Source organism: Nyctibius grandis, chromosome 1, assembly GCF_013368605.1.
Source record: "Nyctibius grandis isolate bNycGra1 chromosome 1, bNycGra1.pri, whole genome shotgun sequence".
Classification (NCBI taxonomy): Eukaryota; Metazoa; Chordata; class Aves; order Nyctibiiformes; family Nyctibiidae; genus Nyctibius; species Nyctibius grandis.
In genome coordinates, this window is record NC_090658.1 from 26323529 (window position 1) to 26594459 (window position 270931).

Below are 270931 nucleotides of genomic sequence, written 5' to 3' on the forward strand. Positions count from 1 at the left end.
TCATCCTTCCTCAGTTATAAAACATGCCTGTTAGGATTATTTCTTCCCATTGGTGACCAGCTTTATACAACTATCCTGCTTCATTTTATCAGCATACTAAAACTACAGCTCACTGAAGTCAATGCTGTTGCACCAAACGAGAATTAGGAAACTAATTGCCTTTTGCAATAGTGACACAGTAGAGGACGACTGGTCATAACAAAATCATGACATACCCTCCTGCCACTCATAATTAACTTTTCCTTGGAATGAGAGGAACATACTGTCCTGTTGCAAAAATAACAGTGTGCTTGGTTGCGAGCCAGAGTCAGTGATAAATACATCTCTGATTACAGCCACCAACTTAATTTACAAGCATCTGATTAAAAACAAAAACTCAAACCAAAAAACAACCTTTATACAGCAATATAAATAAGACAATTGTGATCTAATGCACTGAGCACCAGATTGGAGTCATAAGACTTGGTATTCCCACTGCTGCTACTAACCTTCCGTATGACCATGAGCAAGTCATTGGATGACTCTATCTCAGTTACTTTGAGCTGGTAATTAGCTACCTTTGGACACAGCTTGGAGATCAAGGCTTCAGCTGTGATCCGTGGATAAAGTGTCCTGTTTATATAGAAAAAGTTTCTGTAATTTTAAGGAGAGATTTACAGTTTCATCAGTTGAAAGTCCTTAACTGAACTACACCTTATCTGCAGGTATTTATACTGCAGAATTTTAGCAGAATTACGTGCCCGCATGATATGGTTAAGGCGAAAGGAGCAGAGATAATCCAGCTTTATGCAAAATAAGATCCATGCTGTACAAGTCCCACTCAGAGGTTTTGCCACAAAATATACTGGTCTTCTAAAAGTCTGCATTTGTTTCAAGCCAGCATATTACAACCGTCGGACCAGTCAGATCAGCAAAATGAGTATCATTTATCTTCTGAGTTAATGATCAGACATTTATTTTTAAAGATAATATACTACTCTGTGTCCAAAACGAGCCAGCAATACGTGATTGAACAGAAAGTATGCAATTACATGCTGAGGTTCAGTAGGCAGAGAACAGTCCTGAGTGACTCCAGTGATAAATGTATCACTGTATAAAAAAATGCACTGAGCCATAACATCAGAGTTAAATGCCAACCCTCTAAAACTTTCTGCTTCTGGAAAGCAAATAAGCAAACATTTGCCATCAGTGCCTGCGAATGACCGTACAGCCTTTTTAGTAATAGCTCTAACAGGGTGAGCCTTTTAGCACTCCATTATTTTCGTTGCCCAACTTTCCCTATACTCTCTTGTTTTCAATTGCCTATAGAGTTACCAAATTTAAAACATTTGCTCAATGTTTTCCATCTCTAGTCTCAGCTTTAAGAGTAACATTTTGGAAAGTTTAGACAAACTTGTTGCTGTTTGTGAGAGCGTGCTTACAGGAGAAGATTGTTTCAATAACGTTAACCTATTAATGCTTACCTTTCCCCTGTCTACTGGTTCTACTGCTTCCCTGGTTCAGTACAGGGATTTGTAACAAATCAAAGTCCAAATCCAGCATACTTTTGTGGTGCCCTGTGGAAGCCACAGTAAACTACCATTTCCACAGTTGCAGCAGAATCTGGAAGTTTGCTCTGAAAATGTCAGTGCATTTCATTAAATGTGCCCACGTTGTTCTGAAGTAACCAAAGACACCAAAACACACGGGGATTGGATCTTTACTTTCCTGGAGCATGCTTGCTTTCATCGGAGCGTTCTCTGATTCAGAGCACAGAGCTCTTAAACCAGAATCACTCTTATTTTGTTAAGGAAAGTCTTCTCCGTAAAACTCATATCCTTTATTTTAGAAACTGTAAGACGTGCACTGTAATAAATGAGGAGCTGTAGGGTGAGAAAGAATTGTTTTCTCAGTAAAGAACTGGGCAGGCACTGGAAAGCTGTGTTTTATTGCCAGCTCTACCACACGCTGCTCATGCTGTGCTAGACAAAGCAACATTTTTTAGATAGATATTCCTTATACAACTGGTAAGGAAAAGTAAAAATAAAGCTCATAGTTTGTTTCAAAATTGTTTGTCAGAACAGTTTTTCATGGGTTATCTTTCCAAATTTTCTAAATTTCAAAAACAACTTTTTAAACATTATTGGAAAAGATTGATTTTTTTTTTTGGATGCTTTGGATAGGAAAGAGACAAGGAGAGAAAGAAAAAAGCCACGTTTCCCTTTCATATGTGCATAAATTAAGATCATAAAGCAAAAAAATTGAAAGGATCTGACTTTCAAGCTTTCAAACGCATTATCCCATCTGGCTTACATTTTACCCAAAGAAATAGATTCTGCTATCTGTGGACAGGGAGAGAACAGCACTTAGGAAGCGTGCTCAGCAGAGTCTAACCAGGCTTTGACCTGTGAAGCTGCGCTCCTACACTGATCCGTGGTGACGGTACAAAAGAGCGCGTAGGAGGTGAGAGGAGGCGTATGGTTGATGAATCCATGCCAGTGTCATTCCACTGGCAAAGTCCCCTCTCGGGAAAGGGAAGCTGGTGCAGAAGCTCCTGCGTGCTGAAGGCTGCAGCTGTGTGCATGGAGTACTTGCGCTAATTTTGCCCAACCTAGGAAAGGATCGGGGGCGGCTTTATTACCAACACAGCATAACTCTGCTAAACACTCTTGTTTTTCGCTTGGGGCAGTGAACAGAATTAAGCTCCAAGAACAGAATCTATTAATATGAATGAAGAGAAATAATCAGTTTATTTCCTACCACACAACTCAGAGATGCCAGAGTTTTTCCCCTGTGTTTTAAGGTCTTGTTGCCATAGTAGGCATAGAAGTTCAGAACAGTGAACTGCTGTTCATAGAAAGGACTTGCTCTGAGGAGTTACAGAACAGCGGTTCAAAAAAGGACACAAAGGCAATTACAGAAGCTGCAGGGAAATGAAATAATTTTTCTTTTATCACAATGCTTGCAGTTTCTGTTTTGACACTGGTGGCACAAGAATAAATGCCAAGAAAAGAAATTTAATCTACATTCAAAAAAATGTGATTTCAAAAAAGACAGATCAAACCATATTCTCAATACATGGTGACAGTGTTCTCGAAATCAAGGACTGCTTCACGTAAAAATAGTCATGGATTAGACATACCTCCTAAATTTTATCCTAGGATCAATATTTTATAGAACTACCAAAACTGATGTGTTTTTATTTAAAAAAGAAAAAAGGGTGCTATTTACCTGATACTCAGTTCTTGTTGGAGGCAATTAATGCACATAACAAGACACTATGTCTTTAGATACTGCTTTCTTTTGAATCATCTGTTACATAGCTTTATAAAGTTAATTTCAATGTGTGGCAACCTGACAGAAATTGCTATTATGGGACCCTTTTACAGCTTGGGAAGACAAAGTTAACAAACTTATGACTTCCAAGTATTTACACATGGAATCCATTTGCAAAAAAAAAAATCACATAATGCTACATTTGACTGCAGTTATTCTTAATAATGTGTATTTTTTAAACAGTGGTGCACTTCTAGAGCCCAGGCCAAAAGGTCTTGTTCATCCAATCCTCAATAAAGTTTGTAATCTTTAACAGAAGCAGGATGGGCTCATTACTATAAAATGATACAAAAACATATAGAGCTTTGATTCTGGATATATTCCATTTTGCATCCCTGAAGGTAAATCTGTTTTGCAAACGCATTATGAATATGTATTTATGTTTCTGCCAACACCCACCTTAGTTTACTGCTGCTAACAGAGAGGCTATCGCAAATGCTGTGGTTTGCAATATAAGAACAAAAATCTCCTCGATCTCTGGGGTGAGGAACTACAGTAACAATCATCAGCTTCCAATCTTTATTCTTGTGAATTGATGCGGTGGCACATATTTGCATTTCTCTGATAGCAAATGATAGGGCATGCTAATAGCTATTTAATAGTTGAACAATTATTTAAATTCAGGTTAACCCTAATTACATTTTCTGTTAAATCCAGAGAGTGATTTCTCCACCTCCAATGGAAAGAACCATGTGATGAGGCTACATGCTAAGAAGGGTCTCTAAAGCTTTTCTGATAACAGTTCTGGGGGGGGAAGACCTGATGAAGCTGTGGCTTTTGAGTCCTTGTCTCTTTGCCCAGTCTTAGGAAGCTGGAGGATCTGAAAGGATCAGGACAGGAACTGTCCTAAAGCAACAATATTTAGCTTTGCTGGTCCTCTTTGGCTTGATAGCCCACTGGACGTATCCACCTGACCCAACCAATAAAAATAACCTGGGGCCCAAACTCTGACATAAAAGCTGGGTGCAGGGCAATTAGCAAGGCTGCAGGAGAGGGCACACCACTATCTTTTTTTGTCGAAACTGAGATGACCTTTCAGCAGAGGGCTGCCCAGGCAACACTGCATCCCCAGGCGCAGAAGACATCTCTAGAAGCATCATCTCCTAAATGGCACAAAGAAATCAGCTGACACAGAGGACCTCTTTTGCTGAGCATAGGTGAGGGGGATTTGCTCTTCAGACTCCCCTGCTTATTTTTGTTCAGCAAAGAAGAAACAAAAGCATATAAGCGAAAACAAATTCCCTCTGCATCCCAAAACAAGATTAAATGATTCCCTCACATCTTCTGAAATGTCAGCCCTGGTTCTTCTTTACCCTCTAATTAGTTTATTACTGATGGATAGTTATTGAAATGCACACGTAGCCCATCTCTGTTATGTAAATGAAGGTTTTATTTGGGAAACCTTGAGATGGTGTAATCAGAAATGCGGCCATTGTTCATTGTTGCTGTTGACTAATTTAATTTAGCTTTAAACGTGTGATTAATTTTAATACTATGGGAAATTAATTATGTTTGTGTTCTAGTGATTAGTATTAACCTAATTAGTGACCATAAAAATTCCCAAGCAAAGCACTTAATTATATTAGAATCAAGATTGTAAATATTTTCCTAATAGAAATCTTCCAGCAAAACACTAGTGCACTCAAAGGCCACAACCACAAGAAAACGTGCAGTATTTGTAAAATTACTTCCATAATGAGTTTCTGATTGCTAACTCTGCTACACAAGTAACGGTGTTTGTAATACAATGTTAGAAATGTATCTATAGAATCATAGAATCGTTTTGGTTGGAAAGGACCTGCCTTTCACAAAGCCATGCTGACTGGGCCTGATCGCCTGGTTGTCCTGTACATGCCATGTGATGGTACTCAAGATTATCTGCTCCATAACTTTCCCTGGCACTGAGGTCAGACTGACAGGCCTGTAGTTCCCTGGATCCTCCTTCTGGCTCTTCTTGTAGATGGGTGTCACATTTGCTGACCTCCAGTCAACTGGGACCTCCCCAGTTAGCCAGGTCTGCTGATAAATGACGGATCTCTTTCTCTAATTCCCAGACAGCAGTGGTACCCTGTGTCCCTATCCTCAAGGCCATTGAAACCTGTCTTGGGGACAGGAACAACGCCCTCCCTCAACCTACTTGTCCTTCATGTGCAATCATTTTCCTGTTGATAACCCCTGGGTGTTTGCTTCCAGCCCCCCCTCCCATTCACTCCTCTGTTTTCTACTCTTCACATTTTCTGTAGCATGTTTATGCACAGGAAGTAACTCAGAAAGGAGCTGCTGCACCCTGGAAAACAAAGGCCAGAGATGCAGATTAGATGGGTAGAATAGAGAATGCCACTGACAAATCACAAGACAACTGTTTTCGCAAATAAAGGGACAATCCTAAAAAAAGCAGTGTTATCTTCTGTCTTCCAGGAGACATATGGCCTTCCTAACCTAAGCACAAGTCTATTGTAAAGAGCTTGCTTATACAATGTCCACAGAAAATGTCTTAAATCCACTTTTCTGTTAAAAAAGTTATGCTCTGCTATGTTATGCTACACAGACCTTCTTGTAATTAAATGACACCAAATAACTGAAAGAATCATTACAGTTCCCCTGGGATAATGTGGTTATTCACACCTGAATCTCACCCTCCTTTCATTTACTTTGTTATAAAAAGCTTTCTTTACATTACCTGTTGCAAGCACCGTTGCAGATTTAAGTAACTTTGTAATGCAGGGAACATATTGCTCAATATGATCCCCACAGGCTACCTCTCATTCCCAGGTACTCGGACAATTGCAATTAAAGTATTTATTTAAGATAAAAGCTTTGTATTGAATTAGAAATTGATCTTCCACTTGACCAGATAGTATTGTTTTATGTATTTATATACAGATCTCTCTTGAATGCTCTTGCATCTGGATGCTGCTCAGAGCGAGTGAGTCTTCCCCAGACATGCAGAAATAATACTTGGAAATATAATTCCCAGCTTTTGTGGGGCTCAGGATGAATGGGGCAGGCACTAACTCTCTTGTCACCTCCCAGCTCTTCGTTAAACAATTTATCTCAGTTACCAACTGTATGCAAAGACTGCCAGAAATGTATCAAGTCAGTGTTACATCTTATCAATTATGTATTGTCTCCAAACACAATACAGTTCATGGAGTCTAAAACACAAAACAGAAAACCAGAGAATGTGTTCCTCTAGAGCTGCCTCATGTCGTTTATGCACAAGGTAAAGATCTTCACTCGGAAGTGAATTCCTCTATTTCCTTGCAGCTTATTCCTTTTTTATCTTATCCTGTAGTTTCTAATCTAAGTGACATATTTAAAACATAGAGACAACTAATCTATTAAAGAACTGGTAGAAGTCAGATCATGAGGATATGCTGGCTCCAGTACACTATGGGTTTACCCTATGAAAGAATTTGTAAGAAGGATTTTTAGTTTCCTATTTCTTTACATCTACATTAGCTGTGTTACGTATGCATTTGTGCCTGAGCTCCCCTCTCCTGGGTAGTACACACACCTGCATCTCCCGGTGTTATTGGAGGAGTTTATGTATGTGGAGTCACTAATGGGTGGCCGCGCTCCAGCATATGCCCCGGGCTGTTTTACTGTTTTGTCTTTTGCTCTACTAGCTTCAGTACCTTGTGACAGCGTATCATAGATGGTAAGGTTAATGATAGAGCTGTCCCAAACAGAAAAGATCTGTAGTAAATTCTTTATGGAAAGCAAGAAATGAACAAGTCTTTGAATCATATTCCAGTATTGATTTTTGGGGACTGATGTATTAAATATCTGTATCAGTTTTCAATATCCCAAAGTATCCTGCAAAATATATCTGTTCCCAGAGACTTGTATCACACTAATCTCTACATACGTGGCATTTTTTTTCAATCACCTTTAGGTACTAATGGTTGAAATCAGTGCTTTGGAAATCAATTTACCCTGACATGGAAAGCCTGGGTTTGTTTTTTTCAAACACGCAGAACACAAAAAGCTACAGGTATTGTGTAGGTAATTAATTCATGCAATAAATGTGTTTGCTATCCTGGCTTTTTGCAAATCAACAGGTTAGGTCATTAATCATTTTTAAAACTCATTATCATAATGAGAAATAAAGCAAAGCCAACTTTTTTGATTGATGGAGATTTGTTAATGGAAAGCTTTTATTGCTATATACTTAATTTTGAAGCTACTGATGTGAAATGTTATAAGTACAATATATGACTGAATTAAAACTTCATTTTAAATAGTGCCAATCCCTAAAACCTCACTCTGTCTCCTTCAATCACACTCTACAAGTTCAAACATCAGTTTAGCACCAGCACAGCATTTGTATGAAGCTCACATGCACAGATCTAAAAAAAAAAATCCTCTAAACTCATGTAAGAAAATGGTTTCATGTTTGCAGACACTAAACTTATACAATTGATTAAGACTGCATTGAAGATATTAGTAATGAATTCATAATTACATCTTGAAGAAGTAACTATAGCGTATCAATTTTGGTATTATTTATCATTATGAAACACCTCTCACTTGATTTTCCACAACCACAAAAACCATAACATCTAGGCTTTAACTTTTTTAATTCAAGTTATATGTCCAAAAACAGCTGAATACCACATGAATAATTAAATGCACAAAACAGGAGGGTTAAAGGCATTATAGAGCAATGCAAACACAAACAAAGTACAACTACGAGGTGGGACCTGACCTACCATCTTTGTTGAAACAAATTTCCCAGAGGAAAACAGGGTTAATACAACAAATGCAGTACAGCCTCAGAGAAGTGTATCCTTCCTCTGGACATAAGTTTATCTACTCTAATATACTAAAATAAACCTCTGCTTGCTACTGAACACAAAATTGAGCACGAACACTCAAAGAAAGCCTTGTGTTATTCGCTTCCTGCTAGCAGAGAGGGAATGAATGGAGGCATGTTCAGGGACACAGCGAGGATATTTTTGGGCCCCACCAGTCCAACTGCTTGTTTACCTTTTGAAGGCCATTTGCAATGACAGTAACTTAAAACATCTCTAAATTATTCAGGGAGACTAGACCTGCACGCAGCTGTCAGACAACTGGGGACCACTGAGTTTACCTTTGGAGGCTTTCCATAGCTATCCGGTGGGGTCTCTATCAGGACTGGATCACCAGGACCATCAAGCTGCTCCTCTTCTCATGAAGCCCATGGCAAATTTGGAGAGGACAGGGAATACTTCCCTGCATAGCAAGAGTTTAAAAAAGTAGTTTTGTTTTACACAAATTAAAGGACCGGAAAGTTTTAGATTTCTAACTGGAAAAAATTAGTATTTGCCAATGCCAGAGAAAGGCAACAAGTTGAAGATGTTTTTGAATGTTTTTGTTCTTTCATCCAAATAGAAAGAGCAGCTTTTCAAATTCATTCCACCATTATTTGGAACAAACCCAAACAAATATAATGGTATATATAAATTTGCCTTCGAGTCAGTGTCTCGTGTTTCAGCACTGCTAGTAACAGCATCTTTCAGAACAGTACTTCATCCATATGCTTCATACACATCTTTTACCTTCTCAGTAGATCAGAAGATCGATGCTAAAATCCAGAATGCAACCTTAAAAATGCCTTTGTTTTTTTAGTAGGTTTTGATACTGCTGATCAAGCATATTTTGTAGTGGGAGATGGCAACCTCTCCTTTATAATTCAGATAAACAATTAATTGGAAATAAGAAAAAGATTATCCAGCAGGGAACATTTGCTGTAGCTAAACAGGAATATTCTAAACTAACAGAGAAAAACAAAATATATGCAGATACAATACAGAAGAATAAACTCCTTCTCACTGTAATTTGTATGCAGTATGAGAGAGGTATAAAAGTATCACATGGGTCCCAGTCCCACGGGAGCTTCAAAATGGTGCTTTTGTTTTTAAGGAAAATGGGTGGGGTAGGGAATTTTATTAAAGGAAAAAAACCCAAACAAAACAACAAAACCCCAAACATCTGTTTGTTTGGTCAGGATTTTTGCCACTGGGGAATAATCTCAAGATCAGGTTCCCAATAAAACAGATTTACTTAAAACACATTTGATCAGTAGCTAGAAGAAAATGGAGACTGGCCAGGACTCATGTACCCCATAACTGATATCTTTGTGAGTTTTTCATTCAGCCTCATCCTTGGAACTTTTCTTCAGATTAGTTCCTTCAGATTAAAGGAGGATAACTGGTAAAGTTTGCTAAATTTCATATGGTGCATGATCAAGCCCCTTTACTTGTATAACGTTCAAATAGCAAACATTTATGGTTTTTAAGGCTTGTTGCTGCTGCTTTACCTACCTGCATTATTGCATGTCTCAGGGGTCCCTCAAACCAAGTGATGACATTCAGTCCTAAACCACCCTCACATCCCACTAATATGATGCTCCCTCGTGTTTATTATAAGAACATAGTTAATTGATAAAGCAAAATTATGACAATGAGAGCACAGAGTCATTTACATCTGGAGCTTCATGAGAGTGTTGTGCTCGGTAACTCTGTATTCCTGTCTTGGGCTTTGCTACAAAATTGAGATGAGCATCCCCAGCTGAGTTAGAGTGTGCTAATGATGCCACCACTCCCACTGACTTTCAACTGAATTTGAGTATCCACAGTCCTCCCAGGCCTGCAGAATCACAGCTTAATGCCATAAACATACTTTTCCAACTGTATTTTTACTCAAAAAATCATCTGCTTTGTACTCACAGCTTGTCCCCCTTACTATCATCATCTAAGCACCCTGGTATAAACCTGACTATTTCTGTTCATGTTTTATAGGATAGCAAATGCTTTATTCTTGGCATTTTCAAGGCTTCCAGAGGTCAAGAAGGAAGGAAGATTTGCTGTATTTCCAAACAATCCTTCTGATGACAGTTGGAAATGTTAATAACTAGATGAAAAGTTATACCTGTTCTTGCTGAGGATTCTGATTGTAATTGGATTTCTTCCTTTCATTAGGTTAGGGAGAAAATTAATCCTGTAACTCATCTGGTGAATGTGAACTTTAGGAGCACTGTCAATTTGCAGCTTGTGACTGAGCTAAAGGGATGCCAGTTTTGGATTGTTTGTTCTCATCCAGTCCAGTCCTCTATTTGATTTTGAGCTTTTACATTAAGCAAACATGTTTTTCAAGGTGCATTTTATAAATTAAACAAGTAAATGAATCTGAGGCATGTGCTCAAGTAAGACAGTTTCTTCATCATGTCATTCCTTCAGTGCAAGAGCAGGGAGGGCATAAATTGGCAATGATCCCAACCTGGCCTGGTTGTATTAATAAGTACTGTACTTAAAAAAATAATAACAGCAGTAATTACCCAAAGACCCTAAAATTATGCATTTATTAAGCTATGTAATATTTTGCAAGATAAACAGGAGTATATTGGAATAATTTCTCCCAGCAGTGGAATTTAATCACTTACAAGAACAAAACAACTGCTTAGCCCAAGAGGCAAGCATTACACTAAAAGTTTAGGACAGGAATCGAAGAACGTAATTTCTAAATAAAGGTTCACCCAGAAATCTGTAAGGCAGCAGGTGACTTTGGGAGTAGCACCTGATCTTTACACCACATACCTGAGCAGCAAAAGGTACTGCAGACTTTAGAAGGAGGCAAATCAGTCCTGAGCTGAGCTGTGAGTTGCACAGTGGAAGGCTCCATCAATCCTTCTGCATTAAAAGCAGCCATTTCTTCCTCCTCAATACATATGTAAAAGCACATGATTTCTTTAATACTACTGCTGGTTGACACTCTACTTCCACATGATACAAATATTTTGTGTTTGTTCATAGAAATAAAAATAGTTAACTATAGAATTCATATTAAAATATATTTCAGAGAATTTAATATAAGTTTACTGGATTCTTTTAATATCGCTTTTGAATATTTGTTCTCCAGAATAGCAAAAGAGTGTCAGGAAATTTGATTTCCAAGTGTAGTCTTTGAGGGGACGTATTGGCATAAGCATTTCTTGTATAGTTTGGTTTTGCAGCACTTTGACATAGAAATATTAACTTTTTTCTTCAGATAAGTACTGGAGTGAGAACATATACCCTCTCAAGCTGCTCCAGGAGCACTATTGCTCCTCCTTCACAGTGTCAGCCCACCTTACCAGAGGTCACGCGCTGCTTCCTCCAGTCAAGTTTACCATGATTGTTCTCAAACAAAGAGTTTGAATCCTCTCCTTCAGGACTGGCATCAGCAAGGAAAACATTAATTTCATAGCAAAACAAGAAAATGAGACATTATAAGATATTGGAGCTGCAGTACTGGGGACATCCAGAAGACTGCTCTAGGGACAGTACTAACACAGGGTAGTAGACAGCTTCTTTAGTTTCTATTGTCAGTGGAGGCACCACACCATCCAAAGTCTCAGACACCGAAACCCACGAGGTACTATGGCAACTTCTCCCCTACACCCTGGCCAGTCACTACACGGCAACCAAAGATACTGCTCTCTTTTTAGTCAGCACTAACGTTTTACAGGATAGTGATTTCTTAGTGGGACAACTTCTTTGGTTTTTATTCACAGAAAGTCTCCAAAAACCCAGAACAGATGACAGGACTTAAAGGGGAGGATGAATAATTCAGTGGGTTGTATTTAGTTAGTGAATAATGATATCCTTGCTGAGAGAAACATGTTTTCTATGTTTATTCCTCAAATGACAGCAAACTGCCTGTAATTATTGTTATTGTACAATTACAGAGTGAGGGGACAGGACGGGGTAGAGTTGATAGGATTAACTAATTAGACTTCTGGTGGACATGCAAACAAACTGTGAAGGCAAACGCTACTCAGACGGACCTGGTGCCTGAAAAACAGCCTTGAGTCCTCCCACTTGTCCTCATTGCCCTGACTTCCCGAGATCATCCGTTTTGGTCTAAACACTGATCTGTGCCACATATTAAGCCATTTGTTTGCAATAATGCTTGAGTAGATCCCACACTGGGTATGACGGGTTGCCTGGCAACTTAAACTCATTTAGCAAAATTTGATTTCCTTCATATTATTACTTTTATTCCATAGCATGCAGAACTGAGGAACAAATTCTTACATTTTGCTGCCAAGAAAGGATTTAATTTCTGTTAAAACTCTCCTTTGGAGTGAACATAAAAGCAACTCGAAGAAAGGAAGGAGGGAGGGAGGTGCAAAATAGACCAGCGTTTTGACCTAGCTTTAAGTTACAGTGAAGCAATAGAATGTCACAGTATGCTAATTATTTAATCAACCCACATCTTCTCTGCTGTTCATGTATTATTCTGACTATCAATCGAACACCATCTGCCCTCACAGAAAAATGTTCCTGCAACATACAGAATACTTAGCTGGCAAGCAACTATCACCACGTTTGCACTAGAAAGTCATGAACCCGAGAAAGCTTGAGGAGCTCTGGGACATTCAAAATGACTCTGGCTTTCTCTTGGCCTTCCTCCTCTGGAGGAGGAGGATAAATACATGATTTCCATTTAAAATTCAAAACATGAAATAGCTTCATTAATGGCTTTGAATGCAAATAGGAAGCCGAGCTTTGGAATCTGGCGTTCCTTTTAATGAAAAATTTCTGTCACTTGGAGAAGCGTGGGAAGCAGCAACGAGGAGAAGGAGAGGAGAAGGAGAGGAGAGGAGGCGGCTCCGGCTCCTCTTGTCTGCTGCACTAGAGCTGGGCTTCTGACCGCCTGACCGGGCTGGGCCCAGCTGGGCTTGGGTTGGCTCCTAGTGCTCTCCTCCCCGGCCCCAGGCGGGGACCCTTTGGGGACCTGTTTCATATACCCTGGGAGAGGGAGTCTCTGGCTGTATTAATGCTCATCCCTTACCTGGACATCAAGTCCTGGCAGGGTATGTGTTTTATAAGGTAAAGCGATAATTCCTGTCTCAAACAGGAGAACAACTGGCTTTGTCAATGAAATCCTGGTAAAACACTCTAGGGAAAGGATTTTGGAAAGGCTGTTTATTAAGGGTAGATTCTAAGGGGATGTTTACCTCAAATAGATAAAACAAAGTCCAAAGCCTTGCTAAGTGCAATGAATAACATAAAGCCATGCCAAACAAGGATAATCTTACTTAATTAGTTACTTTTTTTTTACTACTAAAATAGATAGACAAACGTGAAACTTCATCCTAAATTGCTCAAGTTGGAAGTGTAGCACATTTGCATCATTTTCCAGTCAAGTGCCACCTGTTAAGGAATCCTGACCAGCTCTCTGAGTAAACAGGTACAAGCATTGCATGCGCTATAAGAAATACCAAGTGCAGAGGTAGCCAAAACATCTTTGGGTGCTATTTAGAAACAGTTTTTGGAAAAAACCCACCACCTTTAGTTAATAGACCAGTTAGCAGCCTAGTTACTAGGTGTTGAGCCACTCCCTCATCCCCTGCTGTCTCGCAGCCTGGCATGGAGCACACAAGTCCACACCTTACCTGCCAGAACAGCCAACAGCTTTAGAGCAATGTCCTGTATACTGGTGAAGAGCTGTTGATAAGGCATGGATGGATCCACCTACCAGAATAAAAACACTGGGCCCTGACGTCTCTGTCGTCCTTATCCGGGATTCCTTGGAGCGGGACCAGGGATTTCCAGTGGGACTGGAATTTGGCCCAGTGTGCCACAATCCCATAAAACACAACTGTCTATTGGTTAAACAATGCCAAGCGTGTCTCAGCCAGATGCCTGTTTACTGACTACTGAGAGAGAAAAAAAGCTCTCAGATGCTATTGCTTGGGTTTGCGGGATGTAGGACATATTAATTATGAATAAGTGAAATGATCACAAAACAGAGATGAGCCATGTAACTTGGTTTGGCTGCAGTTCTTGGTACATGAAAAAATGACAGCACAGGGCTTGATGAACATAAATTCTGCATTTAAAATAAATTTTGTTATCTAGTATCTATTTGCTTAAGGTAGTTTGCTTTCTTCTGCTATATAGGATAATAGACCATAAAATTGGTTAAATTATTGTCCATTTAGCACAGTAAAGGAAGAACCCTGGTTCATTTGATCAACAAAAAGCTGTTCTGCTAAAAATGTCTGTTCTTTCCTAGAAAGAGAGAACTTCAGCAATGTGAGGTGGTGTTCACTTGGGAAACGTTGCTGAGGCAATTGCAGGAGGACGGGGGGTAGGTGAACACTTTAAAGAGTGGCCTTCCCTGGGATTTGACCCACCTGACTCAATTCAAAGCCCAAACCCAAGCCCCTCAGGTGCCTCTTGACAAACCACAGAGCAAACCCAGCTCTGCCAGGCTGCACCACACCAGGACACCCCAGGACCTTGGGCACCTGGGCCCATCCCTCCCCTGGGGCACCCATGCAGGAGAGAAGCAGGATGCTGAGCTCAACCCTGCGGGTGGCAGAGGTGGTGTGGTAGAGCCTGATGGTGCCCTCAGGGCCCTGACCACTCCCCTGTTCCAAAACACAAACACACCCCTCCTCCCATTTCTCCCACCCCTTCAGTTTTTCTTCCTGTGGCAACACATGCAGAAGCAGCTTTGCTTCCATTTATGCCAAGAAGGCATCGATGTTCACACAAACGACACCTCCCTGAGCAGTCAGTTCCCATACCTTCGTACCATCTCCATTTAAATGTTTCTCCTAATTTTAGACCTTAATTTGCCTTGTTGTTTACCCTATCCACCATAAAGAGCAGATGTTCCTGCTCTCTGCAACAGGATTTTATGCATTTGAGGACCTAAACATTTCACCTTTCCGTCATCTCTTTTGTTTTCCAGTCTTCCCTGAACTAATTGGCCCACACCTGCTCTGAATGTAGTGTCCCAAATTAGATGGCCAGTCCAGACCAGGTCTGATGTTTTTGAGTAGACTGGATGGATTACTTCAAAAGTCCTAAAGATTATACTCCTATAAAGGTAAAGAACTCTGAATTATATTTATTTTCTGTCAGTATCATCATACCACGGACACCTGTTTAATCGGTGGCCCACAATACCACCTTGTTGTATTTTTGCAGATCTTTTTGTTAAGCAGCTTATGTTGTTACCTTGTATTGTACATTTGATTATTCCAGCCTAAGACCATGATCTTGATCTTGTCCTAGTTGATTTTTATTTCTTCCTTCCCAGGCCATTTTTCCTATTTGTTGATAACATCTTGAATTCAAATCCTGCCCTTTAAAGACCTTGAAGCTTCTTGTAATTTGCAAATATAATAAGCATAGAATTTGTCCAGCAGTGGCTATCAACAAACCCATTAAAGGCTTGCTCCAGAACAGACTATAATGGAAAGCTTGTGATGTAATATCTGCTGCCACTGCTGCCCTCCAGGGATGCTACACATACAGCTGGGCATCAAACACCTCCCTCAGGCCTTTCAGTGTTTTCCTAGCTTTTGTAATGGGAATGTTGTGCCACACTGCCATAGCCTTACAAACCAAGACAGAGAGCACCTATGGCTTCTTCTCTGGCCCCTCTTTCCTAGATGAAAATGATCTTGGTGTGATGTAGTTTCTTTTTTTTTTTTTTTTTTAAATCAGTCACTTCTCTTGTAGGTGCTTTTAAACGGTTCTGGGAATTTGTCCTAAAAGTTTTGCACTGATGCAAACTGCTTCACCATTCTCTAACTTTGCTCTACCACCCCGATATACCTCTTAAAGACAGGGACTATCTTAGCTTTTCCCAATCTGCTGGCATCTTGCCTGTCCACAACAAATTTTCAGAAATCCTGCATCACATCTCTGTGCATTCAGGGACGCAGTCCACCAGGCCTGGTTAATCTTAAAACATTTGGCTTGTCTTCTCTTAAGTGTTCCTTGTCTTAGGCTCACCTTATCCCTTTACCTCTAGCGTTAGCTGCAGTAGCTCTCTGTTTCCTGTAACTCTCTTTCAGTGAGCACAAATGCAGAATAGCACCAAACACCCAGTTCCTCAGGGTCATCTGTAGATAGTGCTGCTTCTCTGTTGAGAAACAAGCCAAATGTTTTCCTGGTCTTCCTACTACTAATGAGATAATGACTTTCTCTTGTAGCAGGTATCTTTTAATAATTCCAGGGGATGAAACATGACCTCTTAAAGACCTTTTGAAAACTCTTATAAGAGCTGGTTTCAAGGGACACTATTTCTTAAACTCCTTAGCTCAAGAAAGCAGCATATAGAGACGAATAGAGCAAGGGAAGAGCAAAACAATCACGTAAAACTCAGACTCTGCCAAGCACTTCCCTCTCACCAAAACCATGCAAGAAGTGAGAGAAGAAGGTGCTCAGCATAGCCATTTCCCTGCTCCCAAGACCCTGAGTAGAGGTCAGAAAAGTCTCCAGGGCACATAGCCTGAGCCACAAAAAGATATGAAAGAAAGAGTTCGTTTTAAAGACAGTAGAAGGGGAAGGAACCCACCCCCCCACCCCCCCCCCCCCCCCGCTTTCTTGAACTTTCCTTAATGACAGTGAAATGTTTCTTTCCCAGGAAAAGCTAACTGCTACTCTCGACACGCCTGATGTCAGCTGGAGGAACAGATGGCTCAATGGTTCATTTCAAACTGTTCACTCAGCCAAACAGCACAAATTGCATTAATTGCCTCACAGTACGAGCAGAGAATGGAGCACTCTGTGTGTCCTAGCCATGAATCCCTGAGACTTCTCATCATTATTTGCATTTGACAGGTCAGCCAGGAACTCATCCGCATGCTGGGAGGGTGGGGGTAGAGGGAGCACAACGCAAGAAAATGCCTGAGCTGAGCACTCTGTAGGTAACAGAAGATCCCCAAGAGCTGCTTTAGCCTTTGACTTGTGCCTTGGCATTGAAATGGTTTCCTCAGCACAGTGCCACTTTCTGAAGCATCATTTCTTAACGTGAGAACCTAAACAATAACACACCTACTGACTGGCTCCAGGGAGCAGGAGGAACGAGATTTGACCTTCTTCTCCCTGTCCACACTGAGACCAGGAAGACCTTAAATGCACTGGAAGCACTTCTATAGTGTATGCCTTGCTTTGCCCCCTCCTGTGGCAAAGGTAGCTTACACGCCATTGGGAGGTCTTGGTAGGCCACCTAAGAGAAATTTGGCATCCCACAACCTCCCAGCCAGAGCACCTGGGGAGGGAAACCACAAGAAGAGACTCTCCGTGCCTGCCTTCAATGAGCCTCTGTATCCAAGAATGGAAAAAACTAATGCAGCCAAAGAGTTTGAAACAAGTTACCCTAAATATCTCATTTTTTTGCTTCAATACGCTGGGAGCCTTGTATATGTTTAATTTAGTAGTACATATGTGCAGAAGCATCTGAAAAGTTAATGCAGAAAGTGAGTGCTGGTAAAAAGCTTTCCTTCAGGTTTGACTGCTCTAAACCTTGCCTAATAAAGTGATTTATTACGTGCTCCATACCCTGGTGAAAAATCCTGACCCCTTGCTCATCACTTGCAAATGGAAGGTGTTAGCGTTTTGCCCACTGAAGGCATTACATTTCTTTTGACCAAGGGAAAAAAATTGGCAAATTACCACATAAGACCAGAAGTTTAAAGATACAGCTTTCTAGCTAATGTGATCACTGATGCTTCTCCGTTACCTAGAGAATATATATTTTATTTCAATAATTTTAGTAAAATACAATACCAGGAAAAGACTAACCTTAGTCTCCCACAGGCTGTTGAGATTCCTGCTGCTCTTTCCTTCTCCCTGCTTTAGAGGGAGCAGAATCATTGTGATTTTACCACCAGGGGCAAAATTTCTGTACCACATGTCTGTGCTTTGCCAAATTCTGCTTGAGCCCCTCCTCCAAGAAAAAAAAACATAGAAAGACCACGGGGAAATTAAAAGAAAAAGCAATACATAAGGAAAACCCAACCCCTGCTGTGCTGTAGCCCTCCCTAAATTGGCAGTAGATCTGATTATCGTAAATGGGTGACAGCTGAGGGTTGCTTCTTCTGCTCCACCCCTGCTTGGTGCAGGCTCTGTCTGCACCCTCCTTCATAGCTCCTTATGTGCTAACCTCAGATCTCACATTTCTAGAGGAGAGAGGTCCTTTGCTGTTTTCTTCTCTTAAGCAGAAGCCAACAGAAGGGAAAGCATACCTAACTCTATCTGACTTGAGGAAAAAAAAGTATTTCAGGGGTCTGCTCACGTGAAAGTTATTCATACCATTAATTGCTTTGCTTCTCAGAAAGTTTGGGGAAAAAAAACCTGGACCTAAGTTGGTTCCACTCTCTGTCTGTTCTGTACTTCTGAGAGAGGTGCAGCAAAATTCCTCAAGTCTCACTCTGGGATGCTTTGCTCTTGGTGCTCTGTACCTTGCTGCTTTGGTGACACCATCCTGCTCACTCTTTGCTTGCACTGATGGCTGTTTCTGCACCGCCAGAAACACTCCATCCTCTGGCACTCCCAGAACTACTGTGGGACCTCCCCACACTGTGGGACCTCTTCCAGTAACTAACAGAGACATTCCCCGATACATTTTCTTCCTCAAAAGTAGCTTGTGTGGTGCATTTAAGTGCTCAAATTTTGAACAGTTGTTTGGACTCCCTTCTTTGGAAATAGGACCTTACTGTGCTTCTGATATCTGCTTCAGTTTTTCTCGTCTGTGAGGACAAGGTGACCTTCATGCTTACAGGCTCGCCTTCTCCCATGGACTAATTCCACCAAACATACCCATGCCTGCGTCTAGGGTGAGCCATTTCACAAAGCTCGTGAGCACTCCGAGAGATTCTGCACCACAACGCAATCTCTGAATGATCTCTCCTTCCTTTGCACTCAAGCAAGCAGCCTCTGAAGTTACTGGAAAGCTTCCAGCTTGCGGCAGGAATTAATTCAGACACTAATTTATTCCTTTGGGGCTTCTTCCTAGTGTAGCTGCATTTTGCCAGCATTTAACTGCATTCCACCCAACTCCGCTCACAATGCCAACGTGGGAGAAGGGGAGCGAGAACTGAAGTATAAAGCAGCCTGAAAGATCTGGAATGGCAGAAGGAGGAGGTGTTCACTACCGCTGGCTCTTCCCCTACTCTGGGAGAGGATGCCCAGCAGCAGAGCAGCATTAAGTCAAGCTAGACCTGCAACCTCAACCGTTGTTTTTTCAGTTAATTTAATCACATCCTTTAATGTAACAGGGAAAGAGTGAGACCATGCTTAGGAGCAGGTAATAGTCATGGCACTGTGTTCAGTGTTGTCTGAGAAACATGAATTGTCAGAAAATCTGACTTATTCTCCAGCTACCCAAGTTTTCTGTCAGCACTGGCTGTGCCAGAGGAACCCACAAGGTCTCTTTTAAAAAAGGCACACCCCAACTGATCATCCATTGCTTGATGCTTCAAGCATCCATTGCCCAATGCTCTGGACAGGTCTACCATGTTGACCCCAGGCCCAAACAGCTGCAAGGCCAGGTATGCCCCCCTCCCTTCAAATTCTTTCCCAGGCTAAACGAGTGTTAATTATGTAATTAAGCTAATGAATAGGGGGAAGTGCCCAGACCAACACACAGAATAATGCTGGAGAGGGAAATTTAATAGTTCGTGCTATAGAGATGGTCAGTAGAGGAGATGGCACTGAAGTAACTTAGAGCCTTTTGCTGCAATGAGCTGCTATGATCCTTCCAGGCTCACCAAACACTTTCTTTAGAAACCCCCAACAAAGAAATTTCTCAAAGACCTTGTAAAAGTCCAAATAAATTGTATTAACTTGCTCCCATTTATCCATTTTATGTCTATGCTCATGGCTTGGTACAAAACTGATTCAGCTTTTCCTGCTTTGATTAAAAAAATATGCATTATTAAAGCTAAATATTCATTCTTTACTAACCTATTAATTAAATGGCAATTAATTAAATGGCAATGAGGGCTTTTGAAACCTGACACCTAGCACAACTAAGTAACAAGGAGCTTGCTGCTTCTTAGGTAGTAATAATAAGGTACTGACAATGGTTTTTCAGTTATGGGCCCTGGTACCAAATTCCCCTTTTGTAAGAGGTAAAGAAGGGGCTAATAAGAGACCTTAGAGCATCCTGATAAACCTCGGTTTTAGTAATTCTGGCAACATCTCTTTAGATTTATGCCAGTATCAGTGGTACGAGTTTGACCCAGGAAATGTGATGTCATGTGCAGCACCTAAGACTTTAGCGTGATTTTGCTGTTTTGTCTGAGACTAAGGCCAGATTTCTGATTTCAGTTGCAGTGACATAATTATGTTGTCAGCTGCTCCAAGGTTACCATCCTATTTTTGTCCTGTGTTGTCTTGTTTCTCTGTACCTTACCTTGATCTCTCTCATGTCTTTTACTGAAAATTCCTGCATCGTTCTTACATAATCAAGTATTTATTTCTTAAGTACCGCTCAATGTTAATGGCCATTTCAACATCTCCATTTCAGGTAGCTTAATTCACCTTCCCAGCTCATACCTGTTAGCTGTTTTATCCATCCAAGAGTTGGTGGTCTCAGCCCAACTCACAGCCCACCTGGTAAAGCAAGCAACCTCCAAGCACAGCTGAAGCTAATAGTTAATTAAAATGTAACCAGCCCATTATCCTTCACTGTCAAGTTCAGCACAGAGGATGAAATTTAAAGCCACAGGGACTGAACTATGTCTTGGATCTACAACGGGCTAAAGCATCCTGTTGACCAGGATGAGGGCTGGCTACAGTAATACACGTATACCATAAACCCTGTGCAGTGCCTCTGAGGCACAGTGTACAGCATGTCTCGCAGTCAGGCTTCGTGCCCTCCTAGTCCTGGGCCGTTGCACGGCACAACTTAGCCAGTGCCAGTGCCTCCCTGCATGGCAGCAGCACCTTCGCCTTCTCTATGGGATTAAGGGTCACCTGGCATTTCTGGGGAGGGGAAAAGATGAAGCCTCACCCCAGTGACCTTCCCCAGGGCACCTGCTTCCTTCCCTGGTGCAGGACCTCCAGGAGGTCTCTGAACAGACCGATATGGTGAAGAGAGGAGCCCATTGCGCAGGTCAGTCCCCAGCAAGGACAGCCACAGGGCAGCCCAGCAGGCTCTGGGATGGGAGGGACTGCCATCCTCCACTTGCTTTCACCCCTCTCCCTCTTTACACAGCCCCCTCGTACATCCACATACACTTCTGTGGATGGGCTTTCTGAAAATCCCTCTGCAAAGCAAAATGTTTCATCAGACACGCTTGGCTGCCAAGTCCAAAACAACCCCAAACCCTAGAGAGGAGCTCCTGGGGCTGAGGCCACAGGAGCATGACTAACGCGGAGCTGAGAAATCCTGGCAGCCTGTGACAGAACAGCTGTAAAGTAATTGTTAATTCTGCTGTTGGTAACAAGAATGCTCCAGTTTCTCTCTCACGTGATTCGTCCTGTGTCTCCCAATGACTGTTGCAAAACTAACAACCTGCCTCCTTACAGGAGGCAGCCCCCCAAACTCCGGAGACAGACTGTCCCTAAGTCACCTTTCCCTTCCTCCTCCACATTAATACAGTTAGCAGCAGAAGGCTGGCTCCCATCCTACAAATGCATTTTCATAAAAACAACAAAAGAATTACATTGCCTTTTTGTCATCTTTGAAAGGCGCAACAAAACACAACAAACCTATTATCCTGATTAGGTTTTACTAGTGAAAAAAAGGAGCCGTTACAACATGAGCTCATTAGCTGGAAGAACAATCTTCCTATAAACAGGTATGTCTTTCTCTTGCTCATCAGTTACTAGGATTTCCTGATAGGAGATGCTGAAAAGAAATCATTGTTTAACATCTTAATCCCAGCTTATTTTTACCCTTGGGTTTGAGTTCCCAAAAGCTAGCTGCTAACGCTTCAGCACTACTGCATGTTAGCAGGTGGCATGTGGAAAGCCACCTGCCTGACACCGGTCAGTCAACCCTCACACTGTGTTACAACGTCTTTCAAAAATAAAAAAGAATACAGGATTAGTTTTTCAGTACTCTGAGATTCTCTTGAAATGTAGACAAAAAAGGATTCTTAAGAAACATCACCACCCCCTTAAAGGTACGATACCGATGCCAAAATGAACAGAGTTTTGTTTCAAATTTGTTTCCTCAAGACGAGTAGTTACTCATCATTGGTGCATTCTTGTGGAAAAGTTGCAAAAAACTTGCCATGCCAAGATTGCATACTGTCACGTAAAATAAGTAAACTATTGTATTTGCTAATATCTTTTCTTATTCCATTTGTGTCAGAATTTTATATTTTTTTTAGCGTTGAACATTCAAAAAAAAGTCAAACCCCAGATGTACATATTCCCTTTCTAAAATTGACTAAAATTGTCCACAAGAATGCGTTAGGTTCAGCCACCTCTCTGAAAGCTGCATTACTGTCAGGAAAATGCATTGTAAGATGGGCTCTTAAGTAACTCATTTGGAACCAGCAGCTGCCCCAGCACACGAAGCGTTGGTATCCATGAATGCACATCCAGGATAAGCCAAACCCTGTCCTCAGCACTTGCCATCTCCTGGTAACTCACTGTCTTCTGAGCCACTCTTGGACAAACCACTTTGCAGGGCTGTAAACTGCACCAGGGAATTGTTTAAAAAGGCGGCAAAAGCAAGCTTTAAACAAGACCAAATCCTCTCCTCAGCTCACCACAGTTCCACTCTCAAGTGGGCCGACACCTGAGGCGTGGGAACATCACAGCATGGTGCAGGGAGAAGCACCTGGGAACAGAAAGTCCTTCACACCAGTACAGAGACGGGCTCCCCATACCACCAAACCTGTCTGATCCGCTAGCACGACCTCCTAGGCAGGATTTCTAATGTTGGCTAATGAAGCTCCCTACTAAAGCAAGTAAGATTTTGGGCAGAAAAGTCTCATGCATGAGCTCTCTAAGGGCAATCGCACGTCACCTTTGTGCCTGCATTGCAGGGCACTCCCTAAAGGCAGCGTTACAGGTTACTTTGGGAATCAGTGAGTTAGTAACCAACATTAAAAATTTAACACTGGTATATATACTTCACATTTCAAAATATTCTTGTGTTAGGAACAAACCCAGGCAGTTGATACAAAGTTGATGAGGGTCTCAAACTACAATTTGGCCCTACTCCCATCAAGGCACTTGGCTATCAGCTTCAGTGGGGGCTGAAAAATCCTTGCATAGTTAAGGCTCTGGCACAAAACTCTTGCTGCTTCTTTAAACAGTAGCTGCACAGCACCATTTAATCTCCCTAAGTAGCTATCCCACTTTAGCTTCCTCAGAGGTCAGCTATTCATCGGTGCTAAGCACAGCCAGTGTAGAAAGAAAATTCCTTAATCCTATTTTGTGTGTTTGTTTTCATCTGCACAGCCACAATTCTCCCACATCAAGCCTAGGCTGTACAAGAAAAAAATCCTTGTTTGCTGCTACTGCCCCTCTGCTGTACAGGCAGATGGTCACAAGGAGAACTGTGCTGTGGCTGGCTCTTAATTCTTGTGTGCTACAGCAGAGGTACGTAACATTAACCGAAATCATTACTGAAAATGCAAAGCAAGAAACTGCATGGATGTGCATGTCTACTAAATGATTTCAGGACTTTAACTACTACCTGAGTTCACAGCCTCTGAGAAATATAGGAATCAAGAATATGATAAAAAATTGGCTAATATGCCTCATTTACCCAAGGTGTTTATTTCACTTCGGTGTATTTACTTAAGCCTCCCAGACAAGAATGCTCTCAAAGCTTATCACAGGATGGATGTTCCCTTCTTGCACTTGGGCTCACCTGCCCCTCTGCAGAACAGTCTTCCCACAGTCCTAGCACATGCTTACAAAAACTCATCTCTCAACTTCTAGCTCCTTTTAAATTACTCCCGCTTCCCGGAAGGAGAAGAAAAGAAAGAAGAGGCAGCACCATGATGCTTCCATACTGTCCATAAGCAACCACTAAGAGGAAAAAAAACCCAAACAAACAAAACCCCACCCATGGTGCAAGATGTGAGACCACAGGTATTTGCAACACATCGTTTTGTACTCCACAACGCTGCTTTTGTGCTCATGGGGCTCGGCAGGCCTAGGCTCGTCTGCCTGCCAAGTTCAACTCTTGTTTTCCTTTGGAAAAAACTTATCCCTGGCAAAACTGACCAGCCAGAGGGGCTGTTCCAAATAGGAGGCAGAGATATCTAGGTCAGTCAGGAAAAAATGCAAAACCATAGCTCCTACCCCATCATGTTCATTGATACTCATTCTCACAACTGTCAAGTTGAAGCAAGTTCAACTCTCATTCAACAATATGCTGGTGTTGAAGAGGCTTCGCCTGCACCTCCCTCACATAGGCTTACAGAATAGTGACTGCATTAAATACTCGCGCACGTTCCTTCCCCCAGATTAAAGGAAAAAGTTGCCTTTGATAAAAGAAGGTGAGTTTGCTACACCTGAAAATGAAGTGAAGCAATCCAATCAAAAGTTATGTATCACAGCATCGATCTTTTCCAACAGCGAGTTTTTCAATATACAAGAAGAATCGTTCTGGATTGATTTTGTTTCTATAGAGAAGAAACCTCCAAGCCCTGCTTTCTTGAATGACATCCTTCATTTCTTGTTGGACAGAGTACCAAATATAAAATTTAATACTATATGAACAATTTCAACAGAATATTTAGTAAAAGGGAGTAAAAAGTTTAATACTTTTTTTAAAAAACAAAATCAAAAAAGTGCATTAGGAGTAAAATCCAGGTCCTTCCAGCCGCCTAGTCTGCAATATCACTTATTCATTTTCTCCTGTAACAAAGAGGTGCACATTTTTCTTGGACTGTAGCATCTGAGCTGTGCGATCTATGCCAACCACTGCAGCCAATTTCTGAGCATCATACTTGGAGTAGAGCACAGTACAGGTCCAAGTAGCATCTGCTCCATTGTCTGTGGCCTTCATCATATTACAAATCTCACTGTAGAAGTGGGAGTAGGTTGGTAGCTCATAGAATATGAGGTTCCTAATGCCTTTTATCGTATACCTGTAGTAGGAAAAAACCAAAAAAGTAACTGTGTTGCCAATTTTTACAAAGTGAAGGTTAAAGCATCAATCCTATCTCAGTTCTTCCCATTTCCATCAACTTCAATGCACATCAGTTGTAGCTCAACTCTACACCCCCTGTGTCATGAACTTAGCACCGATGTGGAATTAAGGGCAGGGGGGAGGGTGGGTCTAATGCTGCCAGCCACTGACTTCCTCTAAAGTACAGACCACCAGTGATTTCTGCAGTATTCAGCCTCTTTGGCTTGGGTTTTAAGACAGTGAAGCTTGATCAGACTGAGACTCTTGAAACTTCTCAAATTTGCCAAAACATCATTTGCTCGTAACAACAACTGTTCCATTAGGAACTTCTAAACAGCTCCAGTCAGGATGTAGCAAATTTTGCAGGTGGCCTCAGCTTGCTGTGTTGCATTATTAAGCCAATTATATACCCTTTTCCAGAATTTTATGTAGTTTCCGTGGCACAGATGAACACAAAAAAAAGGCACAATGAATCCCATTTTGCAGGCTATATCATCCTGTCCTGACATCAGTGGAACTTGGCAGCACTTACCTTCCAGAAAAAAGCCCTGCGCATACCAAAGTATTAGAGTCTCTGCAAGGGACTGCTGACAACATGCAAAAATTTTAAAGCCAATTGAAAAGCTCTTACTTTAGACAAAGAAGTCCTCAGAGAGATCAAACAGATTCAAAAAGCGATACAGCCCATCTACGATTAAGGTCAGACTCTAGTTCCGAAACAGCACACATGCAACTCAAAGGAAAACTTGGTCCACAATTCACCTTTTGTAAAAGTGGAAGCGCTCAGTGAACAATAAAAACTGCTTCTCTCCCTTGAGAAAGAACCGTCTCGCTCTGCAGACAGCAGCCTTTTTAGTGTATTCACAAATGTGAGTAAAATTCAGGTCCTCTTTCTTGAAATAATTTCGAAGACGCACGTAGTCAAAATACGATGGAACGTAAATGAGCGTGTGTGACATGATGGCATCGCGATACTCGGGCAAAACTTTGTTGATGAAAAACTGAAACCTGAGTTAAGAAAACAAGTATGTTTTAACCAGAGTTAACACTTAGCTTTCCGATACTGATATGACCTCAAACAGGAAAATCATCAGGCAACAGACTACAGAAGACTTTGACTACATTTCTCCTTCTTTAACTTCACGGGATTTCTACGTGTGTAGAAGATAAAAGGCAAAGGCTTTATCAGTGCTACACAGTTATGGTAGAGACTGATATTCCTTTCCCAGACTTTATTCTCCAGTGCCTTTGGCAAGGAGAAGTTCCGTATTCCCCTCCACCTCTGCAGAGCCTAGCCTGCACCTGAAGGCTACTGAAGGTGTACTTCTGTGGTGAAATCACATCGTGCTCTGCAGAGAACAGTACGCTCAACTACATCTGAAATTGCAGTCATTAGGGCAGAGCAAAATAGTCTGGAACACAGAGTACCTTGTATCTATTACTGATGTCAAATTTTCAGCTTCTAGCCTCCGAAAGACATGAGGAAGCTGGACCACAACGTGGCTAATGGAGCTGCTGAGCGGTACGTTGCGGACGGCCACCTGTGAGCAGAAAGTAGGACGTTTAGGGAAGCAGCATTTCAAAGGTAGCCACGCTCCAGCCAGCCTTCTGCTTGTAACTCACATCTGCAAGCAGTGCACAAGGCTGTTTTTAAGAAAGCTCCAATACAAAACTACATTCATGTATACACATACCAGATCTGTTAAATATACATGACCACTGCTTATGCTCTGACTTCCATATATTTGAAACAGACAACTAAGGTTTTTACTATTCCTGATTCTTTCAAAGTAACAGCAGTTCGTGCTTCTTATACAGTAGGAGGAAAAAAAAAAAAGAAGCAGGCAAACCCTCCATTTAACAACAAATAAAACAAGGTTAACTTGTGTGTGTCAAATTAAGAAAAAGCAAAATCTGATTTCTGACACGAAACAGCTACCCATGAAAGAAAAGGATCAAATAAGTATCACTGCAAGAAGAACAGTTCTTCATGCCTTTGGCACAGCATTAGAAATTGTCACGCAGCGTCGTGGAGATTCAGACTGAAATACCTGGGTAAGGGAAAGGACTAGCACACAGACAGTCTTTCTGCAACTGAGTTATGGATTTTTTCCAGATGTTGTGTTTTCTGTTCCTCTCCCCCTCCCTTCCACCAGCGTTTAAAAGGCTTGCAGCTCATCTGTGAACTCACCTGCCCCACGTAATTGAAGCAGTGTTTGTTGAAGATAGAGTTAATCTGGGGATCCTGAAGAGCGCTGAACAGCAGCGTCTGGCGGTAGTACTTGGACCAGTTATTGAGATTCAGCATTCGCACTCGGGAAAAGTCTACCCCGTGGGAATCCAGGGGCAGCAGGTTAATGTGCTTCATCAGGTGCTACACAGAGAGATGGAAACACATCGTTACGGACCGACAGCCCACCACACAGGCTGCAAGAGCCTTAACTGCAGCGAGAAAGGGGGCAGGGATGAGCAAGACAGCACAGAATATAAACCAGCAGCGATCTCCCAAGACAAAACCGTCTGGAATTTATTGACCACAGCAAGAATAATTTACTTGATTTCACACCACAGAACTGAAAGCTCCCATCTCTTTAGTCATCAGTAACCATAACCTTTGCTTCCAATCTTCTCCCATGGGGCAAGTGTAGTGGTTTTGTTTGTATTGAAGTCAAGAGGCCCGAGGTTTCTGAGTTAAAAGAAGCTCAAGTGCAGCTCCCATCGCATTCAGGGAGAGTTTGGGTGCAAGTGAAGAAATTCACCTCATTTTGGCCTCACTGACTGATGCCTAGGACTGGTATCACTGCTGCTGCATGGCAGGCAGTCATACCCAAAGGAAAAATCAGGAAACAGGCTCCAGGACTGATTCCTTGGCTACCATGTAGGCTGACGTGCCTTTCCTAGGACTCCCCAGGAAACAAGACGCATTCTGGGCTCATTCGAAATGTACAGTAACATCATGCTGTCAAAATGCATGGCCTGGGTATCTCAAAGGTGTTTCTATGTGGAAAAAAACCCACAACCTTTCAACCTTGAAAACTTTAATTAACCAAAAGCCAAAAAGCATGGGTGCCACCGCATACTAGCCACAATCCCAGAGCAGTATTTTCATTACATGTACAGGAAAATCTTCATACTGTTTAACTTTGGACATGACTAATGCTTAGCATCTCCACAGTCAGTGGAGACAAGCACCAGCTCCTATTGCCTTCTGGAGAAACCTGAATTAGGCTGTACAGATTCCTCACACAGCTGCAATCTGACTGAGACACTGGGCAGTCAGACAGCTGGCATATTTTCTCCCAGATGTGGTTAAAGGAGTCATCATTACCTCATCCTACAAGATAATTAAAACTGTCCAAAAAAAATCTGATGAAATATGCCACTAAAGCACCAAATAGAGTTTTATAGAGAACAGGTGCTGAATACTACCCAAAATCTGTAGAAAGAATATTCTTAGTATAAGGAAAATATCAGGGTGGAGGAAGGAAAAGGAACAAGAATACATGTCTGGAATCAAGTCAGTAAAAAAAAATAGCAATACTGTTCACTGCCAAAAATAAGTTATATCAGGCTAACGAGACACAGTATAACACAAAAATGAATACATACGGAAAACGCACCAGAACATGCTCCCAATTCTGCATCAGGTAAATGTCTGCTTGATCAATTATGAGAATTTCTATTGATGATAGAAAATCATAATCTCTCTTCTTCTCCCCCTCTGCGCCAATAACAGTCCTCATACCCAGGGGAGAGGCAATGATGATATCCGATGAGTAAAACGGTGCATATAGTCTCATACTCTTTTGAAGAATTGCAACCCCTGTCCGACAACAACCAACAGCATTTTCTTAGTTAAGGTCAATTATCAACCATTTTCTTCCAGCAGGCTCTGTAATAGTAACTCCCTACATCTCCTCTCCCTTAACACCTACTAATTATTATAGCTGGACAAAACCAATCTGTCTGAAACTCTTCTTTCCCTGAGAAGTGCTTACCCACCCCACGCCCATTTGACAAGCATTTGGCAGATTTTCATGAAGTTTGGCAAACTCTTTCAGTAGTACTTTTTTCCAGAGTTTTCATATCCTGCACAATATTTTTTAACTGAAACACATTTTTTGTGATTTTCTGCTAAAAAGGGGGATGAGGGGGCTAGAGAAGTTAGGGGGAAAAAAAAGCAGAAATGGTTAACTATTCCCTTCTCCCTAAATCCTAGACTTTGGTCTCTTCCATTAGGTACTCCAGCCAACTGCTACCTTAATCTGTCATGAAAGATTCAGTGTGGACCTCTTGACTATAAACCGCCTTTATTCACACGGGCACAAGAGTGTCTACTAAAATGCAAAGGAAAAGGTCCTTCATGTGATGACGACTGAAAGCAACCACCAGTCTTGCACCTTCCCTGGCACTGCTTCTCACACCGCACGTTGCGGTGTACGTGCTGAACCAGCTTATGCATCACCTCTCATGTTAAAGAAAGAAAAAGGAAGGAATCAAAGGCGTTTGTTACCTGTGTTGTAACTACATGGCAACATTGCCAGGACCCACAGTTTTCTGATCTTAAAATTCCAGGTAGTCCAGACCATACTCAAACCACCCGCTACAGGCTGCCCAACAAAGGTGTCTCTTCAACTTTTCTCCCTCTCTGTGTGAAGCCAGCTATCACGGGCACAGCTGAAGGCACTTGCAATAATTTCACAGAGACATCAGTAGGGACCCCTCCTGCTATCTATTGTAACCCAACGATAAAAATGGAGGAGGGAAGAAAGGCACAACTGGTTGAATTTCCAGGAAGAAGATATCACTTGTCACAGCATATACACAATTTAACAACATCAAGTCTTTTTTCTGTTTAAAAATGTGAAAGGGTGGCTTTAGTAAAGCATAACAAATGTGTTTTAAATTAGATCTTTGTGCAGAAGCAACAGGGTGTGAGGCAACAGTAAGAAAGAATAATTATTCTGCTTCTATGATTTGCTTCTGCAAGTAACAGCACTGAAAGTTTCTTCAAGCATTTTTTCACACCTAGTAAGTAGATCAAGCAGACTGTGGTACGGGAGAAGACTGAAAGGAAAATTATTATGCTACTGAAAGTAAGATGCTCTCAGCCAGAGAGATATTCACTGGGGAAGGAAGAAAGACTGAGTGGGACCTGCTTGCATCTTCCACTGTATCATTAAATCTCTTGGGATGCCAATTTATCTTTCAAGGGGCAATAATTTCAAAAGCCTCTGATCTGTCAAGTTAAGTTAAAAAAAACTGCCTACTCATCATAGCAGCTCCAGGAATCAAGCCACTAGCTAATTCTCCGCATACTGAGTTACTAAAACAGCATGAGATTACAATATTATGAAATAGTCTCAAATTTGCTGCTTGTCCAACAGCCCTACTTGCTGGCTACCCCTTTGCTTTCATGAAAGCCATAGGCAGCACAGTAGAAAACTGCTTTGCTCAGTACTGAGCTTTAATTTTGTTCCAACCATTACTGATTACAAGACACATTGTGAATAGGCTAATTAAACCCAAAAGATTTTATTTTTAATAACATGAAAAGCTTTGCTGCATAATCAAGGCTATCCTCTTTAAAATGAGGTATGGGCAGTCCTGCTACAACAAAGCAATCATTGCATTTTAAGTCATTCGGAACTTGATGTGAAAATCATTACTTTTGTATTTTCTCTTCTTTTTTAAGTTCTGGCAAGGCAAGAAAGATTTTCAGAAAAAAAATCCAAGTTGCCAGTGCAAAACCAGCGTGAATACCACAGAGCCTAGAGTCTCACCAGAACTTCCAGCCCTGGTAACTCCTGGACATTTAGGAAGAACTTGTTACTTCTCAGTTCTTTACAAGCTAAAAATCGTCTGTTCAGTAGGTCATTACCAATTCTGAAGTGGTCATCAATGTTGCCAGCAAAGACAGCTTCATAATCTTCAGGTCTTTTCAGGTTAGGGGGCTTCTCTTCTGGGTCAGAGCCAAACTCCCCTTTGAAGCGCTTTTTATTACTTACATCTATTTTTCTTTTGTCATTCACTTCAAGAAGACTGATGAAAATATGCACAATTCGCAAAGCGCACTCCCTGAAGGGCACTATCATCAGTACCTGCACAGATCAACAATTACAACAGAATAACCCATAAAATATGGACACACAGTTAACTGTATGTTAAGTAATTTTTTTGACTTAGATCTGCCCCTGTGGGGCATCCCAACAATCAAAACAAAACAATTCTGACATGCAGGAAGGAGGGAGGGTGTGCTGGGATGCAGTGTGCTCGTGAACAGCTACTGGCCAGCAGCTCAGTTTGGTTCCCTGTCTCACACCCAGGGTACCGTTACAGGGGAACTGAAAACCAAGCACCTTCTCCTGTTCTCCCTAACCCCCAAGCAAACAAGAGCTCCCATAATACACAGACAGGGTCAAGGGCTGGCTCCTGGATGGGTGGCAATAGTCTCTGCACAGCACTCTGAAATATAAATATCTAACTGGGGAGTCAACACAGAAACCAAAGGCATTTGCCAGATGTGCAGCAAACACTGAAACCCAACTTTGAAACTGTTCAACAAGTAGTTGGCACCACCAGTGACAGACTAGCCCTAGTTCAATCCACCTGGTTATCAATTAGAGGATGCTATGAATGCAGGTAGCCTTGGTTTGAGGCCCACTCCACTGACTATGATGGGTGGCCTTAACAATGGGACTGGGATTCCCTGAGGTGTCCCAGGTACAGAAAGACCTTTCCATGCAGGAGAGTCCTTAAAAGTGCAGAAGGACAAAAAATTTTCTGGGACATCCCATACTGGGTGACAGCCTACACTACCTGCACTAACACTGAAGATTGATGTGGAGGTACTTTCTGTACTGGTAGATTTAGAAATGGAAGCAGGAAAAGGCAACATATCAGTCTGTAGCAATAGGCAAAGAAAAAGATAAGCCAAACTCATAGCTCAGCACAGAAACAGGCTGGCCAACAACCCTGTGCCCACTGCTTCTCACAGAGTATTTGCCTTGGCCACAGCGGATGACTTCCAGGCATGATAAAGGGATGTGGAAAGGCACAGGCCCAGGAACGTGTCACTTGAGAGCAGCAACAGAAATACTTCTGCATAAACTACCAGGATGTTTATACAGCCTGACCAGACAGCCAGGGTGGGGATGGGGGAAATCACATTAACAAAGCTCTCTTACCTTAGGTCTAGTGAGCCCCTGATCCCTGTAGTCATCACTGTCAGTCCCTGGCTTTTGGTCTCTTCGTTTGGCATTGTTGCCGAGCACCTGGGCATTTGCCTTCAGAACATGGTTCAAGGCATGCAAGCAGTAAGCGTGCCGGATTTCTTCTCCATTTGTTAAAGCATTTCTTTCTGGATAGAACAAGTCCCGGTATGTATTCATGAGACAGAAGAGCTCTCTTTGTAACGGGGTAAAAAAGGGATCGCTTGGTTTGTTCACTGAGGACAGAAATTGTTTATTCACTTTTGGCCAAGTGGATTCTAAAGGCTTGTGAAGATAAAGCTGTTTCACATCAACTTCTTTGTCTGCTTTCAAAGTTTTATGTTTCTCCAAAGTGGAAGAAAAAGTTAGCTGGCCCAGCCTTGGCCACTGAGGGGAAAAAAAAAAAACCAACAACAAACAAGCAAAGAGGAGTCATATGTACCAAACTTAGTACACTTAAAAGCACATCACCATCACCACAGCTGGCAGTTTAATCAAGTTCATGAAAATTGAGAAATTATCTTCTCATAATACAAGTTGAAACTTTTTTTTCAATATGCAATCTCTTCCTTAGAGGATACCAGGGAAGGTAACAATAAACTTGAGCTCAGTAGGTCTGGATGTATTTTGCAGTGATGTGTCTATAACTGTCCTCATTTTACAGATGAGAAAACCGAGGAAGAGAGAAGATGTTATTTCTGCCTAACCCATCCAGCACAGCAGTGGCACAAACCAGGGACCAGATGAGAACCCCGGAGTCCAATCTATGCTTATAGATCAGCCGCACTGAGGTATGTACTTGGTTTAAAGACGAAAACAAAACCCCATTAGGGACTAAACCCAGAAGCTGTGAATCGGTTGCTAAATGCAATCTTGTTGGGAGTCCGCCTGATTTCGAGGGCAAAAGCTATCAGTGTAGTAGGGGAAAACTTTAAGCCTTCTGCTATGCAAGTTGTCCCTATCTATCTCCGTAAAGTAGCTACACCAAGTTAAGCACAGATAATATCATGCATTGCTTCAGGTGGCACTGGTATTTTGGCCACCATATTCCAAAAAAGAAAAAAAGAAAATAAAATTTAAACATCACAGCTTTCTCTCTGACTGACTAACCATTGGATATCTTCCAATGAAGTCACCCAGCATATGGGTGACCAGAATGCAAGGCAACCCTCCAAAACAAAATCAGATGTGAAAAAGTTAGGAAGCAAAGGTTTGCCTAAAAATGAATATTTTGAAAACCAGTGCTCTCTCTCAAGCAACGAGGTGGTTTTCTGGTACTGTAATTCACCTGTTATTCCCACTATTAACAATATAAGTACTAAATTCCCCTTTACCAACTTGTAAATCTGTACAGACAACCAGCCATCCTGAAGCAAGGACATGAAAATGCATCGCAAGTACTTTTCAGACTGTACATGGTCACCTCAGAAGTTCAGTTGCAGAGCACATCGCTGGCATTGTGCTGCACCACTCAGAAATCAGTCCTGTTTCTACCCAGTGTCAAGAGTACGAAACCTGTGGGTTTGGGACTACAGATCAAACTCTAAAGCTATGCTTTTCAGATGTGTCGCCATATGCCTACAGAACAGCAGACTTTGGATTTCAACTCTCGCTCAGCACAAAGTGAAGAAGAAAATACTTCAGCAACAACACAGTGACAAAATCTTAACAATTCCAGTGCCAACTCCTAATAATAAAAATTATGAATCTACTTCACTTGTGTAAAAAAAAAAAAAGTGTTATTTTAATCCAGGCATCTTTAGGAACTCTGGATGGCTACAGAACACTGTTACCTTGCTTTGACATGAAGTTTTAGGAAGCGTAGACATTTTTTCTACTTCTTTTTCTTCGAATTCTTTGTCCATGTGCTGTTTAAATGGATCTATTAATAACAACAACAAAAAATATCCTGAGAACTACTGTAGCTAATACTGGAACCAAGTTTCAGAATGGATTTGCAAATGAGATGAACAGTTTCCATGCTGGCCAACATCACAGTTAAAACTAGTTATTTCAAAGCCTTTGGAGATGAGAGAAAGGATGTCAAATTCTCTCTACAAGTACAGCGAGAACAGATTTGACAGATTGCTTTAAAAAAAGAAAAAGAAGCACTTATGAAAGTACTAGAACTTTCAATCACAAAACAAATGTTGGACAGGAAAGCAATATGTAGTAGAAAACATTGTGGCAATTTTCTGCCTTAAGCTCTGACACATCCGTCCCTTGCAGGTGAAAGAGGCTGTCAGCAGTAAAGACCCCAATGAGCTTACTGCCCTTCTTAATTTAAAAACAGCTCTGCCCAGGGCTTTGCATCTTTGGCCAGTGATATGAATAGAGTTTGTGATAAAGCAGAGAAAGATTAGGTGGGTTTTGGGGAAGGGAGACAAGAGTTGCCTGAAGTGAGAAAAAGTCTGATTTATCTAATCAGCGTTTCTTTTTGGAAAGGAAAGAGAGGCAAGGAACTGTAAAATCATATTATATTCAAAGACTGCCATGCACAAGTCACATGCAAAGCTTATTTTGAACACCAAGCTCTGTACACTGCTTGCAGCACAGCAGCACTCGCTGCATAAAGAAAACTAATTAGAGAACACTAGTGCTTGCCAAAGGGTATCCAGCCTACAGACAAGTTATCCAGGCAAAAGTCAAGACATTTGCTAATTATGACACTGGTGAGGGTATCATTTAATTGTAATACAGGTTCTCTCTTCAGCTGAGTTTTATTGATTCCAGCATTTGTCAGATAAAGTAGAGGGAATAATATGAAGCATTTTCAGGAATTCTAGTGACCCCAAGACCAGAGTAGAAATCCATCCCCTTTCTGCTATCTTAGGTGACTCATTTTCTCTAACAGATTACAAAGCCACTTCCAAGCTACAGGAACCCACTGAAAAGTAGTGCATCATTTATAGGTTGAACAAAGCCATTAGGATACTTAGCATGCAGTTGGAGAGCTACAGTTCTCATTAAAATGCAATGCCAACAGCCTAAGTAATATTCTCATGGTAACAAGAACGAGCTGTTTTTTCTATCACATGGCCCTTTGATGCTTCCACGCGTTTCATGTATCAGCTAGGCTGCCTCCCAGATCTAATGTCAGCTGCTGCTCCAAGATGACAAGCCAGCATCACTAGGGATGCTACAAACATATTTCTCTCTCTCAAACTATGCCATCTGATATTAAAACCACGGAGCATGAAATATGAATAGAAGCTCTGCAAGTGCCAATGTGTGGCATATCACCGAACGATCACACCCCCGTGCACACAGTTATTTGTGTTACACACGGCGGGACGACTCCAACACGGGAGCTCAGATTGCACCCGTCAGCGCACTGCGGCATTGAGATTCCGGGCTACACCCTTAAAAGATACCATACAGATGCTCCACTGATGCCTCATGCCTTCCTGATCCTGGTGCAGTCGGACTCCTCTGCATAACCTTCAAAATTCAGAGAGCCCCAAGCATCTGTCTAAATTACTGTGGCTGCCCCAAGCTTCTGAGAATCTCACCACCAACTCTACTGAGTTGTGAAGGATGCCCTCACAGGTCAGCTTTGTGATTATCTCCTGTGTTGTCTGTGCCAGGAATATCTTCCACAGTCAAGTGCAGGCTTGCAAGGCCCTTCATGTTACAATAGCTTTTATAATTAAAGCATCAGAACAAGATAACACTCTCCATGCACATTTCTAGTTCCTGATATTTCAAGCTTTATCGGTCCTAACAGAAATGACTCACAAACCCCAGTCCACAGGGGCTACAGAAAACAAATGGTTCGGCTACGTGCCTGCATTAGCCTTGCGTCCCTTATGTAACCAGCTCACATGTGGGCAACACAATGAATAATGCAGCGGAAGAACTCAGAAGCCATACAGCATATCATTAGGGTGTTGGATAATTCACACGTGTGTACAGATACTCCTCTAGAGGCAGATCACAAACACAAACATACTGTGTTTTACCTTCTGAAAAGGCTTGTGAAGAATTGCTGTCTCTCTGATCTGCATTGCAATCTCCACTCTCCTCTTCCATGAAATTGGTTTCCAAGCTAAATTCAGATTCATGTTTCACATCAGTAAACTCCTCAATTACTCCACGACTTGGGTCACAAGAGGTATCTGCGCCATCAGCCTGCTCGTGGCCAAGCATCTGCTCTGCTGTGTCTGTAGCTGTGACTTGTTAGAGAGAGAAATGGGTTATATTCTCCTGGAAAAGTTAGTATCTGTAGCTACCTCTTGCTAGCTAGGTCGTTCCCTTTGAGTTACCTTTTTTTTTTTCCTCTCAATACTCCACTCAAAAAGATAAAACCGGGCTTTGTATTCTAAAGTAAAGAAGAATTTTGGCTAGCATGCCAAATGTTATGTAATACACAACATGTGCTTCCTCAGAGAAAATTAAAAAAAATAACCTACCCGGGGAATGTAAGTTTTAGTTTCCAAAGACACCAAATAACTGAAAATAATAAAAAGTTGCCTCCTCCCTCCCGGAATTTCTTTGCAGACTTCATGAATGAGGATGTCTCGTCACAAGGGAGGAGGTTTCCTTCCAATTTACATATTCTTCCCTCTGCTACGAGGCAAACCTTTTCCCCTTCTCTGTGGCAGCAGCCAAGCCAGATGCTGTGTGAGAGAACAGTCTGTGTCTCCTGTGAGTGGCTGAGAACCCCTGGTATGCTGCTCCATGTGGATTTCCTCTGTGCTGACGCACAAACAACATCTGAGGAAGCATCAGCGGGCTGTCTGCCGGAAAATGAGCACAGCTACCCTCTCCCCTGCTAAATCCTTCAGCAGCTGCTGCTCCTACCCACAGAGAGGCAATGGAGCAACAGAATCTCCAAGCCAGAAGAGCACCCAGCCAACAAGCCAGTCTACACCAGGATCCTGGCTAAAAATATACGTTATTCAAACTTTCTAACTGAAACAACATTTATCAAAGCATGGGAAAAGACAAACTACCTTCTTCCTGGTCTGGTACATCAGTCTTATCTTCTTCACCTCCATCTTTTTCACCTCCATCTGCTTCTCCGGTCTCCTGGGACCCTTCGCTGTTCATTTCTGTCTCACTTTCCCCATCTGCTTCCGATCCACTTTCATCATCTTCTTCCTCGCTCTCAGACTCAGGAGAGGTCTTCAGGGTAGCCAGCAGCTTATGATACACAGAGATCTGTTCCACTTCAGTCTCTGAATCGCTTTCTGCACTCGATTTATCAGAATTATCAGACTGGAAGGGAAAACACGAGCGTAACAGCAACAAGAGTAACACTCTATCAGGCAGCAGGCAAATACCCTCATCTCTAGTTCCGGCGTTACGTTTTCCCTCTCCCATCCTACCATTATGCAGATGCAAAGAAATTTTTCAAAAATCACCATTTTATGCAGGTAGTTATGCTGGACACCTCCACTTAGATTTTGAAAGCATCTTGGTGGACTTAGGCCAAAGCACCTCGTTCTGCACCGATCTGACTTAAAGCATCGCAAAATTTGGTTCCTTCTGTCTCAGATGAGTGAGTACATTTGTTCTCCACAGACAAGGCATTTACTGAACCGGCACTGGATTTTCCTAAGAAAACCACACACTGAGCAAAAATCGTAGAAGGGCACACACAAGGGTCAGAGCACATCAAAAATGCTTCTGGCTTTCAAGAAGGTAAGTGAAATAGCCGTCAGCTGACAACAGTCCACCGGGCAGTCGGTCAGGTTTGGCTCAGCTGTAAAGCTCCAAGCTTCAAACAAGCCAGACTCAGAGCCAGTTCTGTCCTGGGCTCACACACACGTACAGCAGTATGCCAGGTTATAGTGAAACCAGGACTATAAGCACAGCCCCATTTACTCCTTTCTTAGTTCCTCTCAGCCCAAAAAGGAAAAATCAATAAATATGATATTAATGCACAAAATTGCTAAAGGAAACAAATGAATCAGAATAATTAATTTTTCCACACTGAAACTCTGAAGTCTTGTATTAACTTGATGATAAAGGAGGTTACCAAATCCTGACTGAAGGAAAAAAGTAAAGCACTGGCAACCTGAAGAGGAGGAATGAGCATTAACATATTTCTTCATTCAACAGAGAACGAAACATCTCCTAACTTGTGCAATGCTATGTTTATTAATATTATTAAAACAACTTAAAGCATGATTTACTTTTCACTGTGACTAATACGCAAAAAAACCCCAAGAAGAGCTATGTTACTTCCTGCTGCTTCTGCCCTCTCATGATATTACAGTGTTGAGTTAGGCACCGTAGAGAACAATTCAGAGCCACACACAAATCACGTTCACTTTTTTTTCTCCTAAACACAGGTTTTCTAAAGGGAACAACTCAATCAGCCTAAATAACTCGGTAACATGAAATGCGAAGTGTTTCATTTCACTGAACTACACAAAGATGAAAGTAAGGAAGATATAAAAATATATTACCAGTTCACAGATTGGTGTTGCTTCTGGTCTTTCAGAAACCCTGAAAAGAAAGCACTGAAATATCTTACTCTGTCAATAATGTTATAGACAGGATGAAAGAGATGAGGGGGAGAAGGAATTAATGAGTTACACAAGTCTTAGAGAAGCTACAAGAAAGCTTAAAACCAAAGCATCATCCAATTTTCCCTAAGAAAACAGAGTCGCACTTACCCTCTCAGGTGATGCTGCACTCAGTGTGTGAAGCCTAAGCACTCAAGCATTATAACTGATCAACAAGTGAAATGTTTTAAAGCAGCACTTGGCTTTAATCAGAAGACGAGGTGTTAAAAGGAATCTAAAGAATCTAACTACAAGGGTAGTTTGTACAACAAAGTTAACCGGAGCAAGAGCCTCCCTCTAGCACCAAATACTGAACTGTGAAGCGGGGAAAGGCACATACTACAGCAAAACCAGCATCAATCAACCAGTGCTGGGACTGCAGTTCTGCGAACAAGACATTGGACAAGCTGGGCTTAACCTAACCTCAACTCTCTCAAAAAGATGCGGAGCCTTGAGCGGGACAGAGCGTCACTGCACAGGGTGAGGCACAGGCCAGGACTCTGATGCCATCCCAAGCGACACAGGCCGGAGGGGTCCCAGGGTACCCACAAAGTACAGACCTCAACGCTGTTTGCCTGCTACTGAAGGCACATAACGTTAAACTGAGCAGGGGGACCTGACAGTGTCTCCCTCGCAGGCTTCCAAGCCATTACAGCACCATCGCATCACGCAGCATTTGGACTGAGCAGCTCGTTCCTCGGAAGGTCACGCGGGGGTCCAACAGCGCGGTCCCCTTTTTGACTCCGAGCCCAGGAGCGGCAGCGCCAGGCGCACACCAGCTCCTCTCCTCCCCTCGGGAGCCCAGGGAAAGAAGGCGGGGGAGCAGCCGCTGCCCAGGCCGGCCCCGGGCCGAGCGGGGCTATTCGGCCCCGCAGCCCCAGGGCAGCCGATCCCGCGCTGGGGACCGCGGCTCCCAGGGCCGCCCGGCGCCCCCGCGGGAACGGCGCGGCCCAGCGCGGGTCAGCCCAGCCCGCGGGGCAGCCCCGGCCGGCCAAGGGGATGGGGGCTCCCGCCCCGGCACTCACTTGTCGTAGAAAGGGTGCTCCTCCCCGAACTCCCTCAGGTGCTTCTTCTGCTTCTTGCTCAGGCTGCGCAGCAGCTCCCGCCCGCCCCGCCGCTTCCCCATCCCGGCCCCGCCGCACACCCGCGTGGGGGCCCCTCCGCGCTTTACGGCACGCCCGTAGCGCGCCGCTGTCGCGCTGCCGTACGGCGGGGTCGGGCGGGGCTCCGAGGCGGTGCCCGCGCCCCGGCACCTCCCCGGGGATGGGGGCGGAGGGTGCTCCGCCTTCGGCAGCTGCTTAAGGCCGCGTCGGGGGAAGGTGGGGCCGTGGGGCGGCTGGAAGGAGAGGCCGAAAATCAACAATGTCCCGAAAACGGGACACTGTAACCTGGAACTTCGTGGCGGCGTTCGGCGTTCCCGCCGCAATCACACTCGGTTGACTCCGTGACGGCCGAACGCTGCAGGCCGGGATGTTCTCGGCACACCGCACACCCGAAACACCCCCCTCTGCCGCCAGCCTCTGCGTCACGGTCCGGGCGCTTACGGTTCTTTGCGAGGCCCGAGAGCTGCCCCCGCCGCGGTTCGCACCCCGCTGCGCTCCCTGTAAATCCCCGCAGGACAAAGGCGCGGGGATGACTGACAGTCCCACGCGGTGGGTGGGTGAGTGGGTGCCAGCGAAGTACAGAGCGTAATTAGAGTGAGCAGAAGAGATTCGGAAGACTGGCTGCTTTTGCCTTTGCGCTGCATAAGGGAAATATAATATATTTATTATTTATTTATATTTATATAAATTTATATTTATGTAAATATATATTTATTTATACTATATTTATTATGTATTTATGTTATATATAATATATAATATATATTAGCATAATATTTTTCCCATATACATTTGGGGATATGATTAGGCAAGCGCGGGGCACCTGCACAAGCCAGGACTCTGCCCGAGGGCTCCAATTTCTGCTCTAGAAACAGTCATTGAGAGGAAGCTCTGAACTTTATTAGTATAAAGAATTTTTTTTTCAGTTCTTACAGCATTATAGACTAATGAAGAGAGGCTGAGAGAGCTGGGGCTCTTCAGCCTGGAAAAGAGAAGGCTCTGGGGAGACCTTCTAGCAGCATTCCAGTACCTGAAGGGGGCCTACAGGAAAGCTGGAGAGGGGCTTTTTACAAGGGCAAGTAGTGACAGGACAAGGGGGAACGGTTTTATGAAAGAGGGTAGATTTAGATTAGGTATTAGGAAAAAATTCTTTACTTGAGGGTGGTGAGACACCGGAACAGGTTGCCCAGAGAAGCTGTGGCTGCCCCCTCCCTGGCAGTGTTTAAGGCCAGATTGGATGGGGCTTTGAGCAACCTGGTCTAGTGGAAGGTGTCCCTGCCTGTGGCAGGGGGGTTGGAACTAGATGATCTTTAAGGTCCCTTCCAACCGAAACCATTCTATGATTCCATGTTACTTCTGATCTCCATGTAGCTACAGAAGCAGGAATAACCTAAATGCCATCTGACCTGCCTAAGAGACAGATCCTCTGTATACGCAGGGGAACGCTGCCCACGGCACGTTCGCATACACACTACTTGAGATAGAGCATCTTCCCAAACTGACCTATGGCCTGCAGTGTTTCACTACATGTTTTCTGGGCAAACCTCTACAATAAGGCTAGGGGAGGAGGAAGATGAGGCCCAGCAGAAATCCTTAATATTCAGACTGCTTTAATCTAAAAGGTAAAATCAAAAGCTCTAAATGAAATCACACTAAATCCTGGATCTTCTAACGTCTTACTGCTGAATCTTACTGAACGCTGCTGTAAGGGTGAAGTTTAGTGCTTTAGCGTGTACAAAGGTACACCATTCCCCCAAACCACCTTACATTATGTCAAATAATAAGAAAGTAAACTCAATCTCAACTCTGCTTGAAATTTATGTTGCTTATATCCCCATGTTTCTGTATGACCCAGCAGAAACTCCTCTGATGTTTAGTAAGGAGGGGCTGTAAACTGGGCTCTAACGTGGGACTCCGCAGGCTACTGCTGCTTTCCTTCCTGTAAGGTATGCACAACAGATTCCAGTTTGTCTCCTGGAGAAAAGAGTACCAGAATTAACTGAAAGCCAGATAATTCCAAATAGGATGGAAACATGGAATATTTTGGGGAAAAATGGTTTAGCAGTCGGTGATTGTAGCTTCTAGGTAGTCTGTCTTGAGAGCATCCATGGATTTGGCTGAAGCAAGTAAGCATGTTAACTGTACTTCAGTTACACTGAAGCCTGCAGGAGTTACTCCTATGTGTTGTTAATACCGCTGTCTGCCCATTCAATAAAACCAGTAAAGCTGACCGAGTTTACAGATAACCCCTTCTGGTGAGGAGCAAGCTGGCTTAATCCAGGTCATTCTACTGGCCTGGTTAACCGAGCAGCCCCCAGCAGACGTAGGGGAGCGGTAGTCGGCTGTGGCCCAGCAGCAGGAGCTTCCTTAGCAGGCTCTGTCAAAGCCAACACGTCGTGTAACAACACTGACTAAGATCTAACTATTTCCGACTACCAGTTTTTTTGGTGGAGTTGGCAGCCATGCTCTGTAAGAGGAAAAATATTGCCAATCCCTCCTACCTCTGTCAGAAGTATGGCAAAGGAGGTTTATTTGTATGTTGCAATAATGGTTGCTTATTGCCTTCTGCAGTTTGGCACTGGGAGCCAGCAGGAAGAGCAGGAGGCTTCGTTCAGAGCTGAACCATGAGGGCTCAGGAGCTTTTTGGGGACTGAACTTGGGCACAACTGCTGACATAGTGAACAGCCGGAAGCCTGTGCATTCATGTATGTGTTAAACACAAAAAGGGGAAATTACAGGAACTTGGTGGTAGTAAGAATATAGCTTGGATTTACACGCTGTTTGTATGCTCTTTCAAAAATCTGGCTATGCTAGTATTTCACACTACTTGTTTCAGTTTTGTTCTGCTTTTTAATGTTGCCTTATGAATTAAAAATGCATTAATCCTGCTCTTTTGTGACGCTCTGAATGCCAGCACTTGCTTCTGTAATCATTTATTCACACTTCTTTTGACAATAACAGGGATGGTTTTCTACCTGCTTGCAAGATTTGGGCCTGTAGCTTAATATCTACTGTCCCCCATTTTCCTTCATCCTGACTTCAGTTTCACCCTCAAAACCAATTATACTCCTAGGACTGCTGCCCCTTTTCTGCTTGACTCCTTCCTCCCCACACCGTGTGTGGCCTGCTTGGGCAGGATTTGGTGTTTAGGATTAAACTGTTTGTGAACTACTTAAAACATTGTGCTGCCATTCCCAAACGTGTCTTAGAAGACGTGTTCCCCAGGAGATTAACAAACACCTCGGCTTCTCTGTGCTGAGGCACAGGCAGCAAAGCAGCACTGACCTTGATATCCCCTGGGACTGGAGAACATGTAGCCACCCAGTGTGGTATGATAATCCTTTTCTTAAATTAGATCGCTCTTCCTCAGAGAACATGTAGCAACAACAGAAACATAATTTTTTAACGTTTCCAACTTACAGGCCGGATACAACACATTTTTCCCATTGCAGTCAAGAGGAAGAGGATGTAATGAAAGTCCGTTCCGTTTGGTATCAGGGGACCATACCAGTAACAGCTACAGATCAACCTCTACAATCTGTGTTGAAGTGTTTCTTCTGTTAGACAACTGCAGGCACGCTAACCCAGGGGCTTGGTAACGTACCTGGCAGACTCGGGCAGCGCTTAACGCCGTGACACAGATGGGGCCGCATTAAGGCAGTGTCTTCCCCTGAGAGCGGGAGCGGAGTGGGAAGAACGCCGTCCAGGGGACACCGGCAGAGCCCCCTCCAGTCGGCAGGCCCGAGCCCGTAGCCGTGACCCAAGCCCCTTCGGCCGCGGGAGCGCCGTAACCGGGCAGGCAGCTAAGCGTTCCCAGGCCGCATCCCTTTCTCGCAGCGGGGGTCCGGTGGGTGGGTGGGTGCCGAGTCCTCCTGGCACTCTGGAAGGTCTCCCCGCAGGTGGGACCCGCCGGTGAGCAGGCGGAGGGGCTCTCGCCTCTGCCGTGATGGGGGGAGCACCCGCCGCCCCCACTGGGCCGTTGGCAGCGGCTCCCCGGGCGGCCCGGGGCGTTACAGCCCAAACAAGCACCGAGGAAAGGGAAAGGCAGCGGGGAGTGCTGGACCTCGCTCCCTGAAGGCTCTCTTCACAGCTTTTCCACAACTCTGTTCTAAGTGAAACGCAATGGCTCATCGCTCCCTCGACTTACACATTTTAAACCAAGTTGCTAGCTGAACTTGCATGTCTGAAGTGAAATCACGTAACTTACACTGGAGCTTCTAGTTGCTAGCATGGTAACGTACCACCAGCAACGTTCTATTTACAGATTTCCTATGCAGCAGCGTCTTTGATTCCGGCAACAATATTGCAAAGAAAACCAAGGCAAAAAGCTTGAATTATTTGTAATCTGTTCTGCTGACCTAATTCTGTCAGCAGCCACGATTACACCCTGTCAGCAGAAGTCTGCTGCTGCTACCTGTGCATCTTCAGCACTTTGATCTGTGTGACATGTTCCAGAGACACAGGGTTTATAAAAGCTGCTTCCTTTATTTTAGAGAACTCTGCTAATCTAAACATAACGGATTGCTCGTTGCTAGCTTACTGCCTTCATTCGTCTCATTTATCAGCGCAGCACTCACTTCTATGCTTTTCTTCATCCCTGCTTTTTTACTACTTTTACCTTTTCCCTTGTGAGATGCCATTTTTTCATTTAAGTGTATGTTTTTAATTGGAATTAATGTATTGATCACAGTCAAATTGATCACCATCCAAATGCACAAACGGAGAGCTAAATTTGAAATCATTTTGCCATAAGTTACTCAGGCAGTGGAAATTACACCACGGTCTGAAGCATATAGCTTATGAAGTTGAATGCCAATTTATTTACTATATGGTGTTTTGTGGCATATAATAAAAAGAAAGATGCATAACTCTTCAGATACTGGCGTGAAATCAATGTGAAGGGTAAGAGAGGAGTTCATTTCTTCCTTCATCTCAGTCCATCCTTGCTTGATCTTCTCTGTTGCCTGTTCCTACACATCACTTCTTTCCTGGTAACTGCTGGCACCTATGCAAAGGCAAGTACCTTGATGTGCTATTTGCGTAAGTGTAGAGAACAAGAAAATAAGTACCAGTGAAAATAAAAAAGCAGAGCCATGACCACATACAGAGTTTGGCAGCTGCTGACTTAAAATATAAAATGATATTTTTATCACAAAAAAAACCCAAACTTTCTACTCACAGGCTACCTAATGAAACTGAAAGTTCCCTGCACAAGAACACGAGTACCTTTGGAGCTGGCCATTTCAGCAGGCCAGTTCAGCTGCAGCACTTTCAGGACAGGGCATGACTTTTTTGGTGCAAGAATGATGCTATTATCTTCTGAAGGGTAACACAATCGCCCTTTGAAGCTAACTGGAGATGGTATGCTGACTTATTGAAAGAGCAGAGCACGGCCATATTTAAGGTGACAGATTTTTAAAACTTCTTTATCCCTCTTTCTCTAGCATTAATGATCAACAAAAAGTTATTCAGGCAAATATTTTTTTACTTATGTATGCAAGTTGCTTGTTTGTTTACTCTTAAACAAAACTAATTTAGCTAAGAACAGAACTGCTGTGTGCTTTTGTATTAAACATCCATTCTCAAATAGCCATATTTAGCCTAATATTTTGCTGATGGAAACTAAGTTTAGAAACTGCTTTGCCACTACTTTTTTTTTTTTTTTTTTGCCAGTGTAAGCTGTGTTTTGAGTGATGGTGTTAAAAATCAAGCTGCAATTCTTTTGACAAGAAAATAGCTGATATGTTACTGGCACTGTAATTCCTTACACTGTGGTTGCTATAATGTATTGTTAATGTAAAAACCACTACAATGAACTTGGTATTCTTTAAAGAACTACCAAGCTTATGCACTGGAAAAATATGGAATATGGAGAGTAAGACAGCATCTCTTAAAATTTTAGTCTGTTTTGGTAGGGGAGAGGCATTTTAGAAAGATCCAAAGTATGCTAACCACATAAGTTCCCTGAATCCACCTGTATAGCAACAATAGCTCAAAAAACCCCAAACCCACAAATGCTTATGTAGAAGCACATACAACACAGTAGATAGCTTAGCTGACAGCTTGGTAGACATGCGTGTTCCAGCTTGTATGCCAGAAATGGAAAACTGAACGTGGAAGAAGGAGATGAAGACATAGCCCTGACCCTTCTGTGGACACCCAGAAAAATGGATACATTCTTCTCAGTGTTTCAAACCAGTTCTGCAGTACACCCCTGCCCAGTTTGTTGAAAATGGTTTGGAGAGAGCATACGAGGACAGGGTTTCCAACCCTTGATACCCTGCGTTGGGACAGGTTATTAAGTGTTTGAAAGTGAAGTAAAGGTACAGATTTGAATGAGATGCTAGAGAAAAGCGAAAAGAAATCTGCATTATGACTTTTTCTGCTTTTGGGTGGGTGCCAACATTAGGGAAGAATTGGCCAGTTTAAAATTGATCCTGTTTAAAATACTATAATTCATTTTTCTCCCAAGTAGTTACTGAACTAATCTATGTTTTTATGATGTTCTCTCTTGGATAATACAGAATGATTGTTTTGGTCTGAAAGTTTCATCACTGTATTTGATTTTTGATGGCAAACTAAACCTTCTGCTCTTTAATTTCTTAACAGCATGACCACCGCAGGCTAAAGCAGCTCTAACCAGTTCTAGGTATCTGAAGTTGCTGTACATGTTTGGAGTCTTCTTGGTGTTAGCTATGATGTCACTGTGTCTCCATAATGTAGGTATTTTAACCTTCTCTGAGCAAAAGTGAAACTTTTGTACTCTAATGGCCCTATGAATATTTTCAGTAACTAAAAACCCTATTGTTTTGAACTGGAAACATATTCTAATACTGAAGCAAAGAAGAGTTAATATTTACATGGCAGGAGGGGATGAAGATGAGTGATAATAATGTGCTGATGTACAAAAGACCTTGCATCAGCAGATGTGATACACTGCGTGCTTTTTGATACTATCAAGTGGCATTTTATTCAAGTAGAAAGCAGAAAACATGTACTTTTTATCGATCGTGTTTCTTCTAATTCAATAAACAGCATTTCCAAAGAAAGGTACTTTTTGTTAAGAGAACTAGGAATTTCAGATTGAACAGCGAGACAGTAATTTCTTTTTCAGAGAGAAGCAAAACCCCAGATCCCATAATGCTGTCCCCTTACCGTACAGAAGTATGTAGAAAAATGTTACAGAAGAGAAATGTTACATGTGCTGTGTTCACCTACCTGAACAAAGAAATTGCTTGTATCAAAAGTTTTTTTCATATTCTTACTGTAAATGAAATACCTCTCCGATTCCTACATCTTGGAAGAAACTGGGTCAGTTGAGGTATTGAGTATACACGGGCATGCATGGTACATCCATTCCCTGGTGCACTGATATGCTGTCATACACGCAGATCCTTTGAGGGCCTTAGTGATTTATCATGGTTGGCACATGAATGACCTTCAGAAATGTAACTTCTGCTTTTCACCACACAAACAGACAAAGGTGAATACTGGTTTTTTTTGTGGAAAAAAAACCCCTGAACTTGAAAAGACCACAGCAAACTAGTCAGAGGGAAACCTGAGGATGAACTGTTTAAATAGGAGCAAGAAATCTCCCCAACTTTTATGATAGGCAAGATATTTTTAAAAGCCAGTTGTGCTATTTTTGTGGCTGCAGACACACGGAAACTAGAGGAAGGGTGGCATTTCCTAATGGTGCTTGCTAGGAAAAGTCATGATCAGCATGTGAGGTTCTATTTCCAAATTTCTAATTGGAAGGGACAAATAGTAGACTCTGCCTGCTTTAGTGCAGTTTGATCTAAAACAATACCAGACTTGAAGCAGTTTCAACTACAACTTTATATTACACAAAGAGGAAAACTTTCTCATGTCACAACTTCCTGGGTAAAAGATTTCCCCTTGGACTTGCTTTATTGCCAGTGCTCCCTGGAATAACAGATAGATAGTAATTAATTTCCTGGCACATGAAATGCAGAGACCGGCAGGAAAAGCTTCTAAAGCAAGAAGCTTGCTGTATAGTCATATTAAAGCTAACATGACAATTAAGTTGTGGTGCTGGTATGATTAAGATTAACTGTAGAAACCAAAATCGAAGTAACATTCCAGGCGTGACTGATGACCCCCGGCATGTATAAGAAAGGGAAATACACGTTCTAGAGCACTTTGATGAAATGCTGAGAATAAATTCAGACTGCGTCTTTAAATACCTTACTAAATGATATAGAAATTACTGTTCACATTTTTATTTTTTTTTTTTACTGAAAGATACGGTCCTATAGCAAATGAACCCTGAGTATCTTGGAAATGCAGGGTAATTTAGACTGTTTTTAAGACATCTTTGATCCATAAGTAACAGGATTCTGCCACAACTGCCTTTGAGAGGAGCCTTCCTGACAATTTTTAAATGGTGAAATGGCTCGAAGAAAAGTAACTTAAGCGAATGCTCTGGATTTAGTTTTAGATTATTCTACAAACCTGAAAATTTTATAAACAGCTGTTATATTGTTTACATAATATATTGGTCTGTATATTTTTGACACCTAAAGTAGGCTGGCAGCTGTTAGTCACAAAGTATTTGTAGCAGGAAATCCACCTCCAGCTTACTGGCAGTCACCAAGGATTTTAAAGATTGAATGCACTCAAAACCCTGTCTATCTTCAGTGCCAATATTTAGCACAGTTCCTATTTAGATTGAGACAGTCTAACCAGGGATGGAATGAATAGGTTCACTGTCGTATCTGGCAACTGCTTTCATGATACTTTTCTTAGCATTTGCTACGACTCTGTGCGTTTCTGTAACAGCTTTACATTGCCATCTATTTTCTATGACCCTTGGGAAAATATTTTCTCATACTGGCAGATAATGCTAGACATCTACCCATACAAGCTTGAGGATGGTCATAAAGCAGTCTTCTAACAGTGAGGAACCATACTCAGAAAAGCATCATTTTCTTTCTGTTAATGCAAATAGTTTGGGTTGTCTGCCTTAGCCTTCAAATAAGGGAAAACTTTATCAAATATTTGCTCATTGGTCTGTCTGTGTTCTTGAGCATTTTCAGTTCTTTTCCATTAAAGATGTTCTGAAGTGCTCAGTGAGAGTATAGCAGCAGGCTAGAACCGAATACAGCTACGTGCAAAGGGGTAGAAGGAACTTGACTGGATTTCAGACCAGAGGTGTCTGTCCTTGAATGCTACAGATTACAGGGAAACTTGAATTGGGGGGAGGGAAAGCAAACATACTGAGGTTGAAGGTTTGTTCTCCATCTAGAAAGACAGAGCATGAGCTTAACCAAACATTTTAAAATCTCCTTTGAATGACTGACTTGGGTTAAACTTGTTTGCTAGATGGGACTAATGAAGTATCAGCCGGGGTGAGAGAGCAACAGGATTAAGAATGTGTGTCCTGATTATAGGTGAGACTGCAGGCTACTGGATATTGAAAGTCAAGCTTTGCTACTGCATGCTGTCAAGTCTTTTCATCCATCTTTCCTTTATAAAAAACACAGTGATATTGAACTGATCCTAAGGATTTAGTTCAGTTCCATGTCTGGAAACCTCTCCCTCCCTCCTTAAGGGGGAAGTGCTAGTTTACACACACAGTGATACTGGCAGTGGTTTGACTCTTTCAGATTCAAACTGGAGTTCTAGGAAGGTAGAAATGCTTTGCTGTGATGCACAGACCATCCCGTGTGGCATATGCTGCCTTTATTTCAGGGCATGAAAATGGTGATTCTGGCAATTTTGCTGTATGAATTCAAAAGTGGGCTCTTCATACAGGTATCATTTCAGCTTTGGATGTCTTACTCGTAAGAACACAATACAGCATGCTCCAATACTGATGTTTATAAATGGCATGAAGCATGGCATTTTTATTAACTTCCTCTAAAATTCAACTAAAATTTTCTGATTTAAAATCAGATGAGATGGTCAGTAGGTAGAAAGATGACTTGAGACAAGACCTAAAACAATAATTGGAGTGTTGTGTTGGTACTTGCTAAGAAAGGTGGCAGAAAAAGCAAAACTGGAGAAACACGTAGTAAAAGAATGGGAAAAGAAGTAAAGAATGAAATAGCTTATCCAACAAAATAGTTTACCCGAAGTTTTATAAGTGAGGATCAGGAACATGCTGTGAAAGTCAGAAGCCACATTAGGGGATGGAAAAAGATGATCAGCACAGTTACGGTGTTATGCAAATACATAACTAGAGATAAAGACAAAGGCGGCCGGTCACTAGCGGTGTTCCCCAGGGCTCAGTTCTGGGGCCGGTGCTGTTCAATATCTTTATAGATGATCTAGATGTAGGGATTGAATGCACCCTCAGCAAATTTGCAGATGACACCAAGCTGGGTGGGAGTGTCGATCTGCTGGAGGGTAGGAAGGCCCCACAGAGGGATCTGGACAGGTTAGATAGATGGGCCGAGACCAACGGCATGAGGTTCAACAAGAACAAGTGCCGGGTCTTACACTTCGGCCACAACAACCCCATGCAGCGCTACAGGCTGGGGGAAGAGTGGTTAGAAAGCGGCCCGGCGGAAAGAGACCTGGGGGTGCTGATCGACAGCAGGCTAAACATGAGCCAGCAGTGTGCCCAGGTGGCCAAGAAGGCCAATGGCATCCTGGCCTCTATTAGGAACAGTGTAGCCAGCCGGTCTAGGGAAGTGATCGTCCCTCTGTACTCGGCACTGGTGAGGCCACACCTTGAATACCGTGTCCAGTTCTGGGCCCCGCACTTCAAAAAAGATGTTGAGGTGTTGGAGCGAGTCCAGAGGAGGGCGACCAAGCTGGTGAAGGGTCTGGAGGGTCTGACCTATGAGGAATGGCTGAGGGAGCTGGGGTTGTTTAGCCTGGAGGTGAAGGGTCTGGAGGGTCTGACCTACGAGGAACGGCTGAGGGAGCTGGGGTTGTTTAGCCTGGAGAAGGGGAGGCTCAGAGGTGACCTTATTGCAGTCTACAACTACCTGAAGGGAGGTTGTAGTGGAGTGGGAGTCGGCCTCTTCTCCCAGGCAACTGGCGATAGGACAAGAGGACATAGCCTCAAGCTTCGCCAGGGGAGGTTCGGGTTGGACATTAGGAAGAATTTCTTTTCAGAAAGGGTTATTAGACATTGGAACTGGCTGCGCAGGGAGGTGGTGGAGTCACCATCTCTGGATGTGTTTAAGACAAGACTGGACACGGCAGTTAGTGCCATGGTCTAGTTGACATGGTGGTATCAGGGCAACGGTTGGACTCGATGATCCCAGAGGTCTCTTCCAACCTGATTGATTCTGTGATTCTGTGTGTATTGTTAGGCCTTAGGAAACCCCTAAATGTGAAGGGGAGGACAGAGGAAGCAGGGAAGGATCACAGTCTTAAAAGGGAGGAAGTTTCATACATGGAAAAATAAGGATGAGAAGTGTGGCCTACAGAGGTTAGTAGACAGCAGTGCTAGTAAATTATTGGTCTGTAACAGTCAGACTCTGCATAGGTCATTCTGCTTTTTTGAGGTGGAGATGATCTGTGATGGCAGTTAGCTATGGCTCTGTCAACACAGTTAAGGTCCAGAGATCCCTTTACGTGTACACTGGCTTTCCCCAACATATGATGAGGCTGGAAGCAAGGAATTCTCTGATAACGTACCTTTCCCAAGATGAAGTATCCCTTCTGCCAGGGGGTTGCTTACATGGGTTAATACTTTTTGCAGCTGTCTCCTAAGTCCGTTCCTGTTTAGGTCTGATAAATAAAACTCTGAGCCAACTGAAAAGCCATGCTGACTGGCCATTTAGCCAAAAACTGCAGGCTGAGAGGAGAACACCAAAGACAATAAAAGACAACCCCTTAATCTTACCGTGCATCAAACCAAGATGTGGAAGGACTTATATTGAGCACAGTCACATTTTGATGCTATATACAGCTTGAACTTGGCAGGTGGCTTATGCAAAACTGAAGCACGGAGGCATGGCAAATTTGAAGAAAATATAATATAGACATGAAAGAGGCTGTTTCTCCAAAGCACCAGCTTTATTTAACCAGGTCAGCTCACAGTTTCTTCCTTCACGTTATATAGTCTCTGACATGACTTTAAGAAAAGCTATTATGACTGAATACTAGGAACGAGGGGAAGGAAGAATAGCTTGAAACTGAAGAAAGCAAACACCTTGAAGGGAGAACTAGGCAGTGTATCTTCTCATAAGGGCTTTAACTTCCTTTTTTTTTTTTCTGAAGCATACTGTAGAAAGTGCACAGGCAGCTTCCTTTCTATCACAAGTGACAATGAGCTATACTGACTGTCTTGAAATGTCCCTCCCAACAGCGTTGGGCCTCTCTGCAACTAGAAAATGTAGACAACCTTCAAGCACAAGCTTGGTTTCTTGTCTTTCAACTATTTCACATTAAGATTGTCCATTTCTGTCTGATAATAACACTGGGCTTCTTTTCTTTTGTGATTGTATAAAACTTTGAGTGCTCTTGATAAGTATGATCCAGCCTCTCTGGTTATCTTGTCCTGTGACCCAGCTGGCTATTCCTTCTGTAAATTCTTTTAAGAGCAGTCAAATGAAAGCCACTCCCTTAATACTGAAGCAGATTCCTGCAGGTCTGTCCTTCCTGCTAACCTAGTAAAGGGAGAAGTGCTTAATACAATCTGAAGGTAAAGTTCATGATGGCTTTGAACCTAGTATTATCTCCTTTGATTCACAGTGAAATAACTTTCAAAGCAGTTGAGCACTCTTTTGCTATTTGTACTGGTTTTCCCCTCTAAGCATAAGCAGTGTCCAGCTAGACTGGGTTTATACAATAACCAAACCCAGCCGGTTTAGAGAAAGGCCTTTCCTTTCCCTGTCGTGAACTGAAACACTTCATGCACTGTTTGTCCTATCCACAATGACATTTTCTAGTATCCATTTGCTTTGCAACATGGTTCTACAAGCACTTCCTTAAGTTAGAGACGTAAGCCCATGGAAGTCTCAGATTTGTACTGTGATCACTGTGTTCTTCTGTCAGCAAGCAGTTACTAAGACTGGAAATGAGGCTACTGGAACTGCAGGAGCCTAGAAAAGTCTCAGCATGCTTCGGTGTCCTCTAAGATTGTGGTTTTTGACTTACTAGAAGTTAATATGCAAGCTGCATGTACAGCTGGGATTCAGTTACTTCAAAGGAGCTATAGCAAAAAATGCGTAACAATTTGGCATCCATAACATTAAACATTACACAAACATGAAGTGGATTTTGCAAGTATTTCAGAATTCAGACACTGTTTAGTATGAAAAGGAGATTGAGAATTTTTATATATATAAATACACTTATATATATAAATAAAGATAAATTTTACCTTTCTACAAACATATTATAGATGACCATAGTTCTTGATCACAGAGTACAGTCAAACTTCTTCACTTTACAGCTATTCAGTCTACATGTACCGGAGTATGATCAAGAATAACCCGATAAAACAGGAGTTTATGTAATTACTTTATAAGAGAACTTTTATTTAACAGTAGACTGTCTCAGTAAATTAGGTTGATAGGAGCAACTAATTTCAGCACTAATGGAGCCCAGTACCTGTTGAGTTCATGACTTGACTTCAGTTTCTTCTACTTGAGGTAGTGTATCCCAAACGGGTTCCTGAATGTGTTCAGGTATTTTCTCTATCTTAGTCTAAAAGGAAAGCAAAGCAACCATTTATTGTACTAACTAGTTAACATCTAACTACTTTGCTTTCTTTCCTCTGGTTTGAGATATTTATCAGATTAAAAGTGCCACCTAGTGGCGTTTTCAAGCAATACAGCCTCTTCACCGTTCAATACTTCGGAAAACATTCCTTTGAAACTACACACATTTCCTCTGCTGAATTTCTAAAGACTTCAGTAGTCATTGGTACTTCGTCAGGACTTACTCTTGTAACAGTTATTAATGTGAGATGGAAACTTACCTTTTTTACTTCCATGGCAACCCCTTCAGGTAAGTTTCGTTGAACATACTCCAAGTAAACTGCAGCAGTACTGCTTGTTAGGTATTTTAACTAAAACAGAAGTGATTTTTTTTAATGAACTACTATTATTAATACTTCAAACAGAATACAAAAAAAAAGAGTTTGCCCTAGCTTCTCTACTTCTTGCTATAGGACCAAACATCTTGCAGGAAGGCAGCTTCCATAATACCGAACAGAGGCAGTTAAGCTGTACACAACTCTCACACAAGTATGAAGTAGTTACTTCACTCCACAGAACTGCGCATACTGCCTGTGATCACATGCATTGATTATGATGGAAGTGGTAGATCTTAACACTGCAGGTCTAAGATGTGAGACGAAATTAATTACAGGTTATGCAAGAATTAGCAGCTTTTGTATACCGTCAAAGTTCAAGCGTGTCATAAATCCTGCAACTTCAGAATTCCACTGAATTCTTGATTTTCTAGTTTCTCCTGGATGGCAAAAATAGTGCTTACGGTCTGTGGGCAGCCATTTGTACTGCACTGATGTCTGGGGACTTAAAGCAAAGTCTCATTTTGCTAAGCACTGTGCAAATATACAGTAAGACGCCCAGGAGCCACAAAATGCTGGCAGTAAATCTTTCTTCTAAGAAAGTCAACCACAGCTGCATTCTAAACCGTACAGAAGTCTGTGTCATCAGCCACAGAGCTAGTGGTTTGTATACGCTTCCTTTCTTGTATTTCCCCCACGCAGCTTTAGTTTGCCACATGATGTTGTATAGGGCAAAAGTATGTGTGTTCACAAACATGAGACAAACTCACAAAGAACAGAACCCTTAGTGACTGGTAATGACAATGATTTAGCTGCGTCTTCTTCCCTTCCTGAGAAAGCTCCTATCCCACTGATTCTCAAAAAACAAGAGTATAAAACATATAAAGATAACCCTCAAGTCTATCTTATTTTTTAATCACTCTTTCAGCTGTTAAGATGATGGTCAAAATCAGCCTTTTAGTCCAAAAATTATGTAGGCTGTACATTCAGAATAACTTGTTACATTTGATGTACCTAGGTCAGCTGTTTTCTGCTATTCCTTGCATTCTCCTCCAGAACCCAAGTAAATAGGAAGTTTGTGTTCACTCCTGATATTAATGTCTTAGAACTGTGCACCTAGAACGTGGGGGTTTTTTTTTTTTACATCTTTCTTACCTCCAAACACAGGTAATGTGTTCTTATTTCATACTGAACTCTGTGCTTCTTGTAAATGTGCACAGATTTTAAAAGTGTAAATCGTTCTATCTTCTTTGGAGGGTTATGCCTGAACAAAGCACAAAAAGAACATTTTATGTAAAGGATGTTAACACAAATTATCTGAAAGATTACGATGAAATCCCTGTTCTTATTTGACATTTACAAGATCTACAAGGAAGTATTAAACACTGGTACAGTTTATTATTAACCCACATGGGCATGGTTAATACTCATGTATTAACCAGCACTAGTTCAGGGAAGCTAGAGACAATGGTACTTGGGAGTACTGCCAGTATCCTTCATGCAGTTAAAATGCATTTCTCCTATGGCAGTGCTGAGTGTAGAACTGCTGCTGCTTTCTCATCACTGTGCTGCCATCTAAGAAGTGTTAGATTTATTATCTGAGAAAAAATGTCAGATTACACCTGTTTCTTCCGAAAAAAAGAAAATACTTTTAAGCACAGAACCTGAATTACAGTAGATGACATAAGAAGGATCTGACACCACATCGCTCTAGAGATCAGTTACTTACACTTTTTCAATAGAGATGCCAAGTTCTTTAGCTGCAAGCACTGCAAAATATTCATAGCTGTCCAACACAGCTTTATCATGGCCTTTAACTAGAAGGGACAATCTCCTGTACAGTGTTTCTGGCTCATCTGAAATAGATACCTGCATTTTTAAAGAAAGGACAAGAGTTAGCATTCCATGTTCTCCTTAATTAATGCCCACACCGAATATTTTCTTAGCCAGTGTGCCCATTTGTAAAAGAGGAAAAAACCCACACACTGTTAGCTGCTTATTTTAGTTTATCTGCAAGAGGCTGGCAGTTCTCGCTCTTATCAGGGAAGGCAAAAGTGTGAAGAGATACCTAACTTCTGAACAGTTAGGTAAAATTTCTTGATCAGAAAAGGAAAGGGAATGCCAAATAAACATAAGGAGGACAACAGTAGCAAAGGCAAGAATGAAACTCATTGTGAAAGCAAGTCTGGAGCAGCAATATTTGTATTTTAAATAGCGGTGTGAGAACATTTGAAATTCTCAGACTTCACTTGGGGATGGACAGTAACTGGAACATTATAGACAGTAACCAGAGCTCTCACTTTACTAAGTCAGTTATAAGGCTACTTTCAACCGATTAGGCTTTCCCAGGCACATTATCCTTTCTCTTTGTCCAGGTACAAGTTTATGAGTTTCAGTTACAAGTTTATGATTTTCAGGTAGAGCTTCAACTTCTGATGGCCTAGGCTCACTGATCATCTGAAAAGCCTTGACGTGTCCAGGAAGCACTGATTTTCCCACAGGTTTACTCCCAGGCAGTTTAGCACTGTAAATCCAGCATGTACCAGACATGACAGGAAGGCTGGCTCTGGCACTGTAGATCTAATACTACCTATAAGATTTTGGCTTCCTTGCAGGTATTATACAGACTGAACACGTGTTTCTGAAGTTCTAGTCAAAATCAAGGCATTTGGATTCTAAAGGCAAGATATCCACCACACGGCTTCATGAACTTCCCACTTCAACAGCACTGGGGTCCCAGCTTCCAAGCCATAGACAAAGGCCTCAGGCTGGCTAAGCTGCTACAGGCACTGAACTGAATGTGGCCAAAAAGCTGGTATTTCATAGAGTTACAGCTGCATAGAGAAGGAAGAAAGTGACTAAGAGGCAATTATGAGCGCTGAAAAAAAGAAAAAAGATCTCAAATACCAATAATCTAAATTGTTTCTTTCTCTACGGCAAGTTTGACAGTTAAGACAGAACTTAAAAAAGCTACAATAAAGAAATTCAAGTTTTTCTGTACACCCTCTTTGTTACTAAGACAATATACAAAATTACCATTCGATAAAACACTTACCAAAGGATTAGTCTTAGGCTCCTGGGTATCAACATGGGATCCAGCCAGCCGTACTCTCATCAAGTCAGAGTGTCTAGAAATGTGGTAACGCAGAAAGGATAAAATAAGTTGTCAAAGTTGGATTTTTGAGGGAGCATGGAGGAGAAGTGGAAAGAAGGAGAGCCTTTTATACTTACGGAAGAAAACACTGCTTTTGCACAATTCTGCTTGCATAATTGACAGGAAAAGCTGATCCCTGTATAAAACAAATAGGTTATGGGTTGGTTTTTTTCCCCCAAACTGGGAAGTAACCAGTTAATACAGGTTTATTAAAGGTTACTTTTTTTGCGCACCAGAGCGTAACACATTCCTAGGCATTGATCTGCCAAAGTAGAAAGTTTGCTCTATCGCAAAACGCAGAAAGCAGGAGCATGGAAATGTATTTCAGCATACAATAGCACCTGAAGAAAGGAACATGTTAAGGGAACAATATAACAGTATTCACCTATTATTAACGAGGCACCTGAACAGAAATCACAAAGCATTTTTTTAGCGGAAAAATGTACTTTGTGTGGCATCAGATACCATTTCTGTATAGAATAATATTTTCTCCTTAGTTTTACTTTCATAGTACAATATGTATTAGTTTTGTCAAGTGGCAAGCCTAAGTAGGACTTGCTGTTGTAAAAGCAATTGAAAACAGTATCCTAGAAATGCAAAAATTCAACCGCTGAATTTAAGTTGAAATTTCTCATTTTTTCAGCAAAAAGTTCCTTGTGATTTTGAACACTTGTTCTTTTGAAAATAACATTCAAATAGAAACACTGCTAACAAGTAAATGAACCATATTTAAAAGACAACATGGTTTTTCCTGTGTTAAAAATGGAATACAACTGTTAATCAAGATGTAACATTACTGTCTTTCATACTAGAATAATCGCTCCCTTCTGAACATTATGTGGCTTCTAGCTTCCTTCCACTAATTCTCAATTCAGCAAAGTTACAGACTACTTGAGGGAGAAAAAAAAAAAAAAAAAGGAACCAGAACTTTCACTTGCTTAAGAGAAACTCAGGGCTGCAGCAGAATGCTGAAGCAAAATTAGCCACTTATCCAGCCCCTTGATACTCTTATTTAACAGGTGTTGGAGTCATAGCTTTAAGAGAGAAGACAGATACCCCACACATCAGTTATGTAGGTGACTGTATAATCAAAACATAAGAAAACAGCCAGAACTGACACTTTTCCAGGTAATCCTAATTTAGTCATTCATAGATATGCATAACTATATGATGCTATTAGGTCCCTAACCTTCTCCAGTATGCATTATATATTAATTATAGATCACCAGTGAATGAAGCTGTTTTCTGAAGTAATTCTGCCTCATTTGCTATTTATCCTACGAATTCTGCATCCAATAAGGAGGATGACTGCAGGAAGGGGCAGGAGAGTTGCCTGTTCAAAAGCTGACTGCTGTTTGGAGAGCACAGCTGAATGTCTCCCCTTAGGCAAGCCTTTCAAATCCAGATGTTCACAGATGAGCACTGGTGTTACCTTCTTAAGTGCATGACACGATAAGCAACTTTAGGAGCACTGAATATTTGCCACTATAGTTGATAACCATTTCAAAGTTCATGTTGGGAACTACTTGAGCCTTAATATCTAAAACTAAAGAAATACATCTGATAAAATTATCTTGATCTTTGCACCTCAGTTCTCTATCTCTGAAGTCTGAATACTGCCTCCCTTTCATTCAACGTCAATATGAAGTACACTAACTAACATCACCACCTGACATCACTTCAGGGAGCAGACAGGCCCATGAGCATAAAAGATTGTATCCAGTACAGGGCTTCAACTGTGTGTGCAATTATATGGCACAGAACTTGACCCCAGACGACAAATGCAAGACTATGGACTAGAATTGTAACACAACAGTTGTATCTGGTTTTGGTTTTTTGTGTGAATGCTGTCTCTGCTATGTATTCTTTTACTTCTAACTGCTTGACCTCGTGATACAGATTGATTATTTGCATGCAAAGATACATACACTCATAGCATATCATGTTATGTGGTTTTAAACAGAAAAAAATCAGTCTTCATGTAATAAAGAGAAGTAAAACAAAACATCATGAAACAGCAGAGTTCTATCCCACATACTAAACTCTGCAGCCTTTACAATATTCTATGATTGTACATATTATTCCCACTACATGCTGTCTCCTTTTGTTACTAATTATGCAGGTATGCAATAAGTCAAAAGTTTTTGTAAAATAAAACTAAAGGTGCTCTGTGCAAATTTTGACAAAATGATACGCTGAGTACCCCAGGTAGCAAAGATGGCATTCAGCAGGCAGTAAAGTATATTTTAACAGCTTCCTCCATTCTCTGATTTAAATATACTTGATGCACTCTTGCTAATGGCCATCACAGAAGGTGGAAAAGACACTGAGGCTGTAACATAACAGAATTAAATTTCTTGTGTGAAACAAGGCCTTGCACAAAACAGAATTACCCCTCTTCTAAAGCAAAACGGCCTTCACTTTGTTTGGCTGAGAGATTCTAAAGTATTCAGGAGGAGACAGATGCCTGGAAGGTGAGCAAGTCCAGAGCACAGCACATACAGAGAAGAGGAGAGTTTAGGGCTTCAGAAAATGAACAGGAAAGCCCCAACATCAAATTTTCTCAACTTGAGAGAAAGCAATCACTCTTTCTAAGTCGAAACCAGCAGAAAACATCGGTAGCATAAAAATTTTCTTACATTCTAACTTAAAAGATTTGAAACTTTAAGACTAGAAACAGACTAGGCACATGATCTCCAAATCGTCTATTCTTCATCACCCCTCACACCCAGAGCAATCGCCGCAAAAGCAGGACTGCAGCTCTGAGGACCCGCTACGCCAGTGACGGCGGGCAGAGACACAGCCTCACGCTGTAACGTCCCAACCCTCTCGCAGCCAAAAGGATGCCACTCGAGATGTCCCCAGCCCGCGGGAGCGCCCTGAGCACGGCAGGACGGTTCCAATACAGCTCGCACCGGGGATGCGATGCCGGGGTTTGCACAGCGCCAGGCACCAGCCGCCAGCCGTGCGTCTGAGCCAGCTCCCTCCACTCTCAGGAGTGAAGGCACCGAAGGAAAGGAAGATGAGGAGAAGGAGAACGGGGGGTTCGCCCGCCCCTTCTCCCGCCACACACCCCACCTGACAGAGCCGCCGCCACAGCCACCCCGCCGCCATCTTGTCTCCGCCCCAACCCGCGGCCCGGAAGGAGAAGAGCGGCCTCATCCGCCACCCGACCGAAAAGCACCCGCGCTGAGGCGGAGGCACTGCGGCACCGTCGAGCAGGGCTGCGCTTGGGGGTGGGCAGAGGAGGTGGGCGCTCCCAACTCGTCTCCCCACCCCCGTCCCCGCCTGGCCCCCCCCGCGGTGTGACGGCTCTCCTTCACCTCCGTGCGCCCCCAACCCTTTCCCGCCCACGGCGCCCCCGTTCCCCCTCACAAACGCTCTCCGTTTCCTTTTCCAGGAGAAAAAGTTTCCTTCCTCCACGGCCAGAGGGAAGAAAGGGGGAATTGCTCATTTCTCCCAGCCCGAGCGTAAGGCAGGTGACATTCATTATTTTTTTGCAGAAGATGAGGTAAAGGAGGTTTCTTCATCTTTCTTCCCCTCTCCGAGAAGGCTTTTTACCACAGCTCGTTCTTACGAAGAATAGTTATGTCCACCCAATTGTATACAGAGGTGAATACATGAAGGTGTTGTTTTTGGGGTTTTTTTTGCCTGGAACGATTCAGGAATCCTTTGAAAAACAATCACCCATGAACTTAGTTTTCAACCTTCTCCCCCTCTTAAAAATACTTAACAGTATATAGCCTGTTAGCAAAACCCAGCCAACTATATTTTACCAAAGTACAAAAAATGACTGGAAATGTCATATAAACCCCTTTCTTTTTACACATACAAATAGCAGTTAATATATTATTACACAGGTTCTGATCAGTACCAAATATTTAACGGGGGGAAATAAACAACTACTACTTGATGCCACTAAGCCCTCCTAACACACACATCGAGGTAGGTAGTAACCTGAAATTAAGCTGTGGGCAAGTCAAATGCTAACAGCAGGAACCTGAAACCAGCATAGATCACAAGCTATATCAAATGTAGATTGTTTTATTTTGTAACTTCCTCTTCCAGACTTACAGTCTGCTTTTTAAACTAAAGCACCTAAAATATTTACAACCATCTTCTAATAAAATAACAGTTAAATACTGAAAATAAGATTTTTCTCATAAAATATGTTTTCTATATGTACAGGTTTTATCAAAGAGGACTTAAGTTCAATAGTGAACAGTTTTCCATCATCAACCATCAGCAAGAAAACAAGTTTTCTGAAATAAAACTGTCCAACTTATATACAAATAGGCAGAACAGCATCTGTTCAACATCAGCCAATGTAACAATAATAATGAAGTCAATGTTTGAGGCCCGAATCGTGTACTGCTTAAGAAAGGTGCATTTCTTCTTTTCCTTTAGGAGTAACTCTTTGGTTATCATTGTTCTATTCTTGGCTGTACAATAAAACAGCACCCAACTGATGTTACAGAACCAGGCATATATATGTGTATATATATTTATATATACTAGGTTTAGCACAGATACCTGTCCCGTTGTTGCTAGAAAAGTTCCACTGTAGATTCCTTAATATAGAGCTGCTCTTCAGAATCAAGCCCACAAGTTTCTACTATATTTCACTCTGTTCTTCAAGCAGAACTCTCACTGACTTCAATTTTCACTTTGCTTAAACACTCAAATTTTTTCCCACCATTAACAGGGGAATCTGAAAACATGTTTCCATTTTCCAGTGTAGCAGCCTTTCTCAGAAAGGTCCTTAAAAGTTCAAGAAGATATAAGTTTGGAAGAGAAAGAGTTGACTCTGCCAGCTTGTTCTAACACAGGCTCCCAAAAGCCAACACAAGTTAGCACCCACAAAAGCCTCCACTTTGCAAACCACTAAGACTTGCACAATCTACAAAATTTATTATCAGTGGATCTAGTTGGCAGCATACAGCTGAACACCCAGTCTGCTGAACAGGGGTTGCATGGTCTCTGTGAAAGTAACACGTCACAGCACAGACAGGAACTGCTGGAGAGTGTGCTGACTGGCAGTTCGGGAAAGAAAAGGTGGCTGCTGCCTGATCTCCTGAAACTCACAGGTACAGTAATTGAGAACATCATCCCTTATGTAGCAGAGGGAGTGAAATTCCACCCGCTGGTCAAAAACAACTAAAAAAACCTCTGGAACAACCCCCAAAAACACTAGAACAAACCACGTACGCAGGAACTTCAGTAACCGGAAACCGAGAAGTGATTTCCATTCTCCTGAAGGGTTAATTCTTCAGTATCAGAACATTCGACCTTAAGTAGAAACTTCAGGTCATTTGGATTCGCATATTTGGCTTTGACAGAGAAGGCACCTCTCTGCCAATGAGTCCGACTGGTTTTGAACTTGTGTGGTCCGGTACTCCTACACAAAAGTGCCATGGTTTACCCTCATTTTGCATAGTTATACAAGGAGGAAAGTAGAAAATTAGATCCACCATCTCTCAGATTCTGCTTAAGATGCCAGGAATGTGGCAAAAAAAAAACCAAACAACAAAACAAAACGCAACCCATTAAAAAAACCAAACCACTCTGAAATCTGGAAGATCTGAAATCAGGCTTATAAAATACTTTATAAAGTTAGCAATACTCTTCTACTGTGCAAAATTCACAAGAAAATCAGTGTTGCTACCTGTGAAAGCTCTAAAATCAGTATTCATGTTCTGTAATTAAAGGTCCACTCAACCTAACTCCCATTCTTCCTTAATTCTTTAATTCTGCAAGGTACAATTCTTTTGCGATCCTGTTTACTCAGGGAACCAAATTAAATTTACATAAATGGTGTGAGACATCCAGCATGTAGATTTGAACCTAAGGGAGGAGAAACAGTAATTAAACAGCAACGTCAACTCACCTTTGGAGTATGTTTTACTAAATAAACAACAGTTGAATTTGATGTAATGAGGAGGACTGAAAATGGCACAAGAATAACATTTCATGCCTACAAGTAATAACTAACATGCTGAAGGCATATACTCCATCCATCTCTGTTCCATGGGCAAGAATGTCTCCCTGTATTTGCCTGGTGAGAGAGCAAGCTCCTGCATTGCTCGAGCATACGCTCTCCTAAAGCCACTGAGATGGCTATTCAACAGTGTGATTTATTGTCACAGCAAAATATATTTCCAGTGCAATCTGATTACCAAGGCAGTGTTCCTGATTCAGTGTTCCCATCAGATGATGAGAACCACAGTACAATCATCTTCTTTCTTCAATCCTTGAATTAGGTCATCGTAAAATCAGCAGATCAAAACCTTGCTAAAATGGAAGCTCCAAAATATACAGTGTAACCAATGCCTTTACAAACTGCCTAACATGTATGCATTTAAGGCAAGACAGAACTGAAAGAGCACTGCAATACTACGGATGACACAGTCACTCCTGTAATTATTTCACAGTTAAATCAGATTTTTTTTTCCTCCACCTCCCTTAAAATGACAGCACAAAGACACAGAATGTAATCATCTCCTTAACAGAGATGACATTTAGTCTCTAGAAGATGCTGGAAGTGATCCAGTATAGGCAAAAAAAAAATGTTCCATCAGAAGTGTGTGAAGATCATCCTTGCAACTGGGGTAAAATGAAACTTGGAAGAGTTAGAGACTAAAGATCCTACTGGGAACGTCTGGAGGGAAGTGACAGCAGAACAGTGAACTTCTGTAATTAGTGGCCTTGGAAGTTATCAGCAGAATGAGCTCAGATAAAAACACCTTATAAGAATATTTGTACCAACTATTTATTTTTCCCCCCAAAACACAAATTAATAAAAAAAAGGGAAAAAAGCAGATTTCTTTTTTTTCTAGACCTGGATAAAAGAATTATAATTTTCAACAGGTAGTTTACAATCAGTGGGGAATAAACAAGCAGTCCAGGTTTCCTGATTGATCCATTCAGGGTGTGCTCAGTAGCTGTCTTTATCAAATGACTTTATTTACAACTCAGCATCATCCTGCAGTAGATCTGCATCTTCATCATCCAGTAAAAGGTCAGCATTCATGACTTCATTCTCTTCCATGACATCACCCAGCTCCTGAACAACGTCGTCGTCAATGTCACCGACATTTTCAACACGTTTAACCAAACTCATGTGATCCAGAGGGATCAAACTATGCCCAACCGGCCCAGTAGTTCTCGCAATAGTGGCTGCCATTTCTGCTGCCACAGCAGCTTTCTGAGCCTTCTGCCTTTGCTGTTCTTCTTGTTGTCTGTGAGTCTTCATATGAGCATTGCGGCTTTTGATTTTGAAAAATACCCTAAATTTTAAAGGGAAAAAAAAAGCAGATAAAAATGCATTGCTTTTGATGAAGTGAGCCAAAAAAGACTCAACAACCTATCAGTACATTTGCTTCCTTGTCCTGAAATAGAAGTCAGTGAAGTCTGCAATGCCATGGTGAGAATTTCAGGGACAGACTACCAGATTTATACATCCTGACAGTATCAAAATGGCCTACTCAGACTCTGCCAGAGGTATTTTGTCACTCCCATAGTTGCTTCAGTATCTCTGCACATCCTAATTCTTTCTCCCTGTGCTTAGTTTCACTACAACCTCGCGCAACAGGGGAAAAAGTGAAGGAATCCCACGTTAGGATGGACAAATTCAAGCCCAGAAACAGAGAAAGTTGCCCACTGTCACATGCAAGTCTGTGATGAAGCAGGAAGCTGGACTGTCAGATGTAGAAATTCTAGTAGGTAAATAGATTCAGGAAAATTGGAGTAAATACTGCAAGAGAAGCACCCAAAATGTCACGCAAACTAACCTCTCAAGGTTTTGGTAAGAGGACATGTCACCTAAGGGGAAACTGTTCTTTTGAGACCATCAGAGCAAAATAAAGAGTTTGTTGCAACACTGTTCATCTGGAATATAAATAGGCAAACGTGATGTGATGCTGCAGACAGCCATATTCACTTACTTGCCACACTCCTTGCAAGGAAAAATTGTTGTTGGGTCGGTCTCGCTGCTTGTTGTGCTGTGGGCAGGTGAACTCTTGATGGAGCAGTATCCGCTCTGCGTACCAGATTTTTGCTTAGTGCCTGGCATCGTGCATCGGGTTTTTGTCACCTGATTCGTACCTCCATGAATGCGAGCGTGGCCGTTTAGCGCTTGTCGGGAACTGAACACCTGACGGGGAGTAGGGTGGAGGGAAGAACAAAATAAAAATCAAGAAATACTGCACTAGAACAGGAACTGCAGAAGGAAGTATGCTGAATGCATGTAACAACAGAACAACTGTACATGTCTAATATGCATAAACAATCTACCTGGTCAAATGCTGCTTGCCCTGAGCTATATCCCACTAAAGAAACTCAGTCATAATAAAACAAACCAGTGAGCTATCCTATTATTACAGCTGTATAACAAAAAAGGTAATCAGAGCTGTTACCACATGGTATTTCTAATTTGATACAACATCTCAGGATTCAATTTTACATACAGATCAGCATATTGCCTATATTTTGTGATGTGGGAATTAAAAGCAGGCAAAATGATTTGTCCAAAGATATTCAGAAGATATCACTGGCCAGGAATGGTCTAAACCTCTGATTTCCAAAACTCACAATTCACTAGCGTACAACGCCCCCCCCCCCCACTATTAAAGATACCAAACACACGTACAGCGCCACAGTTTGGCATTTCACAGATGAAGGAGGACGAAGAAAGTGAAAGACTCTGAAGGGCAGGCAGATCTATAGGTCCAACAAGAGGGATAGCTGGTGGGTCAGGAGACTTCTGCATTTCCCTTTCTTCCTTTCTGTCTTCCTCGATCTCCTCATCTTCCTCTAACACTTCCTCTTCTCCACTTGTCTGAAATAGACAGCACATTTAACAAATACTAGAAATACGGTCAAAGACAGACAGGACTGGGGGTAAGTAGTACATAGGCAGTACTGGAGCAGCATGCTGCTTAGTCAAGTCTGCTTCCACGTTTCAGTTTTTTTTCCCATCTTGAATGAACCTTTGGCCTTGCTGGAACTACCATCCCTTAATGGACAAGCTACAGCTTATGAAGCTTCACTGCACTGCTCAAAACACCCTCCATCTGTATTACAGTGCTGTGGCTCCAAGAGTCCACAGATGCTAAGGTGCAATACTCTCCCCCAACTGTTAGAATGGCAATGTACACTATACTCACAGTCAAATTAAATGACCCATTTAAAAAAAAACAAACCACAAAAACCAAAAACCAAACCCCACATCTCTCAAGACTACCTGTAACACAGAACTTGCACATGAAGAATTGCATTGCCATTCTGTGTAAATGGTATTTGTACTAGAACATTAGAGCAGCCTTTAGGAGCACACACACACAGGCACAGGAATAATTTACAGAGGTTTACCTGCTTCATCAGTAGCAGAAGCCATAATTGCTGGACTAGAGTTAGATAATGCACTAGTCAAAACACTTTTATCCTATTACAGTCCAGGAACACAAAATCTTGCTGTAGCTGAGGTCACAGAATGCTCATACAGAACATAATTTAGAATTACAGAATAATTTCCGTTGGAAGAGACCTATGTCATCTAGTTCAACCTCCTCCTCAAAACAGGATGAACATGAAAAGTATCACATGTTAAACTTTTTCATATTCTTCTAGACTTACCAGACATTCCTCTCTTTTTTTCTCTAAACGTGTTCTGTGTTTCCGTCCCAAACGCAAGATTTTCTTCCAGGTATAGTAGTATTCCACACATTGTGCAACCGTCTTAGACTTAACCTGTAGTTAAGTAATGGCAGAAATAGTCCAGTCTCAATTTTTTGCTTTCATTCAAAACAATTTTAATATATTCCAAGAGGCAGGCTTTATTTCTCAAACATTCAAATGGAGAAAAAAAAAGTTTGACTACAACAGGAGTACTCTTGTAGAATACTTTTTTTTAGTTATTGTTTTCCAATCAAATTTGTGTTGACTTTTTCAGCTTCAGTACATTTCTCTGGGATTCTCTAGAGTCTAGTCAGAAAATGACTGAGAATATACTTTTGTAGCTTAAGTGTACCATATCACCAAGAAATTTAGGAATTAAGACTTGGTTTCCATAAACCCAAATGTTTTTCAACATTTGAGCTAACAAGTAAGGTACTCTGCCCTGAGAGGTATACACCTTGCCTTCTCTGCTTTGTGGCAGAACAGGAAAACTAAGCCCAAACACATTCTTCATTAACGGGTTTCAACCCCTTCTGGCGCAAAGCTCAATGCCAGTGACTCGGGTATCTTTTAACAAAGCGCAAGAGAACACCAAGATGACAGCGGAGCACCATGCTTGTCTCACACATAGAAGACCGTGACTTGGATTCCAGGTGTGGAAACTTTTACATATAATAACAACAAGAGGAGCAGATTTTATTTATTTATTTTTAACTGTTTTTTACTGGTGCTGCAGTTGCATACATAGGTACACCAAATAGAATATACTGCTCCTAACGACGCTCTGGTAACCACTACTGGCTCTATCCCTGCAATAAGCTGGTCTGGCACTGGAGGGAAAATGAAAGGGAACAGAATGCAGCAAATGGAAAAAACAATTGACAGAACAGAAATAACTTTACCATTTTCTGTACAAATATGAAATCTTTGCTGTAGGTGGACAATGCCTCTTTGAACAGCCTCCTTTCTTGATGCGTCCATTTGTCAGAGCCTTAAAGGAAGAGTGAATTCATTATAAATGATAAAAATCCACCACCTTTATGTTGATGTAGTAGCTGAAACCTTAAGCACACGCTAGAGATTGCTGCTACCCAAATACAAGTATGGCTGTACTGACTCAGACGTCGAGTCCATCTAACCCATTTTTGGTCTCCAGCAGTGGTCACAGGCAGTTGCCTAGGAAACAGTAAGATCAGGGCAAGCAAATACAGCGCCTCTCCCTCATTTTTCCTAACCTCTGACTGCTTTCGGCACAGGGGATTTCCCGAGTCTGTTGCAATTTGCTTATTTAGTTACTATCCTTGTAAGTGCTGACCCACTCTTCCTTTCAACCAAGAAAACTTCTTGCACCTAAAACATCCTTTGCAGAGGAGTTTCACAGGTTAGTAGACTCTCCGCATGAAGAACCACCTCCTTTTCTTTGTTTCCTGGCTCCCAGTAGCTTCACTGGATGACCCTTTGTTCTTCAATCCCAACCATCATCTCCATGCTATTCAGGACTGCATGTCCTTTCTGTCACTCCCACACCTTTGGTCATTACTGCTGTCCCTCTCTGAACCTTTTTCAGTACTAAAACATTCCTATAGAAATGAAGGGATCAGAAAGGCACTTAATAGTCAACATACAAGCAATTCACAGACTTGCATAGTGGCATCACCATGTTTTCTATCCTCTTAACATTCGACTTGGGTTCTTTTTTCGCTGTTGTAAAATACAGAGCCAATGCTTTCATAGAACTAGCATTATAATCCCAAGGTCTCACTCTAATTGAGAAGTATCACCACAGAGCTCATAATTTTATATGTAAAGCTTGTATTGCTTATTCCCCTATATGCCACTTTACATTCAGCAACACAGAAGTTCATCTATCCTTTTGTTCTCCAGATGGTAAGTCTTATATGGTCCTTTTGCAGCTCTTCACTTGCATGGCTTGAGGCAAGATGTTTAAATCCTCTGTGACAGAGGTCACAAGTAGATAGAGATTGTAGCAATGTGCAATACGCACAAAGTGCTTTCTGATCATTTAATGGAAGTTGTATATAAAACTTTCAAATACTGTTATTCTGTGTTTGTTTCACCGGCCTAACTGCCCAAGAAAATATGAAATCAACATTTAAATTGAAATGAATTTGTGCTTCCTCAGTATTAGTCAAACAGAAGGAACACGGGATTGCTCTACTACATCAAAGCAGTGTCCTGTTTGTAAGAGTGGGCAGCATTACATACATTAGAGGAAGGATATGCAAGAAGCCACAAAGCGGATGCCTTTGAAATGACTTACACTATGAGAAGATTCTACTCCAGTCTGTCTGAGAGTTTCTGAAACATCTAAAACTTTTATCAAAAGAAATCCCTAATATTCCTGTCAACGTTTCCATTCTCCATAGAAATGCTTGCCTCTGCACCAAATTCAATTAACTTGGGCTTGGCACCATGCATGGTGGTGTTGAACTCTACAGATTACTTATGTCTATAAAATTAAAAAAAAAAAAAAAGGGTTTTTTTCATGAACTGCAAATGTTTTGCTTTTCAGTTTCAGCTCCCAGACTCACAAGCTTAGAGCAGGTATCTCACCGCTCCATCATATGCCAAAAACTACAAAATTAACTTTTTTGCAACCTGTTTTCTGCAGGCTTTTCCAGTACTGGATATAAGCAAGCGTTAGTTATTTCCACAAAGATTTACACTAAAGCTCTCTTAAGTGTCAGAGAAAGGTACTAGCTTCAAGCCCCAAGTTTTACGTATCCCGTTATCACCCAAAGATCTTCTTGCTGACACACTGCCTTCCCATCTTTCCCACCCTGAACCAGCATCATTCCCTTCTTACACAACTTGCTGCTCATTCGCATTTAGCCTCCCTTCAGGCAGGGGTAAATGCACTCATTCAGTGCAACAGCCTGCTCTACTATGCCAAAGAATAACTTTAAAAAGCAGGGCAACACCAAAGGAGAGATTTTAGTTTTCAGCAAACCTCCCTAGTCATGCTCTCCTGCCTCTACCGCACCCTCTTGAAAATAAATAAATAAATAAATTAATAATAATAAAGACTCACTTCCATGAACTCGTTTTATTGTACACCTATGGAGGATTCAGGCCTTACAGAGTTTCCCAATAGCTGTGGTATTAGCAGAGACCCTTATAAGATTATGCGGGTTAATTGGAAGTAACCTAATTAACAGAATAAATCCTGTATATGAAAAGAGACAGAAGAAAAGCTGTTTTTAACTCTGGTTGCTGGGAAACCGCTTTTGCTCTTGTTAGCTTGAGGGAGATATAGAGAACGTGTATAGAGAGATATCTGCAATGCAGCAAGAAAGAATTTTGGACTTTGGAATACAGATCAAATTTTAAAGCTGATCTTTATCTTTAGACATTTATTCTACATTCTGTTTTATCTGTTATATTGTTTTTTGCACTCATTAACTGACAATAAATATCTTCTACAAATTTGGGGACTTTGGGCCCAATCTGTGGGTTTCAAGGGGGTTACACCTACACCCAGGGAGCGCCGCCCCCCCCCCCCCCCTCCCGCCCGCCAAGAGGTGGCTCAAATCCATTACCTACAGCATACACTGGGTCTATACCTTATCACAGTAGGTACAAGAAGTTTTCAGATTGCCTGAAGCACATTATTTCAGAGACCACCTCTCCTGCAATTCTCACTGCAGGAGAACTTCAGACCTGAGAAATTCCACTGTTCAAATGAAAACAATTCAAGTGTTTGCAACAGCGCTCCTCTTGTATTAGATATGTGTTCCCTCTCCCCTAAAACACCATCCTGACAGATGGCAAGGCATTAGGACAGAGAGATTAGGGTGTTCTTCCAAGCAGCCCTGGGTCAGCATGCCCAGCTCTCTTGGCACACAACAGAAAAGCCTCAAGTTTTACAACCTGCTTCCCTCACGAGCCAGCAGGTTTCAAAGGTGAGCTGTTCGCTTGTACCTTCATTCGAGGGCAATGCTAAGGATGAGCTTGGATATTTATTTGTGATATCAGTTAATTCTCATGAATCAGTGTCATGCTCTGTTTTGGTCTATTCCACATTTAAACGTGGTGGTGCCTGAGAGCTGTGATTTCTGCGTACAGAGCAGAAAGCCCAAAGAGTTAACCCAAACAAATGCCACTCGAAGTTATATTAAGCTATTCATGCACTAGATTGTGAGAAATTCCCATATGCCTCGACTGGCTGATTATCAACCACAAATAAACTATTATTGAAGAGCTGCTGCATGGTGCTAGAGCATGGCTGTCAATATAAGTTGCAATCACATGTTCCATTCAAGAGCATTAGTAAGTAATGCTTTGTCGTGTTATTTTATGGTACTTAAATCCAGACTGGTGGGATTTTGTTCCATGCTGTGATAAGCAGAATCAAACTTCTTTTGCTGCTTAAGAAATAGGGATACACTGATATCCACAGGTCTCAATGCTAGTTAACAAGGATTAGAGTCATCTCATGTGAAAGTTTAAACAAAACAGTCTCTCCTGGCTCCTCCCTGAATCACAATAAAACACTTTCTGAAACTGCTGTGAAGTTGCTTCAGTATAAAGACTGTTCCTCCTCCTTTGCCACACAGGCAGAAATTTCTTATCTGCTCTGCTAATTAGATTGCTCACTGAGGATGAGGCTGCTGGGATATCTCCTCATCTTCCCACTCTCATGCCCTGGACTGTCTCACACATATGATTTGGTGTCATCTCTTCAGACAAGAGACCCTGGTCAAAGTTCCTGGCTGATGTCCTCCTTCTCCATCCACCCCCATGTCCACTCTTTGGACTGCAACAGAGCTGTTATCAAAGGCACTAGGCATTTCCCCCAGCCAAGACCGAAAACCTGATCTTCACATTTATTCACTCTCATTATCAGCTGCCATCAAACATGTTTCTGTTCTTGTTCTCAGGCCAAGGGGTTAAGGAGTTGCTTTACAAAAGAGTTCTTGTTACTTGGGAATCTTTCCAGTGAGCTGCTACAGCCAGGACATTGCTTCCTTCTATACTGATGTGGCACAATGACTATAACTGGAAATGAGTATATGACCCTGGACATTGTGATGGACTGACTGACCACCAGAAGATTCTTGGCTTGCTTCCTATTGAGCCTGAACTGGAGATAAAGTCTTAAATCTCTTATGTAAAATCCTATTCTGTGTGACCAAGCAGTTGTTAGTCGCTACGAAGCATTAAGGAATAACATGGAGGGCTGCAGAGGAGGGACATGTGCTACCTATGCTTAGGTGACATAACTTAAGTCCAATGGCTTAACACCACCTTGTGTATTTCACAGAGCACTTTTGCTTCATCACCAAAAGGTGGTTCTTGCTGTGTTTGTTAAAGAAGTCACCATCCCAGACCTGCTTTTTTTTTCAGCTAGATCCATGCAAAGAGAGGCTCTGTATTTAGTACTCAATGCTAGCAAGAGTTACAGCACTGCCTCTTTAGAAGGATGCTCATGGTTATCATATTCATTTATCATGCACCATCACCTCAGAAAAGGAAGGCATGACGGCAGACATTTACATACCAGAAAATGAAGACCTTACTGCTAGTAAATTATAATATATCGATAGCAGCAATTTTAAAAGAAGATCAACAAATTAAAATTTAGTTCAAAAGAGGAAAAGAATCACTCAAGGCAGTTTTAAATCTGTAGAACACTACACAGCAACATGGATGCAAAGTTTCTGTACATCCTCAGTCAGGTGAAAAAATGTCAAACTTGTTAACAAAAGGCTCCAAAGTACCCCTCAGCACTGTCCACTTCACCTCTCTATTAGAGGCTGCCATCCTTGCAGCTGACAGCAGAGAGTGCAGCGTGATCCCATGCTCCAGCCTGGGATGCCAGCCTTCAACTCTATAAACCAGCAGACAGAGATCACAAGGAAACCTACCGGCGTAGTGGTAATTTGCCAAAGGATGACACTTCAATCTCACTGGCTTTCTCAGCAGCAGCTTCTCAAGAGCAATCTAAATGAAAAAGCAAGGAAAAACAGAATTAGCAAATGCAGTCAGCTGCTGCATACAACTGCATTTAGAAAACTATTTGGCATGAGGATATGAATTAATTTTCTCTTTTTTCTTTTCTGTCATTTGAAACCACATCAAATTCCTCCAAGGCCCATTAACACTGTACCTCACAGAAGAGCACCAATGCACACCTGTCCTGCCTTAATTAGCACAAATGTCGCTATTACTTAGCAACTTTCAGCTCTTCCCTCCCTTCTGCTTGCTACATACAAATATGTTTATAGTGTTTGATTTGATAGTGTTAATTACTACTAATATTTAATGGTTGGTTTGATAGCATTAATATTTATAGCATTAAGTCTTTTAGAATATCTCTGTACTTCAACATCTGTCAGGAATGACAGCAAGCGTAGTTAATCCTCCTTTGGATCAGGGAGACAGATGATTTGTGGGTCTGTAAGTTTTTCCTGTGACAATGCAGACCCCCCTGTGTAGCAAATTTCACGTCCTGACATTAAGTTCAGTCACCTGTCTCACACCCCTCAGATACAGCTAACAGAGCCTAAGGAAACTGGGACACAAGCTAAAAACCACTGTATTAGACAATCTTGTGAAATTCATTCCAGCATTGTGTTCTGTTGCATTTTGGTTTAAACTGGCTTTCCAGGAACTGGTGCAGGGCCTTGTCTTTCCCCAGCACTGGGCAAAATGGATGTTTTGCCCTAGCTAATAACATTCCCATCACTAAACTAATGCAAATATTTGAAATGCATTATTTATATGAGAACTGTGTGCAATTACCTCACAGTTCTGAACAAATAAGTAGATGTGATTGCTGCTACAAAAAAGGGTTTTTATAAGGGCTAGAAGAGGACTAAGCTCTCTGTGACCAAATATGAAGCTTGTGAAATATCAGGGCTGGAGCAAGCACTGGGAGACATTCAAAGCCCCAAGGCTATAAACTGAGTAATCTTATCTATATGAAATATACAGTAAGCCTTCAGAGAGGCACTGCTTTGAAATTTAAATTTCTTAAAGAATTAAAGAGAACAGTCACTCCCCAAAAATGTTACAGTATGTTTAAAGCATCACTGCTAATCAATCAGAAATCTCTTTTTTATATAACCATATCTAAATTCATTTAATAAAGCATGCTAATTTAGCTGCAGAAGAGGATCATATCTCCCCTTTCAGCTTATCTTACCATAATATCTCCTTTCGCCTCAAAGAGAGAGTGCAAAGCGTATTCTGAGTTAGTTCCTCCACCAGGTAACACACTGGAACAGCTCATATTTAAAAGGTCGTCCACTGTCAGAAACAAGTTAACATTTTACTGCCAATACAGTAAACTGTCAGTCAAACATCCAGAGGCAACGATTCTGTAATGCCACTCAAAGACAATGTAGTTCAGGGCAGCAGCTTTCATAATCTCTCTCCCCAGCACCTCATCTCCTGGTTTTAGGATCACTCACTGAGGAGGGGATTTGTAGAGTGCACCCTTGGGATGGGACAGGCTACTGCAGAGCCAGAGGCAGAGATGTGGTTGTGAGGCAGTGGCTTACGCAGGCCAGTGATGCTGCTGTGCTAAGAAGGCTCTAGCCAGGCTAGAGAAACAGAAATTAATCATGCTGAAAGCAGGAACAAACTCTGCTCAGGACTGGTAGAAGCCACTGAGCCCATCACATTTCCTCTCAGTTATGGTCACAGGACAGGCCCAGGAGCCATCAGCTACTCTCATCTGTGATCTCTGCCCTTATCAGACAGTTCAGTATCCAAAAAACCACTTCCCAGCAACGATCTTTCCTCCCTTGCTACCAGGAAACAGTTCATCCAGACTTCACTTTAAGTGCCACTATATAATGTTGTTACTCTGAATCTGTAACATGCAGTTCTGGTCTCTTGCTCTGCATTCTCAGTAATTAATACCCTCTTGAACATCTTGTACAGTATACACATGAGAAATCAATGTGAATTTCTTCAAAAGGCACAGGGTGATGTATGAACTTCTAAAATGGCAAATCATTGTACCTCTTTGTTGGAAGACTTTGTTTTCCAGTTCTGGCCATGGTTTCCAAACCAAAGTAGCTTTGTGCACATCTTTCTCCATTAGCAATCTGTCCTGCAGCTCAGGAATATCAGCCTGGAACCTGGACCCGATATTGATTCGTCTATAGAGACAAATAAATAAGTATTCAACTACACAATGTGCAGAAAAAGAAACAGAAGTCACATTACTGTTCACTTCGTTTCCAACAAAACTTTTATTACACTGCAGTGGCAGGAAATTGCGTCAGATTGCTTTACGCAATGCTTTACCCTCAGTGGGATAAGTACTCCGAATATCAGAGAGAACTGATCTCTTGGGAGAACCTGAAATTTCAGTGCACAATTTAAACTATACCAAGACACCATACCTTATGGACAACCCAAGCTGGCCTATAGGCGTGCTGACTAGGAAAGAGGCTAGATGCCAGAAACAATAACTTTCTGTTCCATAGAGAATGGCACTCTCCAGCAGAGAGCAGAAAGAGACATTGCTACTGAGGGACAACCCTATTTGCAGATTGCCCTGGGGAACCTACCAGGTAACACCTCTCCAAAACTCCACAGTTAATACATATAAAAGCAAGAGTACTGGATCAACATACTTTCTCCTCATAGCCCTCTTCCCAGCCATCATTAACCCTTTTTTCACCTTCAGTGGCTCCCACCAAGCCTCTCCTAGCATTTTTGAGCCACGACATCTACATCTCCCACAGCCACTTAGCTCCCAATGTCCTCAGCCACCATCCACAGGAACCTTAAATGCATTCAGCCCAACATGATTTCAGGCAGTTGAACACTACCTGCCTAGTTCAAAACACTTCAGGCTACACACTACACTGGAGCCAGCCTACAAAAGCAGTGACAAAAACAATATTGTTTTTCTTACGGTTCAACAGTCTGTTCTCCAGGCCCAGGCGTCACCGGAATGACACTTCCATCAATACTATCTGAAACAGAGATTGGAGTTTGAGTTTAAAAGGGTATTTTCATATCAACTGTATCACTGCTGATGCTGCACCTCCAGGGCTGCATTGCCACCTCCCTATTAACATCAACATTACTCCAGTCTATTAAGCAAAAATGATCCTTTATCAATATTTAGACAGAAACAGTCTAAATAGTTATAGGTAACAGATATGTCCTAACTTGCAGAGGTTTCTACTGCCCCGATCACGTATGATTAGACACCTTTTCTTGTGAAGCACTGAACAACAAACACTTAAAATGAACCCCATGTCTCAGACCAGGTCTTTTCCCTCCACTTCAGAAGGCCCAGATGTAATGAGAGGCATGGTGGTCCTTTCTTGAGGCAGACCACACTGAAAGATCACAGCCTTACTCACTGCTAAGGCTCCTCTAGTTACTTTATGCTTTAACAGCACCTCTACAAAATCCAAGGCAAAAACCCTGATAAAGACGGACTTTTCCTGTGAAGTAGCAGAACCAGCCATGCACGTGAGCACATATAAAAATCACCAGTGTGGTAACACTGGAAGAGAGGACAGTGGTATTTACTACGTACTGCCACTCTGTAAACATAACACTTACTAGACCGACACAGGAGCACGCGTGGAGTAGGTGTCAGTGGAGTAAGTGGCAGCTGAGTATGTGAAGTGCTATGAGATGATGTGATAACATTGCTGAAGAGACCAGACCCTTGCCGAACTGGACTAAGCATCGGTGGCGGAGTGTAAGGGGGGAGCTCATGCGTTCGGTCTAGCAGATGATCTCCAAGGACACGGGGAGAGCGAAGCTGACTCTGGTACAGGGTGGCACCGGAGTGGGACATGCTGAAGTTGAAGGAAGGAGGAGGTATGAAGAGAGGTTCAGGTCTGTGCCGATACTTCTTCTTGTCCTGCAATGGTTTGAAGTTTTCTTCCAATTTTACAGCACTTTGATGAGGTTTTTTGCTAATTTCCTAAATGAAAACACACAGAACTTTAGTATTTAGGCATGCTTAAATGTGGTTTGCACACAATCCCCTACAGCTTAGGGCAACAGCCATAGAAAAGCTGTTACTACCAGTTATTCAGGTAACACCATAATAAGCCTGGTCAGTACAGTATCTGGTGCTACACAGAAACCTCAGGGGAGTGAGAAAAACCAGGACAAATTACCCTTACCTCCCTCAGCAAGCCCCCTGGGTCAAGGTAGGGCTGAGCCACAGGCAGAGACATTGAGAGACTGCTACCAGCTTTTGAAGGTGCAGGGAACGGCTCTCCCAGGCCATGAGTCTCCCACACCCTGCTTCAGCTCCACCCAAACACCCCGGGGCACTTCTATTTGCACTGCACACACACAGGTTGTTGGGAGTTACTTCATTACCCAGTCATAGTTTATTAGAAACTTTATATAAGATGTTTTCCAATGCATTTATTTTGTTTTACTAGGAAGGACATATGAGCTCACTGAAATTACTGCAGTACTCAGCAGCAGGAAAGGAAGAAAAATGTAATAAATTCAAATTCTTTGCCTCTTATCACTACATTCCCATCAGCTTGAGTACAGTCCAGCTGCAACAAATCTTTAACTTAGCTCTCTCCTCTTTCCTTGGAGGAAAAAGGGTAGCAGATGACCATTTGGGAAATTCACACACTGTAACATGCCTCAAATTCTAGAATTTGAATGTTAAAAATCATTTAACAATAAATCCTTAGAGACCACAGAAGCAGAAGGCACAGAATTTGTTCAAACCTGGAATCTGGATTTCTGGGGGGTGGGGGTGAAGTAGGAAGAAACAGGTTCTCAGGTTGTGCTTTAAGAACACACAGAAGCTGGTAGATGAACACAGTATTAAATATACTGCTTTCAAATGTTCAGGTTGTAGATCTTCTTTAGGATAAACTTGGAAAGAGTAAGAAAATTTTTGACATATAGAATAGAATCATAGAAAGGTTTGGGTTGGAAGGGACCTTAAAGATCATCTAGCTCCAACCCCCCTGCCACAGGCAGGGGCACCTTCCTCTAGACCAGGTTGCTCAAAGCCCCATCCAACCTGGCCTTAAACACGGCCAGGGAGGGGGCATCCACAGCTTCTCTGGGCAACCTGTTCCAGTGTCTCACCACCCTCACAGTTACTCCAGAATGTCTGCATCATCTGGTAAATTGTACTACTACATAAAGTAAATTACTACAATGTATGTTTAGCCATGATACATTTTACACCATGGGTGGTTCTTTAGAATCACATTCACCCAATAAAAATCATGTTAAAGGAGTATTAGCACTGTCACCCTTTATCCCTTATGTTAATATGTTCCAGCTTGTGGAAATGTTTTTGATTACAGAGGTCCTGTCCTCTCTGTTAGTTCATGGCTGTATCCTCTCCAACAGCTGTTGACATGTTTTTCTCTCCAAAAAAATTAAGTTTTGGAAGAGTTTTCCTTTTGCAGGAAAAAATGCAGCTTTACAGAGAATTTTGTTGATAAGAGACATTAAGAACAGTGAAAGGGTGAGGATTATCTGTAACCACAAACATAGTCTATCACGATGGTGAACATTTAGTGTTCAGAAAGGAGAAAGGGGAAAAAATCCTAAACTCAAGGGAAAAAACAAACAAACCGAAACCTAAATCCGAGAAGGCCAGATCCAAGTCTTTCATTAAGGGCTCATTTTGTTCTGCTCTTTAAATGTGAGACCTGGTACTCCTCTTCTCATTTGCATAAAGCAAACTAACCAACCAAGACAACATCTCAGAAGTCCTAAACACCTCCATCTCATACGCTCCTTCACCTACAGTATACCTTAGCCTCAGTGTGGTTATGCCAACACTACTTTCAAAAAAGATCACATTGAATATTAAAGGAGATTGTGATGTCCATGGGCTCTCAATACAGAATCACCCTAATACTTTCCTGAAGCTCCAGGAACTGATTCCCATTATCCAAAACTGAATGCATCCTTGTGGGTCCTGCTGCTGCACCTTGATAGATCCACTCCGGGTAGATCCTGATGGAGCTCACTTCACTGCTAGCTTCAGCTCACCATCCCGTAGCCTTGCTGAATATTTAGTTTCCATCTGCTGTTTGATTTTACTGATTCCATGAGCTTTGTGGGAGCTTTTCTGGACAACTCAAAGTACAGTATAAATAAATGCAACACAGCTCCACTTCTTTGGTATTAAAAAAAATAAAAAAGGCTCCAATGGCACAATCTCTTTAGAGAAGAAAAGGGAACTGTAGATCTTTTGCTCTTTGAACATTTCCAATGATACTGCTTAGATAAAAGATATGATGCCGAGAGGAAACTGCACGAGTTCAGTTTGCTTGGGCAATAACAAAGACTGCAAGCACAATTTTGATTGAATGAATGCGCGCACATTTAGCCAAACACTGGCAGATTTAATCACAGTCACTTTACATATGTTGCAGAAATACTCAAGCCCAAGCCACCTACTCTGATGTCTCTAGAGAAGATCTCCCACTCAGAGCCCAAGGATTCAGAAAAGACCGTCCCTTTTCTCTCCAGAAACTAGAAATAGAAAAGAAAAATTGTACTGTTGAGTTACAAGCTAAGTATTGCGAGATGCTGGCTTCCACAGTAAAGTGAAAGTAATGTGTAAAACCTCTGTCTGAAAGGAAGAGAGTAACAGATTTTATATATATTTAAAACTAGTTTGTATATCTGACTGAAGGGTCAGGAGGGGGTGACAAATATAAGGAGTCACCCACAATGGTATATGCTATCCCCTCGTTTGGCCATCAGCCTCATGAGAAGAAGGAAAACAAAAATCACTAGAGTATTTCTCTGCATTATACAGATAATACCATACAGTACTCATACTGCCCAGTAATCTCTTATCATGGCATAGTCTGCAGGCATGGATTTAAAGGAACAAGCACATCTATTCCTACAATGGAACACGAAGTAAATACTGCTTGCTCCAGGGCTCTTTCAGGACAATAATAAAGAGCATTCTCACACCTCATTCAAGTACTCATCAATTCCTTGTGCTGCCTGACAATTTCAGTTTTATGAGTGAAATGAAAGCACTAAGCATAGCTATTTTTCCTCCATCAGAATTCCCAATGATTAACCCTTAGATCTGATGCACGCAGAGAGAAAGGGAAAAATGACTTCATTGCAAAGCTTTGTGTCGGCAAGCTTCATATTGGCTTAGGGCACACACTGTAAGCACTGCACAGTGCCCTTCCGTCTTCGGCTGAAATGAGAAGCACCTATATCCGACTTTAAAAAACAGGAAGAAATAAAATTGCTGAATTTAAGCAATAACATAAAAACAAAGCAGCCTGAAAAGGAAAAAACAAAACCAGTAAAAAGATACTAAATCCCTTTGTTCTAGTGGGATAAAAGAATATCACATTCCAATTTCAAATTATTTATTTTCAGCTGAGGTCTTGATTCCCCAGCAAAGGGAAAATTAATATTTTCAAACGACTGAGGAAGAAATGTTATGATGCCACAGGCCTTTTTTGTTTATTAGGCATCATTAAGATTCCAGAAAATATTTAAAACACGGATGTTTTAGAATGTAGCAGCACTATAGGCAAAGGGATTTAACAAGCACAGCACAGTTAGTGGCAAGAAACGCAGCACTCACAGAGGATGAGCAGGGGTTGGCCACTTTTGGACTGCACGGAGGAGAGTAAGTCATCTTCACAAGAACGGGCATCTCATCATCTGACACAGAGTTGGCAGGCTTGTCTTTGACTGTGGCAGTGCTGGCAGAGGGCTGCGTGCTGGGCTCAGGTGACAGAAGCTTTACAGGGACAGACACTGGCATGACGATGGGCGCGAGGCTATCCACCTCTTTAGGCAGCGGCTGCTGTGGTGGTTTCTCTCCTTCATCCTGTACAGACAATTAAAGGCTTTCAGCCCGAGTGAGGGAGGGCTGCTTCTGGATTGATACACTACGCAACGTATGCACCGTGGCTGAAAAGAAGTGGCCAGGGTTACAAAACACACAATAGCGTTGCTTCTTGGACTCTGTTTGCCTTGAACGAAGTTGGCAGGTTACTTATGACTCCTACATAGGATTCAGCCTCGGTGACAAATAACCACATTAAGCATCTTTACAAGATAACTTGCAGGAGAGGAGATCAACATGTGCTCTTTTTATCACTATAAAAACAGAATTCTCCATCACCCACCTAAAAACAAAGACACAGATGGTGTAACTCTGGTAGCTCTTTGCCTTCCTGTGGTATTCCCTATTAGGACAGAATTTCTAAAGTATCAGGATCGAGAAAGACTGACTGACAGGGCAAGTTATTTTTATGCAGAACAATTCAAACCCACATTTTTGGTTTGGTATTTGTTGATACCTACAGAACTAAAACACTTGGGAAGAAATCTGTCAAAGATTCAACAATCCTGCTCCTTCAATTAAAGCCTGGGAAGGCTTCCAATAAACATCCCTTAGTCATCCAAGTAGTCCAAATGAAAGTAAGGAAGACTTGCTGTTCCTGGTATTTCTAATATCATAAACAAACATAAGGGGAAAAAAATCTAGACACTCCTGACACGACTTTGTAGGCTGTTTTTGTAACATACCCAGAAACAGAGAGGCACAAACACTCTTCTGCCCTCCATCACTGCCTCTGACTTCAAAGCAAGACTTCTGGCCTACAAATTAGTAGAATTATGTGCATTTCTACTTACACAGGGTATGACATAACAAAACAGTGCTGAGAAGAACAAGTTTTGACAGCAAAGCAAAGCATGGCAAAGCAAGCAAACATCAACAGGGAAAGGAGAAAGCCAAATACTGAAGTAAAACGAACTGCTACCTGTTTGAAGTTCGGAGATGCTCTTACTCCTCCATGTGACCTCATGTGACCATTTAGAGCTGGCAAACTCTTGAACTCTTTCAAGCATATTGAACACATGAGCTTGTTCTTCGCATCAGCTCTCTCAGGAAGTGTTTCTCTGTTCTGGCCACTATTTTTATTTTCATTTTTTTAGCACGGAACAGAAGAAGAGACATTAGTTTGGCATGTTCCCTTTGTTGCAGAGGAAGCTTTTTAGTCAAGGAAGACAATAAAATTTTACAGCTAGATGTTTATGAAGCCACAAGTGAGCACGGGGTGAGTGTTGTGGAATACGTGGGCAATAACCTAGGTCAGCTGCTCCCAAGATGGGGCAAAGGAAAGTTTTGAGCAGGACACGCTTATCAAAACATGGTCCTGGGTATGGAAAAGTCTGAGAACCCACCAGATCTATCATGACAGACCTACATTTCCCCACTCACGAGAGCAGTTAACAAGTACTTGGACACAATGCCCCTACTTATGGTAGACAACCATTCTGGACACCTCAGTCCTTCAGAGGTGAGTGCTTAAGAAAAACAGATGACCCTTACTGACAAAGATACAAATCCAAACCACACATCGTCCCTTCTCTTACAAATGCAACACTGAGAGCAAAGTTCTCCCCTGCTTTTGCTTTTTCTTTGGTTCCCTTTTTCTTTTTTCTTTCTGTTTTTTGAAAGACAAAGCATTTATTTTATTTTATTGCTGGGGGGAAGGGTGGAAATCACACAAACTTAAATTCACAAAGCACAAAACTAAAGATGCTTCTAGAAGAGCAAAAACTCATAACTACCCAGAGTGCATTCCCCTCCCTTTAAACTGCAGCACTCCTTTGTATTTCTCATACTTAAATTAAAAAGACCAAAAAACCCCAATCTTTTAAAAATACCTTTGTTCTGGGGACAGCGGCTGCAGTCTGCCATCTGACAGTTGCACCTGCTATCAAAGGAGGAGAGGGGAAAAGAAGGGAAAAAAGGAGAACAGAATTTTTCAGGAAATATTAATGCATAAATGAAGATCCTTACAGCATTATGTTTGCATTTTGCATACGATTTTACTAATATTAAAAGCCTCTGAGTTGAGAACCTTACATGTCTCTACCAAATCAGTGCCTCTGTGAGCACGGCTGGTGCAAGTTTTCTTACTGACCTGCTGTTTGACGACTTTGCTCTGACACAGAAGTATTACTTTTGGAAACAGGGAGTTGACTAACTCTTCCTGAACAATCAATGCCTCAGGTGTCGAAAAATTAGCAAGACCACTTTGTTGTAACTGTGTCCCTCCTCCCCAGAAACCGAGACAGAACTTCCCAAAGCCTCTTGCGAGGGAAGCAGCAGCCCCACAGCAGCAGTTGCTCTGTGCTGCCACCAGCCTGGCCCAAAGCCAACCCAGCAATGCAGACAGGAGAAGTCTGTTAATGCAGTTCCCCAAAACATCCCAGCGATGCCCACCGCTCACATCCTAACCTTCTGGCTCTCCTGCAACTGTTTTGTTTCCACACCTTGCTACTTTTCTGCAAAACAAGTCTGGCTGAGCAGGGATCTAAAATATTACCTACCTGAGGCCATGTGGCGCTGGGAGAGTCTTGCTGAGAGCTTTTGTTGTTCAGATGAACTCCTGAGGATGGCAAAAGAGTTCGATGAGGGACAGCATTACCCACAGAATTAATCTCCTGCCGTGCGGGATCCTCCGCAGTCTCTGGTGGAGTGAGGCCAACGTGGGAGTTCAGAGACAGCGCTCTGCTCTCACTTGGGTATTGCTTCTGCTGATCTTGCTGCTGCTGCTGCAGTAAACTCTGTGGGTACAAGTGCCTGTACTGTTCGTGGGGATCTTGGTAGCAATACTGAGGCACTGCTCCCAATTGGATAAGCTGCACAGGATGACTTGGATCCTGAGAGTACTGGTGTGGCTCATGCATAGTCTTCGGATCCGGTTCCCTGTGATATGGAGGAAGCGGCAATTGCATCTGTTGCTGCTGTTGCTGTAACTGCTGCATGACAGGTTGCGTTTGGTAATACTGAGCTATTTGCATTGGACACTGCCGCTGCTGCTGCCGAGTTGGCTGTTGCTGCTGCTGCTGGATCTCCTGTATCGAGAGCCGCTGATGGCCCTGCTGTGGCTGAGCGTAGTATTGAGTCTGCTGCAAGTGCTGCATCTGTTGCGGTAAAAGCTGCGGGGACTGCATTTGTTGAACGTGCGCCTGTCCTTGCTGAAACGCAGAATGCATCTGCATTTGAGATAAATGCTGCTGGTAGTCGTAGTACAACTGTTGGTGCTGCATGACTTGCATTTGTTGCTTTTGCTGTGTGCTTGCAAAATTCTGGTGTGTTTGCTGTGGCACTGGTTGGTATCTTTGTATACTGGAAGTTACAGGCTGTTGCTCAACTGCTGGCTTCTGGGACAGCAGCTGCCTGAGCGCACTGTCACCAGAATTATCCACCATCGAAGACTCTGTGTGCAAAACCTGAGCCATGTTGTTGACTTGAATTCTCAGATTTTGGTTAGCAAATACCTGTGTGAAGGAGTCCAGTTTATGCAGGACTCCACTGGTAATTTTTTGTGATCGATTTTCACTGGGTTGAGAGTAAGAATATTGGTATCCGTCGTGGGATTCCCCTGGCCCGACGGGGCTCCACATTGCGCTTTGATTATTCAAATTGTTCCTCACTGGGACGTGGTTTCCTGAGCCAGAATGTGTCCAACTGGTTTGTCTCGATGTATCCATTGACCCGAGGCTTTTTGAACCTACAGGCAAAGCTATACTGTCTCTTGAATCTTGAGGAAACTGGGGGGAAAGAGGGGATGCCTGGGGAGCATCCATAGCAGATGTCCCATAGCTATGATTTAGAGATGGAAGGGAGTTCATTTGGTGGTGTTGGTAGTACAAGTTCTCATTGCTGTTGGCAGTATGGTTAGTTTTATACAATTGCTGGTCCCCCATTTTTGGTCACTTCTATTCCAAACTTACAGGCACGCGAACCATTGAAATCTCTATGAACCCTGAGTTACCTGAGTGAAGGGAAGGGAGGGGAAGGGAAAAGAAGATGGAATTACTTATAATTCAGCATGTCCATGTGCATCACAAGGACTCAGATTTCCTCCAGTCTGTCAGTAATTCCAATCTCAGACTCAACGTTGCTTCACATCTTCAATAAATGGACCACAGCGCAAATCCTACACAGATCAATAGGTTCAGTGTGCCAGGCACCTGTGAAGTAAGAGAAAGAAAACTTAAGTGCCGGCTCTCTGCATAAACTGTTATTGTTATTGCCTCAAAGGAAACTGTAAAATCTCCTAGTTTGAAATACATAATCAGATGCAAAATTGTAGCAGCTGGGCTATTCCAGAGCAGTTAGATTACTTCGTCTCGTCCCATTATCCTGCCTCTTCTCTAGTGCTCTGATAAAATCATTCTGCCAAACCAATACAGGCTTGTTCTTCAGAACTGTTTTTTCCCCTAAAGTATACGAACATTCAAGCAGTTTTAGCTGGACACATATTGCTCTCTCATGAGAAGTTTAGCCAGACAGTTAACTATCAAACCAAGTCACCTTCCTAGTGTTACAGCCTTATTGTCAGAAGCAACATCCCCATTTTATAACACAAAATCAAGTACTGCTGCCACCACAGGTGCCTCCACAAAGGCCTGAAAAGGCAAGTAAAAAAAACCCATGGCTTTGAACAAAGCTGACTGTACTCAGATATCAGCACCTAAAAGAACATGCAAAAATGTTAATTGCAATCAGGGATTTGCACAGAGCCTTCCACAGCCTCTCACAACTTCCAGGGTACCTACAGGAGGTGCCCACTGGTGGTATGAAAATAGAGTGTCACTGAAGAACAAGATGCAACACTAATGCTCATTGCTGTGACCACAAAAAAAAGAAAAAACAATGAGCACAGTTACCCAACTGCATCTATGCACATAGATTTGTTTGCTCCATCTATGTGAAACCCGATTAATGCCAAGACCAAACCAGTCCATGGAAATCTTTTCTGATCACTCACCTTACATCAGGAGCACTGAACTCCAGCTTCTGTTCTACCCTCTCACCCTTCCTCCTTCAGTTTGCGTTATTTTAACAGACTAATTTATACCGAATGCAACCTTTTATAATTTTTACTGTATAAACTGTAATTCAACACTTTACAGATGTCTGTACTGGTTTTGATTAATAAAACAAAATACATAGGCACATTATAGGGTTGTTTTACTATTCCACAGTGTGAAGAAATCACTGTGTCTACAATCACACAGGCACAGAGGTACAATATGCACACATAAAATACATTTTAACATAAAAGTTGATTCTGAACTTTAACAAGAGCACAAAAATACTAGACCACAAACTTAACTCTGTCTCCTTCACATCTGCCTTTCTAAACATAATGATTTCCACCAAGGACTTCTGTGTACTGATGTCCTTACCTTTTTAAACTTAGGAGAATCCTTGATCTAGACGGATAAATGTGAAGTCACTGATAGAGAAAATTTTAACCGTTGCCAGATGCGTATTAACAAGTTCTGTGAGAGCAACAGCAAATAAGGGTAATACGTAGCTGCAGGCAGAAAAAACCTTTTCCGTTCTAGCATTATGTATGACAGAAAGCCATAGCTCCCAATGAAGAGGGCTTTCAGTGTGTACAGAGTTTTTGTGTAAACCATCTGCAGCCATTAGCATGTAACATTTTCACGTGACAAATAATGGCTGAGAATAATTGCAAGCTTATTTCCCCTTTCCAGAAATATACATTGCTTCATAGTTTCTCTGAACACACTCCCTTCCAGATTTTTATAGATGCACAATTAAAAAAAGATAGCAGTCAACAATGAATGGTCAGGCTGCCAACAAGATTTTTCAGCCACAACCCAACTTCAAAGACTTCCTATTAAAAATTATGAAGGGAAACTAAACAAAGCCTCCACAAAACATTCAAAGGGCATAAAAATAAACACTGTGTGATATTTCACACTGAAAGGCCATCAACTTTTAGAGGAAGAGAGGGATCCTACACAGGAATATGCATCTCCCCTTATGCCTGATAAGTTAAGAAAGTTCAGCCGAGATGCTCTGAACACATCTTCCCATAAAAACAGGGCACTATTGGATCTGTCGACATACCTTTCGTATAGGAGGTATTATTCATAATATTAATGTATTATCATGTAATATTATGTAACACTATTATTCATAATATAATGTAATATTCATCTATTAACAGTGTTATAATTTACACCAAGTTCCTTGGTTTTGGCCCTTCTTTTAAAGTTTGAAGTGACAAGCATTAGTCAAAGGAGAAGAAATAATAGTGATACAAACCAGTGAGAGAGAATAAACGTTTCCAGGAGACAATCAACTGACCGCAAGAATTTCAGGAGTAAGGACAGTAAGAGCACTTATTCTTAAGGCAGCAAACAACATGATTTTGGTATAAAAATAGATCAGGTGGCCAGCCAGGCCCCTGACCCCCTACTCTTCCCACAGGCAGAAGCACCACGGTGGCAGATGCTAGTGCCTGTACCAGTCAGCGTGTCAGCGCTTGGGCGTTCACCAAACTCTACCTGAGGGTTACCTGTCACAGTTCTCAGGGTACTGGAAAACAGTCAAGAAGGTTTTATATCTGATGCACTAGCACAAACCTCTCTCTTCGCCTCTCTCAGAAGAAATAAAATTAAAAAAATGCTCATAGAAATTTCCTCTCCAGCAGCTCCAGCATCTTGAACTCACCTCCACTTTGGGAGGTGGAACATATTGCTGTCTGTTATGTAGATTACAAAGTTATTATCACAGTTACACAGACACATTTGTAAAATCTGAAAAAATTATAATGGATATTATATTAAAATACTAAGTCATAAAAGGACTGGAAAGTTCAGTCACTCCGAGAATCACATTTGAAAAAATTTGCATTGTTTCCAAACACCCATTCGCCCACCAAAAAAACCCATGAGATGAAAACATTCCTGTTAAAAGCATCACTGAGCTGCAGGGAGAAAAGTGCAAATGTTTAAAAAGCATTGTTATTCTGCTTTCAGGTAATATAGAAATAAAACAGATAGGCACATTGATAAAAGCATATTCAATAATAACCAGTCCCTTAGATACCAGTTGTTTTTTTTTTTTAGTACTTGAACAGGCTTAAATTCCAGGGCTTGATGCTGTATACACTGAGCATTTGCGATCAGCTTTAACAAAACGCTAGCAGTATACCTTTCTTGTCGGATTAAAATCTAACAGAGTATTTCAGTGCTGTACACAACATCGTTAAGGTTTTAGGGCACTAAAGTTAGTCTCTGGCCAACTGAGAAGCCATTGGCAGAGTACTGAATGATTTCTATTTCTTTCAATGATAGGAAGAAAAGGGTGCTTTTTCTCCTTTTTGTTTAGCACTTAATACCCATCACTGCAATTTATCACAACTCCTTCTCTAACTACTAAATGGTTAAATCAAACAACTAAAAGCAGCAGGCATTTTAAAGCAACAATGGTTCTGCAGTTCTGTGTTTCTTCTCTTCCCAACAGTCATTTGTGCTACTTAACCTATTACATTTCTGACATTACAGATATATCCCAATTACGCAATCGTTACAAAGAAACATGAAAACAAATGCAAAAGGACAGAAACATTTCTGTAGACTGCCTAGAAAGAGAAATACCCTACTTAAGTTTATGGATGGAATCTGGACTCATACTAATGGGAGTTCAATTGATTTCAACAGAGACAAGGTTTCGCTCCAACTCTTTTCTCATCATTTCAGTGTGGTCCCCTGCAACTTGCACAGCTCCATTCTCCAGACAGAAAGTCGGGGACAAGCCAAGCGAGCTCAAATGCCTTTACACACTCCAACTGTCTCCCTCTTCAAACACAAGCAACTGTAAAGGCAATACAAGTAATAGTCTCTCCTGGAAGCATGCCGTAACTTAATTCTGGTAAACATGAAATGGAAGAACATTCCAATGTTACCAGTCTTCAGTAAAGGTCTAGAGAGTCTGAAGAACTTAGAGAAGACACGCAGTGAAATATTAAGGAAATGGTAGTTTAACATATAAAAACCACTCCCAGCTCCATCCCACACCACAGAACTCAAAACCTGCAGAATTTTTCAACTCTAGTAAACAATAACAGCTCAAGCCACAGTCACACTATCAAACTGCCTGAAGCCACATGAATTTCAGAACAAGACATCCACTCCAAATAAGTCAGTGCTTGAAAGTTGGGCTGGGTGTGGGCTGCAAAACCAGGCCTGAATGCCAGCCAGTTCCAGTCCTGAGTTAATGGAGAGGGATGACAACAGACTGTAGGAAAGGGGATGCTGAAGGAAGCAGACTCGTTAATAGGCCGTAAAGCTATTACAGCACTGATCTAAGCCATCTCAGTAGGCTGCATGGCTGTGTATCAAAAGGGAATTGGATCCTATGGTTTGTCCAACTTATTTCAAGTTTTTCAGCTGTCACTTTAAGCAAAAATCCACATGCTTTTATAGATTAATTACTGGTTAGCCTGAAAAAAAAGAAGACTGGATAAGATGGCAGATGCAAAAAAGACCCCATGTTCAACCAGCTTCTGCAGGACAGAACACCTGCAGCTCCTCACAAGCAACAGTACCAGCAGATGCTCATTTGCTGGGGCACAATCCCTCCTCATGTCCTTCCTTCTGGGACAGTAATGTGTCAGTTAAAGCAAGTTTAACCACCACTCTTAGCAGTCTAAACTGTTTTTTATAACCCTTTACTCAAGGCATCCCTGCTTGCAGAAATGTGTCATTGCTATGTCTTCTCCCAACACTGCAGGCATGTTTTAACCATGCCTTACTGCCCTTCAGTCACACAGGCTGAGACAGGGCTTTCTCAAGTGGCTGTCTTTTTGCTATTAGAATATAAGCTTTATTTTTAACTATGGATAAGGCGAAATCCAAACCCAGAAGTTCTATGTTCCCTTCCTTCCTTTCAATACGCTCCCTCCCTCGCCCCCACTTAGCTTCAATAGAAACAAAACAGGATTTATCTTATTCAATTTTTAGCCTTTTTTATGACAATGTTTTTATTGGCCTGTTTTGTTATTCAGAACTGTGAGATCTTCTGCTAAGCTTTTCCTAAATCAAAACAGCCATCACTCACATCATCTTGCTCTCTGATTTCCTTTAGGACAGACACATGAATATACAGCAGTTCCTTCCCTGATAGCCTCCGTTCTGCTAACACTGATGCTACCAGCAGCCCGTGCCACACAGGCTGGCTATAATCCAGTCTTTAAGTAAGTAACAGCACAGATGGGCATGATTTTTCAGCCGGGCATTACCAATGTACAACCACCACTAAGGACCCACCAACAAGAGTGGCTTTAAAAACCAAGAAAGCACTACCTAAGAATAGACACACCTGCATTACTCAAACCCAGCTTTCAGGCATGAAGCAGACGTAGGGGTACTACATCTTCAGATGTGATGACTGCGGTAATGCTGGATGGCTGAGAAGCACAGCATTGGGAGAGGAAGAGTGGCGTATTTCAGAGTCCCCCGTGCTCTCGCAGGCTGTTCAGATACCAGGTTTGCTTCTGTAACTCTTCGCGTAGCCACAGTTCAAGCCCCAGCTCCATTTTTTTTTTGCCACAGGAAATAAGCACGTGGGAAAACGCAACACAGTACTGAAACAGAATGAATAATTTCTAATGCCAAGCAAGGTGGCTGGGTGAACTAGCAGAGAGAGAAGGGGAAAGAGAGGTGAGAAGATAACGACTCAAAGATCTACCTTTTTTTTTAAATTATCTATAGAAACCCTGAAGACATCTGATATAGCAATCAAGAAAGGCAGAGACTAAAAACAAGAGTGAAAAGGTATCAGGATCATGGCTATTTTGGTTAGAACAGACATCAAAACAGCAATATGGATTTCAAGGACCAACAATAATTTTATATAGGATATTTTATGTCTCAAGGACAAATGCTTATAGGGCTGAAAACCTTTTCATCCCAATCCCGGATACAACTGCTCATATGTTTTCTACTACACTTCAACTTTGGCTTTCTTTGAATGGCAGAGGTCTCAAATCCATGCCCATACCTGCATACAAACCCAAAGGCTGGAGTTGTTAGGCAAAACCAACAACAACCAAAACCCCACTACATTATATGAGAACATAAGCAAATAAAATAATTGCAGAAGTGAAAAGAGGATGAAAAGGAAGCAAAATATTTAGTACACTGATTTCATAGCAAGCATAGCACTCTTAAAATGGAAGGGGAAAAACAGAGTAGCTGCTTTTTTAATATTAATGCTGGTAATTCTTCAATAGTTGCACAAATCCTTCAAAAATTATCATTCCCTTTGCAGCTGAGCTCTTTCTGCAGTGCAGTTGGAAAGGCTGCTGAGTCTCATGTGGCCGCTCATTTAAGCTGTTCCCTTTTCTACTCTTAAGAGAGACTAGAATGCCCTAATTCAGTTTAATAAAGAACACATTGGATTTGGGGGAGGGGAAAGCAATGACAGCATTGGGAGGGGAACCGAGCAATTTCTCCATTTCAATGAAGTTTAGAAAAAATGCAACAAAAACAACAACAGCAAAAACAACACTTGATCATCTCAGGAAAGTCTCTAGAAAAGGGGGAGGAGAAAGGAAGACAAACAAGCGGAAACATTTTCCTCTCCTTTTGATCTAAGTTATAAGTAGAAAACGCATTCTCAGGCACTGGTAATTTAATGAAAACTTTTTTTTCCCAAAACTAACAGAATTCTGGTTATTCAAGAAGAGGAGGCCTATTTCTAAATAAAGCCATTAACTCAATTTAGTTTAAGGGAGATACAGTTCCATGAGTCCCAAAGAAACGAAGAAGATTGCTTCAGCAAATCTGATTATCTTTGCTGTCAGTGAAGTGGCGTTATGGTTTCGAGGTACTTTGAAGGATTCTGAGAACTGCGACTGAAGCAGGTATCACATTACTTCATAAAAATGGCAAATATAAAATTATGTGATCTCCTCACAATACTGATGAAAAATAGAAATAAAATAAAATACAAACCTTGAATAAGGCCAGAAGGGCACCTGAATTACATATTCCATGACTAAGCAACTACAAAGCTTGCAGAACACAGGATTAATTAAAGGGGCTGATCACCTGTGATAAAAACACAATGATTTTTTTAATATCCATCAATACATTACTGCATATTTGATCAAGGCTAAGGCTGTCTATGAAACTTGATTTGAAATCTCTTCAGCCAATCTGAGTTTACTGACTGCTTAGATGAAATAAACTGTACTACCTTCTGTCGAGTCCTACATCAAGGGCAATACTCTCAAATGCTTCCCAGAAAATAAACATGTCCTACTATCAAAATTGCCCTCAGTTTCATATTTTAGTTTACTTCTACTACTGAACTGAGTGACTTGTTTTTCCCCAGCAAGATCCTAGTTCTGCAGACATGACAAGACTCTTGACATGAAGATTTTAGGACGGAGAGGTTAGACCTTGCCCACTTATTGTATGTGGCTATGTTACAATCTCTGGTCACTGTTGTTGATTTGAGGAAGAAAGGGAAATTTTTATGCCGTTCCACTCAAACATCAATCCATCAGCTATTGTTGTGACCACAGTCATGATAAGCACACAATTTTAGTATAAGGTGAGTATCCTTATAATGCACTTAACCAGTTTCTTCCTGACGGTGTTTATGCTCTGAAGCTTGTAATGCGATTGCCTTTTTCTGTAACTGTAAATGCTGTGAAACAGTCAGAGAACATATGCTAGGATTTGCAAAAACAGGCAAGAAGGAAACATCCTGAGACAGATAAACAATTAAAAAAACAGGCAGAAGTAGTAGTATGTGGAAAATAGCATATGGCTAAGCTTTCAGTAGGGAGGAAACGGCTATTTTGAGCCCGGTGTCTCCCCCAAAGGAGACTGAGTTTTCAGAAATACAGCTGTAGGACCCTCTGAAAAGTCAATCCTTCTAAAGTACATCATGTTGATAGCTAGCAACGGAGCCAAGTAAAACCCAATGGCTATGCAGAACTGACCACCATGGCTGCTGCTTTTTTTTTTTTTTTCAGTTGGTTGGTTGGGGTTTTTTTGGGGGTTGGGTTTATTTTGATTGTCGGTTCTTTTGGGTTTTTTTTTGTTTGGATTGTATGAGATAATATAGGCAAGGTAGACCTTTAAGAAAGATTTAAACACGCGGGGATCTTCTGTGTCATAAATACTGTGGTACATAAAACAATGTTTTCAGGACACAAAGCCAACACACAACTAGTCACATTTGAGAAGTCCGTCAAGAAAGCCACAGAGACTCAGAAGCCCAAATTCTGAAAAACAGTCAAAAAGCATTAAGCCTCATTAAACAAGCCAGCCCCATAGAAAGTGGACATACAATGCTGCAACATTACCTGATTCTTGAGTGTATCTGAGACTCCCGTATCTTGCTGTGCTGTCTTTGCCATAACATTTCATGCTGCTTTCATTCTGTGATCTCAAAGTGATGTATCTAAACATAAAGCAAAGGAAGGGAAATTAATTTTTCTCCCCTACACATGATTACCTTATAAAATACCACCAGCTTGCCTCAAACCATGACCAGACCTGTAAGAATGAGCTTCCCGTTCTAATACAACTAGATACTGACTTCTATTCAATATAGTATCTCCATGTTACTCTGTTCTTCAAGTCATTATTGCAGAAGACACCTACCAGCACTATCACTCCCTTAAAGAACAAAGAGCCTCTTTCCCGTATCAATAATGAGAGACTGCTTCATTGTCAAATCTCTGGGATTGATACATCCACAGTCCTTCAAATTACAGACTGAAATATGACTAAATTCATCTTTTCTTCTTACTCAGCTTGGTGCCTACTGCAAAATAAGGAATGGGTTATGGTGATGCAATAAATAAAACAAGATTGTGCCACTACTGCAGAGACTGTAAAGATTTCACAGCATCTTACGCTGCTTTGACAGAACCCAAAGACAGGCTAGATGCTCTCGTGGAGAGGAGATTTGTTGGCCCAGAGCTTGCAACCTACATGACAAACATCAGACAAACAAGAGAAGGTATAGCAATCAGGAAGGGAGGGATTAATGAAAGTCAAAGGTGCAGGAGATAAAATCAGGTTGTCACCCAGCGCAGAAGAGATATCTAGACAAGGCATCTTAAATTATTTAAATGAAAACAACACATTTGTTTTTGTAGGCGCTGCTGCCAAGACGGCTTTTAGGGAAGGCCCCGAACAAAACAAGCCTGGAAACTTAAGGTGCAATTCATAGCCCACTGATGTCAATGGGAAACTCTCCATTTGCATCGAGCCCTGCCAGGTTTCGGGAAGTCATTCCAGCCATAAGAAGAAACTGTATAAACAACCGCTTGTAGGAGAAGTGCACAGATAACCTCGGTGACCTCGATCAGCATTTTCCTCCTCTCACCTTCACGCTAGATTCACTTGTTTAAATTATTCTTTAAAAAATCTCTGATAATAGGTCCCAAGCACTGTGACACTACTACATACAGCAATAAGAAACCCTCCAAATCCAGCAGTTCCTTGCACAGAACAAGTGCCCTCCCTTAGCCCACCAGCAAGGTGGAGGAGACGCACCCAAGCAGCTCTCTTGCCCTGCCCAACGCCAGCCTCTGCTTCCCCCTTCACCTTCCTCCAAGCCCACAGGGAGTAGGCACGTCCACAGCACAATCCAGACACTGGATCCAAACACACACCACGGGAGACAGCAGAGCCTAACCTGCCCAAAACATCTTTCTTTGACAGAACACTTCAGCTGATGGTTAAGTGCTGGTAGCATCGCACAGAACACACGGGTTTCGTTGGATCCAAATTAGTTTTTGCTTACAACATTATTGCGTTGAGTCCCAGTAACTAAAACCTGTGCGCATCCATGTCTTGCTACAAATGTGAGCTGAAATGCTGCAAACATCCCCAAAAGCAAACCGCTTGTTACCTGCTTGCATCCTATCTGCTGGCAGCTTTTCTCAGCAAATCCCATGAATTTGCCTCTTTGCTGAAATAAGACAAGTTTTAATAAGCCCACAGGTACTTAATGCTTTATGTAACGCTTTTTATACTGGTACTTAACACCTTTAGGTCTGTAACAGGCATATTGAATCTTCTAGATGACTGACAGGTGTATACTATCGCTTTGTGTTTGTAACAGGGAATATTCAGAGACACTGGGAAAACCCAAGGTTAACATCAGTGGAGCCAAAAGAGAAAGTTGGGGTTTTTTTTTTCCCCAGTTTAACATGCTGTTTAGAACCTGCCAAGATGTTTAAAGGTCATTAAAAAAAAAATACTATATCATCAGCAGTGACCAAAGTCACACTATATAGTTTTGCTTTCTTTTTCATTTATCCATCTGCTCTGGAACAACGAACGCTAGTATTAAACCTAAAACCGTCAAAGTATTCTGCAGACAAACCGTCCCCGGCAGCTTCCTACAGAGGCCAGGCTGATGGACACTGGGAAAAGCAACAGCAGGAATGCCCAGGAAAACCCTTTCCTGTTTTTCTTATTTGTTTTGGCTGCTTTTCCCACTATACCACCTTCATCATCAGAGCTACAATACGACCCATATGCAGTTGTATGTAAATTAGCAGATACGTGCAAAGCTCTCATACATAGGTAAAGAATACAACTCGGGGCATTTTAGAGCCAGAGGTAGTGACCTGATGGCTGATAAATACTGAAAACAGTCTCAATGTAATTAACGCAGGACCAAACACTGCAAAAGTACATAAAATTCACAAATGAGGTTCTAATTCCTTTCATTAAAGTTTAATCAGCATCTCATTTTTTGAGGTTTAGATTAAAAAGCAATCTAACTTTATATTCCTTTGCCATATTCTTCAGTTTCGCTCCCATCCCAGCCCCTAGATTCTGCACATAACCGAAGCACAGTAAGGAGAAGCTGAGAAGTGAAGCCTACAGCAACATTTACAAATTAAGAGCTAAGTCAGAGATCAGCTATCCCATAGACACAACATAAATTTTTGTTCTTGTCTCTTCATCAGGATTGATGACGCTGCTGGAAAATAAGGAGCACATAATACCTTTTATGGGAACGTAAAGCACAGACGAATTAGCAGAGAGAGAATGCAGCTAAATCAATTTCTCATCTCAAGATAGTAATGGAGGCAATTTCTCGAACTTTACTATGCTTGTAACATATTGATCAGCAAAGCTTCACACAGCAAGTTAAACCAGGTATTTTTCCAGGGATAAAATGGAGGATGGCAGTAAAACTCTAAGCAGCACAACAAAGGACAGGGATTTTCTCCAGCCATGGATACAGCCACGTTACAGTTCAGAAAGTCCAAGTTTCCACCTACCTGCAAGTTACTGCAACACGTGAGAGGAAGATTTCTAGAGGAAATTTCTGAATTAGTCCTGAAGGAGCCTTCACAGAGAAGACTTAAGGAGAAGCAGAAAGACACAGAGCTACTTTAGGAGCAATGGCACAAACACTAGTACTAGTTACGCTACCTGTGGCATAAGGCTGTGGCTGCAGCTTGGGGGCAGCATTTTTGTTGCAACACTTCAGCTCCCCTTGGCTGCAGGTTGCCATAAAGAGCCATTTCCCAAAGGTCTTTCAGGCTCCGCTGTGAATACATCGTGCTCCAAGATGCTGATCCCCTTCCCAAACTCCTGCTACTGCTCTGAGGCCTAACTGCAGGTTAGGACGAAGAGAACCTTTGTCTGGCTGATGAAGATGCCACACTCAACCACCACGAAGAGCACTGACACCAAGGAATGCCACACGTGCTCCATGGGCTGGTCAAGTGTGCCTGGCATGGGCCATGTGTTTCCAAGGACAATGCTACAGCCGCACCGCAGATTTTAGATATTAAAAGAACAACACAGATCAAAGACAAGGATACACATATCCTCTACCAAAGTAAAGGGAAATGTTGGACATACACCCTACTAAAATGGCTGTATTTACTTTAATGGGATGGACTTTTGATCATTTGACAATAAGAACTTAATTGAAGTGTTAAAATTGGTAACTCAGACTTCCTATAGACCATCATCAGAGCACCCAAAATGTGATTCTGAGAGAATACAAAAAAAGGTTATTTGGGATTTCTCTTCTCCTGCCCGTTGGCCACCTGTCTACCTAACAATACACAACCACCAGCTGACAACCTTCCCATGAAATGAATAAACCTCACCTACTTTAAATCAATGAAACACAAGAGTTTTCTCCAGTGTATTTGCCATTATTTCTATTACAACATGGGTGATCAAGAGCATCCTGTCATCTAAATTGGTTAGTCATGATTAAACAGTATTTATTTGGAGCAGAAAAGGGGAAAGTAAGCTACCTTAAGATAAGAAACATACAAACAACAACAGAGTACATGTATTAAACAAGCAATACCAACAAAGACTGGGATATCAACTGGCAAAACCAGCCACAAAAAACTTCTACAGGAATTTATCTTCACAGCAAATCCATCATATGTACCAAACTGGACAGGAGTTTTGTTGGAGGAAAAAAAATATGCAGTTTACAGTTTTCTCATGAAATGCATTTATGTAAAACAAGGCTAAAATTAAGTTACAGAAGCACACTTTCATTCTGCCATTTAATCTGAAAGAGGCTGGCTTAATATCTTGTGTGTGTGGTGTCATTTAAAAAGGATATTCCATTACATGGTATTGTCGAAAAGCTGGAATGCTTCTGCTATCAGTTTAATACAGGCTCTACAGAGACTAGTCAAGCTGAATAAAGTAAAATTATGGCAGTGACAGGCTGTCACCTGCTGGGGGAAGGCAAGTTAGCAGGACACTCACCTGAGTTGGAGAGGTATTTGCCAACAGCTGAACCTCAGATTCACTCTGACAATCCCATCTCCATTCCCACCTTGTAAGCAACAGTGTTTGAGTAGTAGGAAGGGGCAGGCATACTTCTGCCGACTCCTGTGCTCATCTGCTTCTTTACTTTATCTTCTTTCCCTAAGCCAGTACCTTCTCCAAAACTGACTCCCCTTCCGAGATGTATTTTCTTCTCCTCTGTCATGACAGGCATCACTCCTCCAGTACCTAGCCAGTCTCTTCTCCTCCATCTCCAGCTGAGGCTCTCTTCCCTCAGGTCCACGATCTGTATCTCCTGCCACACAACCATTTCTTGTCCTCTCTTAATGAATTCGGATAGCATCCTGGCTGGCAGTACAAGCTTGACAGCCCCAGAGCTGCCTAGGAAACCATCATCTTCTTCACAGCTCTCACACTCTCATTTCATGCTCATCTCCTGGGAAGGACCGTGAACACTCAGTCCTCATCCCCTTCTTTGTGACACTCATCATTTTTGTGGGTCTCTTCCATGTCAAGTACTTTCCAGACTGAGGACTCCTGGTGGCTCTTTGTCACCCCATACTTCGAATTTTTCTTCTTTACAACATTTTGTGGACTGGGGGAGGTGAGATAGAAGACAGGGAGGACCAGACTGCACATGGCATTGAAGACAGGGGAGCACCACGCATTTATGCAGTGGCACATTTATGCTTTCTGTTTTGTTTTCTGTTCCTTCACTAATGAGTACTGACACTTGTTTTATCGATCATTATGCTGCCATTTTTTCAGACGACCACAAAGTCTCCTTCCAGAGCAGTAACACCTGGCGCAGCACTCGTCAGGGCATACACCACATTGTGACCCCCCTCTTCCTCCCACACATATTGCTTTCGTTTATCTACAGGCAATTTCCTCTGGCATTTTATCATCCAATCATTGAGTACAAGGAGTTCTTCTGCAACACATATCAGCCAGCCCTTCTTTTCGTTATTCTTAATACCCCAAGCCTACACTCTTGCAAAATTTCAGTTCCTTGCTTTAAACTATGAGGTGACTGAAACTGTTCAAACAAAATCATCGCCAAAAATGACATCGATAAACAACCCTGCTTCCTTGAAAAACCCTCAAAATACTCTTTCCCTTTGCAAAATTACTGGAAAACGGCCACTCTCCTAAATGAAATTCCCCAATCACTCAAAAAAGAAGAAAAAAAAAATCTTAAAGCAGGCACTCCCCATAACGAGCTTTAGCCCTAATTGTTCCAGTTTGACAGAGTTGAGAACACTTCACAGCAAGATCATCTGTCAAGAGCCCGACAATCTAACGCTTGGACCTCTTGTGCCATGCTAACACACCATCCCTGCCCCGAGAAGATGGAGCAGGAGCTCCACAGCTCAGGAAACAGCACTGCCAGGCCAGAAAAACCCCAACGCCAAACAAATAAGCAGACAAACCTAAAAGTCTAACAGCTACTGCTTGGCTCCAGATCTTCCGCGCAGAAGGTAGGAGGGGGGAAAAAAACCCCAAACCCACACCATTCTACCCCTCTGCAGACAGACTCCTGTGCGGTGCCAAGAATATTTTGAAAGACACAAGATGTATAATAACTTTTCAACTGAATATTCATTTCTGAATTGAAGAGAAACATCTTAAGGGTGAGTGGGTGTAAGGAACGATTCCTTCTCGGCACTGCCGCGCGCTATTTATTACAGGCTGTGAATACCCACAAGAATTCAGCTTTGGCCTTCGCACTGTACACTAACAAGCTTAGTTTGCTGACATTCACAAGAGCATATGGAGCTCTGCTTCAAATGATCCCTTTGAAAGGGACAATTAAATCAGACAACTGGAGACTGAACGACCAACAGAGCTAATTAAATTCTTAAGTCCTGTTTGTATATTTACCCAAATCTTTCTCACCATTCTTGCTGAGAAGGGGAATGGGTTGGCTTGGGAGGCTGAGAGAACAAAAGTATGCCTTTTTTTTCCCCCCTCCTCTCCATAGTTACAGATCTGTTTGGAACACAACCTGAGACACGAAATCAATGCAGCCACTGGTGGAATTCATCTTATTGTGACAGAAATATTCCATTTTCCATAGCTTATATTTTAAATTGCTTTCTGATATACCAGGTTATTATTCTTTTAGCCCCTTCAGTTCCTTACACAATTAAATGCCATGCCATTCAGCTTTTACAATTACTTTTAACATTTTCAGAACATTGACACTCAGCAGCTTTCTCAACTTTCTGTGAAGAATTTATTCCCTACAAGTATTAGCTTTGCTGAGTATTTTCTTCTTCATTACATTAAAAGCTCCTAGCCATCCCTATAGGAACCTTCTCCCTCGTACAAACTTTTCTGTAGAGTTGGTAGTATTTGCCGACCCTCAGTTTCCTTTCCTAGTATTCCACGTAAGCAGAAGTAGCACAGAAAAGGGGAAAGGACAACACTTTTTAATACCATGATGCCTTCAGCTTGCAGGCAAGGGAAAATGGCTGAGCCCAACTTCCAGGCACCTTCTTGTAACAAATTCAGATTTTGCATTTAATACTCGCAAAAACAACAACAATGCTCCCTAAAGGTCTCCTACCTAAGCTATGAATATTTTGCCCAATTACCCAACAGGTACAGATACACAGCCTCTGAAGGTTTGAGAACTGGCTTCTACGATTTCTCTAATGGCTAAAGTCTTATTTCTGACAAAATTGCCAGCTTGTTTCTTAGCAGAACAATAGGAAGGTGTTTCCAGAGAATGCCTAACAAGCACCAGGGAGGAAGCCTTCTCTATAGCAGGCACAGTACAACACCATAGGATCTTCTCCTGGCAATGAATTATTAAGTAGGAAACACTGTGAAGAAGGTGATAAACTTCCTTGACATCTATGGCTCTACCTTACGTACCCGTTAACCAAGTCATCCTTCAGAATTACTGGAATGCTACCAAGCATCACACTTCCAATTGAAAGCAATGTATGCCTGACCATTTCATACCATTTTCAGCACTATCACAGATAGAGCTTGAATTATTGTCCCAGGCAATTCAACAACCAAAAGGCTCTGCCCACATTTCCCCATGACCCAACTGGTGTCCTGACACAGTGCTTTGCACAAAAGTGAAGGAACTGGGGGTCCTGCAACAGGGAGCCCAAGAATCATCTCTCATTTCAAGTTCCAATTTTGTCTGAGGTCACAGTGACCTGAATCTAGCATGAATTATGCATAATCACCCTCCAAGCAAGTGGATCTGCGCCAACTGAACCTCATAAAAGTTTTGGTTGCTAGGAGGTAGCAGTGGACATATTCTAAAGTCCTGTTTACTCGAGCTGTTGAGGTTCCCCTCTGGAATAACCTTCAACAGTCTGCTCACCAGCTTCTCTTTCTCCTCTTCAGACATCAGACTTGTGCTAAAATCTGTGATTTCCCATCTGCTGTCATCTAGAGAAGCCTCTACGAACTATCTCTCCGAACAGTCTGCAAAAGACCTTCCAACGTCTTCAGAACAAGCTCATATCTTTAAACAAACTAGATAACTGAGCAGAATTTACGCTAGGCGTGTTAAGTCTTGCATTCAGACATGGTGTTGTTCAGATGACCACGTATCAAGTTCTAAGTCTCAAACTCTACAAGCCGGCACAGCAGACAGAACCTCAGTACCACTTTATAGAGCTTGCCTTAGCTTTTCAGCCTGCTCTCGCTCTCTCTCAAAGACTTATCTCAAATGGATACAGGATATTTTTACATCAACATTTTTCATCAATTGTTTTATGTGGGTATTAAGTTTCAGAGTGTGCTATCTGAAAATCTAGGCTGCTCCAGATCATGCTTTTAAAGACTTACTCTATAATTCTCCTACTAGTTTGTAGGAGATGCATGTTTATGCTCCGATTTAGAAACGCATAAAAGGATTTTCCATGGTTATCTTAGCTAAGGTTGGACTTATCAGAGTATTTATTTATTGCATTGTTTACATGTACTGTGAACCACCCGATGAGGAAATGGAGAAATAAAAATAAAACCAACCTGCTCTTTTAGACCACATCATTTCTGACACTATTTCTACTTAGAGATCAGCTCAGTTTTGTTTGTTTTATGGAGGAAGAGAGTAAGCAAGCACAGACTTCAGTTTTTCATCATTTACTGAACCTATGGCATACAAGACTCATTTATCATCAAGCCCTAGACTCAAGCTGAAATGCTAATTACAGACACAAAGAAAAGGTAATGTTATTTCAATAATTAGTAAGCAAGCAATTCTCAGAACGGTGTTATCTGATTTATCACAGGATTCTGAAAAGAAGATGGTGGTGCTGACACACTCGTGGTTTCTCTTCTATTCACTTTTCGCTTACAGCGGGCTCAAGCCTCTCTGGAGTATCTTCATGACTGAAATATGCAACCGATAATGCCATTTCTAACAGCCCTCATCACCACCAATACCAGCAAACATAACTTGGGGCTGTAGAAGGGGAGTGAGGAGGGATGATTTTGAGTTGATTTAAAAAACACAATTAAAACAGGAAGTAAAAACAACTGCAACAGAAATGAAAGGTGAGAGACATTGCAAACATGTTGAGCAAGCCAGAAACAAAAGCAGCTCATGCAATACCAGCCAAACCTGAGCAGGCAGTGCTTCAGCCTCTCCTACCCAGAGTCAGCAGCTAAAGATCTTCCCAAAGCTTCAACATAGCCAGACACGAGGGAAGGCAGAGCACACAGCCTAGCAGGGGCACAAACCCTTCCCATGATGAAAAATTTCCACTCAGAAAGCATAGAGGCACACTTCTAAAGTGAAGGCTGGTGTCACCACTGTGTGGCCTGAAGAGATGCTAAGCCTTGCCCTTGTTTCCCTGCACTTAGCTCCCATGGCACAACACTAGCATTCGTGTTAAGGAAACACCATTACTCCTCTTGGTCAAACCCCGTGGTCCTCAACTTAGGTTGCAGGCTGCAAAACTTTCTCTTTAGAGTGGTGGGGTTGTTGGGGGGGCGTGTGTGTGTGTGTGTGTGCGTGCTCTTGTTTGTGGTTTGGTTGAGGTTATTTTTAGCATCTATGCAAGCCGCACAAGAAAGGCATCTCTTAGAAATTACTTGAATAATGAGTTGAATAGTTGTTATGAAAATGGATACACTGTTACTGAAAAGAAAAATAAAAGATAACAAGAATTCCCTTAAAAACAGGTGGCATGCACTGTGCTATCTTGAAGTCAGGACTCACCCTTACCAACAGTGAAGCTGACAGTAGACATCTGGTGACCGAACCCAGCATGGCGCTGGAGCATTCCAAAATAGCCTTCCCCCAAGACTACATCCAAAGGAGGAAAGCATCAACCTGCATGAGCGTAAGGCAGGTATTCAAACAGCAGTCTCATCTGACAAGGATCTCAAGCAGACATCTCATGGGTAGGGCTACAATATTATTAAAGGATTTTCTCCAGTGTTTGTACAACCTTACATTTATTCCTTTATCTTGCAATGGAAAATTCCTACTACCATGCTCCAGTTAAAAGCTGATAAGAAGGACAGATAATATATAATGAAGGTACTTTATATATGATTTAAAGTTGCCTTCAAATACCTAATGTACAAACATGTGTTTTCCTTCAGATGCCAAGAATCAGGCCAGAACAACAGTAATGTGATTTTGGCTTGGGCAAAACAATGCTTTCTTTTTTAATAACCAATGGTCCTACCTAAAAAAAAATTTTTTTTTTAAATCAAATTGTCCGTATGGAAGATTCAGAAACAAGCGTTCTGGATAAGAAGTAACTGTATGAGAAAAAAAGGTAATCAAGCGAGTACTGTTTTCTGCCATGTACTTAGCATTCCTGGACTGCAAATTCAAGCTACAGAAAAAAGTCTGTGTATCAGATGCTGTACCGGATAATATAACAACGTGAATGTCTAAAGATTATCTATGAAAAGTGAAGGGTTGCAGTGAGCCTCGATTTTTTAAATTTTATTTTTTAAATATTGAGATCCCTGCTATAGATATGATTTTCATTTTAGTTTTCCTACAGGGCATTGGCCTGGAGGAGGCCCATCTTACAGAAAAATCTTAAGGCATTCTTTACCTCATCTTCCCCTGCATTAATGTCTCTGGTAATACAGGATCCAGATAAGTCTATGTGGTCCCATACTGTCCCGCTGGTGTATTTTCCAGTAATCCCTCGCTATTTCAAAAGCCACAACTCTCTTTTCATCTTCTGCATATGAGTTTTATCCAGGTCTAGATTCAATAGTGGACTGAAATTCCTTTGCACGCTGAAAGTTTCAGTTGTAATCTCATTAACTCCAGGCACCGAGTACTGCAAGGCTCAAATGGTCTGAATGGACCATCTGTAATGCCCCGTTTCTTTGAGATCTCCTGCCCTTGCCAGAAAGAGGGATGGTATAAAGTAGCCTTCCATCATATGGAGACCTGTGATTGAATTATGAAACTTTTTGACACTTCCTGAAGCCCTGCAGTCTGAGCCATCATTCCCCAGAGACCTACTCTTGAGCAAGCCCACTGACACATAGATAAGCTAACGGTCTCTTCTCAAATACTACTACAGTGGTTTTGCACAACGCAAACAGCTGCTGAAACCAGAGGAGTCCCACCCTGGTGTGCCTTACTTCTAGCCAGCTCCACACGTCTCTTTTTGTCCCTGATGTACCAGCAGAAGCCACAACCCAGAAGCTGCTCTTCCATTCAGATGCCTTTTGGAGTGCTGCTCTTCCAGATGTGACCTATTGCAGGCCACAAATACATCAGGAGCTGATGATGAACACGGACAATCTTTCTGTGTTTGTGTAAGAGGGAAAACATCTCTCTGGTACTCTTTGTGCACAAATAAATGCAGGTAGTGCTGAGGCAGCTGGTGATGCCTCTCTATGTTCACCAGCAAATCAGAGTACAATTACAGACCGTAGTCCTGGAGATCCATATAATAAATGATTATATCCTTATTTCCAATAGATACACCTGTTCCTGTCAGGAGAACCTGAAGATGAGATTCTGATGATTTATTCACTAGTCTGAACTATGAAGTCCTGAACTGAAAAATATTTCTTATAGTAAAACATACATTACTAGTAATTTTCTTTGGACAACATAGGACTAAAGACATGAAATCCTGAGATGGATAGACCTTAGAGGTCCCTAATTTGAGGCTTCTGATGAGTTTGTTGAGGCAGATGAGATTTGGGAATGCTCATAGGTCTTCATCCTTTTCAAAGCACAAAGAAAAGCGAGTGCAGTCTGCACAACTTCTCCCCTGGTAACAGACGTATCGCTTGCCTCTACAACCTATAGCTGATCGCTATTTTTACTTCTTTAGGGGGTTACACAGTCCATTTAACCTGGGAAAAAATGGCAGCATAACTCTGTGGACACGATTTTACTGGTCTGCTGTCCAAGCTATAGACCTTTCACAGAAGCAAGAGATTGGCACATTTTATATGCCCCCAAGCATAGGACATCAAGTCAGCAAGAGGCTTCTGATTCGTATTACCTGAACATTTTCAGATTCTTTAAATCATCATCATCAAGTTCTTCCCGATCTCACTTCTATTTCTCAGCTTCTTATAGGCTCTTAACAAGAAGATGATGCTCGATAAAATCTTTAGCAAGACAGTATGCTCATTTCTATTTTCATTTTAGCCATATCCTCAAACGGACAAACTGTCTCCTGAGTATCAGGCTAATATCAGAAGGAACTTGCTCTGGACTTGAGAATGTCACGATTTCCAGTGGGTTAAGGTCTTTTGGAAAGTCCTAAATTGAAAGACTTTGGATAAGATGGAAAATCCTGACACAATTCAGGCTTTTGACTCCATTGCCATGCCTAAAGGACTATCATAGATTGTCAGTTCTGGCCTCACAGGGCTGTTAGCATCTGCTTTGTTTCTTATAAGGAGGGGAAAGGAAAGATCCTCATAACTCCTACTCCTAAATCTGGCAAAGTAGTAAGAAAAGAGTTCTCCCCTCTCCACCAGGTGCTTTAAAAAAAAAATGAAGAATCATCCATGTGAATCAAATGACTTGCCAAATGATTCATGACTGTCATACCTGAACAAAAAAGTACCATGTCAATAAACAGAATCAGAAAATTAAAAATTATAACTGCACATGATTAGATCGAAGTGCCTGAGCATTATGAATTCTGAATCTTAAGAATGGATGACATACCGCTTCATCTTTTTAACACTGGGAGAAAAAAAGAAATTAAATCTATTTAGTGGCATAGCACTAGCCTTTGCAAAAAGGGTAAAAATAACATTCACCACAAGAGGCAGGAATCCAACACATTAGATAGTTTGCGATGAGAACTCTATGAATAAAGCAGATAATACCGAGTTAGTTAACTAAAAAACCAACAGAACAGCCATTTACAGATAAAAAGAACACTTGACTATGTGTTTCCAAATTAACAACCAACTGGAATTACCTGTATTAACTGTTTTAAAGCAAGCAAAGAACCAGATACTCAAAAAAGATCTGGATTTGCCCACTGTCTCAGACACACTGTGTTTTAACATTGATGGAGTACTGAAGAAAACACCTCACCTCTTTTCTCTTGATTTGATGTTACATTTGGCACAAAACTTCCATGTTCAGAAAGAGATTTGGCTAGACAGCAGATGGACTATTCTATTAAAACAGGAGTGGCAAAATGTGCCCACCCTCCCAGTCAAAAGCAGCAAATGACTTCTCAGTAACGTCTGTCTGCAGATCACAAGATGCTCACACGGATGCTTTCCCACAAAATACCTTTTCCTTACTCCTACCTAAAAGTGTTCTTCTCCATAAGTGAATTCTGTAATTTAAAAAAACAAAAAAAAACCAAAACCCAAAAACACAACCCAAACAAAAAAAAACCACAACACACAAACAGGCAAAAAAGCAGCCTCAGGTATTCTTCCTATCACTGTTCACTTACCCAGAAAAGTGTGCAGAAACACTAACAGCATGAGAGGCAGGCACACCTGCAGAAGGCTACAAATGTCAAATAGAGCTCTGGAGCACTGATTCATCGAGAAGTGACTACTTCAAGTGAACCATAATTAGGAGGAAGAGAAACTTGGTTCACCTTATAACAAAAGATATGTGGTAATATAAAAAATTAAAAAAAGAGAAAGAGAAAAACCAGAGGGTACATTAATTATAATGGTTCTGTGGTTCTCCTTTACTTCAATTACAAAACACTTTATTAACAGTTCTTGGCTCAGCAGCAGGCAACTCAATGAGAACATTTTTCATGGTGCAATTTCTAATGCAAATAAAGGTAAAGGTAACCCTAGATTGGTTTGCTAACTTATATAATGAGACAGGAAACAAATGGTACAAGTGAATAACGATCATATCAAATGCATTCAGAAAGACCACACGACTCAAATAATAAATTCTTTGACAAGTACATTTACCTCAAAGAGCTATCTAAAATAGCTCTTTTTTCCATAAATATATAAACACTTTTCCTAAGATACCATTTTAATAGCAATTTAAATATATTTTCCATCAAAATATAAAGTTAAACGCATTCTCTCCACCCTCAAAACCAAGAAGTGACCACTAGAGATATAAATCTGTCTTTTCTGTTCAGCAAGTCCATATTTACCAATTTAGAATCATAGAGTGGTTTGGGTTGGAAGGGACCTTAAAGATCATCTAGTTCCAACCCCCCTGCCACAGCCAGGGACACCTTCCATTAGACCAGGTTGCTCAAAGCCCCATCCAACCTGGCCTTAAACACTGCCAGGGAGGGGGCAGCCACAGCTTCTCTGGGCAACCTGTGCCAGCATCTCACCACCCTCACAGTAAAGTATTTCTTCCTAATATCTAATCTAAATCTACCCTCTTTCAGTTTAAAATCGTTCCGCCTTGTCCTATCACTACATGCCCTTGTAAAAAGCCTCTGTCCAGCTTTCCTGTAGGCCCCGTTCAGGTACTGCAAGGCTGCTATAAGGTCTCCCCAGAGCCTTCTCTTCTCCAGGCTGAAGAGCCCCAACTCTCTCAGCCTCTCTTCACAGGAGAGGTGCTCCAGCCCTCTGATCATCTTCATGGCCCTCCTCTGGACTGGCTCCAGCAGCTCCATGTCCTTCTTATGTTGGGGACCCAGAGCTGGACACAGTACTCCACGTGGGGTCTCACGAGAGTGGAGTAAAGGGGCAGAATCACCTCCCTCAACCTGCTGGCCACGCTTCTTTTGATGCGGCCTTCTGGGCTGCAAGCGCACACTGCCGGCTCATGTTGAGCTTCTTGTCAACCACCACCCACAAGTCCTTCTCCTCAGGGCTGCTCTCAATCCATTCTCCACCCAGTCTGTATTTGTGCTTGGGATTGCCCCGACCCACATGCAGGATCTTACACTTGGCCTTGTTAAATTTCATGCAGTTTGCACAGGCCCAGCTCTCAAGCCTGTCAAGGTCCCTCTGGATGACATCCGTTCCCTCCAGTGTGTCAACCACACCGCACAGCTTGGTGTCGTCGGCAAACTTGCTGAGGGCGCACTCAATCCCACTGTCCATGTCACTGACAAAGATGTTAAACAGGACCTGTCACAATACCGACCCCTGAGGAACGCCACTTCTCACAGGTCTCCACTTGGACATTGAGCCGTTGACTGCAACTCTTAGAGTGAGACCATCCAGCCAATTCCTTATTCACTGAGTGGTCCATCTGTCATGTCCATGTCTCTCCAATTTAGAGACAAGGATGTCATGTGGGACAGTGTCGAATGCTTTGCACAAGTCCAGGTAGATGACATCAGTCGCTCTTCCTTTATCCACCAATGCTGTAACCTCATCATAGAAGGTCACCAAATGTCAGGCACAATTTGCCCTTAGTGAAGCCATGTTGTCTGTCACCAATCACCTCCTTATTTTCCATGTGCTTTAGCATAATTTCCAGAAAGATCTGCTCTATGATCTTGTCGGGCACAGAGGTGAAGCAGACTAGCCTGTAGTTCCCTGGGTCTTTATTTTTTCCCTTTTTAAAAATGGGGGTTACGTTTCCCCTTTTCCAGTCAGTGGGAACTTCACCAGACTGTCACGACTTCTCAAAAATGACGGATAGTGGCTTAGCAGTGAAGAAGAGCCCTCAGAGGCAATGCTGGGGTCTGTCCAGGTAGCCCCTATTGCACTACTTGCAGATGGAGCCGCAGACAGGAGGTAAACAGGAGTGGAAAAGACAAGTGGAAAAATGCACGTGTGGGAGAAAGTAGGGTACACAAGCAGGCAACATGCAATTAAGGTCTCCCAATGATGGCTGAAACGTCTCTGTGAAACCAGGGCAAGTTCACCACGGACTGGCCTTGCATGTTCAAGCAGCAAATCCCTCAAATTTGCCACCAAATTCAGTTTGGTGATGGGGTTAATGTGAAGCCCCCCACATATGGTGCCATACCCTCTCAGATGACAACAGCACAGGTTGGAGTTAAACCACCTGCATCCTTCTCCCCCAGTTTATAGTTTACAGCCATAAACGATCAACTCCAGTAGTAAACAGCAGACCTGCTTGTGTAGTAAAAGGGGTCACACAGACATGCACCACATTATTTCTTCCAACCTTTCCCTACGAGAACGACCTCGTACATACTCAGCTTCCACCAGCCAGCTACTAGCCCTGTCCAAGTTGTTACGCTTTTACTCAAAAATGTAACATCATAGGGAAAAAACTCTTACAGCAATTTTTCATTTCATTTTAAAAATGGAAACAAAATAAATTTTGTCCGGTTTAACAGCACTTTTCCAAATCGTGCCAGATACAAAATTTTCCATCTTTTCAAATTCACGAGGTTGCGTCAAACACTCGCATGCTCTCTCAAATCCTCTTCTGCTCTCTGGCTTGTCAGTTCACTTAGGAAAGAAATACCTCCAAGAACATTTGGGGCTTCCGTTCGGCAGAATGTTTTGAAGCAGTTTCTAATATAATAGAAAATGCCTATCAACAGCTGTTAGCAGCACAGGAGGGATCTGTCTGTACACAGATACTCATACGCTAGCAAGCACTCCACTGAAAAGAGTAAGTGATGCGGGTTACTTTGTGCAACCCATTTGACTACAGGTAGTTTCAATTTGTATTTTGCTCTTAACAATGAGGACATTCTGGAGCTGATCTTGTATCTCTATCAATTCACAAAGGCCTACTGCATTTAGAAAAGCAAGAAATGCAGGTACATATATTTCTTTAAGATGCAAGCATTCCTTCAAGGCTGTAAGAAATATTTTGCACTGGGCAAACTATTTAAAACAGGAATTCAGACCAATGCCTTCATTATCGCCCTCCAAAGATGTTCTACTTGACAACTGTGGGTGCAACTGTGCACCTGATACTACTGCCAACTTGGTTGGCTCATCTCTCCAGGTTTCCTACACAGCCAATTAAAAAAAAAAAAAAAAGAAAAAAAAAAAACACATTTCCAGAAAAGAAGGTTTTCCAGAAAAGAAATTTCAAAGCACTGAAATTCGGTTCCTGCTGAGCTGCCTAAAGAAAAGACCCTCTGTCTACTGACTGCAAAGGGGCCTAATGAAGTCAGGAGCCTAATGAAATTAGCTGATCTGGTCAGAAGCCTAAACTTAGGATAACTCAGAACATCCAATTATTGATACTGCTGTCTTTTGCAGTTTATATCAAACTGCAACAGCAGTAACTTCAGTTAAACCTTTTTAATAAACTAACCTCTATGAGCTTTTTCGGGAGCAAACATCATTTGGTTTGTAAATAGGCTACAATGTATTGCTAATGAAGACAAGGTTACAAGAAAGCAGGCTGCAACCAGGCAGGTGCAATGGTACAAAACACAGAGGAGGGAAAGCTTTCTGCAAGGCAAACATCAAAGATCCAATACTTTTCTGCTGTTATGCTGGAGAACCATGAGAGAGCCACCTCTGGAATTTTATTTAACACTAAAACACACCAAGCCCACCCACCCATCTGAAAACCTCCCAAACATGTAGAGCTGCCCACCCACACCAAACCACCCCTAAGAACCACCTAAATCAGAGCGACCGCTGAACGTACCGAAGTGCCGCACCTGCTATTAGACCACCGCAGTAGCAAAAGCCAAACAGCACATAGCAAATGCCCGAGCTGCACCTCCCGCACCACATACAAGCCACGGAGCAGCCAGCCTTTTCCACTGGACGGCACCATAAGGAAGAAATTTTGCGAGAATCTCAGCAGCCCGTAAAGCTGCTGTCATGTGTCTGAAAAAAAAAAAAAAATCCTAACACACAGTACCACTCCCACAAAAAAGGGACAGAGCTTGTTCTTATATAAGTATGTATATTATTTAACACTCAAAAACAACCGTTCCATCACATCTATGCAAAACCAGAAGTGGTGAGGAGCTGAGGAAGAAAAAAAAAAAAAAAAAAAAAGAATTTCTAGTCTATTGTAGCTATCCATTTTGTTTACTCGCCTCAGGGCAAGTCAAGGGCCCTCACCACACTGCAGAACAAGGACCCCTATCCATTTTTTTCTCTTCCTTTGTTGCAGCACAAGGTGACTGAGTATAATTCACGCAGTATTTGCATCTATTAACTATTACCTCCTAGGAAATTATCATTTGGACCTGGGAAAAAGTGATTACAAAACACCTTAAAGGTGAGGTAAACAAACGCATCCCATCATCTTCTCAGGCAAACAATTGTTCCTGCTTTTGCAGTCATCTGAACGAGTTTTGCTCTTCCTTAGATTAAACAAAAACATGCCACCAAGATGCACGCCTTGCTTCTGAGGTAGATGTGAAGGAGAAGACCTAGGCGACAAAAATAACTTTCAAATAGATGTTAGTGTATTCACATTGGAAAGAACATAAAAGGAGGCAGGAAGCAGGGGAGGGAAGTGTCTCTCTCTCATATCATATTTAAGTGACAGTACAAGTAGCAGTGACTTTTTTCCCTGAACTGCTCACAGATATGGGACCATTGCATAATCTTGCAATAATCTTGTAAATTCTATTCACATTTTTTTCTGAACATTACAGGAATTCACAGAATTAAGAGCAAAAATAATGATTTTTTCTTCACTCATCACTCAAAACAGATGCAAAATAGAGCAAGTTTTCCTGTAAAAACAGCTTCGTCCTACTTTATGAACTAGTTATTCCTAACTGCAACCACCTCCCCTTGCACAGAATATTATGTAGTGCTAAGAAGCTCCTCCAGTCTCTATCAATCAGCCATGATAAACAAGTTGGTTTATGGCAAACAGAAATCCATACGCACACATAGGAGTGTAACAGCTGCCTGATGGAAGCGGATCTGCCTGTGCATCCCAAGCCTAAACTCATCTGAGCAAGTAGCACTAGGAAAAGGCACCCCAGAGAATGGAGAAGAGGCATAACTTGGTGTAGAACTGGAAAAAAAGAGGGTGAAGGGAACAAATGCATACATTTTTGAGATTTTGCTCTGGTAAAATCTTGGACTAAGACAAATTTCATTGACATTTCTGCAAATACAGGGATAAAAATCTCAAGAGATTCAATGTGAAAAGTTATTTAAAACCTGCACAAATTTAATTTGATATTCAGCTTTTCAGTCAACCTATTTTCTGCACTTCAGGGAGGGAAACAGGGGAAAAAAAAGATTTAAATCTTATAAAATAATATGGAGAAACGCATTTTCCATTCCAGAATGTATTATTTTTAGGATGACATGGACAATGTCCTTCAAGGATACTATCCCTTAGTGGCATCTTAGATGGCCGGCATGACAAGCAAGTATCCAGCAGGTAACTCAGTGTCAACAATATAAAGACAAAAGTCAAATTCTATTTTTCTTGAAGATGTGGCTTTCTAAAATATCACAGAGGAACAAAGGCATTTCTGCAGTAAAAAGACGGCTGGGGCTTTGCATGGCTTACTTCAAGAGCAGCAACATACAGCCTTTGTTATACCAAAAACCAAAAGCATTTTGCTTGAACCTTTTTCAGACCATCCTTGTTCTCTGGCAGTTTTTCTCTACCTGAATGTCTTTTCTAGTTCTGTCATTCACATTCCTGATGGTTCTTGACAGTTTCACATCATCATCCTGGGGGACTTTTTAAAAATAAACCCTGACTTTGAATCAACGTATTCCTTAGTCCATCTCCAGGCCCCTTTGCTGTTTGTCACACCAGTACTTCCTGGTCCCAAGCAGTCCCTGCAGCACATGCAACCTGCTTCTCCATCCAGCTGCATTACTCAGTTTGCACTCCTGTAAGGGTCCACTCCAAGAGAAATAATGATTTCCACTTCAATTTAACTTCCTCTGAAGCTCCTAATGTGCCTTTCATAATCACTTTTCCTTACCTGGCCTATGCCAATCTACTGTACAAATTTCTGAACCTACCTTTAAGAAATCTGTGAGGCCATTGAATGCACTGATCGCAGTGGTATGTTTTCCCGATTCAAGACAACATACAGGAACAAAATGCCCAGAACTGCTCTAGTTAACCATTCTGTGGAGTCTGGAAGATATTTTCTTGTAATTTTGTAGAAAAGCATGCTGCGTGTTTCCTGCCCAAGGTGGTTGGAATTTAGAAATAATATGGACTGGAAAAAGTATCTTTTTAATGTGTCTGAGCACACTTTTGAACACATAAAAGCAGTACATTACAAAAGCATGGTACTTCATGATTTCTGAAGTTAAATACACAGTGTTAGTCTCCAAACAGACCAGAGTGGTGTCTCTCCTCCATATCCTTACCCCCTCACCCCAGGCTTTCAAAGTTGAACTCAGTGCTGTTTGGGTGTGTCCCTGCATGTCTGTGTAGCATCACCTTTAAAGTGCCTCCGAGGAGGCGTATTCACTTTTTCTCAGGGAAAGGTATGGACTGGAAAGAATAAGCTCTTGCAGTATTGTTATTTAATACTTCAATATTGTAACAGATTAAAAAATAAACAAAACCCAAACCTTGTACTAAGACCTTTTCCCACAGTGGTTTTAAGGCAGAACCAAAACTGGTTTATATCAATGAAGCCCTCTACATAACTGGGTCAGAAATTGTGTCTTGGGAAGAAAAGTTGCTATTACTTAACTTCTGAGCTTCAAAGAAACTTTAAGAAAGTTTTTGTAATGTTTCCTTCAACAGATCTCAAGTCACCCTCAGATATTGCCATCTTGCAATGGCAAACCCAAACAGAACTGGATGCTACGAAGGGCAATCACACCCCTCCTAACAACCACAGATGTTGGGAGATCACTGATAAGAGTGACAAAGGCTCCCTACCACTTGCCTTTGTAGTATTTACTTGAAAAAGACAAACTGGCATTACTCAGTAAACTTGGTTCTAGTCAAAGGCCTGGTAAACCCCACTTTACAGGTGGGAGAGAAACAAACATCTACAAGCTAGGGCAAAACAGCATTTATGTTAAACACCAGAAGGGTTGAAGTCTCTATCTTGACAACAGAGTAACAGCACTCAGTGGGCTGACGGCAAGATGGAAGTAGTATGACATTTCTTCTAGGGCTCAAATGTTTTCATAATTGGTCTAAAACATATATAGATGTCCTGGTTTCAAGTGACATGTACAGAAAGGGAATCTTTTCAGCAGAAGGCAGGGGTGAAACAGTGGAGGGATCTGCTAAAAGAACCAAAACCCCCTCAATAAACCCGATCCACGACTCTCCTTCAGGCAGACAAATAATAAGGCAGGACAATTACTGTCACTGGAAATAGTTTGAAAGATGGAGAAACAGTTCTCTGCATTCAAAATGGACTGATCCTAAATGAAAGATTAGGATATAACAATGAGCAATGAAAACAAAGGCTGGAGCAATAGTGTCCTGAAGGTGGAAGAGCTATAGACTTGGTGCACGTAATTCAAATATTTCTGACAGGATATAATTTTCCAAGCCTAGTTTCTCCAACAGATACACACTTCCATACTTTTCTCTTTGCTGTTCATGAGTATTTTTGGCTTGTCAACATAAGTATGGATTTAAAAAGGCTGGGAATTGGACTTGCAAACAGTATTTGACAAAATCCTTTTATGCTACTAAGAAAATTGAGGTTTATTAGGGAGCGCATTTATGCAGATCAGAAAGCAGCAAAGAGACACAGACAATACGTAAGAACAAAAGACATAGCTTTCAATAAGGGGGCAGGGGGAAAGATCAAGGGAGGGATGCCCTCAGCTCTATACCAGGATAGCAATGTTTCATATATTCTTGAATGAACTGGAAAGACATTAAGGCAACACCCTCTCCCCCCAAAAAATCTGAACAGCTAAAATCCACAAATGACAAAATTATTTACAGCTGGTCAAAACCAGAGAAGACTGGAAGGAATTCCAGATGAACCATGCAAGGCCAGGCCAAGGGGCAAATTAAATCCCCTGCAGATCGATAAAAAGCAAAGTGCATTTAAATGAAAAATGTGAAGCACTCAAAACTGATTGTTGGGTTTAACAGTTCTGGAGTAACTCAATATTTGAATCAAGTCTTCAGCAAATAAATGAAAAACACTGCTAGATATGCAAAGATACAACTTAGAAATATTCTCTTTTTTTTTCCATTTTAAAGACGAAAGCATTCACATGATTATCTAAAGGATAAGACCGACAACACTGTTGTGCCACAGCATAAATCAGAAGGATGTTCTCCATCAGAGCGCTGCGTTCAGCTTTTATCATCTGATCTCTTCTTGAGATAGCAGATGTAGTAAAAGGTTCAGAAAATGGGGACAATAATAATTTGGGATAAAGACAGATTTTTGTTCAGAAAGAGACAGAGAAGTTTGAAGCAACCACACTAACGGGAGATGGATAAATTATCAAGGATATAAAAAAAAAAGAATTGTGGAAAAGACTACAGTACTCCTATACACTCTCCTCATGCAGAAGCAAGGACGTCTTTGAAACAGCAATACACTTAAAGCTGCTAAAAGGAAACGTGCTTGTTTAGCTGGTTTGGTTCTGTGGCAGTGCTCTGTTGTTCTTTATTTTATTTTATTTTATTTTATTTTATTTTATTTTATTTTATTTTTATTCAGTGCTCAGTTTGCACAATATTTTGCCACAAGCTATGATTAAGACCTCAGAAAGATTCAGAGAAAGACTACAGTTTTATATAGCTCATGACGACGAGTCATTTACTTTAGGTAGAGGAAAGATCAGAAACACCTGCCTGTCCTCTCTGTATTTGCAGGATGTAAGATTTTCATGGTATAGGACCAAACTAACAGAAAAGGCCCAGAATGTCCCCTTGGGACTTGAACATAACTGTTCACCTTAGGACAAAGGACATGTTAAAGTATCAGGCCCTCACAAACAGTAGGCAAAGAACGGACACGCAGGTTGCAGAACTGGTCCATTAAGATACAGAAGTGCGGAGTGGTACATCCATGCAGCAAGGCAGAGGAAGCTGGGAACAAGGGAACACATAAAGCTTCGTTATGGGGCTTCAGCCTAAGGATGCTACACACAGGGAAGTTGTGCTCTCTGTTCAGAAGTAGTCTTTGCAATGTTTGGAACAAGAAACTGCACTGACTTCTCACAAGAGGGCTGACACACTGAAGAAGCTGCTGCGTTGCATCAGGGCAGCGCCATGGCAGCAGTCCGGCACAAACCACATCCTTCAGACACCATCCCTTTGCAGTGTTCACAAGAGCGCTCATACGCAAGGTATTTACAACAGGAGCAAGGGGTTTTTTTGCCATTAGTACTACAGCGTACGCTATTCACCAGCTTATTTCTAAGTGTACGAGCCCCGCGTTATGCATGACAGCATGTGAGATTTTCTGTATCTAGAAACCACCCCAGAAGTAGGTTAGCCTGGCAGGCTTGCAGCACTTCATTTACATATGAGTCAATCCTTCTGCAATACAAACATTAGTGATGCATTCCCCACTGTCCTTCTATTTATACTCACTATTTAACCTGCAGGCATCCCGAGTTAATTAAACAAATCAATCCCATTGAGATAATTGTGTCTTAAGCAAATTAACACAATTAGCCTTTTAAAAAGAAAATCCAAGCACTACTCGCTATATTTCTTCGCATAAATCAAGCGCTCGTTCCTCCGACTCTAGGTTCATGGCTATCTAGGAATCTGCATTAAAATGAAAAGTATAATGACACATGAAACTGGCTGATGTGTGACTGTTGCAGCCAGCAGCTTCTCTGTTTGCATCATTGACTTCCACCGAAATCAGAGGTGCCCATCAGAAATAAATGTCCTTAGAGGAGAAAGAAGCAAGGAAGGACCCCACTGCACTGGACACTTCACAGCTGTATCACTTTGAGGGCAGTCCCTGCTCCAAAACAGTACATTACACTGGCTCTTACAACCACGGCTAGATAAGCAGGGAGCTAGTTAATTGGATATACCAGGGGTTAGAGGCATTCTTAATCCTTTCTTCTGCAGCTCAAGTTTACTGAAACCCCTCTGGAACAAAGCTGAAGTTCTACAAATGACATCTTGGCACCCATGCTCTTTTGGAGACCGACGGCCTCCATCCCTCATGTGCACTAAAGCTGCTGTGGCAGTTTAACAGACACCATCATCCTTGGCCACCTGCTGTGTTTTCAGGGTGTTTTTGTTCCCTGGAGCAGTTTCAGAGCAACCCAACACACCTCAGCCTCCCTGGTCACAGCCCACTCTGTATCCAAGTTCTCGACCACCTTGCACCAGCACGACCAAGGCAGGGGCAGGGATCCTTTTCTACCAGTTCTGGTAACAGAAGAGGCCACAACTTCTGGCTGAAAGCTGGAGACATCTCCAGCTACAACAGGAAAACTGAGCAGAGCTACTCTGTCAGAGCCTGCGAGGAAAAGCGGTGAGAAGCGCCGAGCACCCTGCAACTAAAAATGGAAAACTTAAGAGGCCAATGTGCAAAACTACGACCTCATCAGCTGAAGCGTCTAACCAACCCCACTCTTTCAAGAGATGGTAAAACATCTATGCATCTGCAACGCTGCGGACTAAGACCTCACAGTCACCGGCAATGGTTACTGTGTTATTTCGCGTGAGCCTGTGAGCAGTGAGGGTTGTTTGAATGGAGGAGACTCCATTTCACAGCTCGTGAGAAACTGCTGAGCAGAGGCAGGTAAGCGTGTGTATGTGTATATGCGTGCGGGAGAGACAGAGAAAAAAGATGTTAACGAACCTAACCAGTAATAACTGTCTTCTCATTTCTCTTGGCAGATGATTCAAGGAGGAGCAAGCTGCTCCTCCCAGTGCTCCCACCAGCTGCTAGGCAACTGCAGCAGCCGGGCATCCAGCATTAACTTCTTTCTCTTTCTGAGGGAATTAAAAAGGCTTACTAGTACATTAGCTGCAAAACTGGTAACTGGTACTAAGTTCCTCAAAGTAATGAGGAGGGATGGGGGGAGAAGAAATGATGAGAGGGAGAGGGAAGGATGGCAGGGAACCAGGCTGACACACTGCTGCCTGGGCACCATGCACCGACGAGGGAGGGTATGCAGGAGGTAATTTAATGGAAGACTCCCTATCCTCTTTGCAAAAGGAAAATACAGCATTTCTTTGTTTTTTTTTTTTTAGCATACCAAAACTAAAGCATTTTTCCCCCTTGGCACACTTCTCATCCATGTGGCACTGTAACCAATGTATCACATCAGCTCCGCAAAGGTGGCTAAGATGGTAACGGTGCTGCTCTCTCTGCAGCCGCTCCAAACACGCCTCCCAATCATGCTGGCCAGCAACCAGGTCAGCCAAGTCTCCCACCTTGCCCAGGGCTCTGCTCCCCATCTGCCCCAAAGAGCTCCCAGCCTTGACCCCAGCCAGCTGCCCCCTCACTGAGCTAGCAGGATCAAGCCGTGGACCACGCAGAAAAACAGGTTACTGAAACAGGCTGGGTGACAAATTAGCCTTTTCCTCGCAGAAAATGATTTTTCTGACTTGGATCTTTTCAGGGGCTTGGCTCACCAGACAGCTGTGCAAGTGGGTCACAGGCAGCACAGGCAAGGTCAGCCCCTTCAGCCACCCACTGGTGAGCCATGAATCTGCAGTCTGCCAAGGTGGCAGCTTCTTCTGTACCACCAAAACGCTGCCCATGCTGACACAGGAGATCACAGGCAGGAGCAGGTAAAGCAGCCTCTTCCACAGCCCCGTGGCAAAGCTTATGCTCAGTGCTGTCACTGACTATCCTAAAGAGCTGGAGAGGTTTCACTAGTGTCCTGTTAGGGAACACACTGTATGAGAGTCCTACACAAACCAAGCCTTCCGAGTGAGTCCTACTCAAACTGCATGGACAAACAAGGGAAGAGGTTAGCCCCGAAGTCATGTACTGGACCAAACATTCCCCATTTCTTGTATGACCATTCTGAATTTCACACTGCACGTGGCATTTTCATTACCTCCACAAACCAGTGGCATAACCAGAAACTAGTTCTTATTAATTAAAAAAAAAAAGAAAAAAAAAAAAAGAAGTACTGTCTTACTCCTCAGGAAAGTTAGAAGTAGAAGCAGCAAACCTAGGGTGCAAAAATCAGAACACTTACATTTAAAGATACCTACTTCTTATTATAAAATGAACTTAACACCATATCAACTCAAAACAAACAGCACAGAACTTCTACATGTGTATCTATCTATATATCATTTACGAGACAGAGTCAAAATGGATAACAGATATACCAGGAATACAAAAGTACTTTATCACAGGGCAGCCTGGGAAAAGTGACAGATATCAAAGTGTATTTAGCAAACCAGTTCTGTGACACAGGATCCACAAACACAGATGACCTGTCACAAAGAATTCTTTATTTACAAATGTACGGCAGAAAACTCGATTTGCAATGAAGTACCATAAATAACTCATGCTCAATACGTGTCAGAAGTGAAGGCAGTGGCAATTTCTCCGTCATCCCCACAAGCTCCCCATACCCAGTGAAACAGAGCTCTGCCATAACATCGCAAATGCAACAAGTACCCTGAATTTTCATTGAAACGCAACACCTCATTCTCCACAAAAGGTCTCCCTACCAACACAACTGAGAGACTTCTACAAAAGCATTGCCACTGTGGGGACAAGAAGTGCAATTCATTTGTTTTTAAGACAATAAATTGTACATACAAATTTTATTTTCATCCCCGTAAATAATATTGAATTGCCAACTTGAGTCTACTGCCCAGGTGCAGCAGTGTTGCACAGCTCTACCTTGTGTCCTCTGCTCCGACCCAAAGAGGCAAATCCAGAGGCAGGCAAGGAACTCAACTAGTGTGGCCTCCATCTCTCTGTGGGAACACAGGGCAACACTTATTGCACAAAGTGTGCCAGAAGTTTGACACAGTGATGGAAACATGCCTCTATTTGAAATCAGATTAAGACAAAGTTTATGTGGGTAAAAAAAACAGTCACTAGGAAAAAAAAAAAAATCCAGTTGCTACTGTCATGCAATGAATCTGGAAAACCTACCTAATGGTGGAGGATCTCTAGCTTTGCATTTTCCATGACCCATGCAAATTGACATATTTCCCAAAAGATCGAGCAAAAATTGCATAAAAGCATTGATCATACGTTCATTTCCCCCTCTATTCTACTTGTACCATTCTTTACTCCAGCAGGATATCTGCAAGAATGCAAAACTTCATTCGTCTGACTCCTTTCATCTTCCTTAAAAAAAAAAAAAACAAACAAAAAACCCCAAAACAAATAGCAAAAAAACAAACACCCAAAAAACCAAACCAAACCCCAACTACTGAAAAAAAAAAAACCAAACAAAAGCCCCCCCCAAACTCTCCCTGCTCTAACTACAGATGCCCCTCTTCACATGGATGGGTAGGCAGGACTTAAAGTCTGTTTTCTCCCATTTGAGTCATGAACCAAAACCCAGCAGATTTGTCAAAGAGAGAAAAGAAAGAACAAACCAGAAAACCTCACCAGCCTACTAGAGATGGTACTGGGAATAAATACAAGCACAAACACCAGACTTGGCTGGTACACCATTTTCACAGCATCCAGTGGTCTCTATCCACCTCCCACAGACACAGAAAGCAGAACAGATCATTGCGATCACCTGTCTGACCTTCCACCCAAGGTGTGCCGCAGACTTCCACGCAGATGTATTACTTGTTGAAGTCCAGAACATATATACATCAGCAATAATCTCCCTTGCTAAAAACATGTAGTTCTAACTCACAAGCAAGCGATCAAGAATCCACCACATTGAAAGGGAGTTGTTTCAGTGAGTAATTAACCCTATTTAATAATTTGTGTATTACAACAAGCCCAGATTCATCTGGTTTCAACTTTCAGCTATTCAATCTCATTACACCTCCTCCTACTAAACTGGAGAGCTTTGTACTTTCTCTCCTCTATAGATATTTGCAAAATACAACTCAGGCACTTCACTTAAAGTAAGCACACTAGGCTTTTTACTTAAAAAATCTCCAACAATAAAACAGGTTTGCCAACTGTAATCAATCTCTCAGCTCTCTAAAAGCTTTTTTTTTAAGCATTTTCTCCTAAAGCAGGCACGTAACAACTGCACTCCGTATTCCAGTAGTGATTCTGTGCCAACATACACTGGTATATATACTATATACTCCTACAGGACATGTTGGCTTTTGCATCTGAAGACTGTATCCATTCTTCTAGTAGTACTACAAGGACTCGGTGTTTTGTTAGCTTTTTGCCATCACCCCAACTCCTTTTCAATGTAAACTGCTCTCCAGAGTGTAGCAAGCCCTCCCCTCTCCATAATATACAGAGGTGGACTGCTCTGTGCTAACATTCATACTACTCAAATAAGTCCATAACAAAAGGAAATTAATCCCCTGTGTGACACAGGACGTCATTATTTGCCATACCCCTGATTTTTGGTGGTGTTTTCAAATTTAACATTAAATAACTTTGTTTAGTATAATTATCAGTGATCTTGAAATAAAATTATCTCAGTTCTACCCACTAAAGGCTTGTAGTTATTTCTCCGTTCCCTTTCCAAATAATCACATTGCCTCATTACCCATTTATACCCGCTGCCGTTATTTCTCTATCTGCTTCATATATGTAGATATACATAGATATACATAAATTTGACAGAAGTCCCAGTATAAAATGTGTTCCTCTTTGCAGAGAAGTGCTGAAGAGCACCGGGTGTGTATTTGATGTCCTCACAAGCAACAGCGTGGCATACAGTTGTATACTGGTCCATTCGGAGCAGTGGATACAGTATTTTTAAATACAACCTTCACTTTCCCCTCACAGAAAAGCTTCGTGAGTTAAAACCTGGTTAAGTGAATGCAGGATTGCAGTTTGTTGTTTTGGGGTTTTTTTTAAATGTAGTATCTAATAAAGCATCAGCAACATTAACATTATGGTTATTAGTTTACTTAATATGATGATGTTCCATTAGACAAAAGATAATATAATTGTAGGCTGGAAATTAACTATGGAAACATGTTGATATAGTTATATGGAGTCATGAAACTTTTTCAAACGCAGGAGCACTGTGTCTACAATACAGTTTAAACAAGTTAACTTATTTCAGCTGTATATACATCATAAACTTTTGCTCTGTGCTGTCATATCAGATACTCATTCTCCCAATACAAAAATGTTTTTACTTTGTTTTTTATATACAACAAAGCATTTAATGGCTATTAAAAAACTACAGTTGAAGTTGAGTCAGAACAACTTGTCACAACATAGTGCTTCTTGTGCTTTCAGCTCAAAAAGGAGAATTCCTATCATTATTAAATAGCAGTAATATTTCTAGACAAAAGTACCAATTTAGTTGTACTACTTTTGCTTTTCTAGAGTAAGAGAACTTTATCTCTTAGACATATGGCAGCAGCATTGCAATGGTGTGCTGGAAGAGTAACATGCACAAAGAGGATACGGGGCAGAGGAGTCTGAACCAACAGTCACAACGGAGCTGGACATCAGTTGATGTTACAACATGTATGAGAGGATTCCCTTGAAAAGCAGGGCTCTAGACACCAGACCCAAGTACCCAGTGCTGCTTTGCTCACATGAATTTAGGGGACAGAAACACCATAATGTAGACCTAAAGGTGTTCTTTTCCCAGGCTAAAGTTTAATAGAGCTTTAACTTTTTAACAAAGGTCAAAGGAGTTTCAACACATCTCCTCAGGTCAGCATTGCTTAAGTAAAACCAGTGCAGCCATTTGTTGAACCCTAGCTCAACAGCAGAATTAATTACTAGAATTAATTACTAGCCACAAAGCCTTCCCTAGGATATTTAACCAATTACCTAAGACCATATCTACCAGACCTCATTTAAAAACAAAGTGTTTCATTGGTCAGAACTAACAAAGGATGGCCAGCTTGCCCACGAGAAGAACGCCCCGATCATCACATAGCTATTCCTAAGTAGCCAAGCTGAGGACTCGCATCTCTGAATAAGAGGGGTTCAGGGTTTTTTTGTGTTTTGACCTCCATCACAAAGTTAAAGGGTAGCAGTTTCCCATTTCTGAGCGTGCTAGTATCCCAAGCAAGGGAGAGGCAGGGCTTTCACTTCTCACCTGTTCACAGGAAGTTCACACCTCACTGGTACCAACTAAAATAACTGAAATACGCCAAGAAGCTCCAGCCATCCAAGATGACACGAGTCTTTCCCATTCTCTGTGAGCTGGCTTCAAGCAAACCAAGCAATTTTTGCAAGCCCACATTAAGCCTGTGGAGGAGGAGAAGCGGAGCCTGGACAAGGCAGACAGAGACACTCTGAATGCCCCCCTCCACTATGAAGAGTGCCTGCATCTCAGTGACACCGAGCGGAGCTGATAAAGGCATGTCTATCTACTGTGGACATGCAGGTTAAAATGCTGCTAATTGTTATTCTGCTGGTGGGTTGCATACTGGTCTTTTTTTCAGCTTTTCAAGTATGATCCAAATGGCAAAGTAGGCTGAGAGACCATTTCTTGTAACTTCAGATTTCTAATATAAGCCAGTCACTTAGCTCTGCGCTTGTCTTTTGTGGTTGCATGTATTTCCTATTTAAGAAAAGGACTATAGCAGTTCCTGGTTTGTCACTTTTTCTTCAAATAAAAGACTTTGAGCAGCAGCTTCCTCTGCCGTGCATTACTCTGCATTGGTGAACACTCTCTTCCCTCTCACCCTGCTCAGAAACACTCAGCCACCTACAAAGCTGATTTACAGACACAAGGCAACAAGATGAAGGACTTCAAAACCACATCCATGATGACAGTCCATGGGATTTTTTCTTCCATACCTAGATTTCAATCCTCCCTTCTCCATCTGCACTTTACAGCTCTTTCAAAATAACGAACAAACGTTTCTCCAGCTTCACAAATCTGGCACATTTCATTTTCCTTGTCATTTAAGAGATACTATTAATACCAAACAGTTTGTGTGTAAGAACACTGTGCACTTTGTAAAGCTTTATTCAAAGCATCCTGTGATCTTCCACTGAAAGCATTAATTTAGCACCTTCACAGTACTTCTGAGGCACATATTATAATTCATCTCACATAGGTGGAAACTCAGATGCACACTCAGGATAGGTGGAAACTCAGAGGCACACTGAGGCTAAAGTGACTTGCTGTTGGGCTAGCCACCAGAAGAACGCATGTCCCACCTCCCCAAATTCATTCTGTATTTCAGCATTTCTGGCCAACACTTGCTCCAGCGCTTCCTGCCCTGCATCTAACTTCAGAAGAAGTCATCCCTTCCCTCCTCTATTACCACACCTATGTAAGTCTCTGGCAGAACTTCCCAGACATCTTTTTTTCCCAAGGATTTCCTGAGATTAAGTAATTAAATCATTAAGGAAGAAGTTCGTCACCTGCTAAGTAAACTACTTACTCAAACAACATTCTCCCGAACAGCAACCTGTATGGCTGTGTTTCTACATCCCAGATACCAGCCATACTGGCTGAACATGAAAAGCTGATGTTAACCCCTTCCAAATGAAAAGAATATTCTCAGGGTCTGGTCTTTTAAAATAATTTCTCTGGATAAGCGAGAGACTGCTAGTAAAATATCACATAAGTCTCAATTTGTTTTAAATGGGAGAAAAAGAACATAGAAGATCTCTCTCTCCCCTTCAACTATTCTTCAGATACTATTATACAATTACATAAAAGTGTATTTCTTTACTAAGAAGTAAATATAAACATACATGAAAGAGGACAAGTAACCAGAAAAGGATAAACACTGCAATATTATGGCTACATCTGAAAACATAAAGAAATAATTTCAAATCTAATCAGTAGTGAAAACCAAAGTCGTGTATGAAAAGAAGGCAGGCTAAGCATATGTGAACTTGTCTTGCATGACAGACAGCATGGGAGCTCCTAACTGTAAGTGACTCACTAGTGCTTAAAGAGCATTACTTGTTTTGATTCTTGCACCAGGATCCATCAACATGACATCTGGGCACACAGCCTTCTTTCTTGTTTTAATAAAAGTACTTTAATAATGCAAGAGAATACCCTGTCATTAACCACTGCCAGCTACAGTTTTGCTGAACGGTGGCCATTTCTACTTTTACTCAAACCTCATGCAGCAACAGGTCTCACCAGAAACCAATGACAGAACTTCAAATTATCCTACAGATGACCCCTAAGTACCTGCTGAAATCTAAATTAAACAATAGTTTTCACCTCCTTTTGTGTCTCAACTAGTCAGAGCCACAAAGCATCTCAGGACTCCATTCTTCACTAGGGTAATTCAGAGCATGCTATCTCATCCCTTTTGGTCCCTCGCACCATGTCTGGAAACTGGAGAAACAAGAACACACCCTCATTGTGCTCCAACCCTCAAACCAGAACTGAGGAACAACAGCTGGTCTCTCCGAGTAAGTGACACATGGAGCATGCCTTTATCAGTTGCTAGAGAGATAATGCAGGCACCCCTTGATGGCTTTCCAACAGCCTCTCTTGGTAGAAATGGGAAGTTTTCTAGGCAGCATGGTCCATCCAAAAGATCATCAAAGGAAAAAGTTACACAGCAAGCTGCGCAGGTACATCCCAAGCACATTTTTCATGTTTTTCAATCAGTAAAAGTTTGTTGGATATCGTCCTAGTATTGTGTCAAAAAGCTCTACTTCAATTGAGTTTTGTTAGTGGCATTGATGGTGTAACTAGTTCAACTTCAGAGAACACTTCTAGTGAAGCCTTCATCATCATCCCCTCCTAAGGCTGCAAGTCAGCAGAAGAAAGCAGAGAGGAAAAGGATGGGAGATGATTTGTTCTTCCAAGTTGTCTATTCAAGAAATTCAGAGGAAGTTTAAGTGGGACACAGTCAAGTCTACTTGTTTGCCTGTCTGTTTTTAACAGCGCAGACTAGGATAACGGCCAGAGAGCATATACTTTTCCTTTGTATAAGAAAAAGCACGCAGTCATTAGATCGACACTCAAGTTTTCAAACTAGCAACGCACAGGATCAAAGTGGCCAGCAGGTCGAGGGAGGTGATTCTGCCCTTTTACTCCGCTCTCGTGAGACCCCACCTGGAGTACTGTGTCCAGCTCTGGGGCCCCCAACATAAGAAGGACATGGAGCTGTTGGAGCGAGTCCAGATGAGGGCCACGAAGATGATCAGAGGGCTGGAGCACCTCTCCTATGAAGACAGGCTGAGAGAGTTGGGGCTCTTCAGCCTGGAGAAGAGAGGGCTCTGGGGAGACCTCATAGCAGCCTTCCAGTACCTGAAGGGGTCCTACAGGAAAGCAGGAGAGGGGCTTTTTACAAAGGCAAGTAGTGACAGGACAAAGGGTAACAGTTTTAAACTGAAAGAGGGTAGATTTAGATTAGATATTAGGAAGAAATTCTTTACTGTGAGGGTGGTGAGACACTGGAACAGGTTGCCCAGAGAAGTTGTGGCTGCCCCCTCCCTGGCCGTGTTTAAGGCCAGGCTGGATAAGGCTTTGAGCAACCTGGTCTAGTGGAAAGGTGTCCCTGCCTGCGCAGGGGGGTTGGAACTAGATGATCTTTAAGGTCCCTTCCAACCCAAACCTTTCTATGATTTTATGACACCACTAGTATTTCTTAGAGGTAAAATTCATCTGAGCCTGCAACAGACAGACCAAATGTAGAGTATTCTCTGACCATCAGAAGATGGCTTTGGTGGGAAGGTACCATTACGCCAGTCCCCACAGGCTTCCCACTCTGCCCTAAGCAGATTACTTGAGTCACTTCAGAAATGAGCAGAGTGAGATGCATAAAATGAGGCTGTGTACAACATCCCTACGGAAGTAAAGGTCTTGACTTTTTTAATCTCTAAGAGGTGTGTTCAAATACTATACTCACAGACAACTGTTATAATAAATCATGAAAGCAGTATACTGTTAAGGCTCAGCATTTGAAAGCAAAAGGCTAACAAAATACTAAAGCAACAAGCGTTTTTTCCTCTTGATAAAATGGAGGAGGAAAAACAGACCCAACCCTGTTGGCACACTTTGTAGACAAATTCCTTTTGACAACTTATTAACTTTTTTCTTCCTCTTGTTTAACAAAATTACTTCAACAGTATAAAAGTTGGCAACATAGCTATCTCAGAAGAGGAAAGTTGCTCTGTTCCTTATTGGTAAGCAGTGCACACACGCACAAAAAAAAAACACCCACAGGAAATTGAGAGCTATTCATTTAGTTTTGGTCAAGTCTTTGCGAGACTGTACCTTTTGACTATTAGTTGATGGTAAATGTGCAACTGTCTGGTACTTAATCTCATATAAGAACTAGACCAAAAAACGGTATCAACATTAAATTTTACCTTCAAAAAAAGAACACAAGTGGTATGAATGCAATTCTCTAGAAAAATGCTACTTAGCAAAAACAAAACAACTACTCCCCCACATACATGCAATATTTAAAAGAAAGAGTTCAAAGCTGTAATTATGTTTACACAAATCCAAACTGCAAAGTACAAGAAGTTCTATTTAGGGATTCAAAATCCTGTAAGTATTGTCTCTAATGACACCATGTACCCCACTTCCTCTCATATTTTTTCTTTGGCATTTTGGGGGCCTGATGGGATGCTGTCCATTGCCATTACCAGGGATCTGAAAGAAAATATGAAATCACTTCTTGTCATCTGCACAGAACATGAAACCTGGAGCAACAGTAAGTAAAAACCAAATCAGGTTACTTTCTGGTAAAGTGTATTTTTTGCTAGGTATAGTTTATCTGAACGACAGCTGGTTTTAATACAGCAATAACACAAAGTTACAAACTTCTAGGAATAAAAAAAGAACCACGAGAGTTACCATTGGGGAATTGCATTCGGGAAGGCAACGATCCTGTAAAAAAGGCTGCGGGTCACACAGACACAATCTAGACACTAAACTTCCTGCATGAATCTGTAGCTAAGCAAGGAAATGTAGCCTCTGAACGGATAAGAACATTATTTGGTACAAGGCAAGGCAAGGAGGGAGAGCATTATCTAAAGAACAACAGCAGCAAGGGCAACATGCATTTCTGGTCTATTCACTTCAGAAAAGAAAATACCAGAAGAACAGCTACAGATTCAGAAAATATCAAGAGTTTAAAAAGTCTGCATATTTGGCTTATCAAAGAGGATAATAGTTATCAGTGACTTACTGACAAAATGGCTAAATGCCTCTACCAAAATTTACTCACAAGATAAAGAATACATTAGCCAAAACTAGGCCCCAAAAAGATGCTGCTGGGCAAAGGAAAAAGTTTTGAAGAGTTCAGAATTAATCTCCTCTGCCTGACTGTACATAATTACAGTTGATTGATATGATGTGTAGTATGCTGAGAAACTCATCAACAGCAAGCTTGCAAAATGCAGTATCCACAAGAAATATTTTCTGTCTTATCCAGCTGGCTAAAACTCTGTACAATTCCTCTGGCGTTCACATCTTCCCCACCTTGCAGCAAAGCTATCCATTCAGAAATACAGACCTTTTCATTTAGGTAACTCCAGCCAGTATGGCTCTTGGAGCCCATCTCTTCAGAAGCACCAGCTGCTCCCTACACACCATCAGAATATTAAAATAAAAGTTCATTTGTCTTCAAAGTGCTCCACGGCCTCAGTTCAGGGTATTCAAGTCTTTTCCCAGAGCTCCAGGACAGACTTGATCCACCGTTGTGCCGCTCTAGCTAATGTTAATTGGTGCTGGAGACTTAAATTTTCATGTGGCTAAACGAGGAACATGAAGTGATTTCCAAGTAGAATCACTCACAGCAGATCTGAGCACCAAAGCTTACAATATCCAGATCTTCCTCTCTCCACTTTTTAACTCATAGCAACTTGTATTAAACAAAAACACCTGGAGAATGCACAATATTACATCCCTCCATGGATAAAGAGAAACAAGAAAGTTTGCCATACTATTACTACAATTGTGAACAAAACACATAAGAATTCCTATAGCACAAAATAGAATTGCCTAAAATTCTTCCAGAGGGAAATGATTGCAATTTACAACTGGGATGTGTCTCCTTCTGTCATTTATAGTCAGGAGTGGGCATCTCTGGAAAGTAACAACAGAAGTTATGGACTCATTGTAGAAATTACTGAGTGAGAGTTCATGATCTGTGCTAGTAAGACAGGATGAACAGATATCAGAGGCTCATTCTGGGGACAGAAGTCTTCCAAAACTAAATCCCATTCCTTGGAGTTTATGAAGTCCACAAGTCATGAGTAGCCCTTGTAATTTCATGGTGCACTGGCTGAGCATCAGGAGGGCAGACAGAGAGTAAACAAGAGTCACAGTTGGCTTTGCTCCTTGGTCTGCAGACAGGTACCCACCCAGCAGGAACACCAACAGCTGCCTGCCCCACACAACCCCACTACCCAAATGGGTGGACTAGGGAGAGCCCTCAGCTCCTTATCAGCTCTTAACACATCAGCTCTTTCAACAGGAGCAGGAAGTTACCACCTGCAGCTGGGGGTCAATCATGAACCAAAGGAGAACATTTTTTGTGGGAGATTAACAGCAAACAAGCTCCTGCTGTTCTCAGAGCTCTGTCTGGGTACCTTAACTAATATTTTCCTTTAATTTAAATATCTAGGGGGTTTTAAGTTAAGTTTAATCTCATATGTGAATTTTGCAACTTTTCACTTGCTGGGCTACCCCCAACATTATTTTTAGTCCTTATTTTTTTTCTTAAAAAAAACAGCAAGTTACTGGCACGTCTCAGGTTGACAACCAAGCCAGAGCCTGGAAACTGCACAGCCTCCGCACGGAATGGGTTTCAGAGAAAAAAGCAGAACGTTTCTCTATCTTGCTACACCAGCAACAAAGCCTTAGCCTCACTGCTAGGACCTCACCTTCAGTCTCAACTAAAAATTCCCTTTTAACTCTGCCTGGCACCCTGTCTTTAATTCATTTATGAAAGGTTTGATATAAAGAGTGGACAGTCAAGAAGGGAGTTGCAGAGAGGAATGAAAAGGGGAGGAGGAGGGGCCAAGATTCTCAGTACTGAGAGTCAATCCAATCTGTTTCATAAGTTAACAGGAAAAAACCCAAAACAGTCCCCACAACCTGTTGTGTTCTTGGAGCCATGGTTTCTTAACAAAAGCCGAGAGGCCTCTCCATGCCAATGGTAATAATACATGGCAGGACCTTGACATCTGAAGCACAATAATTAATCATTTCAGCAGTAAGTTACAAAGGAGTATCATCCCCTTTTTACTGACAGGGGAGCTGACTCAAAGACAGCCAAGGGAGTTGCCCAAAACCACAACACTAGTCATTAGCAGAGCTGCAGTTAGAAGTTCCTGGCTGCCAGCGCTATTTTCAAGCACCGAAATTGGCGGCTGCCCTGCAGCCCCGGAGCGGGTACCCTGCGTGCTCACCAGGTAGAGCATCATCTGCTCCCCACACTATGCCTCTGAGCTCCAGTCACACCACCAACACCAGAGAAGGAAGAAAGAAGGGTGCGTCCAGCAAGGGTGGTGGGCTCAGTGATGAGCAGCAGCAGGGATGCCCACATCACCCTGCTGACCTGCTCCAGCAGGCACCCACCCCAAAGGGGCAGCTGCAAACCCCGGAGTCTGCCCTGACGCTCCCCTCGTGCCTGCGTGCCCGTTGGAGCCCAGAGAACTTGGGTCAGAAGAATAACCCTAAGGAGAAGTCAGAGCTAGTAGTTTTGCCAGGTTTAGTAACCTGTGCTGGCTCACTGAGTAGGGTGGGGTGAGAGACGGGCAACATGCATCCCAGAGACTACAACGCTAAACTACACCCCATCTCGTTTGTGCTTTACATACTCCGAGGGCAACTTCAGATCAGTTCGCTTCTCAAGCAAAAGCTGAAGTAGCTCTTTCCATCTTAGCCCTGTAGCTTTAACGTGCATTTTACAGAACTGATTTCAGTTTCTCTTAATTGCTTAGTCAAGAGTGCAAAGTTACTTACATCTTACAGAACCAGCCAGCTCACAACGAGGATATTCTACAGCAAAAGGTGGTCTTTTTTATAAGTGTAGTTTGAAAAGTATTAAATAGGTTAATTTTCCATCTCAATTTTTATAGAAGCAGCAAAACTCTTGTAACAAGCAGCTTGGGAAACCCAGTGTGACAAGAGATGGGGAGGGGGAAGTGAGTATTCCACTTTTACATTACAAGCAGTACCACAGAAATTTGCTTTTTGTAACATGATTAGTCTTAGTTTATATATAAACTTACATCTAGGCCTCTGTTACATTAGTTGAATGTATTCCCCTGCTTTCTGTACTCTGCCTGGTACCTGCCTATACCGAGTTCTCCAGACATTCCTTGCAACTCACTTGATCCTTTGAAGCTGACAGTTACCTACACATTCAGGCACTGAAGTAATTTATTCTTTTAGAAGTGTTAAGCATTTACACCTTGCAACATCAGATTGTGCAAATATTCAAATTTTCTGGAAGAAAAAGAAAAGGAAAAAGTATTTACCTTGATGTCTACATTTACGTAGATATTCCCCCTGCCCCCTCAACTTTGTTATCTAGAGGCTTTTCCTTATGCATGAGAGATTTCCCATGTTCCTCCCTGTGCCTTCCAGGTACTTTCCACATATTGTGACAAAACAGCTAAATAACACAAGAAAAGGAACTCAAATTACCTGTTACTGTTTTATTCAAATTAGCTTTCTTATTTTGAAAGTGTTTCTAAGATGGCTTCCGTGGAGACAAAAATATTCATAGGCAGTGTCAAAGGAAGTTATTAAAACTCACCCAGCAGTGATGCAAGAGTTTTGCACTGATGTGCACTAACACAAGAAGAAAGCAAAATATACCAGTTTAGACAGAAATCATTCCTGGACTTTGCCTCAATTTGGTCTCATCAAAACCAAGTGTTACTCCCAGTAAAAAACAACAAAAACATACCCAAAATGCAAAAAAACACAAATACTTCAATGAGATATTGTAGTTCTGCATGTGTTAACCCGGGGTTTTTTACTGCCAAGAGTCATTAAAAAAAGAACAACCGGAAAATGTCTGCAAAACAGATTGCTATTATAAAGTGCATTAACAGCTATTAATAATAGAATATACATCAACCTACTGCTTTTCAGATAATTAATATTAATTGGCAACCTAATTTGGAACCATTAAGGCAAGCAACCTTGGAGCTGCAATTTGCCAGGTCTAAGCTAACGGTGGGTGAAAATAGGCCTGATAACAGTTACTTCCTCGTCATTTCCTTCCAAAAATGACACAATACCATTTCAGCGATCAAAGTAATTTTTATCTCAGAAACGTACCTCTGAAAATAGATTAGGCCTTATAGAACGATTTTATATTTATGATCCGAGCTATCGGGCAGACTCATGTGAAACTTGACTTGTAGTTCACAAGGGCCCTGGGTTCCTTGGAAGGAAGTAAGATAAAGGCACAGGGAAATACGAGGGAAGGAAAAGAAAATATTGGGTGAGAGGTCTGGCACCTATCAACATCACTGCAAGCTCACCAAGTCTCATAATTTCATCATTAGGCTTCAGGCATATTAAAAGAGCTATCATTCGTTTTTTTATTCGACCCCATCATGTAATCAATAGGATGGATGCCAAAAGCCAGCCATTACAAGGAAGTCACCATGGCTAGGATTAAAACAAGATTACTCCCTGCACAGACTGGACCATCTCTCATTGCTTTAAATGGGACTAAAAGATAGCAGCTCCTTTAATTGCAATGGCAGGAAGAAACACGCGAGTGCTTCAGAAATACTCCCCCAGAAGAAGAAACAGCAGGGAATGGGTCAGGAAATATCCACGAAAACTGCAGGCAACAAAGAAAAAGCATGGACAGGAGGCACAGACAGGACCTGAGGGCATGTTTGGGGCAGGATCCAGGTGCCTGTCTGGAAGGATGGAAACCCAAATGTAAATGGGGAGAGGGAATGCAGAAAGAACAGAAGGTTAAAAAAATAAAATAAATAACACTGATGCCCTAGTAGTAAGGGACAGTTGAAAGAATGAGGGACACCTGACAACTGTGTCCTTGAGAAGGAGCATGACCAGAACAGACGCTTCTTGCAGCACAGGAGGACCGGGAGTGGGACAGTAGCATTTCTCCATCCCAGGCTGCTGGGGAAGGGATAAACGAAGCCCTCTCAAAGAAGGAGAATGAGATGCACACATTCATAGCTCAGGATTAATTTCAACCCTGAGAAGGTATCACACAAAACAAGGACAGAATATTTTCTTCTAGAGGTGAAAGACGAGAGCCAGTGGAAAGTGCTACTTCTTCCTCACAGAATCTCATTTTAAAGCCAGTGCTGCGATTGCTTTGGATCTGGCTCACGATTTGTATGTGCCTCGGGCTGGCAATAAAGCCACGGCAAGAGAAGGTGTCATGGCCTCAAGCTGCAGAACTTGAACTCTGCAGAAACAGAGCTTCAGTTGTTTTATAAGGAAAGGGGAGAGTGAGCTTGCCCCAGAAGAGGTGGTACAACAGCAGCCACGAGAGCTGCCCCTGTTACAGCACACAGATTTATCGAAATCCACTTTGCAGAAAAGAACAGTACTTAAAATTAAACAATATAATGCATACACACTACATAATACACATATAATACATGAGGAGTAATGTCTCAGAAAAACACTAGTAGCTGAATGAGCACGACTAAAGTGCTGTCCCACATGTAGGCCAAGGAAGTCTCCAGTGTTGCACTGACACCGGACAAATACACTTCTCAGTCAACTGAATCTGCTAGAACAAACCAGCGTGAACACAAGCATTTCTACCTATCACATCCTGGCCATGCTGCTTTTTGACAAGAGCGTACGCACGCCAGTGGCGATGCTGCGGTGGGCACTGCGCAGCCTCCAGCTGCAGCAACGCTAGTGGCAGCGGTGGGATGGCAGCTGAACCACCTGCGTGCAGAGGGGTGCTGGCACAGGTCGGGCTGAACACACTCTAAGAAGTCCTGAAAGCAATCTTAATTACCCATTCTTGGAGCATGGGTAGACTGGTTGGAACACGTGCAAGTGAAGAAGCTCGTTTACATAACAAACGAGGTATGCATGCGAGGTGCTTTGTGTAATGGCGCTGCAGACTGCAAGACCTCTCACCTGAAGAGCTGTATTTTACCAACTATACATATACAAGACCACCTTCGGGTAGAGAATAAGCCATTAAATAAAATATTCATAACCTGATTCAACAGTGGCAGGAAAGAAGGTAGTTTTAATGGACAAAATGACTAACACTTGCAAAAAAACCTAAGCAGCAAGTAAGTCTTTGATTCTTGCATACTCCACACAGTGCCAAGAGCCATTCAAAGTTTTTGGTTCTTGCTTGGGCAGCCACTCTCCAAAGGGTAACTCTACTTGGGAAGCAAAACTTAAATGGAAAAAAAAAAACACCAACAAAACCTCACGAGCGTCTAACAAGAGCTAGATCTCTGAGTCCAAGGAAAAAGTCATTTAGTCCTAGTTCTCATACAATGACATCATGCATTTAGCTGTTTCTACTACATTTTCCAACCAACAGCCAAAAAGAACAAAAGGGATTTTTGAGGCCTGTAAATGGCACAGAGCTCAGGAAGACAGAGGAGACAAAACGAAACGCATAACTGATAGAGCTGGATAGTTGCAGGGTGGATCACAGGTCGAAAGACAGTGACAATCCCTATGTGATACTACTACTGTGTTTGGCTGGCTGTTTTTTGAATATGGTTATCCCAACACCTAAGAGTTTTAAAGACATGTACTCCCTTCTGACAGTGCAAGCCTCTGAACCAGAAACCAAAAGAAAAAAAGTACCTATCTAAACACTGCCTTTTAAAAAAGCTGCTATTAAAAAAAAAAATTAAAAATTTTTAGAAATCAGCAAATCTACGGCTTCCTTCAGCCCATTAGTCACAGCAAATACTCATTTCACACTCATATCTAGAGGTTTTCTACTCATATACACTCTGTAATAAAATCGGTCCAAATTCAAAAACACTGCAACAGGAAAAACAAGTTTTAAAGCACAGAAGTTAAAACAGCTCAAAGATCTTTTTATTTTTAAATGTCCGGGGTGGGGGTAGTATCTCAAAAATGAACAAAAAATCTTCTACCTCATCTGTTACTTTACAAAAAGCCCTAAAATAGTAGGATAAGTATGACCTCTCTTGCTAACCTCCATGCCTGGAAAGGCATACATTTTCTTCTGGACTTTGTACATCAGTTTACCACAAGAAAGGACTGGGACAGGAGCTGTACAGAACAGAGATGGTCTCTACTCGGAGGGTCAGAGGCAGATGTAACTTAAAAATAAATATCTCAATTATTTGCAGGGTTCTGCCAGGGAAAGAAACTGTTTTCTTCAACCTGAACAACAAACCAGTGAGACTGTTTTGTGTAGGAACATGTTTATCTTAGCCTCTCTCTTACCTTATCAGACACATCTCCTCGTCCTATTCAGAATTCAGCAAGTCATAAAATTCCATCTGTAACAAAAGGAAAAGTCCATTAATACCTCCTGATAACCTTATAACAAATAAGCAGTTCAAGGAAAAAAAAAAGTTAAACTTCTGCTGCCATTACAGTGTAATCTATACCCTAGGCAAGTTGCCCTCCCGTCTGCAGCAATCTGGGAAACTGGATATAAAGGTATTAAAGATGTTGTAACATGTTCTGTAAGAAACACGCTCTTCCTCCTTCAGCAAGGATATCAGAGGTGGCCAAAGCATACAGGTTGCCCTGCCGAGTCATAAATAAGTCTGCAGCATCCTCTCATTAAATTAAATGAGAATCAAATAACGTAATGTGAATGGCTGTAAAATGAGACCACTGGTAATGGCTAGAAATAATCACAGTGGTGTTATACATCGTGGAGACAATTTTCCATCAGTGTATCAAAGCTGGGTATGCAGCACCTTTTATCTCCAGGCCAAGAAACTGTCAGCATGCAGCCTTTCTTAAATACAGTAAAGCATGCAAGAAACGGATAGAACAAAGCTCTCATGCACAAGTCTAAATGCTGCCTACCCTGAACAAGTAGATTTAATTTCTTAACACCTTTACAAATCAAACTTTCAGTGCAACAAAGATGTTTTTATAATATAGGTAAACACGATGCAGTCTGGCATACCTGGGATCAGAGGAAAGAGTACTGCACACCTAATCAACAAAACTGCAACCTTGGAATTGTCTATAAAATTTACAGTCATGATAGACTCGCGCTTGAACAAACACTTTTCCGTGGCACTATTAAGAAAAGGAGACGTGATCTGCAATCCAGCCAGTCCGTGAGTCACCAGGGCAAAAGAGAGACCTCCCGCCCGGCAACTCTGAAAAGCGTAAGAGTCTGCCTAGAGTGAGAAATGTAAATCAAGGATCGAAAAAAACAAACAAATCAACACACACACCCTTTTAGCCTTTTCAACATCCTGCCCACAAGCCCTAGAAGGCTGTTAGTCCAGTGCCAGGCTGGAAAACGCCAGAAATGCGTAAGAGCAAAATGGCATACTGTATGACAGAATACTATTAAAAAAAAAACCAACACCCCCACAAAAACAAAAACAAAATACCCACCAAACAACACGTAATTTTTCAGTCGAGTTACCTGGGGGGTGATACGGCAGGAATGGAAGGATCTGAAGCAAATAGTTTTCATGTTTGCTTACTTTTCCTGTAGTGATGCTACTGAGAGTATCCCTGTGCCTAAAGTACAAAACCAGATGCAAAGAAAACATTGTGCTTTAGTGGTGTGATGTCCCCAATTTGCACACTCACTTCATTTTCTTTGGACACCCAGCAGCCGTGATGCCAACAGACCCCAGTGGGAACCATGGGTGCTCGGCGCCACGGAAAGGTGACATCCTTCACCGCACTGCGCTGCCATCTCCCCGCCAGCAAAATGGGGATGGTGGCACATGGGTCCCTAGCCACGAGGGCTGACTGGGAGCCAGGGTCCAAACTGCCTGCTCTGGGATGCTTCTCTTTTTCCCCTCTTTCTTCGAGTGCACATTAGCATACACTTTCATCTGAAAAGTGATGAAACTAAACCTTTCATCCAGCGAATACCATTTTCTCAGCTTCTACTGATGATCATTTATTTTTTGGCATTACCAGAATAATATGACAACATGCTTCATCCACTATGGAGGTTTTTTGGATTCTTTTTGTTTTGTTTTTTTCTATGAAGAAGAGATCTTTTGTCCACATGACAGAAAGTTTTGAACAAAAGAAAGCCCCTGACCAAGAGCCCACTTGAGTATCCCTACCCTCCTATTCCCCTGCAACCCAGCAAAATTCCTCAGAGCACAACTTCTTCCTGGCTATTTTCAGAGAAACTGCAGCAATCACACAAGAACAATGGGGAAGTTTGTTTTACTCAGAGAGTAAATGTTTTGCAGCTTCCAATGTAAATATTTTAATTAATGGATTTTTTTTTTTTTTAACTCTCTACTGCCTTATTTGTGTTCGCATTCACACAGAGCTATCAGGACAGAAGCAGCACTCAACTTCTATAACAGAGAGGAAGACAGAAATACAACATAGAAAAATGACACGCTGACTTCAGAAAAAGCACCTTCATAAGCAAATCAAAACTCACTGGGCATTTGCTGAGGGAGATCTGGGACGAAAAGAATTAAAGAAAAACGAGCCTGCTCATTTCCTGCAGCCGGTTGAGGGCTTGTGTTAGTTCCCATCGAGATAGTGGGCCTACTTTAATAGCCAACTGGTAGAAAACCACAACCTAATCTGTTTCCAAAACATTATGCCCAACAACCAGTCTACAAGGAAAAACTGATGACTATCTTTTTGCCTCAGCCATCAATACGGTAGCTCCTAACCACCCCATCACTCTGCATCCACTTCACAGAAATGCCCAAATCTCCTCTTAACAATCCATAAACCAAGCGCTGCGGACTCTGCCAGCAGGATGGGACTCAGATTCACTCTCTCTGGGCAGGACTGTTCTGGTACTACAAAAGGTGGCTGGACAGAGATGCTGAGCCATCCTGCACATGCTCCTCTGGTGGTTTTCGGATCCAGCAGCACCCCCAGGTGCAGGCAGCTCTTCCACTCTGAACGGTGCCTCTCTCCGCAGAAACTCTCTCCCTCCTCTGCCCCCAGATACGGGGATAGAGTTTGCATGCGATATCAGCAGATGGCTGGCATTCAAGACTTTTTAAAATCTTCTTTTTTAAATGAAGTGCGACACAGATGGTGCCATTCCTCCTTTCCCAAAGCCTGACTGGAACATGAACGTAGACCTGTCTGAGCTGGGAAGCTCAACCCCATAGCATGTTTCTGAAGAGCTGCAGAAACTACTGCACAGACCAGTTTAGCCTGAACCAGTCCCACACGTGGCAGTGTTTCCCTTCCCCTGCTTTTATCTGAGTGGGAGGTTTTGTTCCTCCTGTACTGACCTCACCACACTTGATGCCTGTTAGCAACATCCTTCCATAAGTTCAACAAGCAGCTCCATAGAAATTCCCTGCCACTGTCAGTTATATGCACGCTACCCCAGGTAAAATCCTCACCATATCTTTCCAAAAATACTGCATTTGTACTCTTCCTCCACCTCATGCAAGATGTCAGTTGCATGCTCATAAAACTTCTCAGATTCTGCAATTCTCGCAACCACCATCCACACTAGCAGCTCCATCACCTCCAGGACACCGTGGCAGTGGCACTTGGCTCGTCACATCCTGCTACGCAGTGACTAGCACTGGAAAGGACGGGAAGAGGCCCACTGCCCTCTTTTCTGCAGGGGCTACTAACTGAAGGAGGAGTAAGATCTCCTGATTGCAGTCCATTGAGAACAAACTTTCCACAGTCCTAAATTAGTAAAGGCTATCAACCACTCCCCATTAGGATGGGTGGCGGTAGGGAGAAAGAATGCCTGGCTGTTAATTGAGAGAGATCCTCTAATTTGGTAGCAGCAGGAGACACTGGGGACAATGAGGCAATTGCAGTCTGAGGCTGGTCCTCACGAAGAAGGAAGCAGACATGAGCAGATACACCACCCCCTCACGGTGTGCACCCACCTCGGTACCTGTCTCCTGTGAAGGGTAAACGGATACCAAAGGGCAATGCCAGCTGAAAGCTCCCCTTGCAGCACGGTGACTCGGTGTGTTTGCAAGACCTTTCCTGTCCCTGCCAATGCCACAAAGTGAAACTAAATCTCCTGATCCTGCACTTGAGTGTTATCAACCACTGCTATGATTGTACATGCATGTACAATATCAGCGTTAGCTTCCACACCAGCAAAGATAGTTTGGGTTTTTTTAAAACATTTGTTTCGCCATATTCCCCATCAGATTTCCTGGCTATACACGCAACATTAAAACACAAGAGTAAGAATCAAATAAGTAAATATCTCTGCTCAAAACAGAGCTCTTGCAAAATAAACTCATACCACTTTTCATAAAAGACCCAAGTGAGGAGGCAGACTTTGCATTATGGCCTCAATGCACATGGACTCTAGAAAAGGAGATCTCTTCGCAAGTGAGCAACCTAAGGCTTGTGCCAGTCCTTCCATCTTCCTCTCTGACCTCTTCTAGGGAGCCACTGCACTCAGCTTTTTCATGTGCCTATTTAATTAGCAATGTGAAACTCGCACAACGTTACCAGTGCCTCTGTGGCCTTCTTATCAGGGCAATGAGTAGAAATGCTCCCCCAAGGAGCAGCACATTCATAAGTCTCCTGTGCCCACGGGATGGAAAAGAGAGGGAGGAGAGAACAGATGAATGTTAATCTCTCCTCCTTGCCTCCAGCAGCAGTCTGTACTCTCCCACGCAGAGAAAAGGGAGGCTGTACAATTTGTGGAGGCCAAACTGTCTGGAAAAATGTAGAGAGAGAGAACTAATGGCAAATCTCTTCTCTGTCCATTCTGTAAGGAAAGTGAAAGTCAGTCATTCAGTTGCTGGTGGAAGATGAGACCACAGGGTCTTTAAGGGACTTCTTTTATGCAGACCGCAGAGCTGGACTACTCAGGATTGTAGCAGTTCAACATATTCGCTACCTAAAATACTCCGCTCCCACACTGCTCGCACTGTATGAGTTCTTATGGGGATTACTTTTATTAGCAGATTACAGTTTCTGTCTGATCATAGGAACACACAAAAAGGACCCAAGACCACTCCGTTCTGGATGTTAATTCACAAATGTAGGGCTCCTCTGTAGCCTACCTGACTCCAAACAGCTACTTCCTAACCATGAGTAGGTAGGCAATGAGCACATGAAATACCGAGGTTGGAGCAGCCGCCACCACACATTTTTAACTGGTTTGTGTCTCAAAGGTGTCTTCCAGCACGCAGTACTGTACATGCACCAGATGAGAGCATGGCGGAGAAGCTCTAAGCAGGAAACAGAAGCTCATCTTAGATTAGCACAGCTCACTCAAGTGTAGTGCTATGCTCAGATTTGGTTTTGATTTGCAAACCTTGCTGTCATTGGCTAAGAATATGTTTGAAGTTTTGTTAAAAAAAAGAGCCAGAAAGCTAAAACAAACACCCAAATGAAGTTGCCCTGGCAGCAGTTAGTAGTACCTTTAAAAACTATGTAAGATGCACCTTTCTCAGCCCATTTTACAGCATCCTGCTTCTTGCTTTCCCATCTTCTCTTCCAGCTGAAGGCAGCCACTCTGATGGGCATCTCCCAGGTCTCCAGGACATGATGTGCAAAAAGATGCAGCACAGAGAGCAAAAACAGTGTCTCCCCACTGCAGGGGCCTGAGGCAACACCAGCCACCTCTGGTCTTGAGTCCCTCCCCACCACCCCCAAATCCCTACAAGAGGAGCACTTCGTTGCCTGTTGAGATGTCTTACAAATAAGTGGCAAAGGCCAACACCAACTTGGCTCCAAGGAAATTTTAAATGGCACCTTGGTGGACTGGTGGCAGCCTTTCAGCTCTCACCATTAATTCCAAAATTAACAGACTTACAGTCATCACATTGCCTGAAGACAGCAGATCCTACCCTCAAACGCACGCGCCAGCAATCACAGCCATGGTTTTGATTATGCTACTACCTGCCCAGTAGGAACCACTCCGAAAGAGTTCACTTGCTTACCCCAACTCCTGATAAATCACAGTAGCAGAGACATACTGCAACTAATAACTTGATCAAGGGCAAGGTGAAAGTTTTCCTCTGGGTAATCTAGAGAAGAAATCTGAGCCTTAAAGGGAAAACGTAAATAAAGATTGGGGGGTGGGGAACCCCACTATTTAATGTTAGTATTTATTAATATTTGGGCTTCAACTGTGGATAAACAGACAAGAATCTCTCTGCCTGTGCACATATTTAAGACTGTTTACATATGAAGTCCAAAGGATGTCTTCATTTTGTAAATAATTTGATCTGATGACTAAATCAGAAAAAAGTGCAACTTGATGCTACATACCGAGGCAAAACACTTGGCTAACTGATGTCTAAACAGGGGGGGCAAAGACTAAACATCAGAGTCACTAAAACTCAGCAAATGGTTTATAGGCGAAGCTGAGCACATAACATAGTGCACATTCAACACACATCAAACTATGACTCTTCTTAAACTTTTAAAGTTATTTACTGGTAAGCACGTCTTTAAGTATTCGATACAAGATTCTCCTAAATGTAAATACTCCATCTGTTACTTATACTTGTCCACATAAGCCATCCGGCAATGCCTTACTCCTCTGATTCGGTAGGCACAACACATCAGAAAAAGCACCTGTGGAGCCACAGGACCAGGTAACACAGACGGCATCGGGAGAAGTTGAGACTTCTCTCTCTCTCCCAGGAACCAGGACAAGAGGTTCCTGAAACATTGACTGACTGAGCTCATACCCCACGGTTTTGTTTTCCTTTGTCACATGCTGCTATATGAGCGCATATATGGTTGTAGTTACAAGTGTATGTAATTTGCTTAAGATCAATCACTTTGCATGCCAGGGCAGCAGGGGAAACAGAAACCCTGCACACAAGAAACTCATTACCCTATAAAGAAATGCTATTTCCAGCTAAAATTTGCTCTTCAGTTTAGTCAAATGCACAAACTTCGTTTCCAGTTTTGTTTCTCAACTGAGAACCTGTGAATAGCAACATAAGAATACCACAAACAGTCTCAAAAGATGGTCAAAGAGGTATTTGCTACCCAAAATTTTGTGTAGACTTCCTAAATTGAGCAAATGATGTTTGCTTTGTGACGTTCCCTACTGTCTGCTGCAAGCCATAGTGCCAGGTCATACTCCAAATACATTGCACAAGGGCATGCTCTGAGTTTAAAGCGAGAGGCGATCAAGAGGTCTGAATGCAGAAGGAAGGAATAGAGGCTTTTTTAAAAAAAAGCAAGCAGTATACAAGTAATTTTGGTGTAGCTAAATTTGTATAGCTACTGATACTGTACATACAGTATCTGATATAGAGTCTGATATAGAGATCAGCAGACAGTATCTGATATACACTACCAGTAAGGAATATCTGGCAATAAAGTAGAAGTCTGTGCTTTTAAGAAGACCTAAATTTCTGACCCAGAGGAGCAATGAGGACTGCAAGCATTTAACTTGAAATCAGTGACCACATGTGGTAAGAAAGGCTTGCCAGGGTGTGATCCTTAATTATGACTTCATCCTGCACAGCTCCCTTGAAAAAGGATCAGCTGAGATGTCTTGCCCAAAGCAGCTCCTACAGAGCACAGCCCAACCAAAGAGGAGACCATGGTGCCAAAAATAACAACAAAAAAAGTTTTCCCCTCAAATAATGAGGTATCCCTTATAATTCAGCCCTATAAAACTGGATTTGTGAAGTTCTAAGTTGGGTTGCAGCAATATTTCATTACAGCATAAATCTTCCTTACACCCTAGTAAAGATGCCTAATAATTTAATAAGCTATAATTTTTTTAACCTGGAACTCGTCAAAAATTGCCTGAAATAGGCATCTCTTTTACAGTTCACTTTCCATATAGGTATAGATTCCAAAACGTAACTGGTTCACATTCTTTGCATGGAAAAACGCTTGCAAAGTGCGTTTACATGTAGACTAAGAAAGGTTGTAATTATCTCTCTTGGGTGTCTTAGGTAGGTCAGTGCATATCCTACAAAGGCTTCTGTATTATCCCATGATATTCATTGAGCATCACTTTTTTCTGAAAGCAGCAGAACCTCTTGAAAAGAATTACACCAACAAGTAAAAGATTCAGAAGAAAGAAGTAGGATTCCAGAGCCAGAACTTTTAGAACCTTTTTTTTTTTTTTTGAACTTTTTATTAAAAGTCTCACAGATCTTTCTTTTTTCTGAAATGGGCTACTACAAAAAATGCTGAATTACAACGGTCTCATATACTATTATTTCAGTTGATAACATGCACAGACTTCACATAAAAAAATAAAAGAAAGGAGAAAAAAGAAAGGAGAAGATAATTAAACGGATAGGGGAAAGAAAAGAAATAAAGATACCGTCGGTACTTGTTATTAAAGTTTGTAATTCCCTCCCAACTAATCAGGTCTGTAATAAAACAAACACCATTTCAAAGCAGTTACGATGTCTGTATAAACCACCACTGTAAAAAGTTAAGAATACGACCACATCGAGTACTATGGAATATACACATTTTTCTTCATGAAATAGATATGATGAGAACAGCTACATACATGTAAGATTGCTCAAAGGCTGATAAAACAGCGACGTCATTATTTTCCTGCTGCTTCTGAGAAGTAAGCACAGTTTACATCCTCACTTCCTGCTGTCCCGCTTTACTTTTCTTCACCCAAGAAACGCAGGACTGGCACCGCAGCATTTCAGTGCTGGGATCATCGGAAGAAGTTGGGACAAGTCCGCTTCACATCTCACCGAGCTTCTTTTAACAGCAATTCAATAAAACCTGCACTGCCAGGAGTTAAAATAAAAGGTGCACTGCCCTCTTACTTGCTATGTCTCTACGAGCATGCATGCTATTTTTTTTTCTTTACCCTGCTCAGCCAAGGGTCACCAGCAGCATATGGAGAAGCTAATTCCAATCCTGGTCCCAATCCTGAAAAACCCTGCTAAGAGAATGCCCCAGAAAGCATCTAAATCAAATATGCAGCAATTAAGACGTGTTTGACTAGGCTGCTTATCGCATGATTGCACTCCCTGGAGTGGAGTCTTGATACAGGCTTCAGTCAAGATAGTGAGTGTCACAATCATTTCACAGCTTGCTGTCAGATCTTTGAGACATTTTTAAAGACGCAAGAAAAAAGAAATGTGGGTTGGGGTTGGTTTTTTTTTTAAACTTCAAATATTTTACACTGGGGCAAGGCTTTAACAAGAATGTTATTTTAGGTAACTGACTCATTTTTCCCTGAGATTAAACTATATTAACCAATTCCTAAAGAGCCAGGCAATCTAATAGCAGTTGCCTACAAAAAAGCTGGATTCATATGATCCAAGGAAGTCCCGAACCCTGTTTTCAGACTAACTTACAGCCAACCCTGTTGCTTCTCTCTTGGTTTCCACACTGAAACAGTGGGAACTTTACTTTCCCCTTTACTTAATTTACCAAACCGCTAAGCTTTCTGTGCTCCAGACTCCCCTCAGGGGTGTTCAGGCTGGGGTGGCCACAGGAGAAGTGAGGCTGTCTGCTGGGCTCGGCAGGCTTCTGAGAGGCTGGGGGGGGTGTGTCTGTATTTTGCTTTTTTGGAGTCAAACACTGGGACTGAGACTGGTAACAGGAAACTCCTTAGTTAACTATTTCTCCCAGCATTCCCAGGGAACAATCTGTCTGAAAAAGATTTTTTTTTTTAAATTAAAAAAAAAGCAAAACACAAAAACAAAAACCAAGAACCCAGTTATCTAAGATTAATGCCCAGCCAGTTTCCCCCCAGTTTTTAAGAACTGGGTTGGCTTTTCCAGCTGAGGAGGAAGTGAGGCCAGACTCGAGAGCCGTTGGGCTGATGCCAATCCACAAACTCCATGGAGCTCAATAAAATTATTCTGCGCTTATTTATATCTCCACCAATAAATGCAAAATCTGGTAAAAAAGGTTTTCATATATTGAAACTGTACTAACCTTAAAGATGTAATTCTAGCTGATTTCTGACTTTTGAATTGCTCAGATAAAGGAGGGACCTGTCTTAATTCCTGTCTTTCTAAATTCAGCTCCCCAGGCATCTCAGTTAATTCAGTGCATCTACTACAATTAAAGCTTACTTTTGTTGTTCTACTCTGTGCTTTGTATTTTACAACATCTGCAGTTATATATATACATGAAATGCATATTAGAATTTGTTTTTAAACAAGTGGCACACAATAACTATTAAGTAATACAAATATCTGACCTTACATTACCCAATTACCGATACTTCAAGGAAGGATTTTTATTCAGTTAGCATTCTTCTTTAAAACACATACATATCCCAAAGAAAAACCAGACACCACCACAAGAAAACACAAAATCTTCTCCCTGGAGTAGTATCTACTTGCTGAGAAAAGTTAGTATTTTCCTTAACTGGAACATTTTTATAGCTGGGAAGACAATGCATAAAGAATTGGCGAAATTCACATGCTTGTACATCTGTTAGTTAAAATATTTCTTCAAGGAAGTTTAATCGACAGAGTTATGTCTAACACGCACAGTCACATAAGTAGTGCTGTCCACAAAATAGTACCAACAAAAATATTTGTATAACCAGCAGAGAAAAGACATGGTAATGTTTATTACACAGGTGGATCATCTTGCCAATCAGACTCAGAGTTTTTATGGCATTATAATTAACAGCATAAATCTTTAACGATTACAGACTTGGTTAGTCCTCGTACCTGGCAGAGTTTGCATCTACCACTTCCAATGCACTTAGTCTTGATCTTGAAATCAAGGTACACCAATTAAATGATTAAAATCCTCAGCATTCACTACTGCCCTCCTTTTTGTCAAATCACACACACACACAAAAAAAAAAAACACCAAAAAAAAAACCAAAACCAACCCATCTCCACCACCTCTTCCCAGAAGTATGCTTTCTAGGTTTTCATATACAAAAGAGGCTGGAACTTGCCCCAGATGATCTGCACAACTTTGATGACTGCATTTTCAAAATAAAAGCCAGGAAATTAGTCATAGTAGAGTAGCATCTCTAGGGGACAGTTTGGGTGGCCACCAGCAAGATCTGCATGGAAGGATGTGTGAGAGAGGAAGACTGGTATCTACCACTTCCTCCCTTCTGCCAAAAAAAAAAAATAATCAGAAGCAGCAAGACAGTCCTTCCTTGGTTAATGCAGGCTCAATCCCAGGCGCAGGAGAAGGCCAATGCTGGTGTTCAGGCAGAACCTGGAGAAGGGGCAAGACCAACAGATTTGGTCGGGAAATTCCCTGAAGCCAAAAAACACACAGTTTCACCCGTTTGGTTAAATGGCGAGTTCCTGACGCGTCTCGGAGAGCAGGCATTATAAAAGTAAGACTACAGACCTGTAAGGGCTCAGACCTTCAGAAGGACAGTCCTTTTCAGTCACCAGTGGCTATGTGATACCCGTTTAGCTCAGAAAGGTCCACAGAACATCTACACCAATGAAAAACACAGAACATCCTAAACCGCACCACCTCCCTATGGCAAATGCACAAAAAAGGCTCCCTTTTTCCTCCTGCATAAAGAAAGAGGGACATCACCATGCCCCAAATCACCGTAAGAGGAAAAACTCACTAGGTGGAACAGGCGATTTCTTTAGGAGCTGGTCCGCACCCCAGCCCCAGCACAAAGACTATGCAGTAACACATAAGTGTCCAACCAGACTCACCCCAAAGGCAGACAGCAAAAGGCAGCGCTCTTCCCAAAGAGATTTTAGAAGCTAAAGCAATCAGCAGTGACCCCTTAGACAAACCTGAGCAGCTTAATTTTGGGCATGATCCAGAGCTAAATCAGCTGTTCAGCTCTAATCCAACAGATTTCACCCATTACACGAAGTACATGGCGGCTGTTCGCAGTACCGGCTTGGCACACCTTGCAAGTCTGCTGTCCTCAAGGACAGCACCAAAACTGGTCAATGCTCAAAAACAAAAAGTGAATTTACCACTACCTGCAAAAGGCCAATGTTTCAGGCAAGCGCCAAGTTTTCCTCCAGAAGTCATTTTGCTTGTCCAAGAGCCCTGCCAGACCCGTCCAGCTTTCCAACATGGCCATACCTTACAGATGGTACGTTTCTGGGCCTCAGAGACTGCAGAGACTCTCTGCTACCAATGGGCCTCACACTCTCCACCACATGTCCTGCCAGCAAGGGCAGAGATGCTACCAACGCGGTCAGGAAGGAAAAAGAGGAGTACAGCAACCCAGGATCCAGCCCTGCCTGCTGAAAGATGAGGAGCTGAACAACGGAGCAGCTCTTATCAAGAGAGAGCCCACCTCTAGCACACCCTCAGAGCACCCACAGGATGCAGGGCCCAGCAGTCCTACTCCAGTGGAAATGTTTAACAAAAACCTACTTTTCCCCACACTTCCACCTCACTCACATAGGTTGACAAAGGAACAAAAATATCCCCTGAGCAACCAAGGGAAAACCATGCAGAAAGGCCTCCTGCTAGACCGAGAACATGCCCACCGCTGAGACGAGGGGTAGAGATGGAAGCCTGTGGACTGAACCATGGGGTGTTAAAAGCCTGGTGGACAGCTGCTCTGCTGACGGAGTTGTGGCCAGGGAGTAACTTCCACAGTGCTCTGAGGGCTGTGGGATGGCCAGAGGAGGAGACCCCAATTTCTCTTCAAGGGCATCACCCTTCCTAAATCATCTTGGGCGACCTCCACACCACTGACCTAGCAGATGCCTTCCAAAGGCCTCAGCCTAATGCTTTGGCCCATGTCACCTTCCCTCATTTCCCCTTCCCACACCTCCCAGCTTCCCTCCCTACCTTATGGCAAAAGGCATGGGTTTGGGCACAGCAGAACTGCACAGCATCAAGAGACGAGGGAGCCAATTTGCTCCTTCCCAAGCCACAACAAGCCCAGAAGGAGGAAGAAGGACGGGCCCCAGGCAGAAGAGCCCAACAGGGATGCCAACCTCAGCTGGCTGCAATCACAATTTGGCTAAACCCAATTAACCCACCTACAACCCCGGTTTCTGGTGGACTGGTGACTCCAGACTACAAAGGCTTCACAGGAAACTCCACTTTCCTGACTGATGCTCTTCTTTATCCTCATTAACAGCACTTGCTTATTTTTTCAAAAGCAGGGAAACTATCATTTCTGCTCAGAGCTGTATGACACAACTAAAGTCTTTCCTTTTCACACTGAGAAGAATCTTACAGAATGGATTTTACTTGCCTTTGCTTAGCCAAATGGGCAGAAAAATATTTTTTTTCCCCAAGCTTTAATGGTCTCCCTTTAGTGTCTCCACTTTCCAGGCACTAGTACGAAGTTTTCCATGGATTTTAACCACACAGTAATTACACAGGCTAGGTCCCTTTCTCTGAAACTTCAAATGTTAATTAACAGTGAAAGGGCCATGCTAATAGCTTTGCTTTTTTTAAGCTTTCTGGGATCATTACTTTACTCCAACTTCATACAGCCAGGAAAGGGAAAATGCACGCAAGCAATGACGGCAAGAAGTAAACCAGAACTAGGCTGTGGATTAGTAAGAAATGGAAAAATTAATGGATGAATAATGTGGGAATGATGGATTGGGTTATTGAGTTGTATGCATGGATATGGCTGTGTGACAGGGCACATATTTATACCACACATAAACATTTGGTGAGTTGGAGTTTCTCTTTTGCCTTCTGTCATGCTCCTTTATGTAGCCTGCTCCCACGGCTTCTACCAGGAGCCATGCTCTCTGACAATCTGTGCTGTCTCCTGGAGATGGAAAAGCCTGCTTTTGGCCCAAATAAAGAGTTCACCCTTTCTTTCTGGGCATTTTCGGAAGTACATAAAGGGCATTTCCACTAGAAACAACTCTCGTCATTCCAGGATAAAAGATGATCGAACACAAAACCATACAATGCCATTTGTATTTAAAACCTAACAGTTTCAAGATCAATCTTTTTCAGCTACTAAAACAAGTCAGAAAGGTGCTGGTGGGAGGTGAAGCTTACATTTCAGATACACTGTTTCTGGTATTTGAGAGGTTTAATACAGATACTATCCCGTAAACTCTTCAGCATCACATTTATGAGCAGAAGGACACATTTATTTCTTTGGATAGGACACACGGAGTAGATGACCACCACATCGCTGGTGAAAACTGCTATGTCACAAAATAACCCACAGCCATCTGAATTTATAAGTTCCTCAAACAAAGTAGCATGTACCAAGCCAGGCAATCCTGACGAATTACATTAGAAGCCTACAGACTTCTCAGAAATAATTAATTTGCTCAGAGCTGCATCTGCACAAAGGCATACACACACTCAGGCTTCTCAAGGAAAATAAATTCTGACTTCTTACATCCACATATTTTCACTTGAGCACAAACCTGTAAGATTATTAACTATAACAGAGCTCTAAACTGGATGCTAAAATGGTGTTTGAGGGCAGCATCAGACATTCCAAAAACATATATAAGCTGAATTCTAGTGCACTATGTAAAGGCAAGTTTCAACTAGAAAGCTTTACTGTGATTTGTGGTACTTTAAAAGCACTCTTGTAACAATTTTAATAGTTTAAAATATTGGAGCTTAGTCCCAAAGAGATGTAGCTAGTGCTAAACTGCCATTTTAATGGAATTTTTGCACCCTCTCTCCACACTCTACTTTATAAATAAACTTCTAGGCTTTTTATTGATTTTTTTAACATGATAGATTGAGCCTCTCTGGCAGAGAGGGCCAAAGAATAGCACATGAAAAATTACAGGTTCACAATTTGTGAAAGGGACAACAATAACAAAACACCCAAAGGAAAAAATTGCAATGTAATGTATATATGCCTGTGTTCATTGCTTTTCAGATAGACAGTGTGTGTGTGTGTATATATATCTAAAGACCTCTTTATTAAATTTACTGTCAGAAACAATTAAGAGAGTATCATATACAGTTATATCACGTGCTGTACCTCTTTTTCAGTTACAAAGCATAAACTTGACTTCAGTGTCTGACTTGAGTAGTGCTTGCTCTGAAGTGGTATGGGACATGTTATCAAAATTACCTCCAGAAGTTTTGCAGCAGTTCAAGGTCTAGGTTCTGGAGGTGAAGAAGTAAAATCATTCAAGAAAGTTTTTATAGTAAATATAGCTACAGCTAGCATAAGTTACTAGTTAGCCAGTCTTACAGGGTTCTGCACCAGATAGCTCATTGGGATACTGTCCTGCTGACCCAAATTCTGTAACCAGCTCTGTGTGAACATCACCACGTGCATTTGTGGTCAAGTTGTGAGATCACTACTCCTCCTGCAACCCAACTCAGAAACATACTACACTAGCAGAATAAAAACTTACTACCCATGTGCATAGATGCAAGTGTAATGGATTCATAACCCACCCCCACAAAAAAGACACTTAGTTTTCTGACATACAGAGGGACCTACTTTGGTCGCGTGATCCAATTTTCAGTTACCGACATTTTGCAAGGGATAAGCAGATACCACAGGTTACTTTCTTACACAGGGAAGAACATGAAAGATAATGAAAAAAAAAGAAAACACCACAGAATGCCAGCAGCAAAACCTAAACTTAATAGTACAATCAATCATAGATATTTAGCAGTATTTTGTCTATATCCCATTTGGTTTGTCTCTCCTTACTATAATGTACCGTTTTTTAAATCTGGATCTGTTCACTATATATGTGACTAGATTAAAAAGATTCCTTGAACACATGACTGTGCAATATTGCTTGAATTCTTTGCAGGATCTTGCAAACTCCTGTGTGCTTAATTTTAGAAACAAGGACAACAAAAAAAATTCAAAAACTCACCAACAACGTCTGCCATTTCCATATGTGCTCTATATTTTACTAGTTCTTTACCAGAAATGACAAAAAAAATCCCAACCCCCCCAACAGAAAGAACATCCCGGGCATTATGTCTTCCCTGACACTTTGCAATGTAAGATACTTCTGAATTGTCAGTCTCCTAGAAATCTGTTACATCCAGCTATAAGTTCCCCAACCGATATGCAGAAGGAATCGCAATGCAGAGGGCTATTTGTGGGGATGTGAAGATGATGTGACAGCAGTATCAGGGATACTGGGGGATTCTGGCCATGCAATGCCCCAAAATGATTTTGAGTAGACACAGTTGCATCGTTGCAAGTCCAGGGTAACTACAAGTCTCCCCACATCTTCCTCTCGGTGATTGTCTTCAGACGATGGAAGGAGATGCAAGATCAACCATTACTATAACAGTAGTAACCAATGGGGACATAATACACATGCATGCAATGCAACAGCAACCAGTAAAACAACCAGAACAGCTCAGGATGCTCGACAAACATACAAGGAAAGGTGGGGTCAAAGAGTGAAAGAAACCAAACTACAGATCACATCTCCTGCCAGCCCATACCACCTAAGTCACCAAGCAGGGGTGCCACTCATGTCCAATACAGTTCCTGTGGACTGGTGTGCACATCAGAACGGACGATGCTTTTCCCTTGATTCACCCAAACCAGGTAGACAGACCCAAAACCAGACCTACTGACTCCTTCTCAAAGGTCACACCTCCGCAGCTGAACTGTGGAGGTGAAGGACTGGCACTGCTACCAATTGTGCTGTTGCTCTGCAAGGAACACGACCTTCAGAGGCCAACGGTTTCAACCTGGCCTTTTTGCTGGCACTAAACTCACACAATTCTTTATCCCCATTAAGAGTCTGGTTTTTAAATACTGCTCTGCCTCGGCTCACATGCATCTGCTACTGACAATTATCAGAGAACATATGTAAGAGAAAAGAATAGCATATGGCTATACAAATAACTACAGCGACGAAGTTCTCCTCGCAAGCTCTAAAAGGGACAAGTAATTTCACCGTAGTTTTCCAATGGCCTACCTCCCCAGCGTGTGCAAGCACCTACCGCTCCAACACACGCACACAGGGTAACACCAACATGTGTCGCACATTTGGTACCACCACCATCACAGTACCAAGTGTGCTACACTCAAATGCATAAATTCAACATCACATTTTCCCCTTTTCTCTTCTTAATGTATTTCTTTTTCCTCTGGGAAGTGGCTTACTTTAAAAATTGCTTTATGATTAAAAAAAGCAGCAATCAACTTTTCAAAATGTCAACTTTAATTTGATTTCTGTTTCCCTCCTCCCAGCTCCCCAGGCTCTCACAGGAAACCCCCATGCCACCATTTCACACTTTGCTACAGCCACAGCCCTAGCGCCAATCCCAGAAGGGCAGCTCCAAAACCTTGGTGTTTCTGGTAGAGATAAGGTGCTCTCTAAGCCCCTGCCACAGAGCTCGGCTTTGCATATGGGACATGCAGGCACAACCTAGGAGCTTTAGTTCACAAACCTACTCGATCTCACAAGGGCGGGTGGTTTTAACCTGCAAGGCTGAGGGGACATATCCGTGTGACGATGCGCCGTGGCAAACTCCAGACCTGGGCACCAGATCTGCGAAAAGGCAACGTGCCATCCTTTGCTTGCTTATGCTGCATCAGCAACCCCGGGTACAACTCGGCATTAGGGGATCACCCAGTCCGGTCACACGCACAGCAATAAAATAAGTTACGTTCCCATCGATTTCAAAAGGCTTTGGATCAGGTCTTTATTTCTCTTCATCATACAAAATTCAGAGCATTTACGATGAAGTTATCAGTGTGGCACAGTCAGTAAAGGAAGACTCACAGCACAGAGCTAATACTCAGTTAATAACCCAACGGGGAGGAGAAAAACCTCTGAATTTAGCATGGCTGACATAAGCTGTGATGTCATTTCCACACAAAGGCTAGTGAAGAAAAAAATACAAAAATCTTTTTTTTAGATCCAAGATACAGAGATATGTAAATGCCTTGGCCTCCATTTCAAATAAGGAGCGTGAGATAACCCAAAAACTTAATAACGCTTTCAGCCTTCATTCCTGCGCTTCAGAGGACTCGAAGCCTACGACAGGATGAGATCGCTGCGAGAGCAGCCAGCCAAACCACTTGTACAGGCACGCAGCCTCAGCACCGTCCCACCCAGCAGTGCCAGGAGAGTCTGGTTCTCACTCTTCAACAAGATGTTCGGTTTTTTTTTTTTTTATTTTGGAGGAAGTAATTTTAAACAAACTATCAGAGAAAATCTTGCTGTAACAACTCTAAAGGATTTTTAGTACGATTACGGCTGAAATTAACAATTTACTGAGGAGAGATTGAACAAGTCAAGCAAAACATGTGAAGATAAGAGAGAAAGGGCAGCTAAGAATTATAAAAGATGCCCAGCTAAATTAACAACAAAATAAACAGAGAAGCAACCACTGAAAGAAAAGTCTGAAAGTACAAAAAAATTAAACTTACTGAATTTGAGTAGCTCAGAAAAGGCTGCAGAATAATTTTAGCATTTTAAAAAATATTAACCTTTTTTTTTTTTTCTTAAATAAAAACCCCCCACTTTTTCCCCAAAAAAGTAACCCCTTAATACAAACTTTGCCTTAAGTGCTATGCATACCTATTACGCCAGTAAATAATTTCAGAAGTTGAGAACATCTATGAGAAAATTCAACCTGGAGGGTAATTTTCCTGAAGTTTTTGCTTGGCAAATGAAAATAGTGTTTTCAACAGATGAATATCCTTCCCTGTAATTGTTATTCTGTTACCATCATGTAAATTGGTGTTTTACAAAAATGCAGCTTGAAACCTACCTAATGAAAAAAAAAAAAAAAACCACCACCAAAATCAAACCAACCTGCACAGGACAGGGCAGAACAGCACTAATAACATGTAAGCACAGGTTTCTAAATAATACAAAAAAAAAAAAAAGAGTTGTTGCATAATTTATTCACTTTCCTACTAGTTTCACAGATTAAGATAGCACCATGAGATAACCAAAAGATTTATTTTGCCTTCAGCTCAGTAATATACAAGTGTTCAGGTTTCACTGGGTTTTGTTGTTGTTGTCCAATGGGAAAATACTGTGGAAATAACGTTTACCTGCCTTCCCAGTCTACCAAGCTCGCTAACTGTAGCTTGATGCAGGCACATGCCCACCAAGCACCATAAAGATTTACAGTAAGTGGTGACTAATCTCTACAGCGTATACTGTACGTGTATCACTGAGTCAGCTTGAAAGTTCTTTCATTCACTCGAACACTGCTTCTTCCATTCTCCTCCTCACTGATCTGCAGGCAGATCTGAAATCTGCCTTCCCTTCATTCAAGGAGAGCTTCTTATTGCCTTAATAGGTAATAGGTGCAGGGACAAAAACTTACTGCTGTTGTACGGGATTGACCTAAAAAAACACGGACTTGCCTACCAGCGGCATAAAAACAAACAAACAGACACAAAATAAAAAAAAAAGGCGTCACATTTTCTTTCAGCAAGAAACTTCTGTGTATGCAAAGAAGGAGCCCTGCAGGAAGGGACTCTCCAGAGGGCATAAACTGACCCTGCTACTGGAAAAACTTCCCAGCTCCACCATTTGGCAATCTGATCGTACAAAGCCTGCGAGAAGTGCCCAGTTTAAGTGATCTGGTTTACTGGTAGCAAAAGCAATAGCAGAACACAGACACACACTACAGATAACTGGCATGGCCACATATGACTCTGCATTTGCTGAAGCCTAAAATAAGATGCCCCGCTCTTTTGTTCTCTTTTTTCGTTTCTTGCAATTTACATAACTAGCAGTACGGATTTTCCAGAAATAACCTGAAAGTAAAAGTTCTACCTGAAAAAAAAAAAGCTGTTTATGCCAAGGATAGCATGGGGCTTAAATGTAAGGATTTTTTGTACGTAACTGAAGCCTGTCATCCACTTTGTAATTACGATTCTGCAGCTAGAAGAATACAATTACTACACCGAAAAATAATTACAGCAAAGAGCTGCATTCATATACAGACCCAATCTTGCACCTTTTTTTTCAAACACACAGGTAGTTCAACTGACTACAATATGAGCAGGCATTGCCACAGATGACTAAAAATTGAAAAATTTGGCCCAATACTGAGCACACTTAATCCAACGGAAGCCTTTCCATCAACCAGCTTTATGCAGTAATCTATGTGCCACTGCCACAACGTCTGCGCTGCAACCTTATTAGTTTTGGACAATCGCCTATTGGCTGACAGCTAGTCTTTAAAACCAGATGAGCCCATGTTATTTTAATGAACCCCTACTTTAACTAACGATCAGGTAGTTAATCAGGGATCGTACACTGACAGACTTCCAGCATGAAACTATCGCTCCTTTCATAAATTATCTTAATTCTGTGGTGTTAGTCTACTATTTATGCATATGCATTCAACAGCCAGATTAAAATTTCTCCTGAAAGTTGGAAATAGTTGAAATAAAAGTCTGCTAGGGCCTTATTTTATCGTCCCTGCTCACATTAAGCAGTACCTTACCACGAAGGCAGCCACATTTGGCTTAACTTACGTTCTTTTCATTAACAAAACAGCACTTAACCCAATGTCTTTTTTCTGTGCACCTCCCTTTTCAGGCATATTTCTTTAAATCTAAACCTGTTTTTAACTTCAAAGACTAATTTTTTACTACAAGCAAAATGAAGGGTACAATTCATCCTCTGCAATGCATCTTTGGTTTTCAAGTATATAAATGGCAAAGCCTTTTTTCGTTTTACCTGCAAGGCATATTCTCTTATTCATGCTTTTTCATTATAATAGCAGCAACTTCAGAAAAGTATTAAAGTTCCTTATGAACCAGCTCTTTCAAAATTTTATAGTCCTAAAAAAAAAACACCTTTCCTCACTTCAGAAAAATTTTGCTTCTCATTTTCTACTTTTATCAAACACATGCAGGCAGCAGCAATACTTTCTCATCAAGATCCATGCAGCTCAGATACCAATTTATTGAACTCTGATAGCATAAAACAAGCTTATCTGACAAAAAAACATAGAGAATTATTGTTCATCACCACCACTGAGAAGCCTCTTCCAGTCTTGAAAACACACAGCATCAATGGAAAAAGAGGGAGAAGCTGCCTGCCCGCACTTCTACAAACATTTTGGCTTAGAGGAGTTACTGCCACCTTAAATGGAGATATGTCCCTACCATACTCAGAAATACGGGTTTAACGTAGTTATGAATATGAATTTCACTTTTCCAGACATAAATTGTCTGCTAATTTAGAAACCTCCCTCCACTCGCTCTGCTCTATACCTGATGCTTTGCCACGCAGGCTTACTGAAACATGTGGGGATGGTTCGCAGGGCATTCCTGCAGATGAGGACTGAAAGGTCATTAGTGCTTCACTGCTCGTGTTCAGAGACACCCTCTAACAAAGCAGATGCCTGGTTCCTACAATCTGTCTTATCTTGGCATGATCAGGAGGGTGAAAGTCCTTCCAGACAGAGGCAAGAATGCCATTTCTGACACTCAAATGCCTGCAGAAAAGACTGCGTCCTGCCCTGCTTGGCATGCTACTGCTCGCAGCAATTGTGTTGCCAAAGAAAGTTAGAACTTCAAACAGCTTTACTCAGTCCTTTTACATAAAGTATCCTGGTTCAGCATCTCACCACTAAAGCACATCAATCTCTGAGATGGTTTTCTGCCCTATTTTTGCCAGGAACTCATTAGAATATCACTGCAAGTACTTGTTTATTATCATTGCTGTGATGCTGGATTCACGTTTTTACACTGATCAATAAAAACTAAATCAACACACTACACACCCAGCCCACACATGAAGAAAATTCATTTCACAAGAAGATCAAAGTTGTCTACCTTCTACTGCTGTAAAATCACAACCAGCCTGTTGGTTTTCGCCAGTTATCTTTGAAGAATGATTGGAAATGACAAAAATAATTCTGGAAGCACATACTGAAATTGCAGATACAAAACAGAGATAGGAGGACACATGCAAATAACCATGTGGGAGACCTTCGCTGGAATTCAAATTGCATGGTAGGCCAAAGAGACAGCTGGAGCATCAACGCTCCTGCAAAGCTGCGCCATTCAATGTAGCTTAACATTAACCATTTCTTTTGTTTTATCAAAATACATACAGGTTCCTCTGCAACACTGAATATAAGCTTCTGAAAAGTAATAAAAAAAAAAACAAAAACAAAAAGTGAGCCAACAAGTTAGCATCTGAATTGCTTTCACACATTTCCCCCCAACACATCAGGGGCACAAGCAGCAACAAAACTGCTGTGCTCAACGCTGAGCTACACATGGTGGATCAGGTGACTACAGCCTCCTGCACTCAGGAGACACAGCTTTGGTAATGGCCACAGAGCTCATGGTTATTTAAAGTCCCACCGCGACCTAGGAGCCATTGCAAAGGTGACACTTTCAGCCTCCAGAAAGAGTACAACATGCAGCCCTCTCCCTGCTGCAAGTAGCATGTAACCAACTCAAAGACCACCACCTCTCTGCAAGGTAAGCTCAGCTTTGATGCTCAGGATGAAATAAAACATAAAAAGAGGCAGGCCAAAAAGAAGCAACTGGGAAGATATTTACAGAACTCTAAGTCAATACCCTAAATATTTCAGGGCTTTGGCAGCCTACATTTTGGGGAAAAGAAAGCTCAGTTTAGCTATGTAGGGTCTTCTAAGTATTCATACTTGTGGCAGATGTGAACCATTTAAAGACTGGTCAGCATCCATTTTTTATTTAATACACTGCTATTGTTGCTAACAATGTGAAGCTTAACATCATAAAAAGAGCAAATAACTAGCAAGTTTGCTCATGAAATAACAATGACTCTATTTACTAGTCAGGGGTTTTTCTTCTGGTACAAACAGGATCTTCCACCAGGACATCTTCTCCACCAGCAGAAAGAGAGACAGCAGGGTAGCAGCAGAGACGAAGCACTGGTGGTACAAGTCCAGTGGGCAGCTCTGCCAGCAGCAGTCCTGCTCGAACACCCAGCAGCTAAGGACTCTTGCCAAAGAAGCCCCATTTACCTGCTCCTTCTTCACGCACTGCTACACTATCCAAAGGAGTAAATAATCTTTAGTCTCTCATTAAAATGAGTATTAATAGCATCTTATCTTATGCCTCCAAACTTTCACAAATTTACAATGCAGTATTTCCTAATCTGCAGGATTTAAAAACTGTATTCAAAATTGAAGTACATGGGATCTCTTTGAAAAAAAAAATACTACAACACATGAATAACATACTTCATAACATATTTCTTGCTCACCAATAAATTGTATTCAATTCTGCACACAGAGCAGAGGGCAATTTCAACGTATGCAAAGCTTTAAGAGCATTCATTTCACTACGACCCACTTAAGATCATACTCTTGCAAGAGTCCCCATATGCATTTGTGCTATAGGACAGCAGGGTTTACCCTACTGACCAGTCCAAAACTACATGCTAGGACTATAGTGTGTGTTCTGTTAAGAAAATGAAAGAAGTTACTATTTAGGTCAAGTGTAAAATAAAAAAAAATAAAAAAAGAAAAAAGCCTTACTAATATAGCTGTAATTGGCATAACCCTCCAAGTGTAAATAGAGATCCTTCCAGGAAAAGGCATTTCTAGTTCTGATTTGGCATGTGAAACATGACAATACTGGGAAAAACACTTTTCTGCTAGTACAACTGGAACTCAAGACGGAACTCTTACCCACACAGAAGTGTTGCAAAACCCCTCAACCCCCTAATATGCACTATGTTACCAGCAGAATTTTTGGTTTAAAGGGGAGAATGTATTTAAGGTCATTCCTAAACACACCAGCATTAGCTATTTTTTTTTTCTTTTAAACATAAAAACTAGAACATAGACTTCCCTCCTATCTTCCCCCACACCCCCTCAAACACACATACACTAAAAATATATAAATAAAGGAAATTAAACTTCCCCATCAATGAAAACGGGGAGGGGAGTGGAGAACAAAGACAAAAATGGGTCTGTACAGCATCTTTTATGGCCAACTAAGAGTCAAATGACTTTTTTTTTCTTTTAAAGACAGAAACTTCAGCCATTATCAAATTATAAACTTAACAGTCACTTGCTTCCCAGGGTTAGGTACTTTTTTTCACAGTCCCATACTGAAGTTATATTTAGGATTTGATATTCGCTTAAAGAGAAAGTACCCGATATAAATTCTGCACCTCAAACAGACCCTGTCCTGTAAGAGCCCTGGTAAGCCTTGTTTTAGCCAGACAGCATGAACAAAAACCTCTCACTGTCATGGACCTTTTAAAAAATGAGCTGCTGATAATTTAACTTATACCTGTTTTGCTGGGGCAATCCTTCCCCAATCCATATTTTTGCAGCCTTTACACTCCAGGGTTAGATAGAGGTTTTAGTAGCTGAATCTGAGCTTTTCCTCATTACTGAACATGAGATTTTTGACAAATCAAAAAAAAAAACCCCAAATATCAAAAAAGTCCATCTACAACAATCTTGCTTTGCTATAGATGCAATGATGTCTAAACATGAAGAGGGGAAAAAAAAAAAAAAGACAAAGCAAAACAAAACCTTGCAGCGCTGCACTTCAAGGACATACCACAATGCAGGCTCTATCAAAAACCTTAACATGAGCAGTTGATGAGGGGAGGGAAGGGAAAGACAGCAACCATTTTCTTGCTGAATTAAAAAGACAGGAGAAAATTTGTGATAAGGCCCAGGATGGCTGCTTAGAAAGGTCGGATAGGTGGGGCAGGGAAACTCAGCACTTGGGGCCATGTGCCTGGAAAGTGACCGACACCAGCCCAGCCAGCCAGCGGATGGGAAGCTGAAGATTAGCGATTCGCATGAAATTCTAAAAAAAAAATTTGAACTGTAAATTGGAGAAAGACAAACCAAAAAAATTTTTTTTAAAATCAGCTACCTTTTGAGTCTGCACCATTATCAGCATTTTGGGTCTTTCCAGAGCAAATCATCAGTCAACTATGAAAACTTAGGTGGGCTGCTTGTGTGAGACACGTTAGTCTTTGTTACAGAGTAAGCTGAAACCACAAGACTCATTTCACTCAGAACCTCAAAATATACCCAACGCTACACAACTCCTCCAAAACCCTGCAACATCCCCACTGTAATATGGAGAGTTTAAACTCTGAAAAAAAAAAAAGAAACCAAACTATTACAGGGTAATAAGGCATACATTAAAAGCATGCCCTGGGTTCCCCAAATCATTATCCTTTCGAGAAGAAAGTAACCTAAATGATGTATTTGCCTTCTAGTTTCTGCGGCAACAGGTTGTAACCTGAGCACATTTTCCAGTTTTTCCCCACACAAATCAATGTCTTTTTTCTTTCTGCTGCTGTTTCGAGCAGGGCCAGGTGAGCCCGCACCCCTACCACCACAGAGTGACATGGCCAAGCCAGAAAGAGAGAAAATAAACCGCTGTCAAAAATACTCTTCCTTCTGCCCACAGAAACCAATATCCAACAAGAACCAGCATCGATACGACTCACCGCCTGCCCGCATTACATGCTTCATCCTCCCGGCCAGGCTGGACCACACGCTACCTAGAGACACACGCGCAATGGCAGCAGCAAGGAGATGATAGTGCAAGAGCCTGTTCTCGGCATCTCCAGATCTAAGGGGAAATACTCCCCCAAGCTCTACAAGATAAGTTGGCACATAAATGCATGCAGCTCAAAAGCAAATTCAATAGATCTCTTAAATCTGTTTGGTTTCAAGCAAAGAGTTAAAGAACAAACCAAAACTGATAAAATTGTTGCTACCTTTCTTTGAACCACACTCAGACCTGCTCTTTGAAGGAAGAGCCGCCTGTCTCAAAATATATTTGAATGCGCTATTTTTGTCTTTATCTTAGAAGGCCTGATTTCCCCTCACAGCCCTGCAATTGATTACAATAATAGGTTTCTCAGAGCTGGACGAGTTAAGAAGAGGTTTTATAACTTCATATGCAGCAAAACGTATGGAATTTGCCGCCTTCATTTTTTACTTTTGAGTGCAGCCCCCTCACCCCCCGTCCTACAAATACTCACACGTGCGGTAATTCTACTCTTCTAAGCAGCGCCATGGAAGTCAGCGCGACCACTCGTGCTGCTCACCTCACGTAAATAACCAAGCGCTTGGCAGCCACGACAGGCAGAATTCACACATGCACTTAAAGATGCTTCTTACCTACATCTTACAGGTGGAGGAGAGGCAAAAGGATCTGTTCATTTTAGGGACAGAAAAAACAACTCTGATCATAATTTTTAATTGGAAGCTACGCAGCCCCAAAAAAAACACAAGAGGAAGAAACAAATTGTTTCCACATCAGCAATTATTTTGTATCTATCAAACACTGCTTGCTTTTTAAAAAAAAAAAAATGTATTTCTAAGGAAGCTGAAATGAAACTGCCGTATCTCGCAAGTTATTATGACACATCATAAGGAGACACAACCTTCCAGCACCAGAATCTCACGATGACACTACAGATCCCAGGGCCCTTCTTTAATTTACTAATGTCCCATTAAAGAATTGGGAAAGGGAAAGAAAAGCCTTCTCAAACTTTGCTGAGTAAGTTTTTAAGCAATATATTCCCTACTTGATTAGAACAAACAAATAAATAAAATAAGATTAAAATATTCACAGCAAAAAACTATCTTACTGTTTTAGGAAGCCTACAGTACATTACAAGACCACTCTTCTTACACTGCTCTCATACTCCCTGCCAGATGCCAAGTTACAAGCTCATTTTATAAGGGCAAGCCTCACTACATCACTGGAAACATTAAAAGGGCCAGAAATAATGGAGTTTTGAGTTTAAAATCTAGGAATTCCTTTTTTTTTTACCTAGGCTACTTGAACACTACCCAAAAGCAAAACAAACCTTAGCAAGGACTCCCTTTATGGTCTTACACGCATACTGGAGTATTCTGAGAGACATGTGATCAGCAGTAACACAAAGGTTGAGAAAATTAAATGGATAAGCCATGGAGACTTGTTCAGTCCGTCCAAATACAACATGAGTCAATGTTAGGCAGAGAGGTTAGTCACGCTGTGGTTTATTTACGCTAACGTTGGCCCATGTGGGAGTGATGTAAACACTAGAGGCAGGATGCCTACCTAGCTACCCTCTGGCCCCATCCCTCTTCCCCAAGGAGGGATGCCAATGGCAGGACACACATTGATAGCAGAGTGATTAAGCTCTGGCCTTATCATTTCACCAAGAGGCCAATTCTCCACTCTTCGCTCTGGCCAACTTCTACCACAAAGCACATCACTTGTATTTGAGCTTTATTGGCTTTTCACGATACACTGGTTTGACTACCACACCGGCAACACTGCTCAGTTCCTCACTGGAGTCTCCCAGCTTCAGAAACACAAGCTGCTTATCAATGGCAGCGGAACAGATCATAAGAGCATTTATTTGCACCAAAACTTTTGAGTAGGGTATATTTAAGCCTTTAATTTTTCCAAAGTATATCAGAGTATCGGTTATAGAAGAAAAACGCATACAACACAGTTACTTCATACAAAAAAAAAAAATCACTTATCTAAATTCTAAACAAATATACTTCGCGTTAAGCCCCACAGCTTAACCTCCATGCTGCATATGCATGCATGGAGCACTGATGAAGCAGCACTTTTGTTGTTAAATATGTGCCTTGGACAAGCCTTAGAAAAAAAGGTAACATACCAACCAGGGCACGTCACACCCTGTCACTTCAGTGGGTAACAAGTGAAATGGGTTATTTCTAGACAGATGCAACTTATTAAGGAAATGGCTCCATTCTGATCCAATTTAACATCCAAACAAGACCACCAAGTAGACTTTTTTACTGTGAGGGTGGTGAGACAGCGGAACAGGTTGCCCGGACAAGTTGTGGATGCCGCCTTCCTGGAACTGTTTAAAGGCCAGGTTTCATGGGGCTTTGAGCCTAGAATTTCCACTAGAGCCTTTGGGTCTAGTGGAAAGGTGTCCTTCCCCATGGCAGCTGGGTTGAAACTAGATGATCTTTAAGGTCCCTTCCAACCCTAGCCATTCCATGATTCTATGATATGCATCACAGCTGTGCATACCACATGCAGGAACGGTTCACCGACATTACAGGCACGGGTCACTTCATCATGACATGGTACCCAGAGCAAGGGCAGCAGCAGGTGCCCGGCAGAGCTCTGCAGGCCGGTGTCCCCAGCAGGAAGGGTACAGGCAGCAGGGTGGCCCCGCTGAGCAGCCCGGCGGGCCAGGCCCAAGCTTGCCAGGTGAACTCTCCCCTCTTCCTATTAGATACTTACAGTGAAATTATAGCTGTCAAAGACACAAAACTTCACCCCCAGTGATTACCTGCTTAAAACATTAATCATGCAGTTAAGCACTTTGCAACGTTTTCCATAAACAGTTTAGTTATGGGTCATCGTATTTCTTTTGCTGCTATCATATTACTCTGTAAAAATCTATGAACTTCACCAGTAAGTACCCAAATCACAGCCCGTGTTGATGCACTTGGACAGCAAGTCCGGGTCAGATTTTACTGGGCGAAGGTATCAATCCTGCTAAGTTTACACCTCAAACAGTCAAGCCTGGCTAGTTGACTGGCAGACATGAAAACCGCTCTGTAAAGTCAGCAGAAGGATGAGTAGGCATTATCCATTTATTAACTGGTTAACTGCCAATTAATTTTACTTGCAAATCACCTCTCTGGTATTTAAACATCTGGCTAAGAGTTTTTGTTCGTTACCCGCCTCATATTTTGACGGGCTAGAAAAAAATGAAGCGCTTCTGCACCTCGACAGCGCCCAACCCGCCGTCCGTTCCCCTCCCGCCGAAAAGGAGGAGAAATCCCCACGTCTCCAGAAGTTGTTCGCCCCCAACGCTGCCCCCCGCCCGCACGGAAGGGCTCCCGCGCCGAGCCCCGCACCGCCCGGCTGCTCACACCCACTGACACCGGGACCGTGCCGAGCGCGCTGCCGGCAGCCGCGCGTGGGTCGGCCACTCGTGTCAGGGGCCGTGCGGGGTCCCGCGGGACTGCCGCCGCCCGGACAACTTCCGCGGCACGCCCCGCCGAGCCGGCCTCCCCGGCCTCCCCCGCCTCCCCTGCACGGCGCGGCGCGGCGCCCGGGACCTGGCAGCAGCGCCGCAGCGGGGCGCCCCGGGACGGGACCGGCCCGCCCCGCCGCCCCCCGCGCCCGCCCGGCCCGGGCAGGTACGGGACAGCGCCCCGCTGCCGCGCCCGCTCCCGCCGCCCCCCGCCCGCCCTGCCCTCCCTGCCCGCGGCCGGCCGGCGGGGAGCGGTGAGGAGGAGGAGGAGGCAGCAGGCGGGCAGGGCCTCGCCTACTCGGCGCTGCAGACCGAAAGTGAACTGCAAACTTTTTTTTTCCCCCTTTTTTTTTTCTCCTCCCTTCCAGCGCAGCCCCAGCTCGCGCAAAAATGAAACTTGCGAAGCCTTCGCCTACCTGGCGTGAAGTCTGCAACAAGTGCAGGCGCGGGGGCCGGGCGCGGGCAGCGGCGGGGCCGGGCGCGGGGCTCGAGTCGGCGAGGCGGGAGCAATTGCGATATTAATTTATTACAGAGCTGCCCGGGCTCGGTCCTACTTCACTTACAGTACGGCGCTCATCCTGTAAACAAATATCGCTCCGCCAGGAAACATACTCCCCCCCGGCCCGGCCCCGGCCCCGCTGCCAGGCACCCACCCCGGCGGCGGCACATGGAGCGGAGCGGGGCGGGGGCCCGCCGCACCCCCCGCCCGCCCCGCGCCGGGGGAGGCTTCGGGCACCGGCACTTACCTCCGGCACGGCCTCCCCCGCCCGCCGCGCTGCCTTTGCCGAGTCCGTGATGCAAAAAAAAAAAGGAAAAAAATCCCGGTGTCAGCAAATCGCTGTCAAATTATTTTCTTGCAGAAGAGAGAGGGGAGAGGGGGAGAGGGAGCGGGGGGGGAAAGCAGAAGCAGAAGGGGGAGGAGGCTGCGGGAGGCGGCGGGATCCCTCCGCCGCGATGGGTCTGGCCCTGGGTAGCGAAGCAGGAAGTAAGGTGTCGGCGGCGCCGCGGCCGCGGCCGCCCGGCCCCGCGGCAGGGCGAGGGCGAGGGGCGCCCGCCGCCCCCGGGGCCCCGCCGCCGGCCGTGCGCCGCCGCCTCCCGCTCCGCCGCGCCGCGGTCTCGCCGGCAGCCCCTCCTCTCAGGGCGGCGAGCGCAGCGCAGGTGCCGGGGCCAGCGGCGGCGACCTGTCAGCGGCTCCCGCCGGCGCGGCGCGGCCGGGGCCGTGGGTCGGCGGGAGGCGGGCGAGGGGGTGCCGCGGGCTCCCGGCGCCGCCGCCGCATGCCACAGAGCGGTGGGGCCGGGGCCGGCTCCCGCTCCCGCCCGGGCGGCGGCGCCGGGGGGTGACAGCGGCGCCGCGGGCCGACACCGCGCCAGCCCGGGGGATGAGGGGGGGGATGCCTCCCCGCCGCCGCGGAGCTGAAGCGGGGGGGGGTCTTCCCTGGCGCCGTGGGGGTGTCAGGCGGGGCCGGGGGAGCCGTGGCGGGGCGGGGGGCGATCCGGGCCGGGGGCGGCGGGGGCTGCGGCCGGGCCTCCCCCAGCCCCGGAGCGCCGGAGGAGGAACGTGGCTGCGGTAAAGGCGCGGTCTCACCGGGGAGGGCTCCTGCCGTGTGCGGGGAAGGGCTGCCGCGCCTGCCCGGGCTGCCTTCTGCTCCTGGGGGGGCTCCTCCACTTTGGGTTAATTTGGAAGTTAATTCTCGAATACAGCGAGCCTTGTAGGAGCTTGCTCCCGTGGTCACTGATCTTTGCTAGTAGTAGTCTTAAATTGTCATTTTTCCTTTTTTTAAAAAACTCTACAGAAATGTTTTGGTGAAATACCTCATCGGTCCTGCCTCCCTGGAGCTCAGAATTTGCATTAGATTGCACCAAAATGTTCCCCTGCAGGGAAGGATTTTACATCTTGGGGACAGATACGTGATGCATACAGCTTATGCAGTGCTCTGTGTAAGCTCGCGGACAATGACAGACAAGTTACTGTAAGAAGCAGTAGCTGGGAAGAGAGAAACTGAAACAGGGGTGGTTATAGGGCCTACTTCTGCCTTCTGAGAGGGAAAAACAACGTTCAACAGAGAAAACTCTCAAGGTTTATAACTGGAACAGAAAAAGGGCTTTGGTGTTAGCGTTTGTGATTCAGCCTTACATTATAATGGTTACCAACAGCCTCATTTTCTTTTTATGGTCATCCTGGTTTCCTGGTTGCATGACACTTCCATTGGGCCACTGTTCTTAATAATTTAACCTTTTATGAGATTGTTTTGATTTACAGTGTAGATTAGATCAAGAGTGAAAAGTATGATATCACCCATTGGCTATTAAACTCCTTTGTACTATACGCAAAGGTCTCAGTTGTTTAAAATGTCGAAAGAAAGGTTCTTTTTTTTTTTTTTTCCCCAGCCAGCTGGTCATTTTCTAATTTTATTTTTACTTAAGTGAAAAATACCATTCAGACACTGTAACTTCTCTGTGCTGAGCTATGCAAAATGTATGCTGAGTTTTGTATTCAATGGCTAGCTTGTTTGCTTGCTGGAGTCCTAAGTCATATAAACTATGTTGAAAATAGAATTAAAACCACAACTCAACATGTGCCTTGCCTCTGTTTTGTTTTTGTGTCTAGTCTGAAACCCAGAATAGCCCGTATTACTTGTGATTTCCAAAATGACCTTTGAAAACAAGCAATGGAATTTAACATGGTCTTTCTAGGTTTGTCTCGGCATCTCAACTTGTTCAGCTAATCAATACAAACAAATCTGCATTGAATCGGCTAGGTGTTACGTGATTTACCTGAAACATGCCAGTTTGCGCTACAGGTCTCAAAATAAAAGCAAATGTATAATTTAAATTTGAACAAAGGATCATTATCAAGCAGCTTTCTATAAACTCCACCCGTGTTACTCTGCCATGACAAGTTTAGCTACGCAAAACTCTTCTCAATGAAGTGAACTAGTTTATTAGCTTTGGACAACATTTCAAGAAGACTCGGGGGGGGGCTGGCTATAGCCCGACTGCGTTCTTTGTACTTATCCTGCAATTTATGAACCGGTCTCCATCAAAAGCACAAAGCCTTGATTTATGTTCTCAGTTTTCCTGATCCTTCTTCTAATCCTCAAGGATTTGAGTATCAAGCTTCCTGGTTTTGAATAACAAATCATATTACTATTTACAATGCTCAACCTCAGAATAATGCTACGGGCTTGTCATGTTGTTGTTTAACGTTTTGGCAACGATAACTGGCCACTTGGTGCGTGCTGGGAGCCCTGAAGCTGGGATGAGGTCCTGGCCAGCCAAGCCACCCACTTGCTGCTGTCAGGAGAGGGAGGACTTGCTCTCTCTGCTCTGCCTAGCGGCTTGCCTAACTGGGCTGGTTCAGCTCAGCAAGCCAGAAGACTATTCCCTCTCTGTCTCGGTTAATGTCCTGCCATTTCGGTGAGCTCCTTAGGAGGTCAGAGAAGTTCGAGGGGCAGCACAAGGGGAGCTGCCGGGACGCAGGATGGGGAGGGCCTGGGGAGCCACCGCTCGCAGCAGCAGCAAGCTGGCGGGGTGGCTCAGCTGCCTCCTGAAACCTCCCACCACTTACAAACAACAGAAAAGCAGCAAATGTCTTACGGTAACTGCCATCACTCTATAAGATTTTTGTTAGAGATTAATGATTTTTATTTTTTTCTAAGCGAGGCTGTTTTAGAAATGAAAAAATTACAGAAGTTCAGAAGTGACAGAGGTCTCTGATCATCTTCCTCATACAGGACTGCTGTGTCATTATCTTCCCAAACGCCTTGTTTTTTGATTAGGAGGCTTTGCCTTGAATTTGTGGGCTTTCCAAGAAAGGCAATGCTGAAGAAAACATAGTATGGCTGTGGTAGCAGGCAAGATACCTTTGTTCAATAAATCCCTCAAGGCTCCTTAATGCATCACATTTATGCAGATGTCTTAATGGCCAAAGTCACAGCAGCCAAAATACTGCTGTCCATCAAGTTTCTCAGTTTTGGATGCCTGTTTCCAGATTGAATTTTGAATTGTGGATGTTACTTTAAAAAAAAAATAATAATCAGACCTCAATTATCAGGTTGGTTGGACAAAACTAATGACAGGCTTAGTTTTGTTTTAATATGGAGATTTTGAGCCATAAAGCGTACTGATACAGGATTTAGGATTAGAAGCAAGTTTGGTCTCAGAATCTGACATCCTACATAATGTGGACAGTAGTATTTGCAATTGAGATTATAACCTGCTTAGTTAAAGTTTATTTTCCAGAAAAAAAGAAAAGTCAATATGGAGATTTCAACAAATGGCAAATATGCACCCTGCTACCAGTTGTTCTGGTGTAATTACTGATCAGCTCATGGTTAAATGTTTGAACTTGATTTTTCATTTCAATTTGTGAACTTTCCAGCATGACATTGCTGGTTCTTCCCCTGCTAAATTAGTTTGGTATTGTCTGAATCCCTCGGATTTAGTCAGTCATTTACCTTTGTCTCTTTGCTGTTAGATAAATAAGAAGCACTGGGGCCTTACAGGAGGACACTAGTAAGAATAGTTTAAAAAGCTGAATGTGTGTTTTCTGTGATCACATTCCCTGCGCACCATAAGGGAGGTAGCCATAGCATCCCACATACCTGAATACAAGAAAAATAAATGACAGGTGGCAATGGGCTTGCTCAGAGATCAGCAAGTATATCCTTCCAGTTATCCCTGTGCTCAGGACACTCTCTGTCCCTGTGCTCAGGACACTCTCTGTCCCTGCTTTGTCTGAAGGTAATGTTTGCAACCCCTCTCTCATCTTGGTGCTCCTTCTCTTCTTGTATGTTCAAGTACGGTGTTTCTCCCTCTTACCTTCTCTCTCCAGGAAGCTCAGGACATTGAGAGCTTCCAGGATAAAACAGCTTGCGCTTTTTGGTGTCGCTTCTTGCCGCATCCATTGCAAGTTAGGAAAAATGGCCAAAGTTGAACTGGAGCTGAATAATTTTCAGTAGAAATGCATCAGGAGCCCAGTTACTGCGAACTACCCTGTATTTCCCTTTCGCCGCTTCCGCTGCCCGGGTGAGGACCAGGCCTGTGTCAGACAAGCAGCATCCCAGTCTTGCTGGTCCAGAGTCAACTGGACAAGTTGCCTCTTGTCCAGTGAAGCAGCTGCTCTGATCCCAGATGCAAAGTGAAGTCACAGATTTCACCAGCAGCCTAATCTGATCTCAGACCGTGCCGCCGCCATTTGAAAACTAATACTAGAAGTAAGACTTTTTTTTTTTAATTCTTCAGTTTAAGCCAGATCGGTTTGCTGATTGCACAGCATAAAGAACGGTGCAGAAAATATGCCAAGGAGGGAAAAGTAAGAAAGCATACTGCTGTCACTCAGGCTGCTGGTGAAAGCCCTGCCCACGGGGTCTCTTTCTATAAAGGCTCAAACCAAATTAAATGGCGATGGCTAAGGTCCTGCTGTCCCCTCCACAAGTTACTGCTTCCAGCTGCATGGTTTTGCCTCCTGTTTGCACCCAACACTGACACTGACCGCTGCCCTGGTGGGCCAGATCACCTCCGAGCACTGGCAGAAGCCCTGTGTAATTTTTCCGCTGAATTGCTTCACTGAATCAGCCAGATGAGGAGCAGAAAAGGAGGCAGGGCTGTGTGCCCCAAAGCGGGATTTGCGGCCGCACCAGTTTAAATTGCCTTTAATTGTCATGCAGCCACGGCTGCTATCTCATCTAGCAGATAAGATGCTCTTTAAGAAGGTCGGTCCAGGCAGTGGACCAAAAAAAAAAAAGGAAAAGTGAACTCAAACGGCTGTTTGCACTGCGGCCAGCTCTGGAAGTCCACAAGCACTAGTTTTCTTCTCTCAACTTGAACCTCGGGAACTTTTTAACAATGCTTAAAGCCATCTGTCTATGAGTGGGTCGCTGAGGTGCCCCTTCAGTGCAGCCAGCGGGACCTGCCGAGCCCCTGGGGCTCCAGGCCGGTGCCGATGGAGCCGGGTGCTGCTGGATGGGGGCTCCTCCTGACAGCTCTTGGCTGGACCCAGCCTTGACCTTCATGCATCTCCCTGCAGCTGGGCACACGGGAGATACGATGCCACTTCACAGGGATACCCTGAAACAAATCAAAGCCTGCAAAGTGCTTAGGAATGTTTTGGTAAAGAAGTTACAGACAGGCAAGTTGGAAATAGTGATGGGTCTGAAATTTTTTTCAATAACACTATTACTGTTTTGCAACAGTGTACAAGCCCTAGAGAGGAAAAAGAGCTAGAGACATTGGGAGTCTTAAAGGGGACATTCTTGCTTCGTTTGGTTTGTGTCCATTCCCGTTCCTCTTGGAAGAGTCGATTATACTATCATTCTGTCAGGAATGATCTGTGGGCATGTACATGTGTGCGCAAGAGATCAATAGAGGGACATGGACCATCTTGCAGGATCACGTCCTAGTGAGCAACGCTCCAGTTTGTGTGGCTTTTTCACATGCTAGAGAAGAGGAAATGCTTTATTTTATAAAATACACTGACATATTTATAAATTTACAAATGTGTGTAATATATACATATTATATAAATCAGATACATTTGTAAATTATGAATGCATAAATATATAAAACTCATGTATTTTTATAAAACTAATATAAGTGAAAATATCTTCATTTTAGTTTTTGAATACTTTCCAGATTTTAAGTTGATGGTGTGGTTTGAGCTATTCTAAATTTTGAAACCACACACTCTGTTACAGCTTTTTGTATAAGTAGATTTGAGGACGTCTTACAATCGGGCAGAAATACTGTCCCCATTTTACAGATGGATAAACTAGGGAACAGAGGTCATCCAACATCATTCAGGAAAGTAGCTGCAGAGGTAAAGTATGAAACTCAGTTCTCCTAATTCTTTGCAGAAGAAGGAAAAATGAAGCTGATGATTGTATGCAAGATTTTTCTAAATTTTTCTAAAGATAAAACGTAAACAGTTATGGAAAAGATGTGTGATGAGAGCAGAAGGAAGCCTGGGATCTTAACTTTAAGTTACAGTTAATCTAAATAATTTTCTGTAACAGAAGGATAATATCTAAATACAGATATGATTAAGTCAGTGTGGTTCCCTACCACAATGTGCAACACGTCCAAGTCTACACACACAACTGAGATCAAGATTAAAGTTTCCCAGTGTATGTAGTGAATTTCAGTGCAATGGCAGCAGTGTTATTTTTTCAGGGCTTTGTCCGTCAGAAGGGGATATGATGTTGGCAATAGCAGACCACATATTGTGCAGAAAGAGCTCAGGCGGCCATCTCTGATCAGAACTATCCCAGTCATCGTATCACTCTTCTTTCAGCAGTTTGTCAGTTTTCTATTTCATATTCCTCAGCACAGAAGCAAAGTATTTTGCTGATTTTATACAGAGTTAAATGTACTCTGTGTAGGGTTTGTTGAAGGAGTTTAAAAGAAAACAACCATCCGCATCTTTTGCTCTGAACTTTCCCATTCAGAACTGTAATCTGAATTTGTATACAAGTCTTCTATAGTCATATATACTGGTCACTTCTAGGTCTCACTGCGTCTTGCTTATTTGTTTCTTACATATGTGACAGTGGGCAGATATGCATTTAAACTGTAAGGATACCGCTGTCATGATTTAAAAAATACTTTTAACTAATATGGCTCGACTCATATTGTGTATCCAATATATATACAGTATATTCTGTTTATAGTGATGTAAGGCACTTTACATCATCAAATTGAAATAAGCTGTATCGTTTCACATTTTTACAGTGATGGAAATGCACTTACAGTAGAAGACAAGCACATTTACATTTCTGTGTCAGTGTTTTTGTTTGGTGGCCCTAAAACACTTGAGGAGGTGAGAGCTGCACTGAAAAACAGAAAGCAGAAAATGTGGTGGATTTCCTTTATAGCTGCAGTGAGACAGGGAACTGCAAGAGACCCCTATAAAGCAGGTTAACAAAATTAATACTAAAGGAAAACCAATTTGCTGTATAGCTGAGACAGTTTTGCCAGCAGCAGCTGAAGGGCAGCAGATGACAAGTAAGTCCAGGGATATGTAAATATGTGAAGTCTTATAGTATGCTTTCTGATGGACAAATTTTGCTTCTAGGGTTGAAGAAACTACCTCCATCCCATTCATATGGCCTGTAAGTCTCCAAACAAATATGGAAGTTGGGAAATTAAACAGAGGGTCCCCAAAACAATCTCTGTGCAGTGCTCCAGGTGCAAGCTTTAGTCTGTGAGACTAAAGGTCTCAGACTTTTGGGTCTATTATGTTGAGAAGAGAGCTAATGGTACAAATTGGGAACGAGACTGTTTTCAGAGAGGAAAAAAAAAAAAGACTCTCTTCTGGGTCACTGAAGTGTGGCATTTTCCTATAAACGTCTCCAAAATTTCTTCTAGGCATGTGTAGTACCAACTTGTCCTCCCGTATCTGAGAGCTCCCTGAGAACCCACCAGTGATGACTGGATAACCTAGGGACCAGAAGGCTCATCTCTTAGTCTGCAGTACCCAGAGCATTGCCAGCTTGCTAGAAAAGCTTGAAGAAATACAGGGAGTCACATCTATGGAGGGAAAAGCGGTTTCTCAAATCGACATTTGCTTTAGTTGATGTGTTGGTCTGCAGAACCCATTTCATTTTATTCAGAAATTCTAACAATGATAAGGCATGCTTTTGTGTTTCGCTGGGTATATATTTTACAGCTTATATGTCCTCTTATCATGCAAACATCTCCTCTAAACCCCCTTGGGAGGACAGGTACAGCTCCATTGCTTTTTGTTTTGAGTCCCACGCCAGATGAGTAATCTAGCAGCTAGCGATAGCTGAAGATTGAGACACTGATAATTCCTCTGCACCCCAGAGAGAGGCAAAGGAGCTAATTATACATTGATTGTATATCAGTTGAGGAAGTTCCCACATGGGGAGTTGTGGGTGTATTTCACTTTCTTTGCACTACATGAGTGATGCGCTGGGAACAAAGGAGGACAAAAAAATAAATTCAGTCCTAATTATTCATACTTAACCTGTGGCCTTCTTAAATTATGCTCAATCCAGGGAGCAAACCCAGGGTTGAGTGAGGCTTCTTCCAGACTTCTTTCAAGGCTGCACCATTAGAGGCTGTTCTCACTGAAGCGTCTGCCGAAAACCTCTTGAGTCTGTGTTTAAGGATCAGTCCTGCGTGGAAGTCCTTCCCTAGCAGTGTGCCAGTGTTTTTCCCTTCCTATTACAAGGCTACCTGAAGATCTTGGACCTGTTCCACACTTAATCTCCAACCATCTTTGTTGTCTATCTATCTGACCTTGCAATATGATAGGCTGGAAACTTCTACTGTCTGGCTTTTTGTAAGGCTTGTTTCACAATCTGGGTGATGTAGATTTCTCTGCTTCCCTTTTCCACTTCTGTAATGTTTATTCTATTCAATTGTATGTCTGGTTGGGTGTTCATTTCTGCAGCTCCTGCCTATGTTTCATGCAGTTCTTCATCTTATCTACAATTGCTATCTGCACTCTCAATCAGCTCATCTCTTTTTATTAGTAATAGATCCAGTTGGTTCATATACGCTTGCATACGCTCTAGGATGGTAATGTCTTGCCTTGCCAGCAGACAGAGATGTTAAGGTTGTGATAACCTATGTGCTTGTCTGAGGGATGTGAAAATAATGTTATGAATGTTGTTTATGAAAACTGGGTTTTGCACAGCTTCAGTAGTTTTCATGTATTGTAGTTGACTGTCCTCAAAGAAGTGACAAGTAGAACTGACAGTGTTGCAAGCCCATAGTTTACAGCTGATCATAACTAATTGAACATGAAAATCTTCAGCATTTTCCCTCACTTACCTCTGTGTAGATACCACTGTGAGGACAGTTTTGTTTAAATTATCCTACACTTTCTTTGCTCCATTTTAACCTCTGATTATACCTTGTTTCCTCTTCCTATTTTTTTCTTCTACTGACTTTACACTATGCATAAACATTCTTCATAAGGAAATCAGTGAGATATTTGTAGTTAATTTTTTATGTCTTAGATTTTGTGTCCAGTACATGATGATCCAGTTATATCTCAACTTGCGTGCTGTGACCCTGGCTTTCCACTTCTTCCCTCTACTACCAACAAAACAAGTTTATTTTCTAATAACTTAAAGTATCTCCTTTTCTCCTTATCTCTCTACAGATGCTTCCCTCCTTCCTTGGTAATTCAAGTCTCTCTGCTTCCAAGGATCCTCTGCCTAGGATTGTGCCTGTCTCCTTCAGTGTGATTTTCGGCTCCGAGATGGAAGGCGACAGGTAGCCGCTGCTCTCCCCCTCCCATTCCTGCGCATCTCAGTAGAAAGGTGCCAGCTTGCCTAAAAGGGGCTCTCGGCTGTGCTTGTAACCAGTTTTCGAGCGAGTGTTTTGAAAACTAGTTAGACAGTTTTCCCAGTGTAGACAGTCTCATAGAAAGACCATTAATTACTCAGCTCGGGCTTAACCGTGGGCAGAAAAAGGGGGCTTTTGTGCGATTGTCAAACCCTCACCATTATTTGTACATGTTGGTTTTGTATTTAATAGGATTACATGACTTCTTTGCTCTATATGCCAAAATGGATGGTTCCTTTCAGTAATAAAACAAAGCCAATAACCTGAAAGGAACCATGGCTCAAAAGCACAAACTTGACCTCTGATTGACCTTGACATTTACAGAGTAGAAAGAACTTTTCTTTGAACAGACAGAAGAAGTCAGGGAGCCAGCAAGAACCAGGAGAAAATGGTTTTGTTGCTTTCTGATTACATTGTTTAAACCAACATACTACATGGTTTACAATACTTCATTACAATGTATTAGGGCCTGGAGGTGATTTAATGTCTGTTTATAACTGAGACTAATCTTGAAATAAACAAATGAATGTTTGGAAAATGGATGAAGCTGTTCTGCTGGAGACAGCATTAAATGCATCTCTGAAGAGTAAATCATGGCTGTACAGCACTTTTTTAAATGCTTTTTATTTCTACCTTCAGTTGTATTTCAGTAGTTTTATCTAACAAAATTAATCATGGTGCAGTAAAAAAATTTCTAATTGGTTCGGACTGTCTAGCAGCCATACATTCTATAACAAATTCACAATTTTAAAACTGTTTAGCCCTTTAAAATCAGGGAAAAAGATAAACTAGAAAATGCTGTAGCATTACAGTAGGCACCATGGTGATCTAAATTAAATCTGTTACAACCTGTTCTAATTTAAAATTGCTCCGTTGTGCAAATGAAGGGGAAAAGAAGAAGAGTTAGTTCACTTGTTCAAAGCATTTTCATATTCCCAGCTAAATTTTTCATCCACCCTGCCTTTGCTTGTGGGCTGTATGTTCCCATTTCCTCTGTGCATCCCCTGTGTAACTGCATATAAACGTGGTTTCAGACAGCTCCAAGAACTCTTCCTCCAGTGGTTCAGTATCAGGTCTCGTCTCTATCAGCTGAGAACAAGCAACATCATTGAGCATCACCATCACGGTGTCCAGCTGTTCGTGACACCCTTCAGAAGCTCCTCTGTGGTGCTGTAGGCAGGGGCCTTGCTAGAGGAGGTTGCTCCGTTTTCTTCTGCCAAAGGATGACTGCAGCTATGCTCGTCCTGCTGTCCACCTCTGCGGGTGACTCCTCGGCCACTCCTGCTTCTCTCCCTCTCCTGCCTCTCCTACCACCCAAGGCCCTATCCATGGCCCCCTGGCATTTCACAGCACATTTCTCACTTTCTACTCCCTGACTCATTCCAAAAATGTCTTGAATTTTCCTAAGTACCAGTTACTAAGCAGTTAAAGCCTGATTTGAGAGAAAAAAAATCTCAAGTCGGATGGCTCCTCCAGTCCCACCACCCACACCCTTCCGGTTGCAGACTGGAGCGAGTGGGAGCTGGCGAGGGCTTGGAGTGGAAGCAGCAGAGGACTTCTGCACTGCCATGCCTGTGCAGTGTATTGCCACCTAGTGCTGCGAATATGGAAAAGCAAGATTTTTCCTTCTGCTCAAGAGTGAGACTCCTGTAAGGTGGCCACCAAAGCGGTCATGACTCAGAAGGTCCTCTTCTGTTGTAGCAGCACTGCTTAACCGACCTACTTAGCCATATCCTACACCCATTATAACAGGTTAGGTCTCTGAACTTTGACAATGCACTTTCTTGCGCTGCAGTTGATGATAAATACCATGACTGCTCTTTCTTAGTGCAGAGGTTTTAAAAGTCTGGTCCTACGGCAACATAGCATACACAATTACACTTCATATGGGTGGCTACCTGTCTGTATACCCTCCTTCGTATCACTTTGCCACACAAACACGAGTGGCAGAAGTCTCAAGGATAATTAAGTTTGTTCAAGCTTGAAAAATAGTCAACCACATGGAAGAAAGGCCTGCTAAGGGGAAGGTTGTAACATAAGCCTGTATGTTCATCAGCATCAGTGAATATGCGGGGGGAAGGGCATTAGCTACAGCAAAAATTTCAAGTGGTGCTTGCACCCTCCTAGGTGTCAAAGCCCATGCATCACAAACATAGGCTTCCTTGGTACCAACTCACAGACTTCTTTGTATTAACTGCTATGTCTAAATATACACTAACAGTGTTCTGAATTTACAGTGAAAATGAATGAGATCAGCTACATTTTTGCGTGTGTATTTTTTTTCCTTTACTCTCGCGTTATTTTTCCCCCCCTGTACAACTCATTACTGACTATTATCTTAGCTCCCATTAAATCTCTTTCAGAGGTTGGCATTTTAACTTACCAGCTTGAACTCTGTACTGTTGACACGTTACACTGCAGAAAGCAGTGAAATTATCATGGACTGAGCTTGCACTGTATTTTTTCTAAGACACTGCGTGATGAGAATAAATCATGTTGTCACCCGGACATAAGCCACTAATGAAGATGCACACCCTCTTGCCCTGCCCTCTTACTGGATGTTAAGTGAGAACCCTTCCTCTTTTTCTTCATTTCCACTGTGGAAGAAGCTTTCTAATTCTGCACATCGGTTTGCTTAGCAATATTGCTGTTGCCTAATGGAATAAAAATCAGTTATGTAACTGCCTTTGCTAGACTTTCAGAGAGCATTCACCAGACGGGAAGATGGCCACAGTATCTTTATGCTTTCTATTATGTCTCCTATGTTCACTGTTATTATGCAATATGCTCAGATTTTAGTATCTTTTTAAATCATTTTTCTTGACAACATATTTAGAATGTTATACACCTGTAATCTAAGATCACGCAAAGACAAAGCAGGGAAAAGAAATAAGCTTATTCTGATTTATTGCTAAAAGGGATGATATTATAACACTAGTGCCTCCAAGCAACAAAGAATCGCCTACAGTTTGTCAGATAGTATTTTTAATACTCTAATTCTGAACTAAATTCCTAAAATAACCTGTGTTTGCAGATTACTGTGTGCTCTTTTGTTCTGAATAATGTCTTGCTTAGTGAACTATGTCTTATCAATCCACCAAGCACTGGGTGTCATTGTTCACCTCATTCACAATTCATCTTTTAATTAACATTATCACAGGCAAAATTCTATTTTGGTCAGCATAATTTGTCATTGGAATCAGCAGTAGGGAAATAAAAGAATTACCCTCTGAATTTATCTGAAGACAATGTAGGAGATGGTGACTACAAACCTACCTCATCCGGCACTGAAGAGGAAGGGAGGGAAACCATGTAAATGATAATGGCTTTAAAAATCATATTTGCAACGTAAAAGCCACTACTTTGGTCATTCAGTATCTGCTAAGCAAACAGTTTTATCAAAATTACTGTTATTGAAAATATAAACCTGAATCCTATGCTTAGACACATGCTTTATTTGGTGGAAAGGGTTGCTGACTTAGGGAAGATTAAAGAGATACAAATGTCTTTATAAGGTGATGATCTTAGATATAGGTACGTAATATCAACTTAATGCAGCAAAATGCTGATCATTTGCTTTAGTAGTTAAACTTTGAAATTAAGTTACAACTGCAGCATTGTTTTAGAGAATAGACAAGGAAAGAAATGCTTTTAAAATGTTTTTTAACTGTACCAGGAAATGAACCTTTCCAAATCCTTCTCACAAGACTCGCCTGTCATAATGATTGCCAGAAAACTCCATCGATGTGGGGAAAATTAAATAGCATTTTATTTTTCTGAGTCTATAAAGAAGACATCTATCCCTGCAGTCTAAATATGCAATATTTTTATATTTACATTCAAATTAATGCAGTGGTATTGAATTGACTGCATTTAAGGTACAGTGAACACACCAGCAAACCAGGCACTTAAAAATTCCCTCCAACATCCCTTTACCTTATGATTTCCTCCATTCCTAGTCGCAAATGCAACAGGCCCTGAAGATGATCACATTCGAGCAGTACTCAGCCAAGATGACAATAATTTCTGTAAGCAGAGCACCTCTTTGGAGCACGCTCTACTGGAGGCCCTTTCTCTTTCAAAATAGCTAGCCTTCAGCGTGGCTGCTGCTGGTGACTTCTGTTGGACTTGCATCGAGAGGCGGTCTTCTAATGTGGAAGATCCTATTTCATTAGTAGCTTCTAAGACAGTTTTTTAGAAAGGAACCATCAGTCTCCACTGTCATAATTAATATTTGCTCAATTATGCCTATTTACATTGTGTTTTTAATGGATGCAGCATTTATTAAAAATACCGGACCTAATCAAGTTAGTTGATCCCCAGTCAAGGTACTATTTAGTTTTTGGTTTCTTTTTTTTTTTCTTTTTTTTTAATGGCAGAGGCAAGCAATGCTTAAACAGACAAGTCAGGAGGTGAAAGAGATATAGATGATATCTGCATCTTTCATAACCATAGTCTGTAGCATTCTGTGGGCTATCTATCTTGTGTGTTGAAAGCAAGGTGAGATCCAGAAACATATCAGCTAGAGCGGGGAAATGCAATGAAGGTTTACTATGAACCATGTTAAAACATTCAGTTCTCTAGATTACTTTTTTTCAATTTCTATCTGATAACAGACCTGGAAAGAGTTAGGCTTTTTGGCAGAAGATAAAGGCAGTCTCCTCAACCTTAATTATTGTTCCTGAATTTGAATAATGTATTTGCTTATGAAGTTAATGGCACAGGCCAAAAGTTATGGAAAATTGTACCCGAAGTTATAAAAAATGATACCCAGGAAGTTGTTATGCTCACATTGAAATAATGCCTTTGCAGTCTAATTTCTGTTTGGGTTGCCTACTTTTCTAGGTAAAATAACATGCCTTTCACAATACTAAACCCCAGGATTTTTCTAACATTTTCTACATGCAGCCCAGAAGGAGAGACAATTAAATCATACGGCTTCCTTTCACCCTCTGCTTTCTTCCGAAGAAGCATCATGTTCTGTATTCCTTAGGCATCAACAGCACATGAATGAGAAACAGCGTGGGCTTTACTGATCTTCTAAGGAATTTATAATTATTTTCTGTGTTCTAAGAACAATTATTCAAAAAGTGGCAAACGGTATAAAAATAAATACAGTAAGAAGATGCACCCTGCATACAGTAAGGGTACAATTAGACAAAGGGAAATTAAGCTTATTCTTAGATTATTAGGAGGTGAAATTAATATTCTAAAGGCCATCCTTTTATGATTCTCTCATAGCACTGGCTAAACCCATCTTTTGCAGTTCTTGCAATCAGTCTTTCCAGTTGTGTATGTTCCCTTCATCTCACAATTCCCCAGAACTCCCAAACACAGTATACAAGTAAATGTGACGATTTATAAACCCTTCAGGTTTCAGAAGCAAGTGCTTATGTAGTATGACTAATACGTGAGCGTGCGCTGCTGCCCCCTCATGCAGGGAACGTTAAATCTCTTCGAGAGTAGCCAGGGAATGGCACGCAGACCACCTTCTTTCTTATATTAATACATGGCCATAGATGTATTTGTTACTGCTTGGACAGATCTAAGATAACATCTCTCCCTTGGGTAACTCAATATTGAAATTATTAGTTGAGAGGAGAATGAGGAGAAGGAAGAAGAAAGAAATGAGACAAAAAAAAGGAAAAACCAGTTATGCATACACACTATGAGAATGTTTAAAAATTGTTCAGGAATATGAGCTGTGAACTGGAACTCACATTTAATGCACAGTTTTGTTGTTAGTACTGTTTGGCAAAGGTAACCTTTATGGCCACCTTCAGCTAGTACTTCAGGCAATTATAACTCGGTTTGTCTTTCCTGCCTGTTTATTCCCCTCCCATGCATTGTCTAAATTTGGGAGCGTAAATTTTCCGGAGCAGAGACTTCCTCAGCAGGATTTGCTGGTGTAGGTTCCTGCAGGGTGGGTCCTTATCTCTGTGAAGGCGACAGAGGGTGCGAGGTCGAAATAGTATTTAGTTTGTGCACAATGCTCGGGTCCACACAGAAATTCGCAGCAAGCAAAGGAAGGTGTGGTGTGAAGCCCTCAGCATGGCTCACGCAGCAGCTCGGATGCCGTCTGGCTGCACGCAAAGTTAGATGTGTCTGCTTGTTTTTTTGGCCAGGCTCTAATTACAGCAGTGCAGCGCTGACACACAGGCAAGCCCATGGGTACGACAGCGGTACAACAGGTTTTCGGAAAGACCTCGCAAGACGCAGAGCCTGTATTAACTAAAATGAAATAGAATTATGGGGGATGATTGTTTGCTGGTTTTGTTGGTGGTGACTTTTTTTTTTAAGTTGCAAACCTACAGCTTAGATGGCACGTGGCCCCTGTGGGAGCAGGTGAAGGAGGGCGGCTGAGCGACAGGATTTATAGCTTCTGCTGTTTAGTAACGTCAGTCTTAAAGCCGTAGTTGCCAGATTCACGAAATTTACTGCTTTTTTTTTTTCTTTTCACCCACGCGGGGTGCCGGGGGGCCTCCCGGGAAGCCCTCGCCGCCCCCTCGCCCGCGGGCCGCGCTGACAGGCCGGGCCCGTGAGGGACGAGTGAGCTTCAGCCGCAGGGGCCACCCGGCGTCGCCAGCGAGACCGAAGTTGCCCCCCGCCCCGGGCATCGCTTCGCGTTGGAGGAGACGAGAAGGCCAAACAACGGCGTGAAGGCGGCCGTGGTGCGGGGCTGCCGAGACGCCGGCCCTCCCTAGCGCCGCGCTGGGCCCTCGCAGGTCCCGCGCCACGGCCCCGGGCATTGGGCGCCGGCTCCACGGGGGGGAGGCACCGGGAAAGACTACAACTCCCCGAACGCCCCGCGGGCGGTGACGTGCCGGGCGGGGGCGGGGCGGAAGTGGGTTCCCCGGGCAGAGCGGCCGGCCGGGCCCGGTTCCGGGTGTCCCTGGCTCGGCGGCGGAGGCGGCAGCGGGGGAGGGAGGAGGCGGAGGGGGGAGAAGATGGCGGCGGACTTGGAGGCGGAGGTGCAGGCCATTGACAAGAGCCTGCTGGAGTGCTCCGCCGAGGAGATCGCCGTGGTGAGGGCGGCGGGCCCGGGGCGGAAGGGCGAGAAGTGCTTGGGGCGGGGAAGGAGCGGGGCTAGCGAGGCCGGCGGGCGGCACCGGCCTGCCCGGCCGGCGGTGGGGCCGTGAGGGCCGAGGGCCGTTCCTGGGGCTGGGGTGAAGCTGCGCCCGGGCGCGAGGGGCGAGCAGGCTTCCCGTGAGGGGGTGCCGCTGCCCGGGCTGCTTGTGAGGGCACCGCGGCCGGCGGCGGCGGCTCCTCCTGCCCCCAGCCCGCTGCTGTCGCCAGCGTCGCTGTTGCGGTAGCCGGGATCAATGGCAGCGAGCAGCCAGCTTTTCCTGTTGTTCTGGCCGGCGCAGGTGGCTCCCCAGCCAGCCGCCTACGCGCGGTCAGCCCCAGCCGAGGGCGGCCGCGGTTCCCCGCCGCTCCCGGGGCTCGCCGGGCACGAAGGGCCGGCGGTGGGAGCGGGGCCGCTGCTCAGTGTCTCGCTCCTTCGCCTACTGCTTCCTCACCTTCTCCAAGCAGCTGGGAAGTTCAGTTCTGTGACCTAGTTTGCTGCTGCCTTTTCACATCTCTTTACCGGCAGTCGTGCCTCGACGTGAGAAGGTCTCCCTTCCCCCATTAATTTAGGTGGATGTCTGACCCCAACTATGCTTTGTAGTGTTGAAGTTTGATTACAGGATTCTTCCTTTCCCCAGTATTTAAGATGCTGTTCTGGCAAAAGCTTGCACTAGTTAAGCTTAGAACTATTAGCATGAGACGCTTGTAGAGGAAATACTAGTAAAATCAATGTAATATTTGAAGTAATCTACTCTTGTTTATATACTTTTCCTGCTTTTATGAAGAGTAGTTGGAAGAGGAGTGAAGTCTTGAGGGTAAAGTTTTCACAGAAATTTTTGTTTCTGGCATAGGTGCTAGATCTTGTAGACCCTTGTGCATTTGAGGAACTGGATATGTATGTTAGAATATGGGGACTGCTCATGTGCGTGTCTGTAGGATAAGACCTTGAAGAGCTGTCTGTGTGTATTTCAATGAGAATTACACTGGCTGCTTTCCAAAGAAAATAAAAGACAATATTGTAATTCAGATTATCCTCAGATTATGGTGGTATATCTACTGTGCAGACAAAGGTATGATTAGATGGGCAAATGTGCATACTTAGCTATATCCTAGCTAGTTTAGCTCCATGATTAGTCTTCCTTCCCCTCAAGAGAAAACCCAGTAATTCCATCAAACACCTCATATAGGAGTCCATACCAAGTCCGAACTACCTTGTTTGTGTGAGTAGCAGATGCTTTTTTTGGGTCACACTGTAGTTAAACCAAAGGCAATGGTGCACCAAGTGGAACGTGTTTAGGAATTTGCTATAGGTGCAGGTGCCAGCTTAAATTTAGTCAGTTCTCTTTCATTTTTATTCGCTGTGATCACCAGCACAAGCTACAATTCTGAGATCCGTCACTCTCAAATCTACAATGTGCTAGCAGCTGAATGCTGCTGGCACTGCCTGATGGTATAAGTAAACAACGTGCTTGGGTTTTAGCATTGTTTTTATCCCTGCTTTGCTGATAGCCCAATATTAGCAAAACAAATGCTAGCCCAAAGCAATAGTTGCAGTACTTTACACTTCAATTTCTCATTGCAACAACTTCATGATATGAAGTTCCAAAGAACAACAATCAAAAGAATAAATTATCTGTTACAGAACATGAACCTACATTACAAATACTTATTTGTGTAGCTAAGAAAAACATAAATTGTACCTTTTAGCTTTTGAAACAGTAAACTGAGTTGTTTTATGGCTTATTACATGCTTTGTTCACCTAGTATCTCTTACTTAGATGTGGATTTAATAGAAACCCAGATAGACCACTAGGTATTTACTTATATCAAATGTTATTTGATCAGTGCTTTTTGTTTTTTTTTTTTTTCCCCGGTCAAAAATTGCTGCAGGAGAGTAAGTCTGAGGGGGGAGGAAGTGAAGAGGAATACACTTCTCTTTTTAATAAAAACCTCTCTTGGGAGAGTAGAACATTAGGTTTTCTTACATGTGACTTAAGGATAGAAGGTAGACAAATACTGACTGAAAACTTGCCTAAATACAAAATATTTTTGTTAAAGAACAAATGCCAAAGTTTTGAGTAGTTTTACTGGAGATCAGTGCCTTCCAGGTAGCGATTTAGAAAGGCAGTGCAACATATGTATGCATATGTATGTATTTCTAGTAACATTTTTACATGCACAACAGTATTTTGAGTTGCCTTCCTTGTAGCTCTTGGAGTGACATCTGTTTCCTTGTCCTAGTAGTCTGTGCTTCCTTCTGGTATTATTTTAGCCAGGGTCTGATTTTCAAAACTGTATGCACAATTATATGTGTAGAACTGGCTCCACAAAGAGATTTAGGTGTGATGACATATTAAGTGTAGCCACACCTAACATCCAGGCGACTACTCCCAGAGTTTTTGGGATGGGAAAGCCATTTACTCGAGGAACAAGAATTTTCTCTGGTTAGGTATTTGTCTGAGCTTGTAGTGTGGCTAATATGCCCTGTTTATTTTCTAAATAGAAATTAGTAATATACTGCTGAATTAAAAAGCTGAAATTAAAGGTATTTTGCTGAGAAAAATGCAAGTGTAATAACTAATATATGCCCTAGAAAATAATCTAAAAATGATTTTATTAAATGGAAATCATGAGAGCGACTAAGTCAGTTTCACTGTGATTGGGTCAGTTCGTGGCAGTAGTAGATATTTGGCACAAATGATGAAAGGAGAGAAAAAGATTAATGAGCTAGGAAGAAAACCAAATAAAATTCTTACTAATGAAAACTTTACGTTTTTCATTTTTATACGGTATTCTCTGAATCCTGGTCAGAATGGAGAGATTATCTGTAAGTTTCTAGATTGTTGCATATGGCTTTTTGGCAACCTTTTCCCATGGACTTCCTTGGAAGAAATCGGGGCTTGGACCATCAAAGCTAGATCAATACAGGAAGATTTAGTAGATTGATTATGATTTTAAGAAGTCAAACTTAAGGAAGGAGAAGTGAGGAAAGCATATTATTCTACTAAGAACTGTACTGACAAATGAGGGTGTTTTTTTTGTATGAAGTTCTGCTTTAGAAAATATAGTCTAGTAAATGAAAATATTACAATATATTAAAAAAAAGTGAAAATGCAGCCACTCTTAAATGGCACAAATGGTCTGCTGACTTTATACGTCTGTATCCTGAAGAACTTACTACAACTGTGTTGTCTCACATAAGTTCTTAAGAGTAAGTCATAAATAATTAAATCAAGCTGTAACAGTTGGTTAGCAAACCCGTTTATTTTGCTATAATTAATTCTTTGTTTTCATGTACAGTTTTAGGTTGATTCTGAATTCTTTGTCTGAAGTTGCCAGGGGGTATCTGGTTGTCATATTTACAATGAGAAATGGCATACTAAGGCTGTTTATGTAACACAGGATTTAATCAGTGCACACTTGCAGTATGTGCTTGCTTCCATTTGTTTATTATAAAAACCTTGCAGCATTAAATTACAAGTTAAACTTTTGTAAAATTTTAATCCACAAGGCAGAAATAAAACAAATGTTGTCCTAGAGGATTTTTTTTACTCTGTGTGTGTATGCAAGGGAAAAAAAACCTAGAAGGAGCTGTGAGTTTTTCAGTGGCTTATAGCAGGTACAGTGGTTTGATGGCTTTTAAAAACCTCTGTCAGCACTGTTTTTTTACAATTCATTGACTAAGAGAATTCATGGATCTAGCAATCACACTTGAAATAGTAATTCAAGTAAGTTATTTTGGTGGTAGAAGAAACCAAAACCCCTTCATTTTCATAGGTAATTTGTTGAAATTAAGTAGGGGAGGGACTGTTACCTAATGCTGTGTTTGCCATTCTCCTCGTACTTTTTGTCTTTGCCTGTTCCTTGCCAACTCCAGGCTTCCACTGCTTTGCTGTGTCCCCAGCTGGCAGCATCAGTCTGCACTCCAAAGAAATGCAGCCAGCATAGTTTGGGCCTTATCCTAAAAGTCACTACTAATGTCAGGACATTTTACCAGTCGTGCGTCCCAGAGGAAAATTTTTAAGAATTTTGTCTCTTAAATCTTGTGTTTTTGGAAAGAATTTTGTATGTAAATAGGATAAAATGTGCAAGCAGGGAAACAAATTATTCCTTTTGTAATGTCTGTCTTCTGTGATCATCTAGATTTAACACATAGAAGGAAGCATGGCTTTCTAGTTTTGCAATGCCATTTTAGATTTATGATTTAGAAATAAGAGTCATCTTGATGGATAAAACTATGTATGTTATTTTTATTAATGAACGATTTGTGTTCTCTTTCCTTTTAATTTAAAAGAAATGGCTGCAAGCAAATGACCTTCAGAAAGAAGTATACCAGCATCTGGCCTATTATGTACCAAAAATTTACTGCAGGGGTCCTAACCCTGCCCCACAAAGAGAAGACATGCTGGCACAACACGTTTTGCTGGGACCAATGGAATGGTATCTTTGTGGTGAAGATCCTGCATTTGGTTTTCCAAAGCTTGAGCAAGCGAACAAACCTTCCCATCTTTGTGGCCGCGTTTTTAAAGTGGGAGAGCCTACGTATTCTTGCAGGTAGTTCAGCTTAGCATTTCAGAGTATTTATCATTTGTGAAGTCATGGAACATTTTTCAATAAGAATATACTGTCCTAATGAAAAGTTAATACCCCAAATGTATTTTTAAAGTAACCTTGCAGTGTTTCATGACAGGTGGGACCAGGGGAAAATGAACACATTACAGGTTTGTAAATGGAAAAGTATTAATTAGTATAATGTGGGATGTTTTCTGTGCAAAAGAAATGCAAGATTAAGTAAGTGGTTGGGGTGAACTGTCAGTGTGATTTAAGAGCATTAATCAGAAGTGGGCAGGTGTATGTGTGTGTAGTTCAGGTGTTTAATATCAGCTGTTAGTGTTGATCCTGTATTTTAGACTTCTTTCCATGACCTGTTAAACCTATCTGTTGGATGCTAAAAGAGATGTAACCCTCACTTGGTGGGGTGACGGGAGGGAGGGAATGTCTGTCTTATTTGGAGGGTTTTCTTTTCTGGGTGTTCTTCCCCTTCATTTACAAGGAGGGAATAATTGGAGAAGGATTTACTCTCTAGTGCTCTCCTTTTCTAGAAACATGATACCTTATTGGCCTTACTCGCTGAAGTTCTGGTTCAGGGTGGACTTGAGATACTTAACTTGGCAAGCTGCCTCTTCTGCATTTCTGTTTCAATGATCAGTTAGAATAGGTATTTTTGGAAATGTTTCGAGACCTCTTATCTTGAGATGGATGAGATTAAACTGGTGGATACTTAAGATCCTTTCAACCACTGAGAAAACTCCTATCTCCTCTCAGGTGTTCTTAGGTTCTTCCTTCACACCTGTGAAAAAGTGGAGAGATCTGGGTAGAGGGTTAGAGAGTGGGAGGCTGAGGACTATCAGAGGCTATAAAAATAATTTCCAGTTTCTTTAGTACCTCTTCATGAAATCTGGTCCCAAAGAACTAAAAAAACAAACCTCAGAACTAGTGTTTTAATTAAAGTAAAATTGCCTTGCAGCCTAGAAGTTAGTGTGTTAATGATCAAATGCTCTTCATATGGACTAATGAAAACTCTGGGAGTTCTGTTAATTTCTTCTAAATGCTTATTTTTTCAAGACCAACAACTTGATATGTAAAGTATATCCTTGAGAATACTGTCAGGTATGATGAAAACATAGAGTAATGCAGTCTGTTGGTGTAGAATTTAGAGAACGAGTGAACATACTGTTCATACTCAGGGTCTTTGTTTCCGTAGAAAAATTATTTAGATGCAGTAATATAATCATAATATTGTTCAGGTTAGAAAGGATGTCTTGGTAGGCCTTCTTGTCCGATCTTCTGCTCAAGTCAGGGTCAGCAGCGAATACAGAATATTTTTGCTGTTGCTGCTGTCAAGATGAAGTCTCATCTTCTTTTGATTAAGTACTGAACATAGATGTAAAACTGTTAATGTTTCCTGCTGTGTGTTAATAATGTTCTTTGACTGGTTTTCTTTGGTAATGAAGAAATTTAAACTTTTGTGGGATACAGAAAATAATTGTTTTCTTGGTCCATGAAATACATTAAAAGCAATGGCTTTTCTGTCCAGTTGTGAAGCTTACAGGTCTGCCTCTGCTTTAGGTATAAGCACCCTTATTTGTTCGAGAAATTACTTGGCAAATGGTTCTGAATTTGTAAGTATAGTGCCACAAGTTTAGGGCTCTGAAGAATTGACGACACCCAATATTGTAGAACTAATCTACCCAATATTGTAGGTGTATGGCTGCAATAAGTGTGTTTTATTTTTTTAATTAAAAAAAGAGAAATGCCATGAACCTAAATTATTCTAAAACAGAAGAGCTTTGTAAAATTTTGCTTTGACATTTTCACCGTTAGTAGCTCCTCTGGAGATAACAAATGTGAAAATGGTACTTTATGCATAGTAAGTCATGGGTTGCCTAGTTATCTTTCAGTGATTACATGGTTTAATTTATTTGGCGAAATGAAATTAAGAGAATTCTTGATAATAACATTTCTTTTGAACAAAATAAGTTGTTTCTCTGAATTCTTGTTTTAATAATAACCATCATAAGACATTCATTTGCTTGCATCATGAGACATTCATTCTCTTGATAGTTATTTTTACATTGCAAAACCTGACTCCCCTAATCTTGAGGTGCCATGAAGTCAGTTGCATTACATAGGTTCATGTATTTTCAGTGTTTCTCAGGGAGGCAGTTATATGTCATGCGTAATTGTCTCATTCATTTGTTTAGCCCCTTTTGCTAGAAATATTACTTCTGTCTAATATAGCAGCGCTTGTAGACAGGACCTTATTATGGTCTTTGATCTCCTGGTTGAGGAAATTGTGTTCTCAAACCTCTTCAGTGAGCTTGTAGGGCTAAACTTAGAAGCAGAGGTTTGATCTAATCTGTTGTGTGCTATCTTTCTTTCCAGTGTTCAGTGAAAAAATGTCTTCTCAGATTGCTGGAGATGGGTAATGCTTGTACTCTGTACTTGAGAGAACTTGCTTGGGTTTATACTGCTTACCTGTCTGTACTGTGTTCTGTAATTCATCTATTTACTTGCATATATGCTTGTCTCGCCTCTTGAAGGCAATGGCTATATATTGCCCAAATATACATGCTACCCAGTCAATATTTTAAAGAATCTTCTGTTATGAGAACAGATTTTTTTTTCTCCTTCATTTGTTTCGCCCTCCTTGGAAGCCATCCCTTTCCTCTTTCAGAATAATACATATGTTAGTCAGAAGGTTCATATTGGTGATATTTGAAAATTACCTGTTGTAAAATGTGTAATTAAAGGCAAAAACATTTGTTTAATGCTGCTTCCCTCCTCCTGTTTTTTTTTTCTCTTTTTAGAGACTGTGCAGTTGACCCAACTTGTGTGTTATGCATGGAGTGCTTTCTTGGAAGTATTCATAGAGAGCACCGATACAGGGTTAGTAATACCGCTGGACTATATGGTGTAGTCATTAATAATTTTGTATGTGTATGAAACTCCTTGTTTAAAGTTTAAGATTGTATACATAGTTTCAAAATGTTGGATGAACATGAAGTTTGGAATTATGTCTACAATAATCTTACAGGAACTTGAGTGTTTTGATCTGAGTGTAAATTCTGGAAATCAACACTTTAAAATATTGAGCAATTAAATTTTATGCACAACAGTTAAGCTTACAAATATGAGTATGTTAACATGCCCTTTAGTGAATTTTACAGCATTAGAGTTTTTGACTTGCTTTGATCTTGATGTTTGACTATTTTTAAAAGGTATTGAAAAACTTTTATTAAGAAACCACTTTTATTTAAAACTTATTTACTTTAAACATCTGAATTGTTGTAAAATTCTGTAGAATAGCAGGATTTTTGTTTGTTTTTAAACATAAAGTTAAAATAGCAAACTAAAACTGTGATGCTGTTTATTTTAGTAATCTACTGCTATTAGTAGTACAGATTAGTTAAAAAAAAACTACAAACAAAACCAAGAATGCCTTGGTGTGTTTTTAAACTAAGCTAAGTGAAAACTACCAGTGTAGCCTTTCTGTAAATCTGTTTTTGACAATACTGCACTGCTGTTAATGTACATCCGATCACTGCATGGTTACAGAGTACTAGGATTTAGGAAAAAAAAAAAAACCAAACACAACTACTTGCCCCAAGAAATCCAACCAAATTTGCTGATATCAGCATACTTCTTGTATGTAGGTTTTCAGTTTGCAAACTTAGTGAATTAACAAGCCTAGGTGACATCCAAAAGTGTAAGCAAATGTTTCAAATTTTGTTGATACTATAGGATATACCTGTATGTACAGAATGTACCTGTATGCTAAAAATAGGTGAAAGAAGAATTCTTCTATGAATTAGTTAACCATTGTGGTTCAAAAAGAGTATTATTACACTTACTAATTTGAGGTGATCTTAGCTTTAAAATTCATTTTATTAAAACAGTATAAATGTATCATTACAGTTTTCAGATACTTTTTTCTACACTTACTAAGACTTAGGTGAACAATTTGTAAGTTTTGTCTGTAAACTCTTGTTACTGTAAACAGCACATCTTTTACTCACTGTGTAATAGCGCTATATGAAACAATTTAGCTTTGTTCAGATTAAAAATGTGAGAATCTGAAATAGTACAGTCATCGTGCTTTTGTAGTTTAGCTATGACTACTTATTTCTTAATCTGCGTGTATGTAAATGCATATTCACATGAACTGTTTTGTTTTTAAATAATTTTAGATGACAACATCAGGTGGAGGAGGGTTCTGTGACTGTGGTGATACAGAAGCTTGGAAAGAAGGTCCTTACTGTCAAAAGCATGAACTTAACTCTTCAGAGACTGCAGAAGAAGAGGTAATAACAATTGAGGCATCATGTTTCAAAACGTTGTTAACTGTGTATGTCTGTGTGTATATGTATAACTCATGAGGTTATTTTTAGTCTTGTATACCATGTGTGAGAGATGGGAGGAAATTTAAAAGTAACATTTGAACCACACTATGTGTTAGACAAAATTAATGTCTTGTCTAACTTAAGGAGTTATTTAGAATGTAATTTTTTACTTGAAGGCTTTATTTTGTATTTTCTTGGGTCACCTCTGCAGCTTTAGTTCTGTTTCTTTGGTTTTCTGTCTTATTCTGGAAGGTGAAGGGAGTCTGCCATGTTAAAAAAAATCTGTATGTAATCATGTGCATGAAGAAGCCAAATTAAGCTGTCTGTGCTACATATGTTGTGATTGTTACCACAGTAAAGTGCACAGATTTTTAAAATCAAAATAACTTGCTGTTACAGGAAAGACGGAATGGAGATAGAAGATTGCCACCAGTTTAATAGCCAGCCCAGCTTTAAACCGTGACAGATTTATATTCTTATAGACAGAGGCCTATAAAAGCTTGTTTGGTATGGAGAAGGCAAATAGAGAACATAGCTTCACCAATTCTCATAGCATAACAGCTTGGACACATTAAATGCAAAAAGACATGCTAGTTCTTACAGTATGAATTCAAGCTGTTGGACTAACTGTTACAAAACACCATTGTTGTGAAAAGCTTGTATGTGTTCAAAAGGAAACTTAACATGTTTGTGGAGGGGAAAAAATTATCAATGCCCATTTAAAAATTGCAGATACCATCTTTGGTATGGGAAGTATTAGTGTCCTAAGTTATTGGAGACTAGAGGAGCATTCTGTCCTTTTCTTATATTCTTTCCTTATTATGTGTTATTACATCTCAGGAATGAGAGAGGCTAGTTGGGCTTCTCGTCTAGCCACTCATGTCTGTTGTTATGTAATATAATTTCTGTGAGATTTTTTTGAAGGGAAAATATAAGGCAAATTTTTCGCAGTAATTTTGCTGATCTGATGATTTAAGTGAAGCAATTGTAACTGTATTTGCAGTGACAGTGGTCCTTCTAAAATCTGTTATCACTGTCTCAGCCCTAAGACTAGCACTGCTGTGTGCACTCACCACTTGATCTACATGCCCAGTTTACATTCGTGGGCAGCCTTAGAAAACTGGTGTTCTGAAATCTTGAGTGGACTGCTACTTCTGTGTCCAAAGATACTCACGCAGTGAGTGGGAGCGACAGAAAAATTAAGATATTGGGCAGGCTTTGTGTTTCTTCCCAGTGAGCGATGGGGATTGAAGTCTCTTATGTTACGCAGTGTTGTGTTCGGAGGTAGATCAAGGATCATTTGTTGAGCATTATTGGAGCCTGTTTTCTGCCTTGCCTGGATACATGTCTTTGTTGAAAATGCTGGGAATGGAGGCAGTGCTGCTGCTTAAGATTTGCCTTTGCTTTTGGTAACTGATAGTTCTACATACCCTATAGATAAGTTTTAAATGAAGAAAAAAAGAGAAATGGCAGTTATTAACACTCCTGTAAAACTTCCAAATATTCCAAAATAATCTTGGGGTGGGTGTGTGAATAAACTTACTAGTACAGGTGAAGTACTAGTAAGCAGATAATGCAGACTTAAGTTCTGAAAAGATTATTGTGGCCATTTTTATGTGACATAGACTGTAGTGAAACACGGCTTTGGTATTAGGTAATCCTAAAACAGAAATTGGGCTACTGTTAAATATTTCAATTGGCTAACAATTACACGTTCTTCAAAATATCAAAAGATGAATTGAGTCAGTGACCCAGTGTATAGTACATGTCCAAGTGACCTGCAGGGCATGCAGTGTTCCCTTTCCAGCTTTGTAGAATAGAGGCTAGTTGTTCTGAACATCAAAAAATTGAAATAGTAGAAGAATCCTTTCAGATAAGAGGTTTTTAATGTTTTCTCTTCACACACAAATCCCTTTAAATGGATTGGAAGGGAATGGCAGTGGTACCTGTACTACCTGATTCAGAGTTGACAGCGGTTCTCATCTGCTGCTTCAAAAAGTAGTCCCCTTGACTTTGCAGACTGAGGCAGCACTCCTCTTCCTCCCCCTCCTTATTTCAGTTACCCCACCTGCAGCAGCAGCCATTCTGCTCTGGCAGAGAGAGGAGGATGAGTTTATAGTGGCTGCTGCAGATATCAAATGGAGTGCACCCTGGAGAGTGCAGAGTGGGCGCAAGTGGGTGCATGGCCCACATACAAAAGGGGTACAGCTGTCTGTGAACAAGACTGAGACATGGACAGATGGATATGAAATACCTAGTTACATTTAAGCATTTAATTATTTATATGCCACAGGATGTAAGAGATGTGCATCATAAATCATGATCCCAGTGTGCTGGATGTTGTGTAAGCTTGGACAGATAAGACTTCTGACTCTAAATGCATGCTACATATAAAAGAAGGCAATAGATGCATAGTTGTTTGTGTTCTGAACTTTACTAATATTGGTAAGTGGAACAAAAGATACAGTGATTTCAAATTATGTTTTTGAAGGCATCGTGGAAAAAGCAGACTTTAATACAGCTGAGGTTAAAAGTTCTTCAGAAGAACTGTCTTAGAAGCTGTGCAGAAGCAGAAAAAATGAAAGTGAAAATGGAGAAATGTGTGAAAATTTAAATGGGTGATCAGAGGCAAGTTTAACATTTAGGTATTGAATGTTAGATTACTGCTTTGGTGATTGTCAGTGAAGAACTGGAAAAAGAAAACAGGATTATTATTAACTATTCCTTTCAAATGTAAAGTCATTTAAAGACAGGCATCATTAAAGATGCTTACATCATCTTTGACAAAGAGAGGTGCAAATTTGACAGTTCCTGGTTTGAATGTAATTTAATTTCTCAATTGCTATTTGTATTTATTTTCTAGGATCCTCTTGTGCAGTTATCAGAAGATATGGTAGTAAGAGCTTATAATATTTTTGCCATCACATTTAAATATGCAGTAGATATATTAACATGGGAAAAAGAAAACGAATTGCCTGGCCTAGAGATGATGTAAGTATAGTATTTGTCTTCTACCTTTTGAAGGGTTGCAGATATTTATGATAGAAAATGCAAATTCTGATTTTAAGTATATTTTCTGCCTTTCCTAAAATTGTCAGGAATTTTTTGTAGACAATGGACTAAAATAATTTTAATAGATTTATTTTTCTCATATTTTTTACTTTTGTGATGATACAGCCTATTTCTCTACATAGTGATGATGAAACAATGTCTTTGTGATATCTTTGTTTTCTTAATATTGAAAAGGAAGCGTTAGTAAAACACCCTAAAACAAGCAGCAGGTTAATTTCTTATGATCAAAGTTACTGAAATTCTGATGGCAAAAGTGTTTTGTGCTTTTGATGATCCACTTATTAGAAATTTTGAAGCATTACAGAATATTTAAATGTATTGTAGCATCATAGTTATCATGGATTAATTTGTGACACCTTGTTAGTATCTTCTTTTACTTCATGTTGAGTGAGCAAGAATGCTGTGTAAATAAATTACGGGAATCAAAAGATTGCACTGAATCTATGTAAGATTAGTAAGTTGTGGTTTTAAGGATTGTGGAGTTTGGGCTTTTTAAGAGACTGCCAAGGTTTTGTTGTCTAATAGACCTTTATGCAGTATTGGGGAAACGGGTGTGGCAAAATAATGCCAAGATCAGTGAAATCTGTAAGAAGCTGTGGAGGAATGTGTTGAGCACAGCTGCAATGGAAGGAAATCTGTTTTCCTTAGTAGGAAACCATAGATTCATAATCAACAAATGTTCAAAAATAATACTCAGACTCCAGTATTGTCTTCAGATTTTTCTCATTTTGGACTTAATTCTGCAGGAAAGATGCACATTCCTAAAGAAGTTAGGAGTGATCAGTCCTTTTCAAATAAATTGTTGAGATATGTTGCAGTATAGCAGAAGAAGCCCAGGCTTGGGTTGTCTCCTTGGTGGAAAACATTGTTAAACTAGAAGTTGTTTTTTAAAATTACATTACTTTGAATTACATAAATTCAATCCTTGCTTTGAAGTGAGAAGAGTGACACTTACTACTGCATGCTGTTTAATGATGAAGTCCATACCTATGAACAAGTTATTTATACTCTTCAGAAGGCTGTCAACTGCACGCAGAAGGAAGCTATTGGTTTTGCAACAACAGTAGATAGAGATGTAAGTAAATTAATTGCTAGAACTTCTAATTATACTTAGCCTAATATTTATTTCATATGACTATGTTTACTTTAGTTTGTTTTCCCAAAGAACGTGGTTAATATGATTGAGCCCTGTGTGTCAAGCCACACTAAAATGTCTTAACTCATTGGCCAATACAAACCAGACCTGATATTGTATATATGTTTTAGTGTAACTGTATTCCATTAAGTCTTGTGCGTGTAGATAGCAGGGTGTCTTTCACTCCTCTGTCAAGCACAGGCAGCAGCTTTAGCTCATCCCTTACTGTACACCAGGGAGCTGACACTGAAAGAGCCCCTATATGTGCTCCAAGCATGGGAAATGCTTCTCAGAATAACACCAGTCAACTGTGACGGATAAAATCCGTAATTGGCTGCTTTTGTTCTGGTGCTCATGGAACTATTTTTTTTTTTTAATTTCATTTTCCTTTTCATAGTTGTCAGATGATAATGGCAGGAAGAGGTAAAGCATTTCATACAGCATTTAGAAAGAAAAATGAGTTCAGAATCACTATGTGCTGAATATAATTTTAACTAGTATGTCGGTCTCAGAAGCACTCTGCCAGCTGTGTTTGTATTCTGGCTTGTGTGCATTTTTTAAGAAGGGGAAACTTTCTACAGACAACTGCATCTTGTTATTTGTGCCATGAGCCTGTAAGCAGTTTGGGGAAAATGAGGGTCCTTTTATGTTGTTTTGTTGGCTCGTGCCTTTTTTTGGGTGGTGGCATGTGGGGGGAAGTCTCTTCCAAAATGGCAACGAGTGTCGTTTTGGATTGTTTAGGTACTTCAAGAAGGTCAGTGGAAAAGGAAATAGAACCACTTTATATTACTTAACACTGAACTAGATTTTGGTTTTGTATTATCACTACTCTATTTTGTGATATCAGTAACCAAAAGATTCCTCTCTTATCCCCAAATGTGTGCTGACTTGAGCATGTGCTGTGTATTGTAGGATGCGCTTTGGAGATTTTTTGCCCACTGTTGATCCCTGCCCTACTTCTAAATAGATGCATGAATGTGTATATACCTGTGCATGTGTGTATGTATGTAAGAGAAATGAGAAGGTTATGCCTGAAATAATGATTTGGCATCAGACCAGATCTAAAATCTCAGTAAGCTATTCTGTCTATAATACACTGTAAATTAAATCAACTTATCTATTTTAATGTATGTATTGACAATATAGAAAGACTCATACAATATGGAAACCTTCCAGTTTTGAAATAAACCAAGTGCTTTAGTTGTATGTTTAAAAGACCAATTAGCTTTCATATCTACTTTTTAAAAGGCATTGAAATGTCTGAAATACCTTTAAATTCTACCAAAATGAATGATTGATGCATTAGTACTGAAGTTAAGTTTTCAGTATTTTAAATGAAAGAAGTATGATGGTTAAACAATATTACAAAACAGAAAGTTTAGTAGAACAGGTAACTGCATATGTGGTATATTTTATTTTCTTTTAAAAAGTATAGGGTGCATTTTGGGAATTCGAGTGTGTAACTATATACAGTAATTTAAAAAATTAAAATAGTATGAAAGCAAGAGTGGTTAACACGCATCTGAAACTTTTACTCTATCTTTTATACTAATGTAAAACACAGCATTTGAACTTCTTGTTTAGAGGCTAGTGGTAATGTTACTTCTTTACAAATTTAAAGGGACGTAGGTCTGTTCGATACGGAGACTTTCAGTACTGCGATCAAGCAAAATCAGTAATAGTGGTAAGTAATATCGCCTGCTTATTTGTCTCATCTTAAGCAAAAAGAGGCTTTGCTACACAATTTTGGGATACTGTTATTGTGGTGACTGTTTATATTTTAATAATACAAAGTGTTGGAGATACTATTTACAATACGCACAGTAGAGGTGTCGAAATACAGGTTTATGCTCTCTTTCTTTTTGTTTGTTCTACTATGGTCTACCTTGCACCCAAAATAATTGCCTAAAAAGGAGTTCCTAGACAACTTTTCCTTTCAAAAAACAGTTTGATCAGGAACTTCAGATGTAATCTTTTAGAATTGCACGTCAGTTCAGATCAGCGAAGTTAAACTATTTTGGATTTTCTCCTATAGTATGAAGTTTGCCTTTTTCACATTTACAACTGTGGAAATTGTTACTGATGGAATCCAAGTGTGAAGCTATAAATATACTTTCATTTTGCATGTGTGTATTTGTATATGTGTATGTACATGTTCATAGTATCTATACATTACATGGTTCTTCCATGTAAGAATATGGGAATAATATTTTCTATTTAATTTTTCTTTAACTGCTGCAGTGCAGTACTTAATCACATGAAATAAATAGTTTATGTATACTGAAAAATAAATACTGCAACTAGAGTTACTGGCCTTAAACTATTTAAGGCCTTTTGAAAACATTAACATATCTTTAAAGATAAAGTTGTGCAATATTTTTAAACTTGCCACCCATGCAATCAAAGAACAAATGGCTTTTTTTGTGTAATGTCTAACTATTAAGATTACTAATACAGAGATGAGGGGAAATACTTTCTTTCTTGTATTAACTCTGTGTGTTTAATTTGTATTCTTGAAAATAGTCCGTGGACAATCAGTTTCTTTCCTTGTTGGGCTGCTGTGTGACTTGCATGTCATGTTGTGACGAACAAATGTGCCTGGCTGTCTCAGGTTGTGCGTGGGACTGCTTATCAGTAAAATGCAGCAGATCAGTGTGTACATTGATAAGAGGCCAAGAGTGGAAAATGGATTGGCCTAAATATCTTGATATTGCATAATAAGGTCCTTCAAATATTAATAGGGTAAACAAAGTTCAGACTTTTTTGCTTTTGTTTCTTCCCTGTGTAGGTGTTAGCAGTTAGAATATGTATTAATATTATAAAATATTGCATTTAATCATAGGAATGCTGTGTTTCTGTACAGAAATATATGCTAGTGCTTACTTAAATATGCATGACCTCATTTTTCCTTTTCTTTTTAAGAGAAATACCAGTCGTCAGACAAAGCCATTGAAAGTACAAGTTATGCATTCATCTATTGTTGCCCATCAGAGCTTTGGTCTGAAGCTCCTAACTTGGCTTGGCAGTGTTATTGGATATTCAGGTGGGCAAACTTGAACTTTTTTGAGATAAGTTAGCGAATATTTGTGAGGCAAGCTGAATTCCTGAAGCAATGTTGTCTTCTTATTTCAGATATGTAATACATAAGGCAAAGCTATTAATAACTTCTCAGACTTCATTCTGTTTTCTCTTACTGGAGTGCTGTTCTGAGTTCTAACTTCCATATGAAAGTGCTACCAGTCTTACTTAGTCTTCTCAGATACTATTTTCTGTTTAGTGGCTGTTGAACAGAAGCTGAGAATTGCTGTCAAATGCGGTATGCCAACAAGCTATTTTTCAGTCCCTAGTTCTTTTTAAATTTATGCAATAAGCTGAAAATAACCTGTCTGATTAGATAAAACAAAATTATTCAGAAGTAATTTGATGAATGATGATGAAAGCGATTGCTTTAGATTTTTTGCTAAGCAGAACAGAGAAAATGCAAGGATGTATGGAGGTTTTTGGGTAAGTGTAGAAGCCAACAAAGTATTAATCAGATATTTAGAAAGAGGTTTCTTCAAAGGAATCAAGATGCACATCATCATTTTTATGGGAAGGCTCTGTGTTTGTTTTGGCTGGTTCCTCCTTTGTCCTGATGAATCATAAGGTTGTGAAGATGTGGAGCGTGACGGGAAATAAAAGGAAAACATGTCAAATTGCTGATATGTAGAAATGTAGATACAGTCTCCAATGTACTTTCTGTGTTCTATCCATCTAATTGTTAACAAGAATTATTAGCAAAGCACACTCCACTGTAATATTGCCTATATGTTCTGCGTGGGTGCAAGATTTCTTCGGAGATTGTATGTTTTATTTGACTGATAGTTGAAAAACTAGCCAAGATTTCAGGCACAGGATCTCTGTATCATGCTGTCTTTTTTGAAAGATAAGTAGCTTTTTGTTTGTATAAGTTAATTTTTAAAGATACATAAATCAAACTTTTGAAAAGTTATGGTAGCAGTTTGTTCAAATACTTGTCAGTGTTGCTAGCAAATAATAGGTATTAATAGAAGGGGGAGACATGAAGATATTTAATTTCTGAGATAAATTTTCCTTTCAGTGTAACTTGTAGGCAGGCCCTGTCTTTCTCATATTCTTTGAGCCCAGTTCTGTGGCATGTCATTTGTGCCAGGTACCAAAGTCACTAATTTTCAGCACTAAATTACAGTTGCAAAAAAGTAACTTCAGTATGTGAATGGAGTATCAAATTACAGATGAAAGTGTTGAATTTATAGTTTGATTTGTGTGTGTGGTGTTTCTGAAATTCTGCAGAGTTCACTTCATTAAATGCAGTATCCTTTATGATTCAGAAGGGCAAAAATAATGTTTGATGGTAAGGAGTATGCAGGTGTTCTGTCTGTGACCTATGTGCTCAGCTACTTGAAATGCCTTACACACCTTGGGGTGCAGTCTTGCAACGTGCTCTGGAGTCTGGTTTTGTGAAATGCACTTCTGATAAAGTTGGTTTCCTTTAGCTTTTTAACAAACACACCCAAACATATAGGTTCTGCTCAATCTTTTAAACAGCCTGTTACTGTTCATCTGTAATATGGGGTGATAGAATTGCACTGCTTAGGTGGTTACACGTAAATGTCTCTGACCAAAGGGAGATTGGCAGGTGGAGTGGTCTTCTGCTGTGCCATAAAGTTAGGTTGAATGATTGGTGTGAAATGAGTGTCAAACTCTTGTCAGTGAATAAAGGGAAAGGCCTTACTATGGAAGTTTGTGACAAGCTTGAGTACCACATCCTTCCTAGCAAATGTCAGTTCTTCAGGAATAAGCATCTGTTTGCATTTGTTGAACAATGCAGTAGTTTCCATTAATTTGTTACCCTTCATAACAGTAGTTGGAATTAAACTCTGCAAGGCAAAAAAAACCCACCCCTCCAAACTGCTATAGGAGTTCATGGGCTGTAGAGAACTGCACCATGCAGCACATGGTATGGTATACATGGCACTAAGCCACTGCCAACTCTGCCTAAGCAGCTGAGATGACTAAGTGGCGTGCAGAAGTAAGGGCTAATGCATGTAAGTTGTGTAGTTGTGTTAGTGAATATGCATTACCTGCAGTGCAAAGCTAGGTTGAACGTTGTTAATATGAACGTGTCTGTGTTGCGTTCTGTTGCAAGTGCAGGCTTGTCCGCAAGCATGTAATAACTTACGTGTTCATATAATAACAATTATTACTGCTTTCCATTAGAAAAAAATATGTAGAGAAGCTTTAAAATAATAGCAGCTAGTAAGTGTAAACAAAACTCATGTATGAGTATATGAGTCATTTCATATATGAATTAGATTTTCCTTTCGATAGGACTCTGAACAGGAAAAAATATAACCTAAAACATTAGCCTGCTGTATAATTATTTCTTATATAAGTAAGCCAGCAGCACTTTTAAGAAAGCATGTTTTTATTTGATAACTTTGAAACAAATCATTGTGTTTGGCAATTTTCACAAGGTTCCTTATGTTCCCTAAGGTTAGTGTGAAACTTGCAAGGTATAAAATATTTGTGGTTCTGTCAGCAAAATAGGAGCAGTGTTACTCAGTTGTCAAGGAAAAGAAGGCCCTATGGCTTCTGCTGTGTCTTATGAAAATTCCAGTATGTCAAAATAATGTACAAGTTTGTGTTTAAGCTATAACTAACTTGCATCATTTCTCTTCATTAAGATGGCCTTCGTCGAATATTATGTCAAGTTGGTTTACAGGAGGGGCCGGATGGTGAAAATTCTTCTCTTGTGGATAAACTGATGCTGTATGATTCTAAACTGTGGAAAGGTGAGTTATCTCAAACTTCCGGAAAATACTAAGCAATGCTGTGCATATCATTTTTCCCTTTACTGTATCTGCTAATGTTTGATCATTGTTACTGTGGTGTATTATAGATAGAATTGCCTGATTTGTGGTAATCTGTCTCTTTGTGATGGCCTCCAAATATATTGAAGACAAGAACATCAGGAGACAATTTGGAGATGGGGTTGGTTTTAGATCTGATTTTTCAAAGTAGTCTGAAATTAAGGCTGACTTGAATACACGGATGACAGTGATAGTTAAGGAAAACTGAGTAAACAGTAGAGTGATTTGGGGTTTGTCTGCTTTATAGGATCTCGGCATCTATATCATTTCTACCAAAATGCCTCTGGTTAAGGGATAGGGGAGAAGTTTTCTACTTTGACTTGTGTTTGTGTTCATGAGGTATTCCTAAGTGTGCTGAGAACATTCAGTGAAAACTACTGTTGTTATTTTAGAGCACCCTTAAAATTTTAAAAGCCTGATTGATATACTGGGATAGGCTAGAAAGTTGTAATTTTTGAGGAAGTGGAGATAGTTAATTTCTTTTCCATCATGGATTCTATGTCTGATTTGATATCCTGAAAGGGCGTGTGTAAGGACAGGTATAAGAAAGAGAAGCACAAAGAGAAGGCAGAGAATGATGCAATATATCTGTTCTTTCCTTATTTAAATATGAATATAGTATTTTGAAGATTGCTACCCTCCCCTCAGTATCTTTTCTTGTTCTTCAGTTCTGAGGTATAGATATTCTAGAGAATAGTGACATCTCTTTGCGGTCTGTCTTGGGAACTTCTTGGAGCAGCAATAAAAGTAGTACGAAGTAAGGTGGAAAGTGGATGTAGCATGGAGAAAATGACTCTTCTAGGTTTTGTCTAATACCTTATCTTGTGTGAATGAATTCCTGTCACTCCAATCTTTTTTTTTTTTGACCACAAATTTCATGATCTGAAAGGTACTACTTTTTTGGACCATTGCAACATATTTAATACAGGTTTTGTTAGGATAATGTCTTTCATGTAAGCAATGAGTAACTTCTGCATTTCTATTTCAACATCAATATTCCTCTACTTTTTCATGTATTCCATAGTTACTCTGCATTAAGGAAAGAGTATAATGACTTTTGACTTAAAAGTGACCTACAGAAAGAAATGGTACATATGTGCATGTATTTCGAAGCTACATACAGTCAATTCTCATTTGTATTGATAATATTTTCTGGGATGCTGCTCAAACAGACTAAAAATTCAGAGATAGCTAAGCTGATTATTTAGCAGAGTTGTTCACAACTAACAAAATTTATTGCAGTTCCCAGGACTTCTCATAATAGCATGCTTTTTTTTCCCTGGGCCATCCAAATCCTCTGTTTATTCTGAGGAGGGATAGAGCTCCATTCTTGTTTGCCTGACTTGCCTTATATTTGAAGATTTATGTTCCCATTCAGCAGCTCAGTGTTATCTTATACAGGAGTAATAAATACGCCACTTGAAGAATTTTGGTTTATGTATTTTTCTTCTTCCTTTGCTACTGTCCGACAGACTTAATCAAAGCAGCTTCTGCTCTGAAATGCCCACTTACCTCATTCTGTAAAAGTTTACTTTTCTAAATGTTTCCGTGATATGTTGATAGAGAATAGTGACATCCAATATTTAATTCATTTTTCGTGACAGGAGCTAGAAATGTGTATCACCAGTTATTCATGAGCAGTCTACTTATGGATTTGAAATACAAGAAACTTTTTGCTGTTCGCTTTGCAAGAGTAAGTATCTTTCTTACAAAGAGCCATTAAATGCTTAAACTGTCTAGCAAAGAGAGTTTAGTTAGCATATAGTGCTTCAAATGAACTGTTACCCAGAATTTTCTTCCTTTTTTTTTGGAAGTGAAATGTTGAAATGAAATGCTGACTACCTTATTTCTGTCTTCAAACTATTAGTTATAATGGCATCTCATCTCCTGGGAAGAAAATGGGCTTTCCAGGCTCCCCAGAACTAAAGCAGTTTGGATGGTTTTGTCTTCACCATCAACTATGCAGGCTATCACTTCTTAACAGCTAATCACTTCTCATTGTTGAGGTGTAAGCTGTTACAGCACTACTCAAAGTAGTGCTGAAATTCAGTTATGCTGATTAGTATTTCTGCAGTAACTAGTATTTGAAATGCTTTAAATCAGCATTGCAATATTCTGCTCACTCTGCTGAAGACAAATAACTTTTTTGAGTAGAAAATAAAATATTAGCCTTTATTGGGAAAATGAGACTGAGTAGCTCTCTTGCATGAGCAGATTAAGTTGTCATGTTCTTTATACAAAACAGCTATATAATAATCCGTAACAGCTACTCTTCCCTTTATCGTGGCATTAAAGTTTCCCAGAGCAGACATTTAAATAAAAAAAATCAGGTCAGTGTGGATTAGAGGTGAATTTCCCCTTGTTGTTTAGAATTACCGGCAGTTGCAGAGAGATTATATGGAGGATGATCACGAACGGGCAGTATCGGTGGCTGCTCTGTCTGTCCAACTCTTCACTGTACCTACTCTGGTGAGTAGTGCCTGTCTTTCTTTTAAAAACTGATAGTTGGCACTCCTTGCCTTTTTTTGCCTCCTTCTTAATAGAACTATGAGCGATTGCAGAGTGATTTTATGAAAGATGACCACGACAGAGAGTTCTCAATTGCTGACCTCTCGATACAGATATTCACAGTGCCTTCTCTTGTAAGTACTGAAAGACCAAAAAAAGGAAATCTTTATTTATTAAAAGCAGCTCAAGGTTCTTGAATCAAGACTGCAGATTTCTTTTAACATTACTGTGGAACTGCATGGCACTGCTGCTGCACAGCAGTCAGACTGTTTGCATACATTGCTATGGGTTTAGAAGGTAAAGCGTTCAGCATTGCATAGTTTGAGTCTGACTTCCGAGAGTGGGCTGGGTATTTTTGGTTTTTCTTTTTACATTTTTATTTTTTTAGAAAGGTACGTAAATGTTTATTTAGAGACACACACATAACATTTCAATTCCTCATCATGCTGAGCCACAGTTACTGTTCGTAGAAATCTACATTATGGTTCGCCTATCACAGTTTCAGAGCATACCATTCTCGTGCGTTTTATAAATGATCCCCTTTATGTTAATTTTCCAGTCAACACATGTGCAAGCAAGAATTGTCTCATGATATTGCCTACTTTCTTTGGTACTTCTAGACTCGGACGATGCCTTCTTTCAGATTTCCAGTTAATTTTTGTTACAGTGCTTCAGGCACTGATACTTCTCCCAGTTCACTCTGCTGGTCTTTGACCAGCTTATGCTTGTTTGGGAAACATCTTTTTTTGCTCCAGTCTCCAAATAAGTCTCTCTTTGCTTACGTTGCGAACTAGACAAATGAAACTTTGGAGCTCTACTGGAAATAAAAGTCTGATTTTCATAGCCAGAATTGTTCAAAAAATGAATGCTTCTGAATCCTTCCAAATTTAATCAACTTAATTGAGCTCTAAAATTCAATAGTAGCCTGGCAGTTATGATACTGAGCGAAGCTGTTTTTCAGTTTCCTAGGGCTGGATGTTATTCATGGAAATTCAACAGGACCTCAGGATTTTGTTTCCATGGTTCAGGGCAATATTGTGTTACATCTTTTAATTTTGATGTTGTCAGTAAGAATGTTGCCAGTATTCAGATTTACAGTTAGACTTTACCAACTAGTATTATTCAGATGATTATGGTATTATTTTTTCCTTTGGCAGATGGGGTGGTGGAATATGTGTATTAATACTTTTTTTTTTTAAAGGAATGTCAAACATTTCCTTAGAGGAGAATAATTGCAGTGTCCCTTTTACATGTTTTCTATTTCAAAAGTCTGCAAAAAAAGTAAAACAAATTGTTTTTAACTTTTTTTAGAAGTACAGAATAGACATGACATGAAAGTAATTCTGACAAGCTCCTACCATATGAAATAACAATTATTTTTCATATATTTAGAGCCATTTGGATTTAACTGAATGAATAAGTTGAAGAATGTAAAACCACCTCACCACCCCCAGTAACGTTTTCAAGCTGATCTTAATAATTTAAGAGTTTGAGTTCTCAAGTAACTGAGGTTGTTTGGTTTGAGGGAGGATGGGTGGTGGTGTTGATGGTGATTTTTTGGGGGAAAATATTAACTGTCAGATTTTTTTCCCTTGCAGTAGCATTTTAGAAACTGTATTTTGAAGCTCGTTAGCAACTGTAGAACCCAGAAGCTCTAGTCAATGACGACAGCGTTGTTGAGGTAGATCAGAGTAGCCAATCTTCTTGAATCTATCAGCCACACAATAAAATCCTCATGGGATCTGAGAACTGCAAGACTCATCTCATTTACCTTGGAGAACCAACAGAATGGGGGAGTTCTGGAAAGAGTGCACAAGTAGGAGATGGCAGTAACTTTGTGGTGCCCCCTACCCTGTTGTGAGATTGGGTTAGGTTAGGTTGGGTGTGGAAGACTATCTCCATCAGACGTTATGATTCCTGTTGATTTGTTTCCTACAACATATGGATATATGCAATAGCCCTTGAGGGGAATCATAAGTCACTTCACGTAATTTCCATGTGGAAATTGCACTATATGGTTCCTTAGCAGTTCAGAAGATGCGCTGTTCACCGCAGTGCTTTACAGTTTGTAAACAGAAAGCAGAAGAGCTGTTACTCCCCTAAAGGGCTCATACTTAAATTATAGGAGAGGAGACAACACGTTCTTAAAGGGAGGTACAAGTTAATTATAAGACACATAATAACGTATGTCTTGTGTCATAATTATAGGTTAGCAGGAGCCTAACCATAGTCAAACTTTTGTACAGAAGGGATCTGAAGAGAGAGATCTGGATTATGATAATTTCTGGCTAGGTTACTTTTTTTGTCTTCTGTGAATGTTTGGAAGATTGGCTTTCAATATGTTCTTCTCTTTTAATTATTGATGTAACTGTTTTGGATAACAATTCCTGTATTTTGTAAACTTCATGGTGCAGTGTGAAACTCGTTAGCTGTGTCTGTTAATTACAGCAAATTTCAATGTACTTTGGCTTAGGCTCGAATGCTAATAACGGAAGAAAATCTCATGACCACTATCATCAAAACTTTTATGGACCACTTAAGGCACCGTGACATCCAAGGCAGGTTTCAGTTTGAACGTTACACTGCCCTGCAGGCTTTCAAATTCAGGCGTGTTCAGAGCCTTATTTTGGATCTCAAGTAAGTATATTAACTGTGTGCTGATTTGATCAATTGAGGAGGAAAAAAAAATTAACACTTGTATCTTTCTAATGTTCCCAGGTATGTGTTGATAAGTAAGCCAACTGAGTGGTCAGATGACTTGAGGCACAAGTTCCTAGAGGGTTTTGATGCCTTCTTAGAATTACTCAAATGTATGCAGGTATGTAAATCTGTAAATTACAAAATTTGCACTCTGTTAAAGCAGGAAGTTAGCTGTCATGATATAAAAATGGAGGAAATTAATTGTACTCTCTATTTTATAGCTTAAGCACAGTGTGATTTTTGGAGTCGTCATGTTTTCCTGAAACATAACATCTCACCTAACTTCTGTTTAGTTTGTTGTAGAGGGCAGTAAAAAGGAAGAGTGGTTCAAAAAGAAAAATGTCATTTTGGGCATATTATGCAGCTATACAGGCAAACAAGACACGATTAATTGTGTGACCGAAATCTGGTCCATCTTAACCAACTTTCTCTCATAGCGAGAGCTCCAGTTAGTATTTAAGTGTCAGCAGAGTTGCTCCTTGTATTGAGTTCCTGACATACAAATAGACCTCTTCGATGTGTTTTTTTTCCCCAGCCTTTTAATGTGCTGTGATACCTTAAGAGGAGTATTTTAAAAGTGGTGCAGCTTTTACATGGGCAAATTGACTGTATGATCAGTAAGGTATAAGTCAGAATCATTCTCACTTTTCCGTACTTCAGTAGCATACCTTTCTCAGCACTTAGCTTTCATTAGTCTGTTTATGATAATCTCTTGAATATACTGTAATCCTCAGATCGTGCTGTTTTTTTCTTCTTATGCCAATACCTCAGTAGGTCCTGTAGTACCCAGTCTTTAGTTAGTACTTAACTGCATATAATAGCACATCCCTAGAAAATACATTCAAAAACCAATATGTGTATGTAAGGTAATGTATGTATGCAAACATTGTTGTACTGCTCACAATACTGAGATCTCTACAGATGTTAACAATAAATAGAGCTCATATCCAAAACCTTTCTTGTCCCAGTAATGTTCTCTTCAAATTCCTGTTTTATTTTCTTCTTACTGTTTTGATGTGTATAATTCCTTTTCACATGGTCACAAGCCTGTTTTTTCCTGTTGTAGCAACAATATATTTGTAAGGACAGGTAGCCACTCTCTCACACTTATGCTAATGTTGTCAACGTATTTCAGTGCTACATTGTTGAAATGCATAATTCCTTTTATTCTAGGGTATGGATCCAATAACTCGTCAAGTAGGACAACACATAGAAATGGAACCAGAATGGGAAGCAGCATTTACATTGCAGATGAAATTAACACTTGTTATTTCAATGATGCAGGACTGGTGTGCTTTAGATGTAAGTTCCTTCTGAATTGTTTTTCCATGTGAATATGTGAAGGGAAAAAAACCCCAAACAAATGTGTAATAATTGAGCAAGGCACATAACTGCACTGTAAGCCAAGATCACCTTCTCTGAGCAAGTGCAAATCTTTTCTGTATTTAAACACATCTTTTATGGCTTGAACTGACCAAGTCATAAGAATGTGGTTAAACCTTTTAAAAAATATTGTGGAAAGAGTTTGTCACACATCTGAAAGTTTTGATCATCACAACACTATCAGGTTATAATTTTCAGAGAAGAGGGAATAGAGGAACAGGCCCTGGATCTAGCAAATGCTGCCTGATTATAAATCAGGTTTCTGCTCTATAAGTGTTTCAAGTTTTAGGAGTACAGAACTTCAGCGTGGTAAAATATGGCTGTGGAACAAGTGATCCTAGAATATTTGAACATTCAAGCTGGCTTTAATCTGTCACTGTTAGTTAATGTGCAGGTTTTAATAGCCTAGCATGATCATTGCTCAGAAAGTTCCCATAATATAAGTTCCAAAAAAAAAAAAAAACCCTACCAAACTAGTGGGTGTTGTTCTACTCAGACAAACCTGTATGAGTTCTGCAGTCTGTGTCCCCCTTAATTCTGCTCCTTTTGTTGGATTCCTTATCTTAATTTTGCAGGACTGTTAATAAAGGTAAAAATCTCAAACCCATCAGACTTTTATGTTGGCTGTATTATTTTGCAGAACTCTGTTTTCTTCATAGTCTCTGTAAACTGTGATCTTTCTTTTAGGAAAAAGTGTTAATTGAAGCTTACAAGAAATGCCTGACTGTGTTGATGCAGTGTCATAGTGGTTTTACTGATGGAGAACAGCCTATTGTTCTCAGTATGTGTGGACATTCAGTTGAGACCATCAGATATTGTGTTTCTCAGGAAAAAGTTAGCATTCATCTCCCAGTTTCTCGTTTACTTGCAGGTATGAACTAGTTTAAAAATATTTCAGAAAATGAAAAATGTTGTGTAAATGTGATTTGTATTTACGTGTACATAAGGAACCACACAACAGTTGTTTTACAGCCTGAAGAGGATGCATTTTGGCCATTCTCTAGCTGTTTGATAGCCTCTAGGCAAAATGTTCTGCAGTGTTGGAGAAGTTGTTATCGTTTCAGGCTTGAGGAGGATTGTCTCATGCCTCTGGATTTGTCAGTGAGGTGTGTTGTAGGCAGTTACTGCTGCTTTTGCCACTTGAGTGATGCAAAAGAAATGCAACAAAATATGGCTTGTAGTTGACTGTTTTGAAATATGTTTAGCTGTCGGATTGAATAATCAACATTCTGTTAGCAAACAGATTTATCAAACAGATGTGTCACCAGAAAATTAAGCTATATCTTTCTTTATATTGTGCCTATCTTGTTGAACAGTTGTGTTGAAAAAAGGTTGATGAATTTTAATTTACAGAATGAGAGTGTCGTGATAAATTCACAGGTAATGAAGTGAAAAAGGTAATTCTTAGGTAAAATACTATGCAGCTCAGCGTCAATGAATCTTTAAGCAAAACCCTTGTAGCTTTAAAACAAAGCAAGCCAGAAAACCCTTATGTATTTTGTAGGAGCCTCATTATAGTTCCTGAGGTATTTTATAAACCTCTAAGGACTGATAGAAAGGATGAGGTATCTGTTGTTGATAACTTGTCCTCATAGACCAAGGACTCTTGGCTGCTGCTAAGGGGACATGACAGTCAAAAGAAAGGCAAAAATCTCACTTGTACTGCAAGTTTTATACAGATACAATAGGAAAACTTTAATTCTCCAAAATGTATGCTTTGTAATATGTCTCTTCAGGAAATAGCTGTGTAGCTCCAGGGTGATAAATCTGCAGACTTGTAGCTGTGTACAGAAAATGGTCCGATAGTAAATTAGATGACCTTTTTTGTCCTATTTGAATTATATAAAATACTGTGTGTAATAGTATGTATGTATTTGTTTCACGTATTTATGCAGGCTTGCACGTTTTGCTGAGTAAAACTGAAGTGGCATATAAGTTTCCAGAGCTGCTACCCCTGGTATGTATGTAAATGTAGCATATTCATTAAATATAATTAATGCTGAATGTGAAATTGGTCATGTAAGTGTAGGATATTATTAAATAAAACAAAGCATCTTTTTGCTTTGAATTCTGTTCAGAGAGACTATCTTTAGTAGATATTAATCTTTTAAGAGGTAATTTTATCTAGATACTCATGACTGGAGCATAAGCAATCAGTATTGCTCTCTTCAATAACTTAAGGCTCAGGTTTAAGGTTTGTATTTTGTTCTTCATGCATTACCTTCTTTTTGTAGTAGGAACTGTTTTTAGGAACTCCTGGCAGAACCTGATTCCTTCTTCGTGGCCTAAGTTCTAATTTTCTTCCCCAGCTGTTTCTTGCTTCCTACGTGTTCTTATCGATATGACGTTTCTTTAAGGGGAAGTTAAAAAGAACAAGATAAATTAAAAGAGGAGGAAACATAACTGGGAGAAGAAATCTCAGTGTCTTTGAAAAGAAGTACTTAACCTTTGAATGAAAGAAAGCAAATGACAATGTTACTAAATTGATAGTGTTGATGTTTTAAAATACAAAACCTACTGTCTTTAAGAATAAACTAAAACCCTTGTGGAGCAAAGATAGAATGTAAGGTTGGTTAACAGCAATTGGGTAGATTGTGAACAGTCTTATTACAAATTACCTTTGTAATACGTGTATTGGATGTGCTTCTCTCTTGTATTGCCAAAATGTTTTAATGACCAGAAATATCCTCCATTTCAGTCCCATTTTATTTTCTCTGTATATATCAAAATATTGCATTTTCTTAATGCAGAGTGAACTTAGCCCACCTATGTTAATAGAACATCCTCTACGATGCCTAGTCCTATGTGCCCAAGTACATGCAGGGATGTGGAGAAGAAATGGGTTCTCTCTTGTTAATCAGGTAAGTACATAGTAGCTGTAGAATCACTGTTTTCTGATAACTCCCCCAAGATAATTTTGAACCTCAAAACCTCTCCTTTCTGTCTTGATTTCAAATTCACTTATGTAAGTCTTATGGGAGGCAATGTGAAGTAGGCATTTACGTCAGCATTCACATCATTTGAATATTTGTGGTTTTAAACTGGTCTTTGATTTTAGTCAGAAATTGCTTTTTTGTTTCAGGACTGCTACAGTACTCAGGGAGTGTCGTGCTCTGTGCATTAGTATAATGCAGTTAATGACTCCTAGCCTTTTAACCGTATGCTGTCCAACAGCAGCACAAAGTGCAGAATTAGATCTGTGCATCTTTGGTAATGCATTCATCACTTTCATGTAAAAGTGTCTCAAATATAAAAATATGCACCATTAAGATATTAATACTATTCATGTTTATAAGATAATTGAAATCCAAAGACCACACAGAAGCATTAGAACCAGCATAGAACTGAGTGTTTCTTGGCTCTTATCTCTCATACTTCTGGAGGCTAGCTCCGTCCATCTCTAAATGTATAGTCTCTTTTTTTTTTTTACGAATTAGGTCTTGGGTGTTTCAAGCATAACAACTATAAAATGGGTACTGTAGTGTCAGTGCCACCCACCAGGGTGATCGTCTAAAGTGATTTTCCCAGCAAGACACGGATTACAACAGAAACAGGGTTAGTTCTGTGAGGTGTTAACTTGATTTATTTGCAAGAAACTTCTTTCCCTCCTACAAGCTCCCATCTTCACTAGATAATTGCAGTGCATGTGTACTAGGAGGCTGAATTAAGCTGCTCAAACTTACTGTATTCTGACACTTCTTGCCTCGTAACCTAAAGAATCTTTATAAGGTGATGTCTTTTATTGTCATTATTAAAGCAAAAGGAGCTCTAGTTACGTACAATTATAGCAGCGTATTACTGCAGACACATCAAATCTGAAATTTCAGCATAGCTTTTGTTGGAGAAATAAGTCTCTGTGTTAATTTCCCCATGTTGTCAGCATCATGAAGTTAAGAGCCTGGTTTAGTTCGGGTAATATGGCTCCCACAGTCTGGAAGTCCTTTCTCTTTCCTTTGGCTATGGAGAGCTCATGTTCAGCCAGCTCCTTTTGGATATTTTCCCGGAAGATAAGTATGGGCATCGATGTGTGGATTATTAGTGTGGGGAAGAGAGGGAAGGCATGCCTAGCTCTCTTCCATGTAATTCTGGTGAGAAATGGTGTGTCCATAGAGGAGAGAAGATGTTTCCCAGTCACAGGTAGAAACTTGACAGCCCTCTTCATCTTTCCTTCATTGTGGTAGAATCAGCCTTTCCCATATTTCAGTGCCGTGCAGTAATTGCAGTGTTGCCGCTGCTTGCTGCAGTGCTGTTGAGTTCAATCCCAGGATAGTTTTGGTTAAGTGTGTTTTTATCACAATTTTAACGTTTTGCTGAATCTGGCAATTCCTGAAAGATTGTATCTCAAATAATTAAAGAGCAATTCATGGAGCAAAGAAAGAACATTTCTCCAACTGCAAGGGCTTGCTTTCCTGTGAATTTCAAACATTTAATTGCTAAACAAGTAGATATATGAAACATAGCCCAAAGAGGCCCACAAGATTTTTCCTTCTAAGTGTACGCAATCTAGACATTAGATCAATACAACCCAGCCAACAACTATGCTTCTTTTGTACTACATAAAAATGCTTTTTGCATACAAATATATTTGTATAATTTTTCAAATCACGGGTTCATTTTTTGTTTGCTAATATTGTATAACAAAGTTTATTCTTCCAGAATGAAAATAAGTTTAGATTAAATATGATGTGGGTTAATTATTGTGGTTGGTTTGTTTCAGATTTATTACTATCATAATGTGAAGTGCAGGAGGGAGATGTTTGACAAGGACATAGTAATGCTTCAGGTAACCACATGTACCAGTTTGCATTTTTATCAAGCTTTTTCAGAATATGTGTGCATGTGTTTTTAGCTCCATCAGAACCTTTTAATGACAAGGAAAGAAGTCAGCTTTGTGGAAGGACTCCTGTTTTTTATTGCATTTATGTTTTTATGGGGTAGTTTGTAAATGAAAAAAACTTGTTGTAATCCTTGTTTTTTTAAATACTGGGGAAAGTGCAGAATCTTCTGTGTAATGTGGAAGTAATGCTACATCTTCGAGAATGTAATATTTTAACTAATGGGTTGTGTTTTACTGGCAGTTTTGTGAGTCTGCAGGTCTTCAGTAATGTATTCAAGTGTATGTGTTGCCTCTTCTCCCTCCTTTCAAAGTTGGCATCTAAAATGATAGATAGAAACTGGAACCCCATATAGTACGACTTTTTTTTTTTTTTTCTTCAGAAGAGATTTTACAAATCTAGCAGTCTACTTAGCTCTGACATGAAGAGGTCTGATGCATTACTTCTACACTGAGAGTGATGAAAGCTAAAATTTGCAGCTCAGGGTGTGTAGTTCACCTAGACAGCAAAATCTTTCCTCAGGAAGTCCCTCAAATCTTACCTAGAGTTAGCAATGCCCAATATGATGCATGTGTCTTGGGTTACTTCTGCTTTCAGACATATTTCCCTAAGGCTTGATCTGATCTTGATTTTTAATGATCATCTGCAGCTGCTCATTTGGGTAGATATCCTTCAGTTGTGTTGGAAATTCTTCTGTCTTAAAGATGGTCCATCCGTAATAGTAAACTAACAACAAATATTTATAATTGGCTAATTTAGATACATTGTTTAATAAACAGGAAAAACTTTGGCCAGTAGTTTTCAGAAAGGGAAGTAAACGTTTGTGGCTACATTGAAACATTAGCATTCTTCTTTCCAGGAAGGTTTGGGAAGTCTTGTGAAAGTCTTCAGCCTTTGTTTTGAGGATTGGAATTTATTTTTGAAATCTTTGTGCTATATACTAAGTGATATTATGCCTTCTAAAAGTTGAGCCAACAGGAACAGGATTGTAAAGACAAAACCAACCAACCAAAAGTCTTTCATTGAATTTTATTTAGAGAATTTGAGATAGGAGTAACCCTGAATATTTTATACTTAAAAAGGCATCAGAAATTATTGATAAAGCATAGGATCCTGCTTGCCAAATGTGCTGTCACTTGTGTTACTGGAGTCCTAAGAGAGTAAACTTAAGTAATTAAATCTTCATGCCCAGGATAGAGAGAGGAATGAATTTCATAAAGAATGTACTGTGAACATTGTATATAAATATACAAACATGCTATAATAACACATAATCTATTTTCTGTTTATAATCATTTTTTTCTTTAATAGACAGGTGTGTCTATGATGGATCCAAATCACTTCTTGATGATAATGCTGAGTCGCTTTGAACTTTATCAGATATTTAGTACTCCAGATTATGGCAAAAGATTTAGCACAGAAAATACTAACAAGGTATTTTATATAGTACTGCAATAGAAAATCTGCAATTTTGTTTCTGAAAGTGTATCAGATGCTGTTGTACTGAGACTGTGCAATTTGTTGATAAAAAAACCCCTATCCTATTTAAATTTAGTTTGATCAGTTAAAAATATGCATAAATATTTTTACCTGGTAAATGTCAGAAACTGACGCATAATTTTTGCATTGTTTAAGAAGTTTAAGGCAGTTGTGATTGCATTTCAGCATAGCTTATTTTGGGAGTGCTAAGGGTGAAAACAGGCAATGTTTTGAAGCAGCAAAAAAATATTTTCAGCATATGGAATAATTCTTTTACCCTTAATTGAAAAATGTAAATTCATTTTGTTTATTTTTATTCAGGATGTTGTTCAACAAAATAACACTCTTATAGAAGAGATGCTATACCTCATTATAATGATTGTTGGTAAGTTCAGAATACATTTAAATAATTTTTAAAATTTAGTCTCTTCAGTGGCCTGGAATGAGCATTCTTCATTGTTATCTTGAATTCAGTTCTATTTTGAACTTCAGCTTAGATTAACGTAAGGAATTTTTGAACACTGGTGGGTGAACACAACATTTCACAGACAAGGCTTATTTTCCAATCTTTTTCTTCAAGTTACAAGGAGAAATAAATGTTTAAAATCCTAAAAATGTTACATTTTATTTTTACAGGCGAAAGATTCAGTCCTGGAATAGGACAGGTAAATGCAACAGATGAAATCAAACGAGAGATCATCCATCAGCTGAGCATCAGGCCAATGGCTCACAGTGAATTGGTAAAGGCATTACCTGAAGATGTAAGTAACTTGGGAGGAGGTTAAGAAAAGGCAACTTCAACATTATAAGGCTGATAGCTGAAAATTTTTCTTACTCAAGTTTCTGCCACTTCATGTGGAATGGGAGCAGTGTGATTATGTTAAGAGTAAGGTTAGCATGAATACAGATTAATAGTTGTCATGGAGAAGGTAGGAAAGAGCTATAGAAGAAGCAACATATGAAAGAGGCAGGAGCCTGAGAGCTGCCTTAGCTCTTTTTTCTTTTTAATACTGTTTCTCATCAGGCCATCTGGCTGACAGTCTCTGCAGTCTGCTTGTAAACTCTGAATAGACGTATGGAAGTGGATTGTTGGAGCTATCCAGAAATATAAGCTGTTATATTTTAAAGCCTAACAATAATTGAAGAGACATGGACTCAGACACAGTATAACGACTTGTGTAACATAAATGCTTCATTTGCATGGACGGAAGCATTTCTCTGAATGCTGATATGAGTGGTTTTGTAGGATAGCAAAGCTTAAATTTTTAAGAAGTAATCTTTTAAACATGATTTCTGAAGGCAATCAAAATTCAAAAGTTAATCTTTTACTATACTGTTAGTACTTTTAATGATAAATTCTGAAATATTTTGCATTGTTCTAAATATTTTAAAACTTAAACAATTTGAAAAGTCAAATTTTAGGGTAGCATTATGATTTTTTAAAAAATATTTTAGGGTTGGATGAAAGAGCAAACTAGGATTTAATCTAGAGTTCTAAATTATATTGTCAGTCTTAAATACTTTTTCTCTGGCCTGTTAAATGCTGTGAATATGTATTGCAGGAAGGGGATGGGAATGTTAAAAGGTAATTTGTATATGAAGTAGCGTTACACATTTGAGCTGATTTCTCGTCCCGCCTTTTGTGGTTGTTTTACCATTTTTCAGTGACTTGTCTTTTTAGCTTTCCTGTATTTATTTCATTTTAGAGGCCTAGAAACCAGAAATATTGATTGTGTATTCCTAAGATATGCTAAGTGAGCTAACTTAAGAGTTTTCTTCTGTTACTGTTACATCCAAGCTTATTATGACAGGGAGAAATAGTAAAAATTAAGCACTTAAAATGGCATGTTTTTTTTAAAAATATTTTCTGCAGAGATGGTATTCCTGAATGTATTTTCATGTTATGTGCTTTAGTGTTCTCTTGAGTGCCAGTAAAATGATTTTGTACTACATTCGTTTTGCATGCTTATCTAGTGTTGTATGATATTTAAATGTGTTTAATCCGAGAACTACAGTAACACAGTCTTGCCTTTTCACTCAATGTAGGAGAACAGAGAGACCGGAATGGAAAGTGTGATTGAAGAAGTGGCCTGTTTCAAGTATGTTTGCCTTTATTCTAATATTTCAGCTTTAAAAATGGAATATCTAAATTAGTGAAAATGAGAGAATAGAAGAAAGAAGGCTGAGTCATGGTATTTTCCCCATGGCTTTACTCATATGCATCATTCTTAATGAATGAACTGTTACTTCTCTGATGTCTAGAATGCCTATTGAGCAGTGTTTTTCAGCTGTCCTAGTTAACCTTTTATGCTCAGATGTTAATAACCAATGAACGTAAGTTTTTATGTATGGTTTTGGGGTTTTTTTTTTTGTAGGAAGCCTGGATTAACAGGCAGAGGGCTCTATGAACTAAGACCAGAATGTGCCAGGAACTTCAATCTGTATTTCTATCACTTTTCAAGGGCAGAGCAATCCAAGGTACCTAGTAATTTAACTTTCTGGGTTTTATTTTGTGTCTTTTTTGTTTTTTCTTTTTTTCCAGAGCTTTATTCTGTGAAGAAGTATTATCAGCTGCTTATAAGTTAACTTTTAAAAGTTAGCTTATTTGAGAATGTTGACAAAATTTGCCCAAGATTTTGCAGTGATTTCTGTGCCATCGGATCCTGTGCCTTATACAGAGCTGCTGAAATCAGTGGGGCTTCAGGAGATTGTCTGTGGATTCTCTTAGGTCTTATTTTACTGAAAGTATTTAAACAATCTGTATTTTCACTTACCTTTATGGAAATTACCGTTTTAGCTCAGACTTGTCTTACAATTTTATGCTAGAGAAAGAGTCCAGGCTGACTCAAGCTGAGATATTAATTTTGAAGGTGCAGGCCCTACTTTACAAGTAGAATGTAAGACAAACTGAAAAGACATGGAAGCTTTCTTGTTTATATAAGGCTGGAAAAGGGAAGAAAAGCAGTAATAATAAAGGATAAATTTTATTAGTTTTATATTTGTACAGATTTTGAGTAACATTGGCATCATTCTTCTATTTCAGGCAGAGGAAGCACAAAGAAAGCTGAAAAGACAAAACAGAGAAGATACAGGTATTTCTCTTTGAGAGCAGATGGGAGAAGAGGGAAGCACCTATCAGACTGTGTATTGCCCTGACACTTAGACTAACATCGTGTTTTTGGGCTAGCCAGAAATTGGTGAAAATTGGTAGGAATTTCCCTTATGTCTCCCTGGTTATAGACAGGAATCTGATCTGTCGTGGAGCCAGCCTTCTGAACAGCTTATTCCTTTGGCTTTTCTGTTAACATGCAAGCTATGTTGAATGTTACAGCCTGTTATGTGTAATACTGTTTATCAAGCAACTGTATACTGGCTTGGGTTAAGCTGTTAAGCTATTTGAAAGTCAGACATTTTATATGGGTGTTGCAAACTTTAGAGATGTTGAAATGTCAAACGCACAAATTTCCCTTTCAGCACTTCCACCACCAGCTCTTCCTCCTTTCTGCCCACTTTTTGCAAGTCTGGTTAATATTCTGCAATCTGATGTCATGCTGTGCATTATGGGAACTATACTGCAGTGGGCAGTAGAACACAATGGCTATGCCTGGTCAGAGTCCATGCTGCAAAGGGTATGTTTCCTTATTTAAAATTATGCTTACGCTGGAGGAAGGAATATGTATTTTAGCATTTTAACGTGGGTTTATAGATTTGGGTTGTTTACTTGGTGTCTAACATATCCAGAATACTCTGAATGAGAAATAAATTATGTTTTCTGATATACAAGACTGGGGAAGCCCCTCTGCCTCCGATACAATTAGTTTTAAAAATTAATGGAAGACAGAGGTAAATTTCTAATGGGATGCACACAAGAGGGAAGAATTCTGCCTGAATCAGTTGAAATAGGTAGTGATTCTTGTGGTAGAGAACTGGTTTATCTGAGTTGTTGCATATTAATAAAGCACATTGACTTTTTCTTGATGTTCCTTTGCATATTTTCAGTTTAGGGTAAATCAATTCAGAAAAAAATCATGAAAGTACATAAAAGAATTCGCTAAATTGAAAATGTATCAGTTTTGGGAAACTTGTAATTTTCATATCAGTATTATAAATCACAACAAAAATGGAAGAATGTAGTTACACTTAGGTAATATGAGAATGCTAGGCTTTGAGATAACTATTGGAATAGAATAAGATTTTATTTTTATTTTTTGAAACTGAACTAAAACGTGCTCAGCCATTTGAGTACCTCTGTGGTTTTGTCCAAAATGTGCGACTCATTAGGGACCTATGACTTGCTCAAAAACCGTGCTTTCTGTTCACTGGTGCCATGCAGTTGGACTGCATCTTTTGCAAGTCAACCACTCTTGTCTTGGAAGCACCATGCAAAGGTTGATGAGAGACATCTGGAAGAGGTGGCCCATATTTGATGAGACCTTGTTAGATAGATGTGAGAGACTGAGGAAGAATTGACTGTTACTTATTAAAACAAATTTTAAAAACTTCAAGACTCAAATCATGTTTTACTACTTTTTCTGTAGATACTTCAGTTATCTTAGACTGTTGCATCCCAGTTCTGTTACAGATTTTCCAATAATTACCCTTTCCTTACATGGGGATTCAGTGTTGATTCCAGGCATTCAGTAATGCTTTTTGTCTAGAGCATCCTGCCGATTTGTATGGGGTGGCAAAAGTGGTTGATTCGGCATGACAGAGTTCACCGCCAAGATTTAAGTATTTCACCTCTAAAATGCCATTCAGACTATTTTAGTGCCAAATAGGGTAATTTCAGTTTTTAAGTTCAAGGAGATTACAGCTTTTTACTGACCTAAAAGTTAACATTATTTTAAAATGTGTTTCTAGAGTGTTAGAATAAATTTAGTTTAATAATTTTAACTTTTTGTTAGTTAAATTTTGTATGCAAAAATTATTTAAAGTGTGCATCATGCTCCTGTCCAGAGACTTGCAATAATAACATGCAATTGCTGAGAAGCATTGACCTCTCACTCACTAGGCAGGATAGCAGACGGAAAGATAGAAGTGGTATATGTTTTTTTTTATCTGGCAAAGCTTCAAGAATTTGTAAACACACACTGTTACTCCTGTGTAGTGTAGCTTTGGAATTACATATATAGATATAACTTCAAATATATTCTTATTATATAATTTTATTGTATGACTTCCTTGTCTCTTAATGAATTGCCCAAACTATATAAAGAGATTGTATGAATTATTTAAGAAAAGAACTAAAACTGATAATTTTTACCTAGGTTTTGCATTTGCTTGGAATGGCACTACAAGAAGAAAAACAACATCTGGAGAATCTCAGTGAGGAGAATGTTGTAACATTTTCCTTCACTCAGAAAATATCAAGTATGCCTTTCTCTTCAAATGTATAGCAAATTTTAAATAACTGAAAATGCCAGTGTCTCATATTTTATTCTTCTGAAACATTATTTACCAGAAGAGTATATTTGTTTATCCATCAAAATTTTACCAAGTTGACTATACATATGTGCTTTACATACGTGTAGATTCTATAATAGTAGCAATACTAAAGGCATTTTCTAGAGGAGAAATCCAGAAGTAGAATAATTGCCAGTAAATCTGATTCTTAATATCTTTAAGTAGCATCTTGACAAAGATTGCTGTACATGATCAGATACTACATTGCAAAAACTGTAGTTGTGTTCTTAAGTGGTCTTTTAATCTTGACTCTCCTTTGCATCTTCTGACTAGTGCCTGTAGTTTTGCTAAGACATGAAAATTGCTAAGACTCTTCCATTTAAAATAGGTGGGAAATAAAATATTGGAAGTTCTACATGTCAGTTTCCAAGATGAAAACAGCCAGGGTGCACACAGAGTGCATTTGTCTTGTAAGAAAATATAGTCTGTGAGCAAGATTTTTAAGACTATGTCCTCTAACTTTTCAGGATTTAGAGGGTATTCATGAAAATGTTGGGGAGGCGGGGGGGCGGGGATGAAAGTTCTATATTGTGCCTATTTGTTGAAGGAATTCTTCAGGTGCTAAACATATACAAGTGCTGGGTTTTGTTTTTTTGTTGTTTTTAATGTCAGTGAATGATTGGTTTGTCAGGTAACAGTGTAATTAATTGTCGTCGTAATTTTTTTCTCAGGACCAGGAGAGGCACCCAATAATTCCCCTAGTATACTAGCTATGCTAGAAACACTGCAAAACGCACCTCATCTGGAAGTGCACAAGGACATGATCAGATGGATATTGAAGGTAAATCTGTTTTATATAACTGCTGAAAATCATGGAAAGAAGATTTTTGAAACTTGCCTAATTATATTGTGTTGATTTCCTTACTTCCCGTATTGATTTGTTGTACCTACTCTTTTCCTCTTGTGGAATTCAACGCTGCGTGTTATCTGTCCAGCATTATAGTATTCACAGTTATAGTCACGTGTCACAAAGTAAGTGTTGTTTTTTTTCTTACAGACTTTTAATACTATTAAGAAACTAAGAGAAAGCTCTTCTACAAGTCCTGTGGCCGAGACAGAAGGAAATATTATGGAAGAGGTAAAAGTAAGCTGTAACAGTTAGCTGATCTCAACAGGTCTGGGTTGTGACTAGCAAAGGACTCTATTTCTAATTGCAGCTCTAAATCAAAGATGGGAAACATCAGTGATTTCTGAAATTCTGTCTCAGCTTATAGATCAAACCCGTTTGTTTGAAAGACCTATTGGGAGAGTCTCTGGACTATTTTTCTTTGCTTTATATATTATAGTCTCCAAATCTGCAAGTTTACTGTTTAGAACTGTTTGTACTACTGATCACAGCGTTCAATGATTCTGCTCTTCCTATAATTTCAGACTCCTTGGAAAGTTGTTAAAAGAAGTGGTATCTATGTATTTTTACCATGCAGGTCATTCCAGATAAGGTCTGTTGACTCCTTTAGCTTGACATGACACTCTAGATACTACACAAAGACCTTGGAGCACTGTAGTGCATTTGGGAATACATCTAGTATGGAGGAAGAGCACCACTAGAGACCTGCCACTTACCTTTTTGTCTTATGAGTGCTCAAAGGGAAGAGAAATACAAAATACAGTTAAAGGTTGAGAGGGAGAGGTACTCTTCTGGATCTGCAATTTTACTTGTCATTGAACATGAGCTAAAGAAAAGAGGTCACAAAGTAACTTTTTGGTAGACTTTTCTTTTGTCTTGTTATGAGATTTTCATTGTTTGGAGGTTAGTACAAGTTACACGTAGCAGTATCTAAAATAAATTGTCTGTTGCAACAAGATTTTAAAAATGACTGAACAATACAATTTCAGAGTTCACGTGATAAAGACAAAGCTGAAAGGAAACGAAAAGCTGAGATTGCCAGACTGCGCAGGGAAAAGATCATGGCCCAGATGTCTGAGATGCAACGGCACTTCATTAATGAAAACAAAGAACTCTTTCAGCAAACTTTGGAGGAGCTAGATACGTCAGCCTCCGGAGTACATGAAAATAGGTAAAGGAATCTCATTTAAATTTTTTTCTTTAACTTTTACATCAGATTGTCCTATTGTTACTGGTTAAGGAAGACCTTTTTTTAGTCTTGATGGAAAACTATTCAAAAGTTTTTGTTCCTTCCCATTACTGTCAAGATGGTGGGATAAATATTGGTTCCTCCCTCATCCCATCCTCATAGTGCTCAGCATAAACAAGCAAATAATTTTTTTGTATAAAGTCATCCAGTAAATTGCTAATAATACCGAAGAGACTATGCTATTAAACATTGTAAATTGGAAATAGCTGATTATGTCTGTTGAGGATCTGGAAGAAAATCTGATTGTAGCTGGAAATACGAATTGCGTGCTAATGATTTTGTGAGGAAGAGGAGAATGTTTTCAGAATTTATGTCAGGATGACAGCACTTAAGGGATGATGATGATGGAAGGTCGCAGATATAATTTCTATGTTAAATTGGAGTGGGTAATACTATTGGGAAGGTATGAATTTTTCTGGAAAATACATTCTTGCATAACTGTTTCCGGGGACATAGATATTTTTGTGTAAATGCCAAAACTATTTTTTTTGTCAGAGAGCATTTATCATAAAGCTAGAAAGCTCATTAATCACATTTAAATAATGATCTGATTGTAATGTTTTTTCAAATAATGTGCTCACTAGTATTCTTTGAATATTCTAGCCCTGTAATTTCAGATGCAAAACTCACAGCCTTGGGACCAGAGCAAACTAGAGTAGCTGAACACAGACAGGTTGTTATGTGTATATTGTGTCAGGAGGAACAAGAAGTTAAAGTGGACAGCAGGGCTATGGTCTTGGCAGCGTTTATTCAGCGATCAACTGTGTTGTCTAAAAATAGAAACAAAATTATTCCAGATCCTGGTGAGTAGTGTTCATAGTTGTCTCTAATATTAATGGATGTCAGAGTCACTGTAACAACAGCGTGCAGTTTGAGACAGTAGCATCACTGTCTTATATTAACTTTATAATTGTGAATTACTTCATTGTAATCAGTGGCAAAAATTCCATATTTTTAGTGAGGTAGAAATGTGTTTTCTAAATAATATGTAAAATCATTGCAAAGCATTATCTAAATGTTCTGACAGCCATTTATGACAATTATTTGTAACTATTAAAAAAACCTTCAAAATCAGAAGTGTTTGTTCTTAAACTACAACCTGTAATGTTTATAGAGAGAGGAGGTGGTGATGTACTGTTGTAAAAACACAAGATACACATTTCCTTCCTCTTAGTTATATAATCTGAAATACCTCTTAGCGATACTAATAAAAAATGCTTGGATCTAGGTAACTTTGAAACAGATATTTTTTTGATCAATGGCATTGTTACAAAGGTTCCTTTGGATTCTATATATGTTAATGCATAGAAGATGTCTACACTGAATCATTTTGCACTCTCACTCTGAAGGTTAACGTTCTTAGACTCATTGTTTAATGATACTAAACCATGAGAGCTGCAGGTGGATCTTGGGGACTTTTACCAGGGTGGAGTGCATCCGAAAGCTTGGTTTGAGGTTCCAGTACAGTACACACATTCAAAACAAAATGCCACAATACTTGTAAATGACCTAAACAGTTTAAGTTGTTGTGGATAGTAATATGCTTTATGCTTCGTCAAATGAGTTATACTTTTGTGATAAAGTTTAATAATAATGCAAATGCAGTAACATTTTATCAACAGTTAAGTCTTCTGATAAATGTTTATTTCAGAGTTGTTTTGTTTTATTTTAAATACAGAAAAATATGATCCTTTATTCATGCACCCAGATCTGTCATGTGGAACACACACGGGTAGCTGCGGACATATTATGCATGCTCATTGTTGGCAAAGGTAAAATGCTGTGTGTAAGGTTTTAGTCCAAATAGCATGTCATGCCATCAGTTTGCATAATGACACTGATTTTAATGGCAAAATTAATACCATATAGTAAACTTAAAAATGAATGTCACGAAGCAATGAAAGCAGCTTTCTGTTGGGGGTCGGGTGAGGAAGGAAAAGTAGAAATCATTATAATAAATACTGCAAATGTGTTCAAAACAACTTTCATTTACTATCTGTCATCTTAGTAAAGAAAAATCCAAAGCCACACATGGCAGCTTTCACAGCTTTCATTCACATTGATTGTTTATCCCTATGCATAATCCCCTGTGGTGCACATATATCTGAACACTGAAGCTCAGATTTTTGGGGGGGTTTTGCAGTTCAGTAATAGACATATTCCTGCTGCTTCTTGTGCTCTCTACTGAAGTTTTAAATTATAGTTCACCCCTTGCACCCTTAACTCCTCCATCAAGTTTAGTTTGAACTAGAAACATCTGTGACCTAGTTCAAGCTCATCTTCAACATAAACTCAATTTTATCCTTTGTTCCTAGGGTTTTTTTTAATAAAACCTTTTTCAGTTATTTTTATTCTTTGATTTTTGGAGCAGGATAAATGTGCTTAGATGCCTGCATTCAGACCATTTTTAGGTCATTGTTGGGTACACTCTAAACCATTCCAGAGGCTTCTGGAATAGCAGTTATGTTTAGCAAAGCAGTGAATTCCGTTCCTTTTCATATAGGATTCAGAGATCAGCCACCAGATTTTCCCATTACTGCTCTGTTGTGGCCTGTAATGGAATATGCACATGGATAATGCTCATGGCACCTCCCTTAAAATTTTATGTAAAACTGAAGAATTTTATTTTTTTAATCTATTTTTTTAATCTTTCAACGTTTTCTCTGCCTCTACCCCTCACCCTTTTTTTTTTTCCTAAATGGAAATTGTTAAAGTTCAGGCTTAAAAGTGATTTTAACAGCCCAATGACCTTCAGCACTTTGGGGGATTTTGGCTGCCAAAAACTGGGGATAGCCTGCAGTTATTAATACTTTATCAGTCAGAGGGTAGACCTTTTTTCCTTCAGATAATTCTCTTAGGTATATCTGAGAAAAGGCAAAACAGTGTCTTTATAAGTATTCATGAATTTATATGTTAAAGTAATGTTTTAATAATTTGCCTCTAATATCTTGCTCTTTTCTAAAGGTATTTTGATGCTGTCCAAGCAAAAGAGCAACGAAGACAACAAAGATTACGAGTACACACAAGTTACGATGTAGAAAATGGTGAATTCCTTTGCCCGCTTTGTGAATGCTTAAGCAACACTGTCATTCCTCTTCTTCCTCCACCAAGAGTTTTGTTTAACAGGTCTGTTTGCTTTATAAATGTCCTCAATAACTGTAAAAAACAAAATTCCAAACAAGTCATACCCCAAAAACCCCTTTCAAAATTTTTGTTATCTTCTGTTTTGATAATCTCTAACTGGATTGCCTCCCTGCTTATTTTGGTTTATGGACCTTCTTTGGTTATTGTGTAGTAAGGAATTTAGAGTGTGAAAGGACAGTAAAGTGTAGGACTTGCAGGAAAACAACTGAAGATAGAGAAATATGTGGGCAACAGAGAAAGAGCTTGTTGAGAAACAAGAGAATGTGGAACGCCTATGAAATACTAATTCTGAAATACTAATAATGTGTATAGTTTGTTCTTAACTATTGCACGTATTCTGTTCACATATATTTTCGGACAGGCTAGACGTTTCAGGCCAACCAAACCTAGCTCCGTGGATCAAAACAATATCCCAGCAAATAAAAGCGCTGTATTTACTTCGAAATGAAGACTGTGCAAGTAAGTCTGAAGAAATGTGTGTATTTGTGTGTGAAAAACAGAATCATTTAGGTTGGAAAAGACCCTTAAAATCATCAAGACTACCAAGTCCACCACTAAACCGTGTCCTAAGCACCATGTTTACACGTCTTCTTAAATACCTTCAGGGATGGTGACTCCACCACTTCCCTGGGCAGCCTGTTCCAATGCTTGATAACCTCCTCTTTGGTGAAGAAATTTTTCCTGATATCCAATCTAAACCTCTCCTGGTGCAACTTGAGGCCATTCTCCTCTCGTCCTATCACCTTGTTACTTGGGAGAACAGACTGACACCCATCTCATTACAACCTCCTTTCAGGTAGTTGAGAAAGCAGTATAAGGTCTCCCTCTCAGCCTCCTCTTCTCCAAACTAAACAATCCCAGGTCATAAAAAGACCAAGTATATGGTTCTACCACAGTGGAGCTGAGAGATGGTTGCAAAAGCGGCAAGAGTAGCTTGGAATTTCAGTTTCTGGTGATATGCTCGTGTACCGTTTCATCATGTAAAAATATTTATAGGTGAATAACAGCATTTATTATTTCTGTTTGTACAGGCAATTCTGGTAATTCGGAAAAAATGGATCAGCTGCAATTACCTGAAGGATTTAGACCAAATTTCATAACTCGAAGTAAGTATTTACATCTTAATAAATCATTAAACTACTTAATCATGAAATGGTAACATGAAAATAGAATGTGACTTCTGTGGTATAAGGTTTCACTAATTAAGGCAAAACTACGAATTTTGCTTTAATTCGAAAAGTTGATCCTATTATTATGATGGTGTTGAAGTCCAACTCACAAGTAGTAAATAATTGCAGTAGGATTCAGAGGCGGATGTGATACATGGATGTGCAGAAACGACGCTGCAGTTGTATAAATTTCAGTACCAAGATTAAGCTTTCTTTCCATGTTACTTGTAACTGGATGAAGGACTCATCATTATAGCTCAGCACTACAAGCAAAACATAAAGACTATGAAATGGACAGTAGTTAATATGTAGTTTCAGTACTATGGTATGTTTTGTATTTGATGTCTACCCCTTCATTGGGGAGAAAGTAATGAAATTCATTACATGGTACAGACATTTATCTGTGAAGTTCACACAAAAATGCAAGATACCTATCCCAGGCTGATGGACAGATTGTCCATCAGTCACACACAGTTCTTTTAATTTAGTCTTTAACTATATTAGGCTATGAGGACTGGATATCTTAACACTAAAAAATGAGATTGGTTCCAGTCAGATAATCAAAAAATAATTGGAGTGTATCTGTCACAGAAAGAGGTTACAGTATACGAGATCCAAAGAGAGATACTGCAGTTCTCACTTACAATTTTAAAAATCCAGGTGTTCAGCGATGGGGTGGATGTTCATCACTAAAAGTACTATGCTTGCCAGTGGAGAAAAAAATGAATTAGTAATATTGTTTTCTTTGTTCAGGAATCCTTATTCTGAGAGCATAAAAGAGATGCTGACAACTTTTGGTACAGCAACATACAAAGTAGGCTTAAAGGTTCATCCAAATGAAGAAGATCCACGTGTACCTATAATGTGCTGGGGAAGCTGTGCTTATACGATACAGACTATAGGTAGTAATGTATTCGTTTTTCTCCTTTATATGTGAATTTCAGAATTCAGTTAAATTCACAGCATTGAAATATTTTGGGTTTTTTTTTTTCCAGAACGAATTTTAGCTGATGAAGATAAACCATTATTGGTCATTTTACCTTTGTAGACAGGTAAGGATCAAGTAGCAATTCCTCTCTGAATCAGTGGCATAAGAGGGAATTGCGCTGCCTTTAATGCAGAATATCTAAATGTTAAGTTATGGTTATTGGATAGCTTTGTATGTTGGATCCCCACTGTTTAGTCATCAGTATCTGACTTATTAATTTATGTAAAATCAAATCTAGCAAACTATTTTTTTTCTTTCTTTCTATAAATGCATAGTTTAGTAAGGCCAGGGTTTCTCATAGTAGCAGTCAAATACTAAGAATACTGAAGGGAACTTGTATATTTGCATAACCTAAATATCTTTGTCATATACTTAGACACTCAAACTGCTCCCATAAACTGCAGCTGCGGGGCCTGAAAAGAGTTGCCGTAAGTTAAAAGATCTTTTTTCATATTGAGGAGGTTCATTAACTGTGGCAGTATCTCTTTTCTTTGTTTTTAAAGGATGACTGCCTACATCGTTAACAAGATTTGCAATGCAGTCTACTGGGACAGTTTCATCTCTTTCGGCAGTACAGGGTCACTTTTGTACTCTCTTAGCAATGTAAGTTCAACCACCTTATTCTGTTTTTTTTCTACAAAGACACAGGTATAAAAAGATGCTTACAAAGTGATTGTTAGTCTTGATACAAAAGAGGGTTTATGTAGTGGTTTTAAGTAATAGGACCAAGAGCTGGTATTTTCACATGTGTACCTATACATGTTTCATCATACTGTGGAAAAAAAGACATTTCTTTTGGTCTGCAGTTCCAAGACTACATTTTCAAGAGAAGCATGGATATTTTACTGTGAGAGATTTCTGTTGATTTCTTCCCCAGTATTTCTATTGCTGCTTTTAGAAAGGTACCTAGAGCAAAGGAGAAGGAAGCACGGTCCTTCACAAAAGAGAAGTGGTATGCTGGAACTTCAAAGAGGAGGAAATTAAGATTAATATAGTATTGAAAGGAAATAGGGTATTTGCAGAGATCTGTAATATATCTGCAAACTTCTCTGCCTTTGAAAAGTAGGATCTGTGATAAGACAGGACTTACTATGTAATGTCATTTATTAGTTGAGAATTTTAATGAGAACAGCCAAATGTTCCAAGCTTGAAGCATTGTAGATACAGGTGAAAAGTCTAAGTTCAGCCTAATGCAGTAATTACCATGAGAGGACTATTGTGAAAGGGTATTATAAATGGGACTACTTTTAATATTTACAGTCAGTAGAGCAGGGTAACTTTTAAAATGCATTCATATACTGAAATTACTGGTAGAATTGATAACATCTACTTCAGCAAACGGCAGCTTTATGGGGAAGAACTTAATGGACATCAGTTTGTAGCAGTAATGATTGAGCCATTTTCTATGTGAAGCAGAAGAGAGAATGTTGCTAGATATTTGACTGGAACTTTGTAGTAGACGATGTTCTGCATGGTTTGGGTTTTCTTGGAAACTTGAATCAATGTTCCTTCAAAGCTCTTCTTCCCTCCAGCTGACAGAAGCAACTGTACTGCTTTTATTTTTATGAAGGAAAAGCGTTTGTTATTTTATTTTTTTCAAGGCAAGGAATAAGGAAAATAATTAGTCTTTGATCTGTCAGTTCTCTCTCTATATATATACGTATATATATAACTATATATAGTTCTATGAACTATTTATACATAAAGATAACTTATCGAATAGAAGTTTGGTTTTGGAAGTCCCTTGCTCTGGTCACATTTTTGATAGAAGCATTTTTCAGACTTTTGGGTTGAGTTCTGTGGCTATATGCTTACAAAAGCAAAAGCGTTTGAAATCTGAGTGGTGGTGAAATGTTTGCTAATAGAATTAGCCTCAAAATATCACAGATCTCCAGCTGTTAATTTTCTGGCCAGCAAGGCAGCAGTCTTCAACTGAAGTATTTTTAAGTAATTATGATGCGACACTTTTTTACTGTAGCAGTGTTTTTAAACTTGGCAGCTTAATGCTTATAGCTACATTGTAAAACTATTCTCATAGCAGCAGTTTAAACTCTTTTATTGTAAATCAGATTTTACTGCCTGGAGTAAAGAAGTTTGCAACTGTTCCTTGATTGTTGGTTTAAATACATTGTAACATTTTCAAGACACTTTATTTATGTTTGGTTTTAGATGGAGTTTACTCCATTACTTGGAATTTATTAAGTGTGTGAATTTCTGTTGTCAGCTGGAGTGCTTTGATTAATACTTTGTGGTTACTGTGAATGTGAATACTACAGAGATGGAGAGACCAATACCTAGCTCTTTCTTAATTAGAGTTAAAATATTAATTTCAGAGGCTCTCTTTAGCAATGCATTTTTGAGTCCGTATAGCAAATGAGATACGTGAGGCAAATTTAGGGAACCTTGTAGAGCTAAGCAAATTGCAAAAGTTCCCTTTGAACAGTTGTCCAACAGACAGCAGTGTTTCTGTGTAGTCACTAGTATTTGAGCTTATTTCTGGGTCAGAGCTTGAGATACTATCTCGTTTTATCTTGCACTGGAAACCCAAGGAATGTAAGAAAGTCACTATGGAAGTAGTGAATGGCAGCACTTACTTTGTTATAGTTACTTTGGGTTTGTTTCATTTCAATACGGTGTAGTCAGGTAGGCAAGAGTCTTTTCCAATAATGTTGAGCAACTCTTGAATTCACACCTTTCTAGCCAAAACAGGTACATTTGTACTCTAAGTACTTTAAGCATATAAACCAAGGATGGCTCCATTTTGTAACTGAAGTAAACTAAAATATTTTCATATGTAAATATTAAATTAATAAATTTATTTTTCTCTCTAAAATACTCAGCACTGGTGCCTAATGAAAAAAACGGAAATCTTCCTTGCATACTTGATATTGACATGTTTCATTTATTGGTAAGTATTCCATCCTATATATTAATAATATTTTGATCCAATAGGCACTATGTCAAAACTTGATTGGAAACTTTCTCTTTACTCTGGATTAGGAACCTTTCAAAATGTTCAGGTTTTAGGTATTTTTTCACTACTTAATACAATTTAAATACTTTTTTTGTTGCAAGTATTCTTATCTATAAACAAAAAAGGGATAAAATGAGGTGGAATGTATATTCTTTGGATGTTAAAAAACAAAACACCAAAAACAAACCCCCCCAACAAACCACAAACAAAAAATTAGGGCACCCCCCAAACAAACAGACCCCCAAAAAACCCTGATAGTCATTACAGAATCACAGAATCACAGAATGTTAGGGATTGGAAGGGACCTCGAAAGATCATCTAGTCCAATCCCCCTGCCAGAGCAGGATTGCCTAGACCATATCACACAGGAACGCATCCAGGCGGGTTTTGAATGTCTCCAGAGAAGGAGACTCCACAACCTCTCTGGGCAGCCTGTTCCAGTGTTCAGTCACCCTCACCGTAAAGAAGTTTTTCCTCATATTTATGTGGAACCTCCTGTGTTCCAGCTCTGCACCCATTGCCCCTTGTCCTGTCAAGGGATGTCACTGAGAAGAGCCTGGCTCCATCCTCTTGACACTTGCCCTTTACATATTTATAAACATTAATGAGGTCACCCCTCAGTCTCCTCTTCTCCAAGCTAAAGAGACCCAGCTCCCTCAGCCCCTCCTCACAAGGGAGATGTTCCACTCCCTTAATCATCTTCGTGGCTCTGCGCTGGACTCTCTCTAGCAGTTCCCTGTCCTTCTTGAACTGAGGGGCCCAGAACTGGACACAATATTCCAGATGTGGCCTCACCAGGGCAGAGTAGAGGGGGAGGAGAACCTCTCTCGACCTGCTGACCACACCCCTTCTAATACACCCCAGGATGCCATTGGCCTTTTTGGCCACAAGGGCACACTGCTGGCTCATGGTCATCCTGTTGTCCACTAGGACCCCCAGGTCCCTTTCCCCTACGCTGGTCTCCAACAGGTCTGCCCCCAACTTGTACTGGTACATGGGGTTGTTCTTGCCCAGATGCAGGACTCTACACTTGCCCTTGTTATATTTCATTAAATTTCTCCCTGCCCAACTCTCCAGCCTGTCCAGGTCTCTCTGAATGGCTGCGCAGCCTTCCGGTGTGTCAGCCACTCCTCCCAGTTTTATGTCATCAGCGAACTTGCTGACAGCGCACTCTATTCCCTCATCCAAGTCATTAATGAATATATTGAATAGAACTGGTCCCAGTACCGACCCTTGAGGGACTCCGCTAGACACAGGCCTCCAACTGGACTCTGTCCCATTGACCACCACTCTCTGGGCTTCTTTCCTTCAGCCAGTTCACAATCCACCTCCCTTACCCGATCATCCAGACCACACTTCCCCAGTTTAGCTGCGAGGATGCTGTGGGAGACCGTGTGTCAAACGCTTTACTGAAATCGAGATAGACCACATCCACAGCTTTACCATCATCTATCCACTGGGTTATGTCCTCATAAAAGGCTATCAAGTTGGTTGAGCAAGACTTCCCCTTGGTGAAGCCATGCTGAGTGCCCCTAATGATCCCCCTATCCTTGATGTGCCTAGAGACAGCACCAAGAACAAGTTGTTCCATCACCTTTCCGGGGATGGAGGTGAGGCTGACCGGTCTATAGTTACCCGGGTCCTCCTTCTTGCCCTTTTTTGAAGACTGGAGTGACATTCGCTTTCCTCCAGTCCTCAGGCACCTCTCCCGTTGCCCACGACTTAGTAAAGATGATGGAGAGGGGCCTAGCAATGACTTCCGCCAGCTCCCTCAGCACCCGCGGGTGCATCCCATCAGGGCCCATGGATTTATGGACGTCCAGGTTGCTTAATTGGTCCCTGACCCAGCCCTCATCTACCAAGACAGACTCCTCCTCTATCGTGACTTCTTCTGGGGCCTCAGGGGTCCGGGGCTCCTCAGGACAGCCTCCAGCAGTATAGACAGAGGCAAAGAAGGCATTCAGTAACTCCGCCTTCTTTTTATCCTCTGTCTCCAGGGCCCCCACCTCATTCATCAGTGGGCCTACATTGCCTCTAGTGTTGGCTTTACCTGCAATGTATTTGAAGAAGCCCTTTCTGTTGTCCTTGACCTCTCTTGCAAGGTTTAATTCCAAGGAGGCCTTAGCTTCCTAGTTGCCTCCCTACATCCTCTGACAACAGACTTATATTCCTCCCAAGTGGCCAGCCCCTCCTTCCATGATCTGTACACCCTCTTCTTCCACTTGAGTTTCCCCAGCAGTTCCCTGTTTAACCATGCAGGTCTCCTGGTACCCTTCCTTGACTTCCTGCCTGCTGGGATGCTCTGATCTTGAGCTCGGAAGAAGCAGTCCTTGAATGCTAACCAACTATCTTGGGCCCCCTTACCTTCTAGTACCCTGTCCCATGGGATTTCCCCTAGCAATTGCTTGAAAAGGCCAAAGTTGGCCCTCCTGAAGTCCAGGGTTGCGATTCTGCTAGCTATTCTGTTCCTGCCACGAGATCCTGAACTCTACCATCTCATGGTCGCTACAACCAAGGCTGCCCTCAACCTTCACCTCTTCAACCAGACCCTCCTTGTTAGTGAGGATCAGATCCAGCAGCGCTCCTCTCCTAGTTGGCTCATCCACCATTTGCATCAGAAAGTTGTCATCAATGCACTGGAGGAACCTCCTGGACTGGGGATGGCTGCTGAGTAGGGCCTCCCAGCAATATCAGGGTAGTTGAAATCCCCCACAACAACCAGGCCCTGTAATTGCGAGACTGCTCTCAGCTGCCTGTAGAAGGCCTCATCACCCTCCTCATCCTGATCCGGTGGCCTGTAATAGACACCCACAACAGTATCACCCCTGCCAGCCTGCCCATTAATTCGCACCCACAAATTCTCAACTCGCTCCTGATCTGCCCCTGGACAGAACTCAATACATTCTAGCTGCTCACTCACATAAAGAGCAACTCCACCACCTCTCCTTAGCGGCCTGTCTTTCCTGAACAGGACATAGCCATCCATGACCACATTCCAGTCAGGCGAGGCATCCCACCAAGTCTCTGTGATTGCCACTAAATCATAGCCCCCGACCCGAACACGGATTTCCAACTCCTCCTGTTTATTCCCCATGCTGCGTGCATTGGTTGTACAGGCATTTCAGGAGAGCGAGCTGAGCACACCGATTTCACCCCAGGGGGATGGGGGGCCTCCTGGTCTACCTCAACACTAGAGCGTTGCCCCAGTGGTGCAAGCCCAGCTACTACCCCATCCCCCTTCGAATCTAGTTTAAAGCTCTCCGAATGAGCCCTGCTAATTCCTGTCCCAGAGCCCTTTTGCCCCTACGACATAAACCTTTCCCATGTATTACCGTCACGCCTGGTGTCTTATAAAACCAGCCATTATCAAAGAACCCAAAGCCCTGCCTGTAGCACCAGTCTCGTAGCCAGGCATTTATAGAGAGAATCCTACTATTCCATCCCACGTCATCACCTGAAAATGGAAGGAGGGAGGAGAAAACAACTTGTGCCCCAGACTCTTTCACCAACCGTCCTAGGGCCTTGTAGTCTTTCTTCATCCCCCTCAGACTACGGGATGCAGCTTCTTCCCCACCTGTCTGGAAGATCAGCAGGGGGTAGTAGTCTGTGGCCTTCACCAGGTTGGGGAGTTGCCTGGTGATATCCCTGATTCGGGCTCCAGGCAGGCTGCAGACCTCCCTGTGATGGGGGTCGGCTCTGCATATTGGGCCCTCAGATCCCTTTAGGAAGGAGTCTCCAACCACTAAAACTCTTCTCTTCTTCCTTGTGGAGGAGGTAGCTATACGCCTGTCAGGTTTTTCTGTCTGTGGTGGGACCTCTGATATAGGTTGCCTCTCCACCACATCCCCATTGGACCGGCTGTATTCCACTAGGGCTTCATATCTATTGCTTAGAGGCACCTGTGGAGGCAAGGTAGGCAAGGAGGGCACTCGCCTTTTGCCACAGCCATAGACTTGCCTCCACTCACTCCTCTCCTCTAGGTTATTGTTTTCCACCTGAGAGGGGCAGAGTACAGTTGTCCCTCGATCCTGGGAGCTCTCCGGCGGGTGCTCCCATTTTTGTTGCAGGGAGGGCAGAGCCTGGCTCCACCAGTCTATCTCCATTTCAGCCTCCTGAATGCTCCTAAGCCTTTCTACTTCGGCTTGAAGCCTTTCAACCTGGCTTTGCAGCTGTGCCGCTCGGCCGAGCAGATCATTGTTCCCTTAAATAATGGCTGGCTAATTAGCTTCAAAATTAGCCTTATGAGGTATGCTGCCTTCAAAGGGTATAGTTGCAGCATGAGCAGAGAAAATGGGAAGATTCAAAAGAAAAAGAATATACCAGCTTTCTTGTTTTCTTTTACAGGTAAGCTTGGTGCTCTCTTTCCCTGCCATACATTGTCAGGATTTTTCAGGGGTTAGTCTTGGCACTGGAGATCTTCACCTGTTTCATCTTGTCACTATGGCACATATAATACAAATTTTACTTACCTCATCAACAGGTAATGCCACTTTCTTTCAACTTTTATTGAAATGATTCTTCAAATCTGTACTTGGAAAAATCTTAAGGTGCTATTGGTAAATGTATGCAGTTTACAGTGGCGAAAGAAAATTGCTGATGCTCTCTCTTTCAGCCCATAGAAAGTATTGATAAATTGTACTCATGGAAGTTCAGTCTGTCATCTTTATTGCTTAACACTGGAGGTTTTTTTGGAGCGTAGCTAGTCATGAATCCTAGCTTTCCAGCTAATGTAGCAGTGCCTGGAATTGTTTATTGCAGAGGACTTGGGCTTAGGCATTGCATGATGAATTAAGTTGCTGTTAGCTAAATAAGGAATCAACGTATCTTCTGGCAAGAGGAACTGGATAAGGTGTAGTATGCCAAAAGCAAAGAACTCCAGGCAAGGATATAAGAAACCCAACAATCAAACAAGTAAACCAACACCTCAATGCAGTTAACAATAGCATAAACTTACACAAGAAGATGTGCAGCAGAAACTTTTTTCCAGTACATCATATTGTAGTACAGTGGAATGTTTCACTTAGTTTTGGGCTTTTTCTCAAAACTTGAAAAATTACATTCTTGCTGTGTAGACATGTATATATGAAGTAACTTCCTTTTTATTTTTCTTCTTCAGAAGAGAATGGTATGGATCAAGAAGACACTAACAGTGAAGAGGAAGTAGCTGTGCTTACCCTGTATAAATTTCTTTGCCAGTGTACAGGAAGGTAAAAGGAAATCTTTTGATAAATTTTATAGTGTTTTCTCCTGCCTGAACTCAACATTAACTAGGACTGAATTCTGTATACTGATGCTGTCAAATATGAGACTTTTAACTTGGAACTCTTGCATCTTGTTTCTTATCCACTACTACTACCATACAATTTTTTAAGTAACTATTCCTAAAAATTCCTCTGTTTGTGCTCATGAAGATACCTGCTCATGAAGATTATGCTCTGGAACAATTTTTTTTAGTCAGTTTGCAGATGTGTAGAATCTGGAATTGGCAGTGTCTGAGTACAGAAAACTTATTAGGATCTGAAATGTCTATGCAAAATTTTCCTTAATTTACTGTCCCAGTTGGTTACATTTTTATGAATCTCTGTTTCATTGTTTTTCTTGGAATTAGCTTTGAAATAAACACTTTGTATAATGTTTGTTTCAACTGAAGTCAGTAATGTAATATGAAGTAGGACTGAAGACTTACTAAATATAGCTCTCAGACTGAAATGATTAAATAAAAGCAACTTTTTTATTGTATTTCTTAAGTGCCTTGAAAGAAACTTCCTCAGGCTGGCACCTGTGGAGGAATCTAAAAGCTGGAATCATGCCTTTCCTGAGATGTTCTGCTTTGTTTTTCCATTACTTACATGGAGTCCCAGCACCCTCAGAAATTCAAGGTACTGTCTGCTTGTATTACATCAGTTTTCAAAGATACAAACATTTATGGACAAAATAAATTACATTTAAACTCTTCTTTTCTGAAGAAGCTGAATGATATGAATGTGGGTTTGTTACCAGTGCAGAATCATATCTGCATAATGAAAAAGGCATTAAAAAAAAAAAAAGAATTGTTTCCTTTTTAAAAACGTATTTTAATATTGAGGCCAATGCTGTCCTAGATTATTTAATGAAGAGCATCAGTTTCTTTTTTAAAAAAGTGAAATATTGATTATTTTCAAATCTATTGATTACTGCTTTCAAATGAGACCTGCTTTTGCTTGCATTGATTTCGTTCAAATCCGCTAATAATTAAAATCTCCAAATACACTGATGATATGTTGCATCCTTAAATAATCAGTGTTATTAACATACTTTACTGTCCTCCACATATGGTGTATGTAGGGACTGAATGTAAATCTGAAAATATTACTTTTAATAAGTAGATTCACACTGCTGCAGGATTCCCACATTTAAAATGAAGTAGAATATGCAATGCTGAGCTGACATGAGAACAGCTACAGAACTTGTAGAATGTTTCCTTGATACATAGCTTCTTGACAAATTGTGTTTAAAATGTAGATTATTGTCATTTAACAATAACAATGCTTAAGCATTTGTGCCAAATAAAGCTCCAACAAACCTCTGTTTCTGAACTTTGATTTTCTGTAACAAGTTTTCTCAAATTCATAGTCTGGACCAGTAGTGACCACTTGAGTTCTTTGTTACAGATACTCTAAAGACGAGGTACAGCATGCAGCTGTAGTTCCAGGCAGTAGGTCCATGGGCCTTTAGAGGGTTGCTTGTAGGAGAGGGGAAGAGGAAGGCTTTGCTTCACTTTGTTACAATCCTCAAGTCCCAGGTGCTTGGATGGCCCTGCAGGTCCCCGCCACTGAGGGATGTCCTGACGGTGGCTGTAGCACTGGGTGTTTTGCTTTCCCTGCCCACTCCCGCACCCCAGGACCCACTGATCCCACAGCTGGCCTGTATTGCTCTTCTCTAATATTTTATTGGGGGTTGCAAAACGGGAATCGCTTGGCCATAAGAGGGAAGTGAGTACAGCTTTCATCTTAATTTTCTTTGCTCCTTTATTCAGGAGCAGAAGAGGCCATGACACATAAGAGGTACTGGTACTCTTTGTCTTGAAAGTTTGGGAGAGCAGAGGCCCAGGGCCTCAAATGAATAGACTAGTATCGTGAATATGGCAATGTAGCAGTTGTGTCATACATAATATTTTTGAGAAGTTTAGCATTGCAGGCATTTGGAATTTCTGTATGTCTGAGGCTGTGGTATGCTTCCCTGATATACTGTCACTGATCACCTGCCTCAGTTTGTGTCACAAGACTCCAAGGAGCACAAAGTAGCCATTTAATGGATGACATTAAAATGAAGACATACTCAGTTGTAAAGACCATTGAGCTCTCTGTTGTGGTTCTTATATGACCAGGCTTGAAACATGCTTAGAGGGGAAGTTTGAGGAAAGTTGCTTCTCATTACTGGCAGTTGTCCAGCATAGCTGTCTGGTGCCTTTACTAGCACTTTCATACTTCATACCACATTTTCAGTGTGGGGAAATACAGTTTAAAAAAAAATAGCTGTCCCATTTAGGGCTGTATTTCATTTATTGTAATTAATGTCATTTAAAAAATGACATTGAGAATTATACTCTTTTTTTTTTTTTACAGTAAATGGAACAAACCAGTTTGAACACTTATGTAGCTATCTTTCCTTGCCAAACAACCTCACTTGCCTTTTTCAAGAAAATAGTGAGATTCTGAATACGTTAATAGAAAGGTAAGTCATGTTTGTATGCTTAGTTTAAATATAATAAGGAATTCTGCACAAGATAGTAATATAAGTATTCTCCCAGGAGAATACTTATATTACTCCTATAGATGGAAATGAATAGTGGACTTTGAAAAGCATTTGTGAAAGAAGTGTTTTGAAAGAAATAATTTTGGTTGTAGAGGTTATTGAATAGATGTACTTCAGAATTTTTATGTCTTTGTTTGATGCTGAAAGCCAATTTTTTTCTTCCTTGTAGTTGGTGTAGTAACAATGAAGTAAAAAGATACCTTGAAGGCAAGAGACGTGCTATCAGGTAAACACGGAGAAATTTTAAGCAGAGACAGGGGAGAAATTTTAATGTTGCAGTTTTCTCCAAATATTTTTTCTAAAGGTTGTTCATGATAACATAGTATCAGTTCTGCTTTATTGAATGACAAAGATATTAGGGAATAAGCAAAGAGATTTTTGGAATTTTGTAAGAAAAGTGAAATATTGCTTAAATTAGTAGGTTTTGAAGGCAAAGTTAAATATTACAGTTTAATTATTTAGACTGATCTGCAATAATCAGAGGCCACAACATTTCTTCTCATGTTTCCTATAGTAAATCTACCTTCTGATTCAAAAGGTATGCTGTTGCTAAAAGACATATATAACCTTTGTTTAAAAATACCAGGCATTGAAGAGTTTTTTTTAAAGAATTCGAATTCTTCAGTGAAATCAACACCGAGTCAGTTGCTAAGAAGAAAATTTGCTTTTCATACATTTCTACTTGCTAAGCAATTATTTTGAATTTAGAACAGATTTAATGCTTTGTGGGCATAGAAAAGCATTTGGGGTGTTTTTCTTTGTGAAGGCTGGGAAAAAATAGTGGTTATCAATTATCCGAATAATTATAAATGAATATGAGGTTCACAGTGCTGTCATTAAAAATATATTCCTGCATTTTAATCTCCTGTGCTAAATACATAAAGTCAGTCTTTCAACGTTGTACATCCAATAAAGCTAAGTGACAAAAATAAAAATTAATCACTTCATCTGTTAAATACCAGGCTATTAACAGAATATCTTATACGGTGAGAATAGTCTGATTGCATAATTCATTTCCTGTTATGTGTGATTGTTGGGATTTTTCTCCATGTGTTCCTTTTGCTGATTCTTAACTCTGAATGGCAGAGAAGAGGAAAACTTTAAAAATTCAGTTATTCACAGATGCTGTTTAGATGAGTCAGGAAAACATGAATGAGTTTGAAATCACTGTATTATCCCTTGAAATATGAGTGGTTAATTTGATTGCTTTATTCCAGCTATGCAAGAGAATCCAACAAATTAATCGACCTTCCAGACGACTACAGCTGCCTCATTAACCAAGCATCTAATTTCTCGTAAGTTGTATGCAATTATGGTGAGGACCCCTAAAGTCTTCTGCTTCTTTTGATGAACTGGGAAACCTTTAACCTGAAAACCTCAGCAAGGTGTTTGTGGAATCATAAAGTTAATGGCACATATTGATCGTCATCTCTTCCAGCAAAACCACCGTGTATTTCAGTGAAATAGAAATTGCAGGGATCTGTATAACTGTTAACTTATATAAATGTTCAAAAGTACTTTTGAATCTTTTTACCATCTAGAGTTAATACATACAATGGATTTTATTTTTTTGCTCAACAAAAGGTGTCCGAAATCAGGTGGTGATAAAAGCAGAGCCCCAACATTGTGCCTTGTGTGTGGGACCATGCTATGTTCTCAGAGTTACTGCTGTCAAACTGAATTAGAAGGAGAAGATGTTGGAGCCTGTACTGCACATACATACACTTGTGGTTCTGGAGTGGGCATATTCCTTAGGTAAGGAACTGAACACCTCTACTTATATTGCTAGGTTACATGGTGTGTGTGGACATGAAATGAGTAGTTTTATAAATGTGTTTGTAGGGGTGGTTTGTGAAGGCAGTGGCTTGTTAACAACAGACCTGCCTAAAAACTAGAGTGCATTCATCTTCCTTATACTTTGGTATAAGGCTCAGAGGTTGTTTCCTTGAAGATAAGGTATTGTACTAAATTTTAATTTCATTTTAAAGTGAATTTGTTTTCTGTGTGTGTTTAATTCCACTCAAGTATTGCAAAACAATGAAGGTAAATACCTTGATTTTGTTGCTGCTGCTGCTGAAAACATGAAAATTCATTTTAGTTGTCTTCCTGCACACAAGGAAAGGTTAGATAACGTCTGTTTTCGCTTTGGCAAAGATCAGTGAGAAGTGAAATTGTTTTATTTTCTTATTGTGGTTGTGTTGAGTGTTTTACACAGACTGCAAATCATATGACATGAAACTACATTGTTTCTAACTGCTACTGAGGAGTTATAACAAGAGAATAAGATCTTTAGGTTTTTTTTAAAAAACGTACCTTTAAAAATCTGTACATGCAGATTATTATACAGAATGAAAGTAGGTGAGAATTGGAAAAGCAGTGTTTGTGAAAATATGAGAAACTATTCACCTAAAAATCAATACCAAAATCTTCTCTGTGTTTCTCTCTAGAGTACGAGAATGTCAGGTGCTATTTTTAGCTGGAAAAACAAAGGGCTGCTTTTATCCTCCTCCTTATCTCGATGACTATGGAGAGACAGACCAGGGACTCAGGTAAATACTTAAAAAAATATATCTTTTAAAGACAGGAATTCTAAAACTGTCTGGTTTGTAAAATACACTGTCTATGTTACCTTTTAATTTTAATTATATAGGTGGTATTAACATTTCTGTATTGCTGTTGCATCTCATATCTTCAAACATTTTAATGCAAATATATGTTTTTAGGTTAAAAATATTTAATGGAAGATCTTGACCAAGTTATAAACAGCTGTCTTGAGGTGTAAAAACTTATATCTTTTTAGCATCTGTGAAGTTGCCTAGAAACTAAGGCTGAAAGTTTTATTTGTATATAGTGTGTTTATTTGTATAATCTGTGTTAAATAAAATAATCTCGTAGGATTTTCACTTGGTATTAAATTAATGTGGTAGTTCTTTGTCTTAACTCCTGTCTCTGCTTCCTATGAGAGTAGTTTGGGGACTCGATGTTGTTAATGCTTGCTACTTTTGAAACTGGTCAAAATCATAGACTATGAGGTGGTTCAGCATAGAAAGATTGCTGAAAACCTACGTTTAGACTTAGGTGGGCTGTACGTGAGATTCCCAAAGGCTGGAGGGAACTGTTGAGCAGTAAGGGTGGGGGACCAGACAAGGTAGCACTCCAGTTTACTAATGAAAATATCTGTTGATTTGTTCTGACAAGATAATAATGTTAAAGGATTATCTAAATATTTTAATATTTTAAAGGGTTATCTAATATTTAATATGTTGCACCTGAGTGTGCTTAGTTGCAGTGTGTTATCATTTCTGATACGTTGTTATCTCCTTTTCAGACGCGGGAATCCCTTACATCTGTGCAAAGAACGATTTAAAAAGATTCAAAAACTCTGGCAGCAGCACAGTATCACAGAGGAAATTGGACATGCACAAGAAGCAAATCAAACGCTAGTTGGCATTGATTGGCAGCATTTATAATGGTTATCTCATGGAGATTGGACTTAATAAAGACTAGAACTTTATTAAAAGATTTTGTAACTCAGTAAGCTTTTCAAAGGAGGTATTAGGAAAAAAGACCTGAGGAAAAAAAACCCACAAACCCAGTCCTGTTATTTAATTTTTGTTTTACAGTGTATTTCATAAAGATACCAGTTAACATTAATCAAGTAAACTTCTTTCTATGTAAGCAAGTTTTATTAGTCATATAATTTGCACTGTGCTTCCTTCACAGAAATGTCTTGGGTTATAAACCTGGGCAAATGAACTTGAGTTTCTGATGAAAAAAGAATGACTCTTTTTGGAAGTCTGACTATGATTTTTCTTACTAACTGCAAGAGAAAAAGACTGCTGAAACAGAAACCAGATAGAGCACAATTACAGATTGTGTTTTGCCCCTTTGCTAGTAATCTGAGCCGTTTTATTTATTATTCTGCATTTTAATACTTAAGCTGTGTGTACATGCAATGGAATGAAGTAAGGAAGCAAATAATGTAGCAAATGGATGTTTCTGTCTGCATTAGTGGATAATTCACTCTTTCACTTGGCGTATCTAAAATGATTTTGTCATTTGTACTCTTGCAGCTTTCTTGCTTCCAGTTGTTTTTTAACTAAAAAAACCTAACACTAGCTTTACAAGTAAAACAATTTAATTTAAAGCTTTTTTCCAGAGCATTGCACTCCTTAGAATTATGTAGTTTGTAATTTGAATTTAGCTGGGAAACCCTTTCACTTTCAATTATGTGATTGGTTATTGGTATTCAAGGGTTGACGTTGTGCTTTAGAAAATATTTTAAGATAACAACAATACATAAAATGTCACGACAGCTAATTTTATGTTAATTTGCAGAAGCACAGAGGATATTTTCTTCATTTTTGTTGACAGTCAACTTTTAAGGTACAAATCCCATCTCCTTTTTGTTGCAGACAAACTGAATGGCTTCCTCTGGCTTTGAAGGGCCACAATCACACTACCCTCACTTTTGCATTGATTCATTTTTTTTTTTTTTTTCTGTTCTCCCATCAAGTATATTTACTTTTTGGCTTGATTTAAAGCTCTGTAAAGATGTTTGCATATAGTATATTTTATAAATATATTCTATAACTGCGCAGATTTGCACTTGATATGAGGGTGCCTGAAGGCAGTGAATTTTCTAGCTGTATGTAATTAGACCGCCAAGGTGTCTCTAAAAAGTGACATTATGCTTATTGATTTAAAATAAAATCCATTACCTTTATCTCTCCTATCTTCTGACAAATTAGTAAAATCTTAATTTACATAGTTCTGTTTCCTTAATTATCTGTGGTTCTTTTAGTTAAGTCTTACTTTCTGACTACGTCTTCAGCCCAGATAAGCAATCCCTTTACTGTCTGCTGTGTCTTCAGTTACACTTGGTCTGACTGAATTGTTTCTATTTTTACAGATTTAATGCTTCAGATAAATTTTGTATATTCATGGTGTACAGGACAATTTTTCAAACATTCAGTAACAGTATTGAGTGAAGATGTGAAATATGAAATAAAGAAACTTGGCCAATGTTGATTTCCTTTTCTTAAAAGCAGTACAGACTACGCTTGTCTCTACTATCTGTTGTAGTTCTAATAATTTATATATTGCTGTCCCTTTTAACAGAGACATGCAGAAGTTACAGGAAAAAATGACATTAATGTTTCATCTCTGTCTTCCCTGACTTAAGCTGATATATCAACAATTTTCTGTGCATTGTACTTGAAAATCACACTTTTTTGGTGATGTTACTATTCCTTTCCAGAGAGTCTTGCTTCTTAACCTGTGTGCCACAGTTTCAAATAATGTGTAACTGCACTGAAAAACTCTTTTCCTGTAAGCACAGTATTAAAAAGATAATTGATGATACTGACAGATTTGTCTGTGCAAGGCAAAATATTGATAGCAAGATGGATTTTTTTTCTCTGGAATCAGAGTTGGAGTCTGCAAGGTTGAATAGGTTGGTAAAATTATGACCACAAATAATTGCGAAGTACACAATTTATCCTTTTTTGCAAATTTAGTCATTCTTTACTCAAGACTTCTATTTTCTGATTTGGTTTGCATGTATTTATATTAATGTAGAAATATTTATATATATAACATTGTTTCAGTATCAGGGAAATAGTATCTGTAATAAATTGGCTATAACTTTAATATTTGTGGATTACGTGTACAATCTACAATGTATTATGTGTTTGGGGGGAGAAAAAAACCAACAACAACAAACCACCAGAAAATCCCCAAACCAGAAACCATCACAAGAGAAAACAAAACAAAGCTGAAAGCATCAAGTAAATGCTTTTGGAGTTGACATTAAATTAAGTACTTTTTAAACGTTGTTTTTAGAATTTTGCTGAGCTTGTTCCTTCAAGTGTGTCACCCTGTTAATCACCAGCTAACAGAAATACCTGGATGTGCAACACCTGCAATTCCCTGGCTAAAAATGTAAGATGATTATATTATTAGTGTCATTTGCTTCAGTCAGCTAAACCTTTCTTGACCTCTACCAAAAAGTCTAATCGTCTTTTTAAAGGATTGTAAATTACATTTTATAAAGGGATGAGGGTTGAGGTTCACAGCAGTAATGTTTTTTACTCTGTTCATACTTCAAGATAACACTTTGTACTCTCCCCAATCTGCCATAGGAGGCTCACTTTCTTACTCTACAAGTGTGGCCATACAGACCTTCTTTTACTTCTGATGTAAAGCCTTACCACCTCTCAGGCTCCAGCCCTGGCGTCTCATTTAAGTGCATTTCATTTTATGCGAAATGACTTGGTGTTTTGTTTAGAAGCTATATCACTGTGCTTATTTTCTCTATGACCTGAATGTGTAGAGCAGAAGCTGGATGCTCAACTTACTGTGAAAGTACCTTCAGCACAAAATCCCAGCTATTTTGCTTTCTGGAAGATCAAATTGCACAAGGGGAGCTGCATTTCAAATCTCCTCACAGTGGAGTCCTCCTATGATCCAACTGAGTATGCAGTCTGCCTCCCTTCTGCACTGGACTCCCCTTCTCTGCTGCTTTCTAGAAATTGCCTTTGCAAGAAGTAGTGGCTCTGCATTTCTATCCCACTGTTGAGATTATTGATTATTGAGGTAAATATGACAGTATTAAACAGTTTTCGTGTGACTGTGAGCCCCTGGGGAATGCCACTTGTAACTGGTTAGTGTCCAACTGTTCGTTGCTGCCCTCTGAGCCTGAAAATCCAGCCAGGTTTCTGTCCACCTTGCAGTCTAGTCTACATCTCCTCAAATGGGTTACGAGGTCATTATCTGAAATCATAGTGGAAGTTTTTCTAAAGTAAGATGTCTGCTGTACAGAGAAAGTGGTTTTACAGTAACTTTATTTACTAAGAAGCAAAAGAGGAACAGGCCTTTCCACTAACCCAACATTTGAATGATTTTGTGTATGACCAGGATAGGGAGGCTATCTCTGATAATAGCAAGAGATACTGGGTTGATCTTTGTTGGAGCTTCTATGGGTCTTCCAATCTTCGTATTTTCTTACTGCAATCTGCCCTGCTTTTGGTGAGTCAGGACCGTTACCTGGCCAGTCCTGTGTTTTAGTGGGAATGGGATGGTGCCCTTACTATCTTAACTGGCATTAAAAGAAAATTTTCTTAGGGAGGCATCCACTTCACCATTAGCTGTTCAGTTCCTCAGCTCCTTATGCTGAGTGTCCCAGAGTCCTACTTGACCCTGCATGGAGAAGGCTGGAGACTTCATAGGAACACCACTGGATGCAGTTATTATCGAGGCTTGCCTTCTGCAGGAATGCTTCTGGGCACTCAAGGAGGGATGACAGCCAGGGAGCCTGCCAACCACACCTCTGCATACATAGCTAATGTCACCATCTGACTGTCTGCTTTCTCTGGATAACTGGTTCAGGTGGTATGGTACTGCTTCAACATATTCTCAGGGGTAGGCACACAGAAAGGTTGCTTACCAGTGATGTGAAGTCTTACAAGTTGTCTTTAGGGAAATGTGTCTCTTTACCATGAATTCCCTTTTTATTTTCTTATGGGATTTGAATGTTTAGAAGAAGGGGAAGGAGTAGAGCTGTCTTCTCCTTTTTGGCTATGTTGAAGCAAAGGTGGGAAGAATCCCACAGTAAGAACATTGCGAAAGGTATTGCTGAGGCAAAAAAATCTCCATCATGTTAGTGCCTGATGAAAGTCATGTGCGTGTGTGTGGATAGCACATCTTCATCTCCAGTTGCTGATAACTTCTAGTTACCAATAAGTGGCTTCAGCTTGTTGGAGTGTCATTTCTTGGTTTGGGGAACCAGCAGTGACTGATGGAAGGGCATTGCTGTCAGCCTGGGACAACTCTGCTCTAAGTAGAGTTGCCTGCTTGGCTGCAGGGACTGCAGCAAGAGCGCTTGCTGCAGGCAGCTCTAGAGCATGGAGGCATGCCCAGAAGGAGCTGGAGCCTCCCTGCTTCTGCTTGCTGCCATCCAGCAGTGCCCGTGTGGTTTGGGGGTTTGCTGTCATGGAAGTTTGAACCATGGGGTAAGGGACAGTGAAGAACTCCACATCACGTGGATGGTTGGGGATCCCAGGCATGACTGAGGCTCTTGACCAGTCAGTGCTTGCCCCAGACCAGGCTCTGGGAGTTCATCCACTGGGAAGCTCTCTGAGGCCTGACTGAAAGTCCCACAGAGCTGTGCCCTTCAGACTGACAGGTAGCTTTTTCTAGCAAGGGAGAAAAGGGGTTTTGTTATTGTTTTTATTTTATTCCAAGGCTAACGACGGTCAGGAGAAATAGCAATTCCTGGTTCTGTTCTGGGAGAGTCAGCTCAGAGTCCGATTGCTAATGCAGGTGCGACTCTTGTGTAACTGTATGGAGCTAGTTTTGTCAATATTGTTATTTTTACCTTCTACTGATCAATACATATTTTGTTAAACATGTCACAGGCTGATACAGGAACGTAAGCTACAGTAAAATAGTTCAGACGTTTACAAAGCAGGGGCTTGTGAATGTGACACATTGAATGTGTGTTGTAACCCTCTGATTGTGTAGGGAGTGTTTCGATGCTGTTCAGTACACCTATCACCTGCTAGCCCTAAGAAGTGGCCAAGTATTTACGGTGGTAGGTGGAAGCCTCATACTAAAACATTCTATTGCTTCAGCTTGAGACCTTGTGGATGGGCATGGTGATTTTGTCTTATTTAACTTTCTAATTTCACTGTATCCACCTGCACACTTGCACCCACAGTCACAGAGATGTGTGTGTCCAAGTGGTCTGGCCAGGACTATGTGCTGCAGAGGACAGGAGTAGTGGTTGCCACGTCCTCCCTACATACCCCTCGGTTGGTGATGGCAAAGTGGCTTTTGGAAAGGTTTTTGTATGCTTGTTGAGATTCAGTAGTAACTGTGGTGTCATGTTTTGTCTCAGTGTCCTGCTGCTTCTGCCACCTTTCCCCCTCTCCCGTCATGCAAAAATTAGATACCCAAATCTTACACCTTTATGTTGTGATGCAGAGATTTGTCAAACACTCTTCTCTTGGAGAAAAAAGAGGAAGAGTATGAGGAGTTTCTGCAGTGCACCAGGTGTAGGAGCTAAGAAATGGCAAGTACCTATCTTTGTCTCCATGACAGCAATGATTAAATGTTACTTTTTCGTTAGTTTGTGAATATGTATTTTCACAGTCTCTTTCCAGACAGCATGAGCTCGGAGGTGGTGGGTTTTCCAGCTTGTTCTTTGCGTAGGATCCTAGAAGGAAAGCCAGGCTGGCTAGTCAGCCCCAGGCAGGGTGGGACAGCTGAGCTCAGGTTAGTGATGGCATCTGTGCAGAGCACTGTGGGATGTTTTAGTGACTTATAAAATCAAGTTGTTGGTTTGAAATCAATCACGTATTTGAGGAATAATGAGTGGAACATATTTCTGTACTTGCAGTAATCTAAATGTAGAGGATGCTAAAGCATGTTAATAAATGGGAGAAAAGGTTATATAAAAATAACGAAGGCAAGGAGATCAGCAATATATTCACTGATGTAATTCACTGGGGTCCTCTCACTAGAGATGCCAGCATAGAGGCGTAATGTGTGCTCCCCATAAAGACAGCTCCAAGGAAACTGCGTTCTCTTGCAATGATTGTATCAGTGTCTTCTGGAATGAATATGCAATTCAGCACGAAGTACACTAGAAGAAGGAAAAAAAAAAAACAACCTGCAGCAATTGTTGGGCATCCATTTAATGCTATTGAACTCGTCAGACATCTCATCTGTGTATTTTAAATCTTTCCATGTCAAGCTTTGGTAATTCATAAAACACTGTAGTAGCTGAAAGCTCAGAAGATTGCATGAACTCTGAAAGCAAGTACTTCGTGTTGCATTTGCTTGTTCTGTATACTCTATGTAGGCTTTAAGCTCCCCTCTATCTCTACTGTCAGCTTGAATGGGATGGAGCTGAAAATAAGAAATTTTGAGTGGTTTTTTATTTAATGGAGAAGTAAATGCTATATGATAGCAACATGTGTGGTACTTGGATCATGCAGAAGCACACAGTGTTCAGCTGGGAGGCTAAGGGGTAACTGCTGTTAATACCAACATATGCGAGATATTTAAATAAAACACTTCAGTGTGGGTAGCGTTTCAAATGGTTGGGCAGATGGGGAGTAAAAGTTATGCAGGTGTGGAAAGGTGTCACGTTCATCTCAGACAGCAAACCCAAGAACAAATGCGGTTACTTCATTGCACTGGAGCGTGACATGTGCTCAGGGTGGGAAGCCCTGCTCCTGGCATGGCTAGCAAGGTGCATGCTGTTTCCCAGGGCTGTGGTGGTAGCAATTGTAGTGGAAGGAGGATGGGGTTGTTTCCTCCTCTCAGAGCTTCAGGTTCCACTTGTTAAGTCTTCACCTGTGGCAGAGACCTAGTCGTGAAATATTTGAGGCGGGTATGTGGCACTGGGAACGTGTGCCTGCATGAGCAGCATGCCTGGTTGGGCGCCAGCTTGCAAAGAGGGAGGGAACAGAAGGTTCGTTTTGTCCCATTGGAGCTGAGGACATGCTGCAGTAATAATTATTTGAAATTTAGATATACTGTTGTGAGTCTCTTCCCGAATAAAATACTTCCTGAAATGAATTTAATCCATTTTTAACATCACCTAATCTCAAGAATAATCTGAAGTACTCTAAAATTTAAAAAAAACTTAGACAAGCAGAGAATAAATATAAATTTTAGGACCTAATTACACTTAAAAATCTGGGAAAAAACAAGAAATGCTGTCATAATTTACTTAAAATATGCATACAGCATCATTGCAGAATCAATGTTACTTCTGCTCTTGATTAATTTATGTAATTAATGAAAGATTCATTCATATGAACTTGGGAATTTACCTTGTCCTTGTTTGTATTTTCCACCTGTGTTTTTCTTCATCTTTATCTTAGTCTTCTTTGTGTCAGAGAAAACACGTTTGTAAATGGGAAAACTCACACCCATTTGAAAAAGCCTTTGTCTAAGGCCGAGCAATTCTTAAAAGGACAACTTTGCATTTGGGGACTACGAACGTCTTTGGACAGATGAACGCAGCGAGCGATCTCCTTCCAGTTTGCATATGCTGGTGTTACTGCCTGGCTGGAGAGTGGGCTTGGCGTGTCTCCAGCTGGGAGGGATGCACTGCTGGGAGGGATGGTGGTTCTTTGATGCTGCTGTTAAATTCTGTGTTATTGCATATTTCAAAGTGATTTCTGTGGTCTTTTTTCAAGAATTAAACTTCATTTTCACCCTCTAAACAAGACTGTCAGTCTGGGCAGTTGTGTGCCTCAGACTTACTGCTTTCTACTTGGCTGCTGGGAGCCAACGCTTCTGTCTCCTCCTTTCATCGCCCCCCCACCCCGGCCTCAGCTGGCGTCATGCCTTACCCAGTTTCACGTGTCTGAGTCTCCCCATTTCTGATTTGCGATGCTTGACCCTCTTTTGCCTGGGGACGTGATGTAAAATGCACGGAGGCTTGGTTGCCTCATGAAGCGGTGTGACTTCACCAGAGGACAGGCTGCAGACCTGCCCTTTGGCCCTTGTTTTGCTGAGTTTTCCTGGCATGTCTGATTCCCACCCCACCCTTTGCTCTGGAAAAACTGGCTTTGAGAACAAACTACGGAAATGCACCTCATAATGAACTTAATAATTGACTCATGTTTATGGACTATCCTTCATTTTTAGTTAACCAGGCAAGACTTGTTCTGTGTGTGTTGCTTTAGGAGGGGCTGGTGGGATGGGAGGTGGGAGCCCTGCTCAGCCCTTCTCCGGCACCGCGCGTGAGGGAGAGGCTGCAAAATGGGGGTGCGTTCCCCAGGGAAGGGTGCTGCAGAGGTTGTGCCCACAAAGCTGAGCTCCAGGCCAGGGTTTCCTCCAGCTTTCCCACCTCACAAATGTGCTTTGGATCAAAATTCAGTAGTATCTGTAGAATGATAGATCAGCAAATGCAGGTGCTTTGAGAGAGGTGTTCTCCTACTTCAGTGTTTCAGTCAGTCACTGAACACTATATGGTCTGATATAATTAAGAAAAAAAAAAAGAAAAGAAAAGGTTTTGCATAGGCATTACTTCAGATTTTGCTGAGAGCGCTGCATTCCTGTTACCAGAAATAAATTTGCCCAAGCCTTCATCTCCCGGTGGGGGGCTGTTATCACAGGGCACCATTCTATGTTTCTGGCTTTCTCTCTTAATTAACTAATCTCTAATAATGCTCTTTTTTTTTTTTTTAATAAGCATTTGTGATCCGTCCCCATTTTACATTGATTATGGTAAGAGCAGTGTTTGCTTTTTTTTGCAAAACAAACAAGTCCGGTGAAAATCTGTAACTGTTTTGCTGGTAGCCCTTCTTCTTCACATCAGCCTTGAAAATCTTCCCTGACCATCAGCTGGAAGTGATCAGTGCCTACCAGGCTGATACAGCATTCCCATGCTCTTTGCTAAGCTGCACACATGCGTTTGGCTGGTATTATAAAATGTCCAAGCTCATGTAATGTGTGGAGGCTAATCTTATCTATTGTATTAAGGCTACTTAGGAATTAACAGCTTTAAGGAAGCTGTTTATATTTCCTCCTTTAAAGCACTTTAGTGAATGTTCTGTGTCCCTTCAAATAAATGTCACCAGTAAAATAGTGCACTTCTTGTAATTTCTTTTAAAAAATAAATGATACTTCTTAAACGTCGGCACTTCAAGGCCTTGGGCTGGCTCTCAGATCTGAGTGCTTGGATTTATGCTGGTAATCCATATGGAGGTACCTAAAAAGAAGTGGTCTGATTTGTATGAACTAAGCTCACATCCTTCTGAAGTTTATTAGTTTGAAAATCAGGGCACGGCTCTGGATGTTCGTTGGAGTGCTGCACGCAGCTTTGACTACATGAATTTAAAATAACAACAATGCTTTATTTTGCATGTCTGTTGCAAGTTAGATTTAAACCGGGGAAAAAAGAGGTTATAAACCCAGTTTAGCTGATCGTCAAAGATCCTGAGGATGCCAGTGGTTTCACTTGTTGAATACGTCTGGAAGTTAAGGCCTGTGAAGATGTTTTAATTCCTATGCGCTACAAGGATACTACTAAAATGGTCCAGCAAATTCTGTTTCTAGTGAGAGGCAAGTGATTGAGGGGCCTGTTTGCACATCCTGAGTTTAGCTGGGCACATGAGGAGAGGAAGGTTTGCTTTCTCTCAGAGCATTATCTAGAAGGGGGAAGAGCTTCTCACCTATAGGAATACATAAAATGGGTCCAAAAAATGAATTCAGAAGAAAAAAGTCAACAGTAATGCAAATTAAAGAAAACTGTATTAAATTGTATATATTTAAACATTTTCTTTAAAGAGGTCGTTACTTGCAATATGATTTTTAATACCTAAATTTACATTTGCAGGCAGCAGAGATATCTTTATCTAGAACAGCATTTGCGATGTCACAAGAAAGTACAGTTAAGATCGGACGAATGATATATTCAATGTAATATTTTACAAAGCAGTCATATTACAATCTTGTAGTAATCATAAGATGTTACAAAGATCTTCATTAACCAGGAGGCTTTATTTTAGACAGCATTAGCATATACACTATTTGTTCTTATTTGTACGAAACCCCAATTCCAGGACTATTCTTCATAAACCTGTCTCAGATGGTCTCTCTACTTGCCTAATACCATGAGACCCTTGCTCTGGGAACTGGCTTCTCCAATGTGGCGTTGAAAGAATAATTTGACAATTTGTTATGTCACTCTAGCAATAGGAAAAAAAACCAGGAGCCACAAATAATTGGAGAGTCCTGTCTAAAGCGATGGCCTAAGCCAGATTTCTAGGGCAGCAATAAATCTAGATCTCTTTGAAAAATCAGATGTCTAGTCAAGTAACCGGTACAGATCACAGCACACTGAAGCCTCACAAGGAAAAACTAATTAATCCTTGTAATGCAGCTCCTATCCATATGTGACTCCTCCAAAAAGCTCTTCTCTGATATATGTGGCCACATCATGCGCCATCCACAATCCTGTTCTCTACTGGACCAGCTGAGAGGAGCAGCCAGTCATAGTGATGTCTTACTGAGAAGGAAGGAGTTGGTCTGGGTTGTACAGTTCTGCCATGCAGAGTGTCCCTCAGCAAAGCAATAGATGATAGGCTGTGGTGAATAGCAAGTTGGCTTTTACATTAGTTGCCCTTTTCCTAGTCAGTCTTATGCACTAAAGAAGAGAGTTGACTTTTTAATTGATTATTGTAACTAAATTCATTGTTGTAACTAAAGTTAAAAGCTTTGACCAGCTTTGAGAAAGTGAAAGGATGCCACAAATACCTGTCCAAATCAAACCTGCTGTGCAGATGGCCTGAAACAGCCTGGCCACCGAGATGGGGACTACGGCTTGGTGTACGGACACGTCCCTACCTGTCCCGCTGTGAACTGGTCTGTCCATCCTAGAAGGAGTTTGAACAAAAGCTGGAGGAGCTGAGTGCTGCTGGGGCAAGTGCACAAGTGATGAAGAATGAAAATTAACCGGCTGTGCAATGATTAGGCAGCTGCAAACATGGCTTCGTTTGAAGACCAGCCACCAACCAGGTGGAAGGTACCTGCTGAGAAAACTCTCCCAGGTACACTGCAGAGAAGTAGACGTTTTGCACAGCTGAGTTAAAAATAAATGTGGTGCCTGGCTCTTAGCTGAGAGACTGAGATGTCTGCAATTATTTGTGCAGGGGGCTGGGCTTTGCTCTCTTGAGTTTCTTTCCCTTCAGCTGATTTATCTGGCAGCTGCAGAAAAATTTAGGATGATGCTCTCTTCCCTTACTAGAAGCCACGCACCACGGCAAACTCTTTCCATGGCTTATTCCAACTTTGTATACGAGATCAGGGTCCTCCAACTATGACAGTAGTTTGGAGAGATGCAACATATGCAAAATGTGCCTTCCCTTTGACTTAGAAGATATAATGAAGGGTACCCTATCACTGATAAAGAAAAATAAAAGTTGCAAAAATTTTCACACTGGGGACTGATTTAAATTTACTTTTCCCTGGCCTCAAAGTTTGAGGCTTGAAGTACTTGTGGATGAATGGTATCCATTTACTAGGACCCTGGCAAACATTTAAAGTGTTAATTCTTTTTTTTCTTTTTTTTCTTGTTTTAAAAATAGTTGGGCTTGAATATTCTGGAGCGAGCTATGAGGTTACACACTTTTTAAAATGTCCAGAATAACCGCAACTGGCACATGCTCATAGCATTGATTCCACCCACTACAAGAGCAATCTTCTACGCTTCTGCTTGTTTAAATACAAGGTGAAGCATAAGTCTACGATACACTTTTTCAGGATATACTGACTGGAAAAAAAAAAACCTGAGAAGCAAAAAAACAAATCTTACCTTAGTGTTGCTTTCATACTTGTGCTGTTTCATTAAATTACAATTTCTGCTTAGTACATAAATTCTCAGCATAAGTTTGCATTTTATTCTATGTACATCTCAAGAATACAGCAGAAAATACCATTGCTTAGCACATAAACAAAAATCACATTATATGAGAGGTTTGTCAAAATACCTGTATACTAAGTTATATACAATTCTAGAAATCCTTCTTCCTTTGACTTCCAACATGTTACTCCCCAGAAAACCAATGTGCTTGTCTTTAAAAGTTGAAGTACATAAAGTATGCTGATAAAACAGCTTGAGCAAAAAAACGTTAACTTTTCAAATTCCATTTTTAGTTTCAAAATAAGATGGAATGGATCACCGTGTGATGCCAACGATTTTTTTTTTTTTTTTTTTTTTAAAACTAACTGTCCCTGATAAGGGAACACATGAATATTGCAAGTCCTAGTGGGGGTCACTTCCCCCATAAGTTATGAATATGTTGTACTCACGTTGTGGATAAATGTATTATCCCAAGGTGCACTATGTTGTATATTTCCATATACAAAAAAAAGCATGAGTAGAAATGTGTATTCTGATCGTTGATACATAGCTTTTTAAAATGTAGATATTCACAATTCTCAGTTTTTTTATTCCTCTCTGATAAAAAGTCCACATCAATTAGAAGCTCAACTGACCGTTGCGACGGTTGGTGCCTTCCCACCTTCCTCTCCTTCGGCCCCTTCGGCATCTGCTTCCACCTGATTCAACTTACCAATCTGTTTCAAACTCTCCAGTGCCGACTTCAAAGTGTCCTTCAGGCTGTTCTCCAGGATCCAGCCTTCGCTTTCGCATTCAGGGTCTTCAGGATTTGGGATGCTTTCCAGAGAGGTGTGCAGAAGACGCAAGCCAATCATCACGAACGTCTGTGCCATGCAATGGAAAAGACAGAGAGCGTCAGGCAAACCTTTATACCCTTGTCCACGTCTTTGCCACCCTCTGCTATCAGCAGCCTGGGCTGGCGGCGTGAACAAAATGCCAAAGGCACCAAACAGGTACAGCTGAAGGGCTGCGGGAATCCTCCACACGGGAGGGGATCCTGAGCAGCTTTCCCCTTTGGGTGGCCAGGAGGGGTGAGGGGGAGCTGGCAGGAGGAAAATGCTCCCTCACAACCAGGAACAGAGAGGGTGGAGGTCTGAAATCAGCGAGTGCCTCAGCAAGTGTGACAGATGATAAGCAATAAGTGGGTGCATCAACCTACAGAGGAAGTGTATGTGCTGGCTGCTGCGAAACAGCAGCTTTGTGTGGCCATGTGCAGGAGGGGGCTTTCCACAAACCCCATTGCAGGGTGTACACCTCCTGAGAGATTTTAATGAAACCTCTGCTCCTGTGCTCTAGATGTATATAAAACTGTCTATATGTGCAACAACATGCTCTGCCACCATCCACTTAATTCTAGCTCTAAATATTTTTGCTTCACATTGACCTTAATATGCTTGGCAAGTATATTAATCTGATCAAGGAGATATTAATGAATCAGCATCTGTGCAGAACACAGCAGCATTAGGATTTGAGCCATCAGCTTGTCTACTTCAAATTCTGGTTTTGTTTTTATATAGGTATGTGCAAATAAGGAAACAAGGCAGGAGGTGATCTGGATCTCTCACTGGTTCCAGCTAAAACAAATTTCTATTTCTGATAAAATATTTACCAGTCACAGCAGCCCTGACTGAGACACTTTCTACTGTACTATGCTGGTGTAACACCCCTGACACCAGCAACACCCCAAACCTGCCTCCAGAGAGAATGGTTTTAGCCAGCCTCCTGCCATCTGACTTCCACCGTTGTAGTGCTTATGAAGAAAAGTGATTGATCTGTGAAGTAAGAGAAAGAAAGAAAGAAAGAAAAGGCAGCGCCCAGAAGAGCCAGCTTGATGAGGTTGTACGGCAGGTGGTCAGGATAGGGAACCAAAAGACTAGTTTAGTCTTTTGTGTGCTAGGTCAAGGCTAAGATTGAGAGTACTTACTGTTGTTAACGACCTCATAGGATTTGTTCTGTGAGGGAAGTACAATGCCTCTGTTATCCTATCCAAATTCCCAAGGAAGTGATTACCTCTGGTCTTCCTAAACCCTAATGGTTAAAGAGGTTGGCACCCCTGTGTGTTGCTTACCTGGTGGCACAGCTGAGGCCCATGGAGAGCTGCCCCAGACCTGCAAGGTGCTGCTCTCTCTTGGGGCTTTTGAGCTAGAGACGGAGGAAGCCTGCAAACTGTCATGCAGGATTACAGCATTGGGTAGCTGGGCAGACTTGAAGCTGGGATTCAGCCACATAGCGTGGCCAATAGCAAAATTCACATCTGGCTTTTGGACTCATGGGACTGCTCAAGCATGTGCTTCTGTGGACCATTCATTAGCCTATCTATCCTGATCATCCTGCTCATGTATGATCAGTGTCTCCAAACTCTTGGAAGACTAAAGGGTAACCATTGGTTACCTTTGAAATTTTCAGTTGTTGATGTTTCTTTGCCTTCACTCAAGACTGGAAAGACAAAAATGTTGGTCAAAAAACAAGCTTCATAAAATATTACATATCCTAAGGCAAATTTTCATCCTGTTCAGCATAGGAACACATGACTTGCAACACCTTGGTCCTCAAAGAAGGTGCTAATGGCCCTGAATCTGGAAATAGTCTCGTTCTGTTGTGCATCTACCCAATACTATCATGACTTAAATCAGTTGAAACACTATTCTGTAAAGGTCACAAGAAATGACAAATCACATCACACTAGTCTTGGGATTTAAAGCCTTTGACATCTTCCTTTCAGTCTGAGCCCCAGTTTTGCTGCTCTCAGTCATGGGACTAATATCTTTCCTATTAATGGCTGTTGCAAGTAAAGATTAATAGGACTGGATGCAAAAGATGGCCTCCCTGTTGCTCTCTACTTGTGCTACCTCGCTGTATGTCAGCAGGAGCTTTTTATTTTGTGACTGACTTACTAAGTCCCACTGTTTGACAGCAAAATTAGCTGTACTTACAGGCTTCCTGGATGGCTCTAAGTCACTAAACATGGTCATGCTTTTAAAAAGAAAGGTGCTTGTGCAGAAGGGAGCAGCTGAACTGTCCTCAGATGAGACTGTGACATTTTCTCTCAGTTTAAGAGTTAATTTTCTTAAAAATCTTGCTCTGAAAGATTTTGGGTCCCTGCGGTTGAGATTTGCTAAAAGCAGTGCAAAATGTTCGGGCTCTCCTCACCTCCTCTGACCTGAGCCTGCCTTCTCTGCCGGAGGAGACACCAGGAAGTTGAAGACAACAATCTGGCAAACTAGTCTAACTTCTATATGATAGCATAGAGCCTTGGACTATCAGTTTTGCTGAAGTAATTTTTGTTGTAAATTATTTATCCAGAACCTTTAATTCAGGCAGCTTTTCTATAGCCCCATCTCTCTATTTGCAAGTCCTGGCCAGGACACTTAAAGCTTCATGCAGTGCATAGATCGTATTATCAGCAAAATTGTGGAAGGCAGCTGTATGTGTCTGCTGCCTCAAAAACGTGTGTTAATACCTCAGCATGCTTCAGCTTTGTAGAAATACTTTGAGGGACCTACACAGGCTGGAGAAATGGACGGACAGGAGCCTCATGAAGTTCATCAAGGAGAAGTGCAAAGTCCTGCACCAGGGAAGGAACAACTCCATGTACCAGTATATGCTGGGGGGCGACCAGCTGAAAGCAGCTCACCAGTAAAGGGCCTGGGAGTCTTGGTGGACACAAAATTGGACATGAGCCAGCAATATGCCCTTGTGGCAAACAAGAATAATGGTATCCTGGGCTGCATTAGACAAAGTATTGCCAGCAGGTCGAGAGACGTGACTCTTTTCCTCTACTTAGCACTGGTGAGGCCACAGTTGGAGTGCTGTCTCCAGTTCTGGGCTCCCCAGTACAAGAGAGACAGGGACATACTGGAGAGAGTCCAACAAAGAGCCACTGAGATGATGAAGGGACTGGAGCACCTCTCCTAAGATGAAAGGCTGAGAGAAGTGGGACTGCTCAGCCTGGGGAAGAGAAGGCTCAGGGGCGATCTCATCAGTGTGTACAAATACCTGAAAGGAGAGTGCAAAGAAGATGGAGCCCAGCTTTTTTCACTGGTGCCCAGTGACAGGACAAGAGGCAATGGGCACAAACTGAAACACAGGAGCTTCTGTTTGAACATCAGGAAATGCTTTTTTGCTGTGAGGGTGACTGAGCACTGGCACAGGTTGCCCAGAGAAGTGGTGGAGTCTCCCTCCTTGGAGATATTCAAAAGCCATCTGGGCATGGTCCCGTGCAACCAGCTCCATGTGACCCTGCTTCAGCAGGAGGGGTTGGACTAGATGACCCCCAGAGTCCCTTCCAACCTCAACCAGCGTGTGGCTCTGAGTTGTAGACCTGTGCTTAATCACAATCCAGCAGAGAAGGCCTGGGCATCAGGGTCCCAAAGCTATTCCAGTCTCGCTGAGAGATGATTTCCCCTGCCCAATGGACAAACTGTCATGAAAACTCTTGTCATTTTACAGCAACTTTAAAGTGGCAGGAAGAACAAGGCCACAGTGTTACTCCAGGGCCAGGCATGGCCAGGCTGGGCCTCAACCTGTGCCGGCAGAGCAAACTGTGTCCTTCTGGAGGGTCCCTGGTTCTCTACTGCCTGTGGGTGGTTTTGAAGGTTATTAGGAGTTTTCTCCTAGTGTTCAATGCCTCGGAGAGTCTACTCTCCCGTGCATGATGTGCAATGCATCTGCTAATGTCTCAACGCTTTCTTGGGTTCCCACCTCCTGGAGCTCAGTGCTGGGCTCCCTCTGTGGCACCACATGTGAGGTCAATCTCAGGGTCTCAGCCATTCCAGTAGCTGTGACCTATCAAGAGCCACATGTTTATACAAGTGAAGGACCTGGAGCATCTCAGGAACCGGCTGCTGCCCTCCCTTCCTTTTGAAATGCTCTACTCAAGGCACCCTTGAACCCTCCATTTCCTCTTCGATGGCTGAGGCAGGTCAAGACAATAGCCAGGCTTGCTCTGCCTGACCTTCTGCGGCGAAGCCCATCTGTTTGCCAGGGTTTAGCCTGAGGCGGCTTAGCTAGAGCAGGGTGTGATTTCTTTTTGTCACCCTCATGACCGCTTGTCCCTCCTGGGAAGCCTACAGCTTTTGCTAGTAAAAGCAGCACGTGGATAATAGCATATTTCTAGAAAATATGACACGCTGCATTTTTTTCAAATAGAAGTTTTAATACTTCAAAATAGGTTCATTCTTCCTTGCACCTAATATAGAAATGTTAAATCTAAATGGTCTTCCCTGAGGTCCCTACGCCCATTTGGCATGTTATGTTTTTCCACAGCTCAAACTAACAGCTGCGATTAGTTTTCTTCCGTGCTCTGGCCCACTTCCCACAGGCCAATACCACCAACCCAGCTGTAAGAGTCCTCCACCGGCCCCGAGAAGGGCTTTGCTGGGGAGGTGCTGTGGCCATGCTGCTGACCTGAGCTCACAGCGGCTCCAGGGGCAAAGCAAACTGGGCGCTCCTTTGCTTTTGCACTTTCTGTAACTTCTCAGCAAGCCGGTCCAAGGGAACACGAGAAGCGCAGAGCCAGCATGCTAACTCCCCGCTGGGTCGCACCCTGGTCAGTCCAAGCTCTTACCTTGGCCAGGAGTCGGGACCTCTGCCACACTCCTACGCTGTATAAAATTGTTTCCTACCCTGACTGCAATTTAAAGAAAGTGGTTATATTTCAAGGGAGACTAAATTAATGCCTGCTTCCTGCTTTGCTTCCTCCCTTCAAAGTTTGCCTTAAAAGCAGACGGAGTTTGAGACCCAAACCTGGACCCTTTATGGTAGAATATCAGGCAGGTCATAAATATTCAGGAGGGCCAATTAATATAACCCAGGATTGTGATATTTCTTGAAAGCTTTGCCCTGAGAGTCCTCTGATTACCTGAGAAAAATCTCACCTTTTATTTTTAAAAAGACGAAGAAAAAAAAGAGAAGGTTGTATTTCTCATTACACCACATGGAAAATACTACCTAGGTGTACTTTGGAGAGTTAGAAATAAAGTGCTGCATTTTTATCGCTGCTATTAATGTTAACGTATCACTGTCATTAATCTCCTACAAGTCAGCAGACGTATGTTACAGATTCCTAGTCATGATTTTTACAGCTAGTGTTAGCATTTCTGTGCATTTTTCCCCTGAGTTTTTGAATTTCCTTCTGATTTTCATATACAGCTGAAATTCCCCTCTTTTCAAGCTCTTAATTTGAATTTGGGCTGAGACACGAGCTTCTCTTTCTTTTCTTACCAGAATAAGAGTGCTACAAGGAGGCAGTACCTTTCTCAGCAGTGTGGAGCAGTTATTTTTAAAATAACACAACACAAAGTAACTTTATGGTATTTTTTCAGTTCACAGATTATTTGAGTAGGTGTTTATTTTCTAAAAAGCATCTTCATTCCTGGAAGGATGTTGCCCAGAGCTTGCATCAAAATGTAATGCATCCTTTTTTTAATTTGCATTTATCTAAGCTGTAAAAAAGCTGGCTGAACCATTTGAAATAGGCAATGCCATTTGCAGCAGCATTTCAGGGGTCAGAAAGGGTGTGCTGCACTCTGTGTCGCACAGTGAGCTGCAGCCTCCCCGTTTGCCACTCTTGCCACTGCCAGCCCACGCTCCCTGCATATTAGTATTGATTAAACACCCCGGCTAGAACAATGGCCATCTCCCAGAGGCAGAAGGACGTTTTCCTCGCAGCCAATGAGCAGTACTTTAGCAGGAAACCTGCACTTCAGGTTATGCTGCCCACAAACATGTACACTGGGCAGTATCTACGCCTGTTTGCATATGCATGGTGGTTTTGGGAAGCAGAATAAAATAAAATTAATCTATCTGCTTCACCTAAACCACTTCTTGTGACCAAAACCATTGATGGCGATGATGGAGCTCCAGTGTCCAGCTTGATGGAGCAAATCAAACGTTGCCCTCAAGCTGTACACTGCGCATGGCTCTAGGTCTTATTTTCATCAGCACATAAACCCCTTAATTGCACTTTCTGTCCCACAAATTACTGCCACCTCTTTCTGATGAGCTGCTTTGTGTACTTTTCATTCCCCGCTAATGGTGACACACGTGAGGCTCTGGCCCCTTGCTCTGAAGGGGGTGTCTGTAATCTAACACCCCCCGTGCTTCCCAGCTGTGTCTCCAGCCTGGGACCTTTCAGGCCTTACACAGATGTTCACTATTAAATGTTTTCTCAGCCAAAGAACAGCAGTGGACGATTTATTTTAAATAGATCTGTTCTTTAACTTGAAAGTCCACACTGAAAAACGCTCTGCCCCTCTGGAGCTGGTGCTTCAGCAAAGCAGGGCTGAGGGGAGAGGGTTACCTCAAAAAGCCAGACGAGGAGGACGACAGCGCCCATGGAGCTCATCATGCTGCTGTAGTAGTGCAGGAGGGCTTCCCGGCAGCCACGGCGCCAGAGGTTGAGCTCCTCCGTTTGGTAGTCATAGCTGTAGTGAGCCGAGTTGTTGGTGATCTGGTACTGGATGCAGGGTCTCGGCGAGCTTGGGTTGCAGCAGCTGAAAGGGACGCCGTCCACCAAGTACCTTCCATCCACGTTGCTTTTGATGCGACTATGGGCAAGGGCAGAACGAAGCGTGAATACACACACACACACATACAAAGATATACCAGAGCAAACTTGCACGAGAAAGGAAAGCAAAGGCAACATGGATTTTCCACCATGCCTCCTGGCCATACCATTTCTCCACATCCCCCATTTACATAACATAGTGGCATTTGTCCCAGGTGTTTTTTCTCTCTGAAATCCTTTTCTATGTCAAGGCTACACTGAGTCTATAATTAACTCTTCATGATGGAAATGCACCCTTTCAGGTCACTTCTTCAATTAAATTAATTTTTAAGAAAAGTAAATATCAGAGAGAAATTTCAGGAGGGGCAGTCAGTAAAGAGTGATCACAGCATAGTTAGGGTGGAAAGGACCACTGGAGGTGACCTGAGCTTGGAAAAGGACCCACAACAGCCTTAGGACCTGCCATATCCACCTAGACCATTGATCCAGCAAACCTAATAGCTTCTCATTGGTGATAATAACTCCAGGAAGGGGTTATGCATTTATTCTTGGTTTGGGAAGGTAGCCAGTATTTAAAACATGAAATGTGCTTCAGCAATAGGATGTTGAAAAATTTCTGAAGTCCCTGCTCACTTGAGACGGTGGCTGCTCTCCATAAACAGCCATTTAGTCTGGTGTTTTACGAGATGTTTAGGTGAGAGATAATTAGAAGGCAAATAGTTCCACTGGCACTGCAAAAGAAGACTATAATAAGACTTAGAAAATGACAGAATGGAGAACCACAGTGGTCTAGAAAGGTGAAAGAAAATCTGACAGTCGCTTGTAGCTTTCTATGTGGATATTTTAAAGCTGTGTCACAGAGAGAGGTGATTGCCAACAGCCTGGTGAAGCAAAATTCCACTTTGCAGTCGTGACCTAAATATATCTAAATACCAAATACAGCTGAGGCTTTATCTTTAGGTGTAAAGTGTGCTCTGAATTGGGTCTAATTCCCATTGATGTGTAAATGCTCCATCAGTTTCAGAGAGATAGGATCAGGCCTTCACTCAAATAATATAAAGATCACATTGCAGGGGACGGACTCCCACCTTCCCTGGAATTAAGGAGAACTTTGCTATTGACTTCAAAGGGGCAAGAATATCCCACCAGGAATGTGAGCAGAGATTGTGCACCACCACGTAGTTCAAACCTTGAATTCACTCATTAACATCCATTTGCAGATTTTTAATGCCCTATTTCCTGCCTCAGTAGTACAAAGAAATTGCCGTGAGTCTCGGTCCCAAACAAGACAGCATTTATTAAGGACGATATAACCTTGTTTTCCTTCTGTGCTTTGCCCTTCCACTGCTGCTGGATTAAGTTACAGCTCTCAAATCTCCGTATAATGCCAGCAAGGTGAACTACTTATGTCTTCAAGTAGTTATTTATACCCATGGGCATACCTTCGCAATGCAAATACTCCCTTATTAAATAGCGAATGTATCTGTTATAACCTCGCTGTGCAATAGGTTACCCCTGCAACAGGTTTCTCTATAAAGCCCTAGTTCAGAATTGCAAAACCAACCGGACCACCCAACAAGTCAAAACAATATGCGGAGAGACACACATGTGAAATACCATTTACACAGTCAGGCAGGGATCCCAGGAGATACACAAAGCTTTTTTCAAAATTACTTCAGACATTTTTAACATAGGCTGCATATTTAAAAGGCAGATTGCTTCCAGTTTACAAGACACCTTGTGCAATCACAGAGTACGAACATTAATGAATGCTGTTCCCAGAGAACTCTGAATAACGTTCTCTTCCCCGATGCTTAATTTTTTAAAAGGTTGTGGGTACTTACACTCAATGCTAATTTTTTAATTTCACAAGTTCATTTGTTCTCGTGTTTATTTTTTACTTGTGCTTACTGCGCCTAACCTGATCTTGAGATTACCTCCTCCTTGGGCACTGACATCAGAGCCATTAAGGTGTTTCTGGTCAACAACCTGTCCTGGTTTGTATAGAGGAAATTAGTGCTGTTTTCATGTGAGGTTTAAAACAATTAGGCACAAGTATATATACTGAACATGTTATACAGGAGAGAACTTAAAATGCATTTGGCTACAAGGGACACTGTGTAAAGCTAGGAATGTCAACGGGTGTTGGCGCTCAACATTATCACAGCGCTGAAGCAATCCACCGAGTGAATAGAAAAATAAAATTCTAAATCTTCAGGATTTAGAACATATGATTTATTGGTAAAGCATTACTCTCTCTATTTGTTTCCATGAGACTGATTATTTGCCAATATCTAAAGTGGAGTTTTAAAACTGGTATTAACAGTGTATATCCAGGGAAGTCTTTTTTTAGGAACTTAATAAGTCGCATTGAAACCTCCTTTAGGACTAGCGAAGTTCTGATACTTTCCTGTTGATTTTGGGAGTAGGTGTGTGTGGCTCAATATGATGGCTTTATAAGGAGGTAAAAGACAGTAAACAATACTATTTTAAGCCTGTTTCCGTCACACGGAGTAAGAGTGAGAATTGTATTTTGATGCTTTATATTTTATGTTCTGGATAACTTTAGAGGAATCTGTCAGGGAAGGAAGCAATCTAGCTGATCATTTGGAATGCTTATTAAGCAAAAGCAGAGAAAAACCCCATTTTTATACAACCCTCCTCCCCAGTCAGTGCATGTTGGAACATACATTTCTTTAGTATAATACTGATCAAATAACGATACTACGCGATACAAACCCCTCAAAGTCACTTACTCTTTCACTTCTTTGGAGCTGAAGTCCAGATATCTGTTGCTGATCCACTGAACTTCGAACCAATCTCTGAAGCCATTGTTCCCACAGCATTTGAACTCAATTTGGAGCATGTCAATGGTCTTCTTCATGAAGCATCTTCCAGGGGTGTCTGTATCCCGGTAGAACTTCATACCATTCTTGAGCCCCTGGGCCAGCGTGCTCTCCAGAGAGCCCCGCATGAGAAAGCAAATCAGAGCAACGAAGAAAATGAGTATGTTAAAGAGGAAACACAGTGCCAGGTAAGGTTTCAGCAAAGGCTTCCACTTGGCAAATTTAGCGGGATCCAGAGAATCGTAACACATTTTGCCAGCAAAACCATTGAAGGCGCAGGATAATATACCCATCAATATCAAAGAATTGGGCACAAAGTGGCTTTCAGAATTGTCCATCACTTCGCTTCGCTTCCGGAGTTCAATTTTGAGGAACAACCCCATGCTAAAAACAAGGATTCCAGCAAACACTGAAAACCAGTTCATGAGCCATAGTCCCTGCGCTAGTTTTACCCGTTTCTTGTGACTGAATTTGATTTTCAGGAGCGCCATCTTCGTAGTGTGAGATGTTGGAAGATTTCGCAGCCTGGACCCCTCTTCTCAGCGTAAGCGACTCGAGAAAGAACCATTCAGGCGTTGGAAGAGACCCCGAACGGCACAGAGGGAAGCGAGCCACTGCACGGTCCTTCCATCTTGAGCTCCCCCGTTTAGGATTCAGGCAAGTAAAATATTCAAAGATCCCAAATAACAATTTCACATTAGTGAGAATAATGGGCAATTAGCACCTACAACTATTTCTGGTGGTTCCTTCCAAGCAAAGGAGAAATGGTCTCAAGGTTTCAAATGATTTGATCTGGATCTGCAAGACGTCATTCTAATACCTTTAATCATTTGATCCAATTTGGAGAAATGTCTGTCAACAGATTGAGTGGAAATAATCCCTCATTTTACTGTTTAGTAGATTTGTGCTTTCTTATGATAGGCTGCTGGGCAGAATATGAAAACTCAGAGATATAAAAAGATCTTTGTGGCCAGAAGAATATGGACCCTTTGAAGAAAAAGGAAGAGGGCTCCAAGATTAAAAAAGGCTGCTTGAATACAAAAATATACTTCCCCTACACAATCCTGATTTATTCGTATCTACAGCCAAAACCATCTTTCTAGTCCTTACCCTTCTGTGTTGACCCGAGATGAGATCCCATGGCTTATGTGTTCTGGAAGCAGATAAGCATGTAGTTTACAGTGACCTAAAAAACCTAACCAACCTTGGCATTTTGTATTTATTTCCAGGGCTTGTACCATCTCTGGGCCTTGGCAGGAGGGAAGAAGAAAGGAAAAGTTCAGAGAAACTCAATAAATAAACTGTGGGCTGAAATCTAGAGATGCTTTTATAAAAAGCGAGCTGACGTGAGCAGCTTACTGGATAATCACCCGGCCAGGGAGGGGAGCAGGGCTGCCCAAGGACACTCACACCAGGCAGGAATTTGACCCAGCAGCTGGGGAGGGACCCTCGGGCCATTGTCACCAGCCCGTGCAAGGGAGGCACCCCCGGGGTCCTCAGGGTTGGCCGAGGGACCTGCAGCCTGGCTCTGCTTTCATGCTGTAGCGGGCAGAAAAGGAGGGATGCAACCCCCTCCTTCAGCAGGGGCCTTCCTCCTTATGCTGCACAGCCATTTCAGGCAAGCATGGGTGCTGGGCTTTTGCTCTTTCCAGTGCTTTAGGAGTGTTGCTCACTTTGAAATATCATCTCTTACTCCCCCCTTTGCCCTGCGGAGGTTCAGAGCTATTGGGAAAGTCCTACGCTGGCTCACCACCTGCCATGGCAATGCAAAATTAACCTCAGGTAACCTCAAGCAATGCAAAATTAACCTGCAGGTGTGTGAGGGCATGGGTGCTAATGCCGCAGGTGAGAAAGGAGCAGCCTCAGGAGAGGGATTAGGAGGCTCTGCCCCAACCCAAGCCAAGCCAAGCCAACCCAACCCAACCCAACCCAACCCAACCCACTGCTGCCCGAGTGCCCTGGGAGCATCCTCTAGTGGCTGCCAGCAGCATGGCACACTGGCCCCGAGGGAAGGTGAAGAGACCTGCCCAGAAGGAAGGCAAGTGTGAATAATAATAACTTTTTTTTTTAAAAAAGCATTGAAAAAAATAGCATTTTGGTAGCCTGCTGCTGTGTGGTACCGTGGATGCTGCTCAGTTACTGTTTGAGATCCTGGAATGCTGGAGGTCCCTTCAGTAAGGACAAAGGCTATCAAGCTGCTTTTTTTTCCTGTGCTAATAGAAGGATTTTGCGATGGACCTTTCCTGGCCCATCCAGATGCTATTGCAGTGACCTGGAGAGCAGCTGGTAACTGGGATTTTCCTAAAGCAGGCCTGGGTGTTCGCGTTGCTGCTGCCCTGGCAGGTGAAGGGAGAGTTAGTAAGAGGAAAGGAGGAAGGCAATTATCTGTCAGGGGCTGTTCTCTCTGCTTGCCATGAAGTAGATGAAAAGTGCTGTTTCTTGGGAAAGCCTGTTAAATATTTTTGTGCAATAAGTCATAGCACTGAAATAACATCTCTCCTGGCTTCTCAGCAAAATATCCCATAACCATGCAGTGCATGTTACTACATTTCACTGACTCCTCCAGGGCTCAGCTAGGAAACACGAGATGGTTTGAAGGGTGTATTGATTTGACAGCCTGAAGTTAATTCTAGATAAATGAACTTGAAACAATTTCCTTTTTTGTCAGTGATGACAGAGTGAAACTCTAGTTAAAGTGAAAAAGAATTTTCTATCAGGTCTGTGGATCATGAGGATATACAGTGAAATACGTTCTGCAGTGCAATTAATAGGACAAGAAATAATAAACCTGCCCACAGCAGATGTAAGCCTGGTGCTGCTCTGGATATGGGGAAGGTTGTATTCAGGAGCACAGATGACAGTCTGAATACCTGCCGTCTTCATAATTTAACATTCAGATGTCCACGATAAATCTGATGCAGCAAAACCATCTCATTGCATACACTAGGGTGTTTCCTGTTAATTCAGGGATAAAAATAGTGAAATAGAACATGCAGCATATACTTCAGGGCTTATTGCTTCCTCCAAATTTATTCTTCTCCTTAAACAAATGTAAAAGGAGGGGGTCCTAATAAAGCACTCCTAAATAGTGTTTTCTGGCAGATGATCAGTGATTCACCTTATGCTCAGGAAGGGACACTCAGGTACTAATTAGACCTTTAAGACTTCAGGTGGTACCTTTAAAGTCATTCCAGAGAGCTATCAACACAGCCAAAACAACCTAGATTTGGAAATCTGCCGTTTGTTTAAGTAGTTTCAATACTTCAATACCAGCTGGGGACTTACAGTGGCAAAAATCTACCCACCTATTAAGTTAACTCACCATGCCTGGAAGCTTTAAAGGGAATTGGTGACAGTAAATCATATGCTATACTCCAATGCTTCCCTCAAAAAATGAAGTTAACACTTTTAGAAGTGGGGAGTTAATGCTTCCTCCTTATCCCATACGCAGAGCCGACAAGCCCTGTGCAGGCTTCATAACCAACCGATCAGCTGAGGGGTGTCTCAAGCAGAGCGAGCTGAGGAAAAGGAAGGTTACGGGGGACAGTGGAGAAGTGTTTTGGGGTGTGGATAGTACAAAAAAGAAAACTGGTTTTGCCTGGCATCTGCTTTTCTTACAAATCATTCTCTTGGCTGGGATTTGCCTTTAACTGGGCAGACTGACTACTGCTTTCTACTTCAAGCAGAAAATATTGAAACTGTTCCATAGCAGACAACAGCTAATTGCAGCAAGGATATTTGAGTTAATGGTCTCCTCAGAGGTTGCATATTAACTCAAATGTATAATTCATATGCTGTTTTGGAGGAAAAAAATGGTAGAATAAAATATTAAAATGATTATTGATCTGCTAGAGCTCAGCATGAATGTGTTCACATTCAAAATATTATTTAAAAATTATAATTTCTATGGATAACAACATAATATTGATATCTTTCCAAAAGGCTATGTCTGCAAACCTAAATACAAGCCACAAACTTACCTGTTAATGCTAGGCAGGAGGAAAAAGCTGGTTTTAACGCAAACAATTCAGTCTAGTATTTGCTATACAGTCTGCTGCCCAGTCCTGGACCAACTGTGCTCCTTCCATCTTCAGGAATATGAGATATAAAAGGCGAATTCCCTTTATGTAGATATATCCTATGTGCCTAAACTGTGGAAGCACTCTTATTTGGTAAAAAAAAAAATAAATTCCTGGGCCAATCTTTCTTTCAGGCTGCTCTGTCATATGAAACATGTGGCTTTCTTGGGTTCTTTTTTCTTTGCTTTCCTTAGAAGTGGTTAGGTTTCATTGCAAGGATGAAGATGTCTGGTTTTACCTATGACTGGAAGTTATTGTGTAGAGATAAGAGGTTTGTTTATGCACTGTAGTTTATGGTCTGGCTTGCATTTGTAACTGTGTGGTGTGTACGGGGACACTTCTGATGTACAACGTGATAAAACAGCTGCACCACCACATTGTATGATGAACAGGTGGAGAAAAGTCTGATTTATGACCTTTTTTTTCCCTCTTATGTACACAAGTAACTTGTTAGGCTACTATTTTTGTGGCATGTGAGGTGACTGCAGGTCCTGACACTGGAAACAGAGGCAAGTTGCTAAATCCACCGCTGGGGCTGTTGTACACCCTGGGAAGGGTGATTCCACCCACAGGACTCCGTGGCTCCTAAACTATGTTGGGGCACACTGTGGGGGTTTTAGCGTAGTTTTGCTCTGGGTAGTTCCCAGCATTTCAACCATCCTTAACCACAGTGTGGGTAACATGTTCAGAAAACACAGGTTTTTCTTTGACCTCCGGGATGCTCATTATGAGTATTTATTTGTATTACTGTGATGCCTAGGGTGTAGTGTTCACTGCTGAAAGAGTAAGAGCTATAAATCAATGTTTGTACTTGCAGAAACGGGAAAGAAATATGTCGGGAATTGAAAGAAGCTTACAAAAGGCTCACAATAGTCATTACTGCTGGAAAACATCTCAGCACAACAGATGGATCCTCAAGTAAGTCAGATAAATCAGATCACGATGTGAATGGAAATGCTGAAATTCCACAAGTTGCACAGATTTTTTTTCTTGCTATTTGTATCTTGTATATGATGAAATTGGCTTTTTGGTACAGTACAGGCGATGAGCTCTCTTGTGCAGATGTGATGGCCGTACCAGGAAAGCTGCGCAGAAAAAAGGCCATGGTCACAAGAGGTGGTGAGAGCCTGATGGAAAGTAGGAGGTAAGGGGGCAGAGCCAAGCAGCAGAAGGATGATGCATAAAGGAGGTAAAGAAATGTACTTGTCTGCATACAGTTCTCAAATCCAACAAGTCTGCCCTCAGATACTACTCTTACATGCTGGGAGAAATCCACTTGGAAAGAAGTAGTAAGATGTATATGAAGGGTGGGTAGGGGGGGAAGGATTGTGTGTATTCACAAAAACTCCTTCCATTAAAGAATTTCTAAGTATTTCGTAACACCTGAAGCAATTCCAGGTAAAGCCACGGAGATTTGATCCCCGTCTACATATAGCTATTGCTATAAAAACAAAACAAAACAAACTTAATAAAAAAAAAATCCAAGCCCTCGAAAATATGTGTAGAAGTGTGTAAGAAATTGTCTTACGCATGTATTCCTTACCTGTTTTTTTCACACAACATTTCTGCTGGAGCCTATGCCAGAATCTATTTAAACAAAAGAGGGGTAGATAAGAGAGAATGCAAGTAATTCCATTTTTCTTCCTGGTACTCAGAGCAGCAGGTGCAGACAGAGGGGAATGCCTGGACTCCAGTGGGAACCGAGGGGGTCTGCCCCTCTCAGGACGGACATCTGGGTGCGATGGTGGCCTCACTGGAAGCAGCAGCAAAGCTCTTGGCTGCTTCTCTGGAGACAAGCTTTGGGCCGTGCTACCTCTCACAGCCTCAACAAATGCTAACACTCAAAGCTCCATGTCGTGCTGAGGAATGCTCTCAGTTGTCTTCTGTGGGTTTGTCGTCCTGTATTTTTGCATAGAACTATTTTATTTCATTCACAGACACATAGAAGCTTTAAAAAGTTGAGTAAGAGCGCTGTGGTAAACTAGATGTTTCACTGGCTTTGAAGATTTCGGTAAGGCTGTCAGCTGGAGGAGGGCTGTCCAACCAAGCTGTCTTTCAAAAATGTTTAAAAAGAGTTCTTTCTCCTGACTCCCTGTGGAAAAATGATTCCACACCTCAATGCCCTGCATTTTTTTTTTATAAACTTTCTGCCAGTTAGCCCTCTATTCAGGGCCAGTTTGCACCTAGTTTATGGTGTTGATGTTTCTGTTATCCTCATAATGTCTTCACAACCATGTCCCTGGCAGGCGTTTGTTTTTTAACCCCTTCTGATGCCTTCTTTAGGGTATGTCTTTTTTAAAGAAGTTCCTTGGTTATTCTGGTGGCAATGAGACACAAACCAGAGCTAGAGTTCTTGAGGAGACTTTGTTTGCTTCAGTCTTGTGTTATGCAGGTTACGTGAATCTAACCACCTTGCGGGTCACACCGACACACTGCTGTAGAGGGAGGCAAAGCGGTGCTGGTGCTGCCCTTAGCTGGCTGGGGAATTACTGTCCCTGAACATACATGCTCATTGAATGAGCCCCATTGAATAGTTTTCCCCTTACATCATGTTTTTAGTCATGCAGCTTGCCACTAGGCAAGGTAGGTTGAAACCATCTTGTTTTCACAGCAGTTCTGACTGCTTCTGCCCTCCCCGTAGCACAACTGTGAGCCTGACGTTACCGGCTACCCGCTCTGCCGTGAAACCTTGCTCAGCTTGCACAAAGCCTCTCGAGCAAAGCCCCGCTTCCCCCATGGGTCCCTGGGGAAGGGGATTTTTGCAAGCTCTCCCTAGCAGGTTAGACACAAAGCAATCCTGGCTCCTGGCCTAGAAGAGGCTGCCAAACATTTTCTTCATGTCAGCATTGCTTACTGCTCCGAGGGGAAAAAAACGAGCATGTGCCACCCTCCTTTCTCCAAGCTGTGATTAGCAGAGAGACAAAGCGGCTCTGACCAGGCTGGCATTGCAACTCTCCTTGACCCAGCCTGGCACATCTCCTCAAACCAGCTGCTGCACAAACTCCACCCAACCTTCCCTCTGGATATTTCTTAGTCGCAAGCTCCAGAAGGGGAATTCAGGAGCCCGGCCACTTGTCGCTGGCAGCTCGGGGCACGTCATGACACACTCCTTACTCTCTTAGAAGGAGGTTTGCTTCAGTGTGATGTATGAGACACTCCATCAAGTCATTTAAAGACAAGACAGCACAAAATTCCTCACTTGTTGAAACCAGACACTCAGTAAAACTATTTATTTCATCACTTCCGTACTTCAGATATGTTTTTGGCCTCTTGAACAAACAGCTTAGGGCTCACCTGCAGACAGGAAGCAATTTTTCCTATGTTTTATCAGTTGAGGCAAAAGGTAAAGAAATACGAAGCTACAAATAATCGTGGAGAGACTTTTAGTCTTTCTGTGTTTAGCATTTACTCTGTAAGTAGTTCCACTGAAATAATCTAGACAACTCTATAGTCTCGACCTGCCAAAGTCTCCCCAACATCTTATTTCCAAAACACTACTTTGAGTACATGTCAATATAAAAAGTGTTTTTCCATCTAAGAAAATAGATGCTAAGAAATGAGTTTAAGAAATAGCTGAGGTTTTGAATACAGATTATATACATCTAACTACCCTGTAAAATATTTATATATACTTACTACTACCATGCTTTTAAATACTTTTGTAAAAAATTGATGAGTATATAATTCTCAATACATCTGAGTTACCACTTTCCACTAGATTTGACTGGAAAATGGATTCTCAAATGAATAACTGTACTTTTGGGCTATCAGCTAATATTCTCTCACTCACATGGCATTTTACCTTTTTCCTACAGACCAGGGCTTGCAGAATGCTGAGAATTATAGCACATGTGAGTAACACATGAGCTGTCTGCACTGGTGTTGTCAGGAGGAAGTGTTCTGGGAGACACAGATGACAGCCTGCTAGTGTTTATACTAATTGTGACTTCCTTTTCCATATGTATTTTTAATTTAAAAAATATTATAAATAGTGTTGCTAAAATAACTAATTAGATAGATAGATAGAAATGCTTAGGTGTTTTTCTTTCAGACCTAAAAATGTTGCAATTTCTGTGCTGATGGAGCCTATGAATATGCTAGCAAACCTTTTCTAGTACATGTGTGCACATAACTATTAACATAACATACTTCTGTTTCAAAATAGTTTTGAATTTCTCCTAGTATGATTCTGCATTAGGAAACTAACATTTAAAAAAGGTGCATGGAAACATGTACAACTGTGTGTATATATATATATATAAAGGTACATATTTAGAACTATAGATCACATATAAATATTTGCCTGACTAAACTTTTTCAGACTTGCTGTTATCAAATTGAATTTTCTTGTTTCATGTTATACTTGAGACCAACATTCAGTTACCTGTTTTGTATTATAAAGGTAATAAATCTTTAAGTAATTGTCTGGAACATCATCTTTAGCAGCCTCCTCTGAAGTCATGTTCCTGAAGAGTACTACCTAATAATTTTGGTTTGACAAAAGTTAAGTGAAGTACTTGGAGGAAAGAAAACATTAGGAACTGGGATGTCAATAACTGACCTCTGAAAAATGTCACTAAAGGAAACAT

General features: G+C 41.1%; 5 protein-coding genes across 10 annotated transcripts; 1 reads left to right on the forward strand and 4 right to left on the reverse strand.

The window, feature by feature from the left end:
- Window positions 1-22855: 22855 nt before the first annotated feature.
- UTP25 (UTP25 small subunit processome component) lies at window positions 22856-40126 on the reverse strand. Its single transcript, XM_068407736.1, has 12 exons — window positions 39952-40126; window positions 38828-38867; window positions 37367-37631; window positions 36374-36586; window positions 34205-34293; window positions 32388-32798; window positions 31082-31301; window positions 28821-29023; window positions 27392-27574; window positions 26629-26741; window positions 25963-26208; window positions 22856-25159 (listed from the first exon to the last, which is right to left on the reverse strand). The coding sequence occupies exons 1-12, from the start codon at window positions 40050-40052 to the stop codon at window positions 24913-24915; spliced, it is 2331 nt and encodes a 776-aa protein (XP_068263837.1). The 5' UTR covers window positions 40053-40126; the 3' UTR covers window positions 22856-24912.
- Window positions 40127-44857: 4731 nt separating this feature from the next.
- On the reverse strand, window positions 44858-60304 carry MRPS10 (mitochondrial ribosomal protein S10). Of its 2 annotated transcripts, XM_068399888.1 has the most exons (8): window positions 60222-60304; window positions 57221-57279; window positions 57045-57117; window positions 55719-55858; window positions 55145-55253; window positions 53936-54025; window positions 53566-53661; window positions 44858-45034 (listed from the first exon to the last, which is right to left on the reverse strand). In XM_068399888.1, exons 1-7 carry the CDS (start codon window positions 60255-60257, stop codon window positions 53575-53577), a joined length of 594 nt encoding a protein of 197 aa, XP_068255989.1. In that variant the 5' UTR covers window positions 60258-60304; the 3' UTR covers window positions 44858-45034; window positions 53566-53574. The 2 variants fall into 2 exon arrangements, with proteins under 2 accessions (XP_068255989.1, XP_068255980.1); XM_068399879.1 differs by lacking the exon at window positions 44858-45034 and having other exon boundaries at window positions 53463-53661; window positions 60222-60303.
- A 3583-nt stretch (window positions 60305-63887) lies between these two features.
- On the reverse strand, window positions 63888-164538 carry TRERF1 (transcriptional regulating factor 1). Of its 5 annotated transcripts, XM_068399842.1 has the most exons (18): window positions 164314-164538; window positions 163984-164145; window positions 135075-135130; window positions 92981-93078; window positions 83157-84806; window positions 82488-82537; window positions 81578-81728; window positions 80389-80637; window positions 76377-76746; window positions 75715-75775; window positions 74811-74950; window positions 73987-74090; window positions 72707-72782; window positions 67721-67809; window positions 66777-66890; window positions 65791-65979; window positions 65087-65295; window positions 63888-64429 (listed from the first exon to the last, which is right to left on the reverse strand). In XM_068399842.1, exons 5-18 carry the CDS (start codon window positions 84537-84539, stop codon window positions 64108-64110), a joined length of 3507 nt encoding a protein of 1168 aa, XP_068255943.1. In that variant the 5' UTR covers window positions 84540-84806; window positions 92981-93078; window positions 135075-135130; window positions 163984-164145; window positions 164314-164538; the 3' UTR covers window positions 63888-64107. The 5 variants fall into 5 exon arrangements, with proteins under 5 accessions (XP_068255943.1, XP_068255951.1, XP_068255935.1 ...); XM_068399850.1 differs by lacking the exon at window positions 163984-164145 and having other exon boundaries at window positions 82488-82534; XM_068399834.1 differs by lacking the exon at window positions 163984-164145.
- A 16276-nt stretch (window positions 164539-180814) lies between these two features.
- UBR2 (ubiquitin protein ligase E3 component n-recognin 2) lies at window positions 180815-241512 on the forward strand. The gene is given in 47 exon segments (XM_068424955.1): window positions 180815-180909; window positions 185247-185506; window positions 188323-188401; window positions 189703-189816; window positions 192719-192846; window positions 193864-194002; window positions 195684-195746; window positions 196985-197105; window positions 199768-199875; window positions 201558-201646; window positions 202497-202595; window positions 204935-205098; window positions 205180-205279; window positions 206335-206463; window positions 207232-207415; window positions 208440-208501; window positions 209295-209405; window positions 211262-211327; window positions 212691-212813; window positions 213180-213243; window positions 213495-213619; window positions 214905-214957; window positions 215234-215336; window positions 215902-215950; window positions 216333-216487; window positions 218126-218228; window positions 218993-219102; window positions 219319-219399; window positions 220158-220339; window positions 221021-221220; window positions 222096-222189; window positions 223382-223543; window positions 223923-224020; window positions 224593-224671; window positions 225484-225632; window positions 225726-225782; window positions 226222-226315; window positions 228554-228626; window positions 233037-233172; window positions 233809-233899; window positions 234441-234571; window positions 236297-236405; window positions 236656-236712; window positions 237704-237781; window positions 238071-238241; window positions 238934-239035; window positions 239815-241512. Coding segments are annotated over 47 exon segments (5265 nt in total). The 5' UTR covers window positions 180815-180831; the 3' UTR covers window positions 239957-241512.
- Window positions 241513-252497: 10985 nt separating this feature from the next.
- Window positions 252498-262754, reverse strand: PRPH2 (peripherin 2). Its single transcript, XM_068412977.1, has 3 exons — window positions 262174-262754; window positions 259211-259457; window positions 252498-252734 (listed from the first exon to the last, which is right to left on the reverse strand). Exons 1-3 carry the CDS (start codon window positions 262752-262754, stop codon window positions 252498-252500), a joined length of 1065 nt encoding a protein of 354 aa, XP_068269078.1.
- Between the last annotated feature and the right edge of the window lie 8177 nt (window positions 262755-270931).

Excerpts from the sequence above, each read along its gene's own strand:
- UTP25 (XM_068407736.1), bottom strand. The coding sequence starts at position 40,052 with ATGGGGAAGCGGCGGGGCGGGCGGGAGCTGCTGCGCAGCCTGAGCAAG. Across the intron at positions 27,575-28,820 it reads AGAATTGGGAGCATGTTCTG|CACCTGATGAAGCACATTAA; the intron begins GTGCGTTTTCCG and ends CTCTCTGTGTAG. Across the intron at positions 26,209-26,628 it reads ACATCAGTAATAGATACAAG|GTTTCAGTTTTTCATCAACA; the intron begins GTACTCTGTGTT and ends TTCTTAACTCAG.
- MRPS10 (XM_068399888.1), bottom strand. The coding sequence starts at position 60,257 with ATGGCGGCGGGGTGGCTGTGGCGGCGGCTCTGTCAG. Across the intron at positions 57,118-57,220 it reads CAAAAGCAGTGTTTTCTTCC|ACACTCTGACTTGATGAGAG; the intron begins GTAAGTATAAAA and ends CCACATTTCTAG. Across the intron at positions 55,254-55,718 it reads GGCATCTCTATTGAAAAAGT|GCATAACCCTCCAAAGAAGA; the intron begins GTAAGTAACTGA and ends TGCTTTGTTCAG.
- TRERF1 (XM_068399834.1), bottom strand. The coding sequence starts at position 84,539 with ATGGGGGACCAGCAATTGTATAAAACTAACCATACTGCCAACAGCAAT. Across the intron at positions 82,538-83,156 it reads CCAGCGCCACATGGCCTCAG|CAGGTGCAACTGTCAGATGG; the intron begins GTAGGTAATATT and ends CTCCTTTGATAG. Across the intron at positions 65,980-66,776 it reads AAAAAAGAGAGGAATGTCTG|ACAAGTGGAGAAGAGGAAGT; the intron begins GTAAGTCTAGAA and ends TGTCTATTTCAG.
- PRPH2 (XM_068412977.1), bottom strand. The coding sequence starts at position 262,754 with ATGGCGCTCCTGAAAATCAAATTCAGTCACAAGAAACGGGTAAAACTA. Across the intron at positions 259,458-262,173 it reads AGCTCCAAAGAAGTGAAAGA|TCGCATCAAAAGCAACGTGG; the intron begins GTAAGTGACTTT and ends CCTTGCCCATAG. Across the intron at positions 252,735-259,210 it reads TCCTCGTCTGGCTTTTTGAG|ACGTTCGTGATGATTGGCTT; the intron begins GTAACCCTCTCC and ends TGCATGGCACAG.